At 45.8% G+C, this 288,358-nt stretch overlaps 1 long non-coding RNA gene across 1 annotated transcript; it reads left to right on the forward strand.

Annotated features, from left to right (window-relative positions):
* Positions 1–10,941: 10,941 nt before the first annotated feature.
* LOC138285163 (uncharacterized) lies at positions 10,942–235,160 on the forward strand. Its single transcript, XR_011201530.1, has 4 exons — positions 10,942–11,007; positions 109,492–109,620; positions 230,350–230,391; positions 231,536–235,160. It is a non-coding gene; the product is annotated as an uncharacterized lncRNA (long non-coding RNA).
* The last annotated feature ends 53,198 nt before the right edge of the window (positions 235,161–288,358 follow it).

Consider the following 288,358-nt stretch of genomic DNA (forward strand, 5'->3'; position numbering starts at 1 on the left):
AATACGCCCACTGAACACCGCCAGCCTGTTGCCGGTTTTACCGCCAGTGTTTTGCCGTCAGCCTGGGTCAAAATGACCCCCAAAGTGTCTTTAGTCTTTTAAAAAGCAACAAGTGTCTCTTGCAAGCACAAATTACCTGGTTTGCATTCAAATTCTCTGCAAGGGACCGCAGAGGAGGAGTTGCGTGGAAAACAGGGAGGTGTGCGACGATTTTTACAGCACACACAGACAATGCGTTGTTGAGTTTTCACGCAAGGCAGACTTTGTGTCGATTTCCAGCGTATGGACTGAGATCCTCTTTGGGTTGCAGGGCTTTTAGATGCTACGGGGACGATGTGTTGAAATCATGGGCATACAGGACGAAGTCAAAGGGGTTGCGCCGATCCGGTGGGTGTTGCATGGAAATTTCTGCCGCACAGCAGGCGCTGTGTCAATTACTCTCAGGAAGTCAGACTGCGTCATTCCTGTTCGTCTTTGCGTCGATCCAGTGGCCCATGCATCAAACTTCTGATCGCCATGCTGCCATTGCGTCGATCTCCTCATCGGGGAGTCGGGCTGCATCATTCTGGTTCGACGTGTGGTGATTTTCTCACCGCGAAGCAGGCTGTGCGTCGATATTCCCCGCACAAGGAGTTCTTTTGCAGAGATGAAGGGGCATATTTATACTCCGTTTGCGCTGAATTTGCGTCGTTTTTTTCGACGCAAATTCGGCGCAAAACTAATGCCATATTTATACTTTGGCGTTAGACGCGTCTAGCGCCAAAGTATGAGGAATGAGCGTCATTTTTTTGCGTGAACGCCTTCCTTGCGTTAATGAGATGCAAGGTAGGCGTTCCCGTCTAAAAAAATGACTGCGACGCAAATGCGTCGTATTTATACTCCCGGGCAAAAATCACGCCCGGGAGTGGGCGGGGCAAAAAACCCCGCATTTGCGCCTCTTTTTAACGCCTGGGTCAGGGCAGGCGTTAAGGGACCTGTGGGCTCAAAATGAGCCCACAGCTGCCCTCCCATGCCCCCAGGGACACCCCCTGCCACCCTTGCCCACCCCAGGAGGACACCCAAGGATGGAGGGACCCATCCCAGGGACATTCAGGTAAGTTCAGGTAAGTATATATATTTTTTTTTGGCATAGGGGGGCCTGATTTGTGCCCCCCTACATGCCACAATGCCCAATGACCATGCCCAGGGGACGTAAGTCCCCTGGGCATGGCCATTGGGCAAGGGGGCATGACTCCTGTCTTTACTAAGACAGGAGTCATGTAAATGGCGTCTGGGCGTCGTTAAAAATGGCGCAAATCGGGTGGAGGCGATTTTTTTGCCTCAACCTGACTTGCCCCATTTTAAGACGCCCTAACGCCATTTTCCCCAACGCCGGCGCTGCCTGGTGTACGTGGTTTTTTTCCACGCACACCAGGCAGCGCCGGTCTGCTAGCGCCGGCTAACGCCATTCAATAAATACGGCGCCCGCATGACGCTTCAGAATGGCGTTAGCCGGCGCTAATCTTTTTGGCGCAAAACTGCGATAGCGCAGTTTTGCGTCAAAAAGTATAAATATGGCCCGAAGTATTTTGGTCCTGAGACTTCAGGACGCAGGAGGCAAGCTCTATCCAAGCTCTTGGAGAGCACTTCTCAGCAGAGCCAGATGACAGTAAGGCAGCAGGGCAACAGCAGGGCAGCAGTCATTTGCAGGAAAGCAGACAGGTGAGTCCTTTGGGCAGCCAGGCAGTTCTTCTTGGCAGGTTGCAGGTTCTGGTTCGGGGATTCTTCACCAGTGGTATCTTGTCCAGAAGTGGCTGAGTTGGTAGGGTCAGAGACCCTGCTTAAATACCCAAATGTGCTTTTGAAGTGGGGGAGACTTCAAAGAGTGGCTTAGAAGTGCACAAGGCCCCTTTCAGTTCCATCCTGTCTGTCATGGGTCCCAGTATGGGGTGTGCCAGTCCTTTGTGTAAGGGCAGGCTACTGTCCTTTGACATGTAAGTGTCAGGCCCTCCACCTTCCCAGCCCAGGAACATCCATTCAATAAGCAGATGTATGCAAGTGTGACTGAGCATCCCGTGTTTGGGGTTGTCTGAGTGAATTCACAAGGGAGCTGTCAACTAAACCTAGCCAGACATGGATTGTAAGGCACAGAAGGATTTAATTGCAGAGAAAAGCTCACTTTCTAATAGTGGCATTTCTAAAATAGTAATATTAAATTTAACTTCACCAGTCAGCAGGGTTTTGTATTACCATTCTGGCCATACTAAATATCACCTTGTTACTCCTTTTAGATCAGAATCTACCACTAAAACAGTATATGAGGGTAATGTAAAGATCACTCCTTAGAAGTCCTTTTCTTTTTCATAAGTTCTTCTTTTATTAAGATTTAGAGAGTCATGACACCTTCAGCCCAGCTTCTCATCCAATCTCCCCCTCACCAGCATCCTCCTCCAGCCTCTCATTCTATTCCTCATCTCCCCCACCGCATCATCACATTCCACATTCTATAAAGAGATATCCTGGAATTAATAGAAAGTAACATCTCCACTCACCTCCCCCCGTTCAATATAACAAGTGTATAAATAAACATCGACTTATAGGAATAAGCAAACTATGTACAGTAATAAAAGGAAATTAACATGTATCTTAACGATTAACTTTGCAAACACATCCCATACTCCATGTGGAACCATTTTCTAGGATTACAACATTTCTCTTGACATCTTGCACAAGTTGGGGAAGAGAGTATTTGCTTTCTCCTTTCACAATAACTCCTTTTTTCCTCACTACCACCCAGTCTCCCTTCTGTATATCACCCAAGGGTAGGTCGCTCCCCCTGCCGCTGCAGCTCCTCCAAGTTCCCGTGTTCCTGAGACCCACCTAACTGTAAGTACCCCCCTCCTCCCAGCCCCTCGCCCTGCCCCGCGCCACTCACCTTCTCTCCTGCTCCTGCTTCTTTTCCTCCTCTCTGTCTCTTCCTCCTCGCTCCCCCTCTGCAATCTTCTTCTGTGTTCTTCTGTTCTTCTCTTCTGTTCTTCTGTTCTTCCCTTCTGTTCTTCTGTGTTCTTCCGGTCTTCTGTGTTCTTCTTCTCTGTTCTTCTCGGTGCATCTGTGTTCTTCCTCTCTGTTCTTCTCTGTTCTTCTCTGTTCTTCTCTGTTCTTCTGCTCTTCCGATCTTCTGTTCTTCTGTTCTTCTGTTCTTCTGTCTTCTGTTCTTCTGTCTTCTGTTCTCCTGTCTTCGGCTCTTCTACCTCCTCCGTCTTCTTCCCCCGAGCCTGCCCTCCTGCTCCTTCCTCATCCCCCTCCCTCACTCGCCTCCCCCTCTCTCACCCCTAGCTAACCCGTTCGCTATCTACCTCCCTCACTCCTCCTATCTTCCTATCTCTCTAGCTCCCTATCTCACTATCTAACTCCCCCACTCTCCACCTCCTCCTACCTACCTATCTGTCTATCTATCTATTTCCCTATCTATCGACTTCTCTATCTATTTTCTCTATCTATTTCTCTATCTCTCCCCCCCTCCCGCCACCCCCTCTACTACCTATCTCCCTATCCTCTCACTCTACCTCTCTCCCTCACCCACCTCTACAACCCCCCCTCCCCTATCTTCACAACCCTACTCCTATCTCTCTCCCTAATCTCCAAACCTCCTAACACTCACCCTCCTCCACCCTAAACCCCCTCCCCCAGCTCCTCTCACTCTACCTGTCCCCCCCCCTCGCGCTTTCCCGCCGCGACCTCCTGCACGCCCCCGCCCCCCAGCTCCCATTCGCCGCCAGCTGACCCCTCCCCCCCCTCCTACCTCTTATGGCGGCCGCTGCGCGACTGCGCAGCGGGCGCGCCGGAGGCGCGCCAGAGGCAAGCCCGTCTGCGCCCGTCCGCGCCTGGCCCGCGCCCAGCGCCACGACCCCTGGTCCCCAGCTCCCCCAAGCCCCGCTGATCCGCTACGACCCCACCACCCTCCACGCCCTCAACCCAGGGCGCTCCAAAACCTGCTTCCTAGCTCACCCCAAACGCACCCATGGACCCTTCGCCTGCAACCCCTGCAAACGCATCTTCCACCACGCAACTACCACGACCACAAGCCCACGCGCCATCAACCACCTCAAGTGCATCCTGATCAACGCTCGTTCCGTCCACAAGCACGCCGTTGAACTTTGGGACCTCCTGGACTCCACAGCCCCGGACGTCGCCTTCATCACGGAGACATGGATGAACGCCTCCTCTGCTCCAGACATCGCTACCGCCATCCCCGAAGGCTACAAGATCTCCAGAAAAGACCGCACCAACCAAGTAGGAGGAGGTGTCGCCATCATCTTCAAAGACTCCATCAGCGTCACCACCTCCACCGAAGACCCCCCCCTCGCCGCTGAACACCTGCATTTTCAGATTCGCACCGACCCAAGGACCACCCTCAGAGGATCCCTCGTCTACCGTCCTCCCGGACCTCGCGCCTCTTTCAGCGACGCCATCGCCGACTTCATCTCCCCGCACGCCCTCGCCTCACCGGACTACATCCTCCTAGGCGACCTCAACTTCCATCTGGAACAAAACAACGACCCCAACACCACCACCCTGCTCGACAACCTCGCCAACCTCGGCCTCAAACAACTGGTGAACACCGCCACCCACATCGCCGGACACACGCTCGACCCTATCTTCTCCGCCAGCAAACACGTCTTCTTCAGCCACACCTCTGCCCTACACTGGACCGACCACAGCTGCGTCCACTTCACATTCCGACGCGAGACCTCCCACCTCCGCACTCAACCCACCCCTCGTCGACAGTGGAACAAGATCCCTGAAGAGCAACTCTTCTCCGCTCTCGCCGCCAACCAACCCACCCTCACCACCGACCCCAACGACGCAGCTCTCAACCTCACAAACTGGATCTCCAACTGCGCTGACAACCTTGCTCCCCTCAAACGCACGCATCGACAGACCAACACCAAAAAACCTCTCTGGTTCTCTGACACCCTCAAAGAATCAAAGAAAACTTGTCGTGCCCTTGAGAAGGCCTGGCGCAAGGACCACACCGCGGACAACATGACCGCCCTCAAGAACGCTACACGCGAACACCACCACCTGATCCGCACTGCCAAAAGGAACTTTTTCACCGACAGACTAGACAAAAACAGCCACAACAGCAGAGAACTCTTCAGCATCGTCAAAGAGTTCTCCAACCCCAGCGCCAGCGCCAACGCCGTCACGCCCTCACAGGATTTGTGCGAATCCCTCGCCACTTTCTTCCATCGCAAGATCAGCGACCTCCACGACAGCTTCGGACACCAGACCCAACCACACACCACTGAACCCGCTTCCCCGGACATCACCCTCAACAACTGGACCCACATCAACACGGAAGAAACCAAATCCATCATGAACTCTATCCACTCCGGCGCCCCTTCGGACCCCTGCCCGCACTTCATCTTTAACAAAGCCGACGACATCATCGCCCTGCACCTCCAGACCGTCATCAACTCTTCTTTTTCTTCTGCTACCTTCCCCGAATGCTGGAAGCACGCTGAAGTCAACGCCCTACTAAAGAAACCTACGGCTGACCCAAGCGACCTGAAAAACTTCCGCCCCATCTCTCTTCTACCTTTCCCAGCCAAGGTAATAGAAAAGACCGTCAACAAACAGCTGACCACCTTCCTGGAAGACAACAACCTGCTCGACCCTTCACAAACCGGATTCCGAACCAACCACAGCACGGAAACCGCCCTCATCTCAGTCACAGACGACATCAGAACCCTGATGGACAACGGTGAAACAGTCGCCCTCATTCTCCTCGACCTCTCGGCTGCCTTTGACACCGTCTGTCACCGCACCCTAATCACCCGCCTACGCTCCACCGGGATCCAAGGCCAGGCCCTGGACTGGATCGCCTCCTTCCTCGCTAACCGCTCCCAAAGAGTTTACCTCCCTCCGTTTCGCTCAGAACCCACCAAGATCATCTGCGGCGTACCCCAAGGCTCATCGCTCAGCCCGACACTCTTCAATGTCTACATGAGCCCCCTCGCCGACATCGTACGCAAGCACGACATCATCATCACCTCCTACGCCGACGACACCCAACTTGTACTCTCCCTCACCAAGGACCCCGCCAGCGCCAAGACCAACCTACAAGAGGGTATGAAGGACGTCGCAGATTGGATGAGGCTCAGCCGCCTAAAGCTGAACTCTGAAAAAACGGAAGTCCTCATCCTCGGCAACACCCCGTCCGCCTGGGACGACTCCTGGTGGCCCACGGCCCTCGGCACCGCACCGACCCCCGCAGACCACGCCCGCAACCTCGGCTTCATCTTGGACCCTCTTCTCACCATGACCAAGCAGGTCAACGCCGTGTCCTCCGCCTGCTTCCTCACTCTCCGCATGCTCCGCAAGATCTTCCGCTGGATCCCCGCCGACACCAGAAAAACCGTGACCCACGCCCTTGTCACGAGTCGCCTGGACTACGGCAACACCCTCTACGCCGGGACCACCGCCAAACTCCAAAACCGCCTGCAACGCATCCAAAACGCCTCGGCCCGCCTCATCCTCGGCGTACCCCGCAACAGCCACATCTCCGCACACCTGAGACACCTGCATTGGCTCCCAGTCAGCAAAAGGATCACCTTCCGTCTTCTCACCCACGCACACAAAGCCCTCCACAACAAGGGACCGGAATAACTCAACAGACGCCTCAGCTTCTACGTCCCCACCCGCCCCCTCCGCTCCGCTGGCCTCGCACTTGCTGCCGTCCCTCGCACCCGCCGCTCCACGGCGGGTGGGAGATCTTTCTCCTTCCTGGCGGCCAAGACCTGGAACTCCCTCCCCACCAGCCTCAGGACCACCCAGGACCACTCCGCTTTCCGGAGACTCCTAAAGACTTGGCTGTTCGAGCAGCGATAACCCCCCCTTTCCCCCCTAGCGCCTTGAGACCCGCACGGGTGAGTAGCACGCTTTATAAATGTTAATGATTTGATTTGATTTGACAACGCTTCACACACATCCTTCTGTTATAGTGTAAGGCATTTCTCTGCTGCATCTTCTCAACTTTTGCTTTCATCAACTCCCTGTTAACTATCACCTTCCTATTGGTCTTTAACCACCCCAGGCATTCCAATACCCCTGGTTCCCCACCTTTCAACAACACAAAAGGTGACACTCCCTTTTCAATTAAGGGGTTGTGTGATACGTCCATTTCATAATGTTTAATTCCTTCCTCCAAGGAAGCTGGTTAGCCAAAGACAATTGGATATTTTCCATTACCAAGCAATTTATTCTTTCCACCAAACCATTGGCTTGTGGATGGAAGAGAGCTACTCTCTCATGTACAATTCCCATTCTTTGTAAGTACTCAGTCATCTCTGATGATACAAATTGTACACCATTATCTGATACTATGGATTTAGGAATTCCCTCCTCCATGAACACTTCTTCAAAAAATTCAATAACTACTGAGGTCCTTACATGATCAACCACCTTAGTAACAAACCACTTGGAATGGTAATCTATCAGCACCAGCAGTACGTATCTGCATTTTGCACCTAATTTGAATACTGGTCCTATGAAGTCCACTGCCAATTTCTCCCAGGGTCTACTCAGAAATTCTACAGGTGCCAAGGGGGCCTCTCTTAATATCTTGGTCTTATCACTGTTGGCACATGCAAAACAATTTTTTACAACTTCTTCTACTTGCTTATCCATCTCAGGCCACCAAAATGATTGCCTCACCTTCCTCTTCATCATTCCCCTACCTAGGTGTCCCTGATGAGTGATCTTGATGATGTGTTTCCTTATGCTAACAGGAGGAACAAGCTGATCTCTCCTCAATAACTTCCCGTTTACAATGCTCAATTGATCTCTGACTCTGAAATACCCACCCAGACCACTGTCATGCTCATCCTTATTCCTCCAACCATTAACCACCTTACCCCTCACATTCTGCAAGACAGGATCAGTTGTTTCCGCATCCTCCCATTCCTGGGCTGTTATAGCCAACTCGCCTAGAACAGTTCCAACAATGTCCCTTACTCCATCCTCCGCAATCTCCTCTACACTTACGGGCACCCTAGAAAGGTAATCTGCAACAACATTCTTATTTCCCTTTACAAACTATATGTCAAAATTGTAACTCAACACAAACAATAACCATTTAGAAATACGCTAAAAATATATGTCAATGGTTTGTGGTATGTCCTTAGTTTAAAGAGTAGGCCCCACAAGTAGAATTTAAAATGGTTGATTCCCCAACAGCAAGCTAGGGCCTCCCTCTCAATTACAGAATATGAAGTCTCAGCACCTTGCAACCTCCTGGACCCAAAACCAATTATGTGTTCCTCACCTTCTCTGACCTGCGTCAATATAGCTCCCACACCTACACTACTAGCATCTGTGGTTAAAAAGGTCTTAGTATTTGCATTGAATATTCCTAAAGTAGGAACTTTCGAGAGACAGTTTTTTAATTCCTGGAAAGAGTGTTTACAATCTTCATCCCACTTGTACGCTACCCCTTTTTTCATGAGCTTCCTCAACGGTTCAACCACTTCTGTAAAATTCCTTACAAACTTTGAGCAATATTCTGCGAGACCCAGAAATGACCTTTGCTCTTCCTTCGATTTGGGTTCAGGCGCACATTCATTTGCAGACACTATGCTATTTTTTGGCTTAATACCATCCTTACTTATAGTGTGTCACAACTACGTCACCTCCTGCTTACGAATTTGAAATGTTCCTTCTTAATTGTTAGCCCATTCCTCTTCAACCTGTACATTACCTCCTGGAATAGAAGGTCGTGATCGGATTCATCATCTCCCATAATCAGTATGTCATCTTGAAAACATAATACCTTATTCATGTCCCCAAAGATTCGCTCCATTATCCTTTGAAAAACCGCAGAAGCGGAGGAAAGCCAAAAAGGCATCCTCTTATAGCGAAAGGCCCCCAATGGAGTTACAAAGGATGTCAAATGTCTTGAATCTACATGCAAATTTATCTGGTGGTAAGCAGATGACACAAGAATCTAGGACACTGAACACATTCCCTTTTCCTCTTACTGGCAAAATCTCCGTAATGTTTGGAAGTGGTTGTCGGTGGACCCATATGCACCTATTGATCAAGCACAAACGAATCTTTCCACCCTCCTTTGGTGCTACCACCACCGGAGCTAGCCACTCCGAAGATTCGATTGGCTCAATAATGTCATCTTTCAATAGTTTCTCCAACTCTTGCTTCAAGGGTTCTCTCATTTAATTTGGGACATTTCTTACTTTATGAACCACAGGTGTAATGTTTCTCTTTAGTATAATTTTATGAGAAAACCCTTTTAGGAGACCTAATTCTGAAGAAAAGACCTCAGGATGTTTTGTAATCGCCTCTCCAATGTCTATCTCTTTGGTAAGCATCACTGGCTCTCTTGCTTCAGGGTCAAAATTATGCCTAGATCTTTTTGATGACGCCAACCCAACAGATTTGTTCCATAATCCGTAATGTACACCTTTCCTCGAATTATCCTTCCTTTAAAAGAAATTGACATCCAGCGCATTCCAACTATTTTGATTCTCTTTCCAGCGTAACCTACAGCTTTTATGTCGGGAACTGCCAAGTTACTATCTGCTGGGTTCGTCCATTTTAATTCATAGACTTCCTTTGATGTGAGAGTGAATAGGCTTCCCGAATCTACCAGACGCTTGACTGGTACATTTTCCAACATTACTTGAGAGGGTGGCTTTTCTAGTACGTCAGTACTATCCTTCTTGACTTTTTGAACTGATGTTTCCTCATCGTTAGGAGAATTTAGGTCCCCGTGCACGGTCAAAATTATGTCCTCCATAGTCTCACAGACGTCTTGAATTTCCTGGATTGACTTGTTCTCTGCATTAGACTTGAGTCTACAAACTTTGGCAAAATGTCCTGTTTTACCACAATTACAGCAAATAGCTTTCCTAGCAGCACATGCCCTACTGGAAGCTATGTGCCCTGGAGCATCACAACAGTAGCATTTTATTTCTCTCCATTCTTGTGTTCTGCGTTTTTCTTCATTATGTACTTTTGTTCCCTCAGAAATCCTAGTAGGTTTTTTCCACTCCATCTTAGCTCGCGGTTCTTCTTTCTTTTTGATTTCAGCTAGAATCCCTTGTATAATTTCCTTGGTGACTCCTTCCATTTCTTGTAACCATATAGCCGTGTGTTCCATTCTTTTTGCTATCTGTATTGCCTCCTCCAAATTTGGATCCTTCATTAATAATTTCTGTCTTATCTTTTTGTCGTATTCACATCTCACAAGATGGTCTATTATCAAGGAATCTAATAGCTGAACAAAAGCGCAAGATAATGCAAGCCCTCTCAAACTTGCAACATAAAATGCAATATCTTCATCTCCTCGTTGCACTCTTGAAAACAATTTGTGGCGTTGGAGCACAAGATTGTTTTTTGGCGTAAATTGTGTGTCTAACATTTGTATCGACATGTCGAAGACATTAGTAGGTTGGCCATCTCCCATTCCTAGAGACACCTATGGTAAGTTCTCATATATTCTTCTGCCTTCAATGCCAAGGTGATGCAACAGGATAGCTTGTCCTCTAGGAGTGGCATAACGATCACTACCTATCACCAACATATAAGTATTAAATATGTTCTTCCACTGTTTCCATGGGATAGGCGGATCACCAGGAGTTTCCAGAAACGGTGGGGGTGCAGACATACTTTGGTCCCCCATTTCACTGCTTTATGTATATATATATATATATATATATATATATATATGTATAAATGTTTTTTTAAATATATATATATATATATATATATATATATATATATATATATATATATATCCACTGATAAGTTTCTAATTATATATATAGTTGTTCAACCATATACAGTTTAATGAACTCTGTTATTAAAGCTTTAAATATGTGTGTAGTCTTTTTTCAGCAAAATTCATAGTCTTTCTTCACTTATCTCTCATTATTTCTTTTTTCCTTTTCTCTCCGAGGAATCTAGAGGAGGCTTCTAGTTGGGAATTTGGAACACCTCCGATGTCAGGTAAGTTATTTTTTCGTTATTTATTTTATTTACTTCAATTTACAGCGCATGTTTAGTGCGCTCGTATTAGGCACGTAGGCTCGAGATAATCGTGCTCGGAACGCGCGCTGTAGCATCTGTTGTTTTCCTTAGTGTAACAGACAGCGCATGTGCGATGTGCTCGAGATACTGATGGCGGCGCTCAATGCGCCAGGTGTAGCTTCTGTATTAGCGGCAGTGCGTGTGCCATGCACAGCTGTGTGCGGGCGATGCAGCTCCTCTGCTAGCGTCGGTACACGTTTTGTGGTTCGCATTGGCCCGTGATACAGATAGAGTGTATGTTTTTAAATTGAATATAAACTACTCACACGCGCTAGTGCGCCCGTTACTGGGTACGCGAGAGGCTATTAATAGGAGTTTTAGAAGAGTCAAAAGACTATCACAATCGCAAGACATCACAAGAAAGTTAACAATTATGTAGAAGATAACTGTTTAAGTTCAGGAAAAGTTAAACGATGTCGAGATAAGGATTAAAGTTCCGCAGTTAAAGCTAAGCTCTGGAGTTATGAGTCCAAAAGTTAATGAAATATGAAAATTGTATCTGTAGCTCTTCCCATTACCTTCCAGTCATTTTAGTCATGAAGATTTCAAGTTTCCAAGTTTACAGGTTTCCAAGTTTAGAGAAGTTGTTGATAAGTCTAGGAGTGAAGGTGTCCTTAGTCCGTCTCCTGCATGGGACCCTGGTCGCCAATGTAAAGATCACTCCTTAGAAGTCCTTTTCTTTTTCATAAGTTCTTCTTTTATAAAGATTTAGAGAGTCATGACACCTTCAGCACAGATCCTCATCCAATCTCCCCTCTCGCCAGCATCCTCCTCCAGCCTCTCATTCTATTCCTCATCTCCCCCACCGCATGTCCTGGCTTTTACTTATATAGCAGCCTGCTCCATGGGTTACCTAGGGCCCACCTCAGGGGTGACTTATATGTAGAAAAAGGGGAGTTTAAGGCTTGGCAAGTACTTTTAAATGCCAAGTCGAATTGGCAGTAAAACTGTGCACACAGGCCTTCCAATGGCAGGCCTGAGACATGGTTAAGGGGCTACTTAAGTGGGTGGCACAATCAGTGCTGCAGGCCCACTAGTAGCATTTAATCTATAGGCCCTGGGCACATGTAGTGCACTTTACTGGGGTCTTACAAGTAGATTAAATAAGCCAATTGGGTATGAACCAATGTCACCATGTTTTAAGGGAGAGAGTATATGCACTGGTTAGCAGTGGTAAAGTGCGCAGACTCCTAAACCCAGCAAAAACAGTGTCCAAAAAGTGGAGGGAGGCAAGCAAAAAGTTAGGGGTGACCACCCTAAGGCTGTCAGGTCTAACAAATATTCGTAACTTTTGTGTTTTTTACCTGCTCCCTGAGGTATGAGCATCATTCCAGTGGTATATGTAGTAGAGAATGAGTACACGATGAACAATCTGGTGCAAAGTGATTTAATGGTGATATGTACAAGGTGATATTAGTTGTACAGTGTCTAGGTATAGAAGTAATGTACAATTTGTTGTCTCCTGTGAACTCCAGCAGCAGTGTTTTGTTGTTCCCCCTCCACCTGTGCTGTACCTTTGTCAACCTCCTCCTCATTGGGGACATCTAACAGTTCATCACAGGGGACATTCGTCCAAATACATATGTTATGCAAGATTATAAATACAAGGATCATCTTGCATATCAGGGGTGGTCCATACAAAAGGCTTCCTCCTGTCAGGGCCAGGCACCTGAACCTTGACTTCAGGAGCCCACATGTCCTGTCCACCACATTTTGTGTCCTTCTGCACCCTTCATTCTATGCCCGCTCTTCCACCATTGTCGGGTTACCAAAAGGAGTCATCACCCATGGCTGGATGCCGTATCCTTGGTGGGCTGCAAAGGAATGAGGGAACATGTGTCGGTCATGCATATTAGTAGTTTCGTATGTTCCATGGCAGATGTTATTTTTAGGTGGAGTGGTGACTCAGACTTGCTTCTGGTATTATGTGTGCTTTTGTTTTATTGAATGGTTGCATTGGTGTGTGGTGGTGGATATTACTATCATGGATTGTGGCTCAGGGACCTGTTGATTGTCAATTTAAATCTGGACTGACAGTTCGACCATGCAATGTATGTGTTGTGTTATCCATATTTGAGGCTGTGTCCTATTGTTAGTGAAACCTACCACCTTCTTGAACCACAATAGTGTCATTTGAATTGACAATATGGTAGCCCTACAAGGCCAAACTCAGACCTCCATGTTACCATGTGGCACTACATATGCAGTGCAACACTTAGTGACTCTTTGTTGCAGATTATGCTTGTGCCAGCCATCATGTGCACAGGGGTTAGATTCACACAATAGGACGAGTAGTAAAATTGGTGCAGAGGAATCACCAAGGTTCCTACACTTGATTTATCAAAGACACTTTCAACACATGTACAGATCAGGCGTAAGGAGGGGATGACCATAGAAGTGAATGGGTCCCTATGTACTGTACATGAAATTATCAAGTATGTTCTCATGACTCCTACGGAGTCTTTCAATGGCATCCATTATCTCGACACTATTGCACCTACTCTGCATCATGGTGTGCTATTTATTGTATGCGGCACACATATGGTGGAACTGGGGGATGCTAAGGGGCACAAGAAAAGTGGTGCTGGACTAGGTGCAGAGCCTCTTTTCATAAATCTGCCCCATTGTCTTTCATGGCTGGTGATGTTGTATTCCTATGTGTGCGGTACAATGCACAAGACAAGTGACGGTACACACAATGGGTACATCTGGTATGTTTAGGTGATATGTAGTTGGTGATGGCAACACTTGGATGCCATTTGATACTGGTGCCAATTGTGGGTCTGTGCCTATATGTGACTTTCACTACATTGACATGGCCAATGCCATTCACATAGCTGAGCTATTCATTGTTAAGTGCAGGATCTGTATTTAGTTGTCAACCAGTGGACACTTGTAGTGGTTTGGGCCCAGCTTCTCTATGCAAAGAGGATATTGCTCCACCTGTCCTTCATGTGATGAGCCCACGGTGGTTTACAATGGCCTGCATATTTATGGAATGGATGTGTTGCAGTTCCAGTAGAGGTCTTCCGTTGCAGCAGGTTGCACAAGCTGGACATGGGTGGAGTCCATTGCACCCAGCACATGCGGGAACCCAGCAATTTGGTAGAAAGCTTGCCTGGTCTCCTGCTGCAGTTGCTGGCTGTTAGAGAAGCAGATGTGGTGGGGTGTGAGGCGGATGATTGCATCCAGAACCTTTGGTAGGAAGGCCGAGAAGAATGGCTAGGAGATACCATCCACTTGTGCACCCATTGTCTGGAATGATCCTGACTCCAGCATATGGAGGGCAGCCAGGAGTTTGGTCATGGATGGAATAGTTGTAGGAGTTTCCACCTTTGCTGTGATGTCTGGCACACTGTGGTGCAGCAGGTGTACAGTGGACTCCCACTTCAGATGGTAGGTTCTTATGACATCGTGTTCCCTAAGCGGAAGGATGGGTGTGCACTGTTGGAATATCCTCTCCCACCTTCTGTGCTGTCTTTGTGGCTGCTGTGGTGGTATTTGGGGTTGCTGTAGTGGTGCTGGTGGGACCTGTTGTCATCGCTGTCATCTGCAGCATGTGCCAAGCTGGAGAAATAACAGTTCCATGTTATCCAAGGGGTTGCCAATGCTCCTCACGTGTGTTTTCCTTAAGTAGTAGTGTGTGGGCCTCATTTTAATGCCTGGTCAGACCAGGCGTTAAAATTTGACGCTAATTGACTTTGCACCATTTTCTGGGACTGGTTCCTTAATGTGTGTCGTTTTGGCATTGGGTAGCAAATATGGCACTGAACACCTACCTTGCACATCATTGTCGCTAAATGAAGCAAGGTGGGGTGACATTCTCAAAAAATTACACAAATTAAAAAATGTTGGCATTAGACAGGTCTAGTGACAAAATATGAAAATGGTGCTAGGCTAGCGCTGCTTATGCATAAAAAAAAGGTGCAAAGACAGTGCTGACCTTTCTTAAATATGAGCCTTACATTCCATAGAAAAGAGCTAAATATGGCATGTTTAGTATCAAAGTAAAAGTTATAATAAATCCAACAATTTCCCACTCTTGAATGTAATATAACTTGTACCCGTAAAGAGTTTTAAAATTATTTCTAAAACCTACCAATTTTACCCCTGTAGTTCCCTTCTCTTATTGGTCAACCTCTGGCAGCCTGAGCCAGGCTGCCTTGATGAAGTGTGAAATGGCCGGGGCAGAAACAAAGGAACCATCTGGTGGGAGGAGATCTGCCTTATCAGATGGTAGAACAGGATGGGGGGAGAGCATTTAAACTGGACTTCAAAGGAGGGAAGGACTTTTGGGATAGCAAATGTACCTCCCCCATTTCCTGCATCCCCAGACAACCAGGTGCCCCCTGATTAGATTAAGGAAGGGGTGTGCTAAGGGAAATGTAGCCAGACCAGTGGGTGGGCTCAGCCAGATTGAAACTCTAAGATTGAATTTTGCCTTATTGGATTTTGGAGGAATGTTGCTCCCTGGGATTGATTTTTGCCACACTTCCCAGGAAGTGGTCACTCAAGAGGGTGGTCACCTGCACATGATTGGACAGGAGCATCTCCCTGCTTTCTACCCCAGGAGCAAGGATAACATTGGTAGTGTTGCACCCCACCTCAGATCCCTACTGAAAGAAAACAAGAAGAAGAAGGGCTGCCCTGCTGGACCCCCGGCCTGCACCTGAACACTGCACTCAAAAGGACTGCACCAGATGCATACTTGGGCTACACCAAGAAAAATAAATTGCCTGAATTCAACTACTACAAGAAGGGACTCCCTCTAGTCTACAGGTAGGAAAGAGTTAACCAGAGTCCCCTGCATCAAGCCCTGCAGAAACTGACCAGCTGACCAGTGGTCATTTTTGGATTTGAACTGGGTGCATTCTGGGATCTGGAATCCTAACTCAGAGCTTCTGGAACCTTGTTGTTAGTTGTGGACATCTAGAGAACCTTAAAAGTACTTCTAGAAGAAGATCCAGATGTTTGGAGACGTTTGGAGCAATTTTGGAAAAAAGCTCCATAAGTGGACCTACCTGATGTCGTGAGTCAAGCCGACCAATGTCGACTACGACCTGGCCTGAAATGCAGGTTCATCCCGCTGAAAAGCTCCGGAGACCCAGACTTCTAGGATTTCACCAGGTACTTGTGGAGAGGTAATCTGATTATGTTGCATCTAAATCAGCTTGCTGTGGAGGGTCATTCGATGTTAGGGAAGAAAAGCTCTGAAAATGTTTCTATGTCCGAAGATAAAAGTTTGACTGAGGCCTCCCATACAGTGTATCCGAGGAGGGCTCCAGAATGATCTACTTTAACGTCGACTTGCTCCCAGACAAAGATTTCCGTCCTGAAAAATCATCTAAGTCCGAACATAGAACTCTTGACCGAGGTATCCCGAAACACGTATTTTGGTTGGTGAGAGATCTTCAAAAAATCTTCTAAGTCTGAAGGTAAAACTTTGACCAAGGCCTCCCACTTAGTATAGTCAAGCAGGGCTCCATCACGGTCAGCCTCTACTTTTGACTTTGCCCCAGTCAAGTGCAACCGAATGTCCCGAATGACGCTTTTGTTTTCTAAGCGCTAGAAAACATTGAATCTGGAAAAATTCATATCTCTTGTTCCCTTTATAGGATTTTTGTCATTTTAATGTCATATTAAAGATGACAATATTTTTGTAAATTGAAGGTGGAGTTTTGTTGTGTTTTATGTTTTACTTGTTTAATGTTTTATGGATGTTAAATGGTTTACATACCTGTCTCCTAGATTAAGCCTAAATGCTCATGGCCAAGCTACCAAAGGTTGAGTTGAGATTAATTTATTGAGACCTTGACTGGAGCTAGTGGGGGTTTGTGGCCTATTGCTAAGTTTAGGTACTTACCTGCCCTTACCAATAATCTACTTTCCAACAATACCTAAGTATATTGTTAAGCAATTTCATAAATGCTAGTAAAGTATCGTACAGTCTTACAGTGACCAGCAAAGGAATAAGGAAAATTTGAACAGAGTAATTTGGAAGTAAAACAGGTAGTTATTCACTGACTTAGTTACACACAACTCCACTAACACAGCTACAGAGGCATTTATGAAATGACTACCTGTTTTACTAACTCTATCACACTCTTGATAGGTATATAAAGATGTCTATATATAGCTTATCTGCTGTGTTAATTACTTTTTACATATGCTCCTGATAAAGGCTAATGCAATACAGTATGCTACTTATTCTCAGGCTATAGTGATATGCTGAACACGCTCATTTCCCCAAAACTGAAACTTGCTCTTTAAATATCTATTTGAGCTTTTCACTTGATAGAAACTGTGTATTACTTACTTAATTACTAATATTTTTGATCTACATTTACTTCCAAATTACTCTGTTCAAATTTTCCTTATTCCTTTGCTGGTCACTGTAAGACTGTACGATACTTTACTATCATTATGTACTCTCCCTTTTATCTTCCCATTCACTCTTTTGCACACACTAGACACTTTTATCCACCTTATGTTCACACAAGTTTTTTCAAGCACAATTTTTCTTTAAACTAGAACCTTATTAACATGCCTGTGAAATATGTTTGTTGGTCTGTATCTTTTGTCTGTCAGTATCAGTTAGAGCCTCTTCTCACTGAAAATGCAAAAAACTAAGCACAATAATGGTACACACTCTCATACAAGGGAACCATTAATTGCAACCTTTTCAACTTTGCATTCAAGCTTACTCAAGCAGAAAACAAATCATAAGTTTCCTTTCATATTTGGCCTAGGTCATACGACTTCCGAATGGTCAATATTGTTAACCCTTTTTAACACCTCTATGAAGAAGCCCATTTGGTGGGGGGTTTTGGGCAGATTTTTTGATCTGCTGCTACACTCAGCGTGCCCCCCCCATGTAAAATAGCAGCAGATCCACAAATTCACACAGGAATCAAAAACACATTTTTCATAATCTGTTGGTGTGTAATTGTACATGTAAACTTGTGACTGGGTCTGCAAGCGAGTGTAGGAGTGTCTCAATACATCTCTTGGTGGGTATGAGACTTTTTGGGTGGGTCCCCGAGTAGGTGTGAGACTCAGGTGTGAAACTGTCTGTGTGAGTCTGCAAGGGGGTGGGAGAGAGTCTCTCTGGGTGTGTGAATGGGTATGTGAGTGTCTCTCTCGATGTATGAGTGGGTATGTTAGAATATGGCCCTGATTACAACCCTGGCGGTTGGGGATAAAGCGGCGGTAATACCGGCAACAAGCCGGAGGCAAAAAAATTGAATTACGCCCATGGCGGAAACCGCCAACACAGACAGCCAATTTAACACTCCGACCGCCACGGCGGTAGAAACAAACACTGTGGCAAACCTCCAACAAACAGGCTGAAGACAATGTACTGCCCACACTATTACAAGGCACCAATCCGCCAGCTTTTCCAGGGCAGTACCAACGCCATCAAAAGCACAGCGGAAACCGAACACAGAAGGGAAACCACTCACCTTTCGACACTTACGAACAACCAGGATGTCATAGAGACCGAGTTACAGGTCCTGTCGATGTTGGTCCACCTCCTCATCTACCAGGAACATCAAAGACGGCGGTGACTACCACGGTGAGTACTGCACTTAGCACACCGGGGAGGGGAGGAGGGAAAAGAGAGTGACACACACACGCAACACCCGCACCCCCACCCACAACAACACACACACACATATCCAATCACATCACAGATACACCCCGTCACCCCCTGGAAGAACACAAGGACCAAATGAAATGAGTTCAACGAGTGTAATAATCGAACAATCAGATAGCCCAAGATAACTTAGAATCATCAGTATATACAAATATTAACAGCAAGTACACAAGTCTGTACACTGTCCAATTAAATGTTCGTGGACCATTGGTCCCAAAAAGCATGGGCGAAGCTCACACATGACACCTGCCTCAAAACGGAGGGAATACTGCAGAGGCATCAGGTGGAAAACACACAGGCACCTCAGGGGGAAGGGGAGGGGGGAAACCTCCGCTGGATGATGGGACAACGCCACTGCTCCTCGAGGGGGCTCCATGCCCACTGCTTGCTCCCGGGGAGTGCAAAGCCACAGTCTCTCAAGTCTCTCAAGTGGGTGGGCTGCCCACTGCTTGGTCCTGGGGAGTGCAAAGCCACAGTTTCTCAAGTCTCTCAAGTGGGTGGGTTACCCACTGCTTGCTCCTGGGGAGTGCAAAGCCACTGTCTCTCAAGTCTCTCAAGTGGGTGGGTTGCCCACTGCTTGCTCCTCGGGAGTGCAAAGCCACAGTCTCACAAGTGGATGCTTTTCTCCACTGGTTCTGGAGGAGGCCTGGGGCCCAGGGTGCTTCATCCTGCTAAGGACTGGGTTAGTGGATGCCTTTCTCCACTGGTTCTGGAGGGGGCTTGGTGCCCAGAGTGCTTCATCCTGATAAGGACTGGGTTAGTGGATGCCTTTCTCCACTAGTTCTGCAGGGGACTTTGTGGGCAGTGATGCTGCAAATGGGGTGTGGCAGTTCCAATTCCCTCGCCTGGGTGTCTGAGCCACCGAGAATTCCAGTAACAGGTAGCATGATACTCCATGGAGGCAGAGACACACTCCACCTTGCGATGACTTAGGCTGCAAATTACTGGTAGTGCCAGTGCTGGTGGTGATGCCTCATGTAGTGTGTGCAGGGTCCAGGCCATCTCCTGCAGCCTCGAACAGCTGGCCACTGGGGATAGTGCTGATGTCCGCTGTAGTGACACTGCCTGGGCACGTCACAGGGCAGGTGGCGGTGGCAGCGGCGGTGTCTGCGGCGGAGAAGCTGCCGGTGCTGTCCGTGGTGCAGGTGACTGTAGTAGTTGAGGGAGACTCTGAAGGCTGCCCACTGGGGATGATATTGGTGACTGTAGTAGCGGAAGCTGCCGTGCAGGTGGCAGTGAAGATGGTGGTGCAGGTGGCAGTGCAGGTTACTGGGCTGTCTTGAGAAATGGGGGTCACCAGTCCCTCACCTGGAGGCTCCATGCCCTGAGGTGACTTTGCTTTGCTCTTGTGTCCCTTCCCCACCCTGGAAGTCGCTGCTGGGACCTTGGCACTGTCCTCTTTGGTTCTGGATGAGGCCTTGCTGAGTGGGTGGTGCAGCTCTTCTATTCTGCATGCTGACCACTTCTTTACCTTGGCAGGTGGCGGAATTGGGTGGTCCTTGGCTTCAGTAGGTGGCACACTGGCAGCCCTGATGGGTGCCCCCTTCGATCCTCCCGGACTTGCAGGGAGCACAGTAGACGAGGATTTGGTGGCTGAGGTGCTGGTCTGGGCTCTAGACAACCTGGCCCTAGGGGAAGGACGGGGGGAGGTTTAGGGAAGAGGTCAATGGAAGCCAGGAAAAGTTTTTTAGACACACTGGGACGGGAAGATGGAGGGGGTTTTGGAGTGGAGGAAGAGGTAGTGGTTGTAAGAGGTGTACGCCTGCTGAGTTTGGGTAAAGGTGCATGGGTTGAAGGATGTTGTGAGGTTGATGGCTGTTGAGTGGGTGTGCCGGCGTTTGTGTACTTTGGCAGGAGGGCTCACAGACACACTGGGGGAGGACACGGGACGTGTGAATGGTAGTGGGGGTGGTGATTGCACGTGAGTGGTGTGTAGTGATGGGCGTGCTGGTTTTGGAGGTAGTGGCTGAGGATGTTATGCATGCAGGTGTGAGTGGAGACAAGACTGGGAGGGAGGTGGAGGACGTGGAGGAGGGGGACACAGTGGAGGCAATTGGTGTTGGTGTGTCTGCATGGGGATGAGTGCCTGTGAGATGTGTGGTGCTTATGTTTGCCTAAGCCACTTTTGTGTGTTGATTGGGCGAATGCTGGTCTGAAGGTGTGCTTGGGATAGGATGGGGTTGAGGGGATTGGGACTGGGTAGAGGAAGTTGGAGGGGAGAGGCTAGACACAGGGACAATGGCTGCCATCAGTGCTGAGGCCAGAGCCTGAAATGCTCTCTGTTGGGCTGCCACGCCAGAATGAATGCCCTCCAGGTATGCATTTGTTTGCTGCAAATGCCTCTCGACACCCTGGATGGCATTTAAAATGGTTGACTGCCCACCAGTGAGGGATCTCAGGAGGTCAATAGCCTCCTCACTGAGGGCAGCAGGGCTGACTGGGGCAGGGCCTGAGGTGCCTGGGGCGAAGGAGATGCCCACCCTCCTTGGTGAGCGGGCATGGGAAACACGCTGAGGGGCTGCTGGAAGGGCGGTGCTGGTAGGAGGGGTGGTGGCTGTACCTGTTGTTGCGGTCGACACAGAGGTGCCCGCCACCGCAAGGGAGCTCCCATCAGAGGAGGAGTCACTGTCGCTGGTGTCCCCTCCTGTACCCGTCATGGAGCTCCCCTCGTCCTCCGTCCCACTGGTGCCTTCAGACTCCGCACATTCATCCTCCTGGGCCATGTGGGTTGCAGCTCCCTCCTGCCCCGGTGCCACTGCTCCTCCGCCAGATGATGCTAATGCACACAAGGACAGTGTGACAAAACAAAAAGGGGGGGAAGTCAGAGGAGACACATGGTCAATGCCAGCAACACCACTACCGTTGGCGGACACAACACACAGGGAGCAGCCCTATGCACTAGGCCATGCACTAACTGTTCGTAGGGGAATCACCTGCCCATGAGGGACTATGCCTAAACCAAATTTGCTGCACACCTTGAACCACAGGAGCCTGACTGGTTGTAGATGGCCACTGCCACTATTGGGGTTGGAGTACCACAGAGCCTGCCTAACAAGGGACCTAGCCTACCAAGTTCACCCTGGCCTAAGGGATCCCACATCCCCCACCCTGACATCTCATAAAGCGCGCAGAGTCAGCTGGATGAGACTGTACTCACCCCCTTGTGGCTGCTGTGAAGCCCTCAAGCGCCCATCCAACTCTGGATAGGCCACTGCCAGGATCCGAAACATCACGGGGGTCATGGTGCGATGGGCACCCCTTCCACGTTGGGAGGCCATCTCCAGCTGGGCCTCCGCCGTCTTCTTGCTCCAGCGGCGCAGGTCCTCCCATCTCTTGCGGCAGTGGGTGCTCCGTCTATGATAGACCCCCAGGGTCCGTACTTCCTTGGCGATGGCACGCCAAATACCCTTCTTCTGGTGGGTGCTGACCTAGAGGAAAGGTAAGGTAAGAAAGGAACTTACTCCCCTGTCAGGTTCATCATACTCATTGGCCACCAGTACCCACCCATGCCCTGACACACATTCACTCACCATCCTCACATGCAGGCCTCAGCCCCCCCAACATGTATCTACCAGCCACACCACTCCATACATTCATGTCCCACACATCATGCTCACAGTTTACGCACCGGTTTGTCTGGAGAACCGTAGAGTAGCGTGTACTGGGGAGGAACCCATCCACTAAACTCTCCAACTCCTCCACACTGAAGGCAGGGGCCGTTTCCACAGACACTCAAGCCATTGTCACTTCCAGACTGAGGTCACAGCAGCACTTGCAGTGTAGGTCATCTCCTCTTGAAGGTCAGGTATCAAGTGAGTGAACAGCTAGAAAATGGCGGTCACATCCGCGTCGGTGTGTACCGTCACTGCCGGCATACATCGTCATTGGCTCCTGGGACCCATAGGGCCCAATGATAACCAATGCCGAATTGCGCGGCGTGCTTCAACTGCCTACCGCGACACTGCACAACGCCAGCGCAGTTACCTATTTTCCCCTTGTCTCTTCTTGCAGTTCAGGCAGCCACCATTTCAGGGTGGCACTTGGCAGGGCACCTAAATGCGTCACAGCACATTTGGGCACAAATACGGACAGACAACGCCACACACCGATTTAATCACATTATTGCAAAACCCTTGTGCAAACTATGTGGTACATGACCCTTTGCTCACCGTTCTCCTCCATAGGGCACGTCCACTGGGGCAGATGATGAGATGGCGTCATCCTCTGGTGTACAGACCCCTGGTGGACCTGTCAACAATGGAAGACAGACACATCATTATCACCTACAGACTTGATCGTGCCGCAATCCAAGAACTGTGTGCCCAATTGGTGCCAGACCTGATGTCAGCTATCCGCCATCCCACAGGTATCCCCCTCTAGTGCAGGACCTGTCGTGCTCCATTTCCTGGCCATTGATTCCTTTCAAACAACAGTGGCCATGGCATCAGGGATGTCTCAGCCAATGTTCTCTAACGTGTTGTCCAGAGTGTTATCTGCCCTGCTGAAACACAATGCCAGCTACATCGCTTTCCCCCAGGTGGAGGATTTCCAAACAGTGAAAGGTGACTTCTCTGCCCTGGGACATATCTCCAACATCATTGGTGCCATTGATGGTAAACATGTGGCATTTGTCCCCCCCCCAAAGGAATGAACAGGTGTACAGAAATCGTAAAAGCTACCATTCAATGAATGTGCAGATGGTGTGTTTGACAGACCAGTACATCTCCCATGTGAATGCCAAGTATCCTGGCTCTGTGCATGACGCTTACATTTTGAGGAATAGCAGCATCCCTTATGTGATGGGCCAACTCCAGAGGCACTGTGTGTGGCTAATAGGTGAGCCCAAGGTCCCCACACAGTATAGATAGGTGTCTGGGTATGGTGTAGTCCCTAAGGGTTGGTGTATGTCTAACAGATATCCCTCAACATTTACAGGTGACTCTGGTTCCCCCAACCTCTCATGGCTACTGACCCCAGTGAGGAATGCCAGGACAAGGGCAGAGGAACGCTATAATGAGGCACATGGGTGAACTAGGAGGATTATTGAGCAGACTTTCGGCCTCCTGAAGGCCAGATTCCGGTGCCTCCATCTAACAGGTCGCTCCCTATACTACTCACCCAAGAAGGTGTGCCAGATAATCGTGGCATGCTGTATGTTGCAAAACCCGGCTTTGCGACGCCAGGTGCCTTTTCTGCAGGAGGATGGGCCTGATGTTGGTCTCATGACAGCTGTTGAGCCTGTGGACAGTGAGGAAAAGGAGGCAGAGGAAGAAGATATTGACAACCGAAACAACATCATCATGCAGTACTTCCAATGAGACACAGGTAAGAGACTGGCACTGCTCATCTCATATCTGACTACTGTAGGACATTGTATAAGTCTGCCTTTTTACCTCTGTGCATGGACCCTGACAGTTCACTTTGGCTTTCCTTTTCACAGATCTGGGTACCTCATTCTGCCTTCTGCTATGTTTACAGCTGCCCAACAACTGTCATATTTTGTTATGTGCCAATGAACATTTACATTGATATTTGTCTAAGAGGATGTAATAATACATTTGGGAAAGTACAGACTGACTCCAGATTGTTTTGTGATTCAAGGGTATTTTCTTAAGTGCTAATAAGTAGAGGGGGATGTGCAATGGGCTTGGGTGATGGTGGAGAAAAGTCCAGGGTGGAGTCCAGTCTGTTTGTATTACAGGTGCATTGTCCAATGGGGCATAGGAAGTGGAGCAATGTCAGTTCAAGGTGGACCGGGTGATATAGTGGGGCAGAAGGTTGACAATCAGGAGAGTCCTATTTCCTGGCGGGGGTCTTGGAAATGTTCTCTTTCTTGTGCCTGGATCACAGGGACCGTTTGCGGTGTGGTTCTCTTTCTGCAAGGGGTGGGGTGTTGTGGTGGCCTGTTGTTCCTGTGTCGGGACCTCCAGTTCACTAGCGCAGGCGGACGTGGGAGCAGTTCATCGTTCAGGCTGGTGTCAGGGGCCCGGGGGTATGCCACTTTCTCCCTCATGGTGTTGGCCATGTCTGCCAGCACCCCTGCAGTGGTGACCAGGGTGGTGTAAATGGACTTCAAGTCCTCCCTGATCCCCAGGTACTGTTCCTCCTGCAGCCGCTGGGTCTCCTGAAACTTGGCCAGTATCTGGCCCATGGTCTCCTGAGAATGGTGGTATGCTCCCATGATGTTGGAGAGTGCCTCGTGGAGAGTGGGTTCCCTGGTCCTGTCCGCCCCCATCGCACAGCAGACCTCCCAGCTTCCCTGTTGTCCTGTGCCTCTGTCCCCTGAACCATGTGCCTACTGCCACTGTCCCCAGGTGCCTGATCATCCTGTGTTAGTGGGTTTGCCTGGGGTCCCTGTAGTGGTGGGCACACTACTGATTGACGTGTCCTGGGGACAGTGGCATGGGCCCGCTGGGTGGGTGCTGTGCTGGAGTTTCCTGAGGGGGGAGGTTCAGTGGTGGGTTGGGACTGTGGCAGGGGGACCGACTGTCCAGAGGTCCCTGATGGGCCGGGCTGGTCACCTTGATCCAGATGTGCAGAGCTGCTGTCATCACTGTGGGCCTCTTCTGTGGGTGGACTGGATATGGCTGGCACCTCTTGTCCGGTAACATTGTGTAGGGGTCCTGTTGGGGTGTAAATGCATTGCTATTGTATCTGTGTGTGCCATCTTGTGCAATGGGTGAGTTTCCCTCTATTACTGTGCTTGCATTATTGCCTTGGCCCTTGTGTGAGTGGTGATTGTGTGCCCTGGGTGAGTCTCTCTACTTGGCATGCTGTGGTGATGGGTGTCCATGCAGGTCTGTGATGGGTGTCCATGCATTGTTGTCACATGCAAGGCTTGGTATTGTGATAGTGGGGTATCTGTGCGGTGTTGGGGTGATGGGTGAGAGGGTAGGGGTTGGGGTTTGTGATGGCATACAGGTAGGGTGAGAGATATAGTAGGAAAGAGTTGACTTACCAAAGTCCAGTCCTCCTGCTACTCCTGCGAGGCCCTCAGGATGCATGATCGCCAAGACTTGTTCCTCCCATGTTGTTAGTTGTGGGGGAGGAGGTGGGGGTCCACCGCCAGTCCTCTGTACGGCTACCTGGTGTCTGGATACCACGGAACGTACCTTCCCCCATAGGTCGTTCCACCTCTTCCTGATGTCATCCTGTGTTCTTGGATGCTGTCCCACTGCGTTGACCCTGTCGACAATTCTCTGCCATAGCTCCATCTTCCTCGCAATGGATGTCTGCTGCACCTGTGATCCAAATAGCTGTGGCTCTATCCAGATGATTATCTCCACCATGACCCTGAGCTCCTCAGAGAACCTAGGGTGTCTTTGAGGTTCCATGATGTGGTGTGGGTGATATGTGAGGTGATGGTTGATGTGATGTGTGGGGTGATGTGTTGGGGTGTGTTCTTTGGGGTGCTTGGATGGTGTGTGAGTGATGGTGTTGTGTGCCTCTGGATGCTGGTGTTGTCTTTGCTTTTCTGTCTCTCTGCTTCTTCCAAAATTGTCATTGTGAGGGGTTGTGGGTAATATGGGTGTGTGTTTTATAGTGTTGTGAGTGTGTGGGTGTAGTGTGTATATGTGTGTCAGGTGTGTGTATTTTGAATTGTCCAATGTGGTTGTTGTTTGTAAATGTGTGTGTATTTTGAGTGCGGCGGTGTGTACCGCCAATGGATTACCGCGGTTGAATGACCGCGTTGATTCGTGGGTCGTGATAGTGTGGACGTAGTTCTGTTGGCGTGACGGTGTGGGTTTTGCTATCGCCAGTTTATCACTGACCTTAGGTGTGGCAGACTTATGTGGATGTCTACATTGTGGAGAATTTCTGATTGTGGGTCATAATACCCGCAGTGGATTTCTGCCGCGGACACGGTATGTTGGCGGCCGTCTGCACGTCGGTCAGCAGAATTTACTTCCATGGTTGTAATGAGGGCCTATGTCTGGTATGACTCTGTGAATGGGTGTGTGAGTGTCTGTCTGGCTATGTGAGTGGGTGTAATAGGATCTCTCTGGGTATGTGAGGAGGTGTGAGAGTGTGTGTTTGGGTGTGTGAGTGAAAGTGTCTTTCTGGGTGTCTAAGTGGGTGTCACAGTGTCTGGGCGTGTGCTTAGATGTGAGAGGGTCTGTCTAGGTGTGTGAGTTGGTGTAATAGTGTCTGTCTAGCTGTGTGAGTGGGTGGGTGTGAGAGGGTCTCTCTAGGTCTGTGAGTGGGTGAGTGAGTGTCTGTGTCATTCTGTGAGAGGGTGTGCAAGAGTCTGCGTGGACGTGTGAGTGGGTGTGACAGGGACTGTTGGGTGTGTGAGTGAATCTCTGGATGTGTGAGTGTGTGAGTTAGAGCATGTATGGTCTGAGTCTGTGAGTGGATGTGTAAGTGTCTGTCTGGGTGTGTAAGTGGGTGTAAGAGGGTCTCTCTGGGTATGCGGGTGGGTGTGAGAGTGCGTGGGTGTGTGAGTGGGTGTGAGAGTGTCTGTCTGGGTGTCTAACTGGGTTTCACAGTGTTTGGGTGTGTGAATAGATGTGAGAGGGTCTGTCTGGGTGTGTGAGTTGGTGTAATAGTGTCTGCCTGGCTGTGTGAGTGAGTGGGAGAGGGTCTCTTTGGATCTGTGACGGGGTGTGTGAGTGTCTGTGTCAATCTGTGAGTGGTTGTGTAAGTGTCTGTATGTCTGTCAAAGGGTGTGTGAGTGCCTGTGTGGGTCGGTGAGTGGTCTGAGAATATCTGTGTAGATCTCTCAGTGGATGTCTGTGTGTCTACATGGTTCTGTAACTGGCTGTGAGTGAGTCTATGAGTCTTTGAGTGGGTCTTAGAGTATCTGTGTGGGTCTGTTAGTGAGTGTGTGAGTGTCTGTGTGGGCCTTTCCGTAGGTGTCTGGACATCTGTGTGGGTCTGTGAGTGGGTGTCAGTGTCTCTATGGGTCTGTGAGAGGGGTGTGTGTCTGTATGGATCTGTTAGTGGGTGTGTGAGTGTCTGTGTTGGTCTTTGAGTGGGTGAGTGTCTGTATAGGTCTGTAAGTCAGTGTGTAAGTCTCAGTGGATATGTTAGTGGATTTGTGTGTGTTGGCTTGTCAGTGAGTGTCTGCACAGGTGGGTGGGTTGGTGGGTCTGTGAGTGTGTGTGTGAGTATCTGTGTGGGTCTGTCAGTGGGTGTGTTTGTGTCTTTGTGGGACTGTGTGTGGCCATGTGAGTATATTGATAGATATATATGTGTGTGTGTGTGTGTGTATGTATATATACATATCTATATATGTGTCTATACGTACACATACACACATATATATCTATAAATATATATGAGTGTGTGTGTGTGTGCGCAGACATATTTATACATATATATATATATATACTTGTATATATATATATATATTTAAATATGCAGTGAGCTCAGTGAAACTTTTGCGGCGCTCAGCACGGACCTCCGTGTAACTTTGCAACGGATCTGCAGATCTCACACACAGCAAACTAATGCCATGCCTACTTTAGTCACCAATATAACATAAATATGGGGCCAGAGAACGCCTTCATATAAATTGCACCCCACATTTTAGCCCCAGGGACCGTTTCCTGACACATAAAATGTCAGCCGCAACTTTCTTCTCAGGTTGCTGATCCTTAGTGTGGCTCCCTAGTTTGGCACGAGGGGCCACTAATCCACTGAGGGCGGATCTGCAGAGGATCTGCATTCCTAGATGCACACATTTGTTTTTCTTTTAATCTCTGAAAAACTACTGAACAGATCTAGACCAAATCACAAAAAGGCCATTTTCTAGACCATGGGTAATCGCAAACATTTTCCCAGGTGCCGCACTGTTTGGTCTGTGATGTGACCGAGGTCCACATTGATGCCAGCAGCGTGGCAGTCAGAGGGTTGAGGGTGGGGAGGGGTGGTGGTAAAGTGGTTGTTGGAGAAGTGAAGCGAATACATGTAGGCCCATATTTATACCTTTTTAGCGCCGCATTTGCACCGCTTTTTGACGCAAAAGCATTGCAAAATTACAAAATACAATTGTATTTTGTAAGTTTGCGCCACTTTTGCGTCAAAAAATTACGCAAATGCGGCGCTAAAAAAGCATAAATATGGGCCATAGTGTCTGAATTGCGCAATGTGAAACCAGAAACTTGGATGCAAATCCCAGCTTCTCCACTTACCCAAATTGTGTGATCCTAGGGAAATTTTTTATTTCACTTTACCTCCTTTTTCTTGGTCATCGCACATAATAACCTCGAAATACATCTTCAGGATGTTTGCTGTATAAAACCGTCTGTGTCTGATTTAATAAACGATGTTGCTCATGTATAATAGCAACCTAGCCCTCACAAAAAGTTCACATAACAACTGACTCGCCTCTTAGTTCACAGTTCTCATTGTTGCCAGGGTGGGGGGGTGCAGGGGATGAAAGTTTCTAAATTTGTTTGAAAAATATCACTTTAAAAAATACTTCTCAATGCAGTGATGTAATCTTGTGTGCTAAGGTGAAGCAGTTCTGCAGGTTAATGAAATACACTTTTTGAATTTCAAACAGATCATACTTTTATATTTTAGCTTCAAGAAGTCTTAAATAATGAAGATTTTTCTAAACTTGAGTTCCAGGACACCATAGTTACTCCCTTTTCAATTAGACTCCAAATAAGTACTTGCCTGTTTATTTAACAATTTTTAGTGCTTGTGCCAAGTAGAATAAACAGCAGCACAGTGCTGCTGATGACCCGGGGGCCGCATGTAAATGTCAGGAGGGCCGCATGCGGCCCCCGGGCTGTACTTTGACTATCACTGTTTTAGACCAACAGCTCCCTTTCTGCCAAATGTGCGGTAATTTGAGTTGTTCGTGCTGTAGTCATGTCTAAAATTCCTACAAGAAATTCTATGATGAAATAGCATTTTGGGACCCTCCCTTTGCAGCCCCCATGTGACAAAGCTCCCCAAAACTTTGAAGACAGCACCTGAATTAAATGGCAAATTAGTTTATAAAATTTCTTAAAATTTTGCCAAATGGCATCAAAGTTGTAGTCAAAACAAAGAGCACTTTTTCTATGGAAATTGGGTGCTAACTATGACTACCTACAGGATACTGCCAGTAGGTAGTTATAGTTAGGATAATTTTTCCATAGACAGAAATATTTTTGTTTTGTCAATAACTTTCGCGTTGTTTGAAGAATCCTCATGAAACTTTCTAAACTTATACTACGGTCAGTTGAACTGCTGTGTTGAAGGTTTTGGGGTGATCTGTCAAGCAGGGGCGGAGAAAAAGGGGGTCCCAAAACACCTTTATCCCTTTTCATGCCAACAGGATTGTTTTACATTTGTGAACACAAGTACAGAACAAGAAGGCTAGTTATTGGTCCAGAAAGCATGCTTTTTGTGATTTGGTATAAATCGCTTCAGTAGTTTTAGAGAAATTAGAGTTTAAAAAATATATATAGGAACGGAGCTCATCCATGGATCCAACAGTCCGTGTGCTGATATCTGATTGGCTGCCAACACTTCTACTAGGAAGTGTTGGCAGCCATCTTGGGACTCGGCTTCAGCCGAGTCTCAGAATTTTTAAGTGAAAAATAAAATAAAAGGGACTAATGTAGGGACACCCTGACTCATTAGCTCTGGTGCTGGGGTCCCAGAGGAAACCTGCCAGGGCTAAAAAGCATTTAAGACATAGGGAAAAATCTGGAGGGTTAGAGTTATTTCAAGTAACTATAACTTGTGCCCTAAGATAACTATAACTCGCGCCCTCGTCATGCACTGCTAATTACCCTAGATATTACAGCACTCGTGACATCTTTTATAACATCATCGTTAATATCACTGTAACATTTGTTGTAAAATTAATAATAAAGAAACTGTGCATGGCAAGGGCGCAGGTTATAATTACCTTAGGGCACGAGGTATAGTTACTTGAAACCACTCTAACTATAACTGGTGAATTTCTAAGGTTTTGTATGAGTAAATTCAGAATATAACTATATCGTCCCTGTAACATTTGTTTTTTTAAGAGAATTTCTATGTTTTAAAATTCTATTTCCTAACTATAACTATTATAAATATTCCTTAACTCCGATGATGTTCTTTAAGAAATAATTTATTGGCAAGATGAATTAACAACAGCCTCCAGCCACAACCGGTAGCGAGCATTTCTCCTCACAGCTGTCAACTGTCACAGCAACAGTTCTAGAATGCTGGTGGGAACCAACTGGGAAGACAAGGGGAAAATGGGGAGGAATGGAATGTTACACTTGGATCCCTATGGGCAGGTGGGCACACAATGAAAGGAAGGGGGAAATAGAGAATGTACATTTTATACAAAACATTACTTATGATAAATTACAACAATAACGTTCTTGTAACCCTTGTTTTTTCATTGAATATCTCTCTCTCTCTCTCTCTATATATATATATTTATATATATACATTAAACTTATATGAAACTTAAGCACTATGAACTCCCATCCATTGCACAGTAACCCTTCATAAGCCAATAGAGGTCACAGATGACGGTGGCACACTCTGGTTAAATTCACAGTTTTATTTTCCTATATGCTCAAAAGGCTTTAATTTCCATGTCATGGTGATGCATTTCGGCTGTATCCTTCCACTGGCCATAAAAACAAAGTGCAATTCAAAAAAGAGGCACACGCCCCTCCCATGCTACTTTAAGGGAACACATATGGGTACATTTGTATTTTGTATTTGTATGTATTATACTTTTAAAGCGCATTCACACTGGAGGTATCGAAGCGCAGTTCAAATGATGTAGCTGAAACCATCCCAGATCAATATTTTAAGATGTTTACTCTAGAAGGAAAAGAGCCATATCTTAAGTTTTTATCGAAATGATAGCAGAGAGGTAATGGCTCTGATCCCTTTTGGAAGAGCATTCTATAGTTTAAAGGCTGCTGTTGAGAAGGCCCTGTCTCCCCATTGTACTTGTGGGAATCTTGACTAGTCGAAGATTTGACGATCTTAATACACGATTAGGTGTGTGCCAGCTGAATGCAGTTTGTAAGTATTTCGGACCTTGGGAATGTAGGGCTTTGTGTACTAGGCACAGTATCTTAAAGGTGATACATTTCCCAATTGGAAGCCAGTACAAACTCCTAAGGCCCTCTGTGAAGGACGTAGATCTAGAAATCCCGAGCACAAGTCTGGCTGTCGAATTTGCTTGTTAAAGGCAAGCTGATTGATGTTCAGGTAAAGGGCATTACAATAGTCTAGCCTAGATACAGTAAGTGCCAGGAATACGTAACTCTGAGATGGATCTTGTGGGATATAAGGCAAGAATTTCTTAAGAGTTTTGAGGAGCCAAATACAAGTGTTTATGACTTTATTCACCTGGGCATCAAAGGTGAGTGCTGAGTCAGAAATGACTCCAAGATTTCTAACAACTGTTGTTGGAGTAGGTAAGGTTCCGCAGGTCTCAGGCCACCAGTTGTGGTTCCAAATGGTGGGTTTTACCCCAAAGACCATGACTTCAGTTTTGTCCCCATTCATTTTTAACCAGTTCTGGTTCATCCATCTATCAACCTTTCTCATACAAGATTGAAATCTTTCAGCTGTGGTGTCTATGCTGTCTTGCATGGTAACTATAATTTGGGTGTCATGAGCATATGAGGACACCTGGAATTTGAAGGAAATTATCAAATTGGCCAGAGGGGCAACGTGCAAATTAAAAAGGGTTGGACTCAAAGATGATCCCTGAGGGACCCCAAAAGGAAGTTTGTACGGGGGTGAGCTAAAGTCCCCACACTTCACTGACAGAATTCTCTCCTGAAGAAAAGTTTCTAACAAGCCCAAAGCTGAACTTCTCAGACCTGCCTTGAGAAGTTGGTGGATCAGAATTTGTGACGATATGGTATCAAATGCAGCTGACAGGTCCAATAGAATCAGAATGGCAGATCCTTTTTGGTCCACCTGTTTTCTTACGATATCAGTGGTGACCAGTAGCGTGGACTGTTGGGGGATGTTCAATTGATCGTTTGCCAGCAAAAAAGTAGCAAGGTATTCATTTATGTGCTTCTCTAATGTTTTGGCTAGCATTGGAAAAAGAGCAATAGGGTCCCAATTTTTCAGATCTCCTGGGTCTCCCCGACTTTTTTTTAATAGGCATAATGATAATTATTTTCCAAATGTTTGGACATTTTTCTAATTCTAATATTTCTGCATAAATATTTTATAGAGGAGCAGCTATTTATTTGCTAATTATTTGCAGTATTCTGGGGGGAAATGGATCATTGGGGAAACCTGAGTCAATTTTCGATATGAGGGAAATCATTTTCGTAGTGGTTAAGGGTGAGAAATGTGACAAAGTTGTTGTACTTCGCGATATATCATTAGGTTCCAGATTTTGCGCTCCTGTAGCCATTTGGGGGGTAAGAATTCAGAAAATATTTTCAGAACTTTGGCCCTCATTACAACCTTGGCAGTAAATGCCACCTAGCGCCGTGCTGACGGGCGCCAACATACCATGACCGCTGCGGTGTACTGCTATGGGTATTATGACCCACACAGAGAAATCCGCCACTATACACACACCCACACAAGTCCGCCAGCCCAAAGGTCAGTGATAAACTGGCAGTACCAAAACCCACACAGTTACACCAACAGAAATACGCCCATAGTATCAGGACCCACAAATCACCGTGGCGGTCTTTCAACTGCGGTAAACCATTGGCGTTACACACCGCTGCTCTCAATATACACAAACACTTACAAAACTACACTACATTGGACAATTCAAAATACACACACCTGACACACATACACCCACCCCATCCACACACTCAGACCACTATAAAATACACACCCACATTACCCACTACCCTTTCAATCAATAAAAAAGATTGTGAACAGAGAGAGAGACAAGCCAGGAGCACCAACTCAATCTGAGCCACAGAACACCATCACCCATACACCATCCACGCACCTCACAGCACACACCACAACACATCACCCCACACACCCTCAAACATACCACTGACACCACATCCATGGCACCCCAAAGACACCATAGGTTTTCAGAGGAGGAGCTATGGGTCATGGTGGAGAAAATCATCCGGGTAGAGCCACAGCTATTCGGATCACAGGTGCAGCAGACGTCCATTGCAAGGAAGATGGAGCTATGGCAGAGAATTGTGGACAGGGTCAACGCCGTTGGGACAGCACCCAAGAACAAGGGATGACATCAGGAAGAGGTGGAATGACCTACAGGGGATGGTGCGTTCCATGGTTGCAAGACACCAGGCAGCTGTACAGAGGACTGGCGGTGGATCCCCACCTCCTCCCCCACAACTAACAACATGGGAGGAGCAAGTCTTGGTGATCATGCATCCTGAAGGCCTCACAGGAGTAGCAGGAGGACTGGGCTCTGGTAAGTCAAATCTTTACTACTTTATCCCCCACCCTACCTGCATGTCATCACAAACTCCTACCCCTACCCTCACCCCCATCACTCCACCAACTCACAAATACCCCACTATCACAACCCACCCATACCAATACCAAGACCTGCATGCAACACCTATGCATGGACACCCATCACAGACCTGCATGGACACCCATCACTAAAGCATGCCCATTAGAGAGAATCACCTAGCCAACAGAATCACCACAAAGGCAAAGGTGACAGGGCTAGCACAGCCATACAGGGAAACACACCCATGCACAAGATGGCACACGCAGATAGAATAACACTGCATTCTCATCCCCACAGGACCCCTACTCAACGTCACCGGAGAAGAGGTGCCACCAACATCTAGTTCCCCCCACAGAAGAGGCCCATAGTGATGACAGCAGCTCTGCATGCCTGGATCATGATGACCAACCTGGCCCATCAAGGGCCTCTGGACAGTCGGGTCCCCTGCCACAGTCCCATACCACCACATAGCCTCCCCCCTCAGGAAACAACTGCACAGCACCCACCCAGCGGGCCTATACCTCTGTCCCCAGGACACGTCAATCAGCAGTGTGTCCACCACTACAGGGACCCCAGGCAACCCCACAAACCCAAGAAAATCAGGGACCTAGGGTCAGTGGCAATGGGCACAGGGTTCAGGGGACAGAGGCACAGGACAACAGGGAAGCTGGGAGGACTGCTGTGCGACAGGGGGAGGATAGGCCCAGGGAACCCACTCTCCACGAGGTACTCAGCAACATCCTGGGAGCATTCCACCATTCCCAGGAGACCATGGGCCAGATACTGACCAAGTTGCAGGAGACCCAGCGGCTGCAGGATGGACAGTACCTGGGGATCAGGGAGGACCTCAAAGGCATCCACACCATCCTGGTCAATATTGCAGGGGTGCTGGCTGACATGGCCAACACCATGAGGGAGGCAGTCACACAACAACGGGCCCCTGACTCTAGCCACACCGATGAACAGCCCTCCACTTCCGCCGGCGCTAGTGGACAGGAAGCCCTGCCACTGGAACAACAGGCCACCAGCACCCCACCCCTGCACAAGGAGAACCACCCCGCAAACGGTCCCTGCAATCCAGGCAGAAGCCAGAGAACATTGCCAAGCCCCCGCCAGGAAATAGAACTCTCCTGATTGTCACCCTTCTGTCCCACTCTGTCACCCTGTCCACCTTGAACTGCCTTTGCTCCCCTTCCTATGCCCCATTGGACAATGCACCTGTGATACCAAGAGACTGGACTCTACCCTGGACTTTCCTCCACCATCACCCCAGCCCATTGCACATCCCCTTCTATTTATTAGCACTTAACTAAACACCCTTGGAACAAATACAATTCTGGAGTCTGTCAATTGATTGAAATATGTATTAGTGCAACATTCTGAAAACATTGCAAATCTTTTGTACAGTAATTCATACATTGGTATGACCAGTAGTGGGCAGCAGTAAACATGCCATGAGCCAGAGTGGGGAACCGAGATCTGAAAATAGAAATGTCAAAGGGTACAGTAAGTGGCCATAGACATAGGGAAATCATGCTGCCATCTACAATGTCCAACAGAAAACTGAAAAGAACAGTGAAGTTACAGTGCCTTAGCTGTGTGTCACTGGAATTACTGCTGTGTGATATTACTTCTGTGGTCCACATCTTCTTCCTCTGCCGCCTCTTCCTCAATGTCCACAGGCTCCACCATTGCCACAAGACCAACTCAAGGCTCATCCTCCTGCAGAAAAGGCTCCTGGCGTCTCAAAGCCAGGTTGTGCAACATGCAACGATGATCTGGCCCACCTTCGTGGGTGAGTAGTACAGGGATCCACCTGTCAGATGGAGGCACCAGAAACTGGCCTTCAGGAGGCCAAAGGTCTTTCAATTATCCGCCTTGTTTGCCCATGTGCCTCATTGTAACGTTCCTCTGCCCTTGTCCTGGCATTCCTCATTGAGTTCAGTAGCCATGAGAGGTTGGGGTAACCAGAGTCACCTGCAAATATCGAGGGACAACTGTTAAACACACACTAACCCTTAGGGACAACCCCATACCCAGACACCAAGATATACTGGGTGGGGACCTTGGGCTCACCTATTATCCACACTCGGTGGCTTTGGAGTTGAGCCATCACGTATGGGATGCTGCTATGCCTCAAGATAAAGGCGTCAAACACAGAGCCAGGATACTTGGCATTCACATGGGAGATGTACTGGTCTGCAAAACACACCATCTGCACATTCATAGAGTGATAGCTTTTTCTATTCCTGAATACCTGTTCATTTCCTCGGGGGGGGGACAAATGCTACATGTGTACCATTAATGGCACCAATGATGTTGGGGATATGTCCCAGGGCATAAAATACAGCTTTCACTGTGGCCAAATCCTCCACCTGGGGGAATATGATGTAGCTGTGCATGTGTTTCAACAGTGCAGAGAACACTTTGGTCAACACGTTGGAGAACACTGGCTGAGACATCCCTGATGCCATGGCCACTGTTGTTTGGAAGTAACCACTTGCCAGGAAATGGAGCACTAACAGGACTGGCACTAGAGGGGGGATACCTGTGGGCTGGCAGATAGCTGACATCAGGTCTGGCTCCAATTGGGCACACAGTTCTTGGATTTTAGTCCGCTCAAGTCTGTAGGTTAGGATAATGGGTCTGTCCTCCATTGTCGCAAGGTCCACCAGGGATCTGTACACTGGAGGATGTCTCCATCTCATATTCATCCTCAGCAGTTGAAGCCTAGGGAGGAAAACGGTGAGCAGAGGGTCATATTCACACATCCATTGCTATAATGATGCATCTCTTCATTTACAGAATCAGTATGTGAATATGAGAGTGAGTTGATGTGCCAATGTCTGCTGTGATTCAGTTAGGTGCCATGGCCTGTGCCCCCCTGAAATGGCGGCTGCCTGACCTGTGAGGAGGGACCAGTGGAAATGAGGTAATTCCGCTGACGCTGTGTGCCGTTGCGATAGGCGGTCGATGACCGCCGCACATCTTCGCATTGGTTATCATTGGGCCCTATGGGTTCCAGGAGCCAATGGTGATGACGCTGGTGGTGACGGTACGCACTGCTGCGGACGTGACTGCCATTTTCTTTCTGTTCACTCACTTGCTACCTAACCTTCAACAGGAGAGGACCTACACTGCAAGTGCTGCTGTGACTTGTGTCTGGAATTGGCAATGGCTCATGTGTCTGGGCAAAGGGCCCCTGACTTCACTTTGGAGGAGTTGGAGAAACTGGTGGATGGGGGCCTACCCCAGTACCGTTTACCTCATGGTCCTCCAGACCAACAGGTGAGTACACTGTGAGCACGAAGCATGGGGCATGAATGCATGGAGTGCTGAGTGTGTGTAAGCCTCGTGTAAAGGGGGGGTTGCTGAGGGGTCCTGGGCAGAGTGCTGCATGTGTGGTGGTCAATGTATGTCTGTTAGTGGATGGGAGGGATATGGTGGGCCATGAGTGTGACGGCCCGGACGGTATGACTAATCCCTTTTCTGCTGTATTTTTTCATCAGAAAAAGGGTATTTGGCGTGGCATTGCCAAAGAGGTGCGGACCCTGGGGATCTTGGACAGGCGGAGCAACAACTGCCACAAACGGTGGGAGGACCTGCCCCGCTGGGCAATGAAAACGGCGGAAGCCCAACTGGGGCTGGCCTCCCAATGAGGAAGGGGTGCCCCTCATACCCTGACCCCCCTGATGTTCCGCATCCTGGCAGTGGCCTATCCGGAGTTGGATGGGCACTTGAGGGCATCACATTAGCCACAAGGGGGTGAGTACAAATTCTGATTTGCGTTAAGGTTTTACCTGGGTGGGGGATGTGGACTGTGGGTGCCCCTATGCCAGGGCGAACATGGCAGGGTAGGTCCCTTGATGTGCAGGTTCTGAAGCACTCCAAACCCAATGGTGTTAGTGGGCATCTACTACTGGGCAGAGTCCTGTGGGTTTCAGGTGTGCAGCTGATGGCATTGTGCCATGTACCCCATGGGCTGGTGACTAGCATTGTAACTGGTAGTGCATGGCCTAGTGCATAGGGCAGCTCCCTGTGTGTTGTGTATGCAAACGGTAGTGTTGTTGCTGGCATTGACCAAGTGTATCCTCTGTCTCTCCCCCAACGTTTTCTTTTGTCACCCTGTCATTGTGTGCATTAGCATCATCTGGCGGAGGAGCAGAGGCACAAGAGACGGAGGGAGCTGCATTCCACATCGGCCTGGAGGCCGAATCCACCAGTGGGACGGAGGGTGAGGGGGACACTACAGACAGCGACTCCTCCTCTGATGGAAGCTCCCTGTCTGTGCCCACCCCAACAACAGGTACAGCCCTCCCAGCAGCCCCTCAGCGTGTTTCCCCTGCCTGCTCACCCAGGAGGGTGGGTATCTCCTTCGCCCCAGGCACCTCAGGACCTGCCCCAGTCAGCCCTGCTGCCCTCAGTGAGGAGGCTATTGACCTCCTGAGATCCCTCACTGTTGGGCAGTCAACCTTTCTGAATGCCATCCAGGGTGTCGAGAGGCATTTGCAACAAACAAATGCATACCTGGAGTGCATTCACTCTGGCGTGGTGGCCCAACAGAAAGCATTTCAGACTCTGGCCTCCACCCTGATGGCAGCCATTGTCCATGTCTCTAGACTCCTCCCTCCAACTTCCTCTACCCAGTCCCAATCCCCTCAGCCCCAGCCTATCCCAAGCACACCTTCAGACCAGAATTCACCCAAATCAACACAGAAGTGGCTCAGGCAAGCACAAGCACCACACTTTATCTCACAGGCACTCACACACGCACCATCCCCATGCAGACACACCAACATCCACTGCCTTCACTGTGTCCTTCTCCTCCTCCTTGTCCACCTCCCTCCCAGTTGCATCTCCACTCACACCTGCATGCACTAAATCCTCATCCACTACCTCCATCACCAGCACGCCTATCACTACACACCCCTCACTGGCAGTCACGCTCCCACATCCATGCACACGTCCCCTGTGTCCTCTCCCACTGTGTCTGTGACCCCTTCTTCCAACGTACACAAACCCAAGCACACACCCACCCAACAGCCATCCACCTCCCAACAGCATCCTGCTCATGCACCTGCACCCAAACACAGCAGACTAACACCTCCTACAACCACTCCCTCTTCCTCCACTCCCAAACCTTCCCCCTCTTCCCCCCAGTGTCCCTAAGAAGATTTTCCTAGCCAACATTGACCTGTTTCCTACCCCTCCCCCCGTCCTTCCCCTCGGGCCAGGGTGGCAAAGACCCAGCCCAGCACCTCAGCCACCAAGTCCACATCCGCTGTGGTTCCTGCAGCTGTCAAAGGCTCAAAGCGGGCACCCATCAGGCCAGCCACTGTGCCACCAACCCCTGCCAAGGCAAGGACCATTCCGCCACCTGGCAACTTGAAGAAGGGGACAGCATCCAGTAAGGGGAAGGAGCCACAACCACCCAGCAAGGCCACCTCAAAGACTCCAGCTGCCAGACCCAAGGTGACAGCACCATCTGCCAAGGGCAGGAAGGGGCACAACACACCAGGTAAGGCACTTCAGCAGTCCAAGCCTGCAGGTGAAGCCCCAGTAGCTACCAGCACAACTGCCAGCACCGCCACCTCTACCATTGTGAGCACCGCCACCTGCACAACAGTAAGCCCTGCCGCAAGCACTGCTGCAAGCACAGCTGCAAGCACCGCTGAAAGTGGCATCACTGCCAGCAGCAGCAGTCCCAGTGGGCAGCTGTCCGATGCTGCAGGAGAAGGGCTGGTGCCTCCCCCTACCACTCGCAGCACCGGCACCTCGACCGCAGCCAGCACCACCGCAAGCACCTCCACAAGCACCACTGAAAGTGGCACCACTGCCAGCAGCAGCAGTCCCAGTGGGCAGCTGTCCGAGGCTGCAGGAGAAGGGCTGGAGCCTCCCCCCACCACTGGCAGCACCCCCACCAGCACTGCCACTACCACCACTGTGTAGCCGTAGCCTTCGGCGGATGGACTGTAGCCCTGCCTCCATGGCCTATCATGCTTCCTGACACTGCAAATCTCGTGGGTCTGACACCCAGGTGAGGGACTGTGACCTAGCACCCCCCACGTGCTGCATCACTGGGCACAAAGCCCCCTCCAGAACCAGTGGAGAAATGCATCCACTCATCCTATCCTTGGCAGGATGAAGCACACTGGGCACAAAGCCCCCTCCAGAACCAGTGGAGAAAGGCATCCACTGACCCTATCCTTGGCAGTATGAAGCACACTGGACACAAAGGCCCCTCCAGAACCAGTGGAGAAAGGCATCCATGCACTCTATCCTTTTCAGGATGAAGCACACTGGGCACAAACCCCCCTCCAGAACCAGTGGAAGAAGCCATCCACTTGAGAGACTGTGGCCTTGCACTTCTCAGGACCAAGCAGTGGGCAAACCTCCCACTTGAGAGACTGTGGCCTTGCACTCCCCAGGACCCAGCAGTGGGCAAACCACCCAATTGAGAGACTTGAGAGACTGTGGCCTTGCACTCCCCAGGACCAAGCAGTGGGCAAACCACCCACTTGAGAGACTTGAGAGACTGTGGCCTTGCACTTCCCAGGACAAAGCAGTCGGCAAACCACACACTTGAGAGACTGTGGCCTTGCACTCCCCAGGACCAAGCAGTGGGCAAACCACCCACTTGAGAGCCTTTAGAGACTGTGGCTTTGCACTCCCCAGGACCAAGCAGTGGGCAAACCACCCACTTGAGAGACTGTGGCTTTGCACTCCCCAGGACAAAGCAGTGAACAAACCAACCACTAGAGAGACATGAGAGACTGTGGACTTGCACTCCCCAGGACATCGCTGTGGGCATGGAGCTTCTTCCGGGAGCAGTGACATTGTACCATTTTCTGGCTGAGGTGCCCCCCCATCACCGTCCCCCTGAGGTGCCTGTGTGTTTTCGACCTAATGCCCCTGCAGTGTTCTCTCCATTTTGAGGCAGGAGTCAAGTGTGTTGTCTTGGCCTATGTGTCATGGCCCAGTGGGCCATGGACTATTTTTGTGTGGACATTGTCCCGCATTTTTTATATATTGTATATATTGTACATACTGTTTATTTATTTATGAACATATTTCTCTGGAATTCTAATGTAACACTAATTTGACACAATTCCTTTTGTCCTTGCGTTCTTCCAGAAGGTTACGGGGTGTATATGTAATGTTGTTGCATGTTTTTGTGTGTATGGTGTCAGGGGTGAGGGTGGGGGTGGGGATGTTATGTGTTGCGTGTGTGTGTCACTCTCTTTTTCCTTCCCCATCCCCTGTCTACTGGGTGCTGTACTCACCGTGGTCGTCGCCACCGCCGTTGGTGCTCCTGATATTTGAGAAGATACACCAGCATGGGCAGAACGTGCAGCTCAGGCTCCATGGCGCCCTGGTTCTTCGTTGAGTGTCGAGAGGTGAGTGGTTTCCCTTCCTAGTACTGTTTCCGCCATGCTTTTGATGGCATTGGTACCGCCCCGGAAAAGCTGGCGGCTGGGTGGGTTGTAATGGGGTGGGCGGTACATTGTCTTCCGCCTGGCTGTTGGCGGTGACCACCGCAGTGTTTGTTGTTACCACCGTGGCGGTCGGAGTGTTAAAGTGGCTGTATGTGTTGGCAGTTTCCCCCATGGTCATGATCCCATTTTTGTTACCATGATACAAAAATAGGTACACTGTTCCAAGCACACAGAAGATACACACAAGTGAACCAAATTAATCAGGAGCAAGACCCTCATGCATCACAATGGATGACTGGCATCATCATTGGGAAAGCTCCTCGTCAGGCTGGTACTGCAATGCCTGGCGGACTCCCCTAAAGGGGTGCTCTTAACCACTTTGCTCAAATAGTAGCTGTGAATAATCGAAAAATTATCAACGGGATACCCAATCTTAGGCACCCGAGCAAATGTTGGAGAGAATGAAACGTTAAAATTGGTTTACCATCAACAAAGATAATTCATGATTTTAATCAGTAATGAATGTAATGGCAACCAAGATTAAAAACAAAAATGGAGAGTAACGTGATTAATTATGCTCACCTACTCTCACTTAAAGAAGGGAGGAAAACACCAATTATGGTACCTCACTAACACAAGTCTACATGTTTCGCGTCTAGATGGTCCAGCCGGATCCAGCGACGCTTCATCAGGACAAAAAACCTTCTCCAAAATTTCTAATCAACAATGTGTAGAAGGAACAAAGTCACTTACTTAGTCCTATTTAATAACTATTTAATAACTCAAAAAGGTCACCCTAAATGAATACAAATAAAGAAACAATGATCAAAATAAAGCCCAATGTTAAACACAATGCTAAAAATGGTGCGCTTGTGAGAAAAAAGTGATCAAGGTGACTCACTTGTGTGAAAATAAATGAAAAATCTAGCTTACCATCCCCTATGTCAGGATAGAGCTCACGAGGATCACTCGCCAGAACAAGAAACTGAAATTCTGGGAATTAATGTTCATAAATCCCAATGGATAAAGATAAAGACATCATGAGTTTCTAAGTTACTTAACTTACAACACAATGGCCCTCATTACAACTTTGACGGGCGGCGGAGGCCGCCCGCCAAAGTTGCGCCGCAGGAATACCGCACCGCGGTCTGAAGACCGCGGCCGGCATTCCAAGTTTTCCCCTGGGCTGGCGGGCGGCCGCCGAAAGGCCGCCCGCCAGCCCAGGGGAAAACGACCTTCCCACCATGAAGCCGGCTCGTAATCGAGCCGGCGGAGTGGGAAGGTGCGACGGGTGCTACTGCACCAGTCGCGTATTTCACTGTCTGCTATGCAGACAGTGAAATACAAGCGGGGCCCTCTTACGGGGGCCCCTGCAGTGCCCATGCCATTGGCATGGGCACTGCAGGGGCCCCCAGGGGCCCCGCGACTCCCCCTCCCGCCATCCGGTTCCCGGCGGGAGAACCGCCAGGAACTGGATGGCGGGAGGGGGAGTCGGAATCCCCAAGCCTTGGAGGATTCCTTGGGGGCAGCGGGAAACCGGCGGGAGACCGCCGGTTTCCCTTCTCTGACCGCGGCTAAGCCGCCGCGGTCAGAATGCCCCGCGGGGCACCGCCGGCCTGTCGGCGGTGCCACCGCGTCCCGCGGCCCTGGCGGTTACAAACCGCCAGGGTCGTAATGAGGGCCAATATGTCTGGTAATTTAAGACATGAAAAACAGTTAATTAATACAGACATCATACAGCCATGCACCCTAAAAAAACCACATTCAGTTCATAAGAAGTGAAGGCCACCCTCACAACTTCTCACATATATACAAAATATCACATATAGTTCTCTGAATATTGTCATGCACAATTATCAACATTCAATCCAATATTGACAGAAGGGAGAACTATACCGGTGTTAATTTATGTGAAGGGAAAAGAAAAAGGAACTCTCTTATACTGAGTAGAATGAGCAACAATTAGCTGAGAGTCGAGCGGTTAGATGTGGAATGTAAAAATGTCCACAACCGAGTCACTCGGGTGTTCGACGTGGCCGAACACCTGAGGTTTAATATGCACTTACTTCCGTTTCTTCTAAGTAGGCTAATGCACCTACCCACCGGCGCGCATCCTCACAAACACGAGCACGGTGTTAGTCCGGGTTTTTATTTACCCGTTCTGTATTACCCGGAAGTAACTCTCGGCTGACTCTGCCATCAGCAGTGAAGACGGACTCAAATGTAAATAGAACAGGGACAATTCAACCGAAAGCGACGCGAAACGCCTCCTCGATGCACATGAAACCGGGGGCTAACAATGGTGAACAAAAAGTTCAATGGGAAACAATTTGTTTCCACGTGGATAACGCTCGCTAAAAAAAATTGAAAAGAAGATCAAAAAGAGAAAAAGAGCATCCCGATTCAGATTAAAAGTCGGTTGCTCATTTCTGTACATAACAATGTTGTCAATGAATTCCAGAGTGGCCTATATCTCAATTGTGTAAATAATTATGTCAAAAAACATTTTGGATCATTCCTATCAGGGCCCAAAAACAATCCCAAAATCTGTCAAGATTCACATAGGTACAGAGGGCCAATCGAGTGTGACTGAATGGTTGTTTACCGGGCTAAAGATAAAAAATAAAAATTTAAAATGTGGTTGGTGTAACAGAATCTATCTTAAGGTGAGAGGGTGGTCCAGGGGATATCGTCGTTAAGTTCCCGCAATGATGTTCCCAATTTAAAAATCCATCTTTGTTCTATTCTGAAAAGTGAATTAGAACCATGTGGGAGAACTTTCGGGGCTTCTAGGACCACCCATTGAAGGTCGTCTGGTGAATGCGTAACGTCCTAAAAATGGGAGCTCAATTTTGTGGTCACTCTCCGACATCTAATGTTACTTCTGTGTTCGTTTATACGGATCTTGACTGGTCGTGTGGTCATCCCCACATAACGTAAACCGCAAGGACAAGTAATCATATAAATACAGTTTTTGGAATTGCAGTTCGTGTGTTTCTTTAGGAACCATCTTCCAATAGGGTCTAGGTCTAAGAATGTGACCTTACTGGTTAAGGGGCATACGTTGCAATTGCCACAAGGAAAATGGCCTACTACGGGCGGACAATCCCACAAGGTTTTTTGTGTTGGGATATCTCGGGATTGTGGACGTGTGTGAACCACTATATCTTTTAAGTTAGAAGTACGTTTGAAGGCAAAAATGGGTCTTGGCATGACACTACTGCCACTTTCCAAAATTGGCCAACGTTTATTGATCACCTTTTTAATGATATTAGACAGAGGAGTGAATGTGGTTACACAGGTTATGCATGTCTGGGGGATTTTTTCATTTTTGGCCAACAGGCAGTCCCTCTGATTATTTTTTGCTCTCTTACGGGCCGCATTTATCGTCTTAGTCGGATAATGTCTGTCACGGAGTTTGGTTTGTAAAATATCTACTTGTTTGTCAAACTCACGTATAGAGCTATACAGTCTCAACCGAAGGAATTGACCCACTGGTAAATAGTCTCTAAGAGCTTTCGGATGGTGACTTTCATATAGAAGGAGACTGTTGCGGTCGGTTGATTTATGGTAAGTCGTGGTGCTTAATGAGCCATTATTAATGGAGATCATCAGATCCAAAAAGGGCAATTGAGTGGAGGAAACTGAAGCCGTAAATTTTAAGTAAGGGTCAAGGGAATTGATCAGGTGATAAAGTCATCCGTTAGGGATAGTGGTCCTTGCCAAATTATCAGGATATCGTCTATGTAACGTTTCCATAGACTAATGTCTTTTTCAAAAGGGTTTGTTGTTGCTAGAATGTATTTCTTCTCAAAATCATACATATAAAGGCAGGCTAGGCTCGGAGCAAAAGTGCTCCCCATAGATGTGCCTCTCGTCTGATGAAAAAATTGTTCTTCAAACAGAAAGTAATTCTCTGTTAAAGCCAGCGTGGCACATTGCATGATAAAGGTTATAGGTGTGGTAGTGATGGAAGAATCATTCCGTAATGCCGATTCTACTACTCTAAGGGTAGCGGCTTGAGGGATGTTCGTATAGAGAGCTTCCACATCTAGGGTAACTAGCGCCTGTACTTCCGTGCCCAAGTTGACAGATTCGATTAAGTTGAGGACATCCTTAGTGTCTTGTAGATAGGTAAAGGATTGTCTTACAAGGGGCTGAAGGAAGTGGTCGCAGACAATGGTTCTAAGATGGAACCAATCCCTGATACGATTGGACGTCCAGGTGGGGGTTGAATACCCTTGTGAATTATTGGTAAGCAATAAAAGTACGGTATTCTTGGATGTGATGTGTCAAGGAATTCAGCTTCCTTGGGGGAGATCCATAAATTAATTTTTGCTTCTTCCAACAGGCTTCTAATTTGTATTTGTAGTCTGTCAGGGGGATCTCTGGCAATCTTCGTGTAGTATGTGGTATCACTCAAAAGACGTAGGCACTCACGTCTATACTCCGCAGTGTCCATCACCACAATAGCTCCACCTTTATCGGCTTGTTTAATCACTATATTTGGGTCACTTGATAGCTGGTTTAGTGCCTGTTTTTCTCACTTGGAATGTTGATATAAGAATGTTTAGGACGTAGGTGCGAGATGTCTGTTAATACTGCTTTTTCAAATGTTAATATTTCACTAGGCATCGACGTTGATGGAGGTAGAAAGGTCGAAGGTTTTTTTAGACCGGTATCACATGCTGGTTCCACTGGTTTGTCTTTGAAAAACACGTTGAGGCGAATTTTTCGAAAGAGTTGGGCTAATTCAATGTGTAGGCGGAAGAAATCTTCATTTTTGTTACCGCCAGCCTGTTGGCTGTATTACCGCCGCTATAACACCAACCACCAGAGTTGTAATGAGGGTCTTTGTCTTTAAAAAAGGCAGCTGCATTGTGACAACATTTTTATGAATTTTCTAGCTTCTGAGATGGTGTGGGACCTGCTAATGTCTCGATTACTTTAAACAGGTCTTTGGGAACATTGTCTGCATTTCTGATTTTCTGAGAGAAGTAACATGTTTTTGCCTGTTTTATGGCACTTTTATACGTGCCCCATAGTCGTTTTACTGAGGACACAACCTCTTGTTTTAACCTTATATTTCCAAAGATATTTCCTAAACCAATGTTATTGAATGTGTGATCCACTTTTAGTATTGCTTATATTAAGGAAATAAAGTAGCACAGATGTAATAGTCACAATATTGATATTATTCCTGTAACAGTACGAAAAGAAGAAGGGAAAAACTTCAAAAACATAAGGATTACTAAGCAACAAGGAAAAAATAATGAAATGAAAGGTTCATATCTACATACAGGCACATATCTATATTTATGATGTGGATATTTCTATACATATATTTCTCTTTATATATATATTTTTTCTTATTTATACATTTTAACAATCATCATATTGAACAATAATTAGTCAAATCATCTATAGGTTCAATTCATATATTACTCCAAATACGTTGCATAATAAAGTATCATATGCTCATTTTGATGTACAGAAGCATTCAAGATCCTCCGCAACATATTACCCACCTAAAATGATTATAATAAAACCAGCTAGATAGCAAATATTCCATTGTAAAGCAACGGATTACATATATTTTGTACTTGTTTTGGATTGTAAGACAAATATAAATCTAAGCACGATTACGCTGACCTGTTTGGTCATGATAAATCTAGCTGAATCCTAATCTACTGTCATAAAAAGTATATATATTTGTGTGAACTATTCATTAAAGTGTCCTGGGCTTATTTCAATATGCAAATTGTTCCTATGTAACAAGAACGGATTTATTCTATCAGCTTAAAGGCTACAAGTTGCGTTAAACTAATTATCCATATAGCACTATATTGACAAAAAAGCAACAAGTGCCTGAAAGTGCAAAAATTTTATTTTAAAAAAATATTTCTATGTGCAATGATAGTTACCTAAATTTATTTTCCAAAGGAAGATTATATAATCAAAGTTTTTTTTAAATTTGTTTCAAAATTTTCAAACATTTAAAAAAAAGTTTTTTTATTAAATGTTGTTACCATACCAATTTTCTTTCAAAAATAACTCCTCAATATACAAAATATTCATAACAATAAATGTGGCACCACATCATAATTCAATCATTAGGGTTTCAATGTTTGACACAATACATATTCTGTATTTTAGTCATAGAAATACTTAAAGATCTGCATCATAATTCAGTCCCCATGGAACCACACTATTTAATAACATTACTCATTGGGATTCAGATTGCCTCAGGGACAGTTTACAATCTCCTCCTCTTGGTTTTTTGTTTATGTGCTAGATGCCATAGTAAACTAGTCTTGACATATCTCCCTCATGATTCTCCCAGATATGTTTTTCAATTGCATATATCTCAACCCTGGGGACCCCATTCCCCGAGACCTGGCCTAATATATATATTTTTGGTGGGCTGTGCAACCCCCCCTACCTGAGGGTCGATCTCGGGCCCAGGGACCCAATCCTCTGGGTCCCGTTCATGTGACCTGTGTGCACCCAAGGAGCACCCAGTTTCAATTTTGGAGACCGTGGGGGGAGCCTGAAGGCCTCCATGGTCCCAGCTGGCTCTCCGTCTCCTGTGGGAGCCAGCATTGCTGCCACAGAGAGGGAGCTGCTTAACCAGCTCCCTCACTGTGAGAGCACTTTCCTTGGTGTGTCTGCCCACATTTCCGCTGACAGGTAGACAGAGGGAACCTCCACTCTAATGAAGGGAGAGTGTTTGCTGTGGCTTGGTGGTAGCTATATATACACACATATACTTATACATATATGTTTTTTAAAGTGAATTTCTATATATTTTTAAAAATTCTATTTCCTAAATATTAGAAATTCGACAGTTATAGTTAGTGTTATCTCAAGTAAGTAGAATTTGTGCCCTCAGAAAACTATAACTCGTGCCCCCACCATGAACAGTTTTTTCAGCAAAAATGTTACTCCAAATATTATAGTGATATTTTCAATGATGTTATCAAAGATGTCATGAGTGCCGTAATTTGTGGAGTAATTACCAGTGCATGGCGAGGATGAGAGTTATAGTTACCCTAGGGCCTAGGGCCTAGGGCATGAGTTATACTTGCTTGAAATAACAGGGACTGCGCTGAGCACTGCAATGGAGTCATGGATCCACAATCATTAAAAAAAAGAGGTTTTAACCTTTTTAAACTCATAATTCATCCCTCACAAACCCATTTATCCCCATGGGGCCATAGTACCTCCATCCTGACCCCTTCTGCCCATTTCTCAAAGAAAACCCACCCCAGGACAGTTTCCTGTCAATAAAGTGGCAGTCACAACTTTCAGAACAACTTGCACCCAGCCAATCACACTCATCCGTGTGGCTCACGGATTTTTGGCGGTCCACGTCGGATGTACGATGGATCTGTATTCCTATATGTACACATTTTGTCCTCGTTAGTTACCAAAGAGCACTGAACTGATTCACAGCAAAACATAAAAAGGTTGCTATCTGGAACAGTACCTACCTTATTGCCAAATTTGGTGTAATTCTGTCCTGTAGTTCCACCGCTATCGCTGTTCAAAATCCCTATGGGATAATGAATGGGGAAAAAGTGTTTTGGGACCCCCTTTTTTTCTTGGCATCCCCTGACGGATCACCTTAAAAATTTCCAGACAGCAGCTGACGTGACTGGCACATTTTTATGGAAAGCTTTATGAAGATTCGTCAAGCGGCTCCAAAGATATAGGCAAGTAAAAAAAAACTTTTTATACAGAAACTAGGTCCTAACTATAATTACCTAGTGCTGAACACCACCATGTTTCATATATATATATATATATTTTTTCTATTTGTTTTCTGGGAAACAGATGTCTCAATAACTGGTAAGGGCCTGATTTGCAAAACTATTTTGCTGTCTGGAAACCAATTTCTTTTTTACTATATAGTAAACTCTTTTTTCCATTTGGAAAGACATTCTAAATTACAAAAAAGGTAATGCATCTCATTTCAAAACACAATTAGGAGAGGATATAAAATGTGTGTCCCTCCTATTTGTGATAAACAATGAGATGTATCATGGTTTGTCACTGTCATTGATGTCACAATCCATTCAATAGTTACCAACACCTCAAAGGAGTTGCCATTTATATCACAAAGTGAAAGTGTTATATTTTGTCATAGTGGTTTCTTGTGTGAGTTAGTGTCAGGAGCTTGGACTCGGAGTTTGAAGTAATGGGGTATAGTCACTTCAGGATTCTGGTTCTGGCAAGTGGAGAAAATAGAGAGGACTAAATCATTCTAAAGCTGCAGGCGTAAATACGTATATTCCTGGACACAGATGCAAGCATAGACACTCAATTCACAGGAAGTTGTCCCTGCTGGGAAGCCTTCCATTTAACCCCTTCGCTGCCAGGCCTTTTCCCCCTCCTGTGCCGGGCCTTTTTTTGCCTATTTGGGGCAGTTCGCGCTTAGGCCCTCATAACTTTTTGTCCACATAAGCTAACCAAGCCAAATTTGCGTCCTTTTTTTCCAACATCCTAGGGATTCTAGAGGTACCCAGACTTTGTGGGTTCCCTTGAAGGAGGCCAAGAAATTGGCCAAAATACAGTGAAAATTTCGTTTTTTTCAAAAAAATTGGAAAAAGTGGCTGCAGAAGAAGGCTTGTGGTTTTTCCCCTGAAAATGGCATCAACAAAGGGTTTGCGGTGCTAAACTCAGCAGCTTCCCAGCTTTCAGGAACAGGCAGACTTGAATCAGAAAACCCAATTTTTCAACACAATTTTGGCATTTTACTGGGGCATACCCCATTTGTGCAATTTTTTGTGCTTTCAGCCTCCTTCCAGTCAGTGACAGGAATGGTCATGAAACCAATGCTGGATCCCAGAAACCTAAACATTTCTGAAAAGTAGACAAAATTCTGAATTCAGCAAGGGGTCATTTGTGTAGATCCTACAAGGGTTTCCTACAGAAAATAACAGCTGAAAAAGAAAAATATTGAAATTGAGGTGAAAAAACCATCAATTTTTCTCTACGTTTTACTCTGTAACTTTTCCCTGCAATGTCAGATTATCGAAAGCAATATACCGTTACGTCTGCTGGACTCCTCTGGTTGCGGGGATATATACGGCTTGTAGGTTCATCAAGAACCCGAGGAACCCAGAGCCAATAAATGAGCTGCACCCTGCAGTGCGTTTTCATTCTATACCGGGTATACAGCAATTCATTTGCTGAAATATAAGGAGTAAAAAATTGCTATCAAGAAAACCTTTGCATTTCCAAAAAGGGCACAAGATAAGGTGTTGAGGAGCAGTGGTTATTTGCACATCTCTGAATTCCGGGGTGACCATAGTAGCACGTGAATTACAGGGAATTTCTCAAATAGATGTCTTTTTTACAGACACTCCTATATTTGGAAGGAAAAAATGTAGAGAAAGACAAGGGGCAATAGTACTTGTTTTGCTAATCTATGTTCCCCCAAGTCTCCCGATAAAAATGGTACCTCACTTGTGTGGGTAGGCCTAGCACCCGCGACAGGATATGCCCCAAAACACAACATGGACACATCACAGAAAACAGAGCTGTTTTTAGCAAAGTGACTACCTGTAGATTTTGGCCTCTAGCTCAGCCGCCACCTAGGGAAACCTACCAAACCTGTGCATTTCTGAAAACTAGAGACCTAGGGGAATCCAAGGAGGGGTGACTTGTGTGGCTCGGACCAGGTTCTGTTACCCAGAATCCTTTGCAAACCTCAAAATTTGGCTAAAAAAACACATGTTCCTCATATTTCTGTGGCAGAAAGTTCTGGAATCTGAGAGGAGCCACAAATTTCCTTCCACCCAGCGTTCCCCCACGTCTCCCGATAAAAATGATACCTCACTTGTGTGGGTAGGCCTAGCACCCGCGACAGGATATGCCCCAAAACACAACGTGGACACATCACAGAAAACAGAGCTGTTTTTAGCAAAGTGACTACCTGTAGATTTTGGCCTCTAGCTCAGCCGCCACATAGGGAAACCTACCAAACCTGTGCATTTCTGAAAACTAGAGACCTAGGGGAATTCAAGGAGGGGTGACTTGTGTGGCTCGGACCAGGTTCTGTTACCCAGAATCCTTTGCAAACCTCAAAATTTGGCTAAAAAAACACATGTTCCTCACATTTCTGTGGCAGAAAGTTCTGGAATCTGAGAGGAGCCACAAATTTGCTTCCACCCAGCGTTCCCCCACGTCTCCCGATAAAAATGATACCTCACTTGTGTGGGTAGGCCTAGCGCCCGCGACAGGATATACCCCAAAACACAACGTGGACATATCACAGAAAACAGAGCTGTTTTTAGCAAAGTGACTACCTGTAGATTTTGGCCTCTAGCTCAGCCGCCACCTAGGGAAACCTACCAAACCTGTGCATTTCTGAAAACTAGAGACCTAGGGGAATCCAAGGAGGGGTGACTTGCGGGGCTCAGACCAGGTTCTGTTACCCAGAATCCTTTGCAAACCTCAAAATTTCGCTAAAAAAACACATGTTCCTCACATTTCTGTGGCAGAAAGTTCTGGAATCTGAGAGGAGCCACAAATTTCCTTCCACCCAGCGTTCCCCCACGTCTCCCGATAAAAATGATACCTCACTTGTGTGGGTAGGCCTAGCGCCCGCGACAGGATATGCCCCAAAACACAACGTGGACATATCACAGAAAACAGAGCTGTTTTTAGCAAAGTGACTACCTGTAGATTTTGGCCTCTAGCTCAGCCGCCACCTAGGGAAACCTACCAAACCTGTGCATTTCTGAAAACTAGAGACCTAGGGGAATCCAAGGAGGGGTGACTTGCGGGGCTCGGACCAGGTTCTGTTACCCAGAATCCTTTGCAAACCTCAAAATTTGGCTAAAAAAACACATGTTCCTCACATTTCTGTGGCAGAAAGTTCTGGAATCTGAGAGGAGCCACAAATTTCCTTCCACCCAGCGTTCCCCCATGTCTCCCGATAAAAATGATACCTCACTTGTGTGGGTAGGCCTAGCGCCCGCGACAGGATATGCCCCAAAACACAACGTGGACATATCACAGAAAACAGAGCTGTTTTTAGCAAAGTGACTACCTGTAGATTTTGGCCTCTAGCTCAGCCGCCACCTAGGGAAACCTACCAAACCTGTGCATTTCTGAAAACTAGAGACCTAGGGGAATCCAAGGAGGGGTGACTTGCGGGGCTCGGACCAGGTTCTGTTACCCAGAATCCTTTGCAAATCTAAAAATTTGGCTAAAAAAACACATGTTCCTCACATTTCTGTGGCAGAAAGTTCTGGAATCTGAGAGGAGCCACAAATTTCCTTCCACCCAGCGTTCCCCCACGTCTCCCGATAAAAATGATACCTCACTTGTGTGGGTAGGCCTAGCGCCCGCGACAGGATATGCCCCAAAACACAACGTGGACATATCACAGAAAACAGAGCTGTTTTTAGCAAAGTGACTACCTGTAGATTTTGGCCTCTAGCTCAGCCGCCACCTAGGGAAACCTACCAAACCTGTGCATTTCTGAAAACTAGAGACCTAGGGGAATCCAAGGAGGGGTGACTTGCGGGGCTCGGACCAGGTTCTGTTACCCAGAATCCTTTGCAAACCTCAAAATTTGGCTAAAAAAACACATGTTCCTCACATTTCTGTGGCAGAAAGTTCTGGAATCTGAGAGGAGCCACAAATTTCCTTCCATCCAGCGTTCCCCCACGTCTCCCGATAAAAATGATACCTCACTTGTGTGGGTAGGCCTAGCGCCCACGACAGGATATGCCCCAAAACACAACGTGGACATATCACAGAAAACAGAGCTGTTTTTAGCAAAGTGACTACCTGTAGATTTTGGCCTCTAGCTCAGCCGCCACCTAGGGAAACCTACCAAACCTGTGCATTTCTGAAAACTAGAGACCTAGGGGAATCCAAGGAGGGGTGACTTGCGGGGCTCGGACCAGGTTCTGTTACCCAGAATCCTTTGCAAATCTCAAAATTTGGCTAAAAAAACACATGTTCCTCACATTTCTGTGGCAGAAAGTTCTGGAATCTGAGAGGAGCCACAAATTTCCTTCCACCCAGCGTTCCCCCACGTCTCCCGATAAAAATGATACCTCACTTGTGTGGGTAGGCCTAGCGCCCGCGACAGGATATGCCCCAAAACACAACGTGGACATATCACAGAAAACAGAGCTGTTTTTAGCAAAGTGACTACCTGTAGATTTTGGCCTCTAGCTCAGCCGGCACCTAGGGAAACCTACCAAACCTGTACATTTCTGAAAACTAGAGACCTAGGGGAATCCAAGGAGGGGTGACTTGTGTGGCTCGGACCAGGTTCTGTTACCCAGAATCCTTTGCAAACCTCAAAATTTGGCTAAAAAAACACATGTTCCTCACATTTCTGTGGCAGAAAGTTCTGGAATCTGAGAGTAGCCACAAATTTCCTTCCATTCAGCGTTCCCCCACGTCTCCCGATAAAAATGATACCTCACTTGTGTGGGTAGGCCTAGCGCCCGCGACAGGATATGCCCCAAAACACAACGTGGACATATCACAGAAAACAGAGCTGTTTTTAGCAAAGTGACTACCTGTAGATTTTGGCCTCTAGCTCAGCCGCCACCTAGGGAAACCTACCCCAAACCTGTGCATTTCTGAAAACTAGAGACCTAGGGGAATCCAAGGAGGGGTGACTTGCGGGGCTTGGACCAGGTTCTGTTACCCAGAATCCTTTGCAAATCTCAAAATTTGGCTAAAAAAACACATGTTCCTCACATTTCTGTGGCAGAAAGTTCTGGAATCTGAGAGGAGCCACAAGTTTCCTTCCACACAGCATTCCCCCACGTCTCCCGATAAAAATGATACCTCACTTGTGTGGGTAGGCCTAGCGCCCGCGACAGGATATGCCCCAAAACACAACGTGGACATATCACAGAAAACAGAGCTGTTTTTAGCAAAGTGACTACCTGTAGATTTTGGCCTCTAGCTCAGCCGCCACCTAGGGAAACCTACCAAACCTGTGCATTTCTGAAAACTAGAGACCTAGGGGAATCCAAGGAGGGGTGACTTGCGGGGCTCGGACCAGGTTCTGTTACCCAGAATCCTTTGCAAACCTCAAAATTTGGCTAAAAAAACACATGTTCCTCACATTTCTGTGGCAGAAAGTTCTGGAATCTGAGAGGAGCCACAAATTTCCTTCCACCCAGCGTTCCCCCACGTCTCCCGATAAAAATGATACCTCACTTGTGTGGGTAGGCCTAGCGCCCGCGACAGGATATGCCCCAAAACACAACATGGACATATCACAGAAAACAGAGCTGTTTTTAGCAAAGTGACTACCTGTAGATTTTGGCCTCTAGCTCAGCCGCCACCTAGGGAAACCTACCAAACCTGTGCATTTCTGAAAACTAGAGACCTAGGGGAATCCAAGGAGGGGTGACTTGCGGGGCTCGGACCAGGTTCTGTTACCCAGAATCCTTTGCAAATCTCAAAATTTGGCTAAAAAAACACATGTTCCTCACATTTCTGTGGCAGAAAGTTCTGGAATCTGAGAGGAGCCACAAATTTCCTTCCACCCAGCGTTCCCCCACGTCTCCCGATAAAAATGATACCTCACTTGTGTGGGTAGGCCTAGCGCCCGCGACAGGATATGCCCCAAATCACAACGTGGACATATCACAGAAAACAGAGCTGTTTTTAGCAAAGTGACTACCTGTAGATTTTGGCCTCTAGCTCAGCCGGCACCTAGGGAAACCTACCAAACCTGTACATTTCTGAAAACTAGAGACCTAGGGGAATCCAAGGAGGGTGACTTGCGGGGCTCGGACCAGGTTCTGTTACCCAGAATCCTTTGCAAACCTCAAAATTTGGCTAAAAAAACACATGTTCCTCACATTTCTGTGGCAGAAAGTTCTGGAATCTGAGAGGAGCCACAAATTTCCTTCCATCCAGCGTTCCCCCACGTCTCCCGATAAAAATGATACCTCACTTGTGTGGGTAGGCCTAGCGCCCACGACAGGATATGCCCCAAAACACAACGTGGACATATCACAGAAAACAGAGCTGTTTTTAGCAAAGTGACTACCTGTAGATTTTGGCCTCTAGCTCAGCCGCCACCTAGGGAAACCTACCAAACCTGTGCATTTCTGAAAACTAGAGACCTAGGGGAATCCAAGGAGGGGTGACTTGCGGGGCTCGGACCAGGTTCTGTTACCCAGAATCCTTTGCAAACCTCAAAATTTGGCTAAAAAAACACATGTTCCTCACATTTCTGTGGCAGAAAGTTCTGGAATCTGAGAGGAGCCACAAATTTCCTTCCATCCAGCGTTCCCCCACGTCTCCCGATAAAAATGATACCTCACTTGTGTGGGTAGGCCTAGCGCCCACGACAGGATATGCCCCAAAACACAACGTGGACATATCACAGAAAACAGAGCTGTTTTTAGCAAAGTGACTACCTGTAGATTTTGGCCTCTAGCTCAGCCGCCACCTAGGGAAACCTACCAAACCTGTGCATTTCTGAAAACTAGAGACCTAGGGGAATCCAAGGAGGGGTGACTTGCGGGGCTCGGACCAGGTTCTGTTACCCAGAATCCTTTGCAAATCTCAAAATTTGGCTAAAAAAACACATGTTCCTCACATTTCTGTGGCAGAAAGTTCTGGAATCTGAGAGGAGCCACAAATTTCCTTCCACCCAGCGTTCCCCCACGTCTCCCGATAAAAATGATACCTCACTTGTGTGGGTAGGCCTAGCGCCCGCGACAGGATATGCCCCAAAACACAACGTGGACATATCACAGAAAACAGAGCTGTTTTTAGCAAAGTGACTACCTGTAGATTTTGGCCTCTAGCTCAGCCGGCACCTAGGGAAACCTACCAAACCTGTACATTTCTGAAAACTAGAGACCTAGGGGAATCCAAGGAGGGGTGACTTGTGTGGCTCGGACCAGGTTCTGTTACCCAGAATCCTTTGCAAACCTCAAAATTTGGCTAAAAAAACACATGTTCCTCACATTTCTGTGGCAGAAAGTTCTGGAATCTGAGAGGAGCCACAAATTTCCTTCCATTCAGCGTTCCCCCACGTCTCCCGATAAAAATGATACCTCACTTGTGTGGGTAGGCCTAGCGCCCGCGACAGGATATGCCCCAAAACACAACGTGGACATATCACAGAAAATAGAGCTGTTTTTAGCAAAGTGACTACCTGTAGATTTTGGCCTCTAGCTCAGCCGCCACCTAGGGAAACCTACCAAACCTGTGCATTTCTGAAAACTAGAGACCTAGGGGAATCCAAGGAGGGGTGACTTGCGGGGCTTGGACCAGGTTCTGTTACCCAGAATCCTTTGCAAATCTCAAAATTTGGCTAAAAAAACACATGTTCCTCACATTTCTGTGGCAGAAAGTTCTGGAATCTGAGAGGAGCCACAAGTTTCCTTCCACACAGCATTCCCCCACGTCTCCCGATAAAAATGATACCTCACTTGTGTGGGTAGGCCTAGCGCCCGCGACAGGATATGCCCCAAAACACAACGTGGACATATCACAGAAAACAGAGCTGTTTTTAGCAAAGTGACTACCTGTAGATTTTGGCCTCTAGCTCAGCCGCCACCTAGGGAAACCTACCAAACCTGTGCATTTCTGAAAACTAGAGACCTAGGGGAATCCAAGGAGGGGTGACTTGCGGGGCTCGGACCAGGTTCTGTTACCCAGAATCCTTTGCAAACCTCAAAATTTGGCTAAAAAAACACATGTTCCTCACATTTCTGTGGCAGAAAGTTCTGGAATCTGAGAGGAGCCACAAATTTCCTTCCACCCAGCGTTCCCCCACGTCTCCCGATAAAAATGATACCTCACTTGTGTGGGTAGGCCTAGCGCCCGCGACAAGATATGCCCCAAAACACAACATGGACATATCACAGAAAACAGAGCTGTTTTTAGCAAAGTGACTACCTGTAGATTTTGGCCTCTAGCTCAGCCGCCACCTAGGGAAACCTACCAAACCTGTGCATTTCTGAAAACTAGAGACCTAGGGGAATCCAAGGAGGGGTGACTTGCGGGGCTCGGACCAGGTTCTGTTACCCAGAATCCTTTGCAAATCTCAAAATTTGGCTAAAAAAACACATGTTCCTCACATTTCTGTGGCAGAAAGTTCTGGAATCTGAGAGGAGCCACAAATTTCCTTCCACCCAGCGTTCCCCCACGTCTCCCGATAAAAATGATACCTCACTTGTGTGGGTAGGCCTAGCGCCCGCGACAGGATATGCCCCAAATCACAACGTGGACATATCACAGAAAACAGAGCTGTTTTTAGCAAAGTGACTACCTGTAGATTTTGGCCTCTAGCTCAGCCGGCACCTAGGGAAACCTACCAAACCTGTACATTTCTGAAAACTAGAGACCTAGGGGAATCCAAGGAGGGGTGACTTGTGTGGCTCGGACCAGGTTCTGTTACCCAGAATCCTTTGCAAACCTCAAAATTTGGCTAAAAAAACACATGTTCCTCACATTTCTGTGGCAGAAAGTTCTGGAATCTGAGAGGAGCCACAAATTTCCTTCCACCCAGCGTTCCCCCACGTCTCCCGATAAAAATGATACCTCACTTGTGTGGGTAGGCCTAGCGCCCGCGACAGGATATGCCCCAAAACACAACGTGGACATATCACAGAAAACAGAGCTGTTTTTAGCAAAGTGACTACCTGTAGATTTTGGCCTCTAGCTCAGCCGGCACCTAGGGAAACCTACCAAACCTGTACATTTCTGAAAACTAGAGACCTAGGGGAATCCAAGGAGGGGTGACTTGTGTGGCTCGGACCAGGTTCTGTTACCCAGAATCCTTTGCAAACCTCAAAATTTGGCTAAAAAAACACATGTTCCTCACATTTCTGTGGCAGAAAGTTCTGGAATCTGAGAGGAGCCACAAATTTCCTTCCACCCAGCGTTCCCCCACGTCTCCCGATAAAAATGATACCTCACTTGTGTGGGTAGGCCTAGCGCCCGCGACAGGATATGCCCCAAAACACAACGTGGACACATCACAGAAAACAGAGCTGTTTTTAGCAAAGTGACTACCTGGAGATTTTGGCCTCTAGCTCAGCCGCCACCTAGGGAAACCTACCAAACCTGTACATTTCTGAAAACTAGAGACCTAGGGGAATCCAAGGAGGGGTGACTTGTGTGGCTCGGACCAGGTTCTGTTACCCAGAATCCTTTGCAAACCTCAAAATTTGGCTAAAAAAACACATGTCCCTCACATTTCTGTGGCAGAAAGTTCTGGAATCTGAGAGGAGCTACAAATTTCCTTCCACCCAGCGTTCCCCCAAGTCTCCCAATAAAAATGATACCTCACTTGCGTGGGTAGGCCTAGCGCCGGCGACAGGAAACACCCCAAAGCGCAACGTGGACACATCCTAAATTTTGGAAAAAAACAGAGGTGTTTTTTGCAAAGTGCCTACCTGTAGATTTTGGTCTCTAGCTCAGCCGGCACCTAGGGAAACCTACCAAACCTGTGCATTTCTGAAAACTAGAGACCTAGGGGAATCCAAGGAGGGGTGACTTGCGGGGCTTGGACCAGGTTCTGTTACCCAGAATCCTTTGCAAATCTCAAAATTTGGCTAAAAAAACACATGTTCCTCACATTTCTGTGGCAGAAAGTTCTGGAATCTGAGAGGAGCCACAAATTTCCTTCCACACAGCATTCCCCCACGTCTCCCGATAAAAATGATACCTCACTTGTGTGGGTAGGCCTAGCGCCCGCGACAGGATATGCCCCAAAACACAACGTGGACATATCACAGAAAACAGAGCTGTTTTTAGCAAAGTGACTACCTGTAGATTTTGGCCTCTAGCTCAGCCGCCACCTAGGGAAACCTACCAAACCTGTACATTTCTGAAAACTAGAGACCTAGGGGAATCCAAGGAGGGGTGACTTGTGTGGCTCGGACCAGGTTCTGTTACCCAGAATCCTTTGCAAACCTCAAAATTTGGCTAAAAAAACACATGTTCCTCACATTTCTGTGGCAGAAAGTTCTGGAATCTGAGAGGAGCCACAAATTTCCTTCCACCCAGCGTTCCCCCACGTCTCCCGATAAAAATGATACCTCACTTGTGTGGGTAGGCCTAGCGCCCGCGACAGGATATGCCCCAAAACACAACGTGGACATATCACAGAAAACAGAGCTGTTTTTAGCAAAGTGACTACCTGTAGATTTTGGCCTCTAGCTCAGCCGGCACCTAGGGAAACCTACCAAACCTGTACATTTCTGAAAACTAGAGACCTAGGGGAATCCAAGGAGGGGTGACTTGTGTGGTTTGGACCAGGTTCTGTTACCCAGAATCCTTTGCAAACCTCAAAATTTGGCTACAAAAACACATGTTCCTCACATTTCTGTGGCAGAAAGTTCTGGAATCTGAGAGGAGCCACAAATTTCCTTCCACCCAGCGTTCCCCCACGTCTCCCGATAAAAATGATACCTCACTTGTGTGGGTAGGCCTAGCGCCCGCGACAGGATATGCCCCAAAACACAACGTGGACACATCACAGAAAACAGAGCTGTTTTTAGCAAAGTGACTACCTGGAGATTTTGGCCTCTAGCTCAGCCGCCACCTAGGGAAACCTACCAAACCTGTACATTTCTGAAAACTAGAGACCTAGGGGAATCTAAGGAGGGGTGACTTGTGTGGCTCGGACCAGGTTCTGTTACCCAGAATCCTTTGCAAACCTCAAAATTTGGCTAAAAAAACACATGTCCCTCACATTTCTGTGGCAGAAAGTTCTGGAATCTGAGAGGAGCTACAAATTTCCTTCCACCCAGCGTTCCCCCAAGTCTCCCAATAAAAATGATACCTCACTTGCGTGGGTAGGCCTAGCGCCGGCGACAGGAAACACCCCAAAGCGCAACGTGGACACATCCTAAATTTTGGAAAAAAACAGAGGTGTTTTTTGCAAAGTGCCTACCTGTAGATTTTGGCCTCTAGCTCAGCCGGCACCTAGGGAAACCTACCAAACCTGTGCATTTCTGAAAACTAGAGACCTAGGGGAATCCAAGGAGGGGTGACTTGCGGGGCTCGGACCAGGTTCTGTTACCCAGAATCCTTTGCAAACCTCAAAATTTGGCTAAAAATACAAATGTTACTCACATTTCTGTGGCAGAAAGTTCTGGAATCTGAGAGGAGCCACAAATTTCCTTCTACCCAGCGTTCCCCCAAGTCTCCCGATAAAAATGATACCTCACTTGCGTGGGTAGGCCTAGCGCCGGCGACAGGAAACACCCCAAAGCGCAACGTGGACACATCCTAAATTTTGGAAAAAAACAGAGGTGTTTTTTGCGAAGTGCCTACCTGTAGATTTTGGCCTCTAGCTCAGCCGGCACCTAGGGAAACCTACCAAACCTGTGCATTTCTGAAAACTAGAGACCTAGGGGAATCCAAGGAGGGGTGACTTGCGGGGCTCGGACCAGGTTCTGTTACCCAGAATCCTTTGCAAACCTCAAAATTTGGCTAAAAAAACACATGTCCCTCACATTTCTGTGGCAGAAAGTTCTGGAATCTGAGAGGAGCTACAAATTTCCTTCCACCCAGCGTTCCCCCAAGTCTCCCGATAAAAATGATACCTCACTTGCGTGGGTAGGCCTAGCGCCGGCGACAGGAAACACCCCAAAGCGCAACGTGGACACATCCTAAATTTTTGAAAAAAACAGAGGTGTTTTTTGCGAAGTGCCTACCTGTAGATTTTGGCCTCTAGCTCAGCCGGCACCTAGGGAAACCTACCAAACCTGTGCATTTCTGAAAACTAGAGACCTAGGGGAATCCAAGGAGGGGTGACTTGCGGGGCTCGGACCAGGTTCTGTTACCCAGAATCCTTTGCAAACCTCAAAATTTGGCTAAAAATACACATGTTACTCACATTTCTGTGGCAGAAAGTTCTGGAATCTGAGAGGAGCCACAAATTTCCTTCTACCCAGCGTTCCCCCAAGTCTCCCGATAAAAATGATACCTCACTTGTGTGGGTAGGACTAGCGCCCACGAAAGGAAAGGGCCCAAAACACAACGTGGACACATCACATTTTTTTATAAAAAGCAGTGCCTACCTGTGGATTTTGGCCTGTAGCTCAGCCGACACCTGAGGAAACCTAGCAAACCAGTGCATTTTTGAAAACTAGAAACCCAGGGGAATCCAAGATGGGGTGACTTGCGGGGCTCTGACCAGGTTATGTTACCCAGAATCCTTTGCAAACATCAAAATTTGGCCCAAAAAACACTTTTTCCTCTCATTTCGGTGACAGAAAGTTCTGGAATCTGAGAGGAGCCACAAATTTCCTTCCACCCAGCGTTCCCCTAAGTCTCTCGATAAAAATGGTACATCACTTCTGTGGGTAGGCCTAGCGCCCACAAAAGGAAATGGCCCAAAACACAACGTGGACACAACATATTTTTTCACAGAAAACAGAGGTGTTTTTTGCAAGGTGCCTACCTGTGGTGTTTGGCCTGTAGCTCAGCCGGCCCCGGGGGGGGGGCAGAAATGCCCTAAAATAAATTTGCCCCCCCAACCCCCACCCTCCCCCGCCGGGAGCGACCCTTGCCTACGGGGTCGCTCCCCCTGCGTGACATTGGCACCAAAAAACAAATCCCCGGTGCCTAGTGGTTTCTGCCCCCTTGGGGGCAGGTTGACCTAAACTCAGCCAATCTGCCCCCAAGGGGGTCAGAAATGGCCTAAATACAATTTGTCCCCCAGGGGAGCGACTTTTGCCTGATGGGTCGCTCCCCATCTCTAAAAAAAAAAAAAACAAAGAAAAAAAAAAAGAAAAAAAAGAAAAATTCCCCTGGCGCCTAGAGGTTTCTGCCCCCCCCCCCCGGGGGCAGTTCGGCCTAATAATAGGCCGATCTGTCCCCCGGGGGGGCAGAAATGGCCTAAAATAAATTTGCCCCCCCAACCCCCACCACCCCCCCGGGAGCGACCCTTGCCTACGGGGTCGCTCCCCCTGCGTGACATTGGCGCCAAAAAACAAATCCCCGGTGCCTAGTGGTTTCTGCCCCCTTGGGGGCAGATTGACCTAAAATTTGCCAATCTGCCCCCAGGGGGGCAGAAATGGTCTAAATACAATTTGCCCCCCCAGGGGAGCGACCCTTGCCTGATGGGTCGCTCCCCATCTCTAAAAAAAGAAACAACAAAAAAAAAAAAACACAAAAAAAAAATTGCCCTGGTGCCTAGAGTGTTCTGCCCCCCCCCAGGGGCAGTTCGGCCTAATAATAGGCCGATCTGTCCCCCGGGGGGGCAGAAATGGCCTAAAATAAATTTTCCCCCCCAACCCCCATCCCCCCCCGGGAGCGACCCTTGCCTACGGGGTCGCTCCCCCTGCGTGACATTGGCGCCAAAAAACAAATCCCCGGTGCCTAGTGGTTTCTGCCCCCTTGGGGGCAGATTGACCTAAAATTGGCCAATCTGCCCCCAGGGGGGCAGAAATGGTCTAAATACAATTTGCCCCCCCCAGGGGAGCGACCCTTGCCTGATGGGTCGCTCCCCATCTCTAAAAAAAGAAACAACAAAAAAAAAAAACACAAAAAAAAAATTGCCCTGGCGCCTAGAGTGTTCTGCCCCCCCCCCCGGGGGCAGTTCGGCCTAATAATAGGCCGATCTGTCCCCCGGGGGGGGCAGAAATGGCCTAAAATAAATTTGCCCCCCCAACCTCCACCCCCCCCGGGAGCGACCCTTGCCTACGGGGTCGCTCCCCCTGCGTGACATTGGCGCCAAAAAACAAATCCCCGGTGCCTAGTGGTTTCTGCCCCCTTGGGGGCAGATTGACCTAAAATTGGCCAATCTGCCCCCAGGGGGGCAGAAATGGTCTAAATACAATTTGCCCCCCCAGGGGAGTGACCCTTGCCTGATGGGTCGCTCCCCATCTCTAAAAAAAGAAACAACAAAAAAAAACCACACAAAAAAAAAATTGCCCTGGTGCCTAGAGTGTTCTGCCCCCCCCGGGGGGCAGTTCGGCCTAATAATAGGCCGATCTGTCCCCCGGGGGGGCAGAAATGGCCTAAAATAAATTTGCCCCCCCAACCCCCACCCCCCCCCCCCGGGAGCGACCCTTGCCTGATGGGTCGCTCCCCATCTCTAAAAAAAGAAACAACAAAAAAAAAACACACAAAAAAAAAATTGCCCTGGTGCCTAGAGTGTTCTGCCCCCCCCCCCCCGGGGGCAGTTCGGCCTAATATTAGGCCGATCTGTCCCCCGGGGGGGCAGAAATGGCCTAAAATAAATTTGACCCCCATCCCCCCCCCCGGAGCGACCCTTGCCTACGGGGTCGCTCCCCCTGCGTGACATTGGCGCCAAAAAACAAATCCCCGGTGCCTAGTGGTTTCTGCCCCCTTGGGGGCAGATTGACCTAAAATTGGCCAATCTGCCCCCAGGGGGGCAGAAATGGTCTAAATACAATTTGCCCCCCCAGGGGAGTGACCCTTGCCTGATGGGTCGCTCCCCATCTCTAAAAAAAGAAACAACAAAAAAAAACCACACAAAAAAAAAATTGCCCTGGTGCCTAGAGTGTTCTGCCCCCCCCGGGGGGCAGTTCGGCCTAATAATAGGCCGATCTGTCCCCCGGGGGGGCAGAAATGGCCTAAAATAAATTTGCCCCCCCAACCCCCACCCCCCCCCCCGGGAGCGACCCTTGCCTACGGGGTCGCTCCCCCTGCGTGACATTGGCGCTAAAAAACAAATCCCCGGTGCCTAGTGGTTTCTGCCCCCTTGGGGGCAGATTGACCTAAAATTGGCCAATCTGCCCCCAGGGGGGCAGAAATGGTCTAAATACAATTTGCCCCCCCAGGGGAGCGACCCTTGCCTGATGGGTCGCTCCCCATCTCTAAAAAAAGAAACAACAAAAAAAAAAAACACAAAAAAAAAATTGCCCTGGCGCCTAGAGTGTTCTGCCCCCCCCCGGGGGAAGTTCGGCCTAATAATAGGCCGATCTGTCCCCCGGGGGGGCAGAAATGGCCTAAAATAAATTTGCCCCCCCAACCCCCACCCCCCCCCCCGGGAGCGACCCTTGCCTACGGGGTCGCTCCCCCTGCGTGACATTGGCGCCAAAAAACAAATCCCCGGTGCCTAGTGGTTTCTGCCCCCTTGGGGGCAGATTGACCTAAAATTGGCCAATCTGCCCCCAGGGGGGCAGAAATGGTCTAAATACAATTTGCCCCCCCCAGGGGAGCGACCCTTGCCTGATGGGTCGCTCCCCATCTCTAAAAAAAGAAACAACAAAAAAAAAAAACACAAAAAAAAAATTGCCCTGGCGCCTAGAGTGTTCTGCCCCCCCCCCCGGGGGCAGTTCGGCCTAATAATAGGCCGATCTGTCCCCCGGGGGGGGCAGAAATGGCCTAAAATAAATTTGCCCCCCCAACCTCCACCCCCCCCGGGAGCGACCCTTGCCTACGGGGTCGCTCCCCCTGCGTGACATTGGCGCCAAAAAACAAATCCCCGGTGCCTAGTGGTTTCTGCCCCCTTGGGGGCAGATTGACCTAAAATTTGCCAATCTGCCCCCAGGGGGGCAGAAATGGTCTAAATACAATTTGCCCCCCCAGGGGAGCGACCCTTGCCTGATGGGTCGCTCCCCATCTCTAAAAAAAGAAACAACAAAAAAAAAAAAACACAAAAAAAAAATTGCCCTGGTGCCTAGAGTGTTCTGCCCCCCCCCAGGGGCAGTTCGGCCTAATAATAGGCCGATCTGTCCCCCGGGGGGGCAGAAATGGCCTAAAATAAATTTTCCCCCCCAACCCCCATCCCCCCCCCGGGAGCGACCCTTGCCTACGGGGTCGCTCCCCCTGCGTGACATTGGCGCCAAAAAACAAATCCCCGGTGCCTAGTGGTTTCTGCCCCCTTGGGGGCAGATTGACCTAAAATTGGCCAATCTGCCCCCAGGGGGGCAGAAATGATCTAAATACAATTTGCCCCCCCAGGGGAGCGACCCTTGCCTGATGGGTCGCTCCCCATCTCTAAAAAAAGAAACAACAAAAAAAAAACACACAAAAAAAAAATTGCCCTGGTGCCTAGAGTGTTCTGCCCCCCCCCCCCCGGGGGCAGTTCGGCCTAATATTAGGCCGATCTGTCCCCCGGGGGGGCAGAAATGGCCTAAAATAAATTTGACCCCCATCCCCCCCCCCGGAGCGACCCTTGCCTACGGGGTCGCTCCCCCTGCGTGACATTGGCGCCAAAAAACAAATCCCCGGTGCCTAGTGGTTTCTGCCCCCTTGGGGGCAGATTGACCTAAAATTGGCCAATCTGCCCCCAGGGGGGCAGAAATGGTCTAAATACAATTTGCCCCCCCAGGGGAGTGACCCTTGCCTGATGGGTCGCTCCCCATCTCTAAAAAAAGAAACAACAAAAAAAAAACACACAAAAAAAAAATTGCCCTGGTGCCTAGAGTGTTCTGCCCCCCCCGGGGGGCAGTTCGGCCTAATAATAGGCCGATCTGTCCCCCGGGGGGGCAGAAATGGCCTAAAATAAATTTGCCCCCCCAACCCCCACCCCCCCCCCCCCGGGAGCGACCCTTGCCTACGGGGTCGCTCCCCCTGCGTGACATTGGCGCTAAAAAACAAATCCCCGGTGCCTAGTGGTTTCTGCCCCCTTGGGGGCAGATTGACCTAAAATTGGCCAATCTGCCCCCAGGGGGGCAGAAATGGTCTAAATACAATTTGCCCCCCCAGGGGAGCGACCCTTGCCTGATGGGTCGCTCCCCATCTCTAAAAAAAGAAACAACAAAAAAAAAAAACACAAAAAAAAAATTGCCCTGGCGCCTAGAGTGTTCTGCCCCCCCCCGGGGGAAGTTCGGCCTAATAATAGGCCGATCTGTCCCCCGGGGGGGCAGAAATGGCCTAAAATAAATTTGCCCCCCCAACCCCCACCCCCCCCCCCGGGAGCGACCCTTGCCTACGGGGTCGCTCCCCCTGCGTGACATTGGCGCCAAAAAACAAATCCCCGGTGCCTAGTGGTTTCTGCCCCCTTGGGGGCAGATTGACCTAAAATTGGCCAATCTGCCCCCAGGGGGGCAGAAATGGTCTAAATACAATTTGCCCCCCCCAGGGGAGCGACCCTTGCCTGATGGGTCGCTCCCCATCTCTAAAAAAAGAAACAACAAAAAAAAAAAAACACAAAAAAAAAATTGCCCTGGCGCCTAGAGTGTTCTGCCCCCCCCCCGGGGGCAGTTCGGCCTAATAATAGGCCGATCTGTCCCCCGGGGGGGGCAGAAATGGCCTAAAATAAATTTGCCCCCCCAACCTCCACCCCCCCCGGGAGCGACCCTTGCCTACGGGGTCGCTCCCCCTGCGTGACATTGGCGCCAAAAAACAAATCCCCGGTGCCTAGTGGTTTCTTCCCCCTAGGGGGCAGATTGACCTAAAATTGGCCAATCTGCCCCCAGGGGGGCAGAAATGGTCTAAATACAATTTGCCCCCCCCAGGGGAGCGACCCTTGCCTGATGGGTCGCTCCCCATCTCTAAAAAAAGAAACAACAAAAAAAAAACACAAAAAAAAAATTGCCCTGGCGCCTAGAGTGTTCTGCCCCCCCCCCCCCGGGGGCAGTTTGGCCTAAAAATAGGCCGATCTGTCCCCCGGGGGGGCAGAAATGGCCTAAAATAAATTTGCCCCCCCAACCCCCACACCCCCCCCCCCGGGAGCGACCCTTGCCTACGGGGTCGCTCCCCCTGCGTGACATTGGCGCCAAAAAACAAATCCCCGGTGCCTTGTGGTTTCTGCCCCCTTGGGGGCAGATTGACCTAAAATTGGCCAATCTGCCCCCAGGGGGGCAGAAATGGTCTAAATAAAATTTGCCCCCCCAGGGGAGCGACCCTTGCCTGATGGGTCGCTCCCCATCTCTAAAAAAAGAAACAACAAAAAAAAAAACACAAAAAAAAAATTGCCCTGGCGCCTAGAGTGTTCTGCCCCCCCCCGGGGGCAGTTCGGCCTAATAATAGACCGATCTATCCCCCGGGGGGGCAGAAATGGCCTAAAATAAATTTGCCCCCCCAACCCCCACCGCCCCCCCGGGAGCGACCCTTGCCTACGGGGTCGCTCCCCCTGCGTGACATTGGCGCCAAAAAACAAATCCCCGGTGCCTAGTGGTTTCTGCCCCCTTGGGGGCAGATTGACCTAAAATTGGCCAATCTGCCCCCAGGGGGGCAGAAATGGTCTAAATACAATTTGCCCCCCCAGGGGAGCGACCCTTGCCTGATGGGTCGCTCCCCATCTCTAAAAAAAGAAACAACGACAAAAAAAAACACAAAAAAAAATTGCCCTGGCGCCTAGAGTGTTCTGCCCCCTCCCGGGGGCAGTTCGGCCTAAAAATAGGCCGATCTGTCCCCCGGGGGGGCAGAAATGGCCTAAAAATAAATTTGCCCCCCCAACCCCCACCCCCCCCCCCCGGGAGCGACCCTTGCCTACGGGGTCGCTCCCCCTGCGTGACATTGGCGCCAAAAAACAAATCCCCGGTGCCTTGTGGTTTCTGCCCCCTTGGGGGCAGATTGACCCAAAATTGGCCAATCTGCCCCCAGGGGGGCAGAAATGGTCTAAATACAATTTGCCCCCCCAGGGGAGCGACCCTTGCCTGATGGGTCGCTCCCCATCTCTAAAAAAAGAAACAACAAAAAAAAAAAACACAAAAAAAAAAATTGCCCTGGCGCCTAGAGTGTTCTGCCCCCCCCCCCCCCGGGGGCAGTTCGGCCTAATAATAGGCCGATCTGTCCCCCGGGGGGGCAGAAATGGCCTAAAATAAATTTGCCCCCCCAACCCCCACACCCCCCCCCCCCGGGAGCGACCCTTGCCTACGGGGTCGCTCCCCCTGCGTGACATTGGCGCCAAAAAACAAATCCCCGGTGCCTAGTGGTTTCTGCCCCCTAGGGGGCAGATTGACCTAAAATTGGCCAATCTGCCCCCAAGGGGGCAGAAATGGTCTAAATACAATTTGCCCCCCCAGGGGAGCGACCCTTGCCTGATGGGTCGCTCCCCATCTCTAAAAAAAGAAACTACAAAAAAAAAACACAAAAAAAAAATTGCCCTGGCGCCTAGAGTGTTCTGCCCCCCCCCGGGGGCAGTTCGGTCTAAAAATAGGCCGATCTGTCCCCCGGGGGGGCAGAAATGGCCTAAAATAAATTTGCCCCCCCAACCGGCACACCCCCCCCCCGGGAGCGACCCTTGCCTACGGGGTCGCTCCCCCTGCGTGACATTGGCGCCAAAAAACAAATCCCCGGTGCCTTGTGGTTTCTGCCCCCTTGGGGGCAGATTGACCTAAAATTGGCCAATCTGCCCCCAGGGGGGCAGAAATGGTCTAAATACAATTTGCCCCCCCAGGGGAGCGACCCTTGCCTGATCGGTCGCTCCCCATCTCTAAAAAAAGAAACAACAAAAAAAAAACAAAAAAAAAAAAAATTGCCCTGGTGCCTAGAGTGTTCTGCCCCCCCCCCCCCGGGGGCAGTTCGGCCTAATAATAGGCCGATCTGTCCCCCGGGGGGGCAGAAATGGCCTAAAATAAATTTGCCCCCCCACCCCCCCCCCCCCAGGAGCGACCCTTGCCTACGGGGTCGCTCCCCCTGCGTGACATTGGCGCCAAAAAACAAATCCCCGGTGCCTAGTGGTTTCTGCCCCCTTGGGGGCAGATTGACCTAAAATCGGCCAATCTGCCCCCAGGGGGGCAGAAATGGTCTAAATACAATTTGCCCCCCAGGGGAGCGACCCTTGCCTGATGGGTCGCTCCCCATCTCTAAAAAAAAAAAAAGAACAAAAAAAAAAAACACAAAAAAAAAATTTGCCCTGGCGCCTAGAGGTTTCTTCCCCCCCTGGGGGCAGATCGGCCTCATAATAGGCCGATCTGTCCCCAGGGGGGGCAGAAAAGGCCTTCCCAAAAAATTGCCCCCCCTGGGAGCGACCCTTGCCAAAGGGGTCGCTTTGTTGCGTGACATTCGCGCGCAAAAACAAACTCCCTGGTGTCTAATGGTTTCTGCCCCCCTTGGGGGCAGATTGGCCTTATCAAAATAGGCCAATCTGCCCCCAAGGGGGGCAGAAATGGCCTAAATATATATTGCCCCGTAGGGGAGCGACCCTTGCCTAAGGGATCGCTCCCCACCTAAAAAAAAAGAATTCATCACAAAAAAAAAAATGGTCCCTAATAATAGGCCAATCTGCCCCCAGGGGGGGCAGAAAAGGCCTTCCTAAAAAAATGCCCCCCTGGGAGCGACCCTTGCCCAAGGGGTCGCTCCCTTTTGCCAATTTCAAGAAAAAAAAAAAAATCCCTGGTGTCTAGTGGGGTTTCAAAAGCCGGATTGCAAGCAATCCGGCTTTTGAAACCTGTGAGAGACTTCAAAGGGAAGGAAATACATTTCCTTCCCTTTGAAGCCTCTCGGGGCCTCCCCCATGGGATTGAAAAAGAAATGCAAAAGCATTTCTTTTTCAATCGCGCTGGAAGCTCTGCTTCCAGCGCGATGGGGGAGACCCTGTGACTAATCAGTGCGCTGACGTCACAGGGGGGGTTGGGGGGGCTCAGGGGTGGGAGGGGAAGGGCTTCCCCTTCCATCCCTGACTTGGGGGGGTGGGGGGGAACCCCACAGAGGGAGCGAGAGCGCTCCCTCTGGGCTGTGTGCCGAGGACGTAGTGGTTACGTCCTCGGCACAGCAGCACTGTGCCGCAGGACGTAACCACTACGTCCGCGGCACAGAAGGGGTTAAGAGTTGTGTTGAGTGGCCTTGGGAAGAGTCATCAGTAATCAAGTGGACCACTGCATACTCCCATTGATGTTACTCAATCAGGAAACATTTTTGTTTTAAAAGTTGTACTGTTCCTTTAAGAACACAGACTGCTTTATTAAGATGGTTTTCATTTGGAAATGTGAATGTATGTTTGGTGATTGGTTGTTCTTTATTGACCACCTTCCTTGTGTAGGCAGCCATTCACAGTAGGTCACCAATAGTGATCTGACTAATTAATATTTGTAAAGCAGGCCTTTTTGTCGCAGACTGAAAGTTGACATTTTGCAATGTGACTTATTAGTAATGAGGTTACACTACAAAATAAAGCAAGGTCACAAATAGTTAGTTTACGATTTGCTTCCACTATCTGCAACTTGCCTCTTCATACATCATGCCTTCTCTCTTAAAAACATTGTGAGGAAATTACAGATACAGTCAAGTAAATTATAAAAGAAGGATTATTGTGTGCAGATATTTCTATTCAAAGGCAAGCTGATACCAGAAATGTTGTGTGTACCTACCAGCCATGCAGTACTTGCTAACTACTTGCACTCAAATATATTTGTTGAAGGCATATAAAAAAGTCTCCATCCTTTACTTGGTTGGCCTGCACTTCTTTACAAGTAAGGTGCTGCAGAAGCATTTTTAAATAATGAAAATTTGTATACACAAATAGATGTGTAGACCTCAGATGAAAAGCTGTAATTTAAAAGTAAGTAAGAGCACTAGGATTTCAAATTTATCAGTGTTAGGTCTGAAGGGCTGCAAATGCATTTTCCTTTTCGTTTTACAAACCCTGATCTAGGTCGGAAATGCAAGATGTTAAAGTTTCAATGGCACAAATGTGCAGAGAAATGCATGTTACCTTCCCATAGGCATCTTTTTCATTGAATATGATAATTTAATACAATGATTAGTTTAATTTCTATAGAATGTTTGCCCTGAACAATGAGATTTGTCAATTGAGATGGTTGGAAACCATATTAGATCATGGTGTAATGCAGAGGCCTAACCATGAAGTGTAGTTGTCTAGTAGTACATGAACAATGTGAATCTTTCTGTGACTTGAAAATGTTTCCTAAAATGTTTCATTCTAAACTTTTATATCAGTGAGCCATTGTCTCATGACTGCTTAGAAGACTGAATCTGTTCCAATGATGACACATACGCTAATTGGATAAGCTGCCCACAGACTGCAACAACTTGTTCAACCGTTGACATTAAAATGTTGTGTAAATGCATGTTCCCAGAGTAGGTTAGGACACTATTTTTTCAGATTCTCTGCAGAGTCCTAGGCATACAGTTCTCAGATTCATGCTGAGAGACCCAATTTATTTTTCTTGATTGAATCTATGCTGCTCTGAGACTCTACTGAGTTTCTTGAACCTATCTTTATGGGAAGTCCTGCTTTGAATAATATTTGAGATTTGTTGCTTAAAGCTTTATGCTCTCACCTTCCAAATTTAGAGGTCTTCATGAGTTTCAACTGGTGATTTTTTCTCATTCTCCGTAGCTTAGAATAGAGACTTTTACTTGATGGAACACACTTTATGCACTTGTTCTGGTAATAATAAGTTGTACTGATTATATACTAATTGATTAATTTGATGCTGATTAATAAAGATGTACTCACTAAAATATATTAAATAAAACTTTGAAACTCACACCACCTCTGATCATTAACTCTCAAAGAAATTGAAATTGTGATGAATAATCTGATTTGATTTGCAGTTCCTAGTTGCTCTGATCTACAAACTAGGTCCTCCACCTAGGACCAGATGAGAAAGCGGGCACTTTCGTCCAAATGAATTGGTAAGGTTTTCGCCTTAAACCAAATATTTATTTAAAGTCCCTACTCCACCAATGCACTGCCCTGGACCCTGTTTCAAGGTGAAAAACAGAAAACATTCTGCTTGACAGTGTTCCTAGTATACAAACACAAGTTACAGTTTTCACTCTTCTTACTTCATAGCAGTGAACAAAATAGTTTGGATGTAATGTAGTGATGGGCACTGGTCTCCGTTCTTCATCTTGTTTAAATCAGACAAGAGATGTTGAAATTGCTGATGATGGCCTATCATCTCCTCTCCTCATTTAGGTCTTCACAAACCGGAGCAAGGGAAAATAATGTGGGTGGAACTCTTATTCCAGAAACAACTGACTTTGCTGCTTGCTGTGATTCAGTGCAGGCATTGATCTCTATTGATGCTGGCAGCACCTAGGGTTGGTTTCAGCATGAATAACAATACACCATCTTAAACGTTAATGTGTATTTCTAAGTTCAGTTGCTTCCACTCAGAAATATATTTTAAGACTCAAACTATGCATTGTCAGATGTTTTAAACTGTGGAGGTGGATGTTACTAAGGCTAAATTGTCAGTACAACATTAGCACATTGCCATTAAAGTCCACCATTAAAAGAGCAACAGTGGCTTATTAATCACATTCAGTTGTGTGATTAGTTTTATTGAGCTTGAACAATAAGATAGCAAGTAACTTATGGCGTGTTTTGTTGTGACAAGTGTGATATAGCTTATATTCAAACAAGCAACAATAATGTACTGTTTCCCTTTTTATAATCTTAAATAAAGATGTATTGGAAAGTGGATTATTGGTAAAGGCAGGTAAGTACCTACACTTAGACATAGTCCCCCACTAGGTTTATTCAGGGTCTCAATAAATGAATCCCAGCTCAACCCTTGGTAGCTTGGCTTCGAGCAATAGGCTGAATTTAGGAGACAGGTGACAGGTGAAGCATTTAATAATCACAAAACAGGAAATCAATAAAACACAAAACACAATAAAAGCCCCACACCAATTTATAGAAATAGAATATATTGTTATCTTTAAATTGACACCAAAATGACAAAAATCCAATAAAGAGAACCGGAAATATGAATTTCTAAAGAATAAATTATTTTTAGTGCATAGAAATTAAGGGGCATATTTAAGAAAAATGGCGCTGCACCCAATGCAGCGTCACTTTTCTTGTGCCCCTTAGCACCCCCTAACATCACTCTGTGTGTGCAGTATTTAAAATATGGTGCACCATGGCTGTAGTTAGGGTACTGGCATCAGGCTTTTTTACGCTAATCCGGCGCTTTGCAGGATTAGTGTAAAAAATTCTGACGTTAATCCTGCAAAGCACCCAGAGGCCCATTGTAGTCAATGGAAGCCTCCTTTTAACGCCTGCCCTGAGCAGGTGTTAAAAGTGCTGAAAAAACACGGCACAAGGAAATCTCTTAGATTTCTTTGCGCCATTTGTTCGGCCATCCCAATGGGGGAACGCCCGCTTTGCATACATTATGCCTGGTGCAGTAATAATGTAGCGCAAAAGGTTACAAAGTGGCGCAAGGCATTTTTTGCGCCACTTTGTAAATATGGCACAGATTTTTTGGCCCTCTAAGGCCACATTAGCATAAAAAAATGATGCTAATGTGGCGGTGGAAAGGCGCTAGGTGCTCTTGAATATGACCCAAAAAGCACCAATCTGGACATACAGTAGCACTTGACCGGGGCAAAGTCAAAATTTGAGGCAGACCGTGCTGGAGCCCTGCTTTGCTACAGTGAGCAGGAGGCCTTGGTTAAACTTTTACCTTTGGACATATCCTTTTTATTGAAGATTTTCTAGACCAGGACGAAGTCAAGTTGAATCGGCCTCCCTGGACCCCTCTTCGGATAGGTGTTGCAGGAGAGCTCGGTCAAGGATTCTCTGTTCAGACTTAGATGTTTTTTCGTGACAGAAATCTTCGTCCGGGACCAACTTGAAATTGAAGCCGATCTCCCTGGAGCGCTCCTTGGATCCACTGAGCGAGAAGCCTCAGTCAAATATTTAGGTTCAGACTTTAAAATGTTTTTGGAGCTTTCTCTCTCTAAAGTCGGACGACCCTCCACAGCAAGTTGATTTCGAGTTGACGTCATCAGATTGCCATTCCACGAGCCCCCGGTGAAATCCTGGAAGTCTGCGGCTCTGGGGCTTTTCAGTGAAGTGAACCTGTAAGTCAGTGGCTGACGTAAGCGGGTTTGACTGACAATGTCGGGTCGGTCCACTTATGGAGCTTTTTTCCAAAGTTGTGCCAAACTTCTGGATTTTCTTCCAGAGGTTTGTTAGGAGTCCACAACTTACTCCAAGGTAACAGAAGCTCTGAGTTGCTCCTTGAGGATTAGAACTCCAACTCCCAGAATGCATTTGACTCAAATCCAAAAAAGACCACTCGTCAGTCGGTCAGTTTCTTCAGGGCTTGATGCAGGAGACTGTGGTCAACTATTTTCTACCTGTAGCAAACAGGGAGTCCCTTCTTGAAGCAGTAGAAGACAGGCAAAGTCCTGTTAGTGGTGAAGCCCAAATGTGCAGCTGGTACAGTCCTTCTGAGTGAAGTGTCCAGGTGCAGGCCAGGGGCCAGGCATGGCAGTACTTCTAGTCTTGCTCCTGCAGGGCATCAGCCGTGGGGTGCAGCTCTGCCAGTTTTATTCTTACTCCTAAGGGTGGAAAGCAGGGGGAGCTCTGCCCAATAACGTGCAGGCCACCACCCTTCTGAGTGGCCACTTCCTGGGAAGTGTGGTAAAAATCAATCCCAGAGAGCAACAATCTCCCAAAACGATGGCAAAAATGTATTCTCAGAGGTTAGGTCTGGATGGGCCCACCTACGGGTGTGTGGGTACTTTTCTCTTGGCACACTCTTCTCCAGCCCTCTCTTAATCTCATCAGTCTGAGTTTTCAGGAAATGGGGAAGCTATAGTTGCTGTCCCAGATGTCCTTCCCTCCTTTGAAGACCAGTTTGGCTGCTCTCCCCCTTATCATGTTTCAATGTTTGCTGAGGCACATCTCCTCCCACCAGATGCTTCCTTTGTTTCAGCCCAGGTCACTTCACACCTCATCAATGCAGCCTTGCTCAGGCTGCCAGAGGCTGACCAATCAGAGAAGGGCACTACAAAGATGAAACTGGTAGCTTTTAGACAGGAGTTCTAAAACTATTTCTAGGTACAAGGTATATTCAATTCAACAGTGGCAAGTTATTGGATTTATTACAACCTTTAATTTGATACTAAACATGCCATATTTACCTCCTATCTATGGAGAATAAGGTGGTCATTACAACCCTGGCGGACGGTGTTAAAGCGGCGGTAAAACCGGCAACAGGCCGGCAGTAAACAAAATGGAATTACGACTGTTGCGGAAACCGCCAACAAAGACAGCCACTTTAACACTCCGACCGCCATGGCGGTACAAACAAACAGCGTGGCGGTCACCGCCAACAGACAGGCGGGAGACAATGTACCGCCCACAGTATCACAACCTACCAATCCGACACCTTTTCCAGGGTCGGATTCACCGCGGATAAAAACACGGCGGAAACAGGAATTTCGAAGGGAAAACGTTCACCTCTACACACCCCACGAGGAACAAGGACACCATGGACCCGGAACTCCAAATTCTCCCTGCGATAGTCTTCCTGCTCCTCTACCAGGAGCACGAACGCCGGCGGCGAAGACCACGGTGAGTACTGCACCTACGACACAGGGGAGGAGGGAGGGAAAAAACAGGGGGACACACACGCAACACCCCCACCCTCACCCACTACAACAAACACAAATGCATATCAATACATCACAGTTACACTCCCAAGCCCCCATAAGAATGCAAAGACAATAGAAAATTTGTGTTACCATTGTAATATATTAAAAACAAGTAGGCAGAAATATAAATATACACCATGTACAAGATATATACCAGGCATAGTAGTCCAGTTAGTGCACTAAGATAGTCCGTGGAACACTGGGACCACACGGTATGGGCGAGGCCCACACAAGATCCCCAACCATGACGGAGAGAACACTGCAGGGGCATCAGAGAGCAACAAAACAGGTACCTCAGGGGGAAGGAAAGGGGGGGCACCTCAGCAGCTTGAGTGCACGACGCCAAATCCACGAGGGGGCCACCTACCCACTGTTCCATCCTGGGAAGTGCAAAGCCACAGTCTCTCAAGGCTCTACAGTGGGTGGTCTGCCCACTGCTCAATCCTGGAGAGTGCAAAGCCACAGTCTCTCAAGTCTCTACAGTGGGTGTGGTGCCCACTGCCATATCCTGGGGAGTGCAAAGCCACAGTCTCACAAGTCTCTACAGTGGGTGGGTTGCCCACTGCCATATCCTGGGGAGTGCAAAGCCACAGTCTCACAAGTCTCTACAGTGGGTGGGTTGCCCACTGTTCCATCCTGGGGAGTGCAAAGCCACAGTCTCTCAAGTCTCTACAGTGGGTGGGTTGACTGTGTTCCATCCTGGGGAGCGCAAAGCCACAGTCTCTCAAGTCTCTACAGTGGGTGGGTTGCCCACTGTTCAATCCTGGGGAGTGCAAAGCCACAGTCTCACAAGTAGATGACAGTCTCCACTGGTTCTGGAGGGGGCATGGTGCCCAGAGTGCTTCATCCTGCTAAGGACAGAGGTAGTGGATGTCAGTCTCCACTGGTTCTGGAGGGGGCATGGTGCCCAGAGTGCTTCATCCTGTTAAGGACAGAGGTAGTGGATGTCAGTCTTCACTGGTTCTGGAGGGGGCATGGTGCCCAGAGTGCTTCATCCTGTTAAGGACTGAGTTAGTGGATGTCAATCTCCACTGGTTCTGGAGGGGGCATGGTGCCCAGAGTGCTTCATCCTGTTAAGGACAGAGGTAGTGGATGTCAGTCTTCACTGGTTCTGGAGGGGGCATGGTGCCCAGAGTGCTTCATCCTGTTAAGGACTGAGTTAGTGGATGTCAATCTCCACTGGTTCTGGAGGGGGCATGGTGCCCAGAGTGCTTCATCCTGTTAAGGACAGAGGTAGTGGATGTCAGTCTCCACTGGTTCTGGAGGGGGCATGGTTCCCTGAGTGCATAATTCACCCCGTGACGGACTCAGTTGCGTCAGTGCCCCTGCCGCTCATGGGCTAGCGGTGCTTGAGATGGCGGTGCCCTGTTCAGCGGTGCTTGAGATGGCGGTGCCCTGTTCAGTGGTGCTTGAGATGGCGGTCTCCATTGCAGGGTCTCAGCTGCTGGCGGTCCTTCATGGCCCAGCGGGGCTGGTGCTGGCGGTCCTTCATGGCCCAGCGGGGCTGGTGCTGGCGGTTCTTCATGGCCCAACGGGCCTTTTGCTGGTGGTCCTTCATGGCCCAGCAGGGCTGGCGCTGGCTGTCCTTCATGGCCCAGCGGGGCTGATACTGGCGGTTCTTCATGGCCCAACAGGCCTTTTGCTGGTGGTCCTTCATGGCCCAACGGGCCTTTTGCTGGCGGTCCTTCATGGCCCAACGGGCCTTTTGCTGGCGGTCCTTCATGGCCCAACAGGCAGTTTGCTGGCGGTCCTTCATGGCCCAGCTGGGCTTGGGCTGGCGGTGGCCTCTTGGGCAGCTGGGCTTGTGCTAGCGGTGGCCTCCTGGGCAGCTGGGCTGGTGCTGGCGGTGGCCTCCTGGGCATCTGGGCTGGTGCTGGCGGTGACCTCCTGGGCAGCTGGGCTGGTGCTGGCGGTGGCCTCCTGGGCAGCTGGGCTGGTGCTGGCGGTGGCCTCATGGGCAGCTGGGCTGGTGCTGGCGGTGGCCTCTTGGGCAGCTGGGATGATGGCGGTCTTCTCCGCCGTGCAGCTCTTCCCAGACTTGCCGGGTTTCTTGTGGCCCTTCCCCACCTTGGAAGGTGTCACAGCTGACTCCACACTCCCAACGGGACCCCTGGGAGCGGCTTTTGTGGCTGGAGTCTTCACCCTCTCCCACCGGGCACTGGCCAACTTCTGATGCTTCACAGGTGGGGGACTGTCTGTGCTATGGCTCCGTGCCACACTGGCTGCCCTGGTGGCCGGTGCACTCCAGATTCCGGTGACTACAGGCACCACTGGTCCCAGAGATATTGTGGCTGAGGTGCTAGTTCTGGACCTAGGAGACAGACGGGGTGGGGGAGGTGTGGGAAAGAGGTCAAGGGTGGACAGGAAAAGTTTTTTGGACACACTGGCACGGGTAGCTGGAGGGGGTTTGGGAGTGGAGGAAGAGGTGGTGGTTGTAGGAGGTGTACGTTTGGTGACTTTGGGTGAAGGTGCATGCGATGGAGGCTGTCGTGAGGTGGATGGCTGTTGGGTGGGTGTGTGTCTGCGTTTGTGTATCTTGGGAGGGGGCGTCACAGACACAATGGGAGAGGACAGAGGGGACGTGTGAACGGTAGTGGGGATGGTGACTGCACGTGAGCGGGGTGTGGTGGTGGGTGTACTGGAGAGGGACGTAGTGGCTGTAGAGGTACTGCATGCAGGTATGAGTGTAGACGAGACTGGGAGGGAGGAGGGAGACGATGAGGAGGGGGACAGAGTGGAGGCAGTGGATGTTGGTGTGTCTGCATGTGTGTGATGCTTGCGTGAGTGCCTGTGGGATGTGTGGTGCTTATGTTTGCCTGAGCTTCCCTTGTGTGTTGACGTGTGTGCATGTTGGTCTGTAGGTGTGCTTGGGATAGGCTGAGGTACAGGGGATTGGGTCCGGGTTGAGGAAGTTGGAGGGGGGAGGCTAGAGACGGGGACAATGGCTGCCATCAGTGCTGAGGCCAGAGTCTGAAAAGCTCGGTGAAGGGCCACCTGACCAGAATGAATGCCCTCCAGGAATGCATTGGTTTGTTGCAACTGCCTCTCTACACCCTGGATGGCATTCAAAATGGTAGACTGCCTATCAGTGAACGACCTGAGGAGGTCAATGGCCTCCTCACTGAGGGCAGCAGGGGTGACTGGGGCAGGGCCTGAGGTGCCTCGGGCAAAGGTGATGCCCACCCTCCTGGGTGAGCAGGCACGGGGCAAAGGCTGAGGGGCTGCTGGAAGGGTGGTGCTGGTAGGGGGGGTGGCGGCTGTACCTGTAGATGCGGGGGGCACAGATGTTGCCGCCACCACAAGGGAGCTCCCGTCAGAGGACGAGTCCGTGTCGCTGGTGTCAGCTCCTGTCCCCGCCGTGGAGCTCCCCTCGCCCTCCGTCCCACTGGTGAATTCAGACTCCGTAGTGTCGCCCTCCAGGGCCATGTGGGATGCAGCTCCCTCGTGCTCTGTTGCCACTGCTCCTCTGCCTGATGATGCTAATTCACACAAGAACAGGGAGACCACAAAAAGGGGGGGAACGACAGAAGAAAGACATGTTGAGTGCATGCATTACCGCTACCGTTGGCGGACACGACAGACACAGAAGCCCCCTGCACTACGCCGCGCTGTTGGGCTCCACTGTTCAATTTCTGGGAAATGGCCTACAAGGCTATGGACGACCTCTGCACACATAGATGACACAGGGGCATGACTACCTGTACTTGGCACTCTACAGAGGTGGGCTGGGGTGCCACATGGCCTGACATACAGAGAGGCCTTGCCTACAGAACTCGCCCTGGCCTAGGGAAACCCACAGCCCTCCTCCCCCACCCAGACACCTCCACTGCGCGCAAAGTCAGCAGAATGAGAGTGTACTCACCCCCTTGTGTCTGCTGTGATGCCCTCAAGCGCCCATCCAACTCCAGGTAGGGCACTGCCAGGATCCTGAACATCAGGGGGGTCATGGTGCGACAGGCACCCCTCCCACGTTGGGAGGCCATCCCCAGCTGAGCCTCCGCCGTCTTCTTGCTCCAGCGGCGAATGTCCTCCCATCTTTTCCGGCAGTGGGTGCTCCGTCTGTGGTAGACCCCCAGGGTCCTGACGTCCTTGGCGATGGCACGCCAAATATCTTTCTTCTGGTGGGCGCTGACCTACATGAAATGTACAGGGGAAAAAGAGAAGTTATTACCAACTGCACCGTCAAAGTGATTGGCCCCCATCCCTACCCTTGCCATGTGGCACATGCATTCACCGTATTTCATGCACGCAGCACTCTCCCCCCTTCCTTCTTACATCCAGCCCTCTCCACACAGGCATAGCCCAAACAGCATGCTCCCAGTGTACTTACCTGTTTGTCTGGAGGACCGTAGAGTAGCGTGTACTGGGGGAAGACCCCATCCATGAGTTTCTCCAACTCCTCTGATGTGAAGGCAGGGGCCCTTTTCGCCAGACACTCGAGCCATTGTCTCTTCCAGACTGAGGTCACAGCAGCACTTGCAGTGTAGGTCCTCTACTGTCGATGATCAGGTATCGGTTACCTCACATCCCATTGTCCCACTTTACAGGTCAGGCAGCCGCCATTTCAGGGGCCCACTTGGCTTCATTTCCAACTGCGTCACTCATACCTAGGCCTAGACTCAACGGACATACAGGCCACCTTTTGTGCATGATAGGTGTTCTGTGTAAACTGTGGGTACGTACCTCTGAGTTGTTTGACTCTGTGATCGCTGTTGTCCTTCATAGGCACCGTCCGCTGGGACATGTGAGGAGATGGCGTCATCCTCCAGTGTACGGACCGTTGGTGGACCTGTCGACAATGGAGGAGCGACATTTGATTATCACCTACAGGCTTGAAAGTGCCACAATCCAGGACCTGTGTACCCAGTTGGAGCCAGACCTGATGTCAGCAATCCGCCATCCCACATGAATCCCCCCTCAAGTGCAGGTGCTGTCAGTGCTCCATTTCCTTGCAAGTGGTTCCTTTCAGACAACAGTGGCCATGGCATCAGTGATGTCCCAGCCTATGTTTTCCAACGTATTGTCCAGAGTGTTGTCTGCCCTTCTGAAACACATGCAGAGCTACATTGTTTTCCCTCAGGTGGAGGATTTGCCTACAGTGAAAGGTGATTGTTATGCCCTTGGACACATCCCCAACATCATAGGTGCCATTGATGGGACACATGTGGCTTTGGTACCCCCCCACAGGAGTTAACAGGTGTACAGAAACCGGAAGAGTTATCATTCTATGAATGTACAGATGGTATGTTTGGCAGACCAGTACATCTCCCATGTGAATGCCATGTTCCCTGGCTCAGTGCATGACGCCTACATCCTGCGGAATAGCAGCATCCCTTTGTGATGGGTCAACTCCAGAGGCACTGTGTGTGGCTATTAGGTGAGCACCTGGAAGCAAGTCAGTGGGAATGGTTGTCTGGGTCTGGGGATATCCCTCCAGGTTAGTGCTTGTCTAACAGTTGTCCCTCACCATTTGCAGGTGACTCTGGTTACCCCAACCTGTCATGGCTACTGACCCCAGTGAGGAATCCCAGGACAAGGGCAGAGGAACGCTACAATGAGGCCCATGGGCGAACTAGGAGGGTGATCGAGCAAACCTTCGGCCTCCTGAAAGCCAGGTTCTGGTGCCTCCATATGACAGGTGGATCCCTATTCTACTCACCAAAGAAGGTGTGCCAGATCATCGTGGCCTGCTGTATGCTTCATAACTTGGCTTTGTGACGACAGGTGCCTTTTCTGCAGGAGGGTGGTCCAGATGGCGGTGTTGTTACAGCTGTGGAGCCTTTGGACAGTGAAGATGAGGAAGCAGGGGAAGAAGACATGCACAACAGGGACTCAGTGATCCAGCAATATTTCCAGTGAGACACAGGTAAGAATACAGAGCTGCCTATTACATGTACTTTAACACTACAACCTCTCTACTGTGTGTCGTTTTCACCCAGTGTATGGTCACTGAGTTGTCACTTTCCCTTACGATTTCACAGATGTGGGTCCCACTGTGTGACATCTGCTTAGATTCCTCATGGACTAGAGCTGTGTGACATAGGTATGTTGACATTAAACTTGAAAGAGCATGTCACTGTAATTGCTAATACACTATTTCGAAATCACAGACTGACTCCAGATTGTTTTGTGTTTTAAGTGTGTTTATTTAAGTGCTCAATATTGGAGGGGGTAGTGAAATGGTGAGGGGTGATGGCGGAGGAATGTCCATGGCAGAGTCCAGTCTATTAGTCTCACAGGTGCAGTGCCCATATGGGCATAGGAAGTGGAGCTGGGGCAGTTTCAGTATGGACAGGGTGACAAAGTGGGTCAGTAGGATGACAATCAGGGTGGTCTCATTTCTTGGTGGGGGTCTTGGCATTGTGCTCTGTCTTTGTCCTGGATCTCGGGGACCGTTTGCGGGGTTGTTCTCCCTCTGCAAGGGGTGGGGTGCTGGTGTGGTGGTCCTGTGGCGGTGCCTCCTGTCCACTAGCGCCACGGAGGTGGTGGGCAGTTCATCATCCATGCTAGTGTCAGGGCCCCCTTGTAAATGCCACAGGGTCCCTCCTGGTGTTCACAGGTTCCTTCAGCACCCCTACGATGGTGCCCAGTGTGGAGCTGATGGTTCTGAGTTCCTCCCTGAAGCCCATATGCTGTTCCTCCTACAGGCGCTGGGGCTCCTGAAACTTGGCCGGTACCGTTGCCATCGTCTCCTGGGAGTGGTGGTAGGCTCCCGTGATGGAGGAGAGGGCCTCGTGGAGAGTGGGTTACCTTGGCCTGTCCGCCCCCTGTCGCACAGCAGCCCTCCCAGTTCCCCTGTGTTCCTGGGCCTCCGTCCCCTGGACTGTGTGCCCACTACCACTGCCCCCAGGTCCCTGTTGTTGGGGTGGTGGGTTATCCTGGGTTCCCTGTAGTGGTGGACACACAGCTGATTGACGTGTCCTGGGGACGGAGGTATGGGCCCTCTGGGTGGGTGCTGTGCTGGTGTTTCCAGAGGGTGGAAGGTCTGTAGTGGCCTGTGACTGGGTGATGGGAACCGACTGTCCTGAGGTCACCGATGGGGCGGGCTGGTCATCTAGATCCAGTTGGACAGAGGTGCTGTCATCACTGTGGGCCTCTTCCGTTGGTGGTGTGGACATGTGTGGACCCTCCTGTCTGGTGACTTTGGGTAGGGGTCCTGCAGGGGTATAAAAGGATGGTTATTACATCTGTGTGTGTCATGGTGTGCAATGGGTTGGTGACCGTGTATCCCAGTGCTTGCATTCTTGTGTGAGACCTTGTGTGAGTATGGTTTAGGGGGTTGTATGGGTATGTGCAGTGGGCATGCTTTAGTGATGGGTTTCCATGCTTTGTTGTTGCATGCAGGGCTTGGTGTTGGGATGGGTGGTTTGTTATATTGGGACATATGTGAGGAGTTGTGGTGCTGGGGGTGAGGGTGAGGGTGGGGGTATGTGATAGCATGCAGGTAGGGTGGGGGTTGTAATAGTTAAGATTTGACTTACCAGAGTCCATTACTCCACCTACTCCTGCGAGGCCCTCAGGATGCAGAATCTCCAAGACCTGCTACTCCCATGTTGTTAGTTGTGGGGGAGGAGGTGGGGGTCCGCCGCCAGTATGCTGAACCGCTGAACCGCCAGGTGGTGTCTTGAGACCACGGAACACACCTTCCCCCGTAGGTCGTTCCACCTCTTCCTGATGTCCTCCCGATTTCTTGGGTGCTGTCCCACTGCGTTGACCCTGTCCACTATTCTTCACCTCAGCTCCATCTTCCTTGCAATGGAGGTGTGCTGCACCTGTGATCCGAATAGCTGTGGCTCTATCAGGATGATTTTCTCCACCATGACCCTGAGCTCCTCCTCCGAGAACCTGGGGTGTCTTTACCGTGCCATGGGGTGGTGTAGGTGATGTGTGGGGTGGAGTTTGTGGTGATATGTGTGCTGATATGTAGTGGTGTGTTGTGTGAGATGCGTGGAAGTTGTGTGGGTGATGGTGTTGTGTGCCTGTGGATGCTGTTGTTCTTGCTGGTGCTCTCTCTCTTGCCTTCTCTCGGTAATTGTGGTCGTAGGGGTTTGTGGGTGATGTGGGTGTGTGTTTTATATTGTATTGGGTGTGTGGGAGTGGTGTGTGTATGTGTATCAGGTGTGTGTATTTTGAATTGTCCAATGTGGTAGTGTTTTGTAAGAGTGTGTGTATTTTGAGCGTGGCGGTGTGTACCACCAATGGAATACCGCAGTTGAAAGACCGCCGCGTGGATTCGTGTGTTGTGATAGTGTGGGCGTATTTCTGTTGGCGTGACGGTGGAGGTTTTGTTTTCGCCAGTTTATCACTGACCTTTGCTGTGGCGGACTTGTGTGGGTGTCTAGATTTTGGCGGATTCCGGCCTGTGGGTCATAATAGCTGTGGCGGAATTCCGCGGCGGTGTGTTGGCGGTCTTCTGCACGGCGGTATGTGGCTTTTACCGCCAATGTTGTAATGACCGCCTAAGACTTTATTATTTTCAAATAAAGTCGCCCAATGTTGGCTAATGGAGCTCATTCACTACAATACAATACAATATTTTACCCTCACCAGGGCTTATAAAACATCTTTTATAAAGTCCCTGCTTATAGTTATACTGCACCCAACCCTGGGGGCACCTAGGTAACACTTTAGGGGTGACTTATATGTAAATCTATGGTAGCTTAGGACTTTGGAAGTACTTTTAATTCCAAATTCGAATTTGGGGTTAACCTTAGCTTAAAAGCAGCCACCAAGGCAGGCCTGCCTTTAAAATTACACTGGGCACCACAGCAATGCACCTATGGAAGGTTGATACAACCAATTATAATTAGCCTAATTTGCATAATCCATTTTACACAGAGCACTTGCTCTGTGACTGTTTAGCAGTACCCAAGGCACAGTCAAGAGTCAGTAACCACCAGTATCTGCCCAAAACGTTTGGGGGTGACAAGGGCAAAAAGGAGGACTTTCCTACACTGCCTTCCCTACAGGAAAGGTGATGGGTACTAACCTACACCCTGGTAGGCCTCATCAGCTAAGTGGAAAAATCTGCAAAGGCCATCATTTGGCATGGGCAGTTCCAGGTCTATGCTTCACTATAAAGTCCATCCCCTGTATGTAAACGGCCTACCTCAATAGTTTTGGGTTCTTCCCCCTCATCACCATGAGCCATCTGAGAGGTCTGTGGTGAGTTTGATCACAGAAGTGAGTTCCAAACAGGTATGGCCTCTGCTTCTTCAGGGGCCAGACCACAGCAAAAGCCTCCCTCTGAATGGCACTCCATATTTGTTCTCTGGGGAGTGGTCGCCTGCTGATGAAGGGGACTGGCTGATCCTGGCCCTTTTCATTGACTTGTGCTAACACTGCCCAATCCCTGTTCAAGAAGCATCTGTTTGCACTATTAACTCCTAGTTGTAGTCAGGGGCCAATAGTACTGGTGCTGAACACATGGACTTCTTCTGAGTGTCAAAGGCATTCAACTTTTTGGCCTGCTTCTTTGAAGTGGGTTCTGTCAGAGGGGCGATAATGGTCCAATACTTCTGGACAAACCTCCTGTAGTACTCAATCAGGCCAAGTAAGGCCTTGACCTGAGTCTGGGTTTTAGGAGCCTCCCAATCCAGGATGGTTTGGATTTTTGGCTGGCGAGGCTATACATGGCTCCTATATACAAGGTGATCCAGCTACACCATTGCACTTTGCCGTATCTGGCATTTCCTTGCCTTGATAGTCAGGCCTGCCTGGAGTAGGGCCTGAAGCACTTCACTCAGGAGGATCAGGTGATCCTCCCTGGTGGAACTGCATGCAGCTATGTTCTCCAGATAAGCTGCACTGAAATATTCTAACCAGACAAAACTCTGTTCACCAAACTTTGGAAGGTGGCAGGGGCATTTTTGCAGACCAAAGGGCATCACTTTGAATTTTAGGCGGCCCTCTGGGGTGGAAAATGCTGAACTCTTCTTCAAGGACTATCAGAGGTTTCAGTTACCTTCAACTTCAACATTTTAGCTACCTCAGCTTTGATGTTGGCTCCGACCTGATCTGACAACCTGTACAACTTCTTTTTGACTGGTACGCTGTCACCAGTGTCAATGTCATGGACACACCAATCGGTGTGTCCAGGTGTCAGGGCGAACAGCCAAGGAAACTGATCCAATACTTGTCTGCAGTCTTTCTGCTTTTATGCTGTCAACTTGAGAGAGAGAATGACCCCCTCCACTGACCCATTTTCTGCATTTGTGGAGAGGACGGCTGGCAGAGATTCACTCTCCTCCTCCTTTCCCTCTTCTGTGACCATAAACATGGATATCTCTGCTCTGTCTTGGTGGGTTTCTGTCTGTTCACATGCAACATCCTATGGGGTTTCCTGGTGGTGCCAAGGTCCAGCAGGCTGGTAACCTCACAATGTTTCTCCAAAATGGGGGAGGGCTAAGACCACTTGGCCTGGAGCACCCTAGGAGCCAAAGGCTCCGAAACCCACTCCAATTGACATGGGTGATACTCAAGCATAACAGACATCTGGTCATGTCAGAGCTTTAGGAGCTCTTGACTGGCCTCCAGGTTGCTGCTTGGCTTCTTCATGTACCAAGCCATATGTGACCATAGGCCTAGCACTTAATCAAGCACATTCTGTTCAGCAACTTTGAGAGGCTTCTTCCAAGACTCTCTCACCAAACACAATGGATCTCTTACAGGGTGCCCAAACAGTAACTCAAATGGGCTTAATCAAAATCCTTTTGGGGCACCTCCTTGTGAGCAAACAGCAGGCATGGGAGGGGAACATACTATCTCCTCCTGAGTTTGTCAGACAAACCCAGGATCATGCTATTCTGAGTCTTGTTAAATCTCTCCACAAGACCATTGGTCTGGGGATGATATGGGGTGATGAATTTATAAGTCACACTACATTCATCTCACATCGCCTTCAGATAGGCAGACATAAAGTTTGTGCCCCTATCCGAGAACACCTCCTTGGGAAAACCCACTCTGGTGAGTACACCAAGTAGGGCCCTAGCCATTGTGGGTGCAGTGACTGTCCTGAGGGGTATTGCCTCTGGATTCCTGGTGGCGTGGTCCACTACCACCAAAATGTATCTGTTACATGAGTGTAGGAGGCTGGCCTGGCTTATAGTGGGTACCTTGTGGTACTTACACCTTGTGCCAGGTCCAGTTATCCCTTATTAGTAGATTAGAGGTGTTTTAGCAGCTTAGGCTGATAGAGGTAGCTATAGCAGAGCAGCTTAGGCTGAACCAGGAGCCATGCAAAGCTCCTACCATACCACTTATATCACTTAGCACTACATCATAAGAAAACACAATACTCAGAGTTACTAAAAATAAAGGTGCTTTATTTTAGTGACAATATGCCAAAAGTATCTCAGAGGATATACTCCCTTAGGAGGTAAGTAAAATACACAAAATATACACACACAAACCAAATCAGGTAAGTAAAACAGTTAGAAAAGTAGTGCAAACACTGTAGAACAAAATAGAAGGCAATAGGAGAAAATAGGCCTAGGGGCAACACAAAACATATACTCCAAAAGTGGAATGCGAACCACAAATGGACCCCAGGCCTAGTGTAGTGTGTAGAGGGCCGCTGGGAGTGTAAGAAAACCTTAAGGGTGTCCAAGATGCCCCACCCCAAGACCCTGAAAAGTAGGAGTAAAGTTACCCTACTACCCCAGAAAGACAGTTAAGTCGAGATAGGGGATTCTGCAAGAACATCAACTGACTGCAAAGCACTGAAGACGGATTCCTGGACCTGAGGACCTGTAAAGGAATGGTTTTCAGGTCCAAGAATCACGCAAGTGTCCGGGGGGGCAAGAGCCCACAAAAACCCGGATGAAGGTGCAAAAGGGCTGCCTCCGGTTGGAAGAAGCCAAAGACTCTGCAACAACGGAAGGTGCCAGGAACTTTTCCTTTGGTCAGAAGATGTCACACAGCGTGCTGGAGGATGCAGAGTTGTTTCCATGCAGAAAGACCGCAAACAAGCCTTGCAAGCTGCAAGAGTCGTGTTGAAGGTTTTGGGTGCTGCCAGGGCCCAGGAAGGACCAGGAGGTCGCCCCTTGTAGGAGAAGACAGAGGGGGCACTCAGCAACATGGAGAGCCAATGCAGAAGCAGGCAGCACCCGCAGAAGCACCTGAACAGGTGCTTAGAAGATCTGAGGATGACGGTCGACTCAGCACAACAAAAGGGAGCCCCACGAAGTCGGAGTCCAACTCAGTGAGTTGGGCAATGCAGGACGGAGTGCTGGGGACCTGTGCTAGGCTGTGCACGAAGGAAGTCTTGCAAGAGTGCACAGAAGCCCTAGCAGCTGCTGTTCACGCAGTACACAGTATTACTGTCTGGCATGGGGAGGCAAGGACTTACCTCCACCAAATTGGGGCAGACAGGCCACTGGACTGTCGGGGACCATGCTCGTCAGGATGAGAGGGGACCCAGAGGACCGGTGATGCAGAAGTTTGGTGCCTGTGTTGGCAGGGGGAAGATTCTGTCGACCCACGGGAGATTTCTTCTTGGCTTCCAGTGCAGGGTGAAGGCAGACAGCCCTCAGAGCACGCACCACCAGGAAACAGTTGAGAAAGCCGGCAGGATGAGGTGCTACAATGTTGCTGGTAGTCTTCTTGCTACTTTGTTGCAGTTTTACAGGCGTCCTGGAGCAGTCAGCGGTCGATCCTTGGCAGAAGTTGAAGAAGGAAGTGCAGAGGAACTCTGGTGAGCTCTTGCTTTCGTTATCTGGTGAGATACCCACAGGAGAGACCCTAAATAGCTCTCAAAGGAGGATTGGCTACATGGAAAGGTAAGCACCTATCAGGAGGGGTCTCTGACGTCACCTGCTGGCACTGGCCACTCAGAGCTGTTTATTGTGCCCTCACACCTCTGCATACAAGATGGCAGAGGTCTGGGACATACTGGAGGAGCTCTGGGCACCTCCCCTGGGAGGTGCTGGTCAGGGGAGTGGTCACTCCCCTTTCCTTTGTCCAGTTTCGCACCAGAGCAGGGCTGGGGGGATCCCTGAACCGGTGTAGACTGGCTTATGCAAGGAGGGCACCATCTGTGCCCTTCAAAGCATTTCCAGAGGCCAGGAGAGGCTACTTCTCCCAGGCCCTTCACACCTATTTCCAAAGGGAGAGGGTGCAACACCCTCTCTCAGAGGAAATCCTTTGTTCTGCCTTCCTGGGACCAGGCTGCCCAGGCCCCAGGGGGGCAGAAACCTGTCTGAGGGTTGGCAGAAGCAGTAGCTGCAGAGAAAACCTCAGGAAGTGAGTTTGGCAGTACCCGGGCTCTATGCTGGAGACCCGGGGATGCATGGAATTGTCCTCCCAATACCAAAATGGTATTGGGGTGACAATTCCATGATCCTAGACATGTTACATGGCCCATGTTCGGAGTTACCATTGTGATGCTACATATAGGTATTGACCTATATGTAGTGCACGCGTGTAATGGTGTCCCCGCACTCAGAAAGTCCAGGGAATTTGCCCTGAACAATGTGGGGGCACCTTGGCTAGTGCCAGGGTGCCCACACACTAAGTAACTTTGCATCTAACCTTCACCAAGTAAGGGTTAGACATATAGGTGACTTATAAGTTACTTAAGTGCAGTGTAAAATGGCTGTGAAATAACATGGACCTTACTTCGCTCAGGCAGCAGTGGCAGTCCTGTGTAAGAACTGTCTGAGCTCCCTATGGGTGGGAAAAGAAATGTTGCAGCCCATAGGGATCTCCTGGAACCCCAATACCCTGGGCACATAGGTACCATATACTAGGGAATTATAAGGGTGTCCGAGTGTGCCAATGAGAATTGGTAAAATTTGTCACTAGCCTGCAGTGACAATTTTAAAAGCAAACAGAGCATAAACACTGAGGTTCTGATTAGCAGAGCCTCAGTGATACAGTTTGGCACCACACAGGGAACACATACAGGGCATACTTTATGAGAACTGGGGTCCTGGCTAGCAGGATCCCAGTGACACAGGCAAAAACAAACATACATACAGTAAAAATGGGGGTAACATGCCAGGCAAGATGGCACTTTCCTACACTGAGGCAGTTTGGAACCAACAATGTCAATCCCCACCCTCTCAAAGGAAATCCCAACTCCTGTAGTGGTATTAAGGGAGCCTTTGGCTTTCCCCCTGTCTAGCCACTGACCTGACAGATGACACTGGAGCTGCAAAACTCCTTCACTTTCTGACATATGGAGCCAATACAAAATGGTTGTCCAGCCTGTTGCAGGTCCTGGTCTGCCACTAATGTCCTGCTAAGGAAATATGGCTTACAGCGAGGAGTAATTTCTGGTACTTCTGGGGGACCACCACTCTCCAGGTTGTCCCTGTTTTGGGGTCCTTAGCCTCAGTATAGAGGACTCCAGCCTCTAAATAAAGCCTATGGGGTCCTCTGACATCCTTTGCTCTTGCCTGGAGGCAGCCTGCCTCAAGCCCATAAGAGTGGGACACTTTATTTGCCCCTGGCACAACTCTTCTCTGGTGGGCACACCTGCCCCTTTCAATTCTGCCAAGCCAGGCAGAGCTTTCAGTGGAGGGGTCTGTCCCTCAGAGGTCAGTTTCTCCTCCTCAGGATTGGATTCCTCTTGAGCCTCTGCACTTGGTTGGACTGGCAAAGCCAGACCCAGTGCTGTTTCTCTTGTTCTTGGAGGCTTGGCCCATTGTTCCAGGGTCCAAGTGTCCAGCACTTCCCTGTTGTGCTGCCTGTGACATGGTCACAGCACACACCCATTCAGGGAGGTCCAGTATCTTTGCATGAACCCTTTGTTTCACCTCTGTCCCAGCAGACACTCTAATGATAGGCCAGGAGCTACAACTACCTTGTTAGGGCCAGTCACACCTCTCCTCTTCTAAGATCACCATTGCCATTAGATGGAGCTGGGATCTACTGTCTGCATAAGTCACCTGGTGGGATACATCAGGTAAGACCTGCATTGGAGAAAACAGTTTTTCTGTGACCATAGTCACGTTGGCTCCTGGCTCCTGTATCTCTCAGAGCTTCCACCTCAGTCCCATTGACTTTAGGCCTCTGCCTATACCTCTCCATGCTAGGAGCCACGGTGGCCATGGCTGCAATATCCACCCACCTATGGACTCTAAGGTGACCTCTGTGTATCTTGACCCCAAATCTGGGTCAACTTCTACCCCACACCTGTTAAAGCTTCCTTCAAAAGAGCCAGGCAGCCATAGAGTATAAACAGAAACAATGTATTTATGTGCACAGAGATTGTGGCTTGAGAGGCCAAGTCCAAACAGTCCAAATTAAGGAAGTCATACATGATCTTTTGTTTCTACAAACCACAAGGTGTGTTCATGCATCTCATTAATCCTCAACATTAGCATGTGATCATTTCTCAAACATTGCAGAAGGTATTACTGTTAATCCTTTATATTGCACCAAATAATGTAAGGTACAGTACAGCAAAGAAGTTACAGAATATAGCCTACGTGTCTCACATTGCAAGGTGGAACTTTCCATCTAACAGAGACGACACATACACAGGATAGTACATTTCTTCATACGGATTGCTTCAGCTAGCGTGCAATGACATTTAATGAGGGCTGTCTTGATAGCAAGCCTTGCATCATGATGCGTTCCGATCAAACAGAAAAGAATAGTAAACAAAGTTCATCTAGGTCATGAGCTGTTCAACAAACAGGCCTTGTTATCATTGAGTATCACAGGGCCTAGCAGGCCCAAAATGGAGTCAAGGTTCTCTGATACTCAATGACAACCTACACTTCCACCTGAAGCAGTGTTGCCTCTACAGTGACTTTTTCCTCTGGGGCATCCTCTTTATGGTGGTGCTGGTTTTATGCAGCAGTCTTGTTTCAGCCTCTGTCTCGCACTATACTTATGCAGGTTGGACATATCTTTATTAGCATGCGCATTGTTATGAGCGCTACTCTACCAGTGCCTCTAAGAACCATGGGGCCAGCTGTAGGTAGGTTAGAAATTGCGAATCGGAAATAGCGACTCAATGCGAATCGCTATTTCCGACTCGCAAAATCAAATTTATGAAATAATTGCGATACCTATTTGCGAGTTGCATAGGTGTCGCACCGCAATTTGCGACCTTTGCTATTAGCGAGGTCGCAAATTGTGAGACGGGTGTCGCAAATTGCGACTGACTTGCAAATTGCTTGCAGGTGTTGCACAACAGTTTGAAAAATCACTTCCTGGCTCTTGGTGATGACATCAGAACCAGGAAGTCATCAAATACACCTGGGAGGAGGGCATCCCTCATCCATGGTCAGCGCCTGCAAAATACCCTCAACAGGATGCAGAGCAGCATGACCAATGGGCTGGCTGATGTGAACAGTCAGTTCACAAGGATGAATGGTCATTTGGGGGATCTCACATAGGCCATCCGCCAACTGGTGACTGAACTGGTAGACCGACAATATGCAAGGCGCAGGGAGCGCCACACAGTGGCACGATTTGACCGCATGGCTGCATCCATTGGACGTCTTGCAACCAATACAAGTGGCCTCTCTAGATGGACAGTAAGCCTACAAGTGGAACTTGGGCACTTTGCTGGAGATGTGGCGCGTGGACTTGGCCGCATCAGCCCCGCTGTGGACCTGATGGAAAGTAGGCAGGCTGCAAGGGGCATAGGGGAGACCATGGTCTTAGAGCACATGCACTGTCACCTGTTTGACAAAAATAAGCAATTTTAGCAGGGCATGAAGGGTTTCCACAGACACCTGTATATAAGGCTTCAGTGTGTATTCAGAAATACCTAATAGATATCCGCCTCCAAACTCCCCACGTTCTAGGCGTTGGTGTATTGCACTGTGCCTGAATATGTATGTGTCCCGTCCACACACCCTATTACATGTGGGAAATTGCCAATTCTGTAGAAGTCCAACTTGGTGCTGTTAATTTCTGCCTCATTCCTGGGTAGGTATATAGATCTGGACATGTGTGTGAGTATGGCATCTAGGAATGATCTGAAGAATCGTGAGAGTGAACTCTGGGATACCCCACCTGCAACAGCAATCAACCCCTGATAGCTACCCGAGGCCAAGAGATGCAGTGAGCATAGCACTTGAACATGTGTAGGGATGGCGCTGCCGCGCATTGTCTGTCGTTCAAGCTGCAGATTAAGTAGTTCAATTAATGCTAAAATTGCTGCACTGCTCAGTCTATATTTGTCATATATCTCCTCCTCAGTTTGTTGGAATAGTGTCTGCCTGGTTCGGTATATCCTCTCCTGTCTCTGCCTCCTCCTCCCCCTCTGCTGGGTGGCGTGGACTCTCCTCCTCCATGCTATCACATACAGTTCAGCCATTTTGAGTAACCCAGATGCCTTCTGGGTCTCCTTTTATACTTTGGTTCTGGTTACCACCTGCTCTGAATCAGTGGTAATCTGGATGTGCAAAATGGGCTTTTTGCGACTAGTCACAATTTGCGACTGGCTTTTGCATATGGTTTGCGACTCGCAAATTGCGACTTCCTATTTGCGGGTCGCAAAATAAGGTCGCAAATTTGCGAGTCGGTAATGGCTTGCATCGCTATTTGCACTTCGGAAATGGGAATTTTTGCATCCCATTTCGGATTTTGCAAGGTCACAAATAGCGATTCGGGCCACTTGAGACTCACAAATGTTTGCTGCATCTGGCCCCATAACCCCCAATTGCTGAACCATGCTCCTAATTTTTCCCATATTCCACAGGGTCTGTCGAGACAAACACTTCTTTTGCCTCCCTTCCGACTTTCCTTATATTTCCTATTGCCTTATTTATGTTACCACTATTCTTTGGTATGAATACACAACAATTACCACTATTATTTGGTATGAATACACAACAATCCTGATGGATCACGTGTTATACCCCACCATCCTTTGCTAGAATGATGTCTAATGCCATTCTGTTCTGAATTATAACAGCTCTCAGGTCAGTGAGCTCCTCAGTGATGTTTCCCAGAGCTGTCGCTGTGGAATTTGTGTATTTTATATCCTGAATGCATAACTCTGAGTGGTGGCACTATCACTCCCATAATTGCTATGGCCTGATCTATCCAAGAAGGAGTCCTCCTTCTGTGCTTTTTCTGGCGGGCTAGATCTGTTATCTGACTTGTCACACGCGTTATGCGTGGTAAGGCCAGTGCTGGATAGCAGCTACCTCGCCATCCACCCGGTAGACTGAAGTATGCTTAATTACCACATGCAAAGAAAAAAACCCTGGGCCCTGACAGATCCACAGACAACTTTTTAGGGCCAACCCTTATTTTATCTAAGTAGTATAACTGAAGCACTCGCTGGTGCCCACATTTATGTTAACATTGGCATCAGTGAAACCCTCCTCACAATTAGCCATGAGGCAGTCGCCAGAAGGGCGGAGGAACTTCATTATGGGGCACAGGTCCTTATTGATCTCTTTCCTTACAGGTGCCTTGAGCTGCTGCTCTATGAGACTGTTCACCATGTTACATCCCATATACTTGCTGAGTGTGATAGCTGGGTAGTTTATGGTGTTTTGGAAGTGCATGGGCAAATGGGTGCATACATAACAGTCTGGTACGTTTGCTGCCTTTACTTACAGTTTAACCATTTGTACAAATGTGTTGTCAGCGTATATTTCCCTAGTCTCACTCCATGTACCTGTCCCTTATTTCCTTTGTCTCCTAGCATCCCTGTCTCCTTTTACGCTGATGTATTTGCATACAATCCTTCACTTTTATTAATATAATTGTGTTCATCCAGAAATGGTATGTAAATTTTGTCTGCAAACAGTATTAATATAATTGTCTGTATTATCCCTAAAATGGGAGCACAGATGGCAGTCAGCACTGCAGGCCACTTCCTCTTTTTTTTCTTGTTTTTTGGCATTGTCCTTGCTGGAAGCTGTTCCCTTGCAAGTATTGTAGTCAATTATTCCCAGTCTTTTCAAATCAGTAGTTGGTGGTCTATTATTTTCCCATCGGTGGTAGTCTAGAATGTGGAATCAGAGGTTATTTAGCATATAATACTCTTTCAGCTACATCTGTAGATAAATGCAGACAGGAACCACTTGCACCCTGTGTTTTCAAAGGTGTGAAGCACGAGCAGTCCTATGAAGAGTCATCATAGGACCCGCTAGCACCCATTAACCATTGCGACGGTGCAGCACGAGCAGTCCTGTCAGTGTTCCCTTGTCCTGCTCGTGGATCGGAGATTGTATCCCAGCAGTGGTGGTGGAACCCTTGCTGGCTGTTGTAGATCCGTTGGTCCCGCATCCTTTTTGGTGTGGAAGCTGAGTGTCTGGGAAGTTAGCCCCTCACACTTGACTGCTGTAGCTGTTGTCAGAAGGACCTGGTATAGCCCCTTTCACCGGGGCTGTAGACAATGTTGTCTGTTGTGGGCTTTCACCCACACCCAGTCACCTGGCTGCAGTCTGGGATGTGGGGATGTCTCTTCTTCAGGTAAGGCCTGTGGCACCTGGCAGTGAAGATATCGTAGGGTCACAGTTAATTTCTTGCAGTACTGTAACAATAGGTCATCTGTTACTGCTAGTGGCGCCGCTGACATGTGTCCAGGAATGTTCCTGGGGTGACCAAACAGCATCTCATGGTGGCTCAACTTTGTCATTCTGTCAGGGGTGCGTCTCATGCAAAGCAATGCCAATGGCAGCGCATCAATCCAGGAGAGTTCAGTGGATACACAGATCTTCCCTATCTTGTACTTAAGTACCTCGTTCTTCCTTCCAACAGCTTCTGCTGCAGGTGGGTGGCATGCACAGTGCAATTTCTGAGTGACTGCTAGCCCTTTGCGGAGCCCCTATATTACCTGGGAAATTAACCCTTAGCAACCATCTGTGCGTCACAGTTATTGGTGGGATAAGCTTCTGTCCATTTGCTGAAGATGCACACAATGACCAAAACATATCTGAACTTATGTGTGGGGGGCATTTCAATGAAGTCTATTTGTAGGCTTTCAAAGGGTCCATGTGGATGTTTGAAATGGCCCGAGGCAGTGGGTGTACCCTTGCCTGTGTTATACTGAGCACAAATAGTGCACTGTTTATACTAATGTTCTGCATACTGACGACATTTTGAGCTAAACCAACACTGGGAGAACAGATGGATCATTCCATCTTGCCCTAAATGCGAGGGGCTGTGGAAGAGGTGGGCCATGGAGGGGAGCAACATTGATGGCAGGCATATTTTACCATTTGGGGCTACCCAACCCCCCTCCCTGTTTTGTGTGCAACTTTCCCTCTTCCATTACTCTATCTCCTGTTTCCCAGCCTGTTGTTGAACACATTTAGGATCAACATATGTACATTCTTCTTTAGCCAGTGAGGCGGATGTCACCTGCACCATTTAATACTCGCACCCACTTAAGGCTATTCTCCTATCTTCCCTATCAATTAATGCATTACCTGTGAAAACATAGGGCCTGATTACGACCTTGGCGGATGGGATACTCTGTCACAAATACAACGGATATCCTGTCCGCCATGCTTCAATTTCCATTATATTCTATGGAACTTGTAAAACGGTGGGCGGGATATCCATCACGTTTGTGACGGAGTATCCCATCCATCAAGGTTGTAATCAGGCCAATAGTCTTTGGCATAGGTATGAGCTGCACACTTTATAATGTCTATCCATTTTGGTAAAATAAATGCTTGTAACAGTTCTGCAATCAATGATGCATGCTGTATGTGTTGGCCAGCTGAGGTGAGGAATCCCCTCATTGCCCACAACTGGCCAAAGTCATGGTTTACCCAAAAGTGTCTTGGCTGTCTATCTAGATATTTGCTAACCTTCCTTCCACCAGCTTGCAGGCCCTCGTTAGTGCCACTAATTCAGATGCCCAGGAACTTTCTACTGTTGCCAGCCTTCCTCCTTCCAGCAATCGTTTTGCTGTACCCACAGCATAAGCAGCATGCAGTGTCCCATTTTTGTCCCTGATGCATGACCCATCAACAAGCAAGTCCACCTCTGCATGTGGGAGTGGGGTATCTCTGATATCTGGTCTCACTTTTGTGTGTCTATCAACCCCCAGGATGCGGTTGTGGAAGGAGATGTCTGTGGAGGGGTCTTTATGATCACGTTCTGTCAGCAGGAGACACAAGGGGTTCAGTGTGGTGCATCTCTTAATAATGATATGTGGTACCAACAATGTCAGCTCATATTGGGAGAGATGAGCATTTGTGAGGTGTTGTGTTTTTGTGGTAGCCAATGATATGTCCACAGCTTGTGGAACATGCAAAATCAATGTGTGTGCCAGCACATTTTCTGATTTCTCTACCAACAGGGCATTGGAGGCCACCGCCCTCAGACATGATGGGAGTGCTACTGCAACGCGGTCTAGGGTGGTAGAGTAGTATGCTACTAGGCAGTAAAAGGAGGTGTGCTTCTGGGCCAACACTCCCAATGAGCAGCTTCCTTTCTCATGGCAAAATAAGTGAAAGTCCTTAGTGTAGTCTGGAAGTCCTAATGCTGTGCTGCTAACAGCTCTCTTTTCAGTGTTTGGACACTTCCTTGCAGTCCGGGGACCAGGGGTATTTGTCTGGTACTTCCTGGTGGGTGTGGTTCTGGAGTGGGTATGCTACAAGGGAAAAATTTGGGGTCCAGCGTCTTCTATACAGGCCATCCTAGACGGTGAGGCCAGCAGCCGGTCATCAATGTGCTGTACTAGAGTGGAACCTCCAGGTAGCTGTAGGGATGCTAGATCTGATTGTAGAGCATTAGAAAATATGGAAGGGGAATCACAGAAGCCCTTAGCGGTTCTTTCCCATGTTAAACCCCTACAACAGAATTGGAAAGACAAAAGATACTGAGAGTCCCTATGGAGGGGCACAGAGAAGAATGCATTGTGATGTCCAGGACGACAAATGGGTAGCTGTTATTGGGATTCTGGACAAGATGTTAGCTGGATTTGTGACCACTGGGAATGACGGGACCACCACTTTGTTCAGTTCTCGGGGGTCTTGTGTAAATCTGTACACTGGGGCCCCCTCGGCCCCTTAGCTGCCTTCTTCACCGGAAGGATCGGTGTGCTACAGGGGCTGACATGTATGTCCCTCAGTACCCCTTGCTTCAACAGCTCCCGTACCACTGGAGCTATAGCCTCCTCCCACTCCTTTGAGAACTTTTATTGTGGCACTTGTGGTAGTGGTGCCCCGGGGCGTAAAAATACCCGTACCAGGGGGTAATCCAGTACCCGCCCCACATCATTTGCTCCTTGTGCCCAGACCTCGCTAGGGACGGAGTCCTGCAGCTCTGCTGGAATGCCTTGCGCTTTCCCTTGGGGGCCACATCTCATAAATGCCTGTACCATTATTCGATTAGTCTTCCCTTCTAGGAATACTCCCTCAGGTGAGCAGCTGATGGTGCACTGGAACTTGTTTAGGAGATCCCTTCCCATCAAATTAACAGGGCAGTATCGGCTGAATACAAAATGGTGGTTTACAGAAATAGGGCCAACCACAAACTTCAGTGGCCTTGTTAAGTATTCATCAACTGGTTGTCCTGGCATGCCCGAGGCTGTTATTTGTTTTCCTGACAGTGGTGCATCGGGTATGTCTGATGCCTTTAGCTTTGACCTTGACGCCCCTATCCACCAGAAAGGGGACCGTCTTGTTCAATACAGTGCCATCCACATATGGGCCTTCCTGGTCCACTGATATTACTGGGCCCATACAGTATGTTTCTGGGGGTGAGGGTGAACCATTCTCCTCCCTAGTCCAGTGTCCGCCACTGCTCCATGGTGAGGGCAGAGGCTGGGAGACCTGTGACCTATCCTGACGGGGCTGTGTAGTATTAATAGTAGCATCAAATACATCATCAGTGTAGGGTAGGGTGGTGTATTTTATTATTGCCTCTGCTGGCTCCTACCTCTAGGTCCCCTACCTAGGAGGGGGTAGTCTGATTCCAGTGTCCTTGCTGGTTGCAGTGGAAGCATGTTCTGCCTGGAGGGGGCTGAGAGGATGCTCTCTCATTCTCTCCTCATCCCTGTCTTCTATCCCTACCTCTGCCCTGACCAGCGCTATAGAACTTCTCCTGTACCATCATCAACTTGACTTTTTCTCTTTTTATTTTTTCCAGATGTGTCTGGTAGTCTGCGCAATATCTGGCTGCAGCTAGTACCTTGTTTATGGGCTCCCGCTGCCAACATACAAAAGATGTTTGTAGATGCATCTGGATGGGCTGCTGTAGCCCATAAACAAATGTGGTAACAAACGCTGGCATCACCTCACCTAGTGGGTTTTTCATCCTACTGCTCTGCTGGTATAGGTGCAAAAAACAATCATAATAACTATTCACACTCATTTTTCTCCTGCTTTGTATGCATTATTTTTGACCAGTCTACCTTATCTTCCTGCACCTTTCCCATTATGTAATCCATAACCTTTTTCCTTACCTTCTCTACCTCTTCCCGAGTACTACCTCTTTGTCCCTTGGTGGCTCATCTGATGGCCAGGTCATTACTTTCTTGCAATCCTCCACCAGGTCCCTTGGCACTATTATATTGAACAAGGTGTCCACATCTCTCCACAGTAACACTCCCATCGTTATTATTATATTCAGTTCTATGTACCACTTGTGTGGTTCCTCACTCAGTTTTGGAAATTCTTTGGTGAATGACATTAAGTCAGAGCGAGTCCAAGGTACATAAACATAAGATGGTGTGATGGAGTCATTATCCCCTGATGATACCATTGATATCTCTCTGAGGGGCATTATCAGTGCTACATTTGTCAATACTGGGTAGGTGCCGGTCCCTATATGATTAATAACCTGTGCTGTTGTGATGCTCTCCATTCATTCTTTCCACTTCTGTAACTTCTGTACGGCATACTCAAATTTTTCTGTTAACTTGTCATCGTCCCAAGAGTGCAGTTCGCTATCTGTGAAGCTAAGCTGGGAGGTGTCTCAGGCATGTGTTTGTGGTAGAGGGGCTGTACTCTTGATAAGCTGCATGTAGCTGTGGCACACATCAGGACTTTGGTCCAGTAAGCCAGCACACGCTAATGTTAGTATTTCCTCTCTATATGGTCTACTGTAAGTCTCTGTTATATTTGCCAGCATCGCTTACCAGATCTGTCAGTATGGTGCGACACTTGGCACTGTCTGCCCTGAGGATCATTTTCTTTTGCGTTGCGGGAGAGCTGTAAGGCGTGGTGTAGGGGGTTGTCTTTTTAGATTGGAAATGTGATATGCCATCTCTTTTATCCACTGGAATGGTGGTAGTGCCCTGTAAGAACTCATATGTGGCAATCTGAGGGAATTGCATGTCTGGTCTTTTGGCCGTCAACTTGTGCCACTTGTCAAGATAGAGTAGTGCACTGAAGCCCTGTCTATTTGGGACCTGGTGTCCTCATGAATCCAGGGCAGTGCCAGCTGACAAGTATCCAGATCCCTTTTGCTAAATGGGATACCCACGGTGGGAGAAGTATCTTTCCCTAGTTGCGCTGCGCAAATAATTCAGTTGTACTTAGCATGGAGAAACAAAACGTTGACAGGCTGTCCTTATCACTCATACCTTGAGAAACATGGGGGTGCAGACAGTGGATACTACAAGCATTTGAGCACTCATCTACCAACAGCATTTTCAATCTGGTGACATTTCACTTTGTACCAGTTCACTGTAAACATTCACTAGTTGGAAATAGGTAGAGGCCAAAGGTGCTGTTTTACCAGCGTCCTTACACGGCCAGAAAGGGAGATGACAGAAAAGTAGGGAGAGAAGGTAAGAATTTCTACATCCTGGCGTTCTCGCCCAGAGGTGGGGTGCAGCTGTATGAATTAAAGCCCGTTTAATCCAAGGCTAGCAGATCACAGGTGAGGCGACAGGTGATGAACCCTACACGCACTTGCATTTATACAGGTACAATACAAAAAGTGGGTAACTGTCCATGAACTATGCCAGTGCTCCCTACCCTTTGCAGTGGGTATTCTTAACATCCCCGTGGGCTAAATAGTAGCCATGGTATGAGCACAGTGATAAAGCAATTGGTGCATATATTGCAATATGAAAAAATTTATCAATTGCAGATGGCTTTTCATCGGGTGTCATTGCAGTCTGTGTGTGTGTGTGTCAAAATTTCAATAATAAAAAGAAAACACCTTCCTGGTAAGGTACCTTCAGTTTCCTTATAATGTCAATGTACCCCGAAAGTCAACAATAGGTTACTTACCAGAATCATACAAACATCCAATCTACAGGCAAGCAGTCTCAACAGACATTCATTGTCATACAAAATCCAATATTTCAGACACTCCACTGTTAAACACAATCCACTGGTGGTATTCAAAGAAACTTGACATGTATATACATCAAACAATTGTCAAAAGCATCCTGAAATCAAAATGTTCCTCCTGCCATCTCACCCCTTGTTTCCGGGGCCCAGGTGGGTCCTCAGAAACAAACCAGAGCCCCCCTCCTTGGGGTGCAGGTGTCTGGAAAACAGGACCCGAAAGGACCCAATCTGAGGTGGTTACTAGAAAAGTAGCAGAGCACCACCTGCCTGCTCAACTGGGGCAGACACCTACCAACCCCCGGACAGATCACTCTGCCCAATCTCTCCGACTGAAGACACTACTGTCACAGCCCCTCCAGCTGAGACCCTGGACAACCCCACTTGAAGTCCACCAAGACTGTTGTCCCAGCCCCTCCCAACTGAGGACAGAACTGGCACAGCCCCTCTGGCTGTGACCAGGGGCAACAACACCAGCTGACCACACTCAAAGCACAGCCCTGCCAGCCAAAAATATCACCCAAAGAGCGCTGCTCCCTCAAGAAATAAACACAGAGAAACACCACTGCTAACCCAGGAAGAAAGGTGATAGTAAACAATATGTGAAGAGGGAGAAAAGTAAATTAGCACAAAATCCCAGAATCCGACATGTGGTGGACGACCACCAATATAAAATCAAGAGCAGCTGCCGAAGCAGGGGTGGCACGATGGGCATGCCACCAAAGACAAAGAAGAAAGAAAACCAGAAAGAAAACACCGCTCAGGGGAAGGGAGATGGTGAAGATCAGAACAAAAACAGGATCCATGTAACCAACTATACCCCTCAACATTCCACTCGCTTCTTATCTAGATACAGCCAAAGCATATAGATAAAACGAGAGGCGATCAGGAGTTGACAGATACTCACCACAGCACTGGCTCCCCTTCCAGGGAGGGCCACTCCACAGCAGGGAGAGCCACAGAAGCTGGAGGTCCCCCCCAAATAGCTGGAAGCCAGGCAGGGAGACCTACAATCCAAACAGCACCGCATTCTTCTCCAAGATGTTGAACCTTCCTTCAAATCAGGAACAAACCAGAGACCAGCCAGCCATAGAGTATAAAGAAAAACAATTTATTTACATGCACAGAGACTACGGCTTGAGAGGCCAAGTCCAAACAGTCCAAACTAAGGAAGTCGTACATGATCTTTTATTTCTACAAACCACAAGGTGTGTTCATGCATCCCATTAATTCTCAACAATTGCATGTGATCATTTCTCGAACATTGCAGAAAGCATTACTGTTAATCCTTTATATCGCACCAAATAAGGTAAGGTACAGTACAGCAAGGAAGTTACAGAATATAGCCTACGTGTCTCACATTGCAAGGTGGAACTTTCCATCTAACATAGACAACACATACACAGGATAGTATTTTTCTACATACATTTTGTTTCAACTAGCGTGCAATGATATTTCAAGAGGGCTGTCTTGATAGCAAGCCTTGCTTCATGATGCATTCCGAGAAAACAGAAAAGAACATTAAACAAAGTCATATATGTCATGAGCTGTTCAACAAACAGGCCTTTTTATCATTGAGTATCACAGGGTCTAGCAGGCCTAAAATGGAGTCAAGGTAAAATGCAATTCCACACACCTACACAAGCAAACCCATGGGACTGCCCACCAGTGGGAGGGTTCTTTGAGCAGACAGCATCCCTTCTTTTGTGTCCAGGCTGGTGACACTCAAAACACTTACCTGACTTGGCAAATTCTTGGAACTTTCTTGCCTTGAAAGGATCATAATTCTTCCCCTGATGCCCCTTCTCCTTAGAAGTGGCGTGGCTCAGGGCTCCCTTTCCCTGTGCAGGCTTTGGGGACTCTTATGGGGACTCCTGGGACTTTTCATCTTCCTTCCCCTGGGTCTTCCTGTGGGAGGATACCTGTCCTTCCTTTTTCTGATCACCCCCTGGGAGTTTCTGTTTCACGCTGGTTCTTAACCACTCTAATCACCATTAGTTAGAAGGTAATCCTTTATAATCAAAATATATAGCCCCTCATAGGTACTTACCTTGTTACCCTGTATCCAGCCCTCCAGTGTCTTCTGTGAGATGTCTACAAAGTCAACCCAGAATTGGGCAGTGGCCTTCTGGGTGTCCCTGCACTTCATTCTATAGTGCTATGGGGTCAGACCAAACTTCTTGGTGAGACATTTTTATGTTAGGGTAGGAGTCTGTCTCCTCTTCCCCTAGGATCAGGAGCCTATCCCTCCTAGATACTGGAACCAACTCCAAGAGGAGTGAACCCCCGTACTGAGGGTTAACTATTCTCATTCTGAGAGCCCTTTCAAAGGCTGCCAGCCATTTGTCTATGTCATCCCCCTCTTGACATACAGGAAGCACCCCCTTGGGTAACCTGGGACAAAACAAACCATCCCTGGACATCTCAACAACTTCTTGTTCTACTCTTGTCCACTTTTTCTTCTCTAGGACCAACTTTTCTGCCTTTAAAGCTAGATAGGCCAGCTGGGCTTCCAGCTCTCTCTCCCTGAGGGACAAGTTATCTCCTTCTCCCACCTCCCCCAACTAGCTTTGGGCATGGCCCTCATCCCTGACATGTGTATGTCCTCTCTTCTGAAAGGATGGACCTAGTATCCTCCCCCTCATCTCCCACTGGATCTTCCTCAGTGCCTACCTCTTGGGCTTCAGCCCAGGCTGTCAGGGATTTAGTCAACACATTCTACCTGAGGCTAGTGGCTGCAGGCGATCCCCTCTCAGCGCACAACCACACCCTAAGCTGGACTTTTGTGGATGTGGTTAGGCTAGCCAGATCAAACTCCATGGTATCCCCTAAGTTTTGTGTCAAGCAAAAAATCCATTGCAGAAATTGGATCCAGAAATTTAAAAAAATCACAAAAATTGTAAAAAGGAAATTAGTTCAGATTAAAAACTAAAAAACAATTCTTGCAGTAGGACAATTTAGAGGATTTACAATTTGTTTTACTTAAAACTGTAATGTGATATTGATTAAACACAATTACTGGATCCCACCACTGCACACCAAAAATGATGGAAAGTAGATTATTAGTAAGGCCAGGTAAGTACCTACAGTTAGCAATAGGCCACAAACCCCCACTAGGTCCAGTCAGGGTATCAATAAATTAATCCCAGCTCAACCCTTGGTAGCTTGGCAACGAGCAGTAGGCTTAACTTAGGAGACAGATGTGTAAAGCAACTCAAAATCACAAAACAATAAATAAGTAAAACACAAAACGCAATAAAAATGCCGTACCAATTTATAAAACTATATTATATTTTTATCTTTAGAATGACACTAAAACAACAAAACTCCAATAAGGAGAACCAGAGAAATGAATTGTTAAAAGTATTGTTTTTTAGAGAATTGAAACCAAAAGCGCCAATCTGGACAAATGGTCGCACTCGACCGAGGCAAAGTCAAAATTTGAGGTTAAGCACAATGAAACCCTGCTTGGCTACAGTGAGTGGGAGGCCTCTGTTAAAGTTTCACCTTCAGACTTAGGGCCCCATTATGAGTTTGGCAGACGGAAAACTCCGTTCACCAAACTCCCGACAGGGTGGCTGCTGCCTACACGGTGGCCTCCCCACCGGAGCAATTATGGGTTTCCTACTAGGTCAGCAGGCAGAAACATATGTTTCTGCCTGCTGGCCTAGTGGGAAACAGGCTACAGCATTGTCTCAGGCTCAAAATCAAGCCAGTGGCATTGCTGTCGCCTGCAGGGTGCACCAGCACCCTCGCAATGCAGACAGTGAACATTGCGAGGGTGCTGGGCAGGGGGACCACTGCACTGCCCATGCCAAGTGCATTAGCAGTGCAGGGGCCCCCCTGTGCCCCCTGCACCTGTTATCGATCAGCCTTTTCATGGCGGTGGTACTACAGTGAAACTGCTGGTGCAGAACAACGTCGTAATTCCCAGGGCAGCACTGATTGCTGTATTAGGAACTCTGCCACTTCCAGACTGCTGGAATCCAAGACCCTGGTGGAGCTGGAGGTTCCCTGGTGGTCTGACTGCCAGGGTTGTCATGTGGCAATCGGAACACTTCATTGGTGGTGGTCCAGACTGCCACCATGAGTGTGGCGGTCCATAGACCACCATATTCCTAATGAGGCCCTTAGTCTTTTTCTTGAAGATTTTCTGGACTGGGATGAAGCCACAAGTTGAATCCGATCTTCCTCGAGCCCTCTTCCGATAAGTGTCACAGGAGAGCTCAGTCAATGATTCTACGTTTGGACCTAGATGATTTTTCATGACAAAAGTCTTCATTCGGAACCAACTTGAAATTGAAGCTGACCTCCCTGGAACCCTCCTCGGATCCAGTGCGTGGGAAGCCTCAGTCAACTTTTTACGTTCGGGCTTAGAAATGTTTTTTGAGCTTTTTCTCTCCGGTGTTGGACGACCCTCCATAGCAAGTCGATTTTGAGTTGACATCATTGTCGGATTGCCTTTCCACGAGCCCCTGGAAAATTCCTGGAAGTCTGGGACTCTGGAGCTTTTCATCAGGAGGAACCTGTAAGTCAGTCTGGTCAGAAATGGTCGACGTAAGCTGGCTTGACTCACAATGTCGGGTTTGTCCCCTTATGGAGCTTTTTTCCAAAGTTGCTCCAAACTTCTCTAAACTTTTAGTTCTTCTTCCAAATGTTCCTCCAAGGGGTTCACAGCTCACCCCAAGATTCCAGAAGCTCTGAGTTGCTCATTGAGGGTTCGTACTGCAACTCACAGAATGCACCTGGCTTAAATCCAAAAATGCCCACTGGTCACTTGTCAGTTGGTCAGTTTATTCAGGGTACTCTGGTCAGCTATTTTCTACCTATACTTTTATTTCTCCTTCTATTTGCTTTTTTTATGTGTGCTGCATTCTCCAGCACACAAAGAGCAAAAGGCCATTAATGATTGTTTATGTGCCCTGACGGTGTCCCTTCCTGGATATAAACAATCATTCAATAATGATGATTGACTACTTGTGTGTGTGATGTACTCTGCAGGACACATAGAACTGCCAAATTGCCATTTTAGGTTGTTATGTGCAAAAAGGCACACCTTCCTGCACATAAAGAATCATTGCCGTTAATGCAGACAGCCTTGCACTATGGTGCAAGGATCCCTACATTGGCAGCTAATTTAGTGCCAGCACTAGGGAAAACACAGAAGTGCTCCATATTTTCGTAAATACGGCACATCCCTGCATTTCAGAACGGATGCGGCGCTGCCTAATTTTCTTAGCATGCACACTAGAACCATAAGTAGATTTGAAGAACAAACAGAAAAAACAGCTTGTGTTCAGACTTCCTGTACTCTTTGGCACTGATCCAGGGAGGTGGTAGCTGCCTACAGGTATACTGATAGGATGATAGCAGCAAATCAGGGATATCCTCCAAAAGGAGATTATTCTTAATGACCCTCTAAAAGACCCATCAGAATTGCTGAGTGAGTATATTGTTTCAGATTTAGCAAGCAAGATTATGTGGACAGATTATGTGGATACAACAAAGTAAATGTGCATAGGTACAGTCTGGCAGACAGGGGCGTAGCTTAGTCAGTGAGATTTTTGGGGTATGAATCACACAGTTCTCAAATAAAAAGCCTTTGGCTGCAGGTTGGAGGGGTGAGATGTCCAAGGTTCAGGTGGACTGTTTCATAAACAGTAATAATTTTCTTTTGATGGGATTCTGTCTATAGTGGCACAGTGGGCGAGGACCAATGGGTTGGAATGCTAACCTGAGAGATTGCCACTGGTTAGCCTATTTACAATATCTTTTGGGTGTCTGATTGCTAGTAGTATGTCTGGAAACTGTAGAATGGGGCAGTGCTCCAGGCCCACAACTGCAATTGTTTGTGAATTACAAAAAGTAGTAAATTTGATTCCATTCAAGGAGTACTTCTACGGATGCATCCCTACTGTGTTTTTAATAAATCCTGTCACTATATATATTTAAGACAGTAATCCAAAAAATGAATACGCTAAAACTTCCTACTGAAATGTGAGCAATGAGAAAAACCAACACAGTCCTGGCTGCTCCAATTCAAGGCCCCTAGACTAAACTACCAGACCCTGTCACACCGCATTCACCCCCACTATAGCTTTGTCCTGTCCGTCCTGCCTGGGTCTTCCTGGGAACTCATGATTGCGGTACAACACACACTGCCTGGAGTCCCTTCCACGGGATTACTTATTTCAAATGTATTTTAACAGCGTGCACTATTCCTAATCTCTGCTAGAAGCATTGATGGTAGAGTTATCAAATCAGTGCATTTGGGCAAGGCTCTATGTTTGGCAGAGAGGCAAATAGAGGAGAGAATGAAGGGAAATTAATTAGGTTGAGTAGAGCCAAAGCCAAGCCGAGGGTCTGGTTTGCCTGTAAGATTCTTTGAGCAAGCCAAGCCACGAAAACATTTGGCATGAATATCATGAAGCAAACATAATGTCAAAATATACAATCCAGTCGAAATTCAAAAACGTTATTTCTTTATCATGCGGAAGCAATTCACCTTAGTACAACAAATCATATCACTGTGTAGATAGACATTTATCAAGTGATTTTAAAAATATTAATTCCTTGCCCCCAACAACAATGACAGCAATACCATTAGTGAGCTAAAAGGCAAGTCAGAAGTCTTGTAAACCCTCAATGTGGCCTAGATTCTTACTATAGATGGATACTTAAGTATGTAAAAGTGCGCTCATGTTTGATAATAAAGAAAGAAGAGGCTCTGTGAAATAAGATTTTTGCCCAGTATCACACATTTTGGATAGTAATGGAAACTGGTATTGAGTGCAGGATATCTGTTTTTTACCTTTTGAAATTCAGCCACCAGGAATATCTCTCTCTCTCTCCACATTTTTTGTTTATATTAAAAAATGTTCATTTATGTAGATTTTGATGTGTCCATATATGTGGTGTTGTAGAATGTTCTATATATGAGCTACTCTCCACCTAATCTTAAGAACTACATAATAGTATATAACAGTATTTATTTGACTACTTCTATTCCAGGGGATCCTCATCAATAGTCATAAACATTGAATATTCCCGCCCTTGTGCGGGGACCCCGGAGCATATATAAAATACACATATATAAAGTATGAAATATGTACGAAAAATATATATAGCATTTTTAGTAGAGAAATGTTCATACTAAACTCATATATACATGTGTTAAACAGCAATGCAGACTATAACCATAAACACGCAAAAATGCTTTATTTCTATGGAGTTTTTTTTTTTTTTAATTGTTCTCAAAATTACAATAAGAGAAAAATATCTACCAAAACCACACCACTGAGCCTAGGGAAATCAGCAGTAGTAATCATCGGAGAAAAAAGATAAAAAACTACATTGAAAAACACTAGAGCATTCTTAGCCAATAGGCTGCATGCAGGTTAACACAGGAGAACCATAAAAACTTTGGCACCGTGCCTTTAAGACTCTGAGCACCTCCAGTATCCCACCATGCCTCAGTGGTGAAGGAGAGGTGACAGTTGGTTCACAGTTAGGTCAGTACTTTTTTACGGTGACAAGCTGTGTAGCCGATTCAAAAGATAGTGTGTCCTGCACTTCTAGGAGACGTGCATCCGGGGAGGAGGGTGGGTTGTTTATGACTTTGATGAGGATACCCCTGGAAGAGAACTAGGATTTACAGGTAATTAACTTATCCTTCTCTTCCAGGGGATCCTCATCAATAGTCATAAACATTGAATAGATAAGCAAGCCCATCCCTTGACTCTTCGGACTGTCCAATAGAAGTGCAGGAATAGACATGTATCATGCAAACAAATTTCTCAGAGAGGCTTGCCCAACTTGGGCGTCTGCTCTTGCATCTGAGTCCAAACAGTAATGTCTAGTAAATGTATGTACAGACTTCAATGTATATTCAATGTTTATGACTTTGATGAGGTTACCCCTGGAAGAGAACTAGAATTTACAGGTAAGTAACTTATCCTTCTTTGCACTCCTTCACAGTAAAGTATGTGGACATGTGTGCCCACAGTTTCAAAAACAGGACATTTATTAATTTATGGTGGAACCATGCTTGTAATGAACAGGGTTCATCATTTAAGGGTTAAATCTTAATTTGTGGCCCTTACATAAGTAGATTTTGTTTTGCATCAGAGTATGCTTGCATTTACTGTCCTTACTGCTGTTACTGCCCTTATTTCAAAGTCCTTATTTCAAAGTACCAGGTCTGCTTTCTCTGTACACTTTTGTGTGTGAACTGTGGTTAGACTGATGTTAGGGGTGTTACCCCCCTTATTTTGCTAATACACTTCACATCTCCTTGAGGTACAATACATGAAGGTGAATGGACTTTAGATTTTGCTCATCAATATAAAAGTTTAGTGAAGCAAGTGGTGTAGGTATATCATTGTAGGAAGCAAACAATGCATAGCAAAGAGATTTTGGGGCAGAGTAGAGTTCTTTGTAGAGACTACTACTAATAATTGTCTTCTTTATCTTTCCTCCTTTCAGGAGAACCTAAGAGAGCCAAATCGGGCAAGAGGGAGAAAGTCATCAGCAGCATGGCTAGAGAATGACTTGAGCCCAAGCAGGCGATGGTGCTGGGGAAGATGCCTCTACCACCACTGCCCTCTGGTGCTGGTAAGTGATGGTTATTATTTGTTTCTTACCTGAGGTATCTTGGATTGTTTTAATTTTCATTGTCTCCACATATTTCCTCATGTTTTCTATATTCCCTGTCTCCACAATTGATTTCCTCCTGTCTTTAGCTTTTTTCCACACCTCATTGTTGCGGTGGCTGTGGAAAAACTGGACTGATTGCAGAACCCCATATCTTTCTGCCCCCATTTTACACTCATACTGATGTTTTCCTGACTCTGATGGTGCCCTGGGCACTGGCAAACAGTCCCAGAGCCTGTGTTCAGATTAAAATGATATATGTAAATTAGGCTAATTATAATTGGCTGTGCCAACCTACCTATAAATCCCTAGTATATGGAAGAACATTTAGGTTTAGGGGCCCCAGCATATGTAGTAAACCCACAGGTGCACTGCTGTGGTGCCCAGTCTCATTTTAAAAGCAGGCCTGCATTGCTGTCTACTTTTAAGTTAAAGTTAACCCCATATTTGACTTTGGAATTAAAAGTACTTCCAAAGCCCTGAACTACCTTATTTTTACATATAGTTCACCCCTAATGTATGCCCTACGTGTCCCCAGGGTTGGGTGCAGTGTAACTATAAGCAAGAACTTTATAAACAAAGTTTTATCAGCCGTGGTGGGGGAAAAAAGCCAAATTCATGTTTCCCCATTATGGTGAATTTGCTCCATAAGCTAACATGGAGAGACTTTATTTTAAAATAATAAAATCTTATTTTCCATAGGAAGGAACTAAAATGGCAAGTTTAGTATTTAATTGAAAGTTATAATAATTCCAACAACTTGCCATTGTTGAATTTTATTATAACTTGTACATGGAAAGAGTTTTAGAACTCTTTCTAAAAGTTACCAGTTTCAGCCCTGCAGTGGCCTGGGCTGAAACAAAGGAAGCATCTGGTGGGAGTGGATCTGCCTTAGCAGATGGTAGAAGAGAATGGGGGAGAGCAGCCAAACTTTGCTTCAAAGTAGGGAAGGACATTTGGGACAGCAACTCTGCCTCCCCCATTTCCTGCAACCCCGCCCAGGTGCCACCTGATTGCATTAAGGAAGGGTGTGTTAAGGGAAACCTAGCCACACCAGTGGGTGGGCTCAACCAGATCTAAACTCTAACATTTAATTTGTACCATCCTGGATTTTGAAGGAATGTTGCCTCCTGGGATTGATTTTTGCCATACTTCTAAGGACTTGGTCACCCAAGAGGGTGATTGCCTGCACGTGATTGGACAGGAGCACCCCACTGCTTCCACTTCAGGAGCAAGGATACAATTGGCAGAACTGTACCCCACCTCAGATCCCTAGTGGAAAAAGACAAGAAGAAGAAGGACAGCCCTGCTGGACACCTGTCCTGCAAGTGGCCCCTGCACTGCACCAGCTGCGCACTTTGGGCTTCAACAAGAAAAGTATTTCACCTGAATTCTACAACTCCAAGAAGCAACTCACTGTAAGCTGCAGATAGAAAGGAGCTGATGAGAGTCCCCTGCATCATGCCCTGCAGAAATTGACCAGCTGACAAGTGTAATTTTTGGATTTGAACCAGGTGCATTCTGGGAGTTGGAGTCCTAACCCCCAAGGAGCAACTCAGAGCTTTTAGAACCTTGAGATGAGCTGTTGACACCTGAAGGACCTTAAAAGTACTTCTGGAAAAAGATCCAGAAGTTTGGAGCAACTTGGAAAAAAGCTCCACAAGTGGACTGACTCGACGTCATGAGTCAAGCCGGCCAACGTGGACACGACCCAGCCTGCAGGTTCATCTCGCTGAAAAGCTCAGGAGCCCCAGACTTCCAGGATTTCACTGGGGGCTCATGGAAAGGCAACCTGATGACATTGCATTGAAATCAGCTTGCTGAGCAGGGTCATCCAACATCGGGGAAGGAAAGCTCTGAAAAAGTGTGAGGGTAAACTTTTTACCAAGGCCTCCAGCACACTGTATCCAAGGAGGGCTCCAGCAAGGTCAAATTCAACTTTGGCTTGGTCCCAGATGAAGATTTCCATTCTGAAGTCTACGTCTAAATCTGAATCGAGGGCTCCCATGATGTGTATCCGAAGAGGGCTCCACCGAGGTCGGCCTCAGCTTTTGACTTCGTCCCGGACGGTTAGAGATCTTCAATAATTCTTCTACGTCCAAAGGTAAAACTTTGACCGAGGCCTCCCGCCCAGTGTAGGCGAGCAGGGCTCCATCGTGGTTGGACTTTAACTTTGCCCCGGTGACGTGTGACCAAATGCCCAGATCAGTGTTTTTGTTTTCTAAGAGCTAGAAAACATTTAGGCCCTCTTTATGACATTGGCGGTAAGTACCGCTTACCTCCATGCTGACTGCAGCGAACATACTGCTGCCGCAGCGGATTACCACCACCGATATTATGACCCACACATAGCAATCCGTCATTATACAGCCACACACACAAGTCCGCCAGCCCAATGGTCAGTGACAAACTGGCGGTAGCAAAACCCACAGATTTACACCAACAGAACTACGCCCACAGCATTATGACACAAGGAATCACCGCAGCGGACATTCAATGGCACTAAACCATTGGTGGTACATACCACCACACTCAAAATACACACACACAAACAAAACAACACCACATTGGACAATTTGAATAACACACACCTGACCCACATACACACACCACACCCACTCACCCACACCACTATAAAACACCCACCCACATTATCCACAATCCCTTACGAATACAAACAATTGCCACAAGAGAGATAGCAAGACCACAGACAAGACCACAGCCACACACCACCATCACCTATATACCATCCACACACCTTACATCACACACCACAATACATACCTCACACACCATCACCCTCACCACTCACACTACACCCATGGCACCACAACAACACCCAGGTTCTCAGAGGAGGAGCTAAGGGTCATGGTGGAGGAAATCATCTGAGTAGAGCCACAGCTATTCGGATCGCAGGTGCAGCAGACATACATTGCTAGGAAGATGGAGCTATGGCGGAGAATCGTGGACAGGGTCAATGCCATGGGACAACACCCCAGAACAAGGGATGACATCATGAAGAGGTGGAACGACCTACGGGGGAAAGTGCGTTCCACAGCTGCAAGAAACCAAATAGCTGTACAGAGAACTGGTGGTGGACCCCCACCTCCTTCCCCACAACTAACAACATGGGAGGAGCAAATACTGGCAATCATGAATCCTAAGGGCCTGGCAGGAGCAGGAGGAGAACTGGAGTCTGGTAAGTCAACTTTCTATTACTATCACCCCCCACCTGCATGCCATCACAAACCCCCACCCTTACCCTCACTCCATCACTCCACCACCTCACACACACCCCACCATCACAACCCACCCATCCCAATACCTAGCCCTGCATGTAACACAAATGCACGGACCCTCATCACAGACCTGCATGGACACCCAGCACTAAAGCATGTATACTAGAGAGAATTACCTAGCCCACAAAATAACTACTCACACAAGGCAAAGCTGACAGGGCAATAACAACCATGGAGGGCAACACATCCATGCACAAGATGACACACACACAAACAATAACACTGCTTTTACATCCCCACAGGTCCCCCACCCAATGTCACCGGAGAGGAGGTGCCAGCAACATCCAGTCCCCCCACAGAAGAGGCCCACAGTGATGACAGCAGCTGTCTGGATGACCAACCTGGCCCATCAGGGATTTCCGGACAGTCAGTACCACAGGCACAGTCCCATACCCCCACAGAGCCTCCCCCCTCAGGAAACACCAGCACAGTACCCACCCAGCGGGCCCATACCTCTGTACCCAGGACATGTCAATCAGCAGTGCGTTCATCACTACAGGGACCCCAGGCCACCCCACAAACACAGGATGATCAGGGAGCCGGGGTCAGTGGCAGTAGGCACACTGTTCAGGGGACCAAGGCACAGGATAACAGGGAAGATGAGAGGACTGCTGTGCAACAGTCGGAGGACAGGCCCAGAGAACCAACTCTTGAGGAGGCACTCACCAAGATCCTGGAAGCATACCACCATTCCCAGCAGATGATGGGCCAGATACTGGACAAGTTGCAGGAGACCCAGCGGCTGCAGGAGTGACAGTACCTGGGGATCAGGGAGGACTTGAAGGACATCAACACCACCCTGGGCACCATTCCAGGGGTGCTGGCAGACATGCCCAATGCCATGAGGGAGGCAGTGGCACACCAGCAGGCTCCTGACACTAGCCAAACCGATGAACAGCCTTCCACCTCCGCTGCCGCTAGAGGACAGGAGGCCCCACCACAGGAACAACAGGCCACCAGCACCCCACCCCCTGCAGAAGGAGAACCACCCCACAAACGGTCCCTGCGATCCAGGCAGGAGCCAGAGAACATTGCCAAGACCCCCGCCAGGAAATAAGACTCTCCTGAATGTCACCCTTGTGTCCCACTCTGTCACCCTGTCTTCCTTGAGCTGCCATTGCTCCCCCTCCTATGCCCCCTTCGACAATGCACTTGTGAGACAAATAGACTGGACTCTATCCTGGACATTCCTCCATCATCACCCGAGCCCATTGCACATCCCCCACAAATCATTTGCACTTAAATAAACACCACTTGAATAAATACAAGTATGGAGTCTGTCAAATGATTGAAATATGTATTTGTTTAACAAGCTTTAAACACTGCAATACAACTGTACAGTAATGTATATATAGGAATGACCTGTAGTTGGCTGCAGTCAACACACCAGGAGAGATAGTGGGGCACGAATATCTGAAAATAGAGATGCCAAAGTGTAGGAAGTTGGCTCTGTATGTGCTATTTCAAAGTAAGGAATAGCATGCACAGAGTCCAAGGGTTCCCCTTAGAGGTAAAATAGTGGTAAAAATAGATAATACTAATGCTCTATTTTGTGGTAGTGTGGTCGAGCAGTAGGCTTATCCAAGGAGTAGTGTTAAGCATTTGTTGTACATACACATAGACAATAAATGAGGTACACACACTCAGAGACAAATCCAGCCAATAGGTTTTGTTATAGAAAAATATATTTTCTTAGTTTATTTTAAGAACCACAGGTTCAAATTTAACATGTAATATCTTGTTTGAAAGGTATTGCAGGTAAGTACATTAGGAACTTTGAATCATTTCAATTGCATGTATACTTTTCAAGTTATTGACAAATAGCTACTTTAAAAGTGGACACAGTGCAATTTTCACAGTTCCTGGGGGAGGTAAGTTTTTGTTAGTTTTACCAGGTAAGTACGACACTTACAGGGTTCAGTTCTTGGTCCAAGGTAGCCCACCGTTGGGGGTTCAGAGCAACCCCAAAGTTACCACACCAGCAGCTCAGGGCCGGTCAGGTGCAGAGTTCAAAGTGGTGCCCAAAACGCATAGGCTAGAATGGAGAGAAGGGGGTGCCCCGGGTCCGGTCTGCTTGCAGGTAAGTACCCGCGTCTTCGGAGGGCAGACCAGGGGGGTTTTGAAGGGCACCGGGGGGGACACAAGCCCACACAGAAATTTCACCCTCAGCAGCGCGGGGGCGGCCGGGTGCAGTGTAGAAACAAGCGTCGGGTTTGCAATGTTAGTCTATGAGAGATCAACGGATCTCTTCAGCGCTGCAGGCAGGCAAGGGGGGGCTTCCTCGGGGAAACCTCCACTTGGGCAAGGGAGAGGGACTCCTGGGGGTCACTTCTGCAGTGAAAGTCCGGTCCTTCAGGTCCTGGGGGCTGCGGGTGCAGGGTCTTTTCCAGGCGTCGGGACTTAGGTTTCAGAGAGTCGCGGTCAAGGGAAGCCTCGGGATTCCCTCTGCAGGCGGCGCTGTGTGGGCTCAGGGGGGACAGGTTTTGGTACTCACAGTCGGAGAGTAGTCCGGGGGTCCTCCCTGAGGTGTTGGTTCTCCACCAGCCGAGTCGGGGTCGCCGGGTGCAGTGTTGCAAGTCTCACGCTTCTTGCGGGGAGTTGCAGGGTTCTTTAAAGCTGCTTCTGGAAACAAAGTTGCAGTCTTTTTTGGAGCAGGTCCGCTGTCCTCGGGAGTTTCTTGTCGTCGTCGAAGCAGGGCAGTCCTCAGAGGATTCAGTGGTCGCTGGTCCCTTTGGAAGGCGTCGCTGGAGCAGAGTTCTTTGGAAGGCAGGAGACAGGCCGGTGAGTTTCTGGAGCCAAGGCAGTTGTTGTCTTCTGGTCTTCCTCTGCAGGGGTTTTCAGCTGGGCAGTCCTTCTTGTTGTTGTCGCAGGAATCTAATTTTCTAGGGTTCAGGGTAGCCCTTAAATACTAAATTTAAGGGCGTGTTTAGGTCTGGGGGGTTAGTAGCCAATGGCTACTAGCCCTGAGGGTGGGTACACCCTCTTTGTGCCTCCTCCCAAGGGGAGGGGGTCACAATCCTAACCCTATTGGGGGAATCCTCCATCTGCAAGATGGAGGATTTCTAAAAGTTAGAGTCACCTCAGCTCAGGACACCTTAGGGGCTGTCCTGACTGGCCAGTGACTCCTCCTTGTTGCTTTCTTTGTTCCCTCCAGCCTTGCCGCCAAAAGTGGGGGCCGTGGCCGGAGGGGGCGGGCAACTCCACTAAGCTGGAGTGCCCTGCTGGGCTGTGACAAAGGGGTGAGCCTTTGAGGCTCACCGCCAGGTGTCACAGCTCCTGCCTGGGGGAGGTGTTAGCATCTCCACCCAGTGCAGGCTTTGTTACTGGCCTCAGAGTGACAAAGGCACTCTCCCCATGGGGCCAGCAACATGTCTCTAGTGTGGCAGGCTGCTGGAACTAGTCAGCCTACACAGACAGTCGGTTAGGTTTCAGGGGGCACCTCTAAGGTTCCCTCTGGGGTGTATTTTGCAATAAAATGTACACTGGCATCAGTGTGCATTTATTGTGCTGAGAAGTTTGATACCAAACTTCCCAGTTTTCAGTGTAGCCATTATGGTGCTGTGGAGTTCGTGTTTGACAAACTCCCAGACCATATACTCTTATGGCTACCCTGCACTTACAATGTCTAAGGTTTTGTTTAGACACTGTAGGGGTACCATGCTCATGCACTGGTACCCTCACCTATGGTATAGTGCACCCTGCCTTAGGGCTGTAAGGCCTGCTAGAGGGGTGTCTTACCTATACTGCATAGGCAGTGAGAGGCTGGCATGGCACCCTGAGGGGAGTGCCATGTCGACTTACTCGTTTTGTCCTCACTAGCACACACAAGCTGGCAAGCAGTGTGTCTGTGCTGAGTGAGAGGTCTCCAGGGTGGCATAAGACATGCTGCAGCCCTTAGAGACCTTCCTTGGCATCAGAGCCCTTGGTACTAGAAGTACCAGTTACAAGGGACTTATCTGGATGCCAGGGTCTGCCAATTGTGGATACAAAAGTACAGGTTAGGGAAAGAACACTGGTGCTGGGGCCTGGTTAGCAGGCCTCAGCACACTTTCAATTGTAAACATAGCATCAGCAAAGGCAAAAAGTCAGGGGGCAACCATGCCAAGGAGGCATTTCCTTACACAAAGGGTACAGTAGGTGGCCATAGAAGTGGAAAAATCAGCCTGCCAGTGACAATCTCAAACACAAAACTGTCAATGTAAAGTGAAATTACAGTGTCTTACCTGTGTGTCATTGGAAGTATTGCCATATTATTGCATTTTTATTGTCCTCATCCTCTGCCTCCTCATCTTCACTGTCCACAGGGTCCACTGCTGCCACACGCCCATCTCCAGCGTCATCCTCCTGCAGAAAAAGCACCTGGAGACGTGAGGCAAGGTTGTGCAACCTACAGCATGCCTCGATGATCTGGCACACTTTCCTGGGTGAGTAATAAAGGGATCCACCTGTTAGATGGAGGCAACAAAACCTGGCCTTCAAGAGGCCGAATGTTCTTTCTATTATTCTTCTTGTTCGCCCATGTGCCTCATTATAACGTTCCTCTGCCCTTGTCCTGGGATTCCTCACAGGGGTCAGTAGCCATGAGAGGTTGGTGTAACCAGAGTCACCTGCAAATATCGGGGGACAACTGTTATACACACATTAACCCTTAGGGCCCACACCATACCCATACATCAACACCTACTGGGTCGGAACCAGGGCTCACCTATTAGGCACACCCGGTGCCTCTGGAGTTGAGCCATCACATATGGGATGCTGCTATTCCTCAAGGTAAAGGCATCATGCACAGACCCAGGATACTTTGCATTGACAAGGGAGATGTACTGCTCCGGCAGCCACACTATTTGCACATTCATTGAGTGAAAGTACTTTCGATTTCTGAACACCTGTTAATTTCTCTGGGGGAGACAAATGCAATATGTGTACCATCTATTGCACCAATAATGTTGGGGATATGTCCTATTGCATAGAAATCTGCTTTCACTGTGGCCAAATCCTCCACCTGGAGGAAAACGATGTAGCTGCGCATGTGTTTAATAAGGGCAGACAACACTCTGGCCAACACTATTGAGAACACTGGCTGAGACATTCCTGCTGCAAAGCCCACTGTCACTTGGAAGGAGCCAGTTGCCAGGAAATGGAGCACTGATAGGACTTGCACAAGAGGGGGATCCCGGTGGGCTGACGGATAGCCGATATCAGGTCAGGCTCCAATTGGGCACACAGCTCTGTGACTGTGGCCCTGTCCTCCATTGTTGCCAAGTCCACCAGAGGCCTGTACATGGGGTATGTCTCCATCTCCTATTCATCCACATCAGTTGCAATCTAGGTGGCAAATGGCGAGCAACTGGTCAGTATTCCATATTTCCAAACACTACACTGCTTTGCATGTTTGACTGTAACAGTATATTGTTGGATAGGCCCAAATGGTGCCTATGGTTACTGTGACGCAGTTAGGTGCCATGGCCTGCCCCTGCCCCCCCTGAAATGGTGTCCACCTGTCCTGTATGGAGAGACAGGTGGAAATGAGGTGATTTAGCTGACGTTGTGCGCCGTTGCGGGAGGCAGTCGAGAACCGCTGTGCAAATCCTCATTGAATACCATTGGGCTCTATGGGTTACATTGGCCAGTGGTGATGTACGCTGGCGGTGATGGTACGCACTGCCACGGACGTGACCACCATTTTCTATTTGTTCACTCACTTGCTACCTGACCTTCAACAGGAGAGGACCTACACCGCAAGTGCTCCTGTGACCTGTGTCTGGAACCGACCATGGCTCGTGTCACTGGGGAAAAGGCCCCTGCCTTCACTGCTGCAGAGTTGGAGAGACTGGTGGATGGGGTCCTACCCCAGTATCGAATGCTATATGGGCCTCCAGATCAACAGGTAAGTACACTTTGAGCACAATGCATGGGGCACGAATGCATGGAGTGCTGTGTGTGAGGGCCTTGTGTGGGGGGTGTAGGTGTAGGTGAAAGGGCCCTGGGCAGTGTGCCTCATGTATGGTATGGTGGGTGATGCCTGTGCGTAAGGGGATGTGAGTGTAACAGGCAGGACGGTCTGACTGAAACCTTTTCCTATGTGTATTTCCCTGCAGGTCAGTGCCCATCAAAAAAAGGGTATATGGTGTGCCATTGCCAAGGAAGTGCAGACCCTGGGGGTCTACGGCAGGCGGAGCACCCACTGTTGCAAACGGTGGGAGGACCTGAGAAACTGGGCACGGAAGACGGTGGAGGCCCAGCTGGGGATGGCCTCCCAACGAGGAAGGGGTGCCAGTCAAACCCTGACCCCCATGATCACCCGCATACTGGTGGTGGCCTATCCGGAGCTTGATGGGCGTTTGGGTGCATCACAGCAACCACAAGGGGGTGAGCACAGTGCCCCAATATACTACTTGTGCATGGTGGGGTGGCATCCGAGTGGGGTATGTGGGCCTGTGAGTGCCCCTATGCCAGGCTGGACATAGCAGGTTAGGGCCCATGTTGGGCAGAGTCTGATGTACACCTCCTCCAACCAAGCTAGTAGGCATCCACTACTAGACAGGTGTCTGTGGGTCTCTGTTCTGCTGCAATTGGCGTTAGGTATCCCTGTCCATGGGCTAGTGACTAGCATTGTGACTGTTAACGCATTCCCTATTGCGTAGGGCTGTTCCCTGTGTGTGTGTGTGTGCGCCAAGGGTGGTGCTGGTGCCGCCATTGACCAAGGGTATCCTTTGTGTCTCCCCCCCTTTTTGTTTTGTCACTCTGTCCTTATGTGCATTAGCATCATCTGGCAGAGGAGCAGAGGCACCGGTGATGGGGAAGCTACATCCCACAGGATCCTGGAGGCCGAATCCACCAATGGTGAGGGCACCAGTGGTACGGAGGGCGAGGGGAGCACCACGGCAGAGACTGAAGGGGACAGTTCTGACAGCGATACCTCCTCTGATGGAAGATCCCTGGTGGTGGCGTACACCTCTGTGCCCACACCAACCACAGGTACAGCCGCCAACCCCATACCAGCACTGCCCTCCCAGCAGCCCCTCAGCGTGTTTCCCGTGTCCACTCACCCAGGAGGGTGGGCATCTCCTTCGCCCCAGGCACCTCAGGTCCTGCCCCAGTTAGCCCTGCTGCCCTGAGTGAGGAGACTACTGACCTACTGCAATCCATCTCTGTTGGGCAGTCAATCATTGTGAATTCCATCCAGGGTCTGGCAGTCCATTTGCAACAAACAAATTCATTCCTGGAGGGCATTCACTCTGGCATGGTGGCCCAACAGAGATCAATCCAGGCTCTGATTGCAGCCATTGTCCCTGTTGCTAGCCTCCCCCCTCCTTCCTCTGTTCAATCCCATTCCCCTCAACCCCAACCTATCCCAGCCACAGAGGCAGACCAGCATGCACCCAAGACAACACACAGGAGTGGTTCAGGCAAACACAACCACCACAAATCATCCCACACGCACTCACACAAACACCATCCAGATGCAGACATACCAACATCCACTGCCTCCACTGTGTCCCTCTCCTCCTCCTCCCTCCCAGTAGCGTCTACACTCACACCTGCATGCACTACATCCTCATTCACTACCACCATCATGACTATCACTACACGCCCCTCACTGGCAGTCACCACCCCCACATCCACGCACATGTCCCCTGTGTCCTCTCCTACCGTGTCTGTGCCCCCTCCTCCCAAAGTACACATACGCAAGCACTCAGACACCCAACAGCCATCCACCTCACAACAGCATCTGGCCCATGCACCTTCACCCAAACACAGCAGACAGACGCCTCCTACAACCACTTCCTCTTCCACCACTCCCAAACCTTCACCCTCTTCCCGCCCCAAGTCCCTAAGAAGCTTTTCTTCTCCACCCTTGACCTCTTCCCTACCACTCCCCCCATCCTTCTCGTCGGGCCAGGGTGGTCAGAACCCAGGCAAGCACCTCAGCCACCCAGTCCACGGCCACAGTAGTGTCGACAGCTACTGCAGGTGGGAGAGGATCCCGGGCACCAGGCAGCAACACTGACAGGGTGCCTGCACCAGGTGCATCAAGGAAGGGCAAGGAGGCACCACCAGCTGCGACAAAGAAGGGCAAGGAGGCACCACCAGCAGCATCTAGGAAGGGCAAGGAGGCACCACCAGCCTCAGGAGGGAAGGGCAAGGGGCAATTCCTGGCTGCTGATAGGAAGGGCAAGGGGCCTGCACCAGCAGGCAGGAAGGACAGGAGGCCTGGTGCTGGGACTCATTCAGAACCATGGTGGATCAGCCGTCTGAGGCTGCAGGGGAAGGGCTGGAGCCCCCCCCCCCACTGCCAGCACTGCCACCAGCACCGCCACCAGCACCACTGACATCAGCAGCAGCCCCAGTGGGCAGCCGTCTGAGGCTGCAGGGGATGGGCTTGAGCCTCCCCCATCACTGCCAACACTGCCACCAGCACCACTGCCAGAAGCAGCAGCCCCAGGGGGCAGCTATTCGAGGCTGCAGGGGATGGGCTGGAGTCTTCCTCCACCAGTGCCAGCCCAGACACCAGCACCGCCACTGTGACCACAGAGCAGCCGTCACCACCGGCGGACAGTGCGTAGTCCTGCCTTCATGGGCTGTTGTGCGTCCTGGCCCATGCAAATCCTCTAGGTCTGACACCCAGGTGAGAGACTGTGACCTTGCACTGCCCAAGATCTGCATAACAGGGCACAATGCCCCTCCAGAACCAGTGGAAGAAGCCATCCACTCACCCCATCCTTCCCAGGATGAAGCACACTGGACACAATGCCCCCTCCAGAACCAGTGGAAATGCCAGACACTCACCCCATCCTTCCCAGGATGAAGCACACTGGGCACAATGCCCCCTTCAGAACCAGTGGAAGAAGCCATCCACTCTCCCCATCTTTCCCAGGATGAAGCACACTGGGCACAAGGCCCCCTCCAGAACTAGTGGAAGAAGCCATCTACTCACGCCTTCCTTCCCAGGGTGAAGCACACTGGACACAAGGCCCCCTCCAGAACCAGTGGAAGAAGCGATTCCCTCACCCCATCCTTCCCAGGATGAAGCACACTGGACACAAGGCCCCCTCCAGAACCAGTGGAAGAAGCGATTCCCTCACCCCATCTTTCCCACGATGAAGCACACTGGGCACAATGCCCCCTCCAGAACCAGTGGAGATGCCATCCACTCACCCAACCCTTCCCAGAATGAAGCACACTGGGCACAAGGCCCCCTCCAGAACCAGTGGAGAAGCCACCCACTAGAGAGACTGTGGCCTTGCACTCCCCAGGACCAAGCAGGGGGCAAACCACCCACTTGAGAGACTGTGGCCTTGCACTCCCCAGGACATAGCACAGGGCATGTAGCCCCCTCCAGGACTAGTGTTGTTGTACCATCTCCCGGCTGAGGTGCCCCCCATTCCCCATCCCCCTGAGGTGCTTGTGTATTTTCGACCTGATGCGCCTGCAGTGTTCTCTCCGTGTTGTTGCAGGAGTGAGGTGGGTCCTTGGCCTATGTGATGTGACACTGTGGCCCACGGACATTGAGGACTGGACAGTGTCCCTCCATTTGTAAATATGTATGTATGTTTGTATTTTGATGCACTTATTCATGTTATTTTATCTTATTACACTCACTTTCTTCCAATCATTTTGTACTTGCATTATTCCTAAGGGGTATGGGGTGGATATGTAATGTTTGTGTATCTGATTGTGTGTATGGTGTTAGGGGTGGGGGTGTTGCTTGTTGCATGTGTGTGTCACTCTTTCTTTCCTCCCCCTCCCTTGTGTGCTAGGCGGCAGTACTCACCGTGGTCGTCTTCGCCGACGTTGCTGTTCATAATGCAGGAAAAGGTAGACGAGCATCGGAAATATGTGCAGCTCGGGCGTCGTGGTTGTTCCTTGAGTCTCTAGCGGTGAGTCCTTTGACTTCTGTGTTCTGTTTCTGCCATGCTTTTGATGTCGTTGGTACCGCCCCAGAAAAGGTGGCGGATTGGACTGTGAGGCGGTCATCCCAATCAGGCTTTTGTTATGGCCAACTAATCACACTCCCTATGAGGTTTGAGGAGGTGTTCCCATTGTCATGTCAGATTCATACATTGGGAATTGTGAAGTTTGATACGGGTGGACATCCTACAATTTGAACATCATTGTGACAATTAGACATTGACATTTAATGGTACCACATTGACATGTGTACAAGCACCTTTCAACCTAATGTATTTGGTGTAGAGAAGGTAAGTGGCTAGGCTGCTGAACCCTTTGATCATGTATATTGTCCATGCTACATAAGGCAATACCATACCTATATGAGTGCAACATATGCTGTTTACTGCACACATTATTTGTCAATTGATACTTTGTGCCGATTTGATGTTGAAGCCTCTATTTTCCCACACTTACCTTAGCAAGTCTTGGACAGCGTTGGGTATGGCTCTGCACATTTCTGACTGACTAAATGGTGTAGCAGGTGTCACATTTCACATACACCTGTTGGTGTTGTGGGATATGTTGACATTCACTTTGCTTGACTCTAGGTATATGTGTCATTCATGGGTACATTAGTAATCAGTTGTGTAAGTGTTAGTTCAGGACTTAGGTAGTAGGAATCACATTTCTGGACAGTTGTTAGTGATGTAGGTGTTCATCCACATTGTTTGGTGTCCATTGTATTGTTGGTTTTATTATGCTCCCTGTGGTTGTCTATGGATGTATCTTGTGTGCCAGGTATGCCCCTATTGCAGTGCACAGAATTGGTGTCTATGTGACAATGTATCAGATTAGTGGGTGCAGTAACTCCAAAAGTATCTTTCCTAGTATTTAGATAAATGTTTCAGTGACATACTAAGTCATTTTGTGATGCACACTCTATGGGAATGCCACATGTAGTGTCTTCATCTGAGTTGTTTGCCATTGTATAAGTTGTGTACAGAATGACCAGTTAGGCATGTGATTGGAAATCAACTTGCTGTGCCGTATTTGAATTGAGATGAGTTTACTGCCATGGAACATGACTACTGGTGATGGACTGGGCAGATGTGGAGTAGGAGTATGTGTGATATTGTGTTAAAAGTCAATTGCATTTACTTTACTGATTTGATGATGGACAGTGATGATCTGTATGGGGATAGATTTGAGCTGTAGTCAATCCATTTAGTGGATGATGCATTTGAGTTACAGCTGAATTGATGGGATGGTGATATTGTGGTCAGATGGTTGGCTTATGTTGTGGGTGAGACTGTGTTCATATGGAAAAGTTGGAAGTATCTTGTTGTGATATGATGTGGGCAGTGACTGGTTTCTATCCGGGGATTTATTTGACAAAGATGTTTTTTATTGTGAATGTTGTAATAAATGTGTGGGAAGAATGTGATGACCCTCTCTCTCTCTCATTTCTGTGCATCAGCAGGCCAAGGAGACGGGGCACAGCTGATTTGGTGAAACTGACGGCTACGGGACCAGGAGTTCTGAGACTACTGACACCAAGGGACCCAGTGGCCCGGAGGGTGACGGGAGTGCCACCGGGGAGACAGGATCCATGTTTTCATCATCGGAATCCTCCTCCAGTGGACAATCCCTGGGGGTTTTGGACCCATCTTGGACCACCCCAGCACCATCTCTGTCTGCTATCCCCTTACTACCACCGCCCTCCCTGTAGCACCCCACCCAGTTGGCCGTGCCCGCTCACCCAAGAAGGTAGGTGTCTACTTTGCCGCAGGCACCACTGCCCGTGTCAGCCCTGCTACCCTCAGTGAGGAGGCTATTGCCCTCCTGAGGTCAATCTCTGTTGGTCAGTCGACCATGGTGAATGTCATTTAGGGACTGGAAACTCAAGTTGAACACAGTAATGTGTTCCTGGAGGGTATTCACAGTGTACTGGCTGGCCTACAGAGATTCTTTCAGGCTATGGCCTCCACAATGATGACAGCCAGTCACCCTTTGTCTTCCGTCAGTCCTCCACCTTCCTCTTCCCAATCTCAAACCCCTGTTCCCCAACCCAGCCAAACCACAAAGATAGACAAGAATACATCCACATCAACATTCAAGGGTACCTCCGACAAACACAAGCACCACAAGATAAACAACCGGCGTGCACACAATCAATATACACCTGCACACACATCAGCAATCATAACCTGCCCTGACACCCCCACAACCCCAGCATCACAGACACCACACCTGACACGCTTGCAGATACCATACCAACATTCAGAGATCCAGCCACTACACCTATCTTATCGACAGACAGCACCACAGCAGACCCTCAGACATCCACCCCAGTCACCACACCCACAGCCATCACAACCACTCATACTTCTACATTCAGCACATCCACCATACCTGCAGTCACCACCCCAACAGACAGTCACATACCCACCCACCATGGCATCCCCAAGCACCTCCACCCCCTCAGTCCTGTACACATAAATGCCCTCACTCACCCACTCAACAGACAGCCACCACCCACAAGCATACCTCTCACATACACGCACCCATGACAACCACACCAACATGTCAGACAACCACTCCCTCACTCTCCACTTCCAAATCCCCTTCTGATGTCCATCCCTGTGTGTCTAAAAAAGTGTTCTTTTCACTGTATGACCTTATCCCTACTCCTCTTCTCCCATGACCTGTGCCTTCAACCTCCTGGGCCTCCCCTACCCCTCCTGCAAGTACCTAGGCCCTTCCCCGACAAGAAGTCTGCCCCTCCCATGAGAACCCAACCTTCTCTTAAGCCTAGACCTAACCCCACCTTCCAAACCCTATCTCAAAGAACCCTTTCCCAAGCCTAAGCCCAAACCCCTGCCTCTCCCCCCATTCCTGCCTGCCCCTTTGATGCCCCTACCTGTGGAGGATACATGGCAGTCAGGAGTCAACTTTGGGCACCAAGATGTGCATCAAGTGCTTGTTGCACTATTTAAAATTGGACTGGCCTATGGCCTTGGACATTATTATATTTGTTCACGATTTTAATAGATATGTGGATCAACCAGTTGTTGTTTTCGATGTTACATATTTGTCCTGGATTTCTTCTCTTAGGGCATATTTGAAAATGGCTGACATTGTTTGTGTGTAACTATTGTGCTACCTGTTTTGTCTGGGCAGCCTGTGAGGTTGTGTGTAGTGCATTTGTGCCCCAGTGATGGGTGTGTGTTGTGTGATGGGCATGTGTATATTGGGGACATGTTGTTGTCATGGTATTGAGTGGTGTTTGTGTTGACATGTGTTTGTTGCTTTATTGTGTGGCTTTGTGTGCTTTTGCTGTGGGAGTGTGCGTGTTTGGTGAATGGTATTTCAGATATGATGTGGTGTGTGTTTGCTGGGTAAGTTGTAAGCTGCATTATATGGTTTTGTGATAGTGTGTGTTTGTTCCTTGTTGGTGGTACTTTCTCTTGTATATGTGATTTGCATGGGTAGTGTCTATTGTGGGTGCTTGCCATTGCATTGATGGTGTTGTGGTTGAGGTGTTGCAGTGTTGTTTTGTGGTGTTGTATGGTGTTGTGTGTGACTGTACCAGTGCTGTGTTTCTGGGAGTAGGTGTGTGTTTTTGATGTGTGTTTGTGTGTGTGATGGCCATAGTGTGTGTACTATGTATATACCTGTGTGTATGTGGATGTCTGTGAGTGTGCACGCCGTGTCACTCCGACCACCAACTTGGTGGTCCTGGGACTGCAAAAATCTTGTAAGGAGGTCCTCATGTTTAAAAGTAAGGACATTTCAAGTAATCCCAGTTTTAACTAATGTTACAGCTGATCAGAGTTCAAGTTTATCAGAGGCTAGAGACAGTTCATTATCTGAAGCAAACAAAACATTAAAAAGACAGCAACAAGACAGATTGAAGTCAATCAATGAAAAATCTGAAGTAATTGAGTAAGATTCAGAGAGTAGTAAGTCACTAGTTGCTAAACGCCAGCAGAAAAGAGAACTCAAAATAGAAAGTACGCATCGTCTGAATGGATGTATCAAGCAACAGTGCCTGAGGAAAAAGAGTCAGAACTAGAAATCAATAGTCCATAGAATTGTTGTCAATGCATTTTTTAAAAGTAAACTTTGAAAGTGATTCAGAAGAAGAACCACCTTGAATACTTGAAAAGACTTGGAACGACAAAGATGAAAGTGAAAATTCTATCCAAATCTAGGAGAAGAAAATAGTCTTTTGAGAGCATGAACTGAAATTAAAATTTGAAAAAAATGTTTTACTTTTTTTAGGTTCTTTTTTTTAAGAAATAAGAAAACACAAATGTATGATAGGTTTAAAAATATTATTCATTCACTTCAATTTTTAGAGCTTTACTATCAATGTTTGTTATTAGTTTCAATAAAAAATTGACAACAGCAAACGCTTTAAAATGATTAGATTGTTTGCATTGACAATGCTATTAATAGTTTAGTTGGCCTGTTGTTGTGCTTACATTCTCCAGTGGGATATGTCTCCAATGGCATTACATTAACTACAGTACAAGATGAAGAGAAACCTAAAACACTGATACACTAAGACTTGGGTAGATTTAGTTACTAAATTTCAAGATAATCTTTATGCTAAAATGTTAAGCAAATAAACAGAAGTTATGAATATTAAAAATTGCTATGTGTGCACATTTCTTCATTCTTCTGCAGGTGAAGCTGCAACATACTTAAAGCTTCCTATTTCTTGCAGTTTATATTGTACAGTGTTTGTTAGCATATGTATTAAGAATCCGTTTTTGACTCCTTATTTTGTGCATTTCAGTGCCTCGTGGGGAGATCTACCAATTTCTGAATAAGAAGGTTTTAATAAGGGTCCTAAGTATGGTACAATTTTTAAAACAGTTGCACAAATTAAGCATGATTCTAAAACATTATGTTAAAGAATACAATAATAAGAGAGTGAAGACTGTGATAGATGGAAAGAAGTTATGTCATAATTAGTGATTTCTTCATTGATGAAGAACTGATTCTGAGTAAAATGTATTGTATGTGTGGTAACTGCTTACTTTAATTTACTGTGTAAATGAGTTGGATCTTCGTTTTTCATAGTGTCTATCATAAGAGTGGGATGAATGATGCAGTGGGTTTGATGAGAGTGAAACGTGTGTTTGACAGGTGCTATTAAATATATGTTGTGATTTTGGGGCAGATGTATGAAATTTTTTTGTACTTGCAAACGGTGCGAATCGCAAAATTCGGCCGTTTGTGAGTGCAAAAAAGTGGTCTGCGATGCATGAAAGGCATTCGCAGACCACAAATAAGAAATCGCTAAAATTGCGATTTCTTGCATTGCGACATGGTTTTGCGAGTCGCAATTTGCGATTCGCAAAATCCACATCGCAAGGCAATGCTGCAAAAAATCGCAAATTGCGATTTTTCGCAGAATGCCATTTTGCACCCTGGGCTTTTGCATTTCCAAAACTGCGATTTCTGGTTCAGAAATCGCAATTTTAGAAATGCAAAAAATCAGCAGCTATCGGCCAACAGGCCCATAGCTGCGAATGGGGCCAGTATCGCAATTTGCGATTCGGTAATAGCCTTTGCGATTTTTAAGAAATCGCTATTACTGAATCGCAAATGTGATACATGGCACTTTGCGAGTCGGAAATAGCGATTTCTTAAAAATCGCTATTTCCGACTCGCAAAGGGCCGCTATGATACATCTGGCCCATTGTACCTTCTATAGGAGTGGCTATGAATGATGTGAAAAGTAGACGTTTGTCTACACTTGTGGACTGGCTTGCTTCAAGTACAACTAGCGCCCTAACCCAAAATAATTTTGAATTCATCTCTATTAGAGCTATGGTAATGCAAAACCTCTACACTCTAGATAGCATTCTTACTTAGGAAAGTGGTGTTTGCAAGGTACTAAAGGTCAAGGAATGTTGCACCTTAGTACCTGATAAAAGCAGGGTTATTAAAGAAAACATAAACAATGTCACTAACATTTCTTGTGAACTTCAAGCTTTAGAAGAGCATGACTTGTTGGAGATTGTAAGTTCCTGAGTATTGAGTTAAGGAAGAGTTTTAGAAAATTTGGTGAATGGATCGATAATTTGGGTGGGGAACTTGGACACTAATTCTAACTATTGTAATGATTTGTGCAACTGTCTCCTTTTTCTTGTTAAAATTTTCTGGGTGTCTATTAAAATATTATGGGTATAGTGAAGAAGGAAAACAAAATGCAAGAGGAAGAATTTGAGATGGAGAATGTTAAATATTGTGTTTACAACCAATTGAAGATGGTGGCGGAGAATGCCAGAAAGAAGAAATTTGATGCAGACTGTTATAATTTCATGATTAATAAATTCTTAGTAAGTGTTTTGAATAATTATAGAGTAATCAAAAACGGGATTTGTAAAAGAATGATGTGGATCTATATTGTTTGTACATCATTACCAATGTGCAGTATGTACTTACAAACACAATTTCACATCTGCAGACTGACCTTAAAAAATTGCTTTTTAAAACATTTCTCTATGATGAGTAGAAGTGTATTTTGTAATGTGTTTTTTATGCCACCTTTCTGTGTAAAACGCTGTAATGAAATGCCTCTTTGGCATGGTTACCCCCTGACTTTTTGCTTTGCTGATGCTATGTTTTGATTTGAAAGTGTGCTGAGGGGCCTGCTAACCAGGCCCCAGCACCAGTGTTCTTTCCCTAACCTGTACTTTTGTTTACACAATTGGCACACCCTGGCATCCAGGTAAGTCCCTTGTAACTGGTACCCCTGGTACCAAGGGCCCTGATGCCAGGGAAGGTCTCTAAGGGCTGCAGCATATCTTATGCCACCCCTCATTCAGCACAGACACACTGCTTGCCAGCTTGTGTGTGCTGGTGAGGACAAAACGAGTACGTCGACATGGCACTCCCCTCAGGGTGCCATGCCAACCTCACACTGCCTATGCAGTATAGATAAGTCACCCCTCTAGCAGGCCTTACAGTCCTAAGGCAGGGTGCACTATAACATAGGTGAGGGCACCAGTGCATGAGCACTGTGCCCTTACAGTGTCTAAGCAAAACCTTAGACATTGTAAGTGCAGGGTAGCCATAAGAGTATATGGTCTGGGAGTCTGTCATACACAAACTCCACAGCACCATAATGGCTACACTGAAAACTGGGAAGTTTGGTATCAAACTTCTCAGCACAATAAATCCACACTGATGCCAGTGTACATTTTATTGTAACATACACCCCAGAGGGCACCTTAGAGGTGCCCCCTGAAACCTTAACCAACTACCCGTGTAGGCTGACTGGTTTTAGCAGCCTGCCACACTCGAGACATGTTGCTGGCCACATGGGGAGAGTGCCTTTGTCACTCTGTGGCTCGTAACAAAGCCTGCACTGGGTGGAGATGCTTATCACCTCCCCCTTGCAGGAGCTGTAACACCTGGCGGTGAGCCTCAAAGGCTCACCCCCTTTGTTACAGCGCCACAGGGCATTCCAGCTAGTGGAGTTGCCCGCCCCCTCCGGCCACGGCCCCACTTTCGGCGGCAAGGCCGGAGGAGATAATGAGAAAAACAAGGAGGAGTCACTGGCCAGTCAGGACAGCCCCTAAGGCAACCTGAGCTGAAGTGACTCTGACTTTTAGGAATCCTCCATCTTGCAGATGGAGGATCCCCCCAATAGGGATAGGAATGTGACCCCCCCCCCTTGGGAGGAGGCACAAAGAGGGTGTAGCCACCCTCAGGGCTAGTAGCCATTGGCTACTGCCCTCCCTGACCTAAACACACCCCTCAATTCTGTATTTAGGGGCTCCCCTGAACCTAGGAACTCAGATTCCTGCAACCTAAGAAGAAGAGGACTGCTGAGCTGAAAAACCCTGCAGAGAAGACGGAGACACCAACTGCTTTGGCCCCAGCTCTACCGGCCTGTCTCCCCACTTCTAAAAGACACTGCTCCAGCGACGCTTTCCCCAGGACCAGCGACCTCTGAATCCTCAGAGGACTGCCCTGCTCTAGAAGGACCAAGAAACTCCAGAGGACAGCGGCTCTGTTCATCCAAGACTGCAACTTTGTTTCCCAAGAAGCAACTTCAAGACAACTGCGTTTCCCGCCGGAAGCGTGAGACTTGCTACTCTGCACCCGACGCCCCCGGCTCGACTTGTGGAGAACAAACACTTCAGGGAAGACTCCCCGGCGACTACGAGACCGTGAGTAGCCAGAGTTGTCCCCCCTGAGCCCCCACAGCGACGCCTGCAGAGGGAATCCCGAGGCTCCCCCTGACCGCGACTACCTGACTCCCAGATCCCGACGCCTGGAAAAGACTCTGCACCCACAGCCCCCAGGACCTGAAAGATCGGAACTCCAGTGCAGGAGTGACCCCCAGGAGGCCCTCTCCCTTGCCCAGGTGGTGGCTACCCCGAGGAGCCCCCCCCCTTGCCTGCCTGCATCGCTGAAGAGACCCCTTGGTCTCCCATTGAAACCTATTGGAAACCCGACGCTTGTTTGCACACTGCACCCGGCCGCCCCCGTGCGGCTGAGGGTGTACTTTCTGTGCTGACTTGTGTCCCCCCCGGTGCCCTACAAAACCCCCCTGGTCGGCCCTCCGAAGACGCGGGTACTTACCTGCTGGCAGACTGGAACCGGGGCACCCCCTTCTCCATTGAAGCCTATGCGTTTTGGGCACCACTTTGAACTCTGCACCTGACCGGCCCTGAGCTGCTGGTTTGGTAACTTTGGGGTTGCTCTGAACCCCCAACGGTGGGCTACCTTGGACCCAAACTTGAACCCCGTAGGTGGTTTACTTACCTACAAAAACTAACAAATACTTACCTCCCCCAAGAACTGTTGAAAATTGCACTGTCTAGTTTTAAAATAGCTATATGTGATTTATTTGAAAAGTATATATGCTTATTGTGATTATTCAAAGTTCCTAAAGTACTTGCCTGCAATACCTTTCATTTGAAGTATTACATGTAAAATTTGAACCTGTGGTTCTTAAAATAAACTAAGAAAATATATTTTTCTATACAAAAACCTATTGGCCTGGAATTGTCTTTGAGTGTGTGTTCCTCATTTATTGCTTGTGTATGTACAACAAATGCTTAACACTACTCCTTTGATAAGCCTACTGCTCGACCACACTACCACAAAATAGAGCATCAGTATTATCTCTTTTTGCCACTATCTTACCTCTAAGGGGAACCCTTGGACTCTGTGCATACTATTCCTTACTTTGAAATAGTGCATACAGAGCCAACTTCCTACAAACGCCATCTTTTCCAAGATGGAAGTCATCTACAGGGAGTGCAGAATTATTAGGCAAATTAGTATTTTGACCACATCATCCTCTTTATGCATGTTGTCTTACTCCAGGCTGTATAGGCTCGAAAGCCTACTACCAATTAAGCATATTAGGTGATGTGCATCTCTGTAATGAGAAGGGGTGTGGTCTAATGACATCAACACCCTATATCAGGTGTGCATAATTATTAGGCAACTTCCTTTCCTTTGGCAAAATGGGTCAAAAGAAGGACTTGACAGGCTCAGAAAAGTCAAAAATAGTGAGATATCTTGCAGAGGGATGCAGCACTCTTAAAATTGCAAAGCTTCTGAAGCGTGATCATCGAACAATCAAGCGTTTCATTCAAAATAGTCAACAGGGTCGCAAGAAGCGTGTGGAAAAACCAAGGCGCAAAATAACTGCCCATGAACTGAGAAAAGTCAAGCGTGCAGCTGCCACGATGCCACTTGCCACCAGTTTGGCCATATTTCAGAGCTGCAACATCACTGGAGTGCCCAAAAGCACAAGGTGTGCAATACTCAGAGACATGGCCAAGGTAAGAAAGGCTGAAAGACGACCACCACTGAACAAGACACACAAGCTGAAACGTCAAGACTGGGCCAAGAAATATCTCAAGACTGATTTTTCTTAGGTTTTATGGACTGATGAAATGAGAGTGAGTCTTGATGGGCCAGATGGATGGGCCCGTGGCTGGATTGGTAAAGGGCAGAGAGCTCCAGTCCGACTCAGACGCCAGCAAGGTGGAGGTGGAGAACTGGTTTGGGCTGGTATCATCAAAGATGAGCTTGTGGGGCCTTTTCGGGTTGAGGATGGAGTCAAGCTCAACTCCCAGTCCTACTGCCAGTTCCTGGAAGACACCTTCTTCAAGCAGTGGTAAAGGAAGAAGTCTGCATCCTTCAAGAAAAACATGATTTTCATGCAGGACAATGCTCCATCACACGCGTCCAAGTACTCCACAGCGTGGCTGGCAAGAAAGGGTATACAAGAAGGAAATCTAATGACATGGCCTCCTTGTTCACCTGATCTGAACCCCATTGAGAACCTGTGGTCCATCATCAAATGTGAGATTTACAAGGAGGGAAAACAGTACACCTCTCTGAACAGTGTCTGGGAGGCTGTGGTTGCTGCTGCACGCAATGTTGATGGTGAACAGATCAAAACACTGACAGAATCCATGGATGGCAGGCTTTTGAGTGTCCTTGCAAAGAAAGGTGGCTATATTGGTCACTGATTTGTTTTTGTTTTGTTTTTGAATGTCAGAAATGTATATTTGTGAATCTTGAGATGTTATATTGGTTTCACTGGTAATAATAAATAATTGAAATGGGTATATATTTGTTTTTTGTTAAGTTGCCTAATAATTATGCACAGTAATAGTCACCTGCACACACAGATATCCCCCTAACATAGCTAAAACTAAAAACAAACTAAAAACTACTTCCAAAAATATTCAGCTTTGATATTAATGTGTTTTTTGGGTTCATTGAGAACATGGTTGTTGTTCAATAATAAAATTAATCCTCAAAAATACAACTTGCCTAATAATTCTGCACTCCCTGTATATTACTCATTCAGTGCTTCCCCTCTCCACAAGCTTCACAAACAAACTGTAATGCATTTAGGCAGTCTCCAATGTTGTTATTGTTTTGTTCCTGATGAACCTTCCCCAGTTCTGCTCTAATCTGTGACCTATTTTGTTTTCTTTCGCTGGTTCACTGGTTAATTCAAATAAGACTTTATTGTTGATGTATCATATTATGTTAGAATGTCTCCGGACTACATTAGCATAGAGGGTGTTGAATAATTATTGCAAAGTGGGTTAGTTCTTAGGTACTAGGGCTTTGTGTGTTAAATTTCATGTGCTCCAATTGGCTGAAAAAATTATACATTTTTTTACAATTAATCTTCAGAAAATTTGATTTAATGGGCAAGAATAATGTATTTGATTTGACCCTTGATTTTGGGGGTAAGCCAGAAGATTTTCTGAAGACTCAGATGCAACTTGCCATGCTGTTGATTTTCTATTGATTCCGCAGTGCATGTGAGATTTAGAATATTATCTCATTGTACATACGCTGTATAACTCCAAATTTGAAAGCCTTAGTGACATTGACTTTGCATGGTATTACTTTTGAATTTTGTAATAAAACCCGTTAACCATTCACTAATCTAGAACTCAGTTATTGAGTGGCTCAACCTATTCTAACATTGAATGTATTTAATGAATGTTGATACTTTGGGTGATGCCCTAATGAGTGGACATATAAACTCATGAAAATGAGATTCAGTACCTACTCTGATCCAGTGAAATATGGGAGAGAGCTAGCAAAGGTAAATTTTGGGATGTCATGATTTTGGGGTGCAGTGTTTTGCTCCCATACTAACTTGAGGCTGGCCCTTGACTTTAGTCATGTTTTTGGCCTCTGCTGCTATGATTCCTAGCTGTTCGGGAAAAGGTAGATTTACACTTGGGGAGTACCACAATTTTGATCCTTTGATTTGCCGGAACTGTCTGCTCTGTGGTGTATATGCTAGTGCCTGTGTTTAGGTCCAAACGTGTATTACTTTAATTTGGAGTTTTTTTTTCTCTCTGTGTGCCTTATTAGCCTGGTGGAATAAGAATGGACACTCATTGCTCTGGGAATTTTATTATTTGTTTTACGAGCCAGGTCTGTGCCAGGCCTGTGCCAGCACATGGTATGGCATCTATTTATCTATTTTTCACATGGGCAAGGTAACTATTTTGTTAAAATATCTGTTGTTCATAGGGTACCTGTTCTCTCCCTTATCTTTGATCCTTCTGGTGGTTGTCTCCAATGTTTTTGCGGTCCTTGGGATGTTGGTAGACCAAGGTTGTTGCAAATGCTGACCTCAAATTTCTGTCATTTACGTGTCTATCCGTTAAGTAACTGGATAGTGCAGACATCCTGGGGTGACATCTGCCACACCAAGGCACTCTATTGTATTGTCACAACCAGATTAGACAAAGCTCATGTTTAAGAATTGTTTTACTTTACAAGAACAGTAGCCACATTTTCATATGCACTGTCAGCCATTCCAATGTGCATAGTAGGAAGACAGACAACCAATGTGGCAGAAGGGGGTCAATGGAAGCCATTACAAAACAAACATGCATGCATATTTGGATTTGTGAACAGGGGTGGTTGAACATTGAGCTTTTCTTTCCGAAGTGTCTATACGTAACTAAAGAGATGATTCTCATGATGTTGATGATGATGATATTGATGATGGTGCACACCTCCACATCCAGATGCTGCTACACCAAACTGTGCTCCTAGCATGAATACGTTAAGATCCCAAATTTGGACCTGGAATATCATTACTGCTATTACACACAAGGGCATCAGGCTAGTCAATTTTGTCACTGCCAAAAAATAAACCACAATCATGACTCGGTTCACCCAGTACGCAAAAGGTGAAAAAAATGAAAGAAAACAAAGTGCAATATTTGAGTCAGGGAAGGCAGTGTGGAACAGACAAATTGCAGAGATCAATACAGGGAGGGATCGTGAAAGTTTAGGTGAAGTAGTCAGATAGCCACCAGTGGGTAAAAAAAAGAAAACGCATGTGTGCATCACACTAGTACTTCATTTATGCTGTAATGTGGTCAAAATGGCGTGCTGTCATTTTCAACTAAACCTTATATTTGCTTAGCTTTTATATGCAAAGTACAATAGTGACTTTCAGTTCCATGTGCAAAGAAAATCTACCCTAGCATGAAATATTCTCTACATTTTCTGGCATAAACCATTTTCTGAAAACCAGTTTTCAATGTGGGCAATCTCTTTTGGTGAATGTAAGAGGTATGCAAAATTAATGTAACTTTAAAGTCTTGTTTTTTACTCAATTGCATTAAAGTGAAATATTATATAAACTTCAGGTAGTTGTAAATCTCAATGGGCTTTGTGAGCTCATGAAAACATCAATATTGTGGACAACCATACCTTTGAGATGAGTATCTGTTAAATACAACTTTAGGCTTATTAATACAAGGTTTGGTCCAACCATAATTACTAAAACTGTTCCTCAGCATAAGTCTGGTGCCCTTTGCCACTTACTTATTTGTTCTTATTTAATCACTTTTTCAACCAACTATGATAAATACAAAATGCATTCTTAATGATAAGGTTTCACATGACAATGATTCTATATAATGTATATACATTTTCATGTATGCTATTGTTGAGGTAGGGCGGGCCAGAATTGTGAAGTGTTTTGTATGTGTGTATGAGGAGTTTGAACTGAGTGCATTTGTGTATGGGGAGCCAATGAAGTTTCATGAGGTGTGGGGTGATGTGGATTTGGTGAGGTAGGTTGAGTATGAGCCTTGCAGCAGCATTTTGGGGATCTGCAGCCTGTTCAGGAGCTTCTTGGTGACTTCTGCATAGAGTCTGTTGCCGTAGTGCAGTCTATTTTGGTAATTAGGGCCTATGTAACTGTTTTCTTAGTATTTGCTGCTACCCACTTGAAGATATTAAGCAGCATCCTCAGGATGTGTAAGCAGGTGGAGGTCACATTTTCTTGGGCTGCCATGTTGAGCTTTTCATAGAGAATGATTCCTAAATTTCTGGCATATGTTACTTTTTTAGGCAGCTGCTGCACACTTGCAGGTGTTTAATTCCACCCTTCCTGATGCTTAAGAAGGTGCATTTCACTGCTGTGTAGAGACAGTGGAAATGTGGTGGAGGTCATGGAGTATAGTAAGAGGAGAAGTACAAGAAAATAGAGCAATATACTATGGCCAGGACCATATCTAATAGAACACTTGTACTGCCAAGATTCAGTAGTGGCCCACATATATAAGCTATGGTCTATCAACAAGTGGTGGATAAGAATGGTTTTGTAGAGAATTAACATTGACTGAAAAGAAGAAGCAGTGAATGAGTTGAAACTGGCCGTACTTGGGTAGGAGGAGGTAATCCAATAGGGATGCTCTGTAAGTGGCATTACCTTAGGATAGGGATAAGCAACCAGAGTGGGATTTAAGGTATCAAATGTAATTGTAATTAAAGCTCCAAATGGACTTGAATGTGAATTTTGTACTTTAGCTTGCAGAAGGAATGTTATTTCATTTTAATGAGTTTTGGATACCATTTTGCTCAAGCCTCTGTTAGAGAGCCTCATTCTTGGCGGCATGAGAGATGTTTTCACTATTGTCGTATTCGTTTGCTTTTATTGATGGTAGTTTTTTTTTGTTTTTTTTTAAATCTTCCTGGCAACCTCAGATTTGGAGATAATGTGAAATAAAACAGAAGTGGCTTTTTACAAAATAAATGAAATAATTGAAATGATTCATGCCTGGTAAAGTTAGTGAAATATTCAACAGCTTTTTCTTGCTTTTATACAGCAAGAAATGAGAAATGTAGACTATTGGCCTAAATGTAAGAACGTACAATTTTTCATTCATTTAAACATCAAAAAGTGCTTACGCTTATTTTGTGAACATTGAACAAAGAACATAAGGGGCCTTCCTGCTAAATTACAGCAGTGCATCGATGCCAGCCAGTTTTGCACTAGTGCCAATGAGTTTTTGCTCCAGTGTGTAACCAATATTAGCACCTATTCACTGGTCCAACATATAATTTTTCACTTGCCATGCTTTTTAAATGTTTGTTTTTGCATTGGTCATTGATGAAAATTTAGTATCAATATTGTTTAGTAGGGAAGAGGCATCAGTGTAATTAAGGTAATGTGCCCCCTGATCTTAGTTAGAAGAGTAAAGTTAGGTTTACGACGTCGTGAGGTCATAGTTATGTAGTTATGCCTGTGAACTGCTAAACCTAAAACAAACTCTTAATGTGCAACACATTCCTTTCGAATTATGTTATATTATATTATATTATATTATATTTTATTACATTAGTAAGATAGTAATCGAAATTGTTTTGCTCATAACATAATGATGGTCTTTTCATATGTTCAAATTTCATTTAAACAATGAATTACATTGATAAGAAATGTGCTTCGATGCATTTAGTGAAATGTTTTTTGTGGAAACTTCACAAATAGCGCCCACGGATTTCAACATAAAAGATCTTTGTCTTCTGGAGTGTTTATAGTCCCAAGAAGGAAAGATTACCAAGGGCAGAAAGACTTCTTTCAAGGCGATTCTCTCAGGGGAATTGCTTTTGAGTTTTGTGTTGCCAGTGCTTTAAATGTTCTTCCAAAACAAGTTTCCTGGCAGCTATGTATCACCGAGCGGTGCCAAAAAAAGTTTAAGGAGCTTTTCGAAATGTTTCGCTGTCCTTAAATTTAAATTAAGCTTCAAGATTTACAAACATAGTTAAACTTGTTTTAACCTAAGCTTTTAGCAGCATTTTAAATTCTTACTTCACAGAAATCCTACGTTAAATTACTATGCTTGGAGATTAATGGTCCACTGCGAAGTAACAGCTCAAATAATAAATACATGTATTAGCCCATTTTGCTTCAATCATTTGTTTAAGATTTCTTATGGGTGAAGCTGCTTTAACCAATTACTAATTAACTAATTGTTTAAAAACGAAAATGGCTTTATTGTCATTATTAAAGGGTAGTTGCATATCAGTTTATGCCTCTGAAAACAACAAAAAGAGCTAATTAAAATGAGAACGATATGTTTAAGATGTAGTCGGTTGTAAAGGTATGACACATGAATAAAGGCTACTTGAGATAAGGAATTGTACATAAAATGCTCCAAATACAGAAAAAGGGAATGAATGTTCAGCCTAATCTCATTTTATTTTTCAATTTGGGCTGGGCCGAGTGTTGGGGTTGGGGCCATCATGGTGAGGGGACGTAGGGGTAGTAGTAGCACTGCTGTCAGTGCACATATGGGTTTGGCCGGCAGTCTCAGGATGGCCTAACCCACATTTGCACTGAGCTGTCTCCAACCAGAGCTGTGTTGCCAGGTTGAAGACAGCAGACACAGACTCCCATTCTTCCTGGGAGTGCAAATCGAGAGTGCTCAGGCCAATCCTGGCGCAGCTCTCTTGCTGTCAGCAGCATGAGAGCAGCATCAGGATTGGCCACAGAGCAGTCTGGGAGCCTATGCCTGCAGTGGAGTGGAGCAGAAGACTGTGGGTGTGGCAGGCGGCAAGTTGGTAAGGTATTTTACATTTGTTTTGTTTACTTCCGTTTGTTTTCGTGTCGTCCGCCACTCAGCCCTGATGCCAGCCGCTACTGCTGAATCTATACATTAAGGTACTGTTAAACAAGTATGCACATGCGTTTTTATCAATCTCATTCATTTGAATTGATGGTAATCCACACTTTGTATGTTTTTCCTCAGAAGCTACGGAGTTTCATAATAATGTGTAGTCAAGAGCGTGATTTTCGGTTCGCCATATATTGTCTGGATTTAGCATTTGAAAATCACGTGTACTGCCAGGAACAAAAACGATGTTCATTCTGGGAAAAATCCTATCGTGAGAAAGGGGACAATGCGAGCCCCGGATGGAAACAATGCGGTCAACCTGAATGGAAGCAGCATTTTTTTTTACCTGGGCATCTCTAACCTGGGCATCTATAAAATTAACTGAAAGGTCATTTTGCAGTATTTTTTTACCCAAGCAAACCGGGTAATTCTGGTCGTGAAATGTATCTTTTTATTTTCATTTTCTTGACTAAAAAAGAAAGTGCAATAGAAACTGAGGTTACTGTGTACACAGTATTAACTTCGTCTTTATCTCCTGAAAACTATTTCCTGTGTGTTGTCCAGACCATTGGTTATTTTTTATTTGGATTTTGGAGGGAAAGCATCACTTTTATGTTGGTCTGTAATCTCTTCTTCATTTTCCACACTTGGAATACTTACGTTTTGTTTGGAAAATCAAGTACGTTCAGGGGAGTTGTAGGGTCTTAGTGCTGGCTGGCACCACTATTTTCACTGTTATTTGATTGTTGCTGGGGTCTAGGATTTTAAATGAGTGCAGTCAGGCACATGTCAGATTAAGGGACAGTGGACATTTTTGAGTGGCGGAGGCCAGCAGCTAATAATATTTTCTCCCTTCCCTTCTGTTTTTATGAATTCTGTCCAGATTTTCATTCATGCTGTAGTTTGTTTTCCTTTTAAGGGGTATTGTCGTTTGTGGGTCTTGGACTGTTAATGCGGTTTACATTTTGCTGTGCTTTTATTATTTTTGGGGGTATTTTTAAAATGATTATTGTTGCTGTTTTACTGGTGATGTACTAATGGCCCATGGATAGGTCCTGTCACATTTTGGGTGCACATTTGTGAAACCTTTCCCTGCAATCCTTCACGTTTTTGTTGGTGGAGGAGAAATGATTTGCACAATTCCTGGTAGGGCAGCTATGTTCTCTTTGTTTCCTATATCTTCATCTTTGCTGGTCATGTAGGCAACCACCATTTTGTGGAGCCAGAGTGTGTATGTGTGTGTGATTGTGTAAGGCAGATGTTTTTTCTTCGTTCTCCATGCTTTCATCTTTTCTGGTCATGTGGTGAGTGATCACGATGTTGTGGAGTCCGTGTGCTTCTACTGCACAACTGTAGAAGAAGTAAGTAAGATAGCTCCCAGAGAGGCAGACTGTTGTAAGGGAACTGATCAGTGAGGGGAAGAGTTTTTTTGTCACCACTAGCATCAAGCCCTCATCTTTTTTTTGGCAATGCTGCATACCTTCAGGATCCTTCTCTCAGCAGGAATATACTGGAAGGAGGATCACCCCTGGACCAACAAAAGACACCACCACCACTAAAACTGAGGCAGATATCTCTCAGAACTACAGTGACTGCCGAAATGACTGATAACAGTGAATCCCACCAACAAAGTGATCCTCAATGGCAACTAGAGGTTGCTGTATGTAAGCCTTTGGATGTAAGAGCAGAGTAGGAAGCTCTGCTGCAGAGAAGTGGGATGTTGTGACTGCTTTTCTATTAGATAGATCATCTTTCTTATCTCCTCTGAGGAAAAGAAAGAGAACCTCCCCATTTTTTCGAAGCCCCCATCAAATGATCATGGCATGGATTGGACCCCTAAGACCCATCATGGGTGACAAGAGAAAAGCAAAGCTGCTGTAGGTGTTGCAGGTGTGGAATACGAGAAGTGATTGTGCATATGCAGTGTGGCAGAGAGGAAGTGCAGTTCACTTATATTTAACCTGCTCTCAACCATGTAATATCACCAACACAACATGTTTCCATTGTCCCCCATCCCCATCAACTCAAGACCTGCAGAAGGCACCATCTCTACTTGAGCTGTAACTCACCCTAGGGAAAGGAAAATTCAACCTCCTGGATCCAAGAGGTTCTTTGGCTTTGGATCTATAAGGAAGCACTCCTCCCTGTTTTGGGACTTCTTTATACTTGGTGGGCAATATGGAACAGGTAGCAAACTGGCCTATCTGAAAAAAAGTGCAATTATGTGGGAGGAGCAACTCAAAAGGATAGCTGTGGCCGAGAGAGAAGTGATCACTGAATTGAAAGAGTGAGGTGAGGAAGAATATGTCATCATTATGCAAAGAAGCCCTGTCACTCTTAATGTGAAGTTGTTGCAGCTACCTCTGCACGTCCCAGGAAAAGAGGGATATATTAACCATAAAGCAGACTACCTGCTACCAGTACAGCACTTGAGATGGTGGTATCTTCACAAAGAAAAACAGTGCCACAACAACCTATTATCAAATCTTTGCTCAAAAAGGAACCACTATACCACAGAACCTACAGGCTAGTCCATTAATAAAAGGTGAAGTTAGCCACAATGTTAACACTAGATATCCTCTCTTTTTCTTTCATGGAAGGAGAGGTGTTTTTTTTTTATTTGTGTGGACCCTCTGTCTACAATGGAAGGGTCCAAGTTAAACCTGTTTTCCAACTGTTGCTGTGCTAGCCTTGCAACACCAAGCACAGTGAACAGTTAGTGCAGCAATGAAGGAGAGCTTTGTTCATTCCATCCACTTCATAATAGCTATGTGGATCACTTGTCATGCCACAGACTAAATATGCATCACTTTACACTGAGTCTCCTTCAGAGGGGTTAAGGGACGGCTATCCACTGGTCTCACTATTACTGATGCTTTTAAAGGCATTCTGTGGTGGCAATGATTGCAAGGTTCTCTTTGGAGAAATCAAATAAGCCTTCTAACATACCGGAAGCATTTAATACCAAAATATACAAATTTCTTCAACCCGCAGGTCTTAGCATTGGATTAGTTGTCACCAACAACGGCAGCAATATTGTCAATGCCTTGGCTGATGGATGTTTCTTCACAGTCCTATATCCTATATTTGGTTTATTGCATCATACTATTTGTGCAAGGCTTCCTCAGAAAAGACTTAGAGCCTCATTCTGAGTCCATGCACTGCCATGGCGGTGGTTGTGGTCCGACCACCTTCGGCTTGGCGGTCAGACCACTGTGTTACAAGACATCCAAGCTTATGGAGCAAAGACCACTGCAATCTTGTCCGCACCGTCAGGCCGCACAGACCACCGCCATCATGAAGCGGCACAAACAGGTTGGTGGAGCTGTGTTGCCGATAGGCACATTATGAGGTTGCACACTGCCAATGTGATTGTGGTGGTCCAACCACCATGTTTCAGGAGTTGGAAACAGAGAGCTTAAAGGGAGAAACTCACCTGCAGACAGCCTTACACATCCGGTGCCACCATGGAGCCCATCACACATGTCCTGCCGCTGCTGATGATCATCGGTGGAGCACAAAATCCATGCCGCCATTGAGCAACCAACCGTAAATACACACACCTACCTGTGTCATTACGCCTATCAACAGATCATTGCACCATCATCAACATGAGGTGGGGGTCACGCTACGGGCACCAAGTACACTTGCCATTGTTGGAAAGTAGATTATAGGTAAGGGCAGGTAAGTACCTACGCTTAGCAATAGACCACTAACACCCACTAGGTCCAGTCAGGTCTCAGTAAATTAATCCCTGCTAAACCCTTGGTTGCTCAGCAATGAGCGACAAGGCTTAACATAGGAGACAAGTGTGTAGAGCGTTTAAAAATCACAAAACAGTAAATAAGTAAAACACAAAACACAATAAAAAATCAAACCCCAATTTATCAAAAGAGTGTATATTTTTATCTTCAAAATTACACTAAAACAGCAAAGATCCGATGTAGGGAACCAGAGAAATGAATTTGTAAAGATTGAAAGTAATTCAAGTGCCTAGAAGCAAACAAAGCTCAAAGGGTTAATAAAGGTCACACTGGACCGGGACAAAGTCCAGAGTTTAAGCCACCCACGGTGTAACACTGTTACACTTACTTTCAGAAGTGTTTCTTGATACAGGAAAGTAGTCCACAGCACCAACCAAGGGTTCAGAGGCTCTGGTTTGCCTCTTGGGGTTTGGGACTACAACTCCCACAATGCACCTATTCAACTTATGGAGCAGTTTATGACAGTTGTTCCAAATGTCTCCAAACTTTTGGATCTTTTACCAGAGGACCTTTTTGGGGTCCCTGAGGTGTCCACAACTTGATCCAAGATTCCAGAAGCTCTGGACTGTTCCTTAGGAGTTGGGACTACAATTCCAAGAATGCACCTGGTCAGAATCTTCAAATTGCTACTGGACGATGGTCAGCTGGGCCCATCTTGCAGAACGTGATGCAGGGGACTCTGCACAGCTCCTTTGTACCTGTAGCTTACAGGGAGGCCACTCCTGGAGTTGCAGAAGCAAGGCAAAGTCCTTTTCTTGTTGAAACCCAAAGTGTGCAGCTTGTGCAGTCCTGGTTAGTGCAGTGTCCAAGGCCAGGCCAGGGGTCCAACAGGGCAGTCCTTCTTCTCCAGTATCTTCTTCCAGCAGGGATCTGAGGTGTGGGTGCAGCTCTGCAAATTTATTCTTGCTCCTGGGGTGAATGTCAGGGGAGGGGCACGGCTGTCAAATCACAGGCAGGCCACTACCCTCTTGGATGACCACTTCCTGGGAAGTGTGGCAAAAATCAATCCTAGGGAGCAACATTCCTTAAAAATCTAAAATGGCAGAAACTGAATATTGGAGGTTAGGTCTGGCTGAGCCCACGCATTGATGTGGCTAAAACTCCTTAACACACCCCTCTCCTAATCTAATCAAGAGGACACCTTGTTGTCTGGGTTTGCAGGAAATGGGAAAGGTCCTAAGCTGCTCCAAATGTCCTTCCCTCCTTTAAAGACCAGTTTGGCTGCCCACCCCATCCTGTTTCACCATCTGCTGGGGCAGATCTCCTCTCCCAGGCACTTCCTTTTTGTTCAGCCCAGGCCACCTCACACTTCTTCAAGGCAGCCTGGCCAGGCTGCCTGAGGCTGGCCAATCAGAAAAGGGCACTATAGAGCTGAGGTTGGCAACTTTCAGGTAGAGTTCTAAAACTCTTTACCTGAACTTGTTATAATAAATTCAACAATGGCAAGTTGTGGGATTTATTACAACAATCATTTTGATACCAAACTTGAAATATCTGGCACCTATTGGGACTCTATTAATGAAAATAAAGTCTCCCCATTTTAGCCTATGGAGCCTATTCGCTACAGTGAGGCAAAACGTATTTGGCTATTTTACCTCACCAAGATTTATAAAACAATTTTATAAGATCCCTGCTTATTGTTACATAGCACCCAGCCCTAGGTGAACTTAGGGCACACCTTAGGGGTGACTTGTATGTACAACCAAGGTAGTTTAATACTTTGGAAGTACATTTAATTTAATTCCAAAGTCGAATTTGCATATAACCTTAGTTTAAAAGCAGCCAGCACAGCAGGCCTGCCTTTAAAATGACACTGGTCACTACAGCAGTGCACCTATGGGGGTGCTACCTACTCTGGGGTGCCTAAACCTACATGCCCTACCATATACTAGGGACTTATGCCAATTATAATTAGCCTAATTTGCATGCTCATTTTAATAGTAAGTTTATGACTGCAGAGGCTCCGCAGTTGGGGCAGAGAAGGCAGCACAAAAAATGATAGGTATGCCATATCCTTTTATGTGCAGAGTTCTCTGGACTTCCTGAATGCTGTGTTTGTCTAACGTTTAACCCTAATTTCCTCTACCCACCCTGTCACCAATCCCTTCAGACTCTTCTCCAGGTTGAGAGATTTACTGTGCTGTTATCTATTTTCATCATCAATAGATATGGTGTAAGCAACACTGAACTATTATAGGATGAGGTTACCCAAAATTGCTAATGTCCCCAATACATCCCCCATTCAGGCAAAAAGTGGACATCATGGTTTAGAGAACAAATTATAATAATGGTAGGCCAAGGAAAGGTGGTAGTGTGCACATTTGTTATTTTTACCTTATCATTGTCCTACAGATAATAAATCTATTTGATGATGCTACACAATCTAAAATCCTCCTGTGACTTGAATGTTCATTATGGTTGGGTGATTGTACTGCCAAATATCAAGGCCAGGAACACTGAGAGACACATATCATACACAGAATACTGAGAGACAAACTATTTGAGGGTTCATGCATAGAGGAAGTATAGATGTATTTTTCTCAACTCCACATCTATGTGCCTTGAATATGTAAATTGTCAAGGTCATATATGTGGAGTAGGTATTAACAATCTGTACTTACTTACCTTTTGATATTTTGTCCTTTGATACTGTGTCTGCATTATTTGGTGCATCCAGATTCATAATTCGATATTCTGGGAGCATATTCATCTAGATTATTTAATCCCAAAATACACTCTATTGAGTTATGCTGGTAGTTGTCTTGGATTTTCCACAGATTCTGCTCTTTTATCATTTTGCTTCATGTTGCATAGTAAAAATGCCTTTTTTCTGCTCCATTCTGCATAGGAAGGACCTTGTTGTTTCTTTGACATCTTCACTGTTTAGGTTGTTAGGGCCACCAGCAGGTAGGTGCTAGGATGTTGGTAACCTTACACTCCAATGCCTACACTATGAAAGCATGGAGTGGCTGCACTTGCATCCTGATTTTGTTGGGGGACAACATACTGCATACCTGTTTGCAACAAAGTGCAGTGACTATCAGGAGGGCTGGAGGAGAGTGTTCTCTTGAAAAGAAAAACCACACAACAGCTGTGGTCAGTGCTTCTCCTCTCTGCACATTATCAGCATTCAGCACAGGACTGGAGACTACAACAGGTTTAGTCGGGAGATTCTTAGGCAGCATCTTGTGGGATAATCTGGGGTGAAGATATCTCCAATTTGAGGTGATTACAGAGGGTTGTAATAGTAAAGTGACCGCTCTACTCTTTCTTACGGAAGGTATTCACATAATCATATACATCATATAGAAGTAATAATATGGTAAACATACGTCAGTATAGACTACACTGGGTTATAGATGTTGTTTGACATAGGAAAAAGGCACCGACAAGCCTTTATTTATGTCCTTAATGGGTGGATATGACTTCTTTTGTGTGTCTCATCTTTTGTATGGCACTAACAGGGTATAAGACATCTTCACACATTAGGATCAGAAGGGCGTGGTACATGTTCAGGTCAAAAGAATGTAACATATATATTTTCCCCAGGATGGTAAACACCACCATGTCTTAAACCATGTTTTAAACTTTGAAGCAAAAGGTTGCCATTTTCCAAGAAGGCAAAGATAAAAAGAAATCCCAATCATGGACAAATTGGAGACAGGCCGTAGTGTCTACATGTCAACTATATATGTCATGCAACCTTAATTGAGCTACTCTGGTGGGTTAGCATGATTTTTGGACAACGGTTGGCACAAAATTACAACAATAATTCTAGTGGCCCTGCTGTTTCCTTCCATCCAAGCTTCAACTTAAGCCCCACTCTCTCACATAACACCCTCTCCTCTAATTCATTACCAGTGCAACAAATATATTATTATTCATGAGTTAAAGTCTAAAATAGCAGGGTTTGGCTGTGTTTAGATTTGGCTATGGGTAGGTTGGATCACATGACTTGCTCTCTCATATGGTTAATGATAGGTTGAAAACTGACAAATGAAGGAGATGACCTAAGGAAAAAAAAAACTGAGGAAGAACGTGTGGGAGAAATGTGACATATACTGGGATGGAATGGGATGGTTTGTGGTGGAACGTATGGGTAGGCCCTAGGCAGTGAGCAATGGGCAACCCCTTTTCCATCTATTAACTTAAATGATAGTGTAATAGACAGAAACATAAGAAAGGTGGATAATTGATTGGGAAATTGGGCTTATCATCAAGGAAGAAATACATTAACAAATAAAGCAGTTGTCACTGAGAAAGGAAACTGACTTACCACCACCTTTCCCAGTCACCGCTACATCCCATTTTTCTCCTCAAATGTTGATCAACAACTTTGCCCTCCTCCACAGTGTCAGTGTGGGTTTCAGTAGGAGCTTCTAGAGGAAAACAGAAAGCATGTTTTAGTAATAATGATATCACCATCACAAACCACATTATTTGCACTAGTTGCAAAACATCACATAACAAATGTAAAAGTATAGTTCTCTAAAGTGTTTGTTTGAAAGGTTTACTTCGACATTTCAAAAATGAATTAGTCAAAAACTGAACACCTATGGAGAAATGGCTAAGAAATTAATGATTAAAGGAAGTAAGGACGGAAAAGGAAAAGGGAACAACTGAGAAAGTAGTGCAATATAACAGAGGGTTTAGGGAGAGACTGTTGACAGTATAAAAAGGAGGGAAGAAAGGAAAAAGCAAAGGAGATAGGAGGAGGTGGGCTATGAAGACATAAAGGAACATAAAAGGAAACATTAGGGGTTATCAGTGGGGTTAGCGAACACTAAAGTATATACTAGGAAAGTTTGAAAAAGTTAAGGAAAATGAATTAAAATGGGGGGAATAAGGAAGGCCATGCTGGATTAGGTCATTTTAACGGTTAGACCTAAGAAGAGTAAATAAATAAAAATTACTTACCATAACTAGAGGTGTACCTCCAGAAGCAGCAGGGGTTGTTGTGTCATCAGCTCTGGGGGACATCTTGGCCTTGGACCTCCTCTTCTTCTTGGATGGTCCTGAAAGAGGGAAATATAAAACTGATTAGTAGTACTATTTACAATATTATTAAAGTTCCTCCCAGCTATTTACATGTAAACAATATACTGCTTAATTACCAATATTAACTACTATGTGACCCCCATCTTACAAATAGTCATTTGCCCTGTCAATCATCTACAATGTAAATCAGCTGCATGCATTTACACTATATTTACAATAATGTTATGCTCAATGCACCAATACTGCACTGCACCTACAAGGTAGTCCCATCACCTTTGTGACCTGACTGTCCTCACTGCCTGCCGATCAACCTCAGCCTATTCCTGGCTCATCATAGAGTAGAATCCCAAAACAGTATGGATCACTTGATGTACACTCCCAGTCCTACATTCCCGACTTCCTCCCTGGCATGCATCATTAGTCTCTCTGGACCACAGATGCTAATTTATGCATACATGTTATAAATGTCCATAATGAGGCCTGCCTGTCATTTTCGTTAAGCTGGTACAGTAATTAATATAACCCTAAATAATAATCTTAAATGCAAATCACAATATGTTTATCAGTGTGTTTAATGTCTAGATATTTCTGTATAAGTTTGCATAATTTTCTATAAATGTGAGTGAATATAATAATATAATGTATATATATGTGTATATATATATATATATATATAATATTATATTATATATGTGTGTGTGTGTGTGTGTGTGTGTATATATATATATATATATATATATAATCTATATATATCTATATATATCAGCACTGCCCTGGGGTTTACGACTTCTCTCTCCACAGCGGTTTCATGGTGGTAGAACCGCCATGAGACGGCTGACGGAGACGGGGTGCAGGGGAACCCGGGGAGGCCCCTCCACCTTACATGCACTTAGCAGGGGCCCCCCTGGCCAGCCCAGTTGCAAAGTTCACTGTCTGCTCTGCTGGTGCACCTTCCGCAGTACAACATTGCCGCTGGCTCTATTATGAGCTAACGACAATGCTGTTGGCTGTTTCCTGCTGGGCCAGGGGTTGAATATGACTTCAGCAGATGGCAAAGACTGTCCGCCAAAGTCCCGATGGACAAAGCCCAGCTGTCATCAACCCCAGACATGTGATCAGAGACAGGCAGCAGGCACCAAATGTCTAAAGTAAGAAAATGCCAACTTTCTACAAGTGCCATTTTCAGAATTACAATTTAAAATCTGACTGCACCATGAGTTGTGATTTAAAGTTGTGATTCCAGAGACAAAGTTTCTCTTCCTGATTGTAAATCACACTTATAAGCTGAAATAAGGTAATCCCAACGTTATACTATGGGAGAGATAGGCCTTGGTGCAGTAAAAAATGACTTTGGCAGCTTTACCAGAACATGTAAAACTTAAAACTATATGTCCTACCTTTTAAATACATTGTTCCCTGTCCTCTGTGTTGTCCAGAGACTTTCTGCGACTTACTTGTATAAAAAGGGAAGGTTTGGGCCTGGCAAAAAGGTTACTTTGCCAGGTCGACACAACAGTGTAAAACTGCACACACAGGCTCTGCAATGGCAGGCCTGAGACCTGGTTTAGGGGCTACTTATGTTTAGGGCAAAGTCAAGGCAGCAGACCCACAAGTAGAATTTCATTTACAGGCCATGGGTACATATAGTGCTTTTCATTAAGGACGTATAAGTAAATTAAATATGCCAGATGGGGCTAAGCCAATGGTGCAATGTTTTTTGGGAAAGAGCAAATGCACTTTAGTAGTGGTCAACAGTGATAAAGTGGCCAGAATCCTAAAGCCAGTAAAAGCAAAGTTGGCAAAATGAGAGGTCAGAGTGCAAGAATGTCAGGGGAAACAACACCAAGCATGCCATTTATAACAATTCCTGAGCCTGTTCATTAGTTAGTTTCCCAATCAGTATTTGTGAAAAATATTCATATATTGCACTCTTTAGGTTTATACTCCCTTCACCGATTTCTTTATTATGCTGTAAAACATCTGTCAAATTTGTTCAAGATTTTTAATTGCCTATCTTGTCTGTAAAATAAGTTATCCAAATTTGATTTACCCTGGCCTTATCTGCCCACCCAAGCAGTTCTTTGGTGTGTTCATTTTCTCTACAACAAAGCTGTCCTGTGTCTTATTATTTCATAGTTGTCCTTGAGAAAAAATCCTTTTGTGCTTGCTTTGTTTTATCCCAATGTGTCATACTTCTTATTGAGCCAATTAGGAACATTTGCCAAGCTGCTACTGTTATTTATTCTCCATTTCTCTAATGTTAGTTTTTCTGAGTTGTTTTAGGCACATGTGTAAGCTATGACTTTGCCTCTTAAAGTTGCTTAAAAACATCCTACACAATAGGAAAATTAACATCCTTTGTTAATCTGACAAAATCCTTTAATAAAACTGAATGTGCTGAACCCAAAATTAATCTTGAAGGTATAATATAATTAAAAACAATCTTCTTATAGAAGAGTGATGCTTGTCCAAATAATTTGTACAACTATTATTATTTTTATCTTTTTTATATCTACCTTCTTTTTTCGTTATTTGTTGCAAAATCAGAAAAAAATCCCAAACATGCATGGCAATTCAATCTCCTTAAAAAACATCAAAATTGTTTTAATAACTGAAAGTCAACCCTCCAATGAGGCTAATAAGTTCTATTGCTCTTTAAAACTGATTATTGTTATTTTATTTTTTGGTTTATTTTGTTTCTTGTCTTTCTAAGAAGAATCAAGAGTTGTTGTTTGCAAAAAGGTAAAGACTACTCCACATCTGCTGTAGTCTTTAAAGAAACACATAGGCCCAAATTTAAGAAAAGTGGCACTGCATCCTATTAATATATGGCGCACAAACTTTTTGATGCTATTGATGTACTTTGGAGGACAAGCACCACTGCTTAATTTGTAAATAAAAACATGCTAGTGCCCAAAGTCCTCCTCTGAAACTCGTGGATACTGCAATTAAATGTGCAAGCACGTACTACTGAGGCAGAGTAATCCTGAAGCCATCTGGGGCGTCTTTAATCCAGTTACAGAAACTCCCTGCCCCTTCAGCTCTCTCTTACAGCTCTCTTCTTTCTCCCTTTAAGATGCTTTTGGTTTTTCTCTTCCTCCATCTTTCCCATATGTGTCTTTTGCTCGCAGGAAGTGCTTGAGTCAGGAGAAAAAGTGCCGGCCCTCAAAAATAAGTGCTGGTGCCCTGCACCCGAAACCACCGGCTCGAAATAAGTACTGATTAGCACCAAAATGTTGGTGCTAATCCTGCACAGTACATAGGGGCCCATTGAAAACAATGGTATGCCCCTTTTTAACGTCTGCTCTGTGCAGATGTTAAAAACAGCCACTAAATAAAAATGGTGCAGTGGAATCTCTTAGATTCCACTGCACTATTTTTGCGGTCCCCCCTAACAGGGGAACACCTCTCTTGCTTACATTATGCCTGGAACAGGCATAATGTGGTGAAAGGGGTTACAAAGTGGTGCAATGCATGCATTGCTCCACCTTGTAAATATGACACAGCAAATTTGGCCTCGTTGTGCCACATTAGGATCATAAAAAATGACACTAATGTGGCCCAAGAAGGCGCTAGGCCCTCTTAAATCTGGACGATAGTTCCTATAAGGGCTTGCAATCATCCTCAGTAAGGCCATATTAGCTAACAAGGGTAAAGTGAGTTTTCAAAGTAAAAACTGTCACCCATATTGATTGGTCTTCCTTGTCAGAAAATGTTTGTGGAATTTGACAACATCTTTATGAGCTGCCTAAGCTGAACAAAGATGTATGACTTACCCAATTTTGAATCACAATATGTTTTTTAAATTCACAATGAGGTTCATGAAATATGATTGCAACAGGGAGAGCCACGCCATTAATGTTTTGTTTTTATGTTTGTTGCTAAGACCATTAGCATTAAACAAGATGATGGTGAATCTCATCATTTAACATTTTAATAACAGTGATGCAACTGTTTGCACTATTATTCCGTGGGTCATTAATTCCTGCCATATGTCATGAACATTTAGGGCCTGATTGAAAGTTTGGCGGTCAGCAAAGCCAACTGTCAGACCCGTGGTGAGGAGACCACAGTTGAGGTGGCGGTCTACCCACTGGACCTATTACAACTTTCCCACTGGGCTGACGGGCCGGGACCAAGGTTTCTGCCCATCAGCCCTGTGGGAAATGTGCGCCAGTTTTGCCACTGGCTCATAAGAGAGGCGACAGCAATGCTGCCACAAATAGGGGGCACCAGCACCCTCAAGATGCTCACTGTCTGCACATCAGACAGTGTGTATTTCAAGGGTGCTGGGCAGGGGGGGCTTGCACTACCCATGGCATGGACATGGACAGTGCAGGGCCCCCGCTGAGGCCATGAGCACTTGTTCTCCACCAGCCTTTTCATGGTGGTTGAACCACCATGAAAAGGCTGGAGGAGAACAAGGTTGTAATCAGCACCGCCATGGTTGATGACAACCTGCACCACCATCATCCCATTGGGATCAGAAATCCTGGCGGGGGCAACGGTAGGTTGGGGGGTCTGCCCCCCAACCTCATAATGTGGTAGTCAGACCACCACAACTGCGGCAGTAGGACTACCACCGTGAGTCTGGCAGTCTGTTGATCGCCAGACTCATAATAAGGCCCTAATTTCTCCAATTAGATTTTTTTAAAAATTAATGTTTGTTTTTTGTTGCCACCATCATATCCCTTACCCCACATACTCTCCCTACAAAGTTCCTTACCCATGCCCCTACAAGTAGAGTGCCTGCTCATTTGGGTCCTTGTGCAGAATCCATGCTTCCCAACTTTGGTGTCATGGTCCTGCACTTAGGCCATCCCAGCCATTCCTTCTGATGTACAGGGAATCTTACTTATCCATCCTTGGCCCAAATTTACAAGATTGTCACAAAATACAGCACACCTGAGTTGACAGCTGCACAGCTCAATGATGATGCATCACCTGACTGCACAGATTGCAATGTAGGAATTACCTTTGTATCCTCTCCTCTGCTCACCACATCGGATCTTTGGCATTGATGCAGTCCTTCACACAAGGTACTGTTTCAGCAGAACAAGGTTGGTCGCTGTAGCTGGCCTGTGCTCCATTGTGGTCAGCCTGATCTTTAAATTTACCCCTGTGTAGCACAACCAGACAGCCGCAGTTGGCATTTTAAGCTTTCAAGCACTACAATTGCAGGTAATATTGACAAATTCATATCTTGACTTCTACATATTAGATTTTTGCCCTTTTGGTCTTGCTTCGTGTCTTAAATTAAGATCTAGTTTTCAAACCTGGTGTGGATTGTATTTGTGTGGTGTTTTCACTGATTTACTGTTTTAAGTGTTGCACAAGTACTTTACACATTGCCTCCGAAGTTAAGCCCATCTGCAATATGCCAAGCTGCCAGAGGGTGAGGACAGGTTAATTTAAGGTATATATCAGACTTACCTTCACTAGGATTGTGGGTCCTGCTTGGACAGGGTGCATACCTCTGAATCCCAGTTTCTAATAGTAATTCATAAACGTTACTAGGGAAACTAAATTAGAAAAATCCTAGGCAAAGTTATCAAATCAGAAAATCAGAAACCTTGAGGTAGTGTTGGGCTGCTGCCAAACAAATTAAAATTTCTATGCAATAGTATTCAGGCATGCCAAGCCATCTTTGTTTCTTTTTTTGAAGTCACTGAGGTCAGCTTTTTTTTATTTTTAAAAGAGGATAAAAAAGCAAGGGAGATCATGCCTGTGTCTATTAAATACAGTTAATAAACTGCTATTAAAAATGTTAACTACTAGATTAACGGTGGCAGCTAAAGAATTGGTTTCTCAGAATTGGAACGGGTTTGTTCCAGGGAGGCAGATCATTGCAAACACTCATTATCTGACAGAAACTTTACAAGCTGGTGGTTCGTCCAACAGATGGCCAATAAGACGGTGGGGAGGTGACCGCCTAGTCAGTGGCCTCCCCACTGCCATATTACAATGTTTCCACTGGGTTGGCCGGCAGAAACAATGCAACTGCAGGGGCTTCGGATCTCAGAGAGAGCTGAGGCCAATGCCGCCGCACAAGGCACACTCGGAATACGTACTTTCTGCCATGGCAGACAATGCGTATTCCGAGTGTGCTGACATGGATGTGGTCAGTGCGAGGGCCCCCCTGTGGCCCCTGCTCTGCATTTCCGCCAGCCTTTTGATGGTGGTGACACCGCCCTAAAAAGGCTGGCAGAAAGGAGAGTTATGATCAGCTTGGTGGTACCGAATTGGGCACCTCCGTGGCTGACCGCAACTTGCACCACTGCCAACTCATCAGGATTTTTGATCCTGGTGGTGGCAGCAGTGTGCTGGCTGTCTGACCACCAGCATTATAATGGTGAGGTCAGTCCCTCAAGGGTGAGTTGGTCCCATCGTCACCACACATACAGTGGACTGTGGACCCCCGTACTCATAATAAGGCCCTTACTCTCTACTGCATAACAGACTATGCAGTAATTATGATGGTAGATGCAGAACGACGCTCAACGTTGTAAATTACAACAGCCTATTTATGTTTTTAGAAAGGTTTTGTTTTCTGCTCCATTTCACATGAGTTTTTGATAATTTCTATTAGAATGTTTCTGCTACAATTATCAACTCAGAGCAGGTGGGCACAAGCAAAGTCACCTGAGGTGCTCGAAAAAGGTGTCTGATATCCCCAATTCTTTTTGCAATTTTTAGTGACCTCAATATGTGCTCAAACAACAAATGAAGCCCCGATCCCCTATATTGTAAAATTTAAACTATATGTTAACAATATTAAACTTGTTTTAAAAAAACATAATCATGCAAGCAATGTAGACCATTCAGGGAATCACAGCATTAGAGGGTCCAGGGTTCATGACACAATAACGGACACACTTTTTCTGAGTTGAAATATTACTAGTAAGAGAAAGTTACACTAAAAATATAACAGTTTTGGAAGTGTATATTTCAAACAGGTATGATTATTTGTTTAAGCAGAGCTAGCTATACCCAACCTCAGAATGAATTATTTAGCCTCATTTGCAAATCTGGTGTCTGTATTAAATAGTATAGACCAATCCAATTGATATGACAATTATATTACAAGCAGAAGGCTGGAAGATTCTGTGATTGATCTACCAAAATATTTTAAAATACCCAAAACTCAAAAAAGTGATACACAATATTGTATAAGGGCTGTCGAGGGGGGGGGAAGTTCTTCACTCATTTTAATCTTCTCTCAATGCAAATCTCTGTAACTGTAAGACTTTAGGAATTGATTTAGAATTAGCAGCAACTAATAATTGGGGAGGATCAGGATTTAATTTTGTGTAAGTTTTCTTACTGGACATAATTGGAAAACGTGGGACCAAATTCAGACCTGCTGTCCATCATAAAATAGATCATGGTGTTTGTTCACATTTCAACAAATTATGGGTCTGGATATTAATCTGATAGAAAGGATGCTGTGTCTCAGATGGGATGAAGTACCCTGTCCATCAAAACCTCAGTCCACCCGCTCTATTTAGATCAGTTTTCTGACAGCAGCCTCACTGTTGGCTCTGCAGATAGAAACTTTACAGTGATGGCCTGTTGGAATAGAGTTTGTCGGTGGAAATAAATCAGACTGCAGGTCCTATTTAGAAGAACTGGCAGCCTATTTTTTGTGTGTGTGTTTGGACTGCCAAGGAAAACTTGACATCCAAAGTAGAAAAGAAATACAATGAATCACAAACCATGGGAGCAAATTCTGAGGATGTCAGGGGGTTGTGCATTTGTTTTCAAAATAAACTTCCTCTTTGTGCCAGGGCTGCCCATGTATTGCTGAATACTGCACAAGTCCTCCTTATGAGTACAGTTCCTGCCCAGACAGAGTAATGCCCAAAGGACTTCAGTTGGGAAAAGAAGTCATGCCCTGAAAGAAGATTCCATCCTAGAAAGTGCTATGATGACATGTGCACTCATCAGTCCAGTCAATGTGTACAATAATCTGGAGCATGTTCCTGTGACATTTTCTTATCTTTCAAGAATATCTGCCACCTTGGGCGTGGCCCAATTTACACCATACAAGAGAAGTTTCTGGTGTTAAAGGGGAGTTAAAATCTGCTGCAACTTATTTGGTCGTACATTAAATTCCAGCAACAGAGACTACAGTTCAAAGGTTTATTACAAATGAAGAGCCAAACTTATGTACATGAATCTCAAAAACATGCTATATAAGTATAAAATCACCAAAGGTGAATTAAAGCATCAAATGAGATTAAATCGTACAAGCATACGCCTGCAAGAATCTCAGTTGCAGTAATATAGACGATGAGGAACAACATCTGGTGATCATTATATAAGTCACACTCCTCTTGTGGAATCATTTTGAGAATCTGAGTTAATCTTAGTACCCTGTACTAAGCAATAGGGAACTCAATTAAGTCTGAGCTAACATAAGAACTTATGGAAACATAGGAAAGTGTCAGTACAGTAGAAACCTCAGTGTAAGTTCTGATAGAGAGATGTTGTGCAGCATAAAGCCACACAAAGAGATAAAGAGAGAGGTCTATACCCCTGCAAGTCTCAAGGGAATCTGCTCTTGTCAGAAACTAAAGCGAATATGCTCTCCTCTATCTAGGTGACTACCAATTAAACCTATAGAACCTTCAGGAAATCCACAACATCAACACCAGTAGTTTTCCATCTTCCTTGAACAGTTGAAATTGCAACTCCTATTAAGTTCTCATCCCACAAGTCGAACAGCAGGATGACCTTGATCATCTTGTGGATCCTGGTACACAAACAAGAGTCCTTTCTCCTCAACTCATTAGCGTTCCTTTGTCCTTGCCACAGTATCTGCCGGTACCCCACTATCTCAGATACACAATATGCCTTTCATTAACTGCTGACTCAGATGGACACACCTGCAAATAAAGAGCATTTCAGCCCTTAGGTTATGCTAACTTAATATGACATTTCAATGCACATTCAAAATACATGATTAAACATGCATCTTCAATTATAATTGCAACATGGTTATAAATGAAACATCATTATATGAAAGTTCACATCATTCAAGTTACATGAATGTAAATGTGCTTGTGTAATTGTTCAGCATATTAATTTTAAATTATTATAACACATATATTTGTGAACCACTAGTCTTCTATGGTGAACTCACCCTCAATAATATGATTTAGATGCTCCACTTTACTTTAGTAACGTTAAGAAATATAATATATGTATTGTTGATAAAATTATTTTGTCACTCCTGTGACGCATAATGGCACAGCCAAAGTTATGCCTTCTCAAAGTCAAGAGCAGTAAAGCACAGTAAATTCAGCCGCTTATGCTTGATTTTCAAGTGCTAATGTACTTGCAGAATTTTATTTAGAGACATTTAGAAAGGTAAGTTTGGGAGAATTATTCACCAATGATTAGATTTGGGGAACAAATAAGATTATATAGAGGGTAAAGGAATATATAAATCTCATTGTCTATTTTGAATGCATGCCATTTCTATTGATACAATAATGATATTGTACCATAGTTGCTTGGATACCTAATGGGTACATTGAGTGTTTAGTTTGCAATTCTAATAACTAAAGATTAGATATCGACCAAACAAGAGAAAGAAATGTTTTTTGAAAGAGTGGAAGGAGGCACTGATGATCAAACAAACATATAGGATTTTGTGCTCAGGGAAAGGAGCAGCACAGCAGATGATAGAAAAAAAGAGGCCCCTGAAGTAAAATATTTATTATGTACAGGGGTTAAGATGTTAAGTAAGGTGTAAAAATGATGTAATGAAGAAGATATATTTGCAAAAAGTCCAAATGTACCAAACAATACAGAGCGGACAAATGTGCTCTTAAAATGAAAACATTTAGATTTTATCTGGAGTCTCTGGTTAAGATGGTGATGAATGGCAGAACATTTCAGAGTAACAATAGCAAAACTTGAAAGGAAAGGTGCAAGAAGACAAGACTAAGAGCACGAAGACAAGAGATAACAAGAGAAATGGCAACAGGTTTGCCAATTCTGGTTTACCACCCTTTCCTGGTTTCGCCACCCAGGATGGAGTTAGGACTCAAAATTATGTAACACTTACACATAACAATTATCCAGAGGAGGCTCCTCTGCTTATTCTGTGCAGTGAGGAGAAGGGGAAAATAAAATGATAATAACACAACATTATTATCATTTTATTTTTCCTCAGGGAGCCTGGTTAGGGTGGGGCTGGGTTGGAGGAGGAGGGCTGGAGGAGGCGTGGAGAGTGCACCATAGTGCGCATATCCGTTTAGCCGGCTGTAGATGGCCGGGCAAACAGTCATGCACACTTAGCATTTCTCTATCCGGCTGTATTACACAGCCAGGAGGAGAAAGTGCACAGGGACCCACTTCCTTTCTGAGCACTGAAGCAGGCCACTCAGACCAATCACAACACTACTGTCATGCTGGTGACAGCAGCATTGTGATTGGAGGGGAGTCTCAATGCCTGTGTGCTTCCGGAAGTCGGGGAAGAGAAGAGGACGAAGGAGATACTGAACCATCTCTACTGACGTAAAAGGTAAGTGTCAATTATGAGTGCCTCTGTGTTTGGGTGGTATTCGTAACACCCAACAAATAATGATATGCTGGCAATCAGTATTTATCAGATGCCATAAATAACGTCAATCATTCAAATGATGAATGATATGTAGCTATGGATGTTTACCTCACCAAAGTCTGCATGTCCTGGTATTCATTGGCAACTTTTCGCCTGCTAAATTTCTGCAAGTTTGACTTGTAAAAACTTATGAAGGGAAACATCAAACTTTTGAATTTTACTGACAAGCTCATAATGCCTAGTGATTATGGACCTGACTTTTAAGAGGCACTTATAAGGAAGACCTAAGGGGCAGTGATTAATTTGAGCTGGTGGTTTCTGGTGTGGGGCACCAGCACTTATTTTGAGGGCCAGCACTTACGTTTCTGCCTCATGCATTTACTGTGAGCAAAAGACACATATGGGAAAGACGGAGGAAGAGAAAAACAAAAAGCATCACAAAGGGAGAAGCAGAAAGCTGCTAGAATGAGCTGAAGGGGCAGTGAGTGGCTGTGATTGGATTAAAGAGGCCAGAGATGGCTTCAGAATTACGCTGCCTCAGTATTCCGCACTTGCAGCAGCCCCGAGTTTCAGAGGAGAGCTTTGGGCACCTGCACGTTTTATTTACAAATTAGGCGCTGCTTAGGGGTATGGTGTAAACAATATAACTATATGTGAGGGCATCCAAGTACAAAACGGGGGCTTAGAGAAACATCGTGTTTAATCTAAAAATAAATTAGTATATGTTATAGGGGGAGTGTGATTTTTAAATGTGTATTTTATAAGTAAAAGTGATGAATTACTCTGACTCAAAAAGGCTATTCTACACAATTTATTATTCATGTCAGGGAAGCACTTGGTCATGTAATATTTTAATGGAGTGTCCAGAGAGTGCTTGGAAAACAGTTTATGGGATGACCTTTGAGAGGAAAATGGTATTAGTGCACCAATACCAAGCAGAAGTTGCTACTACTGGCAAACATTGGAGGGAACAAAAATTCCAAACAGCTTTTTGTAATACATATATGGCACCCAGATTCCCCAGATTAGGCTGGTAAGAGAGATTGAAAATGAGCAGGGAACGAAGAGCAGATGGACAATTTCGTAGACTTTAATTTGTGGGAACATTATATTGACATCATTAAAAGTTGTCCTTGTTTCAATAAAAATATTTTATAGAGAATTATTACATAGTACCTGAAGGTTCCTCTGCTCAGATTGAGGATGCTGACCAGCAGTGCCACTTCACAGGGAGTTTGAACAGTTTTGATGACTCCAAGCAACCTAGGGTCAGATGTATGAAACCAAGAAATAGCTATTCCTAAATAGCGAATCTTAGGGAATCGCTTATTGGAATCACTATTGCATACGTACAAAGAGATTCCTTTTCCAAATAGTGATTTGGTATCACAAGTACAGAATTGTTATTAAGGAACCAGTAAGTCTCACACATTGAGAATGTTGTACCTAGACAGTGGATGATGATCTCATTAACAGAAAGAGAACCAACATATGCTTTATAGAGGCCTGAAGAGCAGAGAGAAAGTCAGGCATTGATCAGTCTCCAACATAATTCACCTCAACTCCAAAATCCAGCAAAAATGTCAAGGATCATGGTACAAGAAAAAGAAAATGTACATTTTCTAATATTGAATTACAAATTCAAACTGAAGAATATGTTGCAAATAATACCAAATGATTTGGCAAATCATGCATATCTGTGCCAGAAAGTACCAAAAATAAATCCTGGATCAGGATTTAAGGGAATATCAATTCCATGGGTTTTACCCAGCACAAAATAGAGGAGAAGGGGAAGCACTGGTGTGATTTTAAGTCACGCACCAAAGGACAACTTGCTAGCAGGAGGAAATGAGCTTCTAGTTAAGTAGTGACTATCTCCACTTACTCTTTCAGGCTGTTGTAGATGTTTGACCATGATGGAGACAAATTAGCCTTCGCAGTTGTCAAACTATGATCTGCCTGCATTTAAATCAGACTGGTGGACCACAATCTTGGCAGTGAGGAAACTATGTCAAGAATTATTAGGAGAGAGTTACCACTCTGCCAACTTCTAAATCAGGCCCTAAGTTCAAAGGTACAACTTTTTACTGGGAATAACCTGGTCCCTGTTTCAATCAAGCACAATCAGATGGTGATTAACACTTTTTTGTGCTATTTTGAACCTTAACAAATAATTTCCTCCAGTTTCACTCATTGGACGTTTTTTGTTTTGGTGTCATTTAATTTATTACAATATATTCTACTATTCTAAATTGTTTTGGGCTTGTTCTTGTGTTTTGACTTTAATGCTCTTTGAGTACTGCATGAATACTTTATATTTTGCCGCTAAGCTGAGCCTGCCTGCTCTGTGCCATAGCTACCAGGGGGCTGATCTCAGGTTAATTTGGTGAATTTAGTGGTTAACCCTGACAAGGACTGTGGTTATCATTTGAGGTAGGTAACAACTTGTCACATACATTACAAATTTGTTATTGCCATGTATTCCAATTTTAAGCAGTGGCATTTCTTATAGAGCCCACAATATAACAGGAGAAAGACGAAGATGGTCTGGACTGTGGAGATGAAGGAGGTGAAAAAATAGAGTGGAGCACTGCAGCATTTGACTCTCCACTAGTCACCACTTCACCTACATGCCTGTCACCAAGAGTCCATCATAGAGCAACAGTGACTTCAACAACAAGACAACCTCCAAAACCATACTTACACTACTGTTTACTCAATTACAAAAGCAGAGAATAATATGAAGGCATAGAGCAGCCGTTAGGGCAAGGTCATGGGTCATTAGGGAGGGCCATGGGGCCACAGCATCAGCCCAAGATTTTAAATCATTGGAGTGTTCCATGTTCCCTGTCAAGCAACAGCAACTAAAGGATGTGCATTTATTGGTAAGGTGGGTGGTTAGTTTGGGAAAAACTATCAAGGAGAGTTTTCATTTCATATCAGAGGGAGAGTCATGAATGTCCACACATATGGAGGCAATCACAAAGGCATTAACTGCAGTATGTGCATCTCTTCAGGACAGAGTGTGAAAGATCTGTGGACTGACTTGCCTCTGTCACAGGTGTACCACCAAGGTGAACTCATGATCCTACAAGTTGAGATGGTTCACATTAGGGGTAACGTAGCCAAGTACCAGGTCAAGTTACATTTGGATTAGAAGAGCAACAAACAGCTTATTCAACTTCAAGAAACTCACACAGTGTGACCAGTATTTCTGTGATTGAAATATCACATTATATTTGTACAAGATATCACATCTCCAAAAGAGAAGGAACAGGCGCTGGACCAAGAGTAGAGAGAGCTCTAGTATGCAGAGGATGAAAGAAGCATAGAGAGTGATATATCTGTTAAAAAAAATATACATTAACACCTGTTGTAATTGGGAAATACTTTTTTCTATTTTTCATTAAAATGTCATGATTCCCTGGTCCTGGTGACATTTTCTTTTGAAATTTGACCTGTGATTAAGCATATTTTTGTGTGGTATTTTGAGAGTATGTTATTTTTGTATATATTAGTCAAAGAAGGATTTGCATGATGTTTGGCAGGGAAGCCATGGCAGCCCTCATTCTCCTGGAACACTCTACAGCATTTGACAGTCTCTCAAACCTCATTCTTATCAGGCAGGAGCATGAGATTGGCAGTCAAGGATCCACTCTCCGCTTGATCTGCTCCTGCTTAATGAATAGCACACAAGTTTTTTTCCTGCTACCTTACTTCTAAGAAGACTGCAAACTCATCTGCAGAGTGTCTACAGGCTTATCTCTTAATATCACCCTCTTTAGCACATACAGGATCCCCCTTGCCAGTGTCATCCATGCACACAACACTAACATTATCTCCTATGCTAAGGACACACAGCTCATTCTCTCCCTCTCAAACAAGACCCCCAACACAGGAAGCAAGTTCACAGTCTGCGTGACTGTAGTTGCGAAAAGAATAAAAAGCCATCTGTCTCAAGCTCAACACCAATAGATCAGCAAGAACACCTCTCCATGGGACTGGTAGCCAACCGATTTCGGACCTACACCCACACCCAGTACCCATGCTAGGAACCTAACAATAATCATCAAAAGCAACTGAACATGATCACACAAGTCAATGCCATAATTGCATCCTGCTTCCACATCCTGAAGATGCTGAGGAATATCTTTAATTGACTCCCAAGCAACATTATCAATACTGCCATCGTGCCATAGTCACCAGGATGTCAAACTATGAGAACTCCATCTATGCTGGGATCAACAAGCAACTACCTAGAAGACTACAACGCATCTGGAACACATCCTCAACATCTGACACAGTACTCACATTATACTATACCTCAGGGAGCTTCACTGGCTACCGATACACAAATGCACTCATTTCAAATACCTCACATCCACATCCAAGGCACTATACAACTCAGGCCCCACCTACCAGAACAGAAGCATCTCCTTACACCAACATACCAGACACCTTAATTCCACAGGTGTACTATTCACATACGTCACACACATACACAGAACCAGATCAGATGGACAGGCACTCTATTACTTTGCTCCTAAAGCATGGAACACCTCATGCTCTACGTCAGGGCCTCCTCTGCTCTTCTTGAATTCAGCAAGAAGCTGAACACCTGGCTTTTCAGTAAACCTACCAAGCACAGGCAGGCTTAGGCACACAACTGCTCAGGGCCAGGATACCTTTTGTGGGCTTTACAAATACACTTAACATAACATATCATAACATAACATACCATAATATAGCATAACTAAAATCGGTTATTTCATGCATATGCACTGTGTGTCCTTCCTTCTCCTTCTTTCTTTACATCCAAGGCTGTGTTTTGTTGTCATGGGGAGAATTATTCATCCTCTAGTGAATCACTATCTGGATTTATGGTTAGTCCTCACCTACTTGCAGTGGTATACAGGATTGCACAACTAGCAATGATACATACTGCAGAGTTCCACCATTTTCGTGAAGGCAATAGTACCTTCCCTCAAGTAGCCAAAATGTATGCTCAACTACAGATCCTGTCTGTATGTGACCAAATTTGTTTCTATGCTCTCTATGCTGTATTTGCATGCAGGTATGGTATAAGGAACCATGTCTTAATGACATATGCAGTGTCTCCTAGAGAAAAATCATCAAACATAAGATATAAGTGCTATATTAAAATAAGCAATATTCTGGCTATTAAAATCTATAACATACCTAATGGATACTCAAACTCAGGGTAATGGGCCAGCACGTCTGTTATAAGGCACTCTAAATTACATATTACTTATATATTCAACTAATTTTTAGAAATACATTTTGGCCCAAATTTATACTTTTTGATGCAAAACTGCAAAATGCAGTTTTGCATCAAAAAGTATAGAGCCAGCTTGCGTCATTCCAGGGCGCCAGCCGGGCACCAAATTTATGAAATCCTGCAAGCCAGCGCAAAGGGTGGGCTACCGTCTGGAAAAATTATGTTAGCCGGGTGGGGGTGGTGGTATGTGGGAAGGGGGTTTTGCACCACAAAATGACATTAGACTGGCAAGAAAATGCCTCTAACCACCCTAGCATCATTTCCGGGCACAAAACCATCCATACCACATGACTCCTGGCTTATAAAAGACAGGAGTCATGCCACCACCCCACTGGCCAGCACAGGGGACGTGTCCCCTTGGCATGGCCATTGCACCATGTGCCATGCAGGGGGCCCCAAGTTGGGCCCCCAATGGCACTTTAATTAAAAAAAATACTTACCAATACTTACCTGAGGATGGGGTCCTCCTTCCTCTGGTGTCCCTCTGGTGTGGGTGGGGGTGTTCCTGGAGCTTGAGGAAGGCTCTTGCAGACCCATTCGATGGTGTTTGACCATGGAAATGGGTCCACAGGCCCCGTAACGCCTGGTCTGACCAGGCGTTAAATAATGGTGCAAAGCTAGCTTTGCACCATTATTTAGCCCCTCCTCCCACCTGTGCATCATTTTAGCACAGGTGATAAATATGGAGATATGGGGATAGCACCATTTTTTAGATGGGAACGCCTACCTTGCATCTCATTGACGCAAGGTAGGTTCACTCATCTAAAAAATGGTGCAAACTCCAATATTTTGAAGATAAACGGGTCTAATGTCAAAACATAAATATAGAGTTAGGTTTGCACCAAATTTGCAAATTCAGCGCAAATGGACTATAAATATGCCCCTTTGTGTCTTAAGGAGGGACATATTAATTTGTGTTCTATCAATACAAACATTGCGTTCGGTAAATGATGTTATGCAACAAAATGTAACTATTGTGGTCTGTGCGTCCTTTTGGATATGTGAAAATGCTGTATGGATATGTATTCTGGATAAAAGGCAAGATTGAAACACATGTGACTGCAAGTTTTGTGATATTTTACCTGCTCTGCCACTATACTCTGTTAACTTCCTGAGGCCAATAGCTGTATGGAACACATGGCCTGAGTAGGTAAAAGCTGACAAAGCATTTTTTCTGTTAAACTTAAGTTTTATTCATATTTGAAATAGAGTATTATTTGCCTGCTCAACCCATACTTTACATATTTTTCCACTTTACTTGTTTACAAATGTGACACAGTGTCAAACTGTCCTCTCCTTTCTCCTCCTTCTACTTTGCTGCACTCCCAAAATTTGTATTGTCCTTATTAAAGAAAGCAAAATTAGAAAGTACAAGCTAATGCTCCTCCAGATAAAGGCAGTGTCAAACTGAATGTCATGTCAGAGTGGTGATATCCAGAATCCCTGTTTCCTCTCTTATATCATTCTTATTTCCACAGACCTTCTTTTAAGGAACATATTGTTCTGTGTATGTGGACACCCCCCTAGATGAAAAGTAGCACATAGAACTACTTTGAGTTGCTTTATGGTGTATTTCCTTAGGGCTATTTTCTAATACAAACACGTTTTGTGCTGCAAAGTGTGGATAAATGTAACTCAAAGTGTGTATCAAGTGAAAGTAAGCCTCTTCAAGGAGTAGGTAAAATCATGTGAATTTTGAGGATCATGATATGTCTTTTCGTGCAACGGCTGCGCCTTCTTTTTATTACTTCCATTCCTCTCTTCACATGCTTAACAGACACAGAGCCCATGATCACACCTTCCTCACCCACTAACCTCTTGTACCATATATAGGATTTATAATGTTTGTAACTCAAGTGTGTTGCATCATGAACTCTTCAGAATGCTCATAGAACTCAGTCAATAGTTTTATGTGGTGAAGTAATCCACTTGGAATACATGAATCAGAGAAATCACAAGGTTGGGATCACTTCATGCAATAAGATTAGGGGAAATTACCATTGAGGGAAATTGACCACATGTCATTTCTGCACTCAGACACATATGTGTGGGAAAGTCCTGCGGTTTGGTACTCATTCAAGTGTAGGACCTAGAGCTTGCTGGGTGGGATTGATGTAATGGAACTGTTTGTAGATAAAATGTATATTTCAAATCTGTAGTCATCAGCCCTCTTTCTTAAACTGAGCATCATGGAATGATCATTATTGTAATGCACAGGGGTCAATTCACAAACATATGTCTGTGTGTCAATATACCTTACATGAGCAAATAGCCTTTGTCACAAGTGCAAAACAATATATGCAATTCACAAAGGTCAAGCTTTTTCTTCCGAAAAGATTTACTCACTTCCCATGAATAGTAAATTCCCTCCTATAGGTGAGGAGCAAGGCGCTTCAGGGCTGAATGTAATTGAACCTTGTAAGCACCTAGAAAAGTACCCTTTGCTAGGTATTCACAAGCCATGGTTTAACGTTTTACTATCCCTGATTGTTTGATTATTGTCAAGGAGAATAATAATTTGCTTTCTAAGGTGGGAAAGGGTAAATACACTCCCTCAAGATCTTTGGAGTGTAGAAGACTTTTTTTTCCACAGAGAAAACAAACAAAATAGTTAGTAATTGCTTTTTCATGAAAAACTTGCGTGCAAATCAGAAATTGTTAAAGGATTTCAAGAAGTAGGCCTTTTGGCAGCTTCCTGCTTCTTGAAATCTTTGTGAATACTCAAAAGTCGTAATCCTGTACCATGCAAGGTAGTGAAGCTGCGAATGTGGATTTTTAAAGACTCAGGGTATCTTTGCCTGTACGTTACGTATTGTTGTTTGTGTCAATCTCACTGAACATTGTCATGTTGGTGTTCTAATGAGTGGATATGGCATCATCATGAGGATGGTAAGTGTCTTAATAACTATTCCGAGATTCCGTTTGTTGTAGTGCCACTGTACTGTAAATTCAGGAACAATTCGGTATTTTAGTAATATTTGCTTGTATTCTGCTGGGTTGCAGAGTACCAGCTTCTTAGCTTCACTATTAATTTGTCCATGGTTTTCTTTCAGGGGCATAGCTAACAGTGGTGCATCTGGTGCAATACACCATTAACCCAAATGTTGGGGGTTGGGAGCAACTACAACAGCTCTTTGACTCTTCCTGCGAGGGCACCCATGTAACCCTGCTGGAGTTGGCTGTATTGAAAGACAGAGGTCACTCTGCACTCATATGGGCACACATTTCAACTCGTAGGCCACTTACACTGCATTCACAGAGCACAATGTTAATCCTGCATTCACACAGGCGTATCACTCACAATGCACTCCCAAACGTGGTGGCTATCCTGCACTCACACAAGCACACTGCTCAAATACAGGACAGAATACATGAATGCAGATGAATACATAGGAGACATAGGTTGAGTATCTGGGGAATCGCTTCAGTAGGGTAATTCAAAGTTCTTATGCTGAAGCCTGAAAGCCCACTGAGGTTATCTAATCTGCCATAAACCACACTTGGAGCGGCACTGCAGACAATGTGAGTCTGAGCTTTGTGGACTTCTGCACGGAAAACATTTGGCATCAAAAAAGTCTTAGAAAGAGAAATGTTCCATCTGGATGTGGGGGGATGTGCTTCATTAAAAAAAAATCAAAAAGTAAAGGTTCACACTGATCTGCCAGCTTGGAATAGTAACAAAATGACAGAGTATGCAGAATACAGTTTCAAGATAGTGGAATGATTTTGAAGCTTGCCGCAGGGATGCCTGGCTCTTTTCATAAGAAAGTTGTGGTCCAGTAGCAAAGACAGCCGAGCTGTTGGGACTTTTATTACTCAATTAGCTCTAGTCTACATTTAAAGGTGAGCTGCTGGGGATTGAGTCAATGGAAATATCTCCTGAGGTCAGACTTCTGCGATTGCAGAATGTAGCACAGAGGTCAGAGCAACTGCCCCAGGAGCTGGTGATCCAGGTTCGAGCCTTGGCGTCTGAACAATGTCCTGTGTTTATGGGCAAATCACCCAATCTCCACATGCCCTCACGAGCAATACGCTGCACTATATACATCTACATTTCATTTCATTTCAGAATAAACAGGTAAAATACTGTTACTCAGACCACCTGACATCCTAAAGACCAGTGGTTGTCTACTAAATAGAGCAACAAATCCAAAGCTGATTCATTGCCCAATTGTATGTAGAGCTGAAATAACATATGAATGGCACTCTGCCTTCTGAATAACTGAAGTGAGCTTACATAAAGCCCATTATCCCTAAGCAATATTATGTATTATTTCTGAGAAATCATGAGGCTGGTGAGACTGCTAAAATAGTCTTTTGGTCTGACCTAAAACGCACAGAAATAGGGATCAGGAATATAGAGGGTCCTTGGCTCACAAAGACATGCACTGGTCAAGAGCATTGTAAGCTTTCTTCAATGACGTGGAACAAGTGTGACATCACAGGATCATGGAAGCTTCCTTCAAAGACACAGAAAATATATGCTACTGCAGAGCTAGTCGATGGAAGCTTCCTTCAAATACATAGAACAAGTGCAGTAATGTAGGGCTAGTGCAAGCTTCATCTAAAGAACTGCAGCATGTGTAGCACTGCAGGGCCAGTACAAGCTACCTTCATTCATGGTACAATTGTGGTAATTAGGCCCAGTGCAAGTTTGCTTCAATGATATGGAACAAATGTGGCACTGCAGGGTCAGCAAGTGCACGGTTCCTTCAAAGACATGGAAAAAGTGTGTCACTGGGCAGCACCATTCAAAGCTTCCCTTAGATACAGTGAACAAGCAGCATTTCAGATTTGGTACAAGGGTAAGGAAAAACACTTTGGTGTGCAAGCCAGACTCACAGGTATAGCAATATATGCACACACAAAACAGGTACAGCACCAGGCAGGAGTAAATTCTTCCTTGACACACATAAAACACATACCGATCTGGTAAAAAACAATGCACATTTCCCTCACATGCACAGAATATGGACAGCTTCTGCAGCAGCAGTCCAAGTTTGTGTGTAAAAACACACACACAGAGAGTGTGTAGCATTTGACAGCAGTGTATATTTTCCTCACATGCAGCACAGTTACAAGATGATCATCAGCCATGCAAGCTAAGATATCCTCACATACAAAAGAGGTACCACATCGGCAGCAGCATCTAAGCTAATTTCAGGCACAGAATACCATGAGTCAAATATAGAGGTGGGTGAGCTACTGAAGGCTCAAACCAGATGCTGGGCTCTGATTCAGCTCAAGGCCATCTTGAGCACCTGAGCCCAAAGGGGTTTAGCTTTCTTGTGGCTTGTGAGTGCAGTGTGAGGGAAGCGACTATGTGAGGACAGTAGTGTGAGCGTGGGGACCCTGCATGTTATGTTTATGTGGGCATGCACTTTACAAAGGGCAAACCTATTGGCTTTGGTAATCTTTTTAGGGCCATGGTTTTGACTTACTGAAATGCATTACATGGACTGGAAATGGATCAGTGTGCATAGGAGAATTGTGGGGAGTTTTGTCAGGGTGGATGCAGACTCTGCTGAAGCAGGTTGAAGAGGGCTGGGGCAGCTGCCAGATTGAGACGTCACCCTAGTGAGGGGAGCATTTACAATACTTGCACTAGGGGCCATTGCAACCTAGCTAGCCAGTCTTCTTTGTGGCAAATTTATGCAGATAATGCATTTGTTTCATCGCTTGCATTTTGTATAGTGTATAGGAGAATAATGTTCAAATCCTTTATTGAATTAATGTAGGTATCTTTTGACAAAAGAATTTAAAACAAGAAATTTAACAAAATACACTCTTAGGAGAACCTCATTTTTGGATCCTAAATGAATTCAAAACACATCCCAATTGAATTCAGTAACTTCAAAAACCTCAAGGTAAAAAATAAATCAACATTTTCACTTTCAGAAAGTGGAAACGTTGCAGATTGCAGAAAAATATTACAGCATTTCTATATCTCCATTTAGTGCTAAACTGCCCGATATGTTATCGTTTAACAAACTGTGTTGAAAAAAACGGTATTCTTAGAACACTGTTCTCATGGAAATAACTTAAGTGATGTCTCCTTAAAGTAAGGCCCGAGTTAAAATGGCACTGTTTTCAAAGTCAGTACTTGGTGGAAAAATAAAGCAGTGAACATGGGAGAATCGTCTGCAACAAAATGCACAAAAGGGTGCCGGAAGAATTATTACTGGTGCCTGTAAAATGACAGAAGAATCCATCATCTCACCAGAAACTCTCAATGACGGATTTTTAATCTTTCTATTTTTTTACCTGTTCATCTACAAAACACTTGATGAAGTAGACAATCTTTCACACGGGAAATCAGATTTGGAAGAAGAGGCCAAACCAACAGCTGAAATACCAGTTTCCAAAGTTTTGAGTAATTTAAATGCAAGTTCTAAAGAAGTAGATATAGTTAATTTTATTTTCTCAAACCATTTTCGAATTTCAGGTTTATTTATAGGCACAAAGATATTTACTTGATAGATATGTTTTTTTCTGTATTTGTGGAATACCAGGGGCTTCATTTAAAAGACCTGTGGCGCAGGGCGGTGCAGCAAGTGACTTGCTGAGCTGCCGTGTACCACCAGGAAAGGACAGTAATACGCCATATCTACAAGATAAAGAGCACTTTTCTGCACAAAAACAATCAAGAGAGGTATTTTCCTCTTTCTTTGTGTGTTGCAAAATGCAGCACATATAGAAAGAGGAGACAACGGGGAGAAATTTTGTTACGTCACTTTTATGCCACCTCTGAGATGTCATAGGAATCTGACTCATTCCTAGACTTGGAAATCTGGGAATGCATCAGATTTCTTAGCGTTCCATGGGTGTTGTGTGGGAACACCCAGAGCAACACCAATGGAACGCCCCTTTCATGCAGTTTTATACATGAAAGGGGCCCACTCAAGGTGGCTTTGTGTGGCCTTGTATACAAAGGATGGCAAACTGTGCCACCGGAGCATAAAAAAAAAAATAATGCTCTTGTGGCGCAGTGTGCTGATAGGGCCTCGTAAATGATTGTGTAGTACATTACAGGAATACAATCACTGATGCTGGAACAACGTGCATACCTTGTCTGCTGGCCTATGGCTTTTATAAATCCTGGTGCTCAGAAAGAGCTGAACTAGTTCGGCAGGACAGTGTGGAGGACAGGAGTCATCAATAAATATTATTGTAAAAATTGGGACCACAGCAATACTTTACAGCACATATTTCTGAATATATTAGAAGACTATGCATACATTTATTTACAGCACTTAGGGGCCTGATGGAGTAAAGGACTGGTGGTAAAAAATGGTAGAAAATTGTGCACAAGCATTTTGAGACTAATCTTTAATTTTGTGATGTGCCCTATGTGCTCGTAAGTCATTGCAGGGATTTGCAAAATTATCTTCATAATATTAATTAGGCCAGTTGCTATTTTCAAACTCCATTGATTGCCTACGAGCACAGGGATGGTGGCCTTCAAGGAAGAGCATACTACTTTAAGAGAAGAAATCCATTAGGGATCACATTGGGGGAGCAGGCAGTGCTCCTGTGGACTACTACATGCTATCACACCAGCTCACCCAACATGATTTCCAAAGGGGCAGTTACTGAGGAGTCAGTAACTGCTCAATGCTTTGGAACGGCAATTGCTCTTGTAAACCATTGAAATGTAGCATATTGAATTTCAAGTATTAGGTGATATTAATTTCACACCCTTTGCTAATTGAGAAACAGTACGGGCCATTAAACCAATTTAGTGAGTTGGAGCTGCTTTTCTGACTCACAAAATCATTCTTATATACACAAAAAGCAATGTTGCTATCAGATAACCCTCCAGTTTGTAACTGCAGAACGCCTTTGTGCATTAGATCCTTGAAAACAGTTGAAGTTTGATATAAATTACTATAGTTAAAGAAACATCTAATAGGAACAACATGAACTTATTCAATACTTCACAGTTTTTAATAGTTCACAAAATAGGTTACTCCTCTACAGTTCCAAAACCCTTCATAAGCCCATACAAACATTCAGTGCCTAACTGAAACTCTCTACAAAAATAATGAATAAAAAATATTGTCATACTAGAATATTGTGTCAAAAACATTAGAAACTCAAATATATTCTGGAACAACATACAGAAGATAAGAATATAGGGCCTCATTACACGTTTGGCGGTTCTGTGACCACCATATTGGTGGTGGCAGTCTGTCCACCAACAAGCTGGCGGAGAAGACTGCCAAATTATGAGTTTGGTGGTGGTTCACACAGAAGACTTCCAAAACACTGCTGGCACTGCCAGGCAGGGCAGACCACTGCGGTCGAGTGGAGGCACAAACAGTCCAGCAGAGCCCATGTTTCGGCCAGACCTACTAGGAGGTTGCACACCGCCAATTTGACCAAAGCGGTCAAACCACCTGGCGGAAACGGACAGTATAAAAGGAGACATTCACCTCCATGAAGTCAAACACGTCCGGAGCCGCCATGGAACCACAACTAGACGTCATACTGCTGTTTCTGCTTGCCGAAAGACCACGTAGACATCGCCGACAAGGACAACAACAACCAAAGGTACACACGCTCACCTGTTACACAAGTGGAATGTCCAAATTTGTACAGTCACATTACATACCATAGGGAGGGGGGTGCGAAGGGTGGACTCACATGTAACAGCATATTGACACACGCACTCATATACTGCTTCAAGGACACCCACACATACACATCATGCACACTGCAATGCACACACACACACACCACATCAATATCACACATTTACACACGCTGACACAGTACAGGCCCAGTATCACAGATCCCCATGCAACATACAAACTCGTAACAACAGCACAACAATAGCACAAATACAAACACATGTCACACATTCTCAACCAACACTGGCCAGGGACTTAAAACACACATAACACAGTGTACAACCATGTGTGATGGAACACACACAACAACACCATTGTACAACCTAGCAATCAACAAACACATCATACACACACACAAACACACACAGTACATCGAACTTATCATGCCATGCACAATACACGCAGACTCAAACAGTCAAAACAAACAAAGCGACACAGCACAACAACAAACAAATATCACGACAAACACAACACCTTACCATGACACCAACATTTCAGCTACATACACATACCTATCACACAACACACACACAACCTATGGGGGACAACAGCACTGCACACACCCTCACTTACATCTCAAATGATGCATGAAAAGACAAAGAGCACACACAACAAAATACTGGCACACAACCAATGTCAGCCAGGAAAACTCAAACCTAGGAAAGGAAATGCAGGACAAAGATGTAACCAGAAAACTAACAACTGGTTGGTCATAATATATTATTTTGTGCAAAAAGATAAAAGTCTAAGGCCATTGGCCAGTCCTTATATACAAATGTTTTTGCACCAATGGCACAGAATCGTACCCCAACTTGACTCCTGACTGTCATTTAACCTCCACAGGTAGGCGCCTCAAGGGGGAGGGCAGGCACCTCTGGGAGTATTGGGGGTTGGGGATGGTGGCTTGGGGAAGTGGGTTTGCGAGGGGAAAACCTTCATGGGAGGGGTGGACCTGCTCTTGGTGAGGGAAGTGGCATGGGTGCTAGCAGGGCGTGTACGGGAGGCCTTGGAGGTGGAAGGGATGGTCTTGGTGGGGGAAACTGTTCTTTTAGGGGTGTCACAGAGGGAGGGAAAGTAGGAAAAAAGTCAAGGTTGGAAAGGAACCCTTTTTTTGACAACAGGGATGGCCATCAGAAGGGGGTTTGGGTGTGGAGGGTGAGGGAGTGGTTGTATGACATTTAGGAGTGGATGTCTTGGGTGCATGTTTGTGGAAGGTGCACTTGTTTATGGTTGGTGTCTATTGGGTGGGTGAGTGAGGGCATTTATGTGTTGAGCTGAGGGGGGTGAAGGTGCTGGGGGATGCCGTGGTGGGTTGATGGCTATCTGGTGGGTGGTGACTGCATGTATGGTGGATGTGCTTTATGTAGGTGTGTCAGTGGTTGTAGTGTCTGTGGGTGTGGTGACTGGGGTAGATGTCTGAGGGTCTTCTGGGGTACTGTCTGCATGTAGGATAGGTCTGGTGGCTGGATCAGTGAATGTTGGTGTGGTGTCTGTGATGCTGGAGATGGTGGGGGTGTCAGGACAAGTTGTGACTGTTGCTGTGTCTGCAGGTGGATGTTGCCTTCTGTGTGCGTGCTGGTTGTGTGTCTTGTGGTGCTTATGTTTGTCTGTACTATCCTTGAATGTTGAGGTGGATGCATGCCTGCCTGTTTGTGTGCTTTGGCTGGGTTGGGGAAGGAGAGATTTGGACTGGGAAGAGGGAGGTGGAGGGGTGACGGTAGAGAATTTGGTATGTACTTACCCACTTGCGGCTTCTGTGCTGCCCTCAAATGCCCATTCAAATAAGGGTAGGCCACTGCCAAAATGTGGGTCATTAGGGGGGTGGTGGTCCGACCATGGGGCACCCCATCCCCTTAGGAGGGCATCCTCAGCTGGGCCTCTGTGGTCTTCCGGTCCCAGCGTCTCAGGTCCTCCCATGTCTTATGACAGTGGGCGCTCCACCGACTGTGGACCCCCAGGGTCTGCACCTTCTTGGCGATGGCACACTACACCCCCTTGTTCTAGTGGGCATTGACCTGCATGGATGACACAGACAAGAAAGAAAATCATGTAGTTCAACAGGTCATACACAGACAATGGGCATAGGCTGAAGTCGATGAACCTCAGTAGTGAGGCATGATTTTTAACCATCAAAGGCTGTATATGGATACAGGGTGTGGCTACAGGCTCACACTTGCAGTACTGAAGCTATACAATATAGGCAAGTGAAAGCCAACTTTCTCTGCAGGCTAAGCACACAAATCAACATAAACTACCAGGTACCAAGAGGTTAGATGCATCAGAATACTTCATTTATCGCATTGCCAATTGGTAAGGGCTGTCATTGTGCACAGCTCAGGACCATACAGTGGTATCAATTGGCTTCAGTACAACACTACAACAATGCCGGAAGTGGCCACAGATGTGCGTGCAGGTACAGGGAGGGTACACATATGGTGAGAAACAGGCAGCCAACATGCATCAACACCTTCTGCTGTCATTTTAGCACATATGTCCTGTGAGACCTTTCATCCTTGGTGTGGTCTCCCTTAACTTTTTGCGTCTGTTTCTCAGGTTGTTGATGTGTGCTGGACTCTGATTTTAATGTTTTTGTTACTCTGGGCACTTTACCACTGCTACAAAATGTGTATGTAATTGGCTTATCCATGATTGGCATATTTGATTTATTAGTTAGTCCCTAGTACAGTGCACTAGAGGTGCCCAGATCCCGTAAATCAAATGCTACTAGTGGGCCTGCAGCACTGGTTGTGCCACCCACATAAGAAGCTCTGTAATCATGTCTCAGACCTGCCACTGCAGTGTCTGTGTGTGCAGTTTTAACTGTAAATTCAACTTGGCAAGTGTAGCCACTTGCCAGGCCTAAACCTTCCCTTTTCTTACATGTAAGGCACCCCCTAAGGTAGGCCCTAGGTAGCCCCAAGGGCAGGGTGCAGTGTATGGTTAAGGTAGGACATATAGTAATGTGTTTTATATGTCCTATCGGTGAAATATTGCTAAATTTGTTTTTCACTGTTGCAAGACCTGTCCCTCTCACAGGTTAACATGGGGGCTTCCTTTAAATCTGATTAAAGTGTAGATTCCCTTTGGGAGCGGATGGACATGTGAAGTTTGGGGTCTTTGAGCTCACAATTTGAAAATACATCTTTTAGTAAAGTTGATTTTAAGATTGCGTTTTTGAAAATGCCACTTTTAGAAAGTGAGCATTTTCTTGCTTATACCATTTCTGAGACTCTGACTGTTTGTGGATTCCCTGTCTGAGTCCGTTTGACAGTTGGGCTGGTTGCACCTCTCACTAGACAGTGACACAAAGGGAGCTGGGGTGTAGTCTCCATTTCCTGATAAGCCATGTGTGCTAGGAGGGAGGAGAGAAGTGGTCATTTACACCTGAAAGGGCTGTGCCAGCCCTCACACAATGCAGTATCCAACCCCCTGGTGAGTGTCTGGGACCTGGTCTGGGCAAGGCAGAATTTCGCAATCAAGGGAGACTTGAGGCCTACTTCAAAGGAGAAAATGGGTATAAGAAGGGCACCCAAAACCACAGACTTTAGAACACTTCTGGAAACCAAGAGGAAACTCTGCCTGGAGAAGAGCTGAAGAGCTGAGAAAGAAGAGCTGCCCTGCCCGTGACTGTGCTTTGTGGAGCTATCCTTCAGTTGCTGCTTCTGCCAGAGTAAGAGGGCAAATACTGGACTTTGTGTGCCTTCCATCTTCTGAAGATCTCCAAGGGCTTGATTTAGAGCTTGCCTCCTGTTGTTTGAAATCTCAGGGACAGCAAAGACTTCTCTCTGCCAGCACCTGGAGTCTCTGTAGAGACTTCTACTCTGCCCTGTGGTGCCCATCCAGTTCCTGGGACCCTGAAAGGAGAAGCTGGCAGCCCAAGAGGAAGAGATCCACGCACAGGACTCCGTGCTGGAAAAGATCGACGCAACTCCGATCTGCGGCTGTAAAATTGATGTGCCGCCGGCTTCGAGGCTAAAAATCGACGCTCGTCTGTAATGCGCAGCATCGCTGACTGAGGCTGATGAGATCGCAACCCGCACTGCATGGTTTTCTGATCACCATGCAGCTGGATTTCCAACGCAAACACCGCTGGGCGTGTAAAAACAACACAAGGCCAGCCTGGACCCGAGAGTGCTGACCGGATCGATGCATCGCTCTCCTGCAGAGAGATGAAACGACGTGCCCCGACCCGATGAAAGGAGAAACAACGCAAGGTCTCACTTGTGAGTGAAATCAACGCATTGCAAGCTCCTTTTGACGCACACTCGCCCGTGCGGGGTTATTTTTCACGCACTCAAGGTACATTTTCACGCTAACAGTGTTAGCGTGTGTTTAAAACTACATGAAGGCTCTTTTTTTTTGCTTTTTAATTGATAACTTGACTTGTGTATTGTGCATTTTTGTCATTTTGGTCGTGTTTTGTTTAGAACAATATTTCCTATTTTTCTAAACCTGTGTTGTGTCATTTTGTAGTGATTTCATTAAGCTACTGTGTGTGTTGGTACAAATACTTTACACCTAGCAGTCTGAAGTTAAGCCTACTGCTCGTGCCAAGCTACCAAGGGGGTAAGCACTGGTTAGCTGAGGGTGATTCACTTTTACCTTGACTAGAGTGAGGGTACTTGCTTGGACAAGGGGTAACCTGACTGCCAACCAAGAGCCACATTTCTAACATGTCCAAACATCAAGCACATCTGATGATGGGATATACCTGGTAATGGCTTCCATTACACCTTAGCTACCCATATGTAACAGTCACAAGATGGGTCAGGGAATACTCATTGCACACTCTCCACAATGTCTCAGACCTCTCCACCTGTCACTTCACATAGGGACATGCCCAGCAACTCAATCATTAAAGTACACTGGTAGCACCTACAGGACTTTAAGTACACATGCTCACATATTGCCTATAAGTCTAAGCTAAACAAACCAAAGCTTAGTCGAGCTACAGAAACATATGTGTACATGGTATTCTTAACTGCTCCTCTGGTGCACCATAGAGCTGTTCATCCAGGGGTAGAACCTCCTCCACAAGCTTCTCCGGCTCTCCTAGGGAATAGGCAGGGGCCCTATCACCTGTAGGCCATGGCATGATTGCTCCCAGAGGCAGTACACAGCAGCTCAAGTTGTGAAGGTCTTGCTAGCAGCAGTGTCAGGAGTCAACTGAGAGATTCATCAGAAGATGGCGGTTACGTCTGCCATGTACAAGACTGTCACCGTTGGCGGACACTGACATTGGGTGAGGACCGCCACAGGCAGCAATGTTTTCCAATGGCAATGACCACCGCTGTCACATGCGCCTACTGCCATGATGAGTTCCACCAGCGGTCGCAGTTGTTTCCTATTGACCAGTATGGTAGGTCAGGCAGTCGCCATTTTAAGGCCCTTAGATGGTCGTAAATGTTAATTTCATGATGCGTCACAAGTTGCTACCGCAGTATATCCAGTGCTGGCAATGACCAAACATGTATGATTGTCCAGAATGAAAGGACATGTTGTTATGTTGTCTAGCTAAAATTCAGGAATCTTTGGTGGCACAGTCAGCACCCTCTTGGCAATGGACAAGGTAGTTTTTGCGGCTTTTTAATGAAATGCTTAGTTAGATGTCAGTATCACAGAGACTCTCTGAGGCATCCGTTTACATTTCCATGTCATAATTGAGGCAAGGGGTGACATATCACTGATATACAATGATTGTCTTTTATATGTGCTGTGAACCATGTTTCAACTGTATCATATGGTATGTCACATCATTATATGAGACATATGCATTAACACTTACAAAGGACAAAATGAGTGATAGACATACCTCCTTATTTTCTCTCACATGGTTACCCTGGAAACAGAGTGGTCAGACAGCCTCCAGTGTACCATCTACTTGCAGAACTGCAGACCATGGAGGATCACCATATGATTCAGACCTACCACTTGGATAGGCAGAAGATCATGGATCTCTGTTGTCAGTTGGAGCCAGATCTGATGGCTATCATTCATCATTCTAATGGCATATCACCAATTGTACAAGTTATGTCAGTGCTGCACTTCCTGGCCACAGGCTCCTTCCAAAATACAGTGTCCCTAACTGCAGGGATGTCCCAGCTAGTCTTGAAGGCTGTACTGTCTGCATTGTTGAAACACCTGGACAGCTATCCGATTTAAAAAATGTGAGGATTTGGCCCATGAGAAGTTTGATCTTTATGTTTTGGCACACATCCCACATGTAATGGGAGCCATTGATGGTAGCCATGTAGCCTTGGTTCCCCCACATGGCAGTGAATAGGTCTATCTGAAAAGGAAGAGTTTCCACTCCATAAATGTCTAAGTAGGCTGCTTGGCAGACGTCTACATTTCCCAAGTATGTGCACGGTACCCAGGTTCAGACCATGATGCCTTCATCATGCGGAACAGCGCTATTGCACAGCTGATGACACAACTGTACCCAGAGAGGGCCTGGCTGGTTGGTATGTCACAAATGTAATTTGTGTTAGTATGCTATGTCTGTTGCCAAATGTAGTGATGCTCTAAGCTAATGTTTGCACACATGTAACGATTACTTACAGGGGACTTTAGCTACCCAAACCAACCCTGGTTGTTGACACCAGTTAGATACCCAACCTTGCCAGGGGACGTCTGCTTCAACAAGGCCCATGAAAGGACACAGCGTGTCATTGAGTGGACTTTTGGGCTCCTGAAGGCAAGCTTCTGTAATATTGATAAGTCTGGTGGAGCCCTCCTCTACTCACCCACCAAAGTGTGAGATCATTTTGGCCTGCTGCATGCTCCACAACCTCGCCCTAAGGCGTCAGCTCCCATACATCCCAGATGAGGGGGAGCCAGCAGTTCCACCAGGGGAGAATGCAGAAATGCCAAGTGAGGATGAGGATGAGGATGAAGGTGGAGACATGCGGGCAGATCTCATCTATCAGTCCTTCACCTGAGAGTAAGTATGTGATGGTCTATAATGTTACTGACTCAGTGGGGTAGTGTGGGATCAAGAATGTTTGAGAAGGGTCTTTGTGTGACCATCAGACAGGTAATTTCTTGTTTTGCAGTATACAGCTCTGGTTTTCAGGCAAATTAGGACATGAAGTTGTGACTCTTGTGAAAATCTCTTTTGTTAGTGGCAGTCATAATGCACAATCTGAGAAACCATTGCATTTAGAACATGTATTTCTAGGTCAGTTTTGCCTTTACCTTCCTAAACTCCGTGTTCATCACTATTTCCTTCCAGATCTCTTCGAAATGCCATCTTCATGTGGACATTTCTGAATTGTGTCACTGGCAGGTGGGTGGTATGGCCTGACATGTGAAGTGGACATGGATTGATCCAGGTACTGTGTGACATAATTGTGGTGGTGTATGAGTCCCATGCCCATGTCAGGACAGTGGGATGACAGGGTTGTGTTCTACACAATAGAACTGCTTGCCATGTAATCTGAGTCCAGTGGTGTCATGTGTGTGATCATGTGTCTTTGAAACATGTTTCCCTGTGCAATCCATTCACTCAACCTTCTCATTGTTTTGGTAATGATACTATTTGACTTCTGTGGAGCTGTCACTGTGTTTCCTAATTGCAGGCCACTGTGCATGTGTATCAAGACTGACATGGGTGAGTAGCATGCCTACAGATACCTGGCCATGGTAAGTGGAAGGTTCCCTGACTAAGGACAGTTGTACTGACCTATGTCTGTATTGTGGGGTATGCTCATTTGGTAGGCATGATAGTGGTATTTGACAAGGGTTTAGCTGATGACAATTTCTACTAAAATATTTGCGTATTCAGATGGACAAAGTCTGACATCTGCTTACTTCAGTGGTCCATGGGATGTTAGTTACTGACACCTGTGCAGATGCAAAAAGGTATAAAGACTCACTCTACTATGAGATCCCTGATATTTGCTCAGCCTAAGTGCAGTATGGTGCAATACATGTGTAGTGATGATTCTCCACTTGTGTCATTGTGTTTGTATTCATCCCAGGCATGACAGTACCTGTGACATGTTGGAGTGCAAACAATATTGATAAACATTTTATAATTAGAATATAATGTGAAATAACATGTATTAAAAGGCCAAACTGACATCAAGTATTAGTAAATAAAAATGTGTAGCTGGTATGGTGGACACCATAAACAACGTATATCAAGATGAAATAATAACTGTCTAATGAAAATGTATTTTGCTTAATAATTATTAAATATACGGAAAATTGAGTATTAATATGTACTAAAAAGATTAAAGGTTTTAGCATTGGTGTAAAAGGCATGATGTCTAAAGATAATGTTTCTTCAAGCATCCTGTGTGACTTGCTCACTGTGGAAAAGTTATATTCCTTGCTTGCAGCATTTGTTTCCTGAAATGAGATAATAACGTACAAACTAAACAATAGACTTCTGTACACAATGTCGTGTTCCATGTTACAATATTTGTACTTGCTCTAGTTTTCAGAAGCTCATGTAATCTTTTTCTACACTGCTTAAATGTAATTTTTGAGAGGAAACTGGTGATCAGGAGCAAAAGAAGAAGAGCCAATCGTTGGTGCAGAAAATGAAGAAAGATACTTCTGAAATGTAGATCAGAAGTTATTGGTTGAACACTAAAACGCCCCATACTCTGACCAATCTAAACGTAGCTAGTTGCTGTTTAGTGTTTTAATATAGCAAAGTTTAGATGATGTAAGTGCAGTTCCTTTCAGTTCTCAGCAGTCTACAGATTCTTTATTTTTAAGCTAGTGAAATGATGTGTTATGTTCCTTAGCTTTTTTCCTCTATCAGTTCAAATGCATTAAGGCCAAATATTAATGAACTGTTCCCTATTATTCCATTGCCCAGTGAAGAAGAACAGAAGATGCTCCACTGATGAAGATTTTGCTGCTTGCTAATCCATTTAAGGGAGGTATAACCAAATGTGCATTTGTTTTAATTGCAGATTTTTATGTTTTTTTCTTTTAGAAAATCCAACTGCTAATTTTGGTTCGTACCATAGACAGATTTTTTCCAAATTATTTTTTGTCTACTTTTTCTTTTTGCATGAAGCCAAAACATGCTTATATAATTAGAGTAAAAGTTAAGGAAGCCAAATACTAAATTAAAATTACATTTATATATTGGTTATAATCAGTTCATCTGCGATAACTAAATGTATTCTGTTTCCATCATTCATCTGTTATTGTTGTTATTCTGCATTGTGTTCCTTGAATGTTCAATGATAGGTATTCTGCCTAGATTGAGATTCTTCTGACAATTTTGTCAGACTGTGTTATTATTGTACTTTTATCATTTGGTCTTGCGCATGATTTACATAATCTTAGTATTGTTAATCTGAAGGGCAATAAATGTTTGAACTTTATTAAACTGCTGCGGTGATTCATGGACACATAGATCATGGTACATATAAATTTCTGACTCCAAAATTGAAATTGATGTTTATTGATTTGATATTGTTAAATTTGGTTGTTAGGACGTTATCACACTCCTATCTGAGTCAAAAGGTTCAGGTCGACCTCTAAAGGTAATAGATAGTTACCCTGCTTGTGTATTTGATTATACATAAAATATCAAAAGAAATATAAGGCTGGACACATCCACAGACATTGGTAGCAGAGAGTAGGTTCCTCTTATTAGGAGGGAATTAGGAGGGAATCGTCCTGTTTTTATTAGTTATACGTCATTTAGAAAGAATTTGGTGATTTGATTTTATCAGTGCTTGATGAAAATTTCAAATTTGGAAATTTGATTTTGTTTGATTTTGCTAATGCTTATTTGAAGATGTTCCTAGTGTTCCTAGTGTGATTTACTTTTGGGATAGGGTTTGCGCTTGCAGTGCTTTAGCAAAATCGTAGGTGTATTGTGTTGTTTGTGAGAAATAGGGAGTTTGCGTACTCCAATGTAGTTTGTTAGGGAGGTTGCGTACTCCAATGGGTGTATGTAAGGAAGCTGTCATACTTCAATTGGGGGTGGCACTTTGTGCTAAAAAATTGCCCACGTGGTTGTTGGTATATGGACCCTGCATGGTGTAAGACTTCAGAGTATTTTACAACTATAGGAAACACTTGGTTTTTGTTGTAACTTGTCTGTTTTATTTGGTCAGTTGGGCGTGGTTGACAAATAGTATTCTTAGAGTGTGTGTTAAAAGGAGTGTTAGTCTGACAGATATTGGTGTTTCCAGAGTGCACAAGGAAGAATTTTACTTGCAAACCAGAGAAAGCAAGGATCGAATCCGTAGTTGTCAGAGCTAAAAGTCGAAATCAAAACATTTGTGAAGCTTCCAAGGTGATTGTGTTCCCACCTGTAGTAAGCATACAGGTTAGTATATTGATTTTTCTTTAGTGCTCACAATATTTTGCTTTTAGTTTTGTGTGACTCGAGCTTGGCAAACAAGCAGCAAGACTTTGTCAGCCACTGTGCGTGGGAGTGTGACGTTACTATGTTCATGCTGGGATTGATCAGTTGGTGAGACGGAGCTGCAAAGAGATTGGAGAATAGTTTGAAGCATTATTGGTTGAAAGAAACAAGCGAAAAGGGTTTTGGGATTGAACTACTTCCTGTTTTGAATTTAAATTGTAGTTTTAAGACCCGATTAAAGTAAAAATTGAATTTTTCAAAGCATTAAAGAGTGTGTTTAGGGGAGATGCTTTTATTCCAGTTAGAGTAGGAAAAATTGCCCCACCAGAAGGTACACCTGCATATATCGTAATTGAAGAGAAACATTCCACATCACGTATTTGGTCAAAACAGTGTTGCAAAATTACAGAGAAGGAAGAGAGCTTAGGCCCTTATTTATACATTTTGAAGCAAAATTGCGCTTACGCAGTTTTGCGTCAAAAAGTATAGCGCCGGCTTGTGCCATTCCAGGACGCCAGCTGGGCGCCATATTCATGGAATGGCGCTATATGGCGCAAAGGGTGGGCTAGCATCAAAAAAAATTACGTTAGCTGGGTGGGAGTGGTGGTATGGGAGGAGGGGGTTTTGCACCAAAAAAATATGTAAGTCTGGTTAAAGTCAATAAAAAATAACTCTAACCTGCCTAGGGTCATTTCTTGATGCAAAACCTACCATACCACATGACTACTGTCTTATAAAAGACAGGAGTCATTCCCACCACCCCAATGGCCTGCACAGGGGACATGGCCATTGCACCCAGTGCCATGTAGGGGGGCCCATTTCATGGCCCCCAATGGCACTTTAAAAAATAACACAAAATACTTACCTCTACTTACCTAAACTTACCTGGGATGGGCTCCCCATCCTCCGCTGTCCCTCTGGTGTGGGTGTGGGTGTCCCTGGGGCCTGGGAGGGGCACCTGGGGGCTCTTCCCATGGTGTTCCACCATGGGAAAAGGCCCACAGGTCCCTTAACGCTTGCCCTGACACAGGCGTTAAATATTTTTGCTAAGCAAGCTTAGCGTCATCATTTAGGCCTGCTTCCCTCCTGTACACCATTTTTGCATGGTAAGATAAATAAGGCACCTGGGCCGTAGAGTCATTTTTTGCCTGGGAATGCCTAACTTGCATCTCATTGATGCAAGGTAGTTTTCCTCGGGCAAAAAATGACTTTAACTCCAATATTTTTACGCTAAACGGGTCTAGCGTCAAATATAAATATGGAGTTAAGTTTGCGCTGAAATAGCGTAAAAAAAAATATGCTATTTCAGCGCAAAGAGAGTATAACTATACCCCTTAGTATTTCTTGCCTATGAAACGTTTTACATGAGAATTTTAGAAAATGTGAGAAGAGTGCTGTATGATTTAAAACCTCCTCCAAGACCAGCACAATTTGAAACCTTAGCTATTTGGGAGTAAGTGGCCATACAACAAGAGAAATTAAAATTTGAAAGGCGAATGAGAAAAGTTGAGAGGACATTATTAGATGCAAGATGGGATAATGGGCAGAAAGTTTGGAGAACTGAAACTTTGCAGGGTATTAAAATGTTTCCTGCAATTACACAAGAGAAAGAGAACAGTTTCAGACAAAAAAACAAAGTAAAAGAATAAGGACTCTTCTGAGGAGTCGAAGTCAGATGAGGCTAGGAAATCATTGACTTATGATGATGACTCAGATGATGATGAATTTATAATGCAGTTACTGAGAAGTTGTCCTCCTCCATATGCAGCACAAGAGACAAGTTCAGGTACTAGTACTGGTCCAAGTGCACCAGTACCAGTTGTAGTAACGCAAAGTCAAGAACAAGTCACAACTAACACTCCTACTATCACAGATACTGAGACACCTATGACTCCGGTTCAGATACCTGTAATTTACCCTACAATTCCTGTTATAAGTTCTGCACTGATCCTGACAATACCAATGGTGCCATCATCACAGATACCACAGATTTACTAGAAACCAATGATGGTTCAGGTGGAGTCTACACCCAGTTCAATGGCTCCAGTGCAGGTTCAGACAATGCCGAGATATACACCTGTAACAATATCACAGTCGAGTTCTTCAATGCTTTCAGGTCAAAATTCTGGAGTAATTTACTCGAGAAATCAGAATGTTCAATCAAGTCCAGAAGCATTATCAGGAACTATTACAATTGGTCCTGCTGTACCATTGTTTGCCCAGGGAAATAATGAGAATAATGTACAGAACCTTTTTAATTCAAATGCAGAAATGGAGATACTCAATGTTACTCTGGGAGTCATGTCTCCAATGAATCAGACTTTTGACAAGGCAGGTCCACTGATTGACTTAAGGTATCCTAGGACTTCACAGAATTTGGGAAAGTCAGGTTTGAATTCAAATTCATTTCTGATGACATTCGAGACTTAAAGTGGGCCTAACGTAAATAATAATGTCTCATTACAAGGTTTGACAGCTCAGCAGTTAACAGACTGGAAACAATGAGTGGAGCAAAAACAAATGCTGAAGGAAGACATTGAACCTGGCAAGACTTAAATTAGAATTAAATGAAATGATTGAGGGAACACTTGAGCTAAATAGAACTGACTCATATAATTAAGATGAGTTACGCTTCATGCGTAAAAATGTTAAAAACAGAGCAGGATTGGCACACCAGAGATTATCAGAACTTGCAGGGAAATATGAGGTAGAAATCAAGAAATCAAAGCCACTGAAAATACGTTATAGGTTAGAATTTGATTCAAAAGATATTGAGAACATGAGAATATGAAAATTCATATTAAGGAATTCATTCAGAATATTCAAACATGGGGAGCATTAGATAAATGGGAAGGCAGATGGGTAAAGAAAATAAAACAAAAGAAGAAGGAATCTGCAAATTTAAGAGCTGGCATTGCACAGCAGACTGAAAATCCAGTGAAGATATTACTGATGAGAGAAATTCCTGGAGGGAATTATGTACATGTCCCTTGGAGCAGGAGTGATATTTTATCATTTAAAAATGAATACCTTGTTAGAAATAGTGGTTCCGGCTTATTTGTAGCTGGAATGTAAAAGGAGTGTTTACTGGCCAACAAGAGAGCCTCAATGAGATCCAGTTACAGGTGCACCATCTGCTGATGTAATGAAATACTATTACAATGTGGTTGAATTTTTAAAAACGAGAATTTTCCCTAGAAGTATTGATTGGCAGAGAATTGATAGGACAGCTCAGGAAGCGAAAGAGTCAATTCATGTGTGCTATGAGAGATTGTTGCAAGCATTTAAACATTACAGTGGTACAGAAACAATTGAGCCTCAAGACATGATTAATTTTGTGTTAAGATGTGTTGAAGGGTTGAGACCTGAATTTAACCAGATGCTTATGAGTCACTTGATTTTCTGGCAAACAAAACCACTAGACAAAGTATTACAGTTTTCTAAATACTGTAGTGACGACATTGAAATGAAGCAGAAGAAATTGAAGGAAAAGGCAATGGTGATGCAGATTTAAGTGTCACAATCAGGAATGCAGGGAATTTTTCTGCAACAGGGAAACATACAGGTGTTTCAAAATCAGGAACAGGTGAGAGGTAGAGGTCGTGGTGGAAATGGAACTTGAAACCATGGCGCTGATTTGAATACTATTGTTAAAGCAGGTGATATGCACACTATGAAAAATATGTTACCTTGTCACACTTGTGGGAGATTCGGGCATTGAAAACAGGAGTGTGCAATGATGGTGCAGGAAGGTGTTGCTAGGCAGATGAATGAAAACAATTTTTTTGAAAATTTGAGAGGACCGAGAATAAGGGGTCCTAATCTAAATGTCCAAAATATGAATAATGAAATGCAGATTACTTAGCAAATGCAGAGATCTCAACCTATGCAACAGATACCCATGCAACATTTTCAGGTGCCACAGGCAGAACAAATGCAGCCCCAAATGCAAATGATACCAAAGCAACAAACGCAGGTACCACAAACTCCAATGGCACAGCAGCAGGTGATGCTTCTTCAGCAGAACACAGATCAAAAGTTAAATCAAAGTAATCAAATGGCACAACAATTTACACTACACAGTGAGGATGAATCGAATGATGAATTAATGAGTGAGACTTTAGATGAGGAAGAATGTGTGTTAGCAGGTTCATTAGAAGTGGATCAAAAGGTTCCTTATGTAAATGGAAAAGTAATGGGTCAACAGGTTTAATTCCCAGGTGATACAGGAGCTACACACTCTACAGTGAGAACTGCAGAGGTTCCTAATATGCCACTTTCTGGAAAAGCAGTGCAGATTGTAGGAGTTGCAAATTAAATTCCTGACAAACCCCTACTACTAAACCAATAACTAAACTGATTCCTGTTAAAATTGGCAATTTTGAAGATTTGCACAAATTTGTAGTCTGTGATTCAAGTCCAGTTTTCTTTCTAGGAAGAGACCTGTTGTGCAAAACAAAATGTTTGGTTACCTGTACAAATGATGGAATTGCTATTCAGCCTAATGTGATTCAGTTAATGAAGAAATTCCACTGATTAGTTTCTATCCTGCATTTACAGTACAAGATGTGCAACTGCCTTGCAAGGTATAGTTACTTTAAAAGTTTGGGAACTTTTTGGGAAAGACATTGGTCTGATCAAAGAAGTTGACCCAGTTAAAATCACAGTCAAACCAAATGCAGTCTTTCTGCAAACTGTGCAGTATCACATGGCACCAGATGTAATTGAAGGAGTTACTCTTGTAAATGCAGATCTTGTGAAAAAGGACTTCTGAAAGAAGTGCTGAGCTGCCTATGTAATTCTCCTATTGTGGGTTTGTGAAAACCAAGTGGGAAGTTTCGAATAGTTCAAAATTGGGAAACATTAATGACATAGTAGTCAAATGTTGTCCATTGGTACCTAACCAAGCAGTGATTTTGTTTCAGGTCCCATGTAATGCAGAATGGTTCATGGTGGTGGACTTGTCCCAAGTATTTTTCTCAGTGCCTCTTCATGAGGATAGCCAATTTATTTTCTGTTTCAAAATCTGTAAACGTGTGTATTCCTGGTGTAAGACCCCACAAGGCTTTTCAGAGTCCCCTCCAATTTTTAATCAGGTTTGGAATCATTGGAAATGCCTTTCCAATCAACATTAATTCAGTACATTAATGATCTTTTGGTTGCTTCAAAGACGAAAAAAGGATGTAGGCAAGATACTATTACCTTATTGAATCATTTAGGTGAAAATCGACATAAAGGTAGTCCATTACAAGTTTGGCGGACACATGCCCGCTATGACGGTGGTGGTGATCTGACCGCCAACAGGCTGGCAATGCAGACCACCGTAATATGACTGTGGCAGTGAACAGGCCAGCACACACCAAGTACACCGCCTGTACTGTCAGTGGGGCTGACCACCGATAACAACAGATGCCATCTACAGGACGGCAGAAAGGACCTTCCCACCCACCATATTAGGGATCAGCACACCACCGCAATTTCCAGGGTGGGCCAACCTCCACTCAAAGCATGGAGAAAAAGAACAGTATAAAAGGAAACACTCACTTTAGAGACACAGAGGAGGCAGCTGACGACATGGAGCGTGAACTGGAGATCTTCCCGATGCCGGTACTTGCTATCCACCTCCAGAACGTACAGCACCGATGAAGACGACAATGGTGAGCATGCCGCCTACCACACAAGGGCAGGAAGAGGACAATTACACACCCACACACCACACACCCACCTATCACCAACTGCCACGCCCACACACAAACATACCCACAGCAATGCCCCTTCCCATAGACACACACACATATACACACACACACATGCACTCACAATACACTCATGCACAACCAGAACACACACCACGCCCACACACACATGACATACACACACCAAACAACACGCATGCCCAGCCACACACAAACTGATCACAAAACCACAGCTGACAGACATCAGGCAGACGACGGCATACCAGACACACATATGGCACACAACCACAAGTGCCAACCACACATACACAAGTACCATACCATGATGCCATCGTCCATACCACTCACTCTACCCACACCATGCATAACAACTGAACACACAACACAAACAAATAAATATCCACACACATACCATCAACACCAACTTCCAAAACTATCACCACACAAACGGCATTGCACACACAAATACAGAGAGGGGCAAACTTAAAAAATAGAAGTGATGCACCCAAACAAGAACAGTACACATGCACAAATGGGGACAACAATGTACATACCTGTACACACGAGGGAGTCATAGTGAAACCCAGGACATCTTGATTAAAGTGCACCAGCTGTGCAGGTTGGCCAGATATATTAAATAAAAGTTTGCAATCATGAACTATTTACAAATGGGCCCATTGGGCAGTTCAGAGGTCCAGGACCATGTGGCCAAACAGGCACAACAAGGCCCCACCCTGACCTCTGACATGACCATGGTCTCCAGAGGGCAGGGACATCAAAGGCGGAAGACACCTCAGGGAGGAGGCGGAGGGGTTGGTGGTGGGGACTCAGGTCATGAAGGGGGGCTTGGGCTCCAGCACTGGAGGTGGCTTGGGCTCTGGCTTTGGTGAGGGTGGCTTGGTCTTCGGCTTGAGAGGGGTGGTCTTGGATTTAGTACCTAATGGAGAATGGTGGGTGGTAGCGGGATCAGGGTTCTTGCTAGGTGTCTTCTTGGAGGGGGAAGGGACAAGGGAACTGGAAGGTAGGTCCAGGGAGAAACATGAGGCAGAGGTACTGGGTTTGGGGGAGGACACAGGAACATGCAGGGACAAGACGGGGTGGGCCAGGAGGTTCAAAAAGGTAAATGCAGTAAAGTAAAGGTTTCTTAGGAGGACAGAGAGGCTGAGGAAACAGGGGTAGGAGTAGAGGTAGAGGGAGTGGTAGAGGGAGTGGTTGTAGGACGTGTAGGTGTGCTGGATGTGGATGCAAGTGCGTGCTCAGTCTGCTTGTGTGAGTTGGATGAATGTAGGGTGCCTGAGTGGGTATGTTTATGTGTGTTTGTAGGCAAAACGACCAAAGGGTGGAAGAGGACAAAAAGGTCATGTGAATGTAAGTTGTGGTGGTGTCTGCATGTCTGGTGTGTGTGCTACAGGTTTTTGTATGGGTTATTGTGGTGAGTGAAGGTGTGTTGTCTGGGGTTCATGTCTGGGTGACAGATGTTGTGCTGACTGTGTCAATGGGGGCAGGAGCTGGGAGTATGGATGCAGTGCTTGTTTGTGGTGAGGTCACTGTAAGGGATGAGGGGTGGGGTGACAGTGGAAGACGTGGCTGTTGTGACTGCATATGTATGTTGAGTGTGTGCATGGCTGTGGTGTGACTTGTGGTGCCTGTGTGTGTCCTTATGTGGCATGTGTGTTCTGTGTGTATGCTGTTTGGCTTGTGTGCTCGGGATGGGTGAGGGGAGAGGGGTACTGGATGGGGCACAGGTGGTTGGAGGGGGCCAGAGGTATCAGGGACACTGGCTGCCGTCAATGAGGAGGCCAGAGCCTGAAACGATCTCTGGAGGCCAGACAAGGCACTGTGAATGCCTTCCAGATAGGCATTGCTATGTTGCATCTGGGATGCGAGCCCCTGGATGGCATTCACGATGGTTGTCTGTCCCACCAAAATGGTCCTCAGGAGGTCAATAGCCTCCTCATTGAGGGCAGCAGGGCTGACTGGGGCAGGGGCGTAGGGGCCTGCAGCCAAGAAGACACCCACTATCCTGGATGAGCGGGCACGGGCAACTCTGTGGGGAGCTACTGGGAGGGCAGTGCTGGTAGGGGGTGGAGGATGAAGATGTTGTTGGGATGGTCTCACCTTCAGGGAGCTGCCATCGGAGGAGGAATCTGAGTCTGATGTTGCAGTGGTAGTAGGCTGCCCCGTGGTGCTCCCATCGCCCTCCAACTTACAGGTTCCCATGGTGTCGCTGGACTGTGCCTCCTGGGTCCCGTGGTCTGCAGCATCCCCACTCACCAGTGCCTCTGCTCCTTCGCCTGATGATGCTGATGCACACAAGGACAGAAGAAAACAGAGAGGGGGGAGACAAAGAAAGGGATGCAGGTTGTGAGCAACTCAACTATGATGTAGGTAGGCACAAATGCAGTATACTTCAGTCCCAGAGATCACCTTTCCATAGCCTTTGCACTACAGTAATGTACCACTGATAGAGAGTATACCTGCCTCTTTGGAGTACACTACACTGACAGTGATGCCCTATAAATTCAATGCACATGTTGTGCAATTCCAACTGAGGTACCCATTTAATGCTTAGATGTCATGAGTACCACTATGTCACTTAGCAGGACAACCAGAACACTACTTGACTGACTGTACTATACAATTTCCACCTTACCTGGGTACACATGCCCCCTACACAACAAGGTAACGTAACCTGGTCAAGAAGCTGAACACTTGCATACCCTGACACCTATGAGTTACTGTAACAGCAACATTTCCCCACATTGCCTATCATCTCCCTAATACAGTTGGCATGCAGGACAGTGTGAAAACTCACCCCTTTGTGGCTGCTATGATGCCTTCAAGCACCCATCCAAGGCTTGGTAAGAAACTGCCAGTATGCAGGCCATTAGAGGAGTCAGGGTCCGACGTGCACCCCTCCCTCATTGGGAGGCCATCCCCAGCTGGGCTTGCGAGGTGTTCTGGGCCCAGCATCTCAGGTCCTTCCACCGTTTCGTGAAGTGCGGACCAGCTATAGATCCCCAGGGTCTGCACGTACTTGCCAATGGCTCACCATAACCCCTTCTTCTGATGGGCATTGACCTGCATGGGAGAAATTTGGAATACACATTAATGTAGTCTGATCACACGCATGCTGACATAGGATACATTTGCAGTTGACAACAATACATTCCATCATCTCCCTACAGGTACACACTGATGGCCTACTCCACTACTCCTACTCACTTGGTAATCCTACCTTCACACACACCTGCACCCAAGCAATTGCACTCACTGTTAGGACACTATTCATCTACTCACCTGCTCCTCTGGTCGCCCATACAACTTTGCATGCAAGGGTAGGACCCATCCACAAATCTCGTCAGCTCCTCCTGGGTGAATGCTGGGGCCCTCTCCCCTGTAACACGTGCCATCTTCGTGACCAGATGCAGGACACAGCAGCACACACAGTGGAGTAGTGGTTGTGGTGAATGCAGGAGTCAAGTGGTTAAGGGAAATCAAAATGAGTGTGAAGACCATGGTGGTACGCACCGTCACCGCTGGCAGCAATCATGATTGGCCCCTGTTCCCCATAGACACCAATGGGGAATTGCACGGCAGTACAGACCGCCTAACACAATGTCGATTTACGCTAGAGGAGTCATGTCACTTCTATCTGTCCTCAGCATGTAGGACAGGTGACCACCATTTGAAGTGTAAAATGTAATAGAGTGCAATCCCTACGTGCCTTCCATGCTGTCATATCTTCCTGAACATGTTATGCACACCAGTCATACACAGCAATACATGCCATATGTGATGGTGGCATCAGTTATCTGCATTTGTAGGTTGCATGGCACTGTGTACACACGTCAGTTGTCACAGTGTTAGCTGCATGCAAGCCTTCCATGATGTGAAGACTATGGGGGTTATTACAACTTTGGAGGAGGTGTTAATCGGTCCCAAAAGTGACAGTAAAGTGACGGATATACCACCAGCCGTATTATGAGTCCATTATATCCTATGGAACTCGTAATACTGCTGGTGGTATATCCGTCACTTTACCGTCATTTTTGGGACGGATTAACACCTCCTCCAAAGTTGTAATAACCCCCTATGTTTGTGTGGTTGTGTGTGCGTTGACATTATCCGCAGTGTGTTGGTGTGGTGAAATACGTGTGTTGTCCGTCCCTAGGTACCGACCCCTCCAGAGACTGAGGAATGCACCAGTGTATCGGCCCCTACTTGACCTGGCAACCATGGAGGAACAACATATCATACTGACCTACCGTCTGAACCGCATGACCATACGTGAACTGTGTGCCCAATTGGAGCCTGATCTACATAATCCATATGGTATTCCACCTACTGTGCATGTGCAGGTACTATGGGGGTCATTCTGACCCTGGTGGTCATGGACCGCCAGGGCCAACGACCGCGGGAGCACCGCCAACAGGCTGGCGGTGCTCCCATGGGCATTCTGACCGCGGCGGTACAGCCGCGGTCAGAAACGGGAAACCGACGGTGTCCCGCCGGTTTCCCGCTGCCCAAGGGAATCCTCCATGGCGGCGCTGCAAGCAGCGCCGCCATGGGGATTCCGACCCCCTTACCGCCAGCCTGGTTCTGCGGTTTTGCTGGCGGTAACGGGTGTCGTGGGGCCCCTGGGGGCCCCTGCAGTGCCCATGCCAGTGGCATGGGCACTGCAGGGGCCCCCTAACAGGGCCTCACCAAGATTTTCAGTGTCTGCCAAGCAGACACTGCAAATCGCGACGGGTGCAACTGCACCCGTCGCACCCCTTCCACTCCGCCGGCTCCATTCGGAGCCGGCATCCTCATGGAAGGGGGTTTCCCGCTGGGCTGACGGGCGGCCTTCTGGCGGTCGCCCGCCAGCCCAGCGGGAAACTCAGAATTACCGCGGCGGTCTTTTGACCGCGCAGCGGTATTCTGCCGGCGGGATTTTGGCGGGCGGCCTCCGCCGCCCGTCAAAGTCAGAATGACCCCCTATATGTGCTACATTTCTTGGCCAGTGAGTCATTTCAGGTAACAGTTGCTTTGGCATCAGGTGTGTCACAGCCAATATTCAGTAACATCTTAAGGGATGTCCTGACTGCATACCTACATCAAATTTCCTCAATCTGCTGACTTGCCCACTGTGAAATCAGATTTCTATGTAATTCCATGGATTCCACATGTGATTGAGGCCATTGATGGTACCCATATGCCCTTGATTCCTCCCAGGGTAAATGAACAAGTGTCCAGGAATAGGAAAAGTCATTACTCCATTAATGTACAGGTGGTGTGTCTTGCAGACCAGTACATCTTCCAAGTAATTGCCAACAACAGTGTCCCACACCTGATGGGCACAACTACAAGGAGAGAAAGCCTGTCTTGTAGGTGAGTGAGATGTGAGAGTGCAGTAGCTTACAACCTGCCTTTCTAACTCTTTGTCCTCTACACAATGCTGACATGTGCTATGTATTCCTACTCTTCCCAGGTGATTCTGGCTATCCAAACCTGTCCTACATCTTCTGTGCAAAGGAGAAGTTCCTGTGAGGTATCCCAGGTCAGGGGGTCACATTCGCTACAATGAGGCACATGGCAGGACAAGAAGAGTTATCGAAAGGACCTTCGGCCTCCTGAAGGCAAGATTCTGGTGGTTGCATTTGTCAGGCGGATCCCTGTTCTAGTCCCCAAACAAGGTTTGCCAGATCATCGTGACCTGCTGTATGTTGCACACCTTGGCACTAGGGAGACATGTACCCCTACTTGAAGACGAGGAATGACATGATCCACTGGTGGCAACTGAGGGGACAGATGTAGGAAGGTAGCCTCTTTCTAGCCTTGTTACCCCCACTTTTGGCCTGTTTGTGAGTATATGTCAGGATGTTTTTACTGTCTCACTGGGATCCTGCTAGCCAGGTTCACAGGTGTTGGGAGCACAGGTCCCGAGTCGATATTGCCACTGGGAAATGGAGCACAGATAGTAGATGGTCAACAAGGTGTTTCAGTGACACACAACTGAGACAGTACAAGAAGGGATCACTTCCTGGTGGTAGGTTTGCTCATGGCTACAGTGTCTGAGGTATGTCTGGTTGGTTGACAACATTTGCAAGGGGGGTTCTTGGGCAGCAGAGGAAGTGGTGCTGGTGTCCTGTGAGTTCCCTGGCAGAGCCACCAGTCCACTACTAGCAGCAGATTTGGAGGGCTGGGGTGTCTTGTGGACTGGGCCTGCATGCGGGTGGAGATCTCACGCAATACTCCAGTCATGTCTTGTCACCCCTTTGATGGAGGCATTGTGGGCCTGTCATTGCTTTTTGGCCTCATGATGGTGTTCACTCTGCAGCCTCTAAATCTCCTGCAAAGTGGGCAGAATCTGGCCCATCCTGTCCTGGGTGTGCTGGTATGCTGACAGGATTTGGGGAATGGCCCCCTGGCCACGTGGTACCATTGTTTGCTCCCCCCTTGTCCCACAGATGGCCTCCCACTGGCCCTGACCCCCTGTGCCTGTGACCCCATTACAGTCACCCCACTCCCACTTGCACCAGGACCTTCATCGTCTTGCATGGTGACAGGTCGTGACTCCGGTCTCAGTACAGGTGGGCACACAGTGGCTGAGCCAGGGACACTGGTTTGGGGGCATTTGGCCACAGCTGTTGGTGATGGCTGTGTAGTGGGATTCTGTATGGTGGGCTGGGTGGGGCTTCTTGAGGGTGACTGACCAGAGGTTCCTGATGAGCCAGGCTGCTCGTCCAGATCCAGACATCCCCCTGTAGTGTCATCACTGGGACCTTCTTCTGCTGTGGGACTGGCACTTCTTGGCACCTCCTGGCAGCTGCCATGGGCAGTGTCACTTGTGGAGTGAAACAAATCAAGTTGATTGTGTGCTCTTCAGAGTGTTTGACTGTGTGTTAGCTGGGTGGCTGTAGTGTTCAACAGCTTCAGGGGATATGGCATTGACAGTCAGTTAGTTGTCGATGGTGGACATAGCACATGTGCATTGCTTGCACACATTCACAGTGGCATGTGTTTCCTTCTGTTTCTGTCCTCTGTCCTGTCATTGCCATTTCCTTGTCAGCATCTGCCACCAGTTGATTGCGCTTACATCCCCATACACCTGCATGTAGGACTCCCATTGGGATGGGTGCAGCGCATGGAATTAGTGGGATGGGAGATGCACTGTGTCACAGGCATGGATTGGTGGTTGTGTATACATTGGTTGGGCAGGTGGTAGTGGGGTGCATGAGCATGCAGGGGATGGGTGTGGGTGATGGATGGGGTGGTATGGATATGGAATAGGGTGTCTTGGGTTTGGTGCAGAGGTAGGGGTTGACATGCCTTTCAGGTGCAGGTGGTGAGATTGTGTGTCATTGACTTACCAGAGTCCAGTGAAGCCCTTGGGTTGAAGGATTTCAATGACTTTCTCCTCCCACTCGGTCAACCCCGGGGTAGGTGGTGGGGGACCTCCGGCAGTCCTCTAAATGGCAATGTGGTGTTGTGATGCCATTGCCCAGACCTTCCCTTCATGTCTTTCCACCTCTTTCTGATGTCGTCCGTTATGCGTGGATAGTTTTCCACTGCATTCACCCTGTTGACAATCTTCTGCCATAGCTCCATTTTCCTGGCTATGGATGTCTGCTGGATGTGTGCACCGGACAGCTCTAGCTCCACCCAGATGATTTTGTCCACCATGGTCTGCAACTCCCTGTCAGTGAAATGGCGGTTCTTAGGGGATGCCATAGTGGGTTGTGTGGGGAAGTGTGTGCTGTGTTGTGGTGGTGTTGTTTGGGGTTGTGCAGTGTGCGAGTGAGTTGATGGCAAGTGTGGTGTAAATTGAAGGTGCAGTTGTGGGATGCGTGGTTGTGTTTTTGTGAGTTATATGTGGTGTGGGGTGTGCAAAAACGGGACTTGAGTTTGTGGTGTGCCTTTCCAGGTGGCCGGTTGTGGGTATTTGTGGGTGGGTGTTTTATAGTGGGGTGTGTGAAGCGTATGTATGTGTATCAGGTGTGGGGTTTTCAAATTGTCCAATGTGAGGTGTTCTTTTTGGTGAGTCCATTTCATTACCGCGGTGGTCCATACCACCAATGGGTACCACTGTTGCACTACCGCTGTGCTGATTTCTAAATTGTATTTGGGGAGGGCGGTTTAGTTTCTGCCCTGGCGGTGGTGGTTTCTGTACATCCTGTTTCCCTCCGTCGTTCGTCCTGGTAGGGTTGGATACCTCTCTCCTTTCTGGTGCATTTTGCTTTTGGGTTGTGTTACAGTGGTAAGTTTCAACGTCCATGACGGTCTTTTCATGGCAGGCTGCACCACGGTTGGCAGTAATTACCACCAAACTTGTAATGACCACCAAAGTGTCCCCAGCGAAATTACAGTACTGTCAAAAAGAAGTGAAATACTTCGGTCACCAAATAGAAAAAGGTGCAAGGAAAGTTTCCAGAGAGAAAGTTACCGCTATTTTGCAAATAAATCCTCCAGTTACACAAAGAGATATCAGGATGTTTTTTGAAATGGTGAGCTAATATCACCAATGGATTACTAATTTTTCTGTTATTTAAGGACTGACCTGCAAGGACATTTCTGACACTGTCCCCTTTGATGAAGCTTGTATGAAATCTTTTACTGGGCTGAGGTAGAGTCTGTGCAGAGCACCAGCTTTGGAAATGCCTAACTATACAAAACCATTTTTGTTGTTTTGTCATGAATGTGATTGTTGTGAGCTTTCTGTCCTTACACAGGTGCATGGTGGTGTGAATCGCTCTGTAGCATATTTTCCTGCTTCTTTGGACCCAGTAACAGCAGCTTTTCCGTGCTGTGGACTGTGGCGGCGGTTGGTTTAACTCTCACTCAATGTGAGAGCATTATGATGGGACATCCTTTAACTGTCTTGGTCCAACATTCTGTTGAAGTTTTGCTTACCCGAACAAAGACCCAAAATTTAACAAACGCCAGGCTCACAAGGCATGAGCGTTTGGTTTTGGGTTCTCCTACCGTGTCATTAAAGAGGTGTGCTGTGTTTAACCCAGCAAACTTGCTCCCAAAAGACAATGCTGAAATTGAGAAACTAAAAGAAGTTGAACATGACTGTTTGGAGGTTACTGAATTGTGCACAAAACCCAGACCTGATATTCAGGATATCCTGTTAGAGGACATTTATCATTTTTTAAGAGATAATGCGTGAACATTGTAATCTGGATATGCCGTTTGTACAATACCTGGTATATTTGAAGCTTCATTTCTTCAAACAGTATTTTCTGCACAAGTGGCTGAATTGGTGGCTCTTACTAGCGCATGCTGTATTTCTGCACAGCTTAAAGTTGCAATTTTTACAGACAGTCAATATGGATTTAGTGGAGTGTATGATTTCGGGCAGTTGTGGTCGCAGAGAGGTCCCATGTCCTCTTCCCGCTCACCAATTAGAAATGGTGATAGAATCAATGATTTGTTACAAACCCTACAATTACCTAAAAAGATTGCTGTGGTCACATCCAGTGCACATCAGAAATTGAATGATTTTGTTTCCATGGGAAACTCCTATGCAGATCAGGTTGCACAATTTTATGCCCTGAACAATGTTATATTTAATGAAGAATGGAAAAAACGTAATTGAAGAAACAAATGTTGATGAAACAAATCAATGCTAAATCTTAACAGTAACTGATACATGGGAAGAAGTTAAAAGACTCCAGGAGGATACTTCTGATGATGGAAGGAAAAGTTGGAAAAAATTGGGATGTTCTCAAAGGGATGCTGTGAAATCTGAGTTTCGAATGAAGGACAAGTGATTTTGCCAAACTGTCTACTGACGTAAATGGCAAGATATTATCATGGTGAAGCACACATTGGCACAGATGCAATGATTTTCACATTTAAGCAATCCTGGTTGAATCCAAAGCAATTTGTCACAGATGTGAATTCATGTCAACAAATGGAAGTGGGGAAAAGATCAATTGTTAATTTGAGTCACATTGGAAGAGCAGGAGGTCAGTTCAAAAGAATGCTAATGGATTTTATTGAGATGCCTGTGTGTGGTGGTTTGAGATACGTGTTGGTGATTGTCTGTACTTTTAGTCACTGGGTTGAAGCCTACCCCACAAGTAGAAATGATAGCCTCAGAGCAGCAAAGCTTTTACTGAGCGATTTGATACCATGTTTTGGTTTTCCAGCCACTTTATAATCAGGCAGAGAAAGATACTTCAATAACTAGGCGATAAAATTACTATGTCCAACCTTAAACATTGAGTAGAAGTTGCATCGTAGCTATCTCCCTTAAGCTTTTGGATTAGAAGAACAAATGAATGGTACTTTGAAGGCTCGTCTTGCAAGAATGTGTGCATCTATAAAATCTTAAGGGGGCAGATGCTTTGCCTTTGGTTTTGATGAACATGCGAAACACACCTGACAGAAAGACTGGACTCTCTCCCCATGAGATTCTCATGGGCAGAGCAATGAGGTTGCCAGCTATTCCTGCGAATGCTCTTGTGAATATAACAGATGACATGGTGCTGGATTACTGCAAGAGTCTAGCTGATGTGGTACGCTCATTCTCTCACCAGGTGGAAGCCACCGCCGTGCCACCATCCCCAGACCAGTGTCACAGTCTGCAAGCTAGTGATTGGGTGGTCGTCAAGAAGCATGTGTGAGAAACCTGTCTGGAACCTAGGTGGAAGAGGCCATTCCAAGTTGTGCTAGTTACGACCACTACTGTGAAGTGTGCTGGGATCCCGAACTGGATTCATGCCAGTCCCACTCAAAATTGCCCTATCCTCTGGATGATGAAGAATTGTTGTTGAGAGGACCAACAACTACTATACAGTCTCAAGGAGCAAGAAGAAAGACTATGGAGACAGTAATAGAGACAGTGAAAACTGGTGAAGATCCTGGTACACCTCGAAGGGATGACAAAGAGTTTCCCGAAGCTGCTCAAACATCAGCAGAAAGGCAGGAGAGTCAAGTCAGAGGAGGACTCTCCCAGAAGAAGATCATTGGGAGGATCAGTTAAAACAAATCATGTTTCCTGAATCAGCTGAGGAGAGAGCTGAGTTGAATCAAAGCCAGGCAAATTTGACTCCTCATGAATTAACTAATGTTGCAGGTACATCAAGTCAAAGTCAAAATCCTGCCGAATCAAGAAGAGATGAAGGTCCAGTTTTGCAAAGCACACTGTAAAAGAGAGCTGTGAAAGGAGAGAAGCAAACAAATGAAAAGGTTCCAGATGTGCTGTAAACCATAAATGAGGAGCCAGATACAACAGCAAGAGCAGATACAGATGAAGATCTGAGTGCAGTAGAAATAATTGTAAATCAGAAATCAAAAAGAAAAAGAGTTGCAAATCGAAGATACTTAGGTACTGAATGGGTGTATTTTAAAACAGATGAGTGGCAACAATAATTTGTGTCTTTTTATTTTGATCGTGAAATTCCTTCTCAATATTTTAGAACTTGAAATTGCTTTTGAACTGAGATCTGAAACTACATTGCCAGCTCAACGAGAGAGACATTATACACAAAAAATGATAATTACTGATCTATAGAATATGATCTACTAAAGAGACATTTGAAATCCTTATTTTTGACAAGCTGCTAAACCGATTTTTGACAAAGTTCTGGGGAAAAGTCCGAAAGCTGCTGTAAATAATTGCAAAGAAGATTGAAGATTATTTTTGATTTTTATTTGGCTGCATAGTTAAATATATTTTTCTTTTTCTTTCACTTTCTGATTCTCTAAAGGTCTTGGGTAACACTCACAATCATGTTTAAAACAATAGGTATTGCAAATGTGTGTGTGTTGTATTAGCAATCATATGTGTGTTAGTAAGTTTGTGAATAATTGTTAGTATGAGTGGTTCTAGCAAAGCTAAAACCAACCATTCACTTTCTACAGAGACTACTACAGTATCTAAGTTATATTAGATATATTTGCACTTAGACAACTCAAAAAGAGATCTTTCTTCTAATGCTTTCTAACTCTTGCTGTATGATTATGTTGAGACGATGAATGTGAGAGAATGTTATGTTTGCATGTAGATTCCTTCATCAGTGCAGGAAGGAATTACTTACCATAGCTTGACACTAATATATGGAAATAGTTTCAGTCTTTTACTAACAAGGCTTTATAACCAAGAGTATATACAATATTTCTACTCCAATTATGACGTAGTGTTTTCTTTTGTTCCAATAAACTAACACTTGAGTAAAATAGCTAAAAAAAGAAATATTGATATTGTGGGAGGTTTCTTTGAGCCTACACTAACATTTTGGTACTGCTTTTGCTCACCGCGATAACCTTACATGCTTGCTTTTGCCAGTAGAAAAATCTTTTCTGGATCAAACTGATGGTAGGAGAAAGGCATTAAAGAAGAAAATAGAAAAGACGTTAGTGAAGAGGACATTAAGGAATGATTATGCATATAGTGAGACTAAAAAACAAGTGAAGCTTGCTTTACATTTTCAACACATAAGAAAGCTTTGTATTTACAGACCTCAATCCAGAACTGATACTATGGGCCTGATTACGAGTGTGGCGGTCTCTAGACTCGAGGTGATGGTCTGGACCACCACCAATGTGCAGTCTGACCACCACATTACAACCCTGGAGGTCGGGCTACCAGGGAACTGCCAGCTCTGCCAGGATCTCAGTTCTCAGAGGTCTGGAGGTTGGTCCTAATCCCCTTGGGGATTACGACTCCCTTCTCCGCCAGCAGCTTTATGGCAGTAGCACCATCATGAAAATGCTGGCGGAGAACAGGTACATGCATTTGGCATGGGCAGTGCAAGGCCCCCCTGTCCAGGACAATATTGGCAAAGGTTTTACTGAAGTGAAAACTTGGCTGGTTAATCTTGGTTAGGGTATTGTGCGAAAAATATTGAAACCATTATTAATTGTGGTTGTATGTGTCATCTGTACAACTGAAATTTAAAACTGTACATACTGATAAAAAGACAAAGGATGAAAAATTAACAGAGGAGGGAAGAAATTAAAATATGGAAAAGATGAGAAGCATATACTTTCATGATTTGTGAAAAATTTTAAATTGGAGAAAACCAAGAAACAATAGATATTTTAGACAAACAAAATGTTGACCTGACTCACAAGTATTAATACAAGTATTAATAATTATTTCTTTTGGGACAACACATATAGTCGTCAGAGGAGGGATTTGTTAGAGTGCAAACATTATTGATAAAACTTTTGTTGTTAAAAGATAATGTGAAATAACATGTATTGAAAGGCCTAACTCAAATCAAGTATTAGTAAATAAAAATGTGTAGCTGAAATGGTGGACATCATAACCAACATATATTAATATGAAATATTAACGGTCTAATTAAAATGCATTTTGCTTAATAATATTTCAATCTACTGAAAATTGATTATTAATATGTACTTAAAGGATTAATGGTTTACATTTAAGTGAAATGCTTTATTCTTCATGTTTTAGCACTGGTTTAAAAGGCCTCACATTTTTGTCATTTTCCAAATGCACAATCCGTAAAGAGTGTTAACTCTGCATCCTGTGTGGCTTGCTCACTGTGCAAAAGTTATGTTCCTTGTTGTAGCATTTGTTTCCTGAGATGAGATAGTAACGTACAAACTAAACAATTGTCGTGTTACATGTTACAATATTTGTACTTGCTCAAGTTTTACTTTTTTTCAGGAAGCTCATGCTCTACACTACTTAAATGTAATTTTTGAATGGAAACTGGTGATCAGGAGCAAAAGGAGAAGATCCAATCGTGGTTGCAGAAAATGAGGAAAGATATTTCTGAAACATAGATCAGAGGTTATTCATTGAACACTAAAACACCCCATAGTCTGACCGAAAGAAACTGAGCTAGTTGCTTTCTAGGGTTTTTATATAGCAAAGTTTAGATGATGTAAGTGCCGTTCCTTTCAGTTATCAGCAGCCTACAGATTTTTTCTTTCTAAACTAGTGAAATGATGTGTTATGTTCTTTAGCTTTTTGCCTCCATCAGTTCAAATGCATTAAAGCGAAATATTACTGAACTGTTCCCTATTATGCCATTGCCCAATGAAGGAGGCCAGAAGATGCTCCACTGACGAAGACGTCGCTGCTTGCTGATCCATTTAAGAGAGGTATAACCAAATGTGCATTTGTTTTTATTGTAGATTTTTATGGTTTCTCTTTTAGAAAATCCAACTGCTATTTTTGGTTAGTGCCATAGACAGATGTTTTCCAAAATAATTTTTGTCTACTTTTTCTTTTTGCATGAAGCCCAAATATGCTTATTGAATTAGAGTAATAGTTAAGGATGCCAAATTCTAAATTCAACTTATATCTATTTATTGATTGTAATAAATTAATCTCCGATAACTAAGGGCCAAATGTAGGTAGAACACAAATTGCGACTTGCAATTTGCGAGTCAAAGCGACTCGCAAATTGAAACTCGCAATTTGCGATGCAGAAAGGTGTCTCAGACACCTTCGGCGACTCGCTATGGGGTCGCAAAGACCCACCTCATAAATATTTATGAGGTGGGTCGCAGTTTGCGACCCCATAGCGAGTCTAGGCACTCACAGGGATGGTGGCCTGCTGGAGACAGCAGACCACCATGTCCGTGACTGCTTTTAAATAAAGCAATATTTTTTTTCTCTTTGCAGCCCGTTTTCCTTAAAGGAAAACGAGCTGCAAATAGAAAAAAATACCGAAATCTTTTGTTTCGGTTTTTTTCAGAGTACGCAGTGGTCCATAGGACCACTGCTACTCTGAAAAAATAATTTTGTGAGCATTCACAAAGGGGAAGGGGTCCCATGGGGACCCCTTCCCGTTTGCGAATGAGTTACCATCCACTTCAAGTGGATGGTAACTGCGAGTTGATTTGCGACCGCTTTCGCGGTCACAAATCAACTTACATCGCGGTGCGAGTCGCAAATAGGAAGGAAACACCCCTTCCTATTTGCGAGTCGGAAACACATTTTGCAAGTCGGTTCCGACTCGCAAAATGTGTTTCTGCATCGCGTTTTTCGCCGTTTACGAGGCGCAAAAGCCTACCTACATCTGGCCCTAAATGTATTCCGTTTCCATCATCATCATTCATCTGTTATTGTTGTTATTCTGCATTGTGGTCTTTGAATGTTTAATGATAAATATTCTGTCTAGATTGAGATTCTTCCTATGATTGGGTCAGTCTGTATTATTCTTGAACTTTTATCATTTGGTCTTGTGCATGATTTCCATGATATTAGCATTGTTAATCTAAAAGCAAACAATTTTGAATTGTATTAAACTGGTGTGGTGATTCATAACCACATAGGTCATGGTGCATATAAATTACTGACTACAAAATTAAAATCAATGTTTAGTGATTTATTGATTTGATATTGGTAATGTTGATTATTAGGATGGTATCACACTCCTATCTGAGTCAAAAAGTTCAGGTCGACCTCTAAGGGTAATAGATGGGTACCATATACGTGTCACTTTATAAATAAAGTATCAAAAGAAATATAAGGCTGCACACACCACACACCATACATGTCCCTTCTGACATTTTCTTCACGAGTCATTCATGTACTTGCAAAATACTTAAAAGTTAACTGTTCAACATAGATGACAAATGACTCTCAAACATAGTTTGTGTTTTAGTTGTGTTTATTTACATGTGCACAGGACATTAGGATGAATGTGAGCAAAGAAATAAGGTTAAAACAGTGAAAAGTTCAGTAATGGTGAATGTTCTCATCAGGGTATCTGCTACATTTGAAGTCCCACATACAGTGTCCTACTATCCCTGTTGTTGGATTTTTTTGGCTTATGCAGGGTCATCTCCAATCCTTTTGCCTCCTGCCTCCTATTTTTTCTGACCTGTTGCTGTTGGCTTTTGAACTCTAAACACTTTACTACTGCTAACCAGTGCTAAAGTCCATTTGCTCTCGGTGTAAATTGTATTGTTGATTGGTTTATCCGTGATTGGCATATTTGATTTACTAGTAGGTCCCTAGCAAAGTGCACTGGAGGTGCCAGAGCCTGTAAATCAAATGCTACTAGTGGGCCTGCAGCACTGGTTGTGCCACCCACATAAGTAGCTCTGTAATCATGTCTCAGACCTGCCACTGCAGTGTCTGTGTGTGCAGTTTTAACTGTAAATTCGACATGGCAAGTGTACCCACTTGCCAGGCCTAAACCTTCTGTTTTCTTACATGTAAGGCTCCCCTAAGGTCTGCCCTAGGTAGCCCCAAGGGCAGGGTGCAGTGTAAGTTAAGGTGGGACATATAGGCCCTCATTACGACCGCCAGGATTCTGCCCTCCATAATACAGCTCCGCGGTCAGAAGACCGCGGAGGGTATTATGAGTTTTTCCCTGGGCTGGCGGGCGGTCTCCAAAAGACCGCCCGCCAGCCCAGGGAAAAACTCCCTTCCCACGAGGATGCCGGCTCGTAATCGAGCCGGCGGAGTGGGAAGGTGCGACGGGTGCTACTGCACCCGTCGCGTATTTCACTGTCTGCAAGGCAGACAGTGAAATACATTTTGGGGCCCTCTTACGGGGGCCCCTGCAGTGCCCATGCCGTTGGCATGGGCACTGCAGGGGCCCCCAGGGGCCCCGCGACTCCGCCATCCGGTTCCCGGCGGGAGAACCGCCAGGAACTGGATGGCGGGAGGGGGAGTCAGAATCCCCAAGCCGGCGCAGCAAGCTGCGCCGGCTTGGAGGATTCCTTGGGGGCAGCGGGAAACCGGCGGGAGACCGCCGGTTTCCCTTCTCTGACCGCGGCTAAGCCGCCGCGGTCAGAATGCCCCGCGGGGCACCGCCGGCCCGTCGGCGGTGCTCCCGCGTGCCGCGGCCCTGGCGGTTACAAACCGCCAGGGTCGTAATGAGGGCCATAGTAATGTGTTTTATACGTCCTGACAGTGAAATATTGCTAAATTCGTTTTTCACTGTTGCAAGGCCTGTCCCTCTCATAGGCTAACATGGGGGCTACCTTTAAATCTGATTAAAGTGTAGATTCCCTTTGGGAGCGGATGGACATTTGGAGTTTGGGGTCTCTGAGCTCACAATTTAAAAATACATCTTTTAGTAAAGTTGATTTTGTGTGTTTAAAAATGCCACTTTTAGAAAGTGAGCATGTTCTTGCTTATACCATTTCTGTGCCTCTTCCTGTTTGTGGATTCCCTCTCTGGGTCAGTTTGACAGTTGGGCTGGTTGCACCTCACACTAGACAGTGACACAAAAGGAGCTGGGGTGTAGTCTGCATTTCCTGATGAGCCATCTGTGCTAGGAGGGAGTCGAGGAGTGGTCACTCACACATGAAATGGCTGTGCCTGTCCTCACACAATGCAGTCTCCGACCCTCTGGTGAGTGTCTGGGGCCTGCCTGGGCAAGGCAGGATTTCACATTCAAAAGAGACTTTACTTTGAAGTAGGCCTACTTCAAAGGAGAAATTGGGTATAAGAAGGGCACCCAAAACCACAGACTTTAGAACACTTCTGGAAACAAGAGGAACCTCTGCCTGGAGAAGAGCTGAATATCTGAGGAAGAAGAGCTGCCCTGCCTGTGACTGTGCTTTGTGGAGCTATCCTGCAGTTGCTGCTTCTGCCAGAGTAAGAGGGCAACACTTTGTGTGCCTTCCATCTTGTGAAAAAATCTCCAAGGGCTTGATTTAGAGCCTCCAGTTGTTTGAAGCTTCAGGGACAGCAAAGACTTCTCTCTGCCAGCTCCTGGAGTCTCTGGAGAGACTCCTGCTCTGACAAGTGGTGCCCTATCCAGTCCCTGGGCAATTGAAAGGAAAGCTGGTGTAAATCCAAGGAAATCGACTTCGGACTACTTCGGACTGACACCACTGCTGAATCCGGTGATGCCGCCTGCAACCGTCTCCGTGATCTTCACTGGAACGTGACGACCTTCGCAGTCCCGAAGCCGCTGCAGCCCAGCTGAAGTCCACGACTCAGTGAAGTCGCCGCACAACGTCGTGACCGACGCCGCTCGAAGTGCGCGGATTCAACGTTTCGCACAGACACCGCGATCCCCGACTTCGCGCATCGACTTGTTTTCACTCTTCACCAAAGGTACTGTACTTGGGGGTCTACACGACTCCGTGTCCAGCGCCGCTGGTGTCTGCTTGTTGGGAACAACTCCGTCATGATGCTGTGTTAACACCTCATCGAAGCAGTTTGTGTTTCTAAGTGCTATTTTTGAGTTTAATCTTTAAAAATTCATAACTTGACTTGTTTATGTCGGATTTTTGTCATTTTGGTCTCGTTTTGTTTAGATAAATATTTCCTATTTCTCTAAACTGGTGTTGTGTCATTTTGTAGTGTTTTCATTAAGTTACTGTGTGTGTTGGTACAAATACTTTACACCTAGCACTCTGAAGTTAAGCCTACTGCTCTGCCAAGCTACCAAGGGGGTAAGCAGGGGTTAGCTGAGGGTGATTCTCTTTTACCCTGGCTAGAGTGAGGGTCCTTGCTTGAACAGGGGGTAAACTGACTGTCAATCAAAGACCCCATTTCTAACACCTGTAAATTGGACAGTGGTTGTAGAAGAGTCAACAGAGTGCATCTGTGGCAAAAAGGGAACCAGTCATTTGAGGATCACTTCCTGGCAGTTGTTATAGTTGTCTTGGCATCTGCACCTCCTGGTTGTTTGGGTGGACATCCATGCTTGTGGGGGGGTTCTTCAACTACAGAGGCAGGGGTGTCTGAGGCATGACCTTCCCCTGGCAGATCCTCCATTCCACTGGCTGACACAGATGTTGAAGGGGCTTGTGTTACTTGGCCAATGGAAGGGATCTAGTGTTGTGGACATGCCCTGCCCAGTGTGGTGTTGATGTCTCTCAGCACCCCTGTTAGGGAGGCCATGTTGGCATTGAGGGCCCCCCACTGTTGCATGACTTCCTGGTGGTTGTCCCTCAGCTGCTTGATCTCCCACATCATGGCAAGTACCTGGCTCATCACACCTTGGGATTGGTGGTAGGTTCCCAAGACTTGGGAGATGGTGTCCTGGCTAGAACTGTCCCTGGCAGCCTCAAGCCGCTGGCCCATGCCATCACTCTCATGCACCCTACCCCCACTTGCTTGCAGTCTTGGCACAGTTTGCCCACTGGTACCAGGTTCTTCATTGTCAGGGTTTTCAAGTTGTGACTCCTGTACCTGTTCTGTGGGGCGCATGATAGTTGTAACTGTCCTTGGGACACAGGATTGGGGGTGACTGTTTGCCTGGAATATAGATGCAACAGGACTGGGAGGAGTCGATGTGGGCAGGGTCACGCTGACTGTTGTGGTCTGACAAGGTAACCCAGATGGGCCAGAGCCGTCCTCATTATTCACACACTCAGGAGTGCTCTCCTTACTGAGGCCTTAATCCAGGAGGAAAGTGGTTGTCTCAGGTGTGCTCTCCATGGTGGCAAGTAGACCTGTTGAAGATGGGGAACAGACAGCCACAGATTGTCATGTAACATGTGGTTCCAAATTTTATAGGTTGATATGTTTTGCGCCATGTACAGACTGGCTTTGCTTGATCCCCTCATATGACGGTGACACCTGCTTTCAATGAAGTAGACCTGATATATGGGCTACAGACAATTCCTATTTAAATCACCTCGCTACAAGATATCAGAGAATCTTGGCATTTGGATGTCTGTTCATTGACTCATAACTTGGCAGCTGTGTAGCTTTATTTGCTTAATGGTACCTCACAGTTAGCAGTACTTCATTATTGAGCTGACAGACAGCTGCACAAAGTCATGTAGACACTGACCTGGACACCAGATTAGGAGTAACCATTCTACCTGGCCATATGTGTACAGCACACTGCATATATGTGAGATCCCCCCGGTAAGTACAGTTCAATAGTTAATGGGAGGTGGAAGGAACAGTTTAGCAGAGGACACATTTGTAACTGTGTTAGTGGTATTGTACTGGCAGTTGTCCATAGCATTGCTGTCATTGCCACAGACTGTACAATTGTGGAGAATTCAGGTGGGTTTATTCCATTTGTTTATTTGACATGCAAGGCAATTGTCATTGTGGTACATTGTTCTGGTTTCCTAATGGTAGAACAGTGCCTGCTGGGAGTTGTAATGCTGTCAGTCCCTGTACTACCCACGCCATACACAGATGTTGTGCTCCTGGGTGAGTTCAGTTAACATGTGAGATTCCAAACAGGGGTATTCGGACAGTTGGACACAGGGGTGGTGAGTGGGTTGGCTGCTAAGGTGGCAAAAGGTGATCAGTGAGCATGCATGCCAATATATCTTGGTGACAATCTTTTGTGCTGTGACTTACCCGACTCGACTCCCCCAGGTATTCCTGTTAAGCCTTCAGGATGTAGGATGTCCAAGACCCATGATGTGAAAGTTGGGGGTGGAGGTGGGGGATCACCGCCAGTCTTGATGACTACCAGCTGGTGCTTGGCAGCCATCATCTTGCCCCTAAGGTTGTTCCACTTCTTCCTGATATCCTTTGTTGTGCATGGATAGCTGCCTACAGATTTCACCCTGTCGACTATTCTTTGCCACATTTCCATTTTCCAAGCAATAGTAGTTTGCTGGACTTGGGCTCCAAATAGGTTTGGCTCTACTCTGATAATTTCATCCACCATGACCCTTAACTTGTCAGTGAAACAGGGATGTTTCTGTGGTGACATTGTGGTAGTTGACAACACAGAAAAGTTCAAAAAAGCAGATGATGAGGTGTGGCTGCTATGTTGTGAGGGGGTGACGGTTGGTGTGGGTTATGCAGAGGTGTCATTTTGTGTGGTGTGTGTGTTGTGCAATTGTGGAATAAGTGGTATGTGAAGTGTGGAGGGGGGCCTAATCTATGGTACTGTGAGTCTCTGCTTTTTGGCTCTAGCTTCTATGTGTAGTGTTCTTGTTTCAAAGGATTGTGGTGTGTGAAGGGGTGTGTTTTATAGTGCAGTTTGTAGGTGTGTCGGGCGGGTGCAGTTGTATGAAATTTGAACTATCCAATGTGATGTTGTGTATTGATGTGGTGAATGCCGACTGCCGCAGTTCGCATCACCATTGGTTGTCCACCATAGAAGAACTGCTATTGTGATTTGGGAGTCGTAATAAGTTTGGTGGTTGTTTGACAGGCTGGCAGTGCTGTAGGTGGGACAAACACTTTCCTGCCTACTTGATCCTGGGGGTGTCAGTTTTTTGACTGGGTTTTGGCGGTCCTGCCTGTGTGACTTGTAATATGGCAGTCTGTATGACCTCCAACATGACGGTCATTTGGCGGCCGGACCATGTCGGTCTGACAGTTAGACCATCAAACTTGTTATGAGGCACATAGTTTTTTTTAGGTATGTAGTATAATTGTTCCAAATATTGTTGTATATAAAATCATTGGCTTTAATATAGTAGAATGAAACAATGATTTTTAAATTAATTAATACATTACATATATGATAACTAGGTATTAATTTCATGATAATAATAGATTTGTACTTATTTTAATATGGTTTGCAATTTTCAATATGTAATTGATCTTTTTAAAATGTAATTAAGAATTTTTACTTTAGTAGTGAGTTTTTGTGTTTGCAGGGTTGTTTTTCATGTTTAAATTATTTCTTATTAATTAAATAACTAATCATAATTAAGTATGTAAATCATGCAATTGTATATTTGATTAACTGCTGCTTGAAATATTTTAGTACAATTTGAAATGCTTAATGTTTAAGTTCATTTTCCACTGTGTTTAGTAGTTTTTAATTTATTAGTAGGTTGTTAGGTTTGTAGTCGATTAGGATTGAAAGTTATTTAAAATATATCTATTTTTATCTGTAAAGAATTTTTATGTTAATCAAAGTACCAATTGATAATTTGTCATGTCAATAATTTATTTTGTTATTTTACTTATTTGTTGTTTTTTAACTACTTGTCAATTAGTTACTCATTAATTTAATTGTTACATTTTAAAAGAGTGCTAAAAGTGTTATTTGTTTTGCCTTTAATATGTAATGTAATAATTATTGTAATGTTAATATTACTTGATCTAAAATGTTTTTATTAATTTATGTCTGTTGGTGTTTTGTTTGCATTTGTGTGCATTAAGGAGGGAAGTGTACCTATTTTAAATGTATTTTATATCTCATATTTTTTAAATTAATGTAATATGAAATGTGTTTTTCTCATTACATTTAATTTCATGCATGTTATATATACACACACATATACAAACACACACACACACACATATATGTATATATATATCATATATATGTATGTATATGATATATATATATATATTTAAATATGTTTATTTTGATAAGTATTTAAAGGTTTTCATAATAGAAGTTTAGGAATTCTAATAGTATATCTAACCCTTCCAAAGTATAACACTTTCTCAACTGTTGCTAAGGTTGAAAGTCCAAAACCTTCCCTGTTGTTGGTTAGGTTGGAGTGGGATTGGTAAATCTAACCCCTCCAAAGCCCTACCTTTTCCATGTTTTTGCGTATGTAACCTTCCCTGCTGTTGGTTAGGTTGGAGTGGGACTAATAAATCTAGCCTCTCAATAGACCAATGCTTTCCCTACTATTGTTTCTATTAGAGTGGGAATAGTAAATCTAACTCCTTCAATGTCCAACACTTTCTCTTCTGTTGATTAGATTTGAGTGGCAACAGTGTAATTAACACCTCCAAAATGCAATGCTTTCCTTGCTTTTGTTTATGTTGAAGTGGGAATATTAAATATCACTCCTCCAAAGTCCAACAGTTTTCCTACTGCTGCTATAACTTGAGTGACAAAAGTACATTTAGCCTCTCAAATGTACTTTTGCTTCCATTGGAGTGAGAATAGTAAATGGAACCCCTTCAAAGTTCCACATTACTTATAGTATTTTTTATTATGGATTGTTTTGTTGTTTTAATATTTCTCAGTTCATTATAAAAATAAATTTTGATTTTTTATTTACATTTTTTGTTGGTTTTGTATTCATGTAATTTTTTTAGTTATGTTTGACAGGTGCGAGTTATAGTTACCTTAGGGCATGAGTTATAGGTACTTGAAGATCTACCTTTATATATTTGCAGTTTTCATTTAGTCAGTATTTGTTAGATCTGGCATCCTTGGGTTCGATGTCCCCCTAAGTTTTTGCCTTCAGACCTCCTGCTTTTGATGCCTTCATTTTTGCAGGCCTTTGTACTCTGCACATTTTACCACTGCTAACCAGTGCTACAGTGCTTGTGGTCTCTCCTTAAAACATTTTAGATTGGCTTATACCCAATTGTCATGTTTAATTTACTTGTTATTCCCTAGAAAATTGTCATTACCTTGACCAGGGCTTGTAAATTAAATGCTATTACAGGGCCAGCAGCACTGATTGTGCCAACCACTTAAGTAGTGCTTTAAACATATCCCAGGCCTGCCATTTCAGCCTCTGTGTGTGCAGTTTTAAACTACCTTTTGACATGGCAAAGTAAACCCTTTGCCAGGCCTAAACCTTTACTTTTAATACATGTAAGTCACCTTAGGGTAGTCCATGAATAGCTCAAAGGTCAGGGTGCAATGTATTTAAAAAGTAGGACACGCTCATTTAAGTTGTACATGTTCTGGTAGTGAAAATATCTGGTTATGATTTTTCACTACTGAAAGGCTTACCTCTACCGTAGGATACCATTGGAGTAAACTCATTACATTTTAAAAGTGTCATTTCCAACTGGAAACAGATAATCAGTTCATGTTTGATGTTATGGAATCTTAGTGATTAATCCTATCTTGTGGTGAAGTCAGATTTTTAATTACAATTCTGAAAATGCCCCTTTTAGAAAGTTGTCATTTTCTTGCCTTACTCATTTCATGCCTGCAGTATGTCTCTGGGTAACATAAGTGAGTCTGGGTGACAGTTGGGGTTTGTGCATTGCTCTTAAACAGCCACACACAATAGGGAGCTGAGGTCAGACAGGATGGACATCACTGTCAGGATGGGAGGGATGATCTGGACCCAGCCCCACTTATACTTGAATGGGCTGTTTCCTGTATGCACACGAAGGACTGCATACCCCCTGTAGTTAGTATGGACTCTGGCACTAGGGCCAGGAAGACAGAACACCTGTGCACTTCAAAAGCATGCTGATAGAAGCTTCTTCCCACTTCAAAGACACACCTGTGTATAAATACAGGACCTCAGACACTAACCCTTCAGTATGCTTCAGGACCTGTGGATTCTCTGCCAGGAAGAAGGACTGCTGTGCTGCTGAAAAGACTGCCACTCTGCTGGACTGCTGCTCTGAAGAAATTGCTGCCCTACTTTGTGACCTGTTGATCTCTTGCTTGGTTAAAAAGAGACCTGGACCTACAACTTCATCCTAGAATCCAGGACACCAGAGTGACTACAAGGGCTAGAATGCTGTCCTCCTGATCTGAGCTCAGGGACAATCCATAATTGGCGCTTTATGCTTGATACCACTATTTTCTCGAGAATCTTTACATAAATCTTAGTTCTGGTTCTAGTGATTGATTTTTGTCATTTTGGTATTCTTTTATTTATCAAATTTGGCTTTCTTTTTCTAACTTGGTGTCCTTTTGTGTGGTGTTTTTCACTTTATTACTCTTTGAAGTGTTACACAAATACTTTAAATAGTGTCTCTAAGTTATGTCTGACTGCTCTGTGCCAAGCTACTAGAGGGGGGAGCACAGGTTAATTTGGGGTTTGCTTGTGACTTACCCTGATAATGATTATGTTTGTTGCTTGACCATGGCTTACACCCCAGTCAACCAACAAATTCACCATTGTATCTGCGCAGGTTCGGTACATGCACAGCTTTTCACGGAGAAGATATGATGTGCTTTTTTGGGGAATGTTTTTGCTAAAATAATCTATAGTTGCTTTACTCATGGTAACACAAAAACTCACTCATACCTCTGTTCTTGATAATGTCCGGATACAGTTAAACCTCTGCTCTAAAAATTTTGACTCACAGTTGTGCGCTACATAATGAGCAAAGTACGTACTGGTCTACCCATTAACAACAGTGGATAACTGTGACAGTTAGGCTCATTTATTAAATAGTATCAGTTTGTGCTCTGGAAAGACAGTTAAACCCTACCTGTGCTTTACAAACCAAGGGAGCACTTCCATCTCCCCCACGCAACCATCAAAATTAAATAGAAGGCAACTTTTCATCAATGTATATTATTTTATGTAATATTTGTCTGATCTACCTTTGTCTTGATCTTGTCCTATCAATTAATTACAATAATATTATCACTTGGACATTACTTAATTTCTTTTAAATTTGTGGTTTTAAAAAAGGACTTTCTAATGTTCCGTAACCAAATATTATTGTTAATGCACTGATTTGTTTTATTGTAGATGGTTTTAAAAAAGTATTGATGGGGATAATCTAAAGTAGATCACTTTCTACACCTCTTAAACTCAATGTTTCTGTACAGCAGTAGGATACCGTAAGTGCTCTGAAAAAACACTTTCAATTAACAGTATTATTTTTACATTATTTTTGGATAAGTACAACATTTATATCAAAATTGATTAATTGAATATACCATGTTTCATTAGGAGTTTATTGTTATTACTTCAATGCATTCTGGAGGCTCCAATTCTTCCTCTGTACTTCCTAGTGGCCATATTGAGTAGGCTATGAATTCTATGCACTTTTTGACAATCATTATCAGATAATAACTTTATGCTTTTTATGATGATTATGAAAGTAAATGTTTTCAAGATTCTAAATATTTTGAGAATTAGGCACTTTATTGTTAACTTCTTCTTAATGGAACTTCTATTTCACAGTGACATTTCTATTATAGGAACTAATGTTTGCACTTTACATCATTTTATAGTTCTAATGATAAATGTTGAAATTCTGGAAGCTTGAACAATGAAAACTCTTTTAGAATTTGTATCTTTTTAAAATGTCCACACTGCTGTAAGTGTTACTGTTTGTATATATTATAATAAAGCTATTGCTTTACCTTAACTTCCTCCATTGTAATTGAAATAAAAAAATGAAATTAATTTTTTTTACGCAACTGAATTCACCACTATTGGACTCGGCCCTTTCTGAAAGGTCTTTCCCAAACCTTTTGCCTTCCCTTCTCTTTTTTGCTGACTTCATGTATGTTGGCCTTAGCACTTTGCACACTTTACCACTAATAACCAGTGTTAAAGTGCTTGTGCTTGCTTCTTGTTAGAATTGTTTTTTCCCCAATTGCCATATATAAACTACTTGTAAGTCCCAAGTAAGGTCCTACTTGTACCTCAAGCCTATAAATTGATGGTTCCTAGTAGGCCTGCAACTCTGAATGTTCCCCTGGAGCAGCCCTTTAAACATTTCTCAGGCCTGCCTTTTCAGCCTAAAAGCAGTTTTAAACTACCATTTCGATCTGGAAAAATAAACCTTTTGGCAGGTCAAAACCTTCCTTTTTAATACACAAGTCACCCTAGAGCAGGCCCTGGACAGCCCAGGGGACAGGGTGTAGTGTATATAAAAAGTTGGACATGTAATTTTAGGTTTTACATGTCCTGATAGTGAACAACTAATTTTTTGTCTTTAAAGCAATGCCTACCTCTCCCATTGGATAGCATTGGGTACATTTAATAAGCTGCGACTTCCAAATGGGAACAGGTAACCTGTTCATGTTTAATATCTTTAGAATTGTAATGGAAACTCATCTCTTATGGTAAAGTCAGATTTTAAATTAGAAGTTTGAAAATGCCACTAATAGAAAATTAGCATTTTCCTGCCTTAACCATTTAGTGCCTGCAGGCTGTTGCAGGGTCACATGACTGATTGTAGTTGGTAGTTAGGCTTTGTGTATTCCTCCTAGACAGCCACACACAATAGAGAGCTTCTGTGTGCCTGGATAGGCCATCACTAACAGGATGGGAGGACAGAGCTGGGCACAGCCCTACTTACAATTGAATAGGATGTGTCTTGCCTCCGCACAAGGGTCTGCATACCCCCTGCAATTAGTCTGGAGCCAGAGCAGGGGAGGCAGGAAACATATACAATTCAAAGGGAAACCTCGAAAAGCTTCTTCCGCTTTGAAGGAGGCACCAGGTATAACTTCTGGACCTATGGAAACTCAGCCAGGAAGAAGGACTGCTATGCTCCTGTAAGGACTGCCAGTCTACTGGACTGCTGCTCTTCTGGACTATTTGCCTTCCTGGACTGCAGCCTTGTTGGACTCCTGCCTTCCTGCCTGAGTCAGAGGAATTTGGTTCTGTACCGGAACCCACGGCTCCCACGGTGACTACAAAGACTAGTCTGTTCCTGAGCAACAAGGACATAACAAGGTCCCAACCACCTGAACAAGCACCCAGATCCAGCTGGAGCAAGTCCATGTTCCTCAAGTGGTGCCTCTCAGGCACTGGACCGTTAATGTGGCCTCAGAGAGCTTGAATTGAAGTTTCTGTGCTTTTTGTGACTGTGAAAGGGCCCGTTGGCACCCACACCTTATAATTCACACAGCCCACTAAAGTGTAGCTCCATCAGTCTGACTCTGTGCTTCAGCATTGACCGCTTATGGGGAGCACCATAGCAAAGCACTGGCCTGACTGTTCACGGTGAACAGGATCTTTGGTCTCCAGTAATGTCAGACCTGTTGTTTGCATTACATCGACAACCATCTGCAAAGCTTCCCTGCTCCATGCGACCATCTCCACCGCAAACAGGACTTGTTGTGCTGTACTCAGAAGGTAACTTTTCAGGTGGACTAAACTAGTCTCTTTATCTGGCCCATTCTCCATCTCAGTCAGCCTGAATTTGTCACTCTCCCAGTCATGCACGAACAGATAGCCGCAAGTGTCTCTTAGGGTTTTTTTTGGCACTATTTTCACATAGAATACTTAAAATTGCAGATGTCCAGATCTACTGATTGGATTTTTGTCGTGTTCATTTTGTTTTATGTATTAAAATCCTATATATTTTTCTAATTTGGTGTGGGATCCTTTTTATTTAGTGTTTTCCTTTTATTACTGTTTGAAGTACTGCATAAATACTATACACATTGCCTCTAAGTTAAACCTGACTGCTCTGTGCCAAGCTACCACAGGCTTGAGCACAGGTTCATTTGGGGAGTGCTTGTGTCTCAACCTGTCAAGTATTGTGGTTGCAGCTTGAGTAGGATTTAGGCCCCCTTAACCAGTAACCCAATTTCTCACAACAGCTGACCAACAATAAGAATTTGCTGCTATATTCCTTAAAAAATTTAATTGAAAGTGCACTCACCAACACAGCTGGAACGGTTAAAATGCAATGTTGAGTGTGCAGCCATTGCAAAGTTGGACGAGCCGCCATGTGATGGTGGCCCACTAATACTTTTCGGTTTTTAGAAATGAACCTTAAAGACGTGAGTTATTTGTAAAAAAAACATAAAAATGTCAATGACTAGCAAGGTTTTTTTCATCGTCCTTCTGAGAAATGTCTACATCTATCATGTTTTTGACAATACGGTTTACATGGAGGACCAGAACAAGAGAACTATGTATAAGATGGCTCAACTTTCATAATGAGGGGCTTTCCAACACAGGGTAGTTGGGTAATCTGTGGTGCATAGGGCGCTATGTAAAGGTTTACAACAACACAGTGAGATGAGGCTCAGTAGTCATAAACCTAGTGGGGAAACCTAGTGGGTTCCTAACATCCATTTCTGTTTATGTATTTATTGGTAGGGTATAGAGCACAAAAAAAATCCAAAATGCATTAAAGCACTGTACAGCATCAAAGGCAAAGATATAGGCCCTCATTACAACTTTGACGGGCGGCGGAGGCCGCCCGCCAAAGTTGCGCCGCAGGAATACCGCACCGCGGTCTGAAGACCGCGGCCGGCATTCTGAGTTTCCCGCTGGGCAGGCGGGCGGCCGCCTTAAGGCCGCCCGCCAGCCCAGCGGGAAACAACCTTCCCACGAGGACGCCGGCTCGGAATCGAGCCGGCGGAGTGGGAAGGTGCGACGGGTGCTACTGCACCCGTCGCGTATTTCACTGTCTGCTATGCAGACAGTGAAATACAAGCGGGGCCCTCTTACGGGGGCCCCTGCAGTGCCCATGCCATTGGCATGGGCACTGCAGGGGCCCCCAGGGGCCCCGCGACACCCCCTACCGCCATCCTGTTCCTGGCGGGCGAACCGCCAGGAACAGGATGGCGGTAGGGGGTGTCAGAATCCCCAAGGCGGCGCAGCATGCTGCGCCGCCTTGGAGGATTCTGACGGGCAGCGGAAAACCGGCGGGAGACCGCCGGTTTTCCTGCACTGACCGCGGCCAAAGCGCCGCGGTCAGAATGCCCTAAGGGGCACCGCCAGGCTGTCGGCGGTGCTCCCGCCAACCGCGAGCCTGGCGGTCACAGACCGCCAGGCTCGTAATGAGGGCCATAGTCATTGAGTTATTGTAGAGTAAGCTGGGAGAGTGGTGGATCTGCAGATGTACCAAAACATGAAATCCACAGGTTAATAGCAAATATTCTACCTCCACCATATTAAAACTGATTTACAGTAAAATAAAAAAATATTTATGATCTAGCAGTTACAATGGACTTTTTTACTTGTATCACACTACCACAGTCAAATAGTCCTGATTCAAAATGTATCAAGTAAGGAAAAATTTAAATGGCGATCTTTAGCTCACCTTAAATGCTTAAACCTATTTCAGCAAGTTAATACAGGCATGCAAATGTTTTATCATAGACACCATGGCAAGAGTGAAACACTCTTCAAGCCCCTAATATATGGCAAAAAATTGAATCTAGAACATTTTTGGGGGCACAAGCAGTGACGAGAAAAACTGAAATTAATTCATCCAAGAGTCATCCATTGGACTAACACATGGATGTCAAAAAGGGACCACCGGAGACCTCTGGCTTGCCCTTTGCTATCCCTTGTAGATTCCATATGAGTCCTGCCTCAATTATTATGTAGCAAAGTTGCCCTTTCTGAATGGGCTCCCTGCCAAGCTGCCAGTCAGTGCACAGCGCATGTGGTTTTCCCCTAAATGGCAATGTAAAATTGGTTTCAATCAATCAGTGGGGGTTATTCTAACTTTGGAGGAGGTGTTAATCCATCCCAAAAGTGACGGAAAAGTGACGGATTTACCACCAGCCGTATTACGAGTCCATTATATCCTATGGAACTCGTAATACGGCTGGTGGTATATCCGTCACTTTACCGTCACTTTTGGGACGGATTAACACTCCTCCAAAGTTAGAATAACCCCCAGTGTATTTAACTCTCCAGTAAGGCCATTGTATATCGGTACATAAATTGCAATAGTGGCTTGAATTACACATGTCATATAAGGGCTACAGTGTGTATCTAGACCACCCACATATATTAGAAAAACATATGACTACTAGGAGCATGACTGTGCTCTGCAGGGGCTGCAGTTTAGACACACTGCTAAGAGAATGGAAAAGAAAAGTGTCTTTGCCATGCGGAAAAAAACTATTTTATTTATTAATACGTCACCCATAATGGTACCTTGGAAGCCAACACGGCTGGTCTTAATTTATAACAAAGTAGAATGCTCCATATTAGGAATAATGTACCTGTCATAATGAATAACTACCCCAAAGACATTTTCCCCTTGTAGGTAAATCTAGATTTTCCATGAACAGGTCTAGCTTTGATTAAAATCAGTCTTTAAAGATTACTGGCTGATTTCATGCTGTTCAGTATTAGTAATTCTTAAACCTGTCATGTCACTTATTTTTACAGTCTGAGGCTGCCTGATTTGAGACTGTTGGCTGATCCTTTCCTGTCTGCTGTTTTCCTGTCACATTTAGACAACCAAGACCTATATAAGCTCCAGCTTTTTAAGCTCCACGACTGGTGTTTATACCCAGGCTCAGTGACATTTCAAAGGCTCCTCGCAACATTTTAGAGATTGAGGTTTAAAATGTTTCGTTTCACCTTTTGGAGGGTGATGGAAATGGCGGTGTCGAGGACAGTAGAGGATCAATATGGTGAGCCCAGGTCACTCACCATTCCAGGTGATTCTTGATATAGCAGACCCGCATGCTAACTTCGTTAGCAGAGGTGTGCAAAATTCAGGTAATTTTGTTCAATTATAAAAACTGTAATCACCTTGTGCTATGTTTCACTGCTAAATATGCCTTTGTGTCAGTTTTGGGAGTGAGAACACATTTTGAGCAAAGAAGTACAGTTTATGTTCACTTGTTCCAGTGTATTTGTGGTAAACTCAGTGCTTAATTTGTGCTTGTTGTTTCCGGTGCTGAGCACCGCCACTTCTTTTTGAAGGCCGGGGCTTAGTCTTCTGCCTCAAGCATTTTCTGCGACCAAAAGACACATATGGAAAAGACGGAGGAAGGGAAAAACGAAAAGGTGTCACAAAGAGAGAAAATAGAAAGCTCTAGAGTGAGCTGAAGGGGCAGGGAGTGGCTTTATATGGATTGAAGAGGCCCGCGATGGCTTCGGGATCAGTATTCCGTGTTCACACATTTAATTGCAGGAGCTTCGTGCTTAAGAGGAGGGCTTTGGGCACCGGCACATTTTTATTTACAAATTAAGCACTGGGTAAACTTTTATCCTAACTGCAGATAGCACATAATTTTGCAAATCGGCATAGTGGTCTAAATGTGGGAATTTCGTGCAAGAAGCGTAACATGAAATGACACAAATTATGCCCCATAATTTAAATTATGCCCTAGCCTACTCATTACTCAGTGCACATGGAGACCTAGGAGCATAGACAGGTCACAGTCCATGGTAGGGGCTGTACAGTGTACATGTTTAGCTTAGAACTGAAAGAGGTTACATGTAATTAATAGGCATTCTTCAATGCTACGTCAAATCCAGGGTCTGAAGCATATGGTTTAACCTCAAGAATTCCTTTTGTGCACCAGGTGACCTGGAGTTTTAAACATATGTGCCTATCTTATCTAAGTAATACAGTGTTAAAAAATAACATACTGTATGTAATACAGCGTGCGGTGCCATTCCTTATTAATGTCGGCTTTGTTCAGGCAGTAGTCAAGTGGTTCTGTAAATGAACCACGCTAAAGTGCAAAGAGAAAGGATGGTTTGTCAAAAATAATTAACTTGTTACACCTACCTTGCAAGCAACCATTAGAAATGCAATTTAGAAGGAATGTGTTTGTGGGGTTTGAGTATTTCTAACTGTTCGGTCTGTGTTTATTTCCATAAATCAAGATTTTAATACAGAGTTGTGTGATCTGTCTCGGTGTGGGTAGGTGCAGTAAGGAGGATTAGAACTGCTGTGCCTTGAAGAGCTTTGTAACCTGCCACTGAGAATAAATTAGTTGGTTCTGTAGCTTGGAATATGGGTGCTTTGGGAGGGAATGATATTCTCCCAAAGCCCTATACTGTTTGGTGAAAGCAGGATCTGTCAAAGGCCAAAATTGAGGTGTCTTGGTCGAATTTTGTTACCTAAATCTGTGAGATTTAGTTACACAAATTAGTTTCTGGCCCTGCACACATTCTATGTATGTTTTGGAATTTTGTATTCAATGTAATCAGCAGATGCAATTTCTATCACCAGATCACGCTATCTTTATAAACCCTACTGTGGAATAATGTTTGTATCTTTGTATATTTTGCAATGCCTTAGTAATCTGAATACTGCTTGCAGAAACCTGTGTTAGACACATGCAGTTACAATTTTGAGACCTAGCAGGAAGGCTTAGCCTCTCATTCTTCAACTTTCAATGAATTGGGGCAATGGTAATAGCTGTTAGCTTGATGGTGGTGGTGGCAGCTCCAGAACTAGATTGCACAGTCTCTTCTGCTACCACAGGGGCTTGCCAGGTTCATGTAAATCATCGTCTGCCTTACTCAGAACTTCAGCTGGTATTCATGTCAGCCCCCTTATACTCCCTGCAAAACGGTCCTTCTGTGCCAATGGGTCTCCCTCCAACTTCAGTGGCTGCTCCAATGCTCGCCTAGATGACAGGCAGGCTTCACCTCTGAATGAGCACTGGATTGTAAAATAATGACACATATGAATAGTACATTTATATTCAAACACATGATGTAGGTTGTACATGTATGAAAAATACTTTGTCAACTAGAATCTGACAAATGCATTGTAGTGATGGCGTTCGGTGAAAGACCACAGAGGTGGAGCAGGATGAAATGAAATATAATTTAGTCCATAAACAAATAAGGACCCATGGTGAACAGCTGCCTGCCAAGTGAAAGTCAGAAGTGGAGTGCCCTCACCTAGCATTCAGGGTTCTAAGTAGGAATCTGAGAACATCACAAGTACAAATGCAGTGCATTCTAAAGCATAAAAGAAACAGTGAAAACACTATACCATACAGATACTACCTCTCATCCCCATAAAAACATATTACCTTAAGTCATAATCTTGAAGTCATACAGGTAATTTGCATAGTCTCTTACTACCTACATTGGTCTGAAACACCAACAGTCTTATCTAAAATATTATTTTGCCTATTTTGAGAACTCTCAATGGCCTGTTCATTAGACAGATTTGAGTTTTGAGTAGTCTCTATAATATGTTGTTCATTGAAATGATCAGAGCAAGGAGTATCACAATAAGTAGTATTTTAGATCATACTGTTTCCAATTTTGTCTTTGTCAGATTCAAACAAAATGGAATCTTCATCAGTGATAAGACAAGTTCTGTTGTATATTTGTGCATGGATGTCAGAAATGGGAAACAGCCTAGTTTGATTCCACCAACCCCTTCCATGCACCCAAACAGCATTTTTTACAACTCTGTCAATCTTGAGAGGGCAAGTGACTTAGATTCCCCTTTTTTCTTTAAATGGTTTCTTAATGAGAACCCAGTCACCCACATTACAACTCCTTTCATTAGCATGTTTCAAAGAATCAAAATGTTGTTTTTGTTTTTCCTGCTTCTTTTCTTTTTTTCCCATAAAGAGGGTGTGGAATTGTCCTGCTTGAATTTCGGAATACACAAAGAGTCTAACCATTCAGGCATTATTCTTGATCTACATTTTTTTCCTCTCAATAATTTGAAAGGAGTGATTCCGGTAGTTGAATGAGAGGTAGAGTGATAAGTTGTGATTTTAACCTTCAAGACCTTTTCAACCTCAAAGTCAGAGGAAAGAGCGGTCTGTATTCCTCCTTTAATAAAGCAATTTGCCCTTTCTACCAACCCATTGGTGGAGGGACTGTATAAAACAAGGTGAATGTGTGTAAAGTTATGGTTAGTGAGGACATTTTTCATCAGGTTAGAGATAAAAAGGGGGCCATTGTCTGTCATCATTTCTTTGGGAGCTTCTTCTAGAGAAAAATCATCCTCAAGTAAAGATTAACCAGATTTTGTGGAAGCCGATTCTACAAAAGAGTAATAGATCCATTTAGAATAATAATCATTTAAGACTATTATAAATTTTTTGCCTGCAGGAAGCAAATTAAATTGACCATTGGAATCTAAGGCTACTTTAGACCATGGCTGATCAGACAAAGGTAAATTTTTGAGAGGTTTCTGTACAGTTTTCCAATGTTTGTCAGAGACTAAACATTGTGGACATAAACTGATATAAGCTTCAACTTGATTATTCATGGAAGGCCACCAATAATGTTTCCTCCGTTTTTTACAATGGGCAGTGATACCTAAATGATCCTCATTAGGATCTTATAAGCTTTTCTCTCAAACCTTTAGGAGGAAGAAAGCACCCATTTCTGATACATATTCCACATTCAGAGGGTAGTTCCAACGGAATTGGAGCAAATGGCTTCAAATAATCAGGACGATTGTGAATGGGTGGCCACCCTTTTTTAAAGAAATCCAAAACTTTCATCAACATTTAATCCTGTGTAGTGGCAGTTATCTAATCTGTTTCAGAAATGGTTCCATTAAGGTCAGAAACAGCATCACTAGCAGTAACAACATATTCATATTCTGTCTTCAGAAGCTGGTAATGGCATACGTGAAAGACAATCAGCTTGAAAGTTCTTTTGGCTCTTCCCTAAGTACGTTCACTCTCCAGATAGAACAGTTATCACAAAAGTTATTTCAATATTTTTATGTTGTTTGCACTCTCTGATCTGCTTACTACACGTTCTTTGCAGCAGACATATTAACCCTCTTGGCTACCTTATCATGAGTCCAAACTTCCACTAGACAAAAGTAAGTTCTGTCTCCAAAAAGAACATTGATCGCCAGAGTTATTTTGACATTACATGTACTTTGTGATATGCCTAGTACATGTTCTTTGTAGCAGGCACATAAACCCTCTGCACTACCTTATGATGAATCCAAGCTCCACTAGACAAAAGAACGTTCTCTCTCCAGAAAGAAATTAATCACCAGAGTTATTTTGACATTTTTACATTACATGCATTCTGTGATGTTTTTTGCAGCAGCTTTCTGCCCTACCTTTAATGAGTCAAAGCTTCCACTAGATACAACTATGTTCTCTCTCCAGAAACAACATTAATCACAAGAGTTATTTTGACATCTTTGAATTATATGCACTCTGTGATCTCCCTAGTGTATGTTCTTTGCAGTAGGCATATTAATCCTCTGCGCTACCCTATCATGAGTCCAAGCTGCCACTAGACAAAAGTCTGTTCTCTTTCCAGAAAGAACATTGATCATCAGAGTTATTTTTACATTTTTACATTATATGCACTTTGTGATCTACCTAGTACACCGTCTTTACAACAGGCACATCAACCCTCTTCATTACCTTAGGATGAATCCAACCTTTCACTAGACAAAAGTACGTTCTCTCTACAGAAAGAACACTAATCACCACAGTTGTGAGATTTTTATATTATATGCACTCTGTGGTGATTTTTGCTGCAGGCATATTAGCCCTCTGCACTACCTTATGATGAGTCCAAGCTTCTACTAGATAAAACTAAAATCTCTCTCCAGAAACATTAACCACAAGAGTTATTTTGACATTTTTACATTATATGCACTCTTTGATCTGCCTACTACACGTTCTTTGCAGAAGGCATATTAACCCTCTGCGCTACTCTATTATGAGCCAAAGCTTCCACTAAAAAAGTATATTCTCTTTCCAGAAAGAAAATTGTTCACTAGAGTTATTTTGACATTTTTACATTATATGCACTTTGTGATCTGCTTAGTACATGTTCTTTAGAGCAGGCACATTAACCCTCTGCGCTACCTTATGATGAATCAAAGCTTCCACTAGACAAAAGTACGTTCTCTTTCCAGAAAGATCATTAATCTCCAGAGTTATTTTGAGATTTTTACATTATATGCACTCTGTAATCTGCCTACTACATGTTCTTTGCAGCAGGCATATTAACCTTCTGCCCTACCTGATGTTGAGCCCAAGCTTCCACTAGACAAAAGTATGTTCTTTCTCCCCAAAAAACGTTTATTGCCAGAGTTATTTTGAATTTTTTTACATTATATGCAGTCTGATCTTCTTAGTATATGTTATTTGCAGCAGGTATATTAACTCTCTGCACTATCTTACGATGAGTTAAAGCTCCCACTTGAAAAAAATATGTTCTCTCTCCAGAAAGAACATTAATCACCAAAGTTACTTTTATATTTACATTATATGCACTCTGATCTGCTTAGTACATGTTCCTGACAGCAGGCATATTAACCCTTTGCGCTACCTTATGATGAGTCCAATCTTCCACTAGACAAAAGAACGTTCTCTCTCCAGAAAGAAATTAATCACCAGAGTTATTTTTAAATTTTTCCATAATATGCACTCTGTGATTTTTTATGCAGCAGGCATATTAACCCTCTGTGCCACCTTAAATTGAGTCCAAGCTTCCACTAGATAAAACTACATTATCTCTACAGAAACAACATTAATCACAAGAGATATTTTGAAATTTTTACATTATATGCACTCTGTGATCTGCCTGGTACACGTTCTTTGCAGCAGTCATATTAACCCTCTGCGCTACAAATCAATGCATTCTCTTTCCATAAAGAACATTAATCACCAAGGTTGTTTTGAGATATTTTACATTATATGCACACTGCAATGTTTTTTCTAGCAGGCATATTAACCTCTGCGCTAAATTATAATGAGTCCAGGCTTCCACTAAATAAAACTGTGTTGTCTCTCCAAAAACAACATTAATCTCAAGAGTTATTTTGACATTTTTACATTATATGCACTCTGTGATCTGCCTAGTACCACATTCTTTGCAGCAGGCATATAAACCTTCTGCAATGCCTGATTATGAGTCCAAGCTTTTACGAGACAAAAGTACATTCTCTCTCAAGAAAGAACATTTATTGCCAGAGTTATTTTGACATTTGTACATTATATGTACCCTGATCTGCTTAGTACATGTTCTTTGCAGCAGGCACATTAACCCTGTGTGCTACCTTATCATGAGTCCAATCTTCCAATAGACAAAAGTACGTTCTCTTTCCAGAAAGAACATAAATCGCCAGAGTTATTTTGCATTTTTACATTATATGCACTTTGTGATTTGCCTAGTATGTATTCTTTGCAGCAGGCACATTAACCCTCTGTGCTACCGTATGATGAGTCCAAGCTTTCACTAGACAAAAGTGCATTCTCTTTCCAGAAAGAATATTAATCACCATAGTTATTGTGACATTTTTACATTACATGCACTCTGTGATATTTTTTTGCAGCAGACACATTAAAACTCTGTGCCACCTTATAATGAGTCCAAGCTTCCACTAGCTAAGACTACATTCTCTCTCCAGAAACAACATTAATCACAATAATTATTTTGAAGTTTTTACATTATGTGCACTCTGTGATCTGCCTGGTACACGTTCTTTGCAGCTGGCACATTAACCTTCTGCACTATCTGAATATGAGTCCAAGCTTTCACTAGACAAAAGTACATTCTCTCTCCAGAAAGAACATTTATTGCCAGAGTTATTTTGACATTTTTACATTATATGTACCCTGATCTGCTTAGTACATGTTCTATGCAGCAGGCACATTAACCCTGTGCGCTACCTTATAATGAGTCCAAGTTTCCAATAGACAAAAGTACATTCTCGCTCCAGAAAGAACATAAATCGCCAGAGTTATTTTGCATTTTTACATTATATGCACTTTGTGATTTGCCTAGTATGCATTCTTTGCAGCAGGCACATTAACCCTCTGTGCTACCTTATGATGAGTCCAAGCTTCCACTAGACAACAGTGCATTCTCTTTTCAGAAAGAACACTAATCACCATAGTTATTGTGACATTTTTACATTACATGCACTCTGTGATGTTTTTTGCAGCAGGCACATTAATACTCTGTGCTACCTTATAATGAGCCCAAGCTTCCACTAGATAAAACTACATTCTCGCTCCAGAAACAACAATAATCACAATAATTATTTTGACATTTTTACATTATGTGCACTCTGTGATCTGCCTGGTACACGTTCTTTGCAGCTGGCACATTATCCCTCTGAGCTCCCTTATGATGAGTCCAAGCTTCCATTAGACAAAAGTACATTCTCTATACAGAAAGAACATTAATCTCCAGAGTTATTTGGACAGTTTTACATTAGATGCACTCTAAACAGAAGAACATCACAATTGGAAAAAAGCAGCTGTAGCAGTGAGCTGAAAGGGCAGGGAGTGTGCGTATATTTCTAATACTAACCTTGAGGAGAGCTTACAATTGATTATGCTGTACAATGATCAACATTTTATAACTAATTTTTCAGTTCAAGACTGACTGAGGATCATGTGAGATGGCTAACCTCAAGCTTTTGAAAAATCATGGGCGTTTTGCTCGACTCCCCAGACTACATTAAAGGGACAGTGATCCAGTAAGCATGCATTCTTGGAGTACAAATATTTATTTGTTGCCCCACGGGCAATGCCACCTGTACCAACTGCCATGTAAATATGTTTTTCACCTGGGCGTAGTTTGTGTTTTATGAGCCTTGTTTGAAAAAATATTCCAGTAGGCCTACTAGACCTTTAGTTATATGCAAGGCCACTGGCACTATGTGGCAGGAAGGACAAAATATGCAGCAGGGTTGACTAAATAATGTGGCAAAAAAAGTCCAGTTATGCATTTACAATGCCAATAGCTTCAATGCAAGTAAATGTGAAACCTATTGCATTGCAAATACCTGTTTTCTTTGCTGGCAGGATAGTGTACTTCAATGTTATGAGTACCTTGTCAAGAAATGTGTTTCACTCACTCTTTATAAACTGTAGTGATTTTCTCAGTTTTACAACAACATATTCTCTGCAGCCTTTGCCCCAAATGTTTTTTCGAAGGCCCGACGGACCTTGGATATCAGTGTAAGTAACTCAGAAGATTTTCCTTCCAATTTTATTTTTTTAATTTCAGTTTCACATATTTTGTATCACTTGTGGAAGCTTGGTGCTCCTTCCTAAACAGAAGGAGACATAAGACCAGATTTACTAATGTTTTTCACTGTCACAAAGTGATGAAATGCGATGCAGTGAGAGGCATTGGCATTTACTTTCCAGTGCAAAAGCTATTTTGCACTGAAATTATGCCATATTTTCAGTTCAAAAAGGGCTGTGTGCTGCTCTGTGTTACTTAGAGTGACCTTGAGTCAAAGGAGGCATTACTATGGTGTGCTGTTGGCTGAATAACACAAACACCCATTTGTGTTGATGCAAAGTATAACATACTATGGGCTCCATTTACTGGGAAATGGTGCAGCTCCCTGCTGCAAGCAATTTTTCTGTGCTGAGCTGCATCATTTCCAGAATGTAGGGATGCGCTGGACCGTTACAAGACCGTAGTGCAAGGGGGCCTGCATTGTGGGGAATTATTGTTTATGTGTAGGAAAGTGTCCCTTAGTGCACATGAAAAATCAACAATGGCATTTTACTCGTTCTATGTGTGCTACAGAGTGCAGCACACATAGAAAAAGCAAAACCAAGGAGAAATAAAAGTATTCCTCCTCTTGCTCCACACTAACACCATCCCTGGGGAGGCTTCAGTTTTTAGTGCTGCCTCAAGTTTATGATTTCACGTAAATCTGGTGGACTGTAAAAAGCAGTGGGTATTGCATGCAACACCCATTGCATGCACCTCTGCAGCTGAAAACTGCATCGCAGGGGCCCATATTTACAAGGTAGCATTAAGCCATGTAAGGTGGCTTAGCTCTGCCTTGTAAATATGGAAAAGGGCACAGCGCCACCAGTGCGTCACTGAAAGGCTTGTAAATGAGCCCCTAAGATAGGCAGATCAAGATTTGCATCAAAAAACATTCTTGAGGCAGGTATTAACAATGACAAATGTTTTATTTTCTGAAACAAATACACTTCATTGTGCTGAAGTGCACAACTCACTGTAGTGAAGCCATTTTAGTTGTGTTTTTGGGCATGTTATTTTAGCAAATATGCTGCTTGTGCCTTTTAGCCTTGTTACATTTTAATTTTTTCCATTTTATTCTTGCAGAAACAATTACATTTGTGGTGATGTTTTCCTCTATCTTGCTCTTCTTTCACCTAGAAATGTATTTTCATTTACATTTCTTAGCATAACATTCTTTCACTCTGTGCTTTGTTCAAGGCTGCATCAAGATAGAGTTGCCGGCACAAAGTGGTATATTGCTTCTCTAACATTTCACAGAAACATACGTATTTTACATGGAGACACTTTTATCAGATCACTAGCTGTTTTATTATAAAATATCTCTCTGCCCCCACATGGTAGAGGGATGTTCCAAACAGATGACTGCCACTGCATGCTGTTTGACTTTGCTACAGTTGCCTGCTGAGGTAGTTGTCTCAAGAGACAACTGGCTTCTTCCCAAATGCCACACTCAGGTATTGGGGGGGGGGGTGATGTCTTCCAGAGGGCTCTGAAGGGGGATTGGGCGTATCCTTCTGTGATCTAACATACAACATTAGTGGTATAGATGGGAATCGTACTCTCGCATAGTGACAGTATGATGAGACTTTTCTTGAGTTTTACTTTTCTTGTCATCATTCTGATTTTAGTATGTTTTATCATCCTATTTATTGCAGTCCATGTCTTTTAATCTAGAATGCAGCTGATTCCATAAAACGTATTGAACCATTTTCAGCTTCTGTTTGTCTTTGCATGTGTGGGACAGATTTAACTGAGAGAAATGTACAAGATCTGATCCACCATGATTTCCCTGAGAGGTAACGATGTCATGTGCCCGTTTACCACAAGTCACCCTTGCTCTTGGGCATAGGTGAGGTACTGCTAGCTGGCCGGAAATGGATTGTGCAGGCAGTTGTCACATGGTGTGGGATCGAACTCAGTTCCCCACAATTCAGGTGATGCTGCCGTCCAAATCCAGCAGCCTCATTGGTACAATGAGATCCAACACAACAAGATATCCGGTGCAATGTTATCCTTCTGAATTGTTTCTAGACATACAAATATGTATTGGAAGAGTACGCTTCCAGTGCAAATCCGAGGCTAAACAGCACACACTCACCTCTGAGTCATGGTGCATTGCACATGGCAGCTTAATTAGAGCGCCAGCACATGGAATGACAGCAGCATCCCTTGCACAACATGGAATAAGCATTTTCTTCCTGTGCCATGCTGCATGAATAAATTAATAAACCTGTCCCACATCTTTAATTTAAATTTAAATTAAGTATTTTATCAAGAAATCTATATAATTTTTATTAAAAAACAATAATGATTCACAGAATTATTATTAGTACATTTTATATGTGCAACATGGTGCACACATTGTATTATTACAGGGCTTTTCGAGAACCTATTGTGACATTGTTACAGTCTGTGTATGAATAACCACGCAGGAGTCGACCGTCAAGCAGGTAAGGGTTATTTTATTGGTTGATAATTAGGATTGTCTCTGCTGGATTTCTTCCTTTTGTTGTTCCATCTGTATCCGTTGGAATATCGCAGTTAATGGTTTACATTCCCTTCCTTGTTTCTCCCCGCTTCTTCAGGTCTCCCGGGAAGCACATGCGGAGAAAAGAAGTATAATCTCGGTAAGTGGTTAGGTTGTCTCCTTTTCTAATTATTACTGGCTTTCCCTCTTCTGCTGTCTTTTCTTTCTTGTCTCTTCTCACTCTTTATGTCTGGGCTTTCCTCTCTCTGTTCGCCTTTTCTGTCCTTTCCCTCTCTGTCAGGGTTTTTCCTTTGTTTGTCTCTCTGTCTTCTTCTATGCTCCTTTTCGCTTTCTTCTATGACTCTCTAAAATGCTGTTTGTTTGTTTCTTTGGTTATGCAATTACTGTTGTGAGCTTGTACCTGCCGTACTTCCCATAAACCCTGTTTTAATCCCTCACCTCACCCGTGCCATATCATACATCAGAGTGTTTCCCCTTATTTCCCTTCCGTCTCCACCCGTCCTCCCTCCCCATACCTAGGGCGCTTCAACGCACCTGAAAATGCCACGCTTCTCCAGAAGCGTGGCGGGCTGCTGCATTCCGCTTCCCGGATTGACGTCCTCCGGTCTCCGGTCGGGACGAACGGCTCCCTGGTCTCTCCGGTCCTCCACCCTGTGGTTCTCTCCACAACATCCTCTTTCGCTCCTCCGCCTCGTTCCTCGTTCGCCTTTCCTCCTGGCACCTCCTCTCCTCGAACTCCCGACGCCAGCCTTCTTGTTCTTCCACCTTCCCTCTGTGACCCGGCGTCTCCTCCCTGATTGGTGGTGCTCCCGTTGGATTCCGGGTCACCACTGGCAGCGACAGCACATGCTGGAAAAGTGTGCAGGCAGGCTCCGTCCAGCCCGTCACAGACATACAGACCTCTGAAGGCTTGTAGGTGCCTGAGGAGCAGGCTAAGAATAATGCATAGTGTACAAGATACTCCACTACCTCAGAAGAGAACTTGCCTCTGTTGCCCTTGAGAAAAATAGTATAGTCTGCCAAGGTATAACATTTTTTATACACATTAATACACTTATAATCCTATGTTCGGGACCGTTCTGAACAATTACACAGTTAAATATACACAAAGCCAAGACCATGAACCTTACCAAAAGTTAATTTAAAAATCGTTGAGACTAATATATAATTGTACACTACCTGTATGAAAATACATATTAATTTTCTTAAAACATTTTTTTTCCAGCGAAGAAAAGACAGCAATATATTTTTAACTAATGCAATCATACTTTCAATTGTTACAGATACTCTTCAGCACTGCAAAATTTAATAGACTATACTACCCTTGTTAATCAACAGATGAAGCTTTCCATTCATTCTCAAGTGTGATTTCATCTGCCACAATCTAAGTATAAAAAAGTTATTACTTATAAAATATTACTATGCCCTGGACCTCCTAATTCCACATTTCATGCATTAATGGTCTACTGACCTCCTTGTCTTCTGGGCCATGTCACTGATGGCACTTTGCGAGGCCTGGTCATCCAGGTTCTGCAGCTCTTCAGAAATGAGGCTGGGTGCCCTGTCACTGGATTCTTCAGGCAAGATGTTTTCCAAACAGAACAAAGTTGCAGCGGCAATAGAAGATGTTAAGTCATGTTATGTATATTTGTAAGGTGCACTACAACCAGCAAGGGTATTCTGGCACTGAGCAGGTATGTGTGCCTAGCCATTATATGGTAGGTTGGTTAGTTGAAATTCAAGAACTTATGAAGAATTTAGGAAAGAGAGGAAGATGCTCTGATGTGGAGTGGGAGGCTGTGCTATGCTTTAAGAGCAATGTAAGAGAACGCCTGTCATTCTGATGTGGTTCTGTGTATGCCTGGGATGCATGTGAGTAGGAGTTTTGCTGAGTGGAGGTGTGTTAGTGGTTGCTAGAAGGAGAATACGATTGTTCAGATAGGTGGGGTCTAAGTTGTATAGTGTGTGTGTGAGGAGTTTGAAATGAAAGCATGTGTGTAGCAGGAGCCAGCAGAGGTACCTGAGTTGTGGTATGATGTTAGTTCTGTTTGTGAAGTTGAAGATGAGTTTGGCTGACGTGTTCTGGATGGTCTGTAGCCTTCTAGTGAGTTGCTTGATGATCCCAGTGTAAAGAAAAAACAGAGGCAGAAAATGGTTCTATAAGATTTATTGAATCAGCTGTGTCTTAGAAAAATGGCATGAATTGCAATAATTTGAATGCTGAAACACGCTAGAAGCTAAATGGTGACGTGAAAAGTGAAACACTGGAATAGTCCCACCATACTGTTGTGCGTAATATATGTGGTTTCAACCTAAGCTATGTTAGAGCACAGCGTGATAAGCCTTAATCCGCCCTTCAGGATTCCTCCCTATGAAGACATAATCCCCCATAACGGAGCAAGGAAGCCTGTTGTCTAGAGAGACACCATCCCCATGTAGCCAGGGAACCGGTAGTCTCAGCAAGCAGCTGTACCAAAGTCAATCAGCATGCAGTCATGGTCATCTGGCTGGAATCTCACTCTAACATGCATGGGACAGTGAAGTGTTTTTATAATAAAACAGCTGATGTTCTGAGAAAATGTCCCCACATAAGGATGTGTATGTTTTTGTGAATGTTAGAGACACAGTGTACCACTTTGTCGGCAACCCTATCTGACTGGAGCCTTGAGGAAAGCACAAAGTGAAAAGAATGTCTTGCTAAGAAACGCAATGCTTTCCTACGCAAAAGAACAACTAGAGAAAGAAAATAGAACAGCACCACGAATGTGGCGAGTTCTGAAATAATAGAAATGAAGCAGAATAAAATGTAGCTGGGCCAAAGGGCACAATCGGCAGGCCTAGTTGCTAAAATAACGTGCCTAGAGACATTACTAAAGTGGCTGTATGACTTCCATTTCGTCAGCATAGAAGAGGATGTTAATGACTTGTGCACGGATGACATGGACCGGAGGGATCATGTATTTCTTGAAGAGGGTGGGACTGAGCAATGAACATAGAGGCACTCCGCAGATCAGTTTACAGGCTTCTGAATGCCAATCTTGTGCAGGGCCCTGATGAGGATGGGTTGCAAGATCATGTCAAATGGTACAGAGCGGTCCAGGAGAATGAGGGCTGCTGTGTCTCCTCTGTCAGGGATCTTGCAGATGTTGCTTGTGGTGGCAATGAGTGCTGTTTCTTTACTGTGGTTGGGTCGCAATCTGGACTTTATGGCATCAAGGGACTGGTGGTTGCTGAAGTGGTCGTGAGATGTTAGTTGATTAGTTTGTCTAAGACCATTGCTAGGTATATTAGGAGCGACATGGGTCTGTAGTCAGAAAGCATGGCTGGGTGAGCAAATGATTTCCTGAGCAGGGGCATGACGGTGGCATATTTCCAGATGTCCAGCAAAGTTGATGATGGGTGCTTCACTGATCGTATGTGTTTTCAGGTTTGTGATAGCAAGGCAAATAAAGTTTTAAAGAAACAAGTTCAAGCACACTAACTTAATGGATTTCCTCAGGCAGTTATTACACAGCATTCTTCCGTCAATCAAACAGGAAATACACAGATGATGGGACCTCTCTATCAGATGAAGATTGTACTTCACTGACAAAGATGCCTTCCTTCCATTGAAAACTAGTATGTCAATCACTATGGTTTGTCTGCTATTACCATCAATTATTGTCAAGATGGAGGAACACAATTGTCATTAATGGAAACAGCTGGCATTCATCATATTTAATGCCGATATTCACCATCATGCAATTCATCTCCACACTTACACAAAGTAGGTTTAATGGTGGGCCATCCATAAAGACATCAAAATACAATGGATGCATATCATTTCTGTAACAGACATGTACAACAACCTCCTCAGCAACCGAGGAGAGAACATTGTTACATAGTCACAGGTTCTACTGGCCATGTCCATGACATACAAATAGACACATCATTTGGAAATGTACATTAGACCAGTGCTTTCCAATCTTTTTAGTGAAACTTTTGTGACCACCCGCAGCTGTATTGGACATGAAGCAGACTATTTTAAAATGTAATAAAGCATTGTGCGGTGGCACATTGTCATTTACAGACAGCAGTTTTTCCATTGAAATGGTCATCAGGGCCCATATGTAAGGACGTTATGGGTCATGGCGGCGCAACAAGTCACTTTGCTGTGCTGCCCTGCATCACAGGGAAAGGGCAGGAATGCACCATATTAATCAAATATGGTGCATTCTTGTCCTTTCCGCCAGTGCTAGTGCCCTTTTAGCAGCCTAGCACCAACACAGGCACCCTTGCTTATTGGTGCAAGGGTGCCTGCGTTGCATGCAGGATTGTTTTTGTGACAGAAGGGACACCTTCCTACACAAAAAACAATCCTGAGAGGCTATTTCCCTCGTTCTATGTGTGCTGAAGAATGCAGCACACAGAAAGAGGCAAAAACTAGGAGAAATAAAGATATTTTTCTCGTAATGCCTCATCTTGTTTTTGGCACATTCCCTGGTGGGCTACTTTAGATAAATTGTGGAATGTGTCAAAATCCATGGATGTTGCATGGAAACACCCATGCAATACCCATGGGAATGCCTCCCTGGCACAGAGTAATGTAATGGAGAGATTAGCGCTGCATTACATTGCTTGACGTTTGTGAAGCCACGCAAAGTGGTATTGCGTGGCTTCCTTAGATCTCTCTTCAGGTTTGCGTCGCTCTTGCACCATGTTGAGTGGTACAAAAGCGACTCAAATTAGGCCATAAATATGGCCCTCAATTTGCACAGACATACCATTTTACAAATAGAACTATGTTGCACCCACAAGATAATAAGTGGAAATCTGGTTTCTGTGACTATTTACCATTTGTGCATCAACAAGTAAACTGTCTTGATTTGTTCTGATGTTAATAAAATCCTTGTTTCCATCACACTTCAGAATTACAAAAAATGTGCTTCATTTTCTTTCCAATCTATTGAAAACTAGTATTTTGCTGTGTGTTGGGCAAAAATACATTCTCCAGCTTTCCTTTAACGCTTCATATACCTCAACATGATTGTTACATAATTACCTTTGCCTTTCGTACTCTGCACGTACAATGAGAGGGGTCCAAAAACACCTGTCTCTGTTTTAGAAAATAAGCAGCAGAAGACATAGCCTGACATTTGAACTCCGTCTTCGAAGTGCAGCAACAGTGACAGGATAAATACATAATTTAAATACAGCTGGATTGCTTGAACTTTGGCGACCCACCAAAAATCATCTCAGTGCCCACCAGTGGCTCAAGACCTTCAGTTTGGGAAACACTGCAATAGACTACAACACAATATTGGCCTTGGAGAACAACTGGGAAAAAAGAACATATGTTATATATTTATATATCAACTGTAAAATCATCACTTGTTCAAATTATGTCAGTTACACTTTTGTACAAATGCATCAATTCAAGATACTGTTGCTGAAACGAATGCAATGTCACAAGTAACATTTTCTGTGGTCCTGATGCTACTCCTGGAAGTGCTGTTTATGTATTTCCAAGAGTATTTCTGCTTTCCTGTCGATGTAGTAACCCTTAGCAACATTAAGGCTGAATTCTGATTTGTTGGTGCTACTGATTGTACCCATGTGGCCTTAGGTTCACCTCAACTGCAGGTCCAGGTTCACTGCAACCAAAAGCACTATCACCCAATCAATTTGCACTGCAGACCTCTTCATTGCCAGCTTCTGCACAAAGCTCCCAGGATCAACCTATGGCTAAATATTGCTTTGTTTCAGCAGTGTACCAAACAGATGGCAGACCTAACACCAAAGCGAGCATGGATTGTTGGCAGGTTTAATATCAAGAACGTTTGTTAATGATGAATCTATTTGTTATGTTTTCAAAAATCCGAAGATATTTTTAATTCATTTTCTGCAGTAGTTTCTGTCTGTCAAGGCTCTTAGACCCACATTTATACTTTTTAATGCAAACTGCGCAAACACAGTTTTGCGTCAAAAAGTTTACCACAGACTTGCACCATTCCTGAGTGCAAGCCGGGCACCATATTTATGCAATGGTGCAAGCCGGCACTAAAGATCGCCTAGCGTCAAAAGAAAAGACGGTAGCCGAGGGGTGGCTATAGGGGAAAATGGCGTTTGGGCACCAGACTGGCTAACGCCAATATGTATGGTGTTAACCAGCCTAGCATCATATCTTGGCACAATAGCACCCCCAAATGACATGCCCACCACCCCAATGGCCATACCCAGGGGACCAGTGCCCCCTGGGCATGGCCATTTGACCCAGTGCCATGCATGGGACCCCATGTATGGGCCCCAAATGGCACAAAAAACAAAAATATTTTATTTACATACACTTACCCAGAATGGGGTCCCCATCCTTTGGTGTCCCTCTGGTGTGGGTGGGTGTGTTTCAGGGGCTTAAGGTGGCATCTGTGGGCCCATTCCATGGTGTTTGGCCATGATAATGTGTCCACAGCTACCCTAACGCCTGGTCTGACCCAGGTCTAGCGTCAAAGTATAAATATGGCATTAGAATTGCGCCGTTTTAGCGTAAAAAATATTACGCTAACATGGTGCAAACAGACCATAAGCATGGGCCTTAGTACCTTAAAGATACCCAGAAATACCAAGGGAGGCCTATTGCAGTGAAGCACATGTCCATAACAGAGGACTTGACTACCTTTATTTTTTTTAAGGCCTCTATCAGACACTTTGATTAGACCAACAGCACTTGAATGCACTCTCCAGGCAAGGTATGTAACATTGTGATACTCTGCTACACGCTGCACACAGCTGTCCTACTGAGAATGATATCATGGTTAAGGTGGATGTGTATGTGAAGATATTTCATAGTTGCTTTGAATCTAGTTGCTGAAGGAAAAGTCCATATTCAAAGATCAAGACTCATATAATGACATTGGTGCTTCCTTTTATTGTTGGTGGGTTTCTCAGTGTTGACATCAGCTAGATCTGCAGAATGACCCCTTATGTATGGAAGGATCTGGAACAGGAATTACTTGTCAAAGACAGCAATGTGTGACACTACAGAGCTCTCTATGACCATGTTACCCTGAGATGCTGTGTCAGAGGTGGATGGTGGTAGCAGAAGATGCTGGTCAGCTAGTCAGTGTCTTAAAACCATCAAATATAATGATACACTATTTCACCCTGAAATTGATTGTCTTCTATAGCAGCATATCTCTGCAATTGCAGAAGTGTAATGGTTTTGCGCAGCTGCTTCTTCTTCCTCCAGGCTACACAAATTTCATATTTCATTTATACTTTTAAATGTACCCTGCAACTCCCTCTGAACTGCAGGTCCTGTCTCACCAGCTTGCAAATGGTCTTTAGTTACATATAGAAATCTCACTTGTTTTTTTTAACAACTTTGCCTTGTTGTGAAACAAGGCAAGGCAGTGGTGGCCACAGTGTAGATCAGTGGTCTTCAAACTTTTTAATGCCGTGCCCCCCAGTTGAAAAATAAAAATCATTGGGCCCCCCTCAGAATTTTTCACAATTATTTTATAAAGATGGCAATGTTTAAATATGTCTAACCCTAATTAAACATTGCAGTTAAGTACTTTTACCTTTTTTTAAACTGCAATAACATGTTTCTGCTTAAAACAAAGGCCTGTTATCTGTATAATATTTATTTTGGCCAGAGTTTGGTGCCCCCTGGGATCACTTGAGGCCCCCCTCGGGGGGGCCGCCCCCCAGTTTAAAGACCTCTGGGTTAGATGGTGGTGGTCATTGCATAAGGGGATGTCATTGGACCTATGGTGGACGTTGGAGTTAAAGACAGAATACTACTGGATGCAGTAGTATTGATGGCACCTGCAAGAGCAATTGGGGGTAGGCTGGACAAAACTGGAGCTCCTGGGACTCTAGCTTGGCTGTCTGATTTCGCACAAGGGCTTCTGCTCCCACTGATGGCATGCAATGTTCCTTCCACTGAAGGTGTAGCCAGTAGTGTTGACTCATTACCTTGTAGCCTTGGAGAGGCAAATAAAATGTGTTGTAGGATGAGTATTGTTAGGCAACCTTATTGTTACAATACACATTGCTCTTTCACATATACATTAGTATATTGATTATATCAATAATTTTAACAAAATGCTTTGTTACTTAACACGTACTATTTTCATAGGAATTCTTTACAGTTCTGAGGCAATCTTTAGATGGATTGTATCACTCAGTGCCTAAGACCCAGCAGCAATAAAGAATAGACATTGATACGTGTCCCTCTCGGGCCCTATATTCATGTCCTTAATTCCTGTTTACATTCCAAATGTTCACTTAAATCTTGCATTCCCTTGGAGCGTTTGCAAATTCCAGGATGGTGCAGTTACTTGGTCACTCAAAAGTTGATTATATGTGCTGATTGTGTGGATGGTGGAAGTGGGAACTGATAGAACATAACTCTTTGAATACTGTGGACTGTGACCCAAGTGAGACCACATACGTCGGACAATGTGTAGCTTTACTGTCAATTTTTCAGTGTCCAAAGGAAGTACTGGCTAACTGAACACTATCTTTTTTTTTTTTTTTTGTCCTCATATTTCTCATAGTACTTCCATTATGACCAGACCCGATATATACCCTGATCCCTTTTGAATCAGGTAAAAGGCCAGCCCCATCCGGAAGACACATAGCGGAAGGGGGGGAGTAACTGTATGCCACCATTTCCTTGAAAATAATCATTAAACAATTTATTCAAGAACTAGTACTTGGAGAAAACCAATCACCCAGGATTGCCATATTTCTTTAACATCATTGGATCCAGTTCTACAAAGATCTAATTGACAGATTTTCATTGCAGCTTCCACCCATCCCCACCAGGTTGGGGGAGTAGAAGAAATCCAATGCCTGCAGACCTCCCGTCTTGACAAAAGTATTAAGTAAAATAACAAGTTCCTATGAGCACTTGAGAGGTTTATCGAATCTAAGGTGCCACCAAATAAAACTAAGGCTGGGGAGGCCACCAGTGGGGCCTGCATCACAGAAGATAAAGTCTCAAAAAAATCCCCCAAGAAATTTGAAACCCGAGAACATAGTATCAACATATGAGTGTCGTCTGCCCCCACTAACCCACACTTTTTACAGACTGCATGGGCATTTTTGTTGAATTTGTTTAACTTCTTTGGAGTATAATATGCTCTATGCAAAACAAAGAAATGATTCTAAGAGCAGCAGTCTTGACCACTCTATAAAGACGTTGCCAAGAACCTACCCATAATATATTAATCTCCTCTTTACTTGCTACCTCCTCCCATAAGGATCCCAGGAAATTCTGTTTGTCATCTAAGCTGTCCAAACACTCCAGGAATATTCTATAATAGGCAGCAGCTTCCTTCTTGCATGGCTGATTCTTATGTAACAGCTCCACTAACTCATTGGTCTCCTTTTCCGTGATCCTTAAAGATCTTACCCACACGTGTAATTGATAATACTTAAACCTAGACATCGAACACTGGCTAGAGACAAATGTTCCCCAAGGTTTCAACACCCCCTCCTGTAGAACTTGTTCCCATTCCATGATACCTGCCTCCTTCAAAGGGCGAGCCAAGACATCTTTCAGACATTCTGGGGTTCCGGGGGAGTCCCAAATGGGAGCGTGAGCACTATAATACGATAAATTAGTGAGTTTCCTGATTCTTGCCCACAAAGAGGCCGCCGCCTTTAGTGATTTCAGCCTTACTTTTTTATAGAACCTTGGGTGGCCGAATTTATACAGGAAATTCCGCTCCCCTTCCCCTTCGCCACTCAGCATAGCCTTCTTTTGTGGGGAGACCTCCTCTGCTACTAATAGATCTTTAACATTCTTTAACTGGAATGCCCATACATAAAACTGAATGTCTGGGAGGGCAATCCCTCCCTTGAGATAACTTCTACGAAGCTTCTTCCTGGCAATCCTGATTCCCTTATAACTGAACATTATCTTATGATATATTTACAGAGTACTTATACTTGTCAACTCCACCTACAATGCCAACAATGAATATAGTGTGCAGTTCTGTCACTTCTTTCTCCTACCGGGGCAACAAGTTTAGGTTCTTAGGAGATCTGTCATCTGTCTCTATTGAATATTGGTTGTACTGCTGAAATAAGGGCATTGGACTCTCTCCTGCAAGTCTTTCCGTCTCTTGTAGACATCATCCTGTGAGCATTCCACACTGAACACTATGCTGGCCTATATTTTCCTATGCTGACTCAGGGTTGCGGTCTGCACCTGAACTCAAAACAATTGTACTGCACTATTAATGTCCTCCACAATTCGAATTAGCCCATTCTTAGTTAAGTGAGGGGTTCTCCTGCACTCCCTGGTAATGCTTCTATTGTGGAGCAGTACTGGTCTGTGGAGCCATTTTGGCCAATGTCTGCCATACATTTTGCAGTCCATGGTTACCACTCTCTGTCAAAACTGCTTGTTTGTCACAACATGGCATTGGACAACTCCAGATATAGCTGATTATGTTACATTTCACCTGCGTTGATGGGTATATGACCTCTAATAGAGGACGGCTCAACCATCAACAAAGAAGGGATGGAGCACTGATGGACATTACTCTGCCTTGTCAGTTGGCTGACATGATAGACTGCACCCTAAATGGAGAGCAAAGTAATCTGCCACTTTGATGGACAGCAACATTCTTCCTTGGCAGTAGATCAGCAGCATGACTATAAGTGATGTCCTAGGTTCTTACCCAAATTTCAAATCAGCCAATAGTCTGAACGATTAAAATGGAGCCTGAGCTTCAGAGAAGGGCTTATGCAATGGAAAAAACACAGCCCGAAAAGCATTAGATCAACAAAGTATACTAATGAATGTACATTTTTAGAAGGGAGTGAAATTGTAGGCTTTTGTGGTAGAAGGAATAAGAAATATTGGTTTGATAAATCCTGTAAAGTATCTATCTACCTTGACTTGTTAGGGATTAGTGCGGGAGAAAAACATTGTACAGGTCTCACAGAACAAAGTAAAGGGAAGATTTGGCTAGTGAGTGGGCATGGGGCAGGAGAGATACATGTTATCTTTGGAGTGGGGAAAAAAGGCTTTAAATCTGTCTCTGCCACATAGATCCCCAGAAAAGGTTAAAAAAAAAAGGGACACAATATAATACACGCCCTGCAGATGACAGTTGCTAACACTGTTGCTGCATGTACTCCATGTTACATGACAGGGAAGGATCCTCTCCGGTTTCACACAGCATTCTCTGTATTAGCATGAACAGCAGCTGTGAAAGCTAAACCAATAATATTAATGTTGAGTGATGGTGCACTGTAACCGCCTCTTACTGCATCTAGGTTTGCGTTGTGTGGAGATGGGCCTGTTTGTCTGGTTTGAAGTACTCATGTATGATGTGATATTCTTGCTCGATCCAGGAGGGACCTAGACATTCTGTAGGCAATTTGGACTGCCAGGTGAGTCTCACAGCCTGTCGGGCAATGTATAGTATTTTAAGGGTTGTGAAGGGAGAGATGATGTGCCTTAAGTGGAGAGGACATGGTATGAGAGGGGATGGACCTTTATGGGTAGGAACAAACTATTGTGATGTGTGTATGACAAATCCTCTGGATGTACCGGGGATGACATACTTTGGTGGACAGCAAGGTTTAAATGGTACTTTCATTAACCTAGAAATGACAAAGGGGGAGTCTGACCTGCAGTTTTCAAACATGTCACCTGCATGTTAAACATAGACCTTTGAATCAAGCAGACTTGTCTTGGATGTAGGCCCCCATGAAGGCAAGGTGGAACTACAATGGCCTTGATTAGCTAAACTAGATGTTTATGGAACCTTTTAATATAGATAATTTTGTTCCATTCCATGTCAAGCACAATCCATTCCATGTCAAGCACAACCATGTGGTATTTCTGACTCAACATTGTAGTTCTGGTACTTCAGCACTGCATAGAATTATTTTTTAACCCCAATTAGCCATTTCCTTTAATTATTTGAACTATTCCATTACTGTGCTATATATTTTGGGAGGTGCTGTAGGTTTTATTGAAAACCACGTCATGTGAGGTAAAAGTCATGAGTCTGCTTTATGGCAGAAAATATGTATTGTCACACTGTCTGTGCCTTTTACAAGGAGCTTGCACCACCAGTGCATCAAACATGTAGACACATTGGTGGTGCAGTCAGTCCTCCATATCTACAAGGTCACAAATCTAGGTCGATGAGTCACTTTTCATTGTCCTGTGTCGAAATGTTCCTATGCTTGATCCGGCTGCGTCACGTAAATATTAAAGTATGAAAGGTAGGCGTTCATGCATAAGTTTCACTGCAAAATCAACTCATGGATATTTACAGATAAATTGAAAAGTGATACATTGGATGGGAGTTTACCACAAGTGTACAAATGTATCAAAATTCCTGTGCATCAGTAACCCAGGTGTAAGAAATAATGCATTGGAATAAGAATATAAAGAGAAGTCATACAGAACAGTCTGGTAAGCTCAACAACAACATGGAGCTCCTCCTTTTGTAGCTGGGAGTGGCAAGGAGATGACCACAACCCCTACAGCCCAAACCTCATGCACCTCTACCCCTCCACTACAAAGGCAGTGCATCCTTGACCTAAGAGAGGATGAGGTCATTACCCACTACTGGCTATGGAGGAAATCATTTGTGTAATTGTTGCATCAGGTAGCATCTAGGGCCCAAATACCAACTGGGCAGTCTACCAGCATCCCATCACAGGTGAAGCTCATGGCTCTATTCCACATGTTGGTGTCGGATCTTTCCAGATCACTACAGATAGAGTGTCTTCCATCTCCCAGCCATCCTTCTCAGCTTTCCTCAACACTGTCCTAGATGCCATCATATGCCTAACACTGCAGCACCTCTTCTTCTCCAACATGCAACAACTGCAGCTGGAGATCAAGAAAGGCTTCTATGCCATCACCAGCTTCTCATGTGCTGGGTGCCATGGACTGCACACATCTGTAACTTGTACCCCCAACAGCTAAATCACAAATGTATCGGAACTGGAAACACAGGCACTCCATGAATGCCTAGGCCATTGTGGATCATCATGGCCTGTTCACTAACATCCTTGCCAAATATCCTGGGAGTGTACATGACGCATACATCTTCTGCCACTCTATCACATTCCAGAATGGCCAATATGGGAATGGCTTACTGGTTGGTAAGCACGTATGAAGTACAGGACTTCCAACAACAGCATATGTGGAATGACCCAATGAACATATCTGTGTGTGGTAACTCACAAAGTGCACATATGGGAGAGATGTACCTCATACTTGTACAATTCACCTGGGCACATCTGGAACACAAACGTCAAATGCACATATTGAAAAACATGCAATGCCACTATGTTTGCCTGGCAAAAGTGCATTGACTGTACCCCCTTTGTCTTCTCAGCTGACCAAAAATATGGTCTGCAGGCCTGGGTAATGACTCCTTTTGCACATCCCCAGACCAAGGCACAGCACAATTACAACAATGCACTGTCCAAGACCAGGGGCATTGTTGAAAGGTCCTTTGGCTGACTTACGTCACCTTTTTTCCGCCTTGATATGTCCATTGGCCGGCTGCTATACTCACCACCAACAGTCTGCAAAATTATACTTGTGTGCTGTAGCTTGCACAATATCTGTGCGCAGACAAATGTCCCATGGGACCATTGCCATGATTGGCAGGAACCTGTGGAGGAGGAAGATGTTGATGATAAGGAGGACAGAGGAACATTATAGTCCAGAATTTCTTTATAAAGGACTGATTATGTTGTATGGCAAAAAATGCCAGTCTCAAATATTTTGGGAACATAGGGGTCATTTTGACCCCGGCGGTGGGTGGTAATGTTGCGGTGGTACCGCCAATAGGCAGGTGGTACATACCGCCACATTGTGACAACCCGCCAATGTACCACTCCGACCGGCATGGCGGTAGCAGCTGCTGGGCTAGAGATAAGAATCTCCAGCCCGGCGGCCGCAATTGTCCCACCTCAGACATTTTTTGCCTGCCTACTGCCATGGTTTTCGTGGCGTTTGTAATGCCACGAAAACCATGGCGGTAGGCCGTATCAGTGACAGGGAATTGCATTCCCTGTCACTGATAGGAGGCCCCATCCCCCAGAAACACTCCCCAGATGCCCCCCAGTCCCTCCTCCACCACACTCCCCACTTCCAATACCCCACCCCCAACACACACACACGCAGACATGCATACTCACACTCACTCACACAAGCATACACGCATTCATACACGCATGCATCCATTCATTCATGCACACAATCTGTACCACATTCACACTGACACAGACACGCATTCACATATCCATTCATACACGTATTCACACACATGCATACACACATGCAAACAAAACTACACATACATTCGCAGTCACGCACACACACACATTCATGCACACACCGCACACACACAACACCCCCAACCTCCTGTTGGAGACCCAACTTACCTGGATCCAGGGGGCCTTCCGGCAGGGGACAGGACGGGGCGCTGCTACTGCCAACAGCGCCCGCCAGGAGAACACCACCAGGCCGTATTATTTTTCATAATAGGGCTGGCAGCGGTCTTCTGGTGTGGCGCTGCTGGTGGTAGCAGCTCCACCATAGCGCCATCCGCCAGCATGGCCACAGCCGGATTTCCGCCCTACTTGTGGAAATCTGCTTGTGGTCATTATTTTGCGGATGGCTGTTAGAGGCGGCGACTGTCTTGTGGTGGCCGTCGCCATGGCTGTAGATGGCATTTACCACCATTGCCAAAATTAGGGCCATAGTCTTTACAAATGTAAATAAATTAATGTAGAATACACCTGTACAGACTTCCATTTTATAGTCACTGTAAATATCCATACATTGATATCTAACCTATGTGAATCTGGCCAATCAGACATTTAGGTAGTTATTTACATTTCACACCACATCATGTGGTCAAAAACATGTGTGCATATCAACAACCTGTGCCAAATGCATTTGTGTGGAAGAATCATAACAAAAGTGTCAATGCACAATTTTATGCACATGCAACTGCACTAACTGTCAGACACCCCATCACAATCTAAAGGAAGCGTAAATGGCAACAGTGTGCAAAGCCTGAGTCTGTGTTGTGCCCATAAGCACATTTCTTCACTGTGTCACAATCATAGAGGGCAGTTTAGTGACCTGATTGTCCCATGATTGTGAACAGAGGCCCACAGGGTGGTCATGGGTGCACAGTGCCCAGAGTAGGTCCACATATCCTACACCAAAGTCTATCACCACATACCTACATCAGTCTTGTGTCTCACATAACACATACTATTGTTGCTTTCCATACTGTGCCAGTTCTGCACTGGTTAGCCACAAGATAACCACACTTCAAACAATAGGCAAGGATGCAACTATCACATGCAGTGATGGATGTGACTGTATTGTTCAGTCATTCCTTTAAACTAACAATTCTGTGACTCCAACAGCTCCATACATGTGGTCCAACTTGTCCAGGTCACTAAGCTAAACTAATGGACAAATAGATATCTAAGTCATACTATATGTGATGTCTCTCCTGGCAAAGTAGCATGCACTGATGCATCCAAGGTGGCATAACTTAGCAATGACTGCACATGTGTTGTGGGCACAATATCATATCCAAGAGCTTGATTACAGTAAGATGTTGTTGCTTGCAACATTCAGACTTATTTGGGTATATGTTATTACATCCTTGAATATCAAGGTTGCAATACCCAATCCTTGTTAAATGTATCACTTATTATAATCAATGTTTGTTGATTATGCACATTGTATCACACCTGTTATACCTGTGCCATCGGTAACTGCCAAAACATGTGCTTTTCACAATGTGATCTGTATTGAACATGTGCCAAAATCAGGCAGATAATTGCTCATTTCCTTAGCAAGCAACCAAGTGCTTCCCACCTGCTCCAACTGCAACTGCCAAAACATGTGTCCTTCACAACTTTATCTGTTTTGAACATGTGCCACAGTCAGGAGGATAACTGCTCATTTCCTTAACAAGCAATCACCTGCATGGGGCGCTAGTGAGCCCACGGCAAGATGGCCGCATACTAGTGCAGCTCGGCGGGCTGTGAGCATATAATCCTGTAAATATCCTGCTGCCCTGCTGAAACTTTCATTCATTTTATGCCTCTGAAGATTCCAAAGTGCTCCTGTACCCATATCGAGTGAGGGGGCCTGAGTCTCGGCAGTAGAGGCACCAGTGCCATCCAGCGAACCCCACTTGCGATCAACAGGATGGTGGCTGTTGTGGATCAGCATGGCAGATTGAGGTGAGTGGTGGATATGACTGGGGGCCTCAGGCGGTGGCCTGGGCCCGGCGAGGTGTGATCAGGCGCTGTGTTGGACTCAGGCCATCGCTGCACTCTGGGAGTGGGCTCAGAGACAAAACAACAGGTACAGGAAATGGTCAACCGAAGGAGGCAGAGCATGCGTGGTCGGCCCTCCCGCCAGTGTGAGGCAAGGCACACAAGCAACAGAGCGAGCTGAGAGGGTGAAAGAAGGGACATGCTGTCCCCCTGAACTACAACTATCATCCCAGGTACCCGGCCTGTAGGGGGCTGGCCAAGGTTGGTGCTGCGCTGGCACGGCCCCCGGATGGAACTGCGGGTGCATGCGCTCGCTTGGTCAGGCTCCTCTGGGGGTGTCTGCTGCAGATGGGCCAATCGGTAACAGAAAGATCACCTCTGAACTGGGAGGATGGGCCCATCGATAACAGAAAGATCGCCTCTGAACTGGAAATGGCCCTAGGCCTGATGCACGGAGTGTAAACGTGGGGGAACGCTGAGACAATAAGGCGAGCAGAGTGGTCGTGCTTTGTGGAGTGGGCTGTGGTGGAGCCTGATTTGCATCTGCAAGGCCAAATTAGTGGGTGAATGAATATCTGAGAGCTGACATTAAGCAAGCCCCGGGACCACGCAGGTGGTTACTGTTGACACTGGCCTTAGAATAACCCTGAATCATGATGTAATAAGCGACAAATCAACACTTCCGGCCTTGAACGGGACAAATATCTCACTTATTGAACTCAAAAGATCAAGTGTCATTTGTGTTAATAAGCCACCCTTCACCGCATGCCGAGAGTGCAATAATACTCCCCTACCCCATTGAACATTGTTTTTTTGATGACCAATTGCAAGTTGCCAAATTTCCCGTGGGCATAATGGGAAAGAAGGACAAAACACAGGCAACACTAATGTTTGAACCCAGAGGAGGGGCCAAGAATGCAGTGGGAACAGCAATGGAACACAGCACTGAGATGGCAGCCCAAGAACCCTCCCCTCTGGAGAGCACTCTTAGCAATGCAGCAGAGTTTGCGGATGATCAATGCCAAAATTACGGCCTGAACTTACGCATAGATCAGAAATCTCAACTACAAAGGTAACTCTGCATCCTTTTTCCTAAACTTCACAGCTACTGTTCAAGCGGCACAAAAGGAATATCTACAAGTCAAGAAAAAGCTGCAAAAAATGAAATTTCTGTATGCAATGCTCTACCCAGTGAGACTTAGAATTGAAACATCTAGGGCAAACAAAAATCTTTCAATCTCCCACAAATGGGGATGAACTATGTTAACCAGTTATCCTCAAACAGGCAAAAACATCAGACTTCAGGCACAGATCATGTATCAGAGAATGAAATACACAGAGAATGAGACTACACTAGTTGGTCATAACTGGGTTACCAACATACTACATACTACAATCCCTGCTGCTGCAATGAATGTAGTGTGGAGAATGGCTCTGCTCCCTATCACCTGGATGAACCAGGTGTGGAGTTGCGGTCCACAGGCTGTCTCTGTGATGGACTGGGCCAGATGATGCACTGTGTTGACCAATCATCTGACTATAAAGTACATTATGGAATAAGAGGGGGGAACTGCCTTCCCCTTCCACAATATTTGCTCATAACTGCAGCTCCGGAGTCTCTAATGATATTTGGGAAAATTTGAGGCTCATGGCCAACCCCTCACATTGGGGTGATATGGGTGGCTTGCGACTCCCCATATGGGTACACTCCACACAATCCATATGCCACACAAGGCACTGACACTGATGCGTCATTGTTTGACTAAGATACAGTGTTGTGTTGAATGGGATCATCTTTAGCATGATTGGAATGCTGAAGTGGGAGGGGGGAAATGTTTGTATTGTTGAATTGTTTTGGCACCTCAACAGAGTAGAATATCACATTCATACGAAGAAACATATATGCATAACGTCCATGAAATCCCTTATGACCCAGATTAATGTTTAGCTCGAATCACTCTATACCATTAACAATGGCAACGTGGAACATGCGGGGCTTAAACAACCCGAGGAAGGTTTGCCAAGTGTTGCCACATTTGGACCGCCGCAATATCCATATTGCATTCCTTCAGGAGACGCACCCAACCAAGACAACAGAAGGATCACTGTAGGCAAGATGGGCAGGTGTTAAACTGGCATCCTCATATTCATCCTACTCCAGGGGAATACTAATTTTAATTAAAAAAGGGATTACAGGTTAAGCACATGCTTGTAGATGATCAGCGGAGATATGCAATATTGCAAGGCACGCTCAGATGTACTTGATTTACCATTGTCAGTGTCTATGGCCCTAATAATGGCAATCTCAACTTCTACTCTACTAGATGGAAGGCATTGCGTTTGCTACCACAGACTCAAATACTATGGGGTGTTGACCTCAATGTAGTTCTGGACTACATGCAGGATAGGCAACATGGAGAGACTGGCATTAATGAACATATCTGATAAAATAGCACACAGATTCAATTAAATATCTAGGGATCATGATCCTAGAGACCCCCAAAAATAATAAATAAAAACTATGGCCTGCAATTGATAGGTTGGCGATACAAGTGAAAAGATGGATAAGAATGCCCCTCTCTTTAGCTGACAGAGCAGCAGTTATACAAATGGCGGTATTATCCCATTTTATATACCTTTTTAATAATATACAAGTGCAGCTACCGTTTAGTTTCTTTAAACTTCTGCGTAAACATCTCATAAGATTAATTTGGGCTGGTAAACAACCCCGAACTGGATGGTCCACAATGACGCAGCCTTATGCAAAGGGTGGCTTCAATGTCCCTGGAATGCATTTGTATTATTTATGTGCTCAGGCCCATCCCACACACCACTGGTATCATCGTTATATTCTGCCATATAAGAAGCACAAAATTGCACGTGCAGAAGTAAGCATAGTCTAGAACACTAGCATGGCATGGCAAGCACTGGCCACTAAAGCTAACAAATTAACTCTCTACGCTCCTGCACTTCCACTGAATTTACATCCTGATATTACAGTAACTCAGGAAGCAGGCAACATGTCTCTTCTCAACAATATAGGTATTGTGACGTTGGGGGACCTCTACACAGAAGGCAAATTCCTGGAGCTCCGGGACATGGCCTTTCTGGAAAATGTGATACCCCTATTCACCTTTATATTTTAGACTCAGGTTGTATTAAAGTCCCTGTATCCTTCATTCCTGGAAGAATCACCAATATTGAATACCGTACAGACATTACTCACATACATATATCTCATACTGTAGGAAGTTGGCTCTGTATGTACTATTTCAAAGTAAGAAATAGCATGCACAGAGTCCAAGGGTTGCCCTTAGAGGTAAGATAGTGGCAAAAAGAGATAATTCTAATTCTCTATTTTGTGGTAGTGTGGTTGAGCAGTAGGCTTATCCGAGGGTAGTGTTAAGCATTTGTTGTACACACACAGGCAATAAATGAGGAACACACACTCAAAGACAATTCCAGGCCAATAGGTTTTTATATAGAAAAATATATTTTCTTAGTTTATTTTAAGAACCACAGGTTCAAGATTTACAAACAATACTTTAAATGAAAGGTATTTCACTTAGGAACTTTAGGAACTTTGAATTAGCAAAATAACATATACAGTTTTCACACAAATGGCAATGAGCTATTTTAAAACTGGACACTGCAATTTTCAACAGTTCCTGGGGGAGGTAAGTGTTTGTTAGTTTTGCAGGTAAGTAAACCACCTACAGGGTTCAAAGTTGGGTCCAAGGTAGCCCACCATTGGGGGTTCAGGGCAACCCCAAATATACCACACCAGCAGCTCAGGGCCGGTCAGGTGCAGAGGTCAAAGTGGTGCCCAAAACACATAGGCTTCAATGGAGAAGGGGGTGCCCCGGTTCCAGTCTGCCAGCAGGTAAGTACCCGTGTCTTCGGAGGGCAGACCAGGGGGGTTTTGTAGGGCACTGGGGGGGACACAAGTCAGCACAAAAAGTACACCCTCAGCGGCATGGGGCGGCCGGGTGCAGAGTGCAAACAGGCGTAGGGTTTGTAATGGAGTTCAATGGGAGACCCAGGGGTCTCTTCAGCGAAGCAGGCAGGCCAGGGGGGGCTACTCTGGGTAGCCACCACCTGGGCAAGGGAGAAGGCCACCTGGGGGTCGCTCCTGCACTGGAGGTCGGATCCTTCAGGTCCTGGGGGCTGCGGGTGTAGTGTCCTTACCAGGCGTCGGGTTCTTAGAAGCAGGCAGTCGCGGTCAGGGGGAGCCTCTGGATTCCCTCTGCAGGCATCGCTGTGGGGGCTCAGGGGAGTCAACTCTGGCTACTCACGGGCTCGCAGTCGCCAGGGAGTCCTCCCTGTAGCGTTGGTTCTCCACAAGTCGAGCCGGGTGCGTCGGGTGCAGAGTGCAAAGTCTCACGCTTCTGGCGGGAAACGTGTCTTCTTTCAAAGTTGCTTCTTTGTTGCAAAGATGCTTCTTTCTTGGAGCAGAGCCGCTGTCCTCAGGAGTTCTTGGTCATTTCAGATGCAGGGTAGTCCTCTGAGGCTTCAGAGGTTGCTGGACCCTGTGGAACGCGTCGCTGGAGCAGTTCTTTTGAACTGGGGAGACAGGCCGGTAGAGCTGGGGCCAAAGCAGTTGGTGTCTCCGTCTTCTCTGCAGGTTTTTCAGCTCAGCAGTCCTTCTTCGTCTTAGGTTGCAGGAATCTAGTTACCTAGGTTCTGGGAGCCCCTAAATACTCGATTTAGGGGTGTGTTTGGGTCTGGGGGGTTAGTAGCCAATGGCTACTAGCCCTGAGGGTGGCTACACCCTCTTTGTGCCTCCTTCCTGAGGGGAGGGGGGCACATCCCTAATCCTATTGGGGGAATCCTCCATCTGCAAGATGGAGGATTTCTAAAAGTCAGAGTCACCTCAGATCAGGACACCTTAGGGGCTGTCCTGACTGGCCAGTGACTCCTCCTTGTTTTTCTCATTATCTCCTCCGGCCTTGCCGCAAAAAGTGGGGCCGTGGCCGGAGGGGGCGGGCAACTCCACTAGCTGGAGTGCCCTGGGTGCTGTAACAAAGGGGGTGAGCCTTTGAGGCTCACCGCTAGGTGTAACAGTTCCAGCAGGGGGAGGTGAGAAGCACCTCCACCCAGTATAGGCTTTGTTACTAGCCACAGAGTGACAAAGGCACTCTCCCCATGTGGCCAGCAACATGTCTGGTGTGTGGCAGGCTGCTAAAACTAGTCAGCCCACACTGATAGTCGGGTATGGTTTCAGGGGGCATCTCTAAGATGCCCTCTGGGGTGTATTTCACAATAAAATGTACACTGGTACCTGTGTGCATTTATTGTGCTGAGAAGTTTGATACCAAACTTCCCAGTTTTCAGTGTAGCCATTATGGTGCTGTGGAGTTCGTGTATGACAGACTCCCAGACCATATACTCTTATGGCTACCCTGCGCTTACAATGTCTAAGTTTTTGCTTAGACACTGTAGGGGCATAGTGCTCATGCACCTATGCCCTCACCTATGGTATAGTGCACCCTGCCTTAGGGCTGTAAGGCCTGCTAGAGGGGTGACTTATCTATTCCTATCGGCAGTGTGAGGTTGACATGGCACCCTGAGGGGAGTGGCATGTCGACTTAGTCATTTTATCCCCACCAGCACACACAAGCTGGCAAGCAGTGTGTCTGTGCTGAGTGAGGGGTCTCCAGGGTGGCATAAGACATGCTGCAGCCCTTAGACACCTTCCCTGCAATCAAGGGCCCTTGGTACCAGGGGTACCAGTTACAAGGGACTTACCTGGATGCCTGGGTGTGCCAATTGTGGAAACAAAGGTACAGGTTAGGGAAAGAACACAGGTGCTGGGGCCAGGTTAGCAGGCCTCAGCACACTTTCAAATCATAACTTGGCATCAGCAAAGGCAAAAAGTCAGGGGGTAACCATGCCAAGGAGGCATTTCCTTACACAACCGCCCCCCCCAAACGAAAGAGGATGAGACTAACCTTTCCCAAGAGAGTCTTCATTTTCTAAGTGGAAGAACCTGGAAAGGCCATCTACATTGGCATGGCCAGTCCCAGGTCTGTGTTCCACTATAAAGTCCATTCCCTGTAGGGAGATGGACCATCTCAACAGTTTTGGATTTTCACCTTTCATTTGCATTAGCCATCTGAGAGGTCTGTGGTCAGTCTGAACTACAAAGTGAGTACCAAAGATGTATGGTCTCAGCTTCTTCAGGGACCAAACCACAGCAAAGGCCTCCCTCTCAATGGTACTCCAACGCTGCTCCCTGGGGAGTAACCTCCTGCTAATGAAAGCAACAGGCTGGTCAAGGCCATCATCATTTGTTTGGGACAAAACTGCCCCTATCCCATGTTCAGAGGCATCAGTCTGCACAATGAACTGCTTGGAGTAATCTGGAGCTTTGAGAACTGGTGCTGTGCACATTGCTTGTTTCAGGGTGTCAAAGGCCTGTTGGCATTCCACAGTCCAGTTTACCTTCTTGGGCATTTTCTTGGAGGTAAGTTCTGTGAGGGGTGTCACTATAGATCCATATCCCTTCACAAACCTCCTGTAGTACCCAGTCAAGCCAAGGAATGCCCTGACTTGAGTCTGGGTTTTTGGAGCTGCCCAGTCCAGGATAGTCTGGATCTTGGGCTGGAGTGGCTGAACTTGGCCTCCACCTACAAGGTGTCCCAAGTAAACCACAGTTCCCTGCCCTATCTGACATTTGGATGAATTGATAGAGAGGCCTGCTGCTTGCAGGGCCTTCAAAACCTTCTACAGGTGGACCAGGTGATCCTGCCAGCTGGAGCTAAAGACAGCAATATCGTCAAGATCAGCTGCACTGAAGGACTCCAAGCCAGCAAGGACTTGATTCACCAACCTTTGGAAGGTGGCAGGGGCATTCTTTAAACCAAAGGGCATAACAGTAAACTGATAGTGCCCATCAGGTGTGGAGAATGCTGTCTTTTCTTTTGCTCCTGGTGCCATTTTGATTTGCCAGTACCCTGCTGTCAAGTCAAAGGTACTTAAGTATTTGGCAGCACCTAGTTTGTCTATCAATTCATCTGCCCTTGGAATGGCATGTGCATCTGTCTTGGTGACAGAATTAAGTCCTCTGTAGTCCACACAAAACCTCATCCCTCTCTTTCCATCTTTGGTGTGAGGTTTGGGGACTAAGACCACTGGGCTAGCCCAGGGGCTGTCAGAGTGCTCAATGACTCCCAATTCCAGCATCTTGTGGACTTCCACCTTGATGCTTTCCTTAACTTGGTCAGACTGTCTGAAAATTTGGTTTTTGACAGGCATGCTGTCTCCTGTGTCCACATCATGGGTACACAGGTGTGCCTGACCAGGGGGTTAGGGAAAAGAGCTCAGCAAACTGTTGCAGGACCTTCCTACAGTCAGATTGCTGTTGGCCAGAGAGGCTGTCTGAATAGATCACTCCATCGACTGAGCCATCTTTTGGGTCTGTGGAGAGGAGATCAGGGAGAGGTTCACTCTCAGCTTCCTGGTCCTCATCTGTTACCATCAACAGATTCACATCTGCCCTGTCATGGAAGAGTTTGAGGCGGTTCACATGGATCACCCTTTTGGGGGTCCTGCTGGTGCCTAGGTCTACCAGGTAGGTGACCTGACTCTTCCTCTCTAGCACTGGGTAAGGGCCACTCCATCTGTCCTGAAGTGCCCTGGGAACCACAGGCTCCAGAACCCAGACTTTCTGCCCTGGCTGAAACTCAATCATAGCAGCCTTTTGGTCATACCACATCTTCTGGAGTTGTTGGCTGGCCTCAAGGTTTTTACTTGCCTTTTCCATATATTCTGCCATCCTTGAACGTAGGCCTAGTACATAGTCCACTATATCTTGTTTAGGCTCATGAAGAGGTCTCTCCCAGCCTTCTTTTACAAGAGCTAGTGGTCCCCTTACAGGATGGCCAAACAGAAGTTCAAAGGGGGAAAAGCCTACTCCCTTCTGAGGCACCTCTCTGTAGGTGAAAAGCAGACATCCCATCTCCTATTGAGTTTTTCAGGGAGCCCCATGATCATGCCTTTCAATGTCTTGTTAAATCTTTCTACAAAACCATTGGTTTGTGGATGGTATGGTGTGGTGAATTTGTAAGTCACCCCACACTCATTCCACATATGCTTCAGGTATGCTGACATGAAGTTGGTACCTCTGTCAGACACCACCTCCTTAGGAAATCCCACTCTGGTAAAAATACCAATGAGTGCTTTGGCTACTGCAGGGGCAGTAGTCGACCTAAGGGGAATTGCTTCAGGGTATCTAGTAGCATGATCCACTACTACTAGTATGTATTGGTTCCCTGAGGCTGTGGGAGGTTCAAGTGGACCCACTATGTCCACACCCACTCTTTCAAAGGGGACCCCCACCACTGGAAGTGGAATGAGGGGGGCCTTTGGGTGCCAACTTGTCTTACCACTGGCTTGAATGGTGGCACAGGAGACGCAAAATTCCTTGACCTTCTGGGATATGCTGGGCCAATAGAAATGGTTGAAAAATCTCTCCCAAGTCTTGGTCTGTCCCAAATGCCCAGCAAGAGGAATATCATGAGATAAGGGCAGAATGAACTCCCTAAACTCCTGAGGCACTACCACTCTCCTATTGGCACCAGGTTTGGGATCTCTTGCCTCAGTGTAAAGGAGTCCATCTTCCCAATAGACTCTATGTGTTCCTGTTATTTTTCCTTTGGACTCTTCAGCAGCTTGCTGCCTAAGGCCTTCAAAAGAGGGACATGTTTCTTGCCCCTTACACAACTGTCCCCTTGAAGGTCCCCCTGGGCCTAGGAGCTCAACCTGATAAGGTTCTAACTCCAGAGGCTCAGTTCCCGAAGAGGGCAGAACTTCTTCCTGGGAAGAGGGGTTCTCTTTCTCTTGTTGTGTGGAAGCTGGTTGCCCAGTCTTCTTTCTTTTTCTCTTGGAGGGTTGGGCCCTTTTTCCAGCACCACTTTTTCACCCTGATCCTTGCATTGTGCCCTTGTCTTGACACACACCATTTCAGGGATACCCAGCATGGCTGCATGGGTTTTGAGTTCTACCTAAGCCCATGCTGAGGACTCCAGGTCATTTCCAAGCAAACAGTCTACAGGGATATTTGAGGAGACCACCACCTGTTTCAGGCCATTGACCCCTCCCCACTCTAAATTTACCATAGCCATGGGATGTACTTTAGTCTGATTGTCACTGTTGGTGACTGGATAAGTTTGTCCAGCCAGGTATTGACCAGGGGACACCAGTTTCTCTGTCACCATAGTGACACTGGCACCTGTATCCCTCAGGCATTCTACACTTGTCCCATTAATTAAGAGTTGCTGCCTGTATTTTTGCATATTAGGGGGCCAGGTAGCCAGTGTGGCTAAATCCACCCCACCCCCAGAGACTAATGTAGCTTCAGTGTGAACCCTGATTTGCTCTGGGCACACTGTTGATCCCACTTGGAGACTGGCCATTCCAGTGTTAGCGGAGTAGAGTTAGAAGTGGAACCTTTCTTGGGACAGGCCTTGTCTACAGTTTGGTGTCCTTGCTGATTACAGCTACGACACCAGGCCTTTTTGGGATCAAAGTTTTTACCCTTGTACCCAAAATTGGATTGTGAAGAGGCTCTGGACCCTCCCTCCTGAGTAGGTTTTTGGGGCCCTATAGAAGACTCTTTACTTTTTCCCTTGGATGTCTCAACACTCTTCCCCTGGGGAGTCTTTTTGACTCCTTTCTTTTGGTCACCCCCTGTGGAAGTCTTGGTCACCCTAGTCTTGACCCAATGGTCCGCCTTCTTTCCCAATTCTTGGGGAGAAATTGGTCCTAGGTCTACCAGATGCTGATGCAGTTTATCATTGAAACAATTATTTAACAGGTGTTCTTTCACAAATAAATTGTACAGCCCATCATAATCATTTACACCACTGCCATGAATCCAACCATCCAGTGTTTTCACTGAGTAGTCTACAAAATCAACCCAGGTCTGGCTCGAGGATTTTTTAGCCCCCCTGAACCTACTTCTATACTCCTCAGTGGAGAATCCAAAGCCCTCAATCAGGGTAGCCTTCATGAGGTCATAGGATTCTGCATCTTTTCCAGAGAGTGTGAGGAGTCTATCCCTACACTTTTCAGTGAACATTTCCCAAAGGAGAGCACCCCAGTGAGATCTGTTTACTTTTCTGGTTGCACAAGCCCTCTCAAAAGCTGTGAACCATTTGGTGATGTCATCACCATCTTCATATTTAGTTACAATCCCTTTTGGGATTTTCAACATGTCAGGAGAATCTCTGACCCTATTCATGTTGCTGCCACCATTGATGGGACCTAGGCCCATCTCTTGTCTTTCCCTTTCTATGGCTAGGAGCTGTCTCTCTAAAGCTAATCTTTTGACAATCCTGGCTAACAGGAGGTCATCTTCATTGAGGCTGCCCTCAATGCTTCCAGAGTTGCTGGACTCTCCTGTGAGAGAAGCAGCATCTCTGACTATCACTTGTGGAGACAGGGTTTGAGAGACCCTGGGCTCCCTATCTAGGACTGGAGGTGGGAAATTCTCCACATCACTAGGGTCCCCCTCTGTGAGGGCATCATCAGAGGGGTTGTTTTTAGCAAACTCTGCCAAAAGCTCCTGGAGCTGTACTTTGGTAGGGTTTGAACCAGTTTTAATCTTTTTGATTTTGCAGAGAGACCTTAACTCTGACATCCTAAGATGCAGGTAAGGGGTGAGGTTGAGTTCCATCATAATCTCTTCTGCAGCAGACATTGGTGGTCATTACAACCCTGGCGGACGGTGTTAAAGCTGCGGAAACACCGCAAACAGGTCGGCGGACCAAAAAAGGGAATTATGACCCTGGCGGAAACCGCCAACAAAGACAGCCACTTTAACACACCGCCTGCCACGGCGGTGCAAACAAGCAGCGCGGCGGTCACCGCCAACAGACAGGTGGGAGACAATGTACCGCCCACAGTATTACAACCCGCCAATCCACCACCTTTTCCGGGGCGGATTCTCCGTGGATAAAAACACGGCGGAAACAGCTTTTGCTATGGGAAAACGCTCACCTGAACACATCCCACGAGGAACGAGGACTCCATGGAGCCGGAACTCCAAATACTACCTGCCCTTGTGTTTCTGCTCCTCTACGACCAACAGCTACGTAGGCGCCGAAGACAACGGTGAGTACTGCACCTACGACATAGGGGAGGAGGGAGGCAAAAGTTAGGGGGACACCCACCAAACACCCCCACCCGACCCTCGCATATTACAACATACACACCAATGCATTCCAAAAAATCACAGTAACAACCCACAATCCCCCCGGAAGAATGAAAAGACGATGCGAAATTCGGTCAAACATTGCAATGTGGCAATATACATGTCATACAAAAATATACAGATATATATTTGAAAATCAGTCAGAATTATATACAATACGAGAAGTAGTGCAGATATATACACAACAATGTCCGTGCACCAACAGTCCAAAAATGCATGGGCGTGGCCACAAAGGATACCTGACCACAATCGGAGAGAACACTGCCGGGGCATCAGATAGAAATACTACAGGCACCTCAGGGGGAAGGGAAGGAGGGGCACCTCAGCCGGATGACTGCAAAGCCAGATCCACGACGGAGCTCCATGCCCATTGATGTATCCTGGGGAGTGCAAAGCCACAGTCTCTCAAGTCTCTACAGTGGGTGGGGTGCCCACTGTTCCATCCTGGGGAGTGCAAAGCAACAGTCACTCAAGTCTCTACAGTGGGTGGGGTGCCCACTGTTCCATCCTGGGGAGTGCAAAGCCACAATCTCTCAAGTCTCTACAGTGGGTGGGGTGCCCACTGTTCCATCCTGGGGAGTGCAAAGCCACAGTCTCTCAAGTCTCTACTGTGGGTGGGGTGCCCACTGTTCCCTCCTGGGGAGTGCAAAGCCACAGCCACTCAAGTAGATGCAGGTCTCTAGTGGTACTGGGGGGGACTGGTGCCCAGACTGGATGAGTCTCCCCGTGAAAGTCCCTGTCCTGTCACTGTCCCAGCTGCACATGGGATAAGGATGCCTGATGTGGCGGCCCATTCATTCCTACCCGGTCTTCGCCCTGTTCAACGGTGCTTTGCCATGGCGGTCTTTGCCCTGTTCAGCGGTGCTTTGCCATGGCGGTCTTTGCCCTGTTCAGCGGTGCTTTGCCATGGCGGTCTTTGCCCTGTTCAGCGGTGCTTTGCCATGGCGGTCTTTGCCCTGTTCAGTGGTGCTTTGCCATGGCGGTCTTTGCCCTGTTCAGCGGTGCTTTGCCATGGCGGTTCTGCTACGGACATTGGTGTGTGGCATGATGTTCTCTACACTGGGCATTGCTGTGTGGCATGACGTTCCATCATTGCCCAGCGGGGCTGTGGCAGCCGGGGCCCTCCAGGGCACTGAATCCGGCGGTGGTCTCCTGACCAGTGACAATACTTGGGCCCTCCTGGGCTGTGACTCTGGCGGTGGTCTCCTGACCAGTGACGATACTTGGGCCCTCCTGGGCTGTGACTCTGGCGGTGGTCTCCTGACCAGTGACGATACTTGGGCCCTCCTGGGCACTGACTCTGGTGGTGGTCTCCTGACCAGTGACGATACTTGGGCCCTCCTGGGCTGTGACTCTGGCGGTGGTCTCCTGACCAGTGACGATACTTGGGCCCTCCTGGGCTGTGACTCTGGCGGTGGTCTCCTGACCAGTGACGATACTTGGGACCTCCTGGGAACTGACTCTGGCGGTGGTCTCCTGACCAGTGACGACGGTGCTGGCGGTTGTGTGTCGACCGCCGGAAATGATGGCGCACTTCTCAGCTGTGACACTCACAACAGGCTGGGCAGACTTCCTCTGGCCCTTCCACAACTTTGGTGGAGTCACAGCTGACTCTCCAATCCCCTTGGAACCCATGTCAGTTGTTTTCCCACCGGGAGTCTTAACACGGTCCCGTCGTCCACTCTCAAATGTTTGGAACTTTACAGGGGGTGGGCTGCCAGTGCCTTGGCTCCGGGTCCTACTGCCTGCCCTGGTGGCCGGTGCACTCCACAAACCTTGAACAGGCACCACTGGTATTGGAGGCTTTTTGGCTGAGGCGCTACGACGGGACTGATGAATTGGAGGGGGTAGGGTGGGGGCAAAAAGGTCAACTTTACAGAGGCACAGTTTCTGACGAACACTGGGATGGGTAGTTGGAGGGGGTCTGGGAGTGGAGGAAGAGGAGGTGGTTGTCGGAGGTGTCACTTTAGGTGTTTTGGATGCAGGTGCAGGTACTGGAGGCTGTCGTGAGGTGGATGGATGTTGGGTGAGTGATTGCCGGCGTTTGGGTACTTTGGGAGGGGGCGTCACAGACACACTGGGAGAGGACACAGGGGACGTGTAAATGGCAGTGGAGGTGGTGAGTGGCTTGTGGTGCTGGGTGTCCTTGTGCGATTCCTGGTGCCTGTAGATGTGGTGCATGCAGGTTTGTGTGTAGACGAGACTGGGAGGGATTAGGGAGAAGAGGAGGAGAGGGACACAGTGGAGGCAGTGGATGTTGCTGTGTCTGTACGTGGGTGAGGCTTGCGTGAGTGCCTGTGGTGTGTGTGGTGCCTATGTTTGCTTGAGCTACTTGGGTGTGTTGACTTGTGTGCATGCTGGTCTGTAGGTGTGCTTGGGATGGGCTGGGGTACAGGAGATTGGGTCTGGGTGGAGGAAGTTGGAGGGGGGAGGCTAGAGACAGGGACAATGGCTGCCATCAGTGCTGAGGCCAGAGATTGCAGGGTTCGCTGAAGGACAGCCTGACTAGAATGAATGCCCTCCAGGAATGCATTACCGTGTTGTAACTCTCGTTCTACACCCTGGATGGCATTCACAAAGGTAGACTGCCCAACAGTGAGTGACCTGAGGAGGTCAATGGCCTCCTCACTGAGGGCAGCAGGGGTGACTGGGGCAGGGCCTGAGGTGCCTGGGGCGAAGGTGATGCCCACCCTCCTGGGTGAGTGGGCACGGGGCGAACGCTGAGGGGCTGCTGGGAGGGCGGGGCTGGTAGGGGAGGTGGCGGCTGTACCTGTAGAGGTGGGGGGCACAGATGGTGCCGCCACCACAAGGGAGCCCCCATCGGCGGACGAGTACGTGTCGCTGCTTGGTGATCCGGTGGCCGACGTGAAGCTCCCCTCGCCCTCCGTCCCACTGGTGCATTCAGAGTCTGTGGTGTGGCCCTCCATGGCCATGTGGGATGCAGCTCCCTCGTGCTCCGGTGCCACTGTACCTCCGCCTGTTGATGCTGATGTACAAAAGGACAGGGAGAGCAGAAAAAGGAGGGGAGACAGAAGAAAGAGAGTTTTAGTGCATGGATTACCGCTACCGTTGGCGGACAAGACAGACGCAGCAGGCCCCTGCATTACGCCGTGCTCCTGCCCTCTGCACATGCAATTTCTGGGATATGGCCTACATGGCAATGGTGGACATCTGCACACATGGATGCCACAGGGACAACTGTACCTCGACTTGGCACTCTGCTGAGGTGGGGTAGAGTGCCACATGGCCTACATTACGGAGGGGCCTTGCCTACCTAACTCGCCCTGGTCTAGAGACACCCACAGCCCACCTCCCCCACCCAGACACCTCCACTACGCGCAAAGTCAGCAGAATGAGGTTGTACTCACCCCCTTGTGTCTGCTGTGATGCCCTCAAGCGCCCATCCAACTCCGGGTAGGCCACCGCCAGGATCCGGAACATCAGGGGGGTCATGGTGCGACGGGCACCCCTCCCACGTTGGGAGGCCATCCCCAGCTGAGCCTCCGCCGTCTTCTTGCTGCAGCGGCGAATGTCCTCGGATCTCTTACGGCAGTGGGTGCCCCGTCTCTGGTGGGCCCCCAGGGTCCGGACCTCCTTGGCGATGGCATGCCAAATGTCCCTCTTCTGGTGGGCGCTGACCTACATGACATGCACAAGGGAAGAAGAGAAGCCATTACCAACTGCACCGTAGATGTAAGTGTCCCCCCTCCCTACCCTTGCCATTTGGCACATGCATTAATGTTCCCTGAACTCTGCCCCCTTCCCTCTTCCAACCAGCCCTCTCCACCGAGGCCTAGCCCATACAACATGCTCCCTGTGTACTAACCTGCTGGTCTGGAGGACCGTAGAGTAGCGTGTACTGGGGGAGGACCCCGTCTACCAGTTTCTCCAACTCCTGTGCAGTGAAGGCAGGGGCCCTTTCGCCAGACGCAGCAGCCATCGTCGCTTCCAGACCGAGGTCACAGCAGCACTTGTAGTGTAGGTCCTCTCCTGTCGAAGGTCAGGTTTCTAGTGATTGAACAGATAGAAAATGGCGGTGACGTCCGCGGCAGTGACGTCCGCGGCGGTGCGCATCATCACCCCGGCGCACCTGTTTATTGGCTCCTAGGACCCATAGGGTCCAATGTTAACCAATGCAGCATTGCGCCGCGGTCAACGACCGCCTACCGCGACGGTGTGCAACGCCAGCGCTGTTACCCCACAGTCCAATTGTCCCAGTTTAGAGGTCAGGCAGCCGCCATTTCAGGGGCCCACATGCCTTCAATTACTACTGCGTCACACATAGCTAGGCCTACACTCTACACACATACAGGAAGGGTTTTGTGATTGGTGTAGTCTTGTGTGTAACTGTGGGTACATACTTGGAGGAAACTGACTGGTTCTTCGTTGTTGTCCTTCATAGGCACCGTCAGCTGGGACATATGAGAAGATGGCGGAATCCTCCGGTGTACCGACCGCTGGTGGACCTGTTGACAATGGAAGAGAGACATGTCATCGTCACCTACCGGTTTGACCGTGCCACAATCCAGGAACTATGTACCCAGTTGGAGCCAGACCTGATGTCACCAATCCGCCATCCGACTGGATTCCCCCCTGACGTGCAGGTGCTGTCAGTGCTCCATTTCCTTGCAAGTGGGTCTTTTCAGACAACAGTGGCCATGGCATCAGGTATGTCCCAGCCTATGTTTTCCAACGTGTTGTCCAGAGTGTTGTTTGCCCTGCTGAAACACGTAAGGAGATACATCATTTTCCCTCAGGTGGAGGATTTACAGTGAAAGGTGACTTCTATGCCCTTGGACATATCCCCAACGTCATCGGTGCCATTGATGGGACCCATGTAGCTCTGGTCCCCCCCCCACAGGAATGAACAGGTGTACAGGAACAGGAAGAGTTATCATTCAATGAATGTCCAGATGGTATGTTTGGCAGACCAGTACATCTCGCAGGTAAATGCTATGTTCCATGGCTCAGTGCATGACGCCTACATCCTGCGGAATAGCAGCATCATGATGGGTCAACTCCACAGGCACCGTGTATGGCTATTGGGGGACTCTGGCTACCCCAACCTGTCCTGGCTATTGACCCCAGTGAGGAATCCCAGGACCAGGGCAGAGGAACAGTACAATGAGGCCCATGGGCGGACTAGGAGCGTGATTGACTGCACCTTCGGCCTCCTGAAGGCCAGGTTCAGGTGCCTCCATATGACAGGTGGATCCCTATTCTACTCACCGAAGAAGGTGTGCAACATCATCATCGCCTGCTCCATGCTCCATAATTTGGCATTGCGACGCCAGGTGCCTTTTCTGCAGGAGGATGATAAAGATGACGGTGTTGTAGCAGCTGTGGAGTCTGTGGAGCCTGTGGACAGTGATGAGGATGATGCTGAGGAAGAAGACAACGACAACAGGGAGTCAGTCATACAGCAATATTTCCAGTGAGACACAGGTGAGAACATTTTCATTTTTACCATTACATTTACTTTCACACGTCTACCTCTATCCTGTTTCTCGTTTTAAATCACTATTTGGAAACTGAGTTGTACCCTTCCATTACGGTTTCACAGGTGTGGTTACCTACGTGTCAACTGCTTGCATCCTTCAAGTGCTTGTGATGTGTGACATAGGTATGTTAGCTTTACATTGGTAAACCCATTATGACACTGTCATTGATAATACATATTTTGTAAATCACAGACTGACTCCAGATTGTTTTGTGTTTCAAGGGTGTTTATTGAAGTGTTCTGAAATGTGAGGGGTTTGTAAAATGAGGATGGGTGATGGTGGAGGAATGTCCATGGCAGAGTCCAGTCTATTAGTCTCACAGGTGCACTGCCCATCTGGGCATAGGAAGTGGAGCTGGTGCAGTTAAAGTATAGACAGGGTAACAAAGTGGGACAGTGGGGTGACAATCAGGGTGGTAACATTTCCTGGCGGGGGTCTTGCCATCTTGCTCTGTCCTGTTACTGGATCTCAAGGCCCGCTTGCGTGGTGGTTGTCCGTCTGCAGGGGGTGGGGTGCTGGTGTGTTGGTCCTGTGGCGGGGCGTCCTGTCCACTAGCGCCGGCGGAGGTGGTGGGAAGTTCATTGTCCATGCTAGTGTCAGGGGCCCCTTGGAGTGCCACGGTGTCCCTCAAGGTCTGCTGTATGTCCTTAAGCACCCCTACGATGGTGGCCAGGGCGGAGCTGATGGTCCTGAGCTCCTCCCTGAACCCCAAATACAGTTCGTCCTGCAGGCGCAGGGTCTCCTGCAACTTGTCCAGGACCGTGGTCGTCGTCTCCTGGGAGTGGTGGTATGCTCCCATGATGGAGGTGAGGGCCTCGTGGAGAGTGGGTTCCCTTGGCCTGTCCGCCCCCTGTCGCACAGCAGCCCTCCCAGTTCCCCTGTGTTCCTGTGCCTCCGTCCCCTGGACCATGTGCCCACTACCACTGCCCCCAGGTCTCTGTTGTTGTTGGGGTGGTGGGTTATCCTGGGTTCCCTGTAGTGGTGGACACACCGCTGATTGATCTGTCCTGGGTAGGGAGGTTTGGGCCCGCTGGGTGGGTGCTGTGCTGGTGTTACAAGAGGGTGGAAGGTCGGTGTTGGGCTGTGCCTGTGCAAGGGGAACCGACTGTCCCGAGGCCCACGATGGTCCGGGCTGGTCATCAGGATCTAGTAGGGCAGAGCTGCTCTCGTCACTGTGGGCCTCTTCTGGGCGTGGAGTGGTGTTGTCTGGACCCTCTGGTGTGGTGACGGTCCTTTGTGTTCCTGCAGGGGCATAAGAGCATGATTATTGCATGTGTGTGTGTAATGGTGTGCAATGGGTGGGTGTTTGTGTACCACAGTGCAAGCATTCCTGTGTGTGGGTTTGTGTGATGATGGTTGAAGGTGTGTTCTGGGTATGTGCAGTGGGCGTGCTTTAGTGAGGGGTGTCCATGCTTAGTTGTGTCATGCAGGGCTTGGTGTTGGGATGGGTGGTTTGTGTTATGGGTAGATTAGTGAGGATTTGGAGTGATAGGGGAGGGGGCGTGGGTGGGGGTGTGTGATTTCATGCAGGTAGGGTGGGGGATATGATAGTTACGAATTGACTTACCAGTGTCCCATCCTCCACCGACTCCTCCGAGGCCCTCTGGATGCATGATGGTCAAAACTTGCTCCTCCTATGTTGTTAGTTGTGGGGGAGGAGGTGAGGGTCCGCCGCCAGTCCGCTGTACCGCGATGTTGTGCCTGGAGACCGTTGAACGCACCTTCCCCCGTAGGTCGTTCCACCTCTTCCTGATGTCCCCCCTATTTCTTGGGTGCTGCCCTACGGCGTTGACCCTGTCCACTATTCTGCGCCATAACTCCATCTTCCTGGCTATTGATGTGTGCTGTACCTGTGAGCCAAATAGCTGTGGCTCTACCCAGACGATTTCCTCCACCATGACCCTGAGCTCCTCCTCGGAGAAGTGGGGGTGTCTTTGGTGTGACATGGGGTGGTGTGTGTAATGTGTGGGGTGGTGTATGTGGTGATGAGTGTGGTGAGTAGAGTGGTGTGTGGTGTTTTGTGCGTGGATGTTGTGTGGGTGATGGTGTTGTGTGCCTCTGTGTGATGGGGTTGTCTATTCTGTGCTCTCTCTCTGGCCTTCGTTCGTGATTTTTTGGTCGTAGGGGTTTGTGGGTGATGTGGGTGTGTGTTTTATATTGTGTTGGGTGTGTGGGAGTGGTGTGTGTATGTGTATCAGGTGTGTGTATTTGTAATTATCCAATGTGGCGGTGTTTTGGAGATGTGTGTGTATTTTGAGCGCGGCGGTGTGTACCGCCAATGGAATACCGCGGTTGAAAGAACGCCGCGTGGATTCGTGTGTCGTAATAGCATGGGCGAGTTTCTGTTGGCGTGGAGGTGGAGGATTGGTTTCCGCCAGTTTATCACTGACCTTTGGTGTGGCGGTGTTGTGTGGGTGTGTGAATTTCGGCGGATTCACAGATGTGTGTCATAATAGCTGTGGCGGACTACCGCCGCAGCGGCGGTGTATTGGCGGTCTTCTGCACGGCGGTAAGCGCCTTTTACCACCAATGTTGTAATGACCCCCATTATGTTTCTAAAAGTTGGAATACTTTTTAAGAATCTAAAACTATCTCTAGAACTTAATCCAAACTTTTACAAAAACGTTTAAACTCTAAAAGAAATGCTAACAGGGACTAACACAAGGCCCTAGCAAGACTTTTAAAAATTTAGAAAAATAGCTTAAATTTCAAAAATCAGTTTCTAATGACAATTTTTGGAATTTAGTCGTGTGATCAGGTATTGGCTGAGTAGTCCAGCAAATGTAAAGTCTTGTACCCCACCGCTGATCCACCAATGTAGGAAGTTGGCTCTGTATGTACTATTTCAAGGTAAGAAATAGCATGCACAGAGTCCAAGGGTTCCCCTTAGAGGTAAGATAGTGGCAAAAAGAGATAATTCTAATGCTCTATTTTGTGGTAGTGTGGTCGAGCAGTAGGCTTATCAGAGGGTAGTGTTAAGCATTTGTTGTACACACACAGGCAATAAATGAGGAAACCACACTCAAAGACAATTACAGGCCAATAGGTTTTTATATAGAAAAATATATTTTCTTAGTTTATTTTAAGAACCACAGGTTCAAGATTTACAAACAATACTTTAAATGAAAGGTATTTCACTTAGGAACTTTGAATTAGCACAATAGCATATACAGTTTTCACACAAATGGCAATAAGCTATTTTAAAACTGGACACAGTGCAATTTTCAACAGTTCCTGGGGGAGGTAAGTGTTTGTTAGTTTTGCAGGTAAGTAAACCACCTACAGGGTTCAAACTTGGGTCCAAGGTAGCCACCGTTGGGGGTTCAAGGCAACCCCAAAGTTACCACACCAGCAGCTCAGGGCCGGTCAGGTGCAGAGGTCAAAGTGGTGCCCAAAACACATAGGCTTCAATAGAGAAGGGGGTACCCCGGTTCCAGTCTGCCAGCAGGTAAGTACCCGCGTCTTTGGAGGGCAGACCAGGGGGGGTTTTGTAGGGCACCGGGGGGGACACAAGTCAGCACAAAAAATACACCCTCAGCGGCACGGGGCGGCTGGGTGCAGAGTGCAAACAGGCGTCGGGTTTGTAATGGAGTTCAATGGGAGACACATGGGGTCTCTTTAGCGAAGCAGGCAGGCAAGGGGGGGGCTCCTCGGGGTAGCCACCACCTGGGCAAGGGAGAGGGCCACCTTGGGGTCTCTCCTGCACTTGAGGTCAGATCCTTCAGGTCCTGGGGCTGTAGGTGCAGTGTCCTTACCAGGCGTTGGGTTCTTAGAAGCAGGCAGTCGCGGTCAAGGGAGCCTCTGGATTCCCTTTGCAGGCGTCACTGTGGGGGCTCAGGGGGGTCAACTCTGGCTACTCACGGGCTCGCAGTCGCCGGGGAGTCCTCGCTGTAGCATTGGTTCTCCACAAGTCGAGCTGGGGTCGTCGGGTGCAGAGTGCAAAGTCTCACGCTTCCCGCGGGAAACGTGTGTTCTTTCAAAGTTGCTTCTTTGTTGCAAAGATGCTTCTTTCTTGGAGCAGAGCCGCTGTCCTCGGGAGTTATTGGTCCTTTCAGATGCAGGGTAGTCCTCTGAGGCTTCAGAGGTTGCTGGACCCTGTGGAACGCATCGCTGGAGCAGTTCTTTTGAAGTGGGGAGACAGGCCGGTAGAGCTGTGGCCAAAGCAGTTGGTGTCTCCATCTTCTCTGCAGGTTTTTCAGCTCAGCAGTCCTTCTTCGTCTTAGGTTGCAGGAATCTAGTTACCTAGGTTCTGGGAGCCCCTAAATACTCGATTTAGGGGTGTGTTTAGGTCTGGGGGGTTAGTAGCCAATGGCTACTAGCCCTGAGGGTGGCTACACCCTCTTTGTGCCTCCTTCCTGAGGGGAGGGGGGCACATCCCTAATCCTATTGGGGGAATCCTCCATCTGCAAGATGGAGTATTTCTAAAAGTCAGAGTCACCTCAGATCAGGACACCTTAGGGGCTGTCCTGACTGGCCAGTGACTCCTCCTTGTTTTTCTCATTATCTCCTCCGGCCTTGCCGCCAAAAGTGGGGCCGTGGCCAGAGGGGGCGGGCAACTCCACTAGCTGGAGTGCCCTGGGGTGCTGTAACAAAGGGGGTGAGCCTTTGAGGCTCACCGCCAGGTGTTACAGTTCCTGCAGGGGGAGGTGAGAAGCACCTCCAACCAGTACAGGCTTTGTTACAAGCCACAGAGTGACAAAGGCACTCTCCCCATGTGGCCAGTAACATGTATGGTGTGTGGCAGGCTGCTAAAACTAGTCAGCCCACACTTGTAGTCGGGTATGGTTTCAGGGGGCATCTCTAAGATGCCCTCTGGGGTATATTTCACAATAAAATGTACACTGGTATCAGTGTGCATTTATTGTGCTGAGAAGTTTGATACCAAACTTCCCAGTTTTCAGTGTAGCCATTATGGTGTTGTGGAGTTCGTGTCTGACAGACTCCCAGACCATATACTCTTATGGCTACCCTGCACTTACAATGTCTAAGGTTTTGCTTAGACACTGTAGGGGCATAGTGCTCATTCACCTATGCCCTCACCATTGGTATAGTGCACCCTGCCTTAGGGCTGTAAGGCCTGCTAGAGGGGTGACTTATCTCTATCTATAAGCAGTGTGAGGTTGGCATGGCACCCTGAGGGGAGTGCCATGTCGACTTAGTCATTTTATCCCCACCAGCACACACAAGCTGGCAAGCAGTGTGTCTGTGCTGAGTGAGGGGTCTTCAGGATGGCATAAGACATGCTGCAGCCCTTAGAGACCTTCCCTAGCATCAGGGCCCTTGGTACCAGGGGTAGCAGTTACAAGGGACTTACCTGGATGCCAGGGTGTGCCAATTGTGGAAACAAAGGTACAGGTTAGGGAAAGAACACTGGTGCTGGGGCCTGGTTAGCAGGCCTCAGCACACTTTCAAATCATAACTTGGCATCAGCAAAGGCAAAAAGTCAGGGGGTAACCATGCCAAGGAGGCCTTTCCTTACACATACACAATGATATTTAATCACTACACTGTATAACACTGTACAATCCGAAAATACACCCCAGCTGACAAAGCGAGGGACAAACGGAACACTGTTTTAGATGTGCCCATGACACAGATAGAATGGTAATATTGCTGCTCCCTGACTGGCTTCCTGACTCCCAGTTGTAATCTACGTATTATACATGTCAAATATCTGAATCAAATGTACTATACCCCAGTGCGGCTGTATAATTATGGATTATGGGAAGATACTAAATGTAAGAGATGTAGGAGTGACGATGCAGATTTTGTACATCTTGCGTGGCTGTGTCCCCGAATTCATGCATTCTGGCAACAGGTGGTCAGCAAGTTATGCTTATTAGCATCAGATACAGTGGTACAGTGGTACGCACAATACAGATGTGTCTTTTGGGTTCAGTTAAAAAGCTACCATCAACAAATCGTAGATTAGTGGCAATAGCGCTGTTGATGGCAAATAGGAGAGTGGCAATCTGTTGAGAAAGTAGATCAACACCCAACTGTCACCAATGGCTGAGAGATCTAGTGTACTGCAAAGACAATTTGGAGAAATATGCAGGAGAACTTTCTCCCGCTCTAGAGACATTTGGACACCCTTAACAAGGTACCTGATGGAGCGAGCACAGCCCATATTGGGCGAGTAAGCAGATCAAAGAGACGGATGCAACATAGTCCGGATATAGAAGAGAGTATGATGTACGAAATTTATAACTTTGATCCTATAAAGTTTGAACTGCTAAAGTTGGTATTTTCTGTTTGCTGCATATTATGATTACTTATAATTACATGTATGCAGTACATACAAAATGCTAATAAATAAAAAAAATATATAAAAAAGCAATCAACTACCAAAAGGCACATGTGCCCATTGGATTATTTAAGGATGCTTGTGAGTCTGAGGCCTTGCGCGTACCGATTGCTCTGCTCACCTGTTTCCAGTCAAGTAAATTTCCTTGTCCTCCAGCCTGCCTCCAGTCGAGTTCAAGTGCAAGCCAAGTTCCTAGTTCTCTAGCCTGCCTCCAGTCGATTTCCAGTGTTCCACTTTCTCCGACCAACTTCCAGTCAAGTTCCAGCTTTTCTCAGGTGAAAAAAAAACAGTTTGGGTTCTTCTGAAATTTTCAAGCAAGTAACTTAATTTCAAGGTAAAGAAAGATTAATCGCTTAAAAGAAAGAAAACAGAGCTCTGTCTTTTAAATAATGTATGAGAATAAGAACAAGCTTGATTTATCGTTTGGGTGGAAATCCAAGGTACCACTAAACAGACATTAAGGAAAGACTATGGGGGTCATTCTAACCCTGGCGGTCCGAGACCGCCAGGGCTAAAATGACGGAAGCACCGCCAACAGGCTGGCGGTGCTTCCCTGCCCATTCTGACTGCGGCGGTAAAGCCGCGGTCAGAAAACCGGGTCCGGCGGTTTCCCGCCGGATTTCCCCCGGCTGGGCGAATCCGCCATGGCGGCGCTGCAAGCAGCGCCGCTATGGGGATTCCGACCCCCTTACCGCCAGCCTGTTTCTGGCGGTTTACACCGCCAGGAAGAGGCTGGCGGTAACGGGTGTCTAGGGGCCCCTGGAGGCCCCTGCACTGCCCATGCCACTGCCAAGCAGACAGTGAAAAGCGCGATGGGTGCAACTGCACCCGTCGCACACCTGCAACACCACCGGCTCCATTCGGAGCCGGCTTCAGTGTTGCAGGCCCCCTTCCCGCTGGGCCGGCGGGCGCTAACAATGTTAGCGCCCGCCGGCCCAGCGGGAAGGTCGGAATGGCACCAGCGGTCTTTTGACCGCGGTGCGGCCAAATGGCGGTTCCCGCCAGGCGGGCGGCAACCGCCACCCGCCGGGGTCAGAATGACCCCCAAAGATCCTGTAACAAGCACTCTCCTGAGAATTAGGAGATTGGAAATAGAGCAAGTTTATCAAAACTATCATTGGCAAGAGACTACGCCAGACCACAAAGAAGCCCTTTAGTCAAGTCGATTGTTTTTGAGTTTGGGCACTGCTTCAGAGACTGTGAAAGTATTGTAAAAAGATGAAGAAACGTGTTCAGCCTTATAGAAATGTGTGCACAATGTTTCAACAATAACTAAAGTTATGCAATGTTCAATAGTTTATTCAAGTTTAATGTATTAATGAAGTAATTCTTTTGCAGCCCAGAATCCTAAAAACCAAGTACCCAGTATTTTGAGAAATCAGAAGTCCTGGCGGGCAACATGACACACAGTCCAGGGTCCAGCAGTCCACAGCCCATGAAGCAGAAGCTGGTAGTTTTTCTTTTTTTCTTTCCAAAACCCCTTTCCCCTAGTGGGCTTGCAAAAGGGAAATGTACTCTTCATCGTGGTCATGTTAGTCCTCACCGAGATTGGAGCATTGTCATGGCCCCATCGGAATGCCTGGAATTCAGGTGAGTGGCTCGCGCAGAAAAACATATGACCATCTAGCATTAATGCCTAACCAGAAACTAAGGTCATGTTAACTCTCTCTGTTGTCATAAAATTTTGATGCAGGGAAAAACTAGACAAGTCCCTACTTCGAAGACATCACACTTGTTAGGCCTACTCAATCAGGGCTCATGAAGTCCAAAGTGATTGGTAATAGTAATGGATGAGCCATTTCTGCAAGTGCATGTGGCCCACATATAGTGCCAGAGGCGAAGCAAAGACATTAGATGTGTGTGCACCACTATAACATATGGTGGTCACTGGACAATATAGTCTGCTCTATGATGTCAGGCACATATGAGCATGTGAGCTATTGCCATAGCAAACTACTGGACACATCTAGGGCCAGATGTTGCAAAGGGTTTTACCCATTCTGTGTCTATGGGAAAACGTGTTCGTACATATCGCCCCTAGACCTTCAATCTGTGAGGTGGATGCAAAATACAATGTGGACAGGCTGAAGTAGTCAGTGACTTGTGTGTTTTACGCACATAAGCACAAACATGGGATATAATGCAGACAGACAGTACCAACTACAAGTATGCCCACAATCATGGCTGACACTGTGGATACCATTTGCATAGCAGTTTTGCATGTGGTACTAAAAATGACAATTACACTGACAACTACCTCAATGCAACCATGATACAAACTGTTATCATACTGGTGGTGGCAAGATGTGCACAAATGACAACTAGTATGTATCACACACAGCAATATGTTGCCTGTCAGAGTCTGCAACTTTAACACAAGGAATCATGCATGTGTGTACTGGTAACATACACATGCAGCACATTCCAAAACTCCACACATGTTAGCAGAGTGAAATTGAGCTAGAAAAGCGAACCCCGTGATATTTTGATTTATCACACCTATCATCATATGCCACACACAAACGGCTAGTAGCATCAAGGAAAACACACCTGCATGACAGATTGCACATTCACCACCAAACCCCCAACCCAATGCATTGTACATTTACATGTGTTGCATGTAACCCACACCTTGCCTATGTCACTAGCAATGCAGCTTAAAAACATGCTTTTGAAGGAAAACTGAATCGTTAATAGGCAGAGCATCACATGGAATCCACTATTAATTACAATGTGTCAAAAACAATTTGTCATCTATTGTCTTGTGACAGGGTTAGCTCGTGCCTTGTCCAGGTCACTAGCAATGTGTCATAACAAAATAATTATGCTTTTGGAGAAAAAGTGATGCTATAGGTAGAAACTTTTCCACATAGGAAAAGATGCAATGGCTCAGTCATTGTATTGGTTGGACATACTACTTGTGACTCTAAAACTTGTTCATGCATGCAAATGTTGATAAATTGGATAACTTCAGCCGGGTCAGATATATATGTCCTTCCTCTCCACAGCCGACATGACTCAGGAAGAGGGAAAACCTGACTGGATTCATTTGGAATATTACTTTCACCTCCGAAAGTTTACCAAGGGATTCAGGTGCATGGGGAGGAAGCACAAGCAATAAAGGCAGCCGGGACATGGCAATCACCACCCGGGGCAAAAAAATGCAGAACCTATAGGGCACAACTGCTGACTTTGAGGGCTCCAAAACAGTTGCTCTTGAGGCAGTAGCAGGGCCCTCGACAACAAGACAAGCTCTTCCATTGCCAACAGTCACCACGAAACCAGGCCCAAAGGACTGATTTTGAGCAGTAGGCCCTAAAAGACAACATGGAGGTGAAGTTCAGCCTGGCTCCCTTTGAACAGCAGATGGCCAGATTAATGGAGATTGATAAAAACTTGCAGCAAGCTGCGAAGGATTGAGGCCCAATTGTAGGACCATCTCATACTTGCTGCTCCTTCCCAGTCCCTGTTATATTTAAGTTTTTTATGACATTTTAGCATAGTTTAAGTTAGTTTTAGTGCTTTTGTAGATTTTAATATTTTATAGTTGTTAGTTGGGGATATGGGTGGGTAGGTCAATTAGTGGGTGGGGAGTCAATGTTTATGTATTATAGAAAAAAAACTTTTAGAAAACACCAACAAATTAAATTTGTGTATGTTTACATGTTTAGTTAGTTTATGTATAGGTGTAGAGTATGTTTGTCTTGTGTCCCTATTTGTGTTAAAGGGAATGGGGGCTTATGTGTAATATGTATGATGTGGTATATGGGTAGAGCTGAATAAGTTAAGGTTCGCTAGGTTAGGTTAGATGTAAGTTAAAGTAGTGTAGGTAAGATAGCATGGGATAGGTTAGGTAAAGTTTACTTAGCTTTTTTAGTCTAGGTTAGTTTTAGGTTAGTATTTAAGTGATAAATTAATGTTCAGATTAAAAGTGTTTTGATCCCTTTCACAACTGATCCCTTACTAACTATGCATTAGTTATCATGTATGTTTCAGCTTGAATGAGCACATGATGTGTGTTTCCACAGCAGTGCTTGCAGACATGGGTAACTGGGTGGAGCAGCTAAGGAGTATATACTGTCAAGTTTGTAATGTAGTCACTTAAGGGTTCATCCAATGTGATATTGCCATGAAAGTGTCATTAGAGCTGTGAATGGATACCTAGCCCAATACAGGTACTCACCTACTGTTGTGTGTGTGTGTGTAAGTGCAGTTACATGTACTGTGTGGACACATAGGTGAAGTCATTGTCAGTAATCAATGATGTGTTGGGTCACACACGGTTGGCAGCCACTTACACACTCTATCTTGCACCAATTTATTATCACATCAGGGATGATTGTGGCCTAGTATGTATGAAAATGTCACTCACCTGGCCAGTCACATAATTCAGTTGTACCATTTTCTTATCAACATTTTTAGGACTTCATGCATGTGACCTTGGGAAACTACTTGCTACTTCAGATGCACATAAGCTTCACATATACATTTGCCCTTGGCATGTACTGATTTTGTCATGGGTCTATTGCATACAATTCCAGTTGGGGAACATGTTGAGTCTACTGGGGCAGGGCTATCCAGCATGGTCTACTCTTTCCGATCAAGTACAAACAAGCTGGATCCAGTGAGTGATTTTATTTACAAGTGCACCTACGAGCAAGGTGCTAGTGGCAGTCCTTGGAGCAAAAACACCAACATTGTTGTAAGCCATAGACTGTCCAGAAGGAGTCCTCGGGATTCATTGCATTGGGCATGTTGAGGATAGAAGTGTTTCAGTGAGGAAGAGAAGGAGCAAATTGGCAATAGGGAAGATATGTGTGAGATCAACAGGTGGGATAGCAAATTGAGGACAGCACCAGTTGTGAAGTTCAGTAGCATGGTCATCAGCAAAGTGTGAAGGAGAAACTGCAAATTTGGCATAGAGAAATGCTACCAGGAACATTTGAAAAAGATGAAGTTCACATCTTCCTCTTCTCATATGTGTTTGAGGGTGGGGTTGTAGGTGTTGGAGGCAACGGTGGCACACACACACCAGGGGATGAGAATGTGGAGCCCCACTCTATAGCAGCCTTCTTCTGTGCCAACAAGTGAGGCAGCACTGCACTGACAAGGGCCTGCACAGCACCAAGGTCGTGGTGGTAGGCACCCATTGTGGCAATGTATGTGTCCTGCTTCCGCTCCATGGACTCCAGGATGTTTCGGATTGCCCCCAGCTGTTAGGCAACCTCACTGGTGCCACTTTGGTTGTTCATGCCACTGCCTCATGACACCAGCGATGTCAGCCAGGGATTGCTGGAGTCCACAGATCAGAGGGCAGGAATAGAGTCCAAGTTGCACTTTAGTTGCCTTTCAGATGGCAGTATCTCTACATTTTTAATACAACCACTGTGTGACAAGACAGATTATTTTTGCCATTGCCCTTATTAAACCCCAGTTACACAGGTCACTGGGCCTACCATTCTTGCACGTATGAGAAGAGATCAGATCCACATCTGCCAGGATGATTTGCATTATTTCTATGATGCATGTGGTGATTGTGCTCTAACATATTGACACCAATACTGTTCAGATTACACCTAATCACCCGGGTGCCTGCGTACCCTATGGCCATTATTCAGCCCACTTCTCCTGTTCATGTGATGTGACTTTGGTCATAAATTTGTAATGATCCTGTTATGTGGATTCACACTGTAAACTATGATACACTGTCTTTGTGTGCTGTCTACCTTGCACATTGTGCTTTCATGTAGGCAAGGGTTGATTTTGTAACACTTATCCTACACAAATCTGCACACCAGAAAAACTTTGAGAGACTGCAGAAATGTGTGAGGGCGTGTACTTACCATGTATTTTCCTATATCTGTCGCCTCACACAGAATGATTGAATACACTTTTGGCTCCATCATTGTGGACAGTGGGCACTGTGCACCAAATCTGCGGCTATGGTCAATGCCACACTAGGTAGTTTGCTAGCACTGACGCCTCACCCCAGATGCTAATTGCCATATTTGAGTGTCTGCATAGTGTGACACATCCTATGACTCAGGGCTGCTCACTTGTACATGTACATGCGTCCTCTGTCACTCCTTATTTAGGGCCATGGACTCAACTTACTACCACACAGTGATGTAACCCAGATCATACATTGACTATCATGTGCCTACAACATCAGCAATATGTGTGACCATGTCCAAAGTACTAACATGTCTGGCTTTTATTGAGGGCTGTGGACCAAGCTGTCCCTCACATGGTAGTAGTGCTTGATAGTTGACATGAATCCACCCAGGTTTGCTACAAGGCTGGGCATATCCACCTCAGTCTCCCACCATTGCTGACTCCTGTCCTTTGTGGTGGTAAACTAGTTTTTCATGTCCCTTGACAGATCGCTATTTTACATCTTCCAACGTAGACATATGTGGCATTGGGAGACCTTTTCCCTTAATACTCCCTCCTGCCACTTGCTACACCTTCAGCCAGGACCACATCACAAGTAGGATGTTGTACCCCAGTGTGCTCTTCTCTGTCATCACTTCACAGCTGCAACACAAACGTGACACTGTGAGACACAGCAGTGCATTTGCACTGGTCTAGTTAACTTTCAATACACATCTTCATTCAGATTTCCTTGCTGTGCAATGTCTTCACATTCATACAAACTGGCACTTAATTCTACTTAGCCAGCATATACAGTGCACTGCAAACCCATGGGCCCACCAGGGCAACACAACAGCTTTGGTTTTAACATGCATGGTCTTCTGATGTGCATCACTTGCATTAACCCTGACCCAATCAGATTTAGTACATGGCATGGGTTCTGGTGGTCTCTACCATGGCAAATTACACTAGTGTAGTCTCACCACGCACATCAAGGCAGCTATGTGCTATGTATTATCATGACAGTCAATGCACACATTGCTCTTGGCATGTTTCTATGTGTTGACATTTCACAATCCCCACACCTGACCCCCTCTCAGGTGAGCTGTTTCTCCTTTGACAAGCACACACCCTTGATTTCTGGTACAGTGTATATTTTCGTTTATGGGCCTATGTAAGACACATTGGCCTCATGGTGCAAGGTGGCCTGCATTGTTCCCATCAGCTTGTATAGAGTTCAGGTGTCCATGCATGATGTGTTCCAATCCATGGGGCATATTTTCAAGAATCTTCCACCCCTGGTAAAACACTTTTTGTGACACACTGGTGGAACAAGCTGCAGACCCATTTCTATGAGGCCATGAGAGGCAACTTTGCACAGCTTTTTTCTAGCCTTGTAGCTATGCAGTGAGGCAGGGCTGTGCAAGTCACTGCATTGCCTTACTCTGCACCAGGGGGCACTGGGTTTTCAAATGCCAACCCCATTATTTTTGTTGAGTCTCTTGATGTACAATGTTCTATGAACAGGGGAATGCGTCAAACAGTTTCACCTCCCCCGGGGAGTTGTAACGAGGAGTGATATCTTTTATTCTCCTTGTTTTTTCCTTTTTCTGTGTGTACTGCATTCTCCATCCAACATAGGAAGAGAACAAAGCCAAACATGATTGTTTTTGTGCATTAGGGTGTCCCTTCCTCCACAGGGACAAACCTGTCAGTGACGCAGGCATCCTTGCAACATGGTGCAAGAGTGCTTGAGATTTGGTGCTGGGCTGTCCAGTGTGCATCAGTGCAGGGACATAGGACAGGAATGCACATTTTCTAATCAGTACAGGCCATTCCTCCCCATTCTATGTGGCACAGGATAGCTCAGCAAGGTGACTTGCATTGATGCCCTGCACCACTTAGCTTGTGATTGGGCCCCCGTGTTTTTGACTTTGTATTGTTTGACTCATGTTGTGCATTGCACCAAAAGTGCCAGTATCCACAGGTTGACCTTCACTGCACTTTACATATGTAATGGATAAAAGGGAGGGAGCCTAACTGAACTGTGCAATATATTACAGGAAGGTGTGAGTGATATTTCTGTGGCTTTTCATGGGGCATGACCCAGATTCCTGCCCTCTGCCCTGCAAACAGTGCAGTGGAGCGCTACAACATAGCTACCTACACTGCACAACATGACCTTTTTGCACCCATTGCCCCTTGTTTATGTTTACCCTGTGTCTGTGGGTGTTACCCATCTGCTGCACTGTCTTGTCCATGGGCTCCAGTCACCAACTTGTCTGGAATGACAACTGCCACCTGCTCCTCCAAAGCATCTAGCTTCTCCTGCAGGGCTCACTCCTCTGGGCCGCATTTCTGCCTTTAGTTTGTTGGCCAGTTTCTCCTTTGTCCAGCACTTGTAATCATGCCATGGCTTCTTGCAGTCAGTAATGGTCCTTTTTGTTTGTCCCACACCATTTATCTTCTCCATAATAGACTGCCAAATGGCCTCTTTTTTCCTTCCATGGTGACAATTTTGAGGTGACAAAGAACTGATGTTGGTGTTCTGTCATCTCAGTAATCAAGATGTCATTCTCCTCTTCACTGAAGTTGCACTTCCTCTTCCCCTGGGAGTCTTTCTGGGCATCCTGTCTGTTGCTGGGGTTGTGGTCCTTGCATCTTTCACCCGATGCGTCACTTTTTGTACTTTTTTTTACGCATTCTACACTCAAAAGTGACGCAGGGCCAATTTGTGTAAATTTTTCAGCAGTAGAGTCAGTTTCCTTACGACGTGGTGCACACAGATGCGTCATTGTTAGACACACCCATGATCCTTACGCCATGGTGTGCCATATTGTAGTTACCACACTTACATTATGTAGGATTCTGTCATACTGAAGCACACGTTTTTTTGATGCATCGCTGTTGCAATGAAGTGATGCATCAGTTCTTGTAAATTAGGCCAATTGTTGCTGCCTAGGCTGTATTCTCCTTTTCACCTCTACCAGGAAAAACAGTTATTCTGCTCTTTATAAGTATGTAACTATGCACAAGTGGCATTTGTGTAATTCATTTGCACACACAATAAAAACGCATTATTTGAGCAGCGCCTGCGTCACACAGGATTGATCCAAAGATGCATGAACAACTGGAGTAGTTCAATGTGTTGTAATTGCCACTTCAACCACTAGATGTCACAAAAAGAAGCATAAAAGGTTCTCCTGCTGTGCCTTTGAAAGAATCAACCTGTTCATTTGGCACTTAAAGTTCCCATCGATTTCCTCATTTAGTGTTCCTTGATAAATGGAAGAAATTAGTATTCACATTAGCATTAGATCAGAACTTAATCACTCTTTTATTGACCAAACTCACTTTGGCAGCTACACAGACTTTGTGTTTTTAAGAAAACCATAGCACGATATATAAAATGTACTGTACGTTAACACTTTGACCATGAAGAAGAATCAGCTATAAACATATGGTTCCACTATAGTGCTGTTTGTGGACAGCATTTGAAAATATAATAACAAATAAACCGCATAGATTCTCATTTACAGGGTTTCTGCAACAAATTAAGAATTAGATTTAAGGATACAACAAATGAACCTTATGTACTAAAGTGTTTTTGTGATAGCAAAGACTAGGAATCAGGATTTTGAACAAAAAACACATTTTCACAATGAACAAAGCTTTTCAAACAAGAGGCGCCATGAAAAGGTGTTCCTCTACCTTTTGCGAGTCACATAGACATGGTGTTGGCTTATGACCTCTCAAGAGAAAAGGGTGCCTGTTCCATGGAAAAGCTCTCCCTTTGTAAGTCAAGGCAGAGGGCCTCACGGGGGTGGTGGTGTTTATGACTTGGACCTGGAAAGAGAGACCAATGCATGTAAACTGATGTGTTGCCTAAAGGGAAACGTTTTCTTTAAGAAGGACTGGTCTTGAACTGACAATGGCAGCCATTCACAGGGCTCAGTTAAAGTGACCTATATAATTATTATTTGTTAAGCAGGCTGTTTAGAACCCATTGCGGGTGGGTAATATTAATACACAGGTCTCATTGCAAAACATATCCCCAATTGGTGTGAAATTTGCACATCCTTTACTAACAGATAAGACATCAAGCCCTGCATTTGTGTTATTGTAACTATATTCCATGATATACACATATGTACGGGTGTATGCATGTTTGTGTGTGTGTGTGCGTGCATATGTGTTTCATTATCTTTGCCTCTGTCTAACAGATCTGCACAAAACATTACAAAAAATCTTTATGGAAAGGTTCGTTCTGATCCCTCAAGCAGCAGCCAAGGAAAAAAGGGGGAGGGCTAAAGTGCAATTTCACATGCTAATTCCTAACTAAAACATTGCTCTCCCAAACAGGAAAAGACGGATGAATGGAATTATTCCAAATTATACCAAATGTGTCAAAAAGCACTTATGTGGAACTGAAAAATTATTAAATATGGACTTCTAATTGGCATAGGAAGCTTTTTCTCCCATCGATCATTTCAGTACAGCTGTACCTTTGCTTGCTATGCAGTACCGAATGATTTGATCACAGGCCGCAACTATGAAAAAAAGGCTGTGCCTGACATTACAGGACTTGGCCCCTGAAACCTGAAATAATTTTTGAAAAATCCCATAAATGGTGCACACCGTGCACATTCTCGCCTCGATGCCTAATCTAATTAATGAGTCCCATTCTGTAACTCTGGGCAATAGCTTGCTTAATCTCCCCAACAGCCCTCACAGCACTTGGATGTCTGGCTTCACCCTGGGGCTGTCCAGGAGTGGGCGCCTCACATGGAAAAGCCAGGAGGGGTTCCACAGCTATATGCGTACAGCACCTTGAGACCCTAACGGGTGAGTAGTGCGCTATGCAAGTGCGAAGTTTACAGTTTACAGTTTACATCCAGGGCCATGTGGGTAGGTTCCAAAGTGGGGTTGCGATATCATTAGTGTTCTATTCAACAATAATCAAAGGTGTCATTTAGCATGTCAAAAAACATGTAATGTGGGAAGTCATAAGTAGTGCATTGAGGGGATGCATGTTATAACAGGTGAATTCCAAAGTTTTTAGTTTGGTTTATAAATGTTAGATTTTATCTAATTTCAAGACTGAATTATAAAATCAGTTTAACCTATCTATCTATCTATCTATCTATCTATCTATCTATCTATCTATCTATCTATCTATCTATCTATCTTTTGCAGACTGTGATAGTGACTTGATAGTTACGGATGATGCAAACAATAACATTTTTAGGGGGCTAGTTGTTTGACTCAATTTAACTGATTGATGCAAGTATCCCAGTGCTTGAAACTGTACACTGTATACTGTACACTTCTGGAATCTTTTGCCAAGTACTTAGCCTTGTCAAGTCAAGTGTCTAGTGGTAAAGCATAAAGTAAACCAAGAGGGCCTTCAATACGACTTTCCCCTTTAAGGAATTGCTGTTACACTTTCACATTGTGTGCATGTTAATCAACTTTATGGAACAGTCTTGTTTACAGTTATACATTGTTAACTTTCAAAGGAGTGGTTTAGCAATCCTGGATCAAGAGCTACAGGTTATTGCCCAGATTTACTAGCATTTTGTGCCATGTATGTTCCACTTTTGTGGCACAGCCAGGATGCAAAATGTATTTGAGGATTTACAAAGCGACGCAAAGCCTAATTTGCTGGCTTTGCGGGTCTTTGTTAAACAAAAAAGTAATGCAATGCAGCGCATGGCACAGTCTTGTGTTAGTTTGCATTGGGGAGGCATTACATGGGTGGAGCATGGGCGTTCTCCTCAAGGCTAGCATAAGATAAATATATTTATTTCTCCTTGTCGTTTCCTCTTTGCATGTGTGGGCTGCAATTTGTAGCACACGTGCAAAGGGAACTAAGCCTTTAAGAATAGTTTTTGCCCAGGGAGGTATCCCTTTCTGCAAAAAACTATTTTGACAACAACATAGGCAACCTTACGTCATTGCACACGGATGTGTGCATTGGAGATAGACTGCCACAAGTGCACCAGTGCAAGGAGAGAGCAGAAACATCCCATCTCTTAGTAAATATCTCACCTTTCTGTTCTCTCCATCTTACCCAAACCAATAAAGCAAGTTACCTTGCTGTGTTGCTCTCTATGGAAGTTCAGTAAATCTGTGCCTAAATGTCAGAATTGTAGAACTTGTCAATTGAAACGAGCAAACCAGAGGATTTGCTGTGTAATAAACCTGAACTGGACATTGACTTAAATGTCCTTGAAGATGAAAACACGTACCAGTGAGATGGCTCTATGTTTGTTTATTGGCACAAGAATGGCAACCCGAACCTAAATGAAAACCTTCAGCGCACAATGCCATAATGGGTCACCTCTGCACATCATCTATTTAATCATGGTGCTACCAGGCATGTTTCCATCTCCTGCAGCATCTGTTTAGGAGTTCAGCTTACTAGAACCATGAAGATCTCCAGAGACATTTCACACAGGCCTTCCCTAGCTCATCAATTTTTCAAGGAAATAATGGCTGGAATGAAGGATAAATGCCGCATGAGTGACTCTTCTCTGGGCAAGTGCAGGGAAGACCCAAGAAGTATGAAGGAAAAAGTGCAACCCATGGATATAAACTAAGAAAATCTGGAATAAATTGCCGAAATGTCACGCAGATGTTCATTCAACCGGTTCAACTGCTATACAGATGTTATACACATGAAGGATTTCAAGGATATGAATGTAGTAACTATTCTCATTTTCTCTATACAGAACAGGTGATAGTGTGTTTGGTTGGGTATATCTTTGGTACAGATGTGTATGCTTGTGTGTATTCAGCCTATAGTTAATAGCGCACGTGTGCAAGGTTCAGATTGTCATATGAATGTGTTTTCAGTTTGTCGGAAACGTACAATTGGACAAATATGTAATATGTGAGTCAGTGTATGTGGATGCTACTGAATGTTGAAGAGGGTATTTACAGTTTGTTTGGAACGAAGGACTCTCTGGGACTTTGTATGTTTCTGTGTTTGGGTTCAGTAATATTTTTGAGTGCTACCTCAATGTAAATCTTGCAGTGGATCTGGTAACATAATCAGAAGGTGGTAGGGTGTGCTTTTAATTCAGCAACATATTTAGGTGGGGGTCTAATGTGTATTTATATTTTTGCTGTGCGTATGCATATACAGTGGCGTCAGATATTTACAGTTAAGTTTGTTGTGATCTTGGACAATGTTTGCACGCCAAAGGATGGTAGATATTTCAGGAACGTGTATTTGTACATTCTCTGTTGCACGGTACTGTTGCATTCTTGTAGTGATTAGTATGACTGCCATTGCCAGCAAGTGCCACAATATGCAGTTGCTATGACGATAACCAACTTTTTTTATGTGTGACTAATTGGCTGCTTGTAGCGGGTCCCACATGGAAAAGTCTTGGGGATGCTGCAATCATGTTGCTGTGGGCTTATAGCAGACCTTGAGCATGAGGTGAGGTAGATAGAGTAGCTCTTGACTTTGCACATCACCACCCCTGGGTAGATTAGTATATAATAGGCTGCAATGCATTTAAAAAGCTGATCATGTACTTTTACATTCGTTTTTACTACTGCAAAGACTATCTCTCCCATAGGTGAATATTAGGATTGCCCTAATGCACTTTCTAAGTACAATTTCGAATTGAGACCAGATAGAAATTATGGTCCTGATTTATACTTTTTCACGGAAAACTGCGCTAACTTAGTTTTACGTGAAAAGTATACCGCTGGCTAGCGCCATCCCAAGACGCCGGTCGGGCGTCATTTTTATGTTATGACAGTAGCTAGAGGTAAATCCCGGCTAGCGTCATAAAAAAAGGATGCTAGCCGGGTGGGGGAGGCATAGGGGGAACAGGGGGTTTAGCATCAAAGGATGACGCTAGTACTGGCAGAGGCATAAAAAATGCCTCTAACAAGACTAGCGTCATTTTCTGATGTTAAAACCCCATGGACATGACTCCTGTCTTAGTTAAGACAGGAGGCATGCCCACCACCCCAATGACCATGCCCAGGGGACATATGTGGCATGGCCATTGGCCCACTGCCATGTAGGGGGGCCCAAGTTAGGCCCCCCTATGGCACTTCAAAAAAAGATTTAAAAAACTCACCTGCTGTAGGAAGTTGGCTCTGTATGTGCTATTTCAAAGTAAGGAATAGCATGCACAGAGTCCAAGGGTTCCCCTTAGAGGTAAAATAGTGGTAAAAATAGATAATACTAATGCTCTATTTTGTGGTAGTGTGGTCGAGCAGTAGGCTTATCCAAGGAGTAGTGTTAAGCATTTGTTGTACATACACATAGACAATAAATGAGGTACACACACTCAGAGACAAATCCAGCCAATAGGTTTTTATATAGAAAAATATCTTTTCTTAGTTTATTTTAAGAACCACAGGTTCAAATTCTACATGTAATATCTCATTCGAAAGGTATTGCAGGTAAGTACTTTAGGAACTTCAAATCATCAAAATTGCATGTATACTTTTCAAGTTATTCACAAATAGCTGTTTTAAAAGTGGACACTTAGTGCAATTTTCACAGTTCCTAGGGGAGGTAAGTTTTTGTTAGTTTTACCAGGTAAGTAAGACACTTACAGGGTTCAGTTCTTGGTCCAAGGTAGCCCACCGTTGGGGGTTCAGAGCAACCCCAAAGTCACCACACCAGCAGCTCAGGGCCGGTCAGGTGCAGAGTTCAAAGTGGTGCCCAAAACACATAGGCTAGAATGGAGAGAAGGGGGTGCCCCGGTTCCGGTCTGCTTGCAGGTAAGTACCCGCGTCTTCGGAGGGCAGACCAGGGGGGTTTTGTAGGGCACCGGGGGGGACACAAGTCCACACAGAAATTTCACCCTCAGCGGCGCGGGGGCGGCCGGGTGCAGTGTAGAAACAAGCGTCGGGTTCGCAATGTTAGTCTATGAGAGATCTCGGGATCTCTTCAGCGCTGCAGGCAGGCAAGGGGGGGGTTCCTCGGGGAAACCTCCACTTGGGCAAGGGAGAGGGACTCCTGGGGGTCGCTTCTCCAGTGAAAGTCCGGTCCTTCAGGTCCTGGGGGCTGCGGGTGCAGGGTCTCTCCCAGGCGGCGGGACTTTAGATTCAAAGAGTCGCGGTCAGGGGAAGCCTCGGGATTCCCTCTGCAGGCGGCGCTGTGGGGGCTCAGGGGGGACAGGTTTTGGTACTCACAGTATCAGAGTAGTCCTGGGGTCCCTCCTGAGGTGTTGGATCGCCACCAGCCGAGTCGGGGTCGCCGGGTGCAGTGTTGCAAGTCTCACGCTTCTTGCGGGGAGCTTGCAGGGTTCTTTGGAGCTGCTGGAAACAAAGTTGCAGCTTTTCTTGGAGCAGGTCCGCTGTCCTCGGGAGTTTCTTGTCTTTTCGAAGCAGGGGCAGTCCTCAGAGGATGTCGAGGTCGCTGGTCCCTTTGGAAGGCGTCGCTGGAGCAGGATCTTTGGAAGGCAGGAGACAGGCCGGTGAGTTTCTGGAGCCAAGGCAGTTGTCGTCTTCTGGTCTTCCGCTGCAGGGGTTTCAGCTAGGCAGTCCTTCTTCTTGTAGTTGCAGGAATCTAATTTTCTAGGGTTCAGGGTAGCCCTTAAATACTAAATTTAAGGGCGTGTTTAGGTCTGGGGGGTTAGTAGCCAATGGCTACTAGCCCTGAGGGTGGGTACACCCTCTTTGTGCCTCCTCCCAAGGGGAGGGGGTCACAATCCTAACCCTATTGGGGGAATCCTCCATCTGCAAGATGGAGGATTTCTAAAAGTTAGAGTCACCTCAGCTCAGGACACCTTAGGGGCTGTCCTGACTGGCCAGTGACTCCTCCTTGTTATTCTCATTATTTTCTCCGGCCTTGCCGCCAAAAGTGGGGCCTGGCCGGAGGGGGCGGGCAACTCCACTAGCTGGAGTGTCCTGCTGGGTTGGCACAAAGGAGGTGAGCCTTTGAGGCTCACCGCCAGGTGTGACAATTCCTGCCTGGGAGAGGTGTTAGCATCTCCACCCAGTGCAGGCTTTGTTACTGGCCTCAGAGTGACAAAGGCACTCTCCCCATGGGGCCAGCAACATGTCTCGGTTTGTGGCAGGCTGCTAGAACTAGTCAGCCTACACAGATAGTCGGTTAAGTTTCAGGGGGCACCTCTAAGGTGCCCTCTGTGGTGTATTTTACAATAAAATGTACACTGGCATCAGTGTGCATTTATTGTGCTGAGAAGTTTGATACCAAACTTCCCAGTTTTCAGTGTAGCCATTATGGTGCTGTGGAGTTCGTGTTTGACAGACTCCCAGACCATATACTCTTATGGCTACCCTGCACTTACAATGTCTAAGGTTTTGTTTAGACACTGTAGGGGTACCATGCTCATGCACTGGTACCCTCACCTATGGTATAGTGCACCCTGCCTTAGGGCTGTAAGGCCTGCTAGAGGGGTGTCTTACCTATACTGCATAGGCAGTGAGAGGTTGGCATGGCACCCTGAGGGGAGTGCCATGTCGACTTACTCGTTTTGTCCTCACTAGCACACACAAGCTGGCAAGCGGTGTGTCTGTGCTGAGTGAGAGGTCTCCAGGGTGGCATAAGACATGCTGCATCCCTTAGAGACCTTCCTTGGCATCAGGGCCCTTGGTACTAGAAGTACCAGTTACAAGGGACTTATCTGGATGCCAGGGTCTGCCAATTGTGGATACAAAAGTACAGGTTAGGGAAAGAACACTGGTGCTGGGGCCTGGTTAGCAGGCCTCAGCACACTTTCAATTGTAAACATAGCATCAGCAAAGGCAAAAAGTCAGGGGGCAACCATGCCAAGGAGGCATTTCCTTACACAACCCCCCCCCAAACGAAAGAGGATGAGACTAACCTTTCCCAAGAGAGTCTTCATTTTCTAAGTGGAAGAACCTGGAAAGGCCATCTGCATTGGCATGGGCAGTCCCAGGTCTGTGTTCCACTATAAAGTCCATTCCCTGTAGGGAGATGGACCACCTCAACAGTTTAGGATTTTCACCTTTCATTTGCATCAGCCATTTGAGAGGTCTGTGGTCGGTTTGAACTAGGAAGTGAGTCCCAAAGAGGTATGGTCTCAGCTTCTTCAGGGACCAAACCACAGCAAAGGCCTCCCTCTCAATGGCACTCCAACGCTGCTCCCTGGGGAGTAACCTCCTGCTAATGAAAGCAACAGGCTGGTCAAGGCCATCATCATTTGTTTGGGACAAAACTGCCCCTATCCCATGTTCAGAGGCATCAGTCTGCACAATGAACTGCTTAGAATAATCTGGAGCTTTGAGAACTGGTGCTGAGCACATTGCCTGTTTCAGGGTGTCAAAGGCCTGTTGGCAGTCCACAGTCCAGTTCACTTTCTTGGGCATTTTCTTGGAGGTGAGCTCAGTGAGGGCTGTCACAATGGATCCATATCCCTTCACAAACCTCCTGTAGTACCCAGTCAAGCCAAGGAATGCCCTGACTTGAGTCTGGGTTTTTGGAGCTACCCAGTCCAGAATAGTCTGGATCTTGGGTTGGAGTGGCTGAACTTGGCCTCCACCTACAAGGTGTCCCAAATAAACCACAGTTCCCTGCCCTATCTGGCATTTGGATGCCTTGATAGAGAGGCCTGCAGATTGCAGAGCCTTCAAAACCTTCCTCAGGTGGACCAGGTGATCCTGCCAGGTGGAGCTAAAGACAGCAATATCATCAAGATAAGCTGTGCTAAAGGACTCCAAGCCAGCAAGGACTTGATTCACCAACCTTTGGAAGGTGGCAGGGGCATTCTGTAAACCAAAGGGCATAACAGTAAACTGATAATGCCCATCAGGTGTGGAGAATGCTGTCTTTTCTTTTGCTCCAGGTGCCATTTTTATTTGCCAGTACCCTGCTGTCAAGTCAAAGGTACTTAGGAATTTGGCAGCACCTAATTTATCAATGAGCTCATCAGCTCTTGGAATTGGATGAGCATCTGTCTTGGTGACAGAATTGAGCCCTCTGTAGTCCACACAAAACCTCATCTCTTTCTTTCCATCTGTGGTGTGAGGTTTGGGGACTAAGACCACTGGGCTAGCCCAGGGGCTGTCAGAGCGCTCAATGACTCCCAATTCCAGCATCTTGTGGACTTCCACCTTGATGCTTTCCTTAACATGGTCAGACTGTCTAAAGATTTTGTTCTTGACAGGCATGCTGTCTCCTGTGTCCACATCATGGGTACACAGGTGTGTCTGACCAGGGGTTAAGGAGAAGAGTTCAGGAAACTGTTGTAGGACTCTCCTACAATCAGCTTGCTGTTGGCCAGAGAGGGTGTCTGAGTAGATCACTCCATCTACTGTACCATCTTTTGGGTCTGATGACAGAAGATCAGGGAGAGGTTCACTCTCTGCCTCCTGATCCTCATCTGTTACCATCAACAGATTGACATCAGCCCTGTCGTGGAAGAGCTTAAGGCGGTTTACATGGATCACCCTTTTGGGGCTCCTGCTTGTGCCCAGGTCCACCAAGTAGGTGACCTGACTCTTCCTCTCTAGTACTGGGTAAGGGCCACTCCATTTGTCCTGGAGTGCCCTGGGAGCCACAGGCTCCAGAACCCAGACTTTCTGCCCTGGTTGGAACTCAACCAGTGCAGCCTTTTGGTCATACCAAAACTTCTGGAGCTGTTGGCTGGCCTCAAGGTTTTTGGTTGCCTTTTCCATGTACTCTGCCATTCTAGAGCGAAGGCCAAGTACATAGTCCACTATGTCCTGTTTAGGCTCATGGAGAGGTCTCTCCCAGCCTTCTTTAACAAGGGCAAGTGGTCCCCTTACAGGATGACCAAACAGAAGTTCAAAGGGTGAGAACCCTACTCCCTTCTGTGGTACCTCCCTGTAAGCGAAAAGCAGACATGGCAGGAGGACATCCCATCTCCTTTTGAGTTTTTCTGGGAGCCCCATGATCATGCCTTTTAATGTCTTGTTGAATCTCTCAACTAAGCCA

This window comes from Pleurodeles waltl, chromosome 1_1 (assembly GCF_031143425.1).
Source record: "Pleurodeles waltl isolate 20211129_DDA chromosome 1_1, aPleWal1.hap1.20221129, whole genome shotgun sequence".
In the NCBI taxonomy this organism is placed as follows: Eukaryota; Metazoa; Chordata; class Amphibia; order Caudata; family Salamandridae; genus Pleurodeles; species Pleurodeles waltl.